Here is a 288,358-nt window from a genome sequence, read left to right as displayed (position 1 = left end):
TTCCTTTAAATTTGATGATGTTATCTTATATTTGTGACTGAAGCAAAAAGAAACTTTAAATTTCTTATTTTGAATCAGAAAGCACAGAGTAAATAAATATCACAAAGTTAATCTTGAAGAAAAAAATTGACACTATTAATATGAATGTGAAGAGCAAAAGGCAAGAGGCACAATTTGCTCATTTTATTCAACACATTTCAGTCATTACAGAGGTCATAATACAACAACACCAGTAATAACAGAAGTATTAAATATTTAGGCATTAGACATGTGCCTGAGAAGCAAACTGGTTAGCTTTGTGTAGATTGTGGATGAAGAAACTTTTAGTTTTGAGGAACAAGAACTCTTCCAAGTCACTTGCAGGGGGGCTTAGCTCATTCTGGTAGTACAGAGTAAAACCTCACAGGCTCAGCAGCTGTCTTCTTTCTACTGAAGCTCACACAGCACATACACAATTCCTCTATTGGCATGGGAAATACTTGCATTATTTTGTCAGTTGTCAAATCTGCTCTGTGAGGACCAGAAGCTCAACTCAATGACCCTGATGGGTTCCTTCCAACTCAGCATGTTCTATGATTCCTATTCCCATTACTTTTGCTGTGATTTGCTGTCAATTTGCTCCACCACTAATCTTTTTGGCTTCATGAGACCACTCATAATGCACTATATTTCATAAAAGTAGGGGCACAAGAATCTGTGGTTGCAGTTGATAATTTTTATTGTTTGTGATCAGGTATTTGATGAACTTAAGCTTACACGGAATTTTTTTAATAAACAATGCACCATAATAGATTATCTTCTCCAAATAGTTTATCTCCATGCTGAATAAGTGGAAACATTTGGATAGCACAAAAGAAAGTCAAACTTTATGGTTAAGTAGCTTAATTAACGTGCTGATGCAGAGTGATACTCAAAAATTCTACCACTAGCTCCCTAAGGCTGCTAGCCTCTGGTACATTTATTAATATCCAAGACATGGTGAACAAAGAACAGCTCAATAATGCTATTTTGGACAATGGTGTAATGCAGTCAAAATTACACTTTTCTATTGGTTTGGCAGAGACTTTTCACTGAGTAGCTCCCAGGTATGTGATGTGCATGTGGCTGTGCTGGCAGGCAGCAGCAGCACTGCCTGGAAAGCAGCTGAAGAAAGGTGGTTGGCTGATCAGAAGTGTGGCTGAACTTTTATTGTTAATATTCCATGGTGTCAGCATGAAACATGAATGCATTGTTTAAGATCCTTTTAAAAATAATAATAATAAAGTAATTGAAGTTCCAACCAATCTAAAGGTGTTAAGCTTTCAAAGAAAGAGATCAAGCTTTTCTATAGTAAATGTGAGATTCAGATGGTCCACATCAGCAGTGTGCCAAACTTAGCACTGTGCATGAGAATGGTCTACAAGAACTTTATTCACATTTAAGAAAAGAAGTTTGGGTAAAAGGGAAAATTGTTGCCTTGTTCAGACTCGTAGTATTGTAACAATCCCAAGGAGTTTCTGAGCATAATACATTTGGTACTGAGAAAGAAATACCAAAGAAGTTAGATTGGTTTGTAATAGAGCTGAGAATATTCACACATTTTGTGGAGTATGTATTTTACACATCATATAATTGGAAACAGAATTATAGGGTGAACTGCAAGTCATGGAAAAAGAATTATAGTGATTTAAACATGCTGTAGCTCTTTCTGAGGGTGGAAAGTAATAGAACTATCAAACTGAATAACAAAAAACCTGAATTTTGTACATCACAGTTAAAAAAGAAACATTCAAGTCCTATTCATGACCACAAATAAAAAATTTGGAGATTTAAAAGAAGAAAAAAAAAACCCAGATAAATTGGGTAAGTTGAAGTGTGTAACAGTTATGTATAGTTTTCAGGCTGTTAACAGTAAGAAATGGTATAGCAGAACCTTAGAAAGAACATAAATATCACTGGGGGCGGGGGGGGGGGGGGGCTCTCTGTAAATGTTTCCAAGAAAAAGGATTTGTATGATTAAAAAACATTCAGTGTCAAACAAAACGAAGCAAAAGAACTGTGGTTAGTTCCTGAAACTAGGTATATAAAATATTATAAAAAACTGGGTATATAAATATACTAAGCTTGACCAGTGACTGTGTGTTTTGATCTTGTGTGTACTGCAAACAGTATTTTCACAAGTGTATTCACACTCTCCATAGAATAGCTTGTGCTTGACTGAAGTGTATTTTTTAGATAGATGTCTAATTTTCATTTGAAGACATCGAGAGGTAGAAAATGAATTACTTCCTTGGTAGGTTTTTCCTAATAGTTACTTTGAATTTTTCTGGCTTTGGCTTCCAGCAATGGAGTTGTATTAAGCCTTTTTGTGCTGCAGACCTGTAGAAGCCCATATTTTTCCTCTTTGGAAATGCTTGTATTCTGCTGTCAAGTCACCTTTCAAATTTTCTTTGATGAACTGAGCAGACTGACACCTCTGAACATTTTTACAAGCAGCAGTGAAATACATTTTTTACCTCCCTCTAAAAAGCTTGAGATCATTCTTTAAAATGCCAGCCCTCAATATCATTTACCATCCTACCATTTTTTAGCTCATCACCCATAATTTTCCAATTTCTTAATGATTGATATGTTGTATAATATAATCCCTAAATATAGCTTCCAAGGAATGATAGTTACATTTATATTTGACTAATGACTTTTGCTTGAAAGCTGCTTTGGGCATGTATCTCCTAATCCATTCTAAATTCAAATTAGTCTAAGCTTTGGTGATACTGTATAGACCTAATAAAATCATCATAGAATGGCTTGGATTGGAAGGGACCTTAAAGATCAGTCTTTATGTTCTTTATGTTCCAACCCCCTCTGTCATGGGCAGGGACACCTTCCACTACTCCAGACTGTTCAGAGCTCCACCAAACCTGACCCTAAATCCTTCCAGGGATGGGGCATCCACAGATTTTTCTAAGCAACCTGTCCCAGTGATTCACCACCCTCATAGAGAAGAATTTCATTATAATATTCAACCTAAACCTACTTTAGGACTGGTATCTTGAGTTCTACGATCAGTAGGTATCAATATATCCAGTTTTGGGGTGGGTTTTTTTTTGTTGTTGTTGGTTGGTTGGTTTTGGTTTTGTTTTGGTGTTTTTTGTTTGTTTGTTTTTGTTGTGTTTTTTTTTTTTTTTTTTAATCTAAGGATTTTCAGTATCATTCTTTTCATTAGCAGGGCTTAAAGAGTCAAACACTAATTGTATTTCTACATTACCTTACCATCACCTGCATTTTTTATTGGTATCCTAGATGTACCAGGAAATTTACTGATTGTGATGCAGTTCAGGATCACATATTGAGCTTTAAGAACAAAGCAAGAACTATATTTAGACTGTAGTCTCATCTCTCCTCATATCTCAACCTCTTCAACAGCTTCTTATAAACAAATATTGAAGGAGTGGAGCAGAACAAAATGATCCTTTCCTTACATGTGCACTCAATGGCATTAGCAATTTCCTGCGGAATTGCATTCCAGATTATTGTGCTTAATAGCCACTAATGGATTTATCATGTCTTTCCTAGAGACCTTAAAGATCTGGCTTTTGTTGTGCTCACTAAGGTGTTCCAACAGGTCACAGTGAAGACTGTATTACTTTTTTCAGATTGTTAAAAAGCAAGATTAATGCTTTAGAAAGCTGTTAATAAAAACCTTACTCAACAAGACATATTCTGGGTTAACAATTAATTTGTTTCTTTATGTTGATTTTTTTTTGTTTTGTTTTGGTTTTTGGGTTTTTTTTTTTTTTTGTTACTACATGGAGTGGGCAAGAGTCTTACCCACTATGAATTTTGTTGTAGCTTTTAGGATCTATAAGATTTTAGAGCTGCTGAAGGGAAATGGAATTCCTGTAACCACAAAAATAAGTGCATTTAAAATTGTCTTTGTGGCCTAGAAAGTCAAATCAAATATAGCTTATCCAGTCAGTCTCCTCACTTGCTGTATCCTGCCAATCACTTTGCTGTTGTAGGGCAGAATTACTGACAGATCAAACAAAAATGGGTGCTTAAGGAGAGGAGAGGGCAAATGGCACTCATAGAAAAACCTCTTGTCAAAAATCTAGCCTTAAACTTAGTCTACTGTAATGCATGGAATGACAATCCATAAAAAGAGACAATTGAGAATCCTACCCAGATGCATCTTCCAGCAATTTTATATTTTGACCAGTTGTTTCACAATGATGAAAACAGTCCTACTAAAATTGTCCCCAGATCACCAAAAGCAGAATCAGAACAGCTGCAGTGATGGTAGTAAATCTTCCCAGGCTGCCCAGCTAGTTTGTACAGTCCTTTTGGGCCATTTAACAATCCTGGGATGTGGGGAGTGGGAGGGAATTTGAACGACAGTGAAAGCAGCTCTGTCTATGCCTTTTGATACAGCTGCCCCAGATGCTGATGCTCCCAGGACCACACAGTCACTTCACACCTGTCAGTAGCTGATTCCTGTTAGCTTGTCAAATTGAAGTTTTGGCACCCTTGCCTTCATGTAGTATCCTTAATTTCACTTTGAACAAAGACCATAAGCCCAGGCTTGAAATGAGACCTACACTCCTAAATTAAGGTTTCTGAGCTTCCTGATGGTAGCAATCTGTTTATTGTTGCAGACCTGGAAAAATTAATTAATAACATTTTCTTCAGCTCTATTGCTTTTCAAACTTATTCCAATTCTACTGGTAGACTTTATCCAAGATCAGGAATCTGTTGAAGCCTGGAAATTAAAAATTGGGTACTCAGAGCTGCTTGCAGTTATCTTCTATAACTTTTGTTAACTACAGCACTAATTTCTTCCCTTTCGTTCTCAGATTTCAATTCCAAACCCAGCCTTCAGTGAAGTGGCAGAGTAAGAACTGAACTAAAAATTAAAACTAAGGCACTTTTATCTCTTGATGTCAGCTGTCAGCTTTGCTCATCAGCCTGATAGGATTTAGCAATGGTCCAGGGCTACACAGCTCCAGTCTCTCTAAACCTGAACATTAACCTCAGTTTTGTCTCTTATCTTTTAATACAGACTAAACATCCACTTTTGCCTCTTCTAAATCTGAAAATAAGATATTCAAGTAATCTACTAGTTAGAGGACTTGAATATCTTATTCAGGTCTCTGTAGCTCTTCCTTTCCTTGAGTTTTTCAGTCTTCATTTACAGTGGCAATGCCTCTGGTGTGTCCAAGTTGTTTTGTAAGTTAGCAGCCATGTTTTGTTTTATTTTGAAAAGATGTTACTACTGTCTAGTGCTAATATTAATATTTGTTTGCCTTCCATTAATATCCTTAATGGATTTTACAGTGGTTTAATCCTTGTTTCATCCTTCAAGCTGAAGCTTTTATTTTTTTTTTTTTTTTTGATAATGAATAGCTTTCCCAAGTTAAGGAATTACTCTGTTCAGTGCTAGCAGATTGCATTGAAAGGACGGCATTTTATGAACTTCTGTCAGTTTATTATTCACATGTCCTACTGTGCCATCTGCGTTTTGAGCTGATTTTAATTTCAGAAATTGTTTTTCTAAGAATTTTGAGTGAGTAGCTGGATTTTTCTGTATTGCTCTACACCAAACACCATAAAATCCATGTTGCCATTCACTGACTTCCAAACTCGTGGCTGTTGCTGTCAGTGCAGGGTTTTTACAGGAGCTCACAGATCAGCCATATCCAGCTCCATCCATAGGTGTAGCTCCTGCCCTGCATGTACCAAACAGCCTGGTGGGTCTTAGGGACCTCTGTCTCATTTTGTAGGAAATGCAAAGCACTGTGCATGTGGACATCCACATCTGTTCCCCAAAGCTATTACAATGATTGCTCAAATGACAAGGAAAGTGCAACTTTCTGTGGTCAAGTAAATAGCAATATGGAGGTTAAAATAAATCAAAATTAATTATTAAAAATACACTTACATTTTCTGAATCAACGAGAACAAAAAGTCAGCATATAACCCATATTAGCCTGTAATAAAATTATATTCTGAAGTATGCTGTGCTGTGCCTTTAATCTGTTTAAACGTATAATTTATGCATTAAAAAAAAATCAGATAATGCCAGTGAAAATAGACACCACTTTTGGGAAAAAAACCCCAAAAACTAGACCTATAAATTTCTGGTTTTATGTTTCATATAATGTCATTTTCATTAGTATTAAATAGAAAGGGGTTTTTTTTCTGAGACAAAAAAAAAAGACAGTCATTTTATCTACAAACTATTTAAAAAAAATCTGAAATGCTGGTGAATTGGAAGTGTCATCAGTGTATGCTTTGAAATGTCAATGCCAAATTACAATGAAGAAATATTATTTTACCAAAATGAAGTAACATTTCATGATCTAATGAGAGTTTCCCAGTGAAGAAATGTCAGTTTAGCATAAAGAATTATCACTTCCATTGTAAGGACCAGAAAGAAGCTGAAAATCCTACTTTTGTGAGAACAAAACAAGTCTTTTTTCTCAGAAAGATTTTTCAGTTGCATTTCATAAAAGGTATGAAGGAAGGTATTTGCAGTGCCAATAATGTGTAAAATCATGCAACTTTTTTATTTTTAAATGAAAAGATACGTAATTTGAAGTATTAATTTTTTTTTGGTTCAGAAGTCTGTTTTATTCAATTAGGCTATTGTCTTCTTGAAATTCTGACTGTAAAAACTAGTGTTTAATTTCTGTTTGGAATGGATATTTTTTTTCATTGTGTGATTAATATCTCACGTTTGAATTCTTTCCTTCAGAGTGTTAGTATAGATGAAGAGAAAGTTAAACATTCCTTGAAATAATAAGTTGTCAGATTTTGCTTTTATTTCCCACGTGGCATATGGGCATGTTTAAAACATAAACTAATACTGCTGGAGAATGCTTTTAGAATATATACAGGTCAGACCAAAACATTTTCAAAACTAATTGAGTCCAAAGTGTGCAAAGATAAATGGCTCATTCTCGGATGCTATCTCCTAGAGATTCATAAATTCCACTAGCAAACACAAATCTGTACTGCAAAGGATTGGGGGTTTTTAACAGTATCTGTCGAGCCAAGAGATAGGAGTCTGATAACAAAGCCAGTTTCTCCAGTGAGGAAATAGAATGTAGGGACCTGATTGTTGGTACCTATTTTCTAAAAGTCTTGACTCTTACATTAAACTCACTTTATACACATCTGCATACTCAGTAAAGAACTCTTCAGATAAATACCAGTACACGTTAGGAATGTTGAACTTACAGAAAAATTCTCTCACTATTTAATCTGTTACCATTTAGTATTGCTGATGCTAAAACCTTCAGATATGGGTTTTTTTGAGGGGGGCAGAGGGAAAACCACATAAACTTCTTGAAATGCAGAAGGAAATATATGAACAAGCCACTATTAATCCAGTAATAATGACTCAACTATGTGCTAAAGTACATTAACCAGAAAAGAAAGGTCAAAAAAGCTGTACTCTGATAAAAAAATGCTAGAAAAAGTTGACAATTGATGAGAAGACTGAAATACTCAACAATTTTGTGCCTCAGTTTTCACTGACAACCTCTTTTCCCATATTTCTCAAATGGATAGCTAGCAGAATGGGGGCTAGAGGAGCAAAGTCCCTTTCACTGTAAAACAAGATCAGGTTTACAACCTTCTGAGCAACCTGAATATACATAAAACCTGGTGACAATGCATCCCAGAGTCCTGAAGGGATTGGAAAATAGAATTTTCAAGCCAGTGTCCATGATATTTGAAGTCATGGCAGTCAGAAGTCTCAGGTTAGTGGAAGGAGGGAAGGTGGTACCCATCTTTAGGAGGGGTAGAAAGGAGGACCCTGGGAATGACCTGACCTCTACACCTGGGAAGATCATGGGATAGACCCTTCTGGAAGCTGTGTTAAGACACAGAGAGAACAGAGAGGTGATTTGAGACAGCCATCACCCAGCACAAGTCCTTCCTGACTAACCCTTCTGTAATGGGGCTACTCCAGCAGTGGACAAGAGGGGAGCTTGCTGTAGGTAAATGTCAATGCCTACAGATGTCATTTAGCTGGAATTCTGTGAAGTCTTTGACACGGTCCCCAACATTTCTCTCTAAATTGGAGAGAAATAGTTTTGATGAGTTGATGATTGTATGGATAAGATATCCTTAACTCTATTCTAAATTCAGCCCAGAAACATTTCTTTCATAGTTGAGAAACCAGGAAAAAAAATTATTCTGAAAATCAGAAGCACATCCAATTTTTGCTTTAAGCGTGTACTCTTTGTACCAACTACAACATGACAGCCAAAACCTTTGAAGGTCTCACAATGTTCCAATTCACACAGGTCTGAAAGAATCCTATTTTGCAATTAACCTAACATATATATTCCCAGGCTACTACTGACTAACAGCAAAAATTCCATCAATGAAAGTTGCTGGTAGTGGTATGCAATAGTTTCTTTCAGGAAACAGGAGGAGAGAAGGATTTCCTTTCTATATATTTCTGATATCAGTCAAAATAGGAGGACCTCTGCTCAACATATATATTCAAGAGGCTGATTTTTGCCAGCAGAGAAATTTGGTCTTAATCACTAAAAAGGAAGCTTAAAGAGATATGAGAAGTTCTGCATGGTGGACCCAAAAACACTGAGGAATATCATCAGTTGTGGCTGCTTAATTTTGATTAGGTATTTTTTTTATTAGTGACTCATTGAACAGTTTGGGTTGGAAGGGACCTTAAAGGTCATCTTGTTCTAGCCCCCTTGCCATGAGCAGGGACACCTTTCAAAAATCAGGTTGCTGGAGTCAGGCCTCATGGTATCCACAATTGTCATGGACAGCTTATACTGCTCTTATGTGTAGGTTTGATGAGGGCGGCAGTAATTAGGACAAATGAAACAACAGGGAACACATAATTCTCTTCTTGGAAGTGTCTCAATTTACTCTGATAAATAGGATACAGAGAAAGGCCTGACTCATCTGGAAATGAGAGTTGTGGCAAAAAAAAATGGTAGATAAAGCTCTAAAAAAGAAATGTAGTTTTATGCCACTGAGCTTGGGGTAAAATGGTAGTGGGTTATCAGCTATCTGTTCTTCACATGCTGAAAGGCACTGTATTTCTTAATGTTCTGGGTAAATATCCTGAAAGATACGAAGGAGAAATTATGGCAGAACTAAGAATAAAAGCACTTCAGATCTGGGACTAATAAAACCTGGCATACAATTTAAAATACTCATGACAATAGTGATTCATAGGATGGACTTGGAGCTGACCAAGTCCTAATAAAATATGGAAATACAAGCAGAAAAACCATCTGATAGTTTGGTTTAGCTGTGTTATGTTAGTGATCCACTGCAACAGAGTCGAGAGTGGTCTTGGAGACTTACTTCAAAGCCTTGTGCAAACTGTGAGCAGAGAAACCCTGCCCTCACATCTGTACACATCTGTGTGAAGCAGGGACCACTGGGCAATTTCAGGTGGGAAGACACCTCAGGGGCTACAGCTCCATCCTGCTGTGAGCAGCAGGATCAGCTCTGAGGTCAGAGCAGGTTCCTGAGGGTTTTATCTCACTGGGTTGTGAAAATTCCCACAATGAAGCATACAGCCTCTCCTGGTAATCTGCTCCACTCCATGCCTGTCCTGCAGGAATCATACTGGAAAATACACTAGTGGGCTGTATTGGAAGGGAAAGGAACCAGGTAAAGGTTCCCTATGGAACTGTTAGGTACAATGTTGGAAGTAGAAATGTAAACCCAAAAGATGTGTTTAAAATACTGGCACACCTGCAGGTTCTGAGCAGCACAGAAGTGATGAGAATGCCTGCCCTTCCAAGGATTTACCATCCGCTATTTGCAAATGTCTCCATCTGGTTTAATGCCAGGAGAGTGCCAAGAAAATAAAGGTTTATTCACCATCTGTCACTCCCACGTGTGTGCTTTTGAAGGTGCTTTTGAATTCGATGACTTTGATTCACAGCTCAGTCCAGTATATGAGTCATCAGGAAACTGAGGGTTTGAAACATAAATAGCAAAATACAATATTAAGTTTTTATCTTGTGGAGTTTCAAGTGTTGAGGCCACAATTTTCCTGATAAGGAAAACCACAGTTTGTGTGATACATAGGATTAGTAAATAGTAGCATTATGATTGTATTTTATTCATTTATGGATGTGCTGAATGCAAAGCAAGACAAAATAAGTAGCTTGGCATAGAAAATCTCATCTTCGGAACCTGATCAGAATATCAACTGGGAGGATCTTGTATTCTGTGAAACATCTGCACACACTGCAATCTTAAATTTAAATATTAAAAATTAACCCAAAATGGAGCTGCAGAAATTGGAAGTTCTGCTCAGGTATAGGAGGGTGTAGCACAAGGAAGAGCTTTTGTGCTAGACTTCAGCAGTTCCTGTTAGAATCAGAATCTTAAGTCATCCTGGATATTACCAAAGATTTTTTTTTTTTTTTAATGAGAGTTCTTTCTCGTCCTTTTATCCTTAAGAGAATATTGGGAAGAACTTTTTCATAATGCTTTTAGCAGCCTAAAACTCATTGTAGATCCCATTTGTTGAGTTGTGACTGCATCTGTTATTTCAGCCCAGTTAATAAGCTTCTCTGATTGAGACTTTGAGTCTCATGTCATATGTTCAAATTTAATAGAAGAACCTCAAGAACACAAGTATATAAAGAATATCCTGAAGAACACATATTCATTTACATGGAATAGGTGGTTGATAGTGTTTAATTGACTTTCAGACAATTGCAGCTCCAGTAAGCAGTTTTGATTCTCCCAGCAGTTGTACTATTTTTTCCTAATGATTTGTGGAATAAGTTCAGCCACCATCAAGCTTCAAATAAAGCTGAGTTAAAATCTGCAATGATTCCATGAAGCATTATTGGTTCTTTCCATGGAATCCAATAGGGAGGAGCATGGATGAAGTTTCTATTTGGCTAACTGCTGCATCCCAGTCCTTGCACTTAAAGCTTGATGGTTCCATCTAGGATGAGGAATCCCTGTAGATTCATGAAACTCCAACTCAGATAATTTCCTCTCACAGTCACAGCAAGGATGAGAAGGAATCTGTGCTTTACACACTGTCTGGAATACTGAGTTCATTCTCATTTGACTTTACAAATAGGTACTCGACACCTTCACTTCTCCCTAGACCCACACACCTTTTCACACTACCAAAATGATCCCAAATGGAAGCAAGAGGCTTCAACACTCTTTGACTGGAGAGTTGGAGGACCATAAATATGCACAGGACATGTGTGTGTGTATAAATTTATGTGTACACAAACACATGCATGGTCATAACTAAAAGACACAACCTGCCTTTTGAATTCTACTTTCCCTGCCATAGTCCTAACATAGGAAAGTCTAGTGAATTAGTTCCCAGTAGCCACAAGTAGCTGTGGGTGAAAATGGTATTTAAATAAAAGAGAAGCTGATGCTTAAGGCACTGTATTTTAACTAGAAGTCTCAAAATGCCACCTTTGTTAATAATTTCATATGACCTTGAGCAAACTGTACTTATCCTAAGTGAACAGTGCTTAATTTTACACACATGCCTCCTTGTGAAGTTTAACTGGACCATTTTAATGATCAGTGTGAAGAGAATTGTCACTGAACAGAGATGGGGTTCAACAGTTTCTCACAGTCTAAAGAAAAAAATAAAAGGTTAATATTTGTTAATATTCTCTTAATGTCAAATATCTGTGGCTTTCCATCTGCAATGTGTGGACACAGGGCTTTTTTATTTAATTTGTTTTGCCCAGTCAGACTTCAGTCCTGTACTTATATCAGCTAAATATATACCCTTCATGGTATTTCCTGACTGATCAGTCAAGAAGTCCTTAGAGGGGCAGGTGTTAATTTGTGAGCCCTTAAAAAATGTATTTGGGATAACAAATACCTGATATGAATACAAGGCTAGACAATACAGCAGTGGAGCCACAGCATCTCTATTTGTAATTTTAATCCAAGTAATGCTTCCCCTCTCACCTGTACAATATAATGAAATTCCAAAGCACAAGTTTTGTTTAAAGAACAAAGAAATGCAAAAGTTAGAGTGAAATGAACTCCAGGTCGTTGTTCTAACTAGATTAGCTATTGTAACCTGCTGGAGGCATATTTTCATCCCCCAAAGAAAGCAGCGATTCACACAGGTCTGCAGAAGTCATGCCTTGAAGAAAATTGCCTGTCAAAAGAATAAGAGTGTGCATTTTACTGTTTGGAATCTGGTTTACATTCTACAGGAGTTTCCCAGGATGTTCCCTTTGTAATTCTTGGACCTGAGTTTAAAATTTGCATCTCAATTGAAACCTTTAAATAGATGTTTAGACATAACAGGAGGAAAGACCAGGTTCTTGCAAAAATACTTTAATGTTCTTTTGATGAATAGAAACGTGTATTTTCTTGACACTCTGGAACTTTCACAGGAAAAAAAAAGCCCACAAATGTTTGGAAAAACAGTTTCTTAAAGGGATGTTTGGTGATTTTTTTGAGTCCAGAGCAGTAGTTAATTTTGTTATTTCCCTGAGGAGGACGATTTGATGAAGTAGTTCTCAGAGGCAGCTGTAAACCTATTTTGTTTATGACATTACTCATTCTTCCCAAGTTTCCTAAAGCATGCCTTTTTGACCCATACACTTGTTCTTTCCTTCCTGTGGTTCTTGGAGGGATTTGTAATGCACAGTGTACATTTCAGTGGTAGGAAAAGTTGGCAGTTTCCAGATGAGGAAACATAGTAACGCTTCATCATATTATGTTTGGTGAGCACAAAGCTCCTAGGGAGACACAGCTAACCCCATGAAGTACAAATGAAACTTTTGGAATCATACTAACCTGCGACTCCACAAAATACTGCCTAAGAAATAATACTTTCTGTGTAAATGTTTGAGTCTGCTTGTTTCATCAAATGAGAATAAAGGAAAAAGATATTTCGGAATCCCTTCAGCTTTGAGGAGCACTAGGAAGTCTGGGTACAAAAACAGACTGTTGCTGATTTTCTGGAAGGAATTATTAATTTAAGAAAGATACAATTGTTAAAATCTCAGTAAAATCACATGCTGCTATAGTATAAACAGCAAGAAATAAAGGTCAAGAATAAGATCTAGACAGTTCAGTTTATATTGGCGGAGTAAGTAATCACTGAATTATTTGATTTAAATTTGGCAAATGTAACAATTTACTATTTTTGTGCACAACATTAAAAAACCCAGTAAATTAAATACTCCAGTGTAACTGGAAACCCCTGACACTGTTGAAATACTGCAAAATGAGAAAGGGACATAAAGTGAGCAAAAGATTAGATATGTGTTACAAAATAATAGAAGTGTGTTAATGAAGACAAATTGTATAGTACAAGATTTTCAATTTCATAATGCCCTTATGATGTTTTTCACTACTTAGCAGGATGTGCTACAGGCTTAGAACAAGTAATTAGATTTTTTTTAGATTTATTTCCAGGCCTATGTTTTCCCAGGGCTGTGCCTTGCTTTATAATGCATTGCTTTATAATGTATTGCTTTGCCCTATAACTCTTACTGGGGAAAAGTGTAATTATTTTAGTTTGGTCTCACACTGGGGTGCCAGCATTTTCTGTCTTGCACTTCCTCTGCTACTGCTTAATCTATCAGTACATTACAGACTTTTCATGGAAATGGGTTCTGGTAGTTTCTGTCAGTCTTCATGTCCTAACAACCCCAATCATTGTACCTACGACTTTTTTTTTCTGTAAAGTGTTTGAAATCATTATTTTATCAGCTATGTCTATTGCTACTTTGGTGATACTGCTAATGACTTTTAGAAGCTGCATTAAAACCCAAATCAGAATGTTCACAAGAATAACAGAAGCAACCTGAACAGCCTGGGCAGTATCTGCAAAGCAGGGTCTGCTGCCTGAAAAATTCTAGGTATTTACAAGTCCAGAGGTCAACCTGAGATTCCCAAGGGAATCCCTAGGTGAGAAGAAAAAGAAATTCAAAACTTGAATTAAATCATGTTGTGCGAGTTTTCCAAACATTTTACTCAATTCATGCAGTTGTGATCTTTACTGCTGCCTGTAAAAGAAAATTACTGTAAGGCTTCATGGGACATAAATAATTAAATGCTGCTTTTATTGACCGAGCCAAAGGCAGGATTAAGTACCTTAAGTGTGTGTCATGGTAATAGGGGAAAAACAATTTCTGTGTGGAAAAATGTAATTATTATTCTTACTGATAAGACAAATATGCATATAAAAAGAATTTAATTTTACCTTTACTGCTGGTAATGTTATTTTTAAATTCATTTGTAGCTACCTGTATATGTCAAACTGTTTCTAATTTTTAATCTTTTTGAGAACTTTTTTTTTTTTTTAACAATTTGTTGAATTTTCAGGAAACTCTGACTCATTAAATATAACGAGAGGTCATATTTTCCTGTTTTCTTGCCTCCCCAAAGAAGAATATTTGTAGGACAAGATGAATGCTCCCTAAGGTGTGTGGGTCTCTGTACCTCCAGATTTCCAGCAGGTAAACCCCAGTGTGATTCAGTCTGACTGTGCAGTTCCTATCAGAGCAGCTTTGCAGGGGCTTCACCCTGGGTGAGTGTTAAAGGGAAAACTGAATTCAGAATTAACATATTGACTTGCAAGGTGCTTAGCTTTGCGTCCTGAATAAATTTCTGACTTACTAACCCGTATCTACCGTGGCAGACTTCCAAAAATCTTTGCTGGGAATATAATTCTTTTTAGTAAGACTTTTAAAAAGCCTTGGAGACAGTTTTTTTTTTTTTCACCTGAATTCATTAAAGGCTTTAATGTCATCATATTTAGCATTTTTTGTACGTGTGTCTTTGAATCTCACAGAAAGCCAGTATGAATTAATCAGAATCATACCATGTACTACTTTTCTTAATCTTTTTTTTTTCTTCCCTTAGCTATCACACAGGAGCACATCAGTTTTAATGTTTTGTGACAGTTCTTTGGGGAATCTGCATTCAAGCACTATTTTCTTACAGTTCTTCTTTTATTTCATCCACATTTCCCAAAATCTATTGTATGCCTTCAAGAAACCACAATAGGCCTGTGCTATTAGATATATACACAAGACTCCAACCTGGCTTTCCTTCTAGGGAACAGAGGAAGAAATTTTTTCTATGGAGTTTAAAGAGAAAATAAATCCTTATGGTATGGAAGCATTACTATAAAATGAAGATTATTTTTTTTCTGTAATTTCAGAGGTTGCATTGATTTCTTCTGCTGTGCTATAGGATGTGTAGTTTTGGGAAGCAGGGAAAGAATTATTTAGAATCAGCTAGAAGCTCACACACTGATAAAAAATGTGGAAATCCTCTGGTTCTTTTCAGAAAGGGCTGAAAGTTAACATTTTTTTCAGCAAAGTTTGGGTTACATATTTTTTCTTATCTTTTTTATCTTTTCAACCAGAGACAATACTTTTTTTCATCACCACTGCCAAATTACATTCTTGCTGATTGCTTCTTTGCAGGTGACAAATTCCTTTTTGGCTATGCTTCAGGAGAAGATGAAGAAATAGCTGTTCTTGAAGAGGTTTGGGATGATTTAGAAAATGACACCAAGTTCAAATCTTGTGACATTTCTGTTAGAATATGTGTAACACCAAATAAAAAGTGTAATACTAAATAAATAGTGTAGCGCTAAATAAACCAAAGACCATTAGCTACAGATTGTACTTTACAATCTACATGCAGAGAGTGTATTTTGGTGTGCATTTTATGTCAAGTCAGTGCTCTGCAGACAAGGAACCTGGTTAGTTTAACATTTCATAGGATGAGTTGTATGCTCATAGCTTACATCTTGCTGACAAGTTCAGCCAGAAGAGGTTCTGAAGTCAGTAGTGCTCACTACCCTGGAAGTAACATGTTAAAGGTTATATTCATTACTATGTCAAAAGGCTGGAAGTCACAAAATGTCAACTAACTCTGTATAAGATTATGACAAAATTAATTAGGGCAAAGTGTACTGGTTATGGCCCACTGCAAATGGCATTGTTGGGTAAGTTTAAACAATCACAAAGATAAAGATGACAAAGTGCAAACCTATCAAATAATACTCTGTCATTTCTAAATTACTTCTGCTCATCCTTGCTCCGGACAGGGATAGTGTTTGTTCTGTACCTCTCCTTCAAGGAAGGTTCATCTAGTTAAAGAACTTGAATAAAAGTTAATTTATAGGCATATTTTCTGATGCCTTTCAAAGATAATAGAATTCTCTGAAGTTAGACCATGTAGAGAAGATTCCAAGTTATGTAATGCATATTCCATGACAAGAACCATCATCATTACAGTGTTCAAAGTAGAAACGGAGAGTTTGGAAAACAAAAATTGTTTTTAGAGTAAAATGAGTGGTGCATAACTGCAGTTAAAAAAAACAAAAAAAAAAACCAAAAAACAAACACGTGTTTCTTTGGTTTGGAGTAGGTGATAGTTTATCTTTGTGAGGTATTTTTGATTATGATATGATGGGGGGGGGTTTCAAGGAAAATCTCAGGCTCTCTCAGTAGCAAGTAGGATTTTCAGTGCTCTCAATTTAGAACTCAGGTATGGGGAAGCAAAGATGAATATAAACCAGATGTGTCTAAACCAGTAGTGCCACTTTTCTCTCTTCCTTGCTGGATGGTAGGCTGGCTTAAGAATCTTAAAATGTCCATCTGTTACCAAGAGTGATTGATCCACAGGCTGGGTCTCAAATGTCCCCACTATGGGTAAGCACAGCCAGTGTCCCAAGGTGATCACTCATAATTATATATTTCCTGCAAACAACAAGGCATTTAAATGTTCCCAACTGAAGCTCTTGATACCCATCTGCCTCTGTTCAAATTCTTTTCTTCAAGTTTGATTTTAATGCTGAAAGGCAAAATGCTTTATGTAATGCTGTGTAAAATTATCAGCTCTGCAGGTTTTATCCCCCCCTCTGATTTTGTGTTGATTTTAAAGACAGCTACTGGGAAAAGTAATGCTTCAGCTTTTTGATTTCATCAAGATACATAAATCTGACTTTCATCTGAAATCTGAGAGTGTATTTTTGGCACCAAAATGATGGGAAGGTAAATTACAGGTACCAGTGCAAAACTTTGCCTAAACACTAGTGCAACTAAATCCAGGTTTGACAGCTACTGCTGAGAACACAATATTTAGAACAGCAGTTTGAGTGGTTCAGTCTGATGAGGCTATTAAGCACAAAAGATTAAAGCACATGAACAAGATGTTCTGGCAGAAATGCTGCAAGTAACTTCATATCATATGTGCCTTTTTATTAATGAAAAAAAAAAAAGAGCTCAAAATAGCATTCTAACCAAAATATAATTTAGAATAAAATAGAATGTGTGAATAATGCACAGAATTCTTAAGTAGCCTACCATTGATGTTGAAAAAAATGTTAGTTACTGGTACTTGGATTTTCAGCAAAGGCAAAGAATACCCTGTCAATAGTTTGTATTAGAATGGGGATGTTTGTATACAACAATGTTTGAAAATGGAGGCCAAAAAAAATTAATGTGTAATTTTTATTAACATCCTGTTAGTGTTTACAGCCAGTCATATAGTGCTGTAATGATTAAATCAATCATTAATGTTTAAAGTAGCCTTGAAGTACACATCTTTCCAAGCTCAAGCATTACATATATCATGCAAGCCTATTTATTAAACTCATCTTTGTCACCCTTTCAAAAGTTTACATTTATACCAGAACTTACTTTGAAAATTTATATATGCACCTAATCATTGATACTGCAAGAGCAAGTGTTTAATTCTGTCACTTTGATTAGTCCAAATGAGATGAAGTGTATAAGTATTAGGACTCTGATTTTAATTATTACTGTTTTAATATTCTTGTGTCCTTAATCAGGCAAAAGGTTCATTGTCTTTGGTTTGGCTGTGCCCTTTAAGCACTAATATAGTAAGGCAGCTGTGTAAAAGAAAGTTGAAACTCGAATGTAAGTCCCAGAAGATAGTTTCCAAAACCCTGTCTGCAATCCTCCTATCCTTTATTCTACCATATCTGAAGATTTTCAAAACATTTATTTTATTTTCTGCTTGTTTGTCTTTTCCTTCCTGCTGTATCACTAGACAATTTTAGTGTGACAAATTGCTGTGGCAAGTATTTAAGTTTTAGTCATAATTTCAAGCAGAGCTGCCTTGTTGTTATAAATTGTAAATATACATCATGTTCTGTTTAAAAATATTCAGTGTGTTGAAGCTCGCTGAAAGAAGTTATTTTATCCTCTTTGTTTAAAAATAAGGAATGTGTTTTATTTGCTCTCTTCGAGGCAGTTCCAGAGAAAATAAAACCAGTTGCATGTAGTTTATCTTAGTTAGGAGCAGATCATTTTGAAGCAGGAGCTGAGTGGAATTTATCTCCAATGGGATATTACCTTGTTTTTATTAAAAAGAGGGAAGTGGAAGTGCATGTTGACTGCAAGAGGCCGGGTGGTGTTGATCCTGATCCCAAAGCACCATTAGTAACATGCACGTAAAATGCTGTAGATGGTAATCCATTGTGCCCTTGAAGACCTCTGCAACTTTTCCCATTCTATTCTCAGAAAACTGAGATCTCATTTTAAAGTTAGAATTTGTTTGGATTTTTTTTCTTTGTTCATCATCTAAATTGAATCTTGACCTCATCAGTTTCTTGAACCACTCACCACAGTGACTGGAAACGTAATATATTCCTTTCCTTTGTGGCCTTTTTATATGTTTGGGTATCAGTATCTTCCATATTAGTCTTTCATCTTGCTATGAATAACTCCAGTTTATGCAATCTATAAGACACATCGTGTTTTCTAGACCTGGGGTTATTTCCAGTGCTTTTCTTGGCCCGTCTCCAGTTTGTTTGTATCCCTCTTTAAATGCAATATCCAAACCTGAATGCAGTATTGAGCTGAGAAAAGAACAAAAAAATAACTTCATATATTCTAAAGACTCTTTAACTGTAGATAAAGAAAACCTTTTGCCATTTGCACTGCAGCATGTCTCACATGTAATCCATTACATCCCACAGGCAATTTCCTGGAAAGAAATTGTTTCTTAGGTCCTTGTTTTTCACCATGCGTCTATGCATTCTGACCCAAATAGACTGATTCTTCTGGAGAAAATTGTGTAGCTGAACTTCTGTTTAGTCCCTGCATCTCATTTTTTTTTTTTTCAGATAGTTTCTCTGACTTGGGGTAGTGTAGAAACACATTTTCCAAAAGTCTTTAAGAAGGTTTCCAAGGATGAATTCATGCAGAAACAGATTTATCTTTATGCAGAGATATTCACTAAGGGATTGGATATTCCACCCAGCTCAGGATGGGATGTCAACCTTCTTTGACCCAGTTCTGCAGAGGTGCTGCAGTTGCACTGATAGATTACTTTGCTTAGCTGTGTATCTCTGAAAAATCTACTTTACTCTGCCCTTCGTAAATATTTTTTTAGCACTTAGATTGTACTTATGCCCTTCGAAAATATGGGCATGTGGTGTGAAAACAGCTCAAAGCCACTGCAAAATCAATCTAAGTTGACCTATTTCTACAAGAATTTCACTGGAGGGGAGGAAAATTGGAGTATGTTAATAATCTCTAATTATCCTTCCTTATTGTCAAAGACCCCAAATCTTCCTGTCTTTCCTTTTCCTGTCCTTTACCCTGAAACAGTCTTGTAGCTTTAACTTATTTCTAGTGATTAATAGGATGGTTTTATTACTATTAGTGGTGATTAATATAAAATGTGACAGGAAATATATGTTGTTCTTGCAAGTATATTTGCATTTTTAGACATTTTCACAAGGGCAAATGACATTGAAATTATCATGTGTTAAACTAGTAATTATAGGTTAAGCCAGTGTTGTGAGCATGCAGTACAAGAAATATATCTGGATAAAAAAATTCCAGAAATTTCATTTAATGTGATCTTCATTTTGCTTCAATGATATGCAAATTTTAGAATCATGTGTAGACACTGTGGAATTTCCAAACTCATTCATTAAGAAATGAACATACATCTCGATGTAAAGTTTTTCTGGCTCTTTTAAAGTCTTAATTTATAACAAAATATAGCTTTCTTCTCATCAAACATCTGTTGGTTTCATCAGTATGTGCTAAAATTTTGAAAACCCCACAGAAAAAATCAAATACAGAAGTAGTCCTGGAATGAATTCAGTCATCATCTGAATTTATTAGTGGTTTGTTAAACAGATTGTCCCCGAAGCCTTAGTTCTTGTATTGCATATGTATATTCAAATCTTTTTATAATATTAGCAATATTCAAAATTAGAACGTTTTTTGTGATTCAGGGTAAGCATATGACCTTCCAAAATTTGGATTGCTGCTCTTGAGGGGTAAAGACGGTTTTAATCTTGAAAATATGGTTTTAGATTATTTTTAGTGGGCTAGAGAGAGCTAAAAATCATGGTAATGGAAGAACTTCTAAACATAGATAACACAGCTGCGAGAACTCATTCTCATTTGCTTCTCATAGAGGGTAAATCTTGGTTAGTGAATTTTTCTGCCCAGCCTGCTCAGTATTTACTCTTTATTTTTCATAACAGGTGGGTGAACAGAATAACCTGACTCAGTTAATGCTTTTTCCACCCTACCTAATTTGGGAAGTTAAAGGAACTTCAGAATGTGAAATCAGGCGTGTTAACTGGCATAGCCCACCAAGCATAAGGAAAAGCAATAGAATATCCTCACTTCCACTCTTGATAATATATTCAGAGCATGTCCCTTTCTGATCAGAAAATATGTTCATTGAGATATTGTGCAGTTCTATCCATTTAAATTAGCTGCAGGTTTCATACTTGGCTGCATGAGTGCAGGAGTCATGAAGGCTTTCACAGAGCTGAAGCCCTTCCTACCTGCTGCCTTGTCCATCCAGTTCCACTGCATTAGGTTGTATCAAAGTTACTGAATTGGGATATAAATATAGAAAGTGGTAGAAAGTATACACCAATAAAAAATAAGCATGGAAATATAACAAATAAGTTTCTGAAATTTTTTGCTGTCTAACTTAAACCCAGTGATTGATTATGGTCTTAAATAAATCTGGGAATCTATGGACACATCTCAAAATTATAAAGTCTGAAGTTCAGTAATAAAAATGTGTGTCTGACATCCATAAAGTGAGATTTTCTATTAGTCACATGCATATTTACAGAACCTATTATATGAAGCTCTGATTGAATTTAAAATTTTAATTGGGTGTAAGAATTCCTCATTTTATATTGTTTGGAAGTTATTGTAAACCCTCTGATGTTTTGTAGTTCAAACTAAAAATATATATATTTTAAACAGCATACTGGGGGAAAACTGTTGTGAAGTTGTGTTTGAATCGCAACATTTAAATCTGTATAAAGACAATCACCTTTTAGATGGATAGTTTTAACAGTATAGCTTGTAGAGTATGGTGTATTTTTTCCATTATATGCTGTATACAGGGGGAAAGAATAGTGTTGAATATTCTAACATTTAAGCAAATGAAATAGCACCTCATTTGTGAGGTTTGGCTGAAGCATAAAATTGCTACTTTATTTTGCTAGCTGAAACAAAATAGCTTCTCAATTGTTATTGCTTCTTTTTTTCATGAGCAATTTATGTCCATGAAAATCTTTCTTTTAAATTAAGGTTTTGGCAACATGCTGTATTTCCATATAATCACCTAAACCTGAAATTAAATGTATGTATAGCCATAAGCTGTTATTTGCAGGGAAAAAAAAACTAAACACCTGAATCAAATTTCAAATTGCAAAGAGCAGAAGCTCAGCATAATAAGAAACAATTAATTATTTAATTAATAACAACTAAGCAAATGCTTGCTGCAAAGTTAATATTTGCAAGTTCCTTCAGATCCGCACATCCCAGATCAAAAGACATTCAAAGCAGAGTGAGGATGTGATGTGCTTGTCTCATTAAAATACAATACCTAACAAGCATTCAAAACTATGCTCATTTTTCAGTCTGATTTAACAGCTGTTGAGAATTTTAGAACATTTTCCATACCATTGGATCTTCTTGTAGGTGAGTCCATGCACATTATGTGGTTACCCAGACGAGGACGCTTTTTAAATAAATAAAACCCTCAACAAAAAGAAAAATTTTCTTCAAGGTTGCTAAATATGTTGCTGCTGACACAGAACCCTAAGGAATTTGCAATGGAACATTGAAACCAGGTAGCTTGTATGTCACTGTATTCAGCTACAGTAGTAGAGAATAAAATTACTATTCATAATGCAAGCACTTTATCACTGTTCTTGCAAAAAAACCTGCTGTGAACTTTGAGACCTTGAAAACTAATATGCCAGAAACAATAGTGGAGAGATGGGAATTTAGAAAAGGTAATTATTGAGCTGTTTTTAAATAAAAACCCTTTTAGGTCTCTGTATCTGGGAACATAAAAAAAAGCAGAAAGCTTGCTAGCCAGAGAGCTACTAGAAAAATGCATTTTAAGTCAAACCATTTTAGACTAGAGGGAATATAATTCAGGGTTTCACAGAACCTGTAGAGTATAAATAAACAGTATCGAGAGTTTTGTTAAAATAAATAAAAATGTAAAGCTATTTCAGCTAAACACTTCACTTTTCCCAGGGGAAATTAGTTGGTATTCACTGAAGCATGGGAGGGAGAGATAGTAGAGGGTTAAGGAAAAGATGGGATCAACATCCAACATACTATTTTTTATTGACTCACAGTAATCTGATCCACACTCTGGTCATAAAACTCCTGAAAAGGAAGTTACACAACTAAAAGTGTAGGGAACAGTTTAGAATAGTTTTTGTCTGAGGTGGTCCTCCTTTATTTAAAGAACATTTTTTCATTTTTGTTGCCCATTTTCTTCCAGATTTTTTTTTTTTTTTTTCTGCTGTTCTCTGGTTTCTCAATTCTTTGTCCTCCTCTGTACTATCAGGCAGTATTTTCCTGCTGCTTGTTTTACTTGAGGAAGGCAATACCCAAGACAAGGTGTGAAATGGAGCAAAGTTTGAATGGAGAAGGGAAATGAATTGGGTTTGCCAGTGAAAGAAGATTGGCTCTATGTATGTGTCTCACTTTATTTTACCTTGGCCCAGGATACCCAGGAGAGGCTTTTCTGTGTCTCCAGTACAGGGTTTGTTTGTGATTTTTGTCTGCCATGAGCTATTGTCTAGCAGCAGTTTGTGGTAGGCGTCAAGAATCTGATTTGTGTGCTTAAGCACATGTTTACAGGCCAAATTTAGATGTATTTTAGATATGTTTGTATGCCTGGGACACAAAGTAAGAGGTGTTATCAGGAAAGTAAGTCTTTAGAAGGTATATTTTCGTATTTTGAATTTGTAGTGGTTTAATATTTTATTTTTGCAAGCTGGAGAAGAATTTCAGATTTCCACTGTGGCTAATAGAGATGTCTGAGGTAGATATGAATATTTTCTTGCCTATTATTGCCTACTGCTACTTTGAAATCTCCTTTGTTCTATCAGAAAGCAATATCTTGGTGCATTCAATTTTTACCTTTGTGCAGGGTGAAATTTGTACAATTTTATTTGAGGAATATGTGCAATCAGATCCGTAAAATTGCTTAGATGTGATTAAAGTCTGCCTTGCAATCCTGTGGTCTTAGTGACCTTAGTGTGGATGGAAATCCTGACAAATGAAAATATCGATGAACCTTCAGTCAGAAATTAGAAGAGGAAAATAATTTTTTGAAAGAGAACATTTGTGAATACTGTCTTTCAGCCAGGACTTCAGAAAAGATTTTAGCTGGATACAGCTTCTGCTACTGCACATTATGAATCTGGATAGGGAAAGAGTAAGTGCAGGAGTTCAGACAGGATCACATTCTTTGTAGATCTTATTGCATTTATTACTCTTCCTGGTTTAAACTGTGTGCAGGAAAAAGGGATCCTCATTTTTGTTCAGAATACGACACTCATTGTATTCTATTTCAAGTACAAAGCAGGCAAAGCACACTGGCACACTAAAATTATCTGCTGCTTGTGTTCAGAGCAAGAAACAAATAACCACTTTAATCAATTTGCTGCCTTGAAACATCCTATAATTTTACCATTACAGAATTTTATTTGATAGTGGCTCCACCAAATGAGCTACTTTAGAAATGAGAAATGTCTGTGTCAATTAACACTCCTGTCGCTTGTGCATCATTTGTCAAAATAAAAATGTAAGCACTGAATGTCAGCAGACTACAGAGCATGCTATTATACTAATATTTGTGTTATTTTTAGTTCACTTGTATTTGGGAAATACGTGTCCATGTCTGAAGGCTGATATTATCTTCATAACCTCTTCAATAAAGCCTTAGATGAGAACTGCTGTAACACAATCAATGTTTTACTGAAGGTACTGATGCTTTGGTGAGATCAGTAGAAAAGTGTGAGGGTTTTGTTATTGTGGGTTGTCTTAAATCCATGCTACATCAACTGTCAAATCAGTTAACACATATGTAATGATGTGGAGTTTAGGGATTTTTCTCCGTTGCTCTTTATTAAATAGATGCACTCTCAGATATTTTCAAAATTAAACTCTTGTTTAAAGTATACACACACACACATTTTTAAGTTGTTTGCTTTGCTTTAAACTGCTTCTAACCTACATCCAATTATCCCAGCTCTTGATGGACGAGGTCCAAAAGTGGAAGGGACTTGTGTGTGCTGATGCTTATCCAGTGGATTAATAGCAGAGCACAATCCTGGTGTGCTCAGCCCTCATCCCCTTCCCTCCGTGCTCCATCCTGTGCTGTCTCCTCCAATCTGCTGTGGGTTACAGAGCTGAGACAGTAAAAAATCATGTTGTCTTCTCAAATCTACTTAACCACTGGAGAATGGGAACTCTGCTCTTGCTCTGTGCAGCAGTGTCACTTCTTTTCCCTCTCTCAGCCTTGTAAACAATGTTTGTATCACCTGTAAAGAGCCAGAATTAAGTGTGTATCCTGGCTGATTAGTTTGGAAAATGCCCCACTGCACCTGACCTCTCCAATGTCATCCTTTCTTCCTATAACTTGTTTTATACTCCAATGCACCCAAGGTAGGGCTGCTCTCGTGCAACCTTAGCTTTGCAAAAGTCAGGTAATTGTCCAAGCAGTTCTAGCCTTCCTGTCTTACACACCAGGATACTCAGGTGTCCTAAAATATCCTAAAATTGGAGGACTGACCTCTATGATGAGACTTTACACGTAATTTCACCTGAAGAAATGTGAGCTGCGTCCCATTGAGAAGATTCCTCTGGTAAATACCACATACCTGCTTTTAGGTTGCTTTTTCCCATGCATGAGCTTTGTGTATATACACAGGGACAACATTTCAACATTTGTGTGTATGTCTGTATTGTGCCCCTTGTGATAATGCAAAATGATGTGGTTTTTTTTTTTTTTAATTGTCATTCTTTATTTTCTTCTTGTTTGAGGCTCAGAAGTTGCCTTCTTTGCTACAGGACACTGGCTGTGGTGTTTGCTTTCATGGATTAGGAGAACTAGCTAGTAATTCTGACCACCTCTTGTGGCTTCTTATTGGTCCTCTACCCAACATCTTCTTTCTGAAGGCTTGCACTGATGACAATATTCTGTCAGTTCTGTGTAATTCAGCTTGTAAGGAGCAAAAGAAGGCATCCAGCAAACTGATGTGGTGTGCTTTATATGCTCTTGAATTAAAGGACTTTTTTTTATAGAGTTTTAAAACACAAGAAAAAAGAATATTAACCAAAAGAAAATGATATAAACCCCAAAATGAAACTCTAAAAGTATAGAGTAGGAAAGAAATTTATATTTCTGGCAGAGACATGATCATGCTTTTTTTTGTTCTCTGTTTCAATGAGTCTATTTTGTACTGGGCACATTTCCTGACCTATAGTTGTAGGGGAGATAATTGAGGTACCTTTTTGCATAATACATAAGCTTGAGGTAAGGTGGTAAGTAAAGTACATTTCAGGCTATGTAGCAGTAGACCAATAGTTGATGTTTTTATGCTGTTTAGATTTGCTTTCATTTAATAAATAGAAAAGTTTCAAATGTTTGGATATACATATGTTTGTTTTCATACCTAATTGCCCTGCTTAAGTGTATGGTTCCTCTGCTTTAGACCCAGAAAGAATGCAATTGAGTAAATGCAAACTACTTGAAAGCATTTTATTCTCTATGTCCAGTCTTCTAACTAGACCTGTCACATATTAGGTACTTTCCACGGAAACTTTCCCTTTTCAGAGGAATACAGGTAATAGTTTAAGAAGGGTCAATCTTAAGAAATGTGCTTTAATTTGTTACTACAAGCTTTACCAAAAAAATAGCCCTCTAAATTCACTATATACTTTGCAAAATATATTATTCTTGGACTTTGCCACATCAAAGGTATTGCTATACATATGATTAGTTACTTTTTATAGAAAAAAAATATTGCCCTATCAGCCTGCATCAAATAACATGGAAAAAATGCAGTCTGTGTACATTATCATTATATCTGTGTTATCAGAGCTTTAAACAGAAATCAGATGTACTCAAAAGAGAAAATGGAGCTGTTTTCAAATGGTCTTCATTCTGCTGGTGTTCCTGAACCTGCTGCTTCCTAATTGTATCTTGATGGCTCCCATTTTATCTCAGCTGTTTATTTAGAGTGTCTAGATTGCTTTTTAGAGGCTCTCAGGATGTGTTGACCTTTATTGACCAGATATATGACTTTACTGCTGCATTTCCCAGGGTGAAAACCCAGGAATAATGCGTTCAGCTGTGTATGCATTTTACAGATTATCTTGAGTTTTGTGTCCTCTGGACTGAAACTAAGTGATGCAGACATGTTTCATTTCATTAAGAGAACTAACCTTTGTAAGGTGCTAGCTAGGGTTACTTAATTCTGTTCCTAATGGTTAAAATGCATCTGCATTCAAACTCTTTCAGAGCATCCTTTAATATTTGGCCGTAACTTTGTATATTTTGCAATCTGCATGGGGTTAAGTGATTCCTCAGGAGGATTCTGCAGAGAAATAACTGGTAGAAAATAATTGTTTAAAGAGTGAGATCAGATTAGCAATAGCTGAAGTCACAGTAAGATACAATTCAATTCTATTTGCTTACTTTATTATTGTTATTCTTTTGTTAGTATTACGAGAATCTATTTTTTACCATGATTTAGGAAACTTCTTGCTTCTAAAGTTTTAGACTCTGATTTGCTGGAGATCTCTTATTATTGCTTTCTCAAGTTTTAAGGTATTAAAACACTATATCTCTTAATTCTGAGTATCTTTTCCTAATTTAATTCTTTGAGCCATTTTAGCTCATCAGTACCTTTCCTGCTAACACACACACCAGGAGAACATCTGGTGTTTATGAAGACTTTCATAATTTGAAGTTTTTGCTTGTATTATGTACAGTCTTTTCTTTAAATATTTCACCAAACCATTTTTAGCAATATTGTTCCCCTTCCTTTTGCATGTGTGGGCATGTGAGCTTCCTGGATTTAAACTGAATAGAGGAAGCACACAACCTGTACTAGCAGTGCTTGCTGCTCTAGAATCCACTTAAATTTCCTGCATGCTAAATAAATGAATGAAAGTGTATTCTTTATATAAATAATTATTGTAGTAACTGGGGATGCTATTAAATGATCAGAGTATGTAACTATGTAATATTATTTTCATAAACTTTAAGTTGCTTTTACGTGCAAGTATCAAATATGAATGCTCTCATTTAAAAATTTGAAGGCCCATTTTTATGTCAACATGCTCATGTAGCAGAAAAAATAAAACATTTCTCTCTATGTAGAAGTTGAAAGAAAGAGTATAAAGATTTTGGACCACATTAAAAAAAAAAAAAAATCCCATCCACTGCTTTTCATGTTTAACAACCTTGAAATATGTCAGGATATTCCTTGAAGGATGCTAAGCTTTTGGCTAAGCAAGCCTTATAATTATGACCTACAATACTTGGATCTAAAAATCTGAATGCATTTTACAAAAGGCAGTTGGTGATGCTTCATGAAGATAAGGCATTATAATAATACTTTAATTAATCACATGAAAGAAAATAGTAATGATAGGAGGTGATATGGTCTACAGAGGGCAGACACTATTCTCCTTGAAGTTTTTCAAACCTGCTGATTTCTTAAAAAACACTCTATTTTAAGAGTTACCTAAACTATCCAAGATGTTTTTCAACTAAAATAAAACTGGCCACTAAAGTGTGTTTCTTTTCTTTTCTTCAAAATTCATGCTTGAAAATATATCTTAATGTTTGCAACTGTATTAAAAACTCAGGATAATTTTAACTACCTAATGTGACTTATTACTCCTAACATTTTGTATATAAAAATGATTTGTCAAAATGAGAGATATTTGTGTGGAAGGAGGTGAAGGGACCAAAATTCTTCAAGAAAACATTTTAGGATAAATAAATATTAAATATGTATGAAGCAACAGAATTATCTGTATGAGAGTTAATCACCACGTATTGTATTCTCATGTTTCTCCAAATGGCAAAATTAAAATACTGACTTGGACTGAATCATACTGCCCAGATGAGTGTTGCATTGGTAACATTTTCAATGCAGAGTGGAAGCAGGAGCCTTCTGTTTATTATCTGATATCTAAATCCAAAAGAAGACAGACAACTGAAAATGTTCTTCATGAAAGCTGCTTTTTAATAAAAATGTACTATCCTCCTTTCTCTTGTTAAACAGACATCAGTAACATTATAATGACATAGAATTCCTACACCTGAGAAAAGCTCATTTGTTTTGAATATCTTGGAGTTCCACTTGAAATCACATTTCCTTTAATAAATCAGTGTTATTCTTAACTTTCATGTGGCATGCATTGCCATTTTGGGAAATAATGGTGACAATGTTATTGATGGTATTTTTACCTATAAATCAATTTATATTAAACTGATTTTAAGAGAAAGGTATTGAAAGAGAATGCAGAAGAAAGAATGATTTTTTTTTTCATCCTAAGAGCTTTTTCACAAATATTTTTAACAGTGAGATGGTACATTAGGCAGCAATGTCTTAAGCAGTATTCTCAGTTATTTTGATGAATTTTAGATTTCCTTCCTTGAATTCTTTCAATTTGAAGTTTGATTTTGGTTTGGAAGTATTGTCAAAGTGAATGAGTGGTATTTGATAAGAAAGTCCCCAGAAAAATACTTCTTTAGGGTGAGTTTCTCATGGCATTTACAGATTCTCTTCTACTTAAGTACTTTTGTATCATCTTGGAAAGCTTATATGGTATTTTGTCTGATTTTCACCTTAGAAGACTGACACAAATTTTTGGATTCAAACACCATAATAATTTGTGTAAGCACATGTTTTTGGGTGGAATGAGAGAAAATAGTGAGATTCAACTTCCAGAGAAGTTTGTGAGAATGTTTGTGCAAGACAGAAGACCAAACTCAGGAAAGTGCAAAGGCTTGCTCTGAGGCAAAAACAGTAAGGACTATTAATTATAAACAGTATTGTAGAATTCAGAACTATTTTGGAAATGTAAATGTATGGGAAAATAATTTTTTTGTTTGCTTAATAAAATTTGGTTTGGCAGATACTACACTCAGAGCTATTAAATAATTGAATTATGTGCAATATAAGTACCCAGTTGCCATGACATTACAGATACTACTAGAAGTTTTTGGTACCAAAATTGCTGCTGTTAAGAATGTGCACTCTAAATAGACATTATATTACTGCTTTCCAGATGACCACAATGAATTTTCAGAAGATTTTAAAGTAATTTTTTAACCCTTTCTACAGTGAAATATCAAATAGAATTAAATTAAATATAACAAAATAAGTTATAAATATATGGGTGCACATAAACACTAATAAGAAAGAGCAATCTTATAAGGTATTTTGACTATGATTTACAAAGACTTAAAGGACAGATTCATAAATTGTTTTATTAAAAGACATTTTTTCTATCCCTTTTATGGAGTAAAAACTCAGACTGATCAGCTATACTTCTTGGAAAAGAGTAACTGCAAAGGCTCCCTGGAGGCCTGAACCAGAAGTACCAAATCTTCATAGTTTTAACTTTGTATACCTTTGGTTTAGAAGTCAAATCACTTAGCTATCCTTTAATGTCAGGTGGTAAAAGACTAAATGGAAACGATACAGGAGAAATTTTTCTGTTTCTTAATGCAAACCAAATCTTTTTTTTTTTTTTTTCCAAAACCAATTTCAAATGGCATCATTTTAGACTGTACAGGAGGCAGTTTCAGTCTGAAGGTCACACCACTGATGGTGTGACTGTGATGGTTGGTCTTCTCCAATGTGCTTTCACTTACCAGAAAGGGCTCACTGCATGCTGTGGAGCTTAAGACACACTTAATTTCTCTGGTGAACCTAAAACATGCATGGTCTTTGGAACATTAGAATTGATCCAAGGATGACTCTTTGCCTTTGTTCACCTCAAGGATGTTTTCCCATAGCAAACACCTTAAACGTCTTTGTTGCTAAATAGGACAAAAGGAAATTACCTCAGGGAAGGTTTAGGTTGGATAATAAGAAAAAATTCTTCACCAGAAGGTTTTTTGGGCATTGGAAGAGGCTTTCCAAGGAAGTGGCTGAGTCACCATCTCTGGTAACATCAAAAAGATATCTGAAAACTGTCTGTGAAGAAGTTATGCACCTAAACATGATATAAACACCTAATTCTGCAACATTGGTGGCAGCACTGCAAATTTTAGAGGAAGATTTTACAGGAGGGGATTTGGATTCCTTTTAAAAACAAAACAGGTGTGACTCATTGATCCTGCCCACGTATTCCCAAGCACTAGGACTTGTCTTCACATGCTCTGGGCTGAAAGTCAGGTGCCCACATGCTCATGACACCCAGGAAGATCCTCCAATCTTAGTTTGTTTGCTGGATGCTGTGGAGGGTGGTGGTCCTGGGCCAAACCCTGCTCACCATTTTGGGTCTTGCTATGCCTGCAGATCTGGGGGATCCTCTCTGTCCTCTGCTGAAGCCCACTGGAATGATTCAGGATTTCTCTGCTGCCTCTCTTCTGGATGTCCAGAGAAGCAGCATGTGGTGTGTGTAATGCTCAGGTTTTGCAGACAAGTGTTGGGGCTGTTAGGTCCTGCCCCTTATATTTTTCCAGGATCTGCTTTTCCTGTGGCTTCCACACCCATCTGTCCCCATCATTCCTTTGCTAGTGCCCCTGTTGGTGCTCTCTGTAAGAAAAAAAAACCTCTTCCTGCTCTTGAATGCCTTGTACTGATGGCTTCCAAATTAGCAGCTACATTATGCTGCTGTTTTTGCTGTCCACAGTTTGATAATTTTTAGGGCAGTTACATGTTAGCTCAGCTGAAAAAGGCAGGGAATTACCTAAGGAAAGAACACCTGGGGCCATGTTTCATGAAGGCTGGGCAGGTCTCTTCCTCAAGTTCTCTGTGCTTCTTTCAGTCTTATCACTGGCATAAAACGTGGGTTCTGATTCTTTGTAGAAGGGGATTTTTTGTCTATTGTGGGAGAAATGGCTGCTAGGATCCTTTGTGGTCCGTGTTCAGTTGTAATCTGAGTGGGAAAGAGGTACACAAGCATGAGACTTTTCTGGGACAGATCAGCTGAGGTGAGCACTGGGGAAGTGCAGAAATTTATTGTATCTGTGGTTAACTTTGTCTCTTCCTTCAAAGTCTGTTATTCTCTGGATAATTGTTTGCTGGTTTTGCTTCTGCACCCTAAAACCTTATTTTGTCTTACTCTTAACTAAGTAGCCTGGGAGACTCTTAGAAGGACCTTTTTTAAATAATGCTGAATTCCTTTACAGCCTGTAAAGATGATAGCAGATGATCTCTCCTTTGACAAGTCTTTGGCATTTTCATAAAAGTTTATAGCAGCCTTGACCTTCAGCATTTTTTCTTTACCTTCCTCAGGTTGGATGCCAGAAATAAAAGCTTCTTCCTCTGAAGTCTCTTTCTTTTAGTGGCAGCCTAATAGGAGCTTTTGACACAGCTGCTTTTATGAGTAATCTCCATGGAGAGGTTCATTTTGGACCAACAAATCACAACAGCTATGGCTGAAGCCTTTGTGCTCTGACTGATAGGTAATCTAAAAGAAGGCTTTTAATTTTTAAAGTTTTTGTTTTAAAGAGCTATCCCTAAAAGACCTGTGCTCATTCATTGTCCTAGACACACAGAAATGCAGTCAAGATACATGAGATTGGATTTAATTAGGCTTCAGTTCTATTAACCTGTCTGGGAGTTATCCAGCACTAATTCAAATAGGGCAGGTCATGATTTTTCTCTGGTGGAAGCCTGGATTGCTTCCTGATTAACATTATTGTCCACAAGATGAAGAAGTGGCCTGGTACCAAAAGCCTTGTGTACCACCTGGGTACTGGCACTTGTAATTACTGATGTCACCACTCTCTATGTCAGGGTAGAGAGAGGAAGGGAAGAGTATTATGATGGTGCTGTGAGGATTAGATTTGTTATCTTGTCTTGAAAAGGGAAAAAAAAAAAAAAGCAGAGTAATATTATTTTTTAAAAAACAGTTACTTGTCACTGCTCTGTTAGAATGCTTAGCAATATTTCCCAACATCTGAAAATAAAAGCCAATATATATGAACTTTGCTGTAGGGAGTTTAAACCGTAGCTGAAACTAACACCAAGGTCCTGATCATATTTCTTTGGCAGCCTCGAGCCTGTAAGCAGAAAGCAGACATCTCCTTACATGTCTACTTCTTCCCTCAACTTAGCACAGCGAGTAACTGCTAGGTGTTTGTTTCCCCAAAAGAAATAATTATTCTCTTTCTGTGGTTTCTGCACCCCAAAGCTGTTTCTGGCTGAACATTTCTCTTAAATGAAGTAACAGCAGCTTGTGTGCTTGGATTGTAGACTGAGAATATATGCAAAATATATGAAAATTTTACATTTGGGGAGGGATAGGAAGGAACTGGGGCAGGTAGTGACCGTAGAAGAGATCTGCTAAACCTTATAGTAGTTTTGTGAAATGAATTAAAAGTTTCATACAGAACTGAACTCTCACTAAACTTCATAGCGTTTAGAAATTTTATATTGGTCTAAATCACACAGCTGCTTTTTATATATTTATGAAGTAAAATGTTTTCTTTCACAAATTAACAAAGATGGTGTTGCCTTACATGAAACATTCAAAAGGACAAGCAGCATTTTCCATTGAAACTAAGTTTGAGTTTAAAAAATAAATAAAAATACTAATGATTCATTAGGTTCATGGAACTAACTCACTAGAATTCCCATAATGAGAATGTTTGCTTTCTACAGAAGTTTAGGAAATATTTTGCTTCATTAGAGATAACATCTGGTCAGCTGTAAGAAGTTTTCCTTACTTCAAAAATGTTTTTATAGGAGACTCTGCTAATGCAGATATTTCCACTGGCAGCTGGGTTTAAACTGAGGATAATGGATTCATCTATCAAGGGAAACAGTATACATATTCAATCTCTCGCCACCAAAGTTATAAGGATTTCATGTAAATGTGAAAAGAAAGGAGTATAACAGATTACTTCAGGCTTGCTTAATGCTCTTTCTCTGATTTTTCAACTCCAGGCATATAAAAGTGTTGTGCATTTATCTTCTAATGTTGATACATATTTTAGCAACCCAGTACACAATTGGTTCTGCTAAAAATCCTCTGCTCTTCTGCAACACATAATATTTTCTTGAGAATGTTTTTTCATTTATTTCAGGGCTTTCAGCTAAATGTCCAGGGAAACATTACCAGTCTCAGAATTTTGTCACATATCTGTTTATGCCCATTGTTGGAACACTTAGCTTGGTAATTCATACAAATTCTATTTTCAATCTGTTTCATCCACTGAGATTTAGCTTTCCATTAGGTTTGTCTGTGATTTTAAAGATATCTCACCTTGAGAATATCAAATTATCTGTCAATTGGATAGTTTAGAGACCCTAAAGACTGGTGTGCTATTGAAAACTGTGAGTTTTAATGTACCTTATACTATGGTCTTTTTGCTGGACATTAGTTTTGGCAGTGGCTTCATTCTGTAACGGTGTAGCTTTTTTTCTTTTCTTTTTCTATAGATCCTTTAGCCCAACACAATTGCAATTCAATTTTCTGCTAGTTTCCATTGCTTCCCTAGGTTTTTTCACTATAGCAGAAAGGATTCTCTTTTATATCTAATACCAGAGTATTTTTATTAAGTAGGATAATTTGTATGTACTCCTGTAATATAGATACATATGCAGGGAAAAAATAATATGGGAATATTATCAATAAGCAAAGTAACTAATTTGAAATGTAGGAAATACCTTAATGAAGATTTTTTCATGCAAGCTTAATTGGCCTTTTCACGAGTGTTAACTTCTTTAATTAGATGATCACTCTCTCCTTCCCTTCTCAGAGCCCATGTGCAGGGTGCCATGTGTTAGTGCATGTGCAAGATATTCACAATATTCTTGTTACCATCCCACTGACATAAAAGGGGATGCTGGCTGAAAACTCAGGAGCTATAGCTTTGTTCCAGTGAAGAATTCCTAAGCAAGTTAATGTTGTCCTCATTTTGGAGGTGCAGAAGGGAAATGCTGAGCATTTAGATTGAAAATGTTGTGTAGGAAAGCAGGTAGGTCAGACTTGTCTGCAGCAGACAATTTTGTGTGCTCCAAGAACTGTTCTCCTTGTCTTTCAGTGTAGCTCTGAGCAGTGAGTTTGACCAAATCTGCCTTTCAGAGTAAACATCCTGAAGAGTGGATCAGTACATCCTCATATAACTTCAGTTCTCATCCTGTATTAAGTGGAAACTTTGTAGGATAAAGTCCAGGTTTCTAATGCAGCCCATGCCTGCACTAGTGCTCTCAATAGTTAAAATCAGCACACAAGTGTGTGTGTAAGATAAAAGTATAAGTATTTTATTCTCCTTAGTGTATACTATTTTATGTCACAGGAACAAGAAGCATGCTTTTCCACTGAGAGCAAAAACTATTTTCTGGGTAGCAGAGGCATGGTATGACTTGGGAAACCCTGCAAAATTCCAAAATCTGAAAGAGACATTTGTTGTCTGCAGCAAATATCTCTTATCATCTCTTGTCTGATGATATTCTTGACCTACTCCTGCCTCTGCTTTCTACTCCCTTTCCTATGTTCCTGTCAGCTTTGCCTTTATATTCCAGTCCCATCATTTCCCTGGTCTACCTGTTCCTTAAATTTATGTGAATGCGTTTTTTAAATATGTACCCTCTCAAATCTGAAACAAAATAGAATAATTACAATTCAGTATAAAAGGATGAGATTTTTCATTGTCATTTTCTGCTTTACTAATAATTTCTCAAAGCAAAATTCAGATCTGTCTTTCGGTTCTAATGCATATTTATCAAATTTCATACTAGACCTATTGAACTGTGGGCTTTACAGTCTAAGCACATTGATATTCAACATACTTCTTCTTACTCTTCCAGAAACAAACTTGGCAAAAAATTCAACTGTGAACAAACACAAGGAAAATATGCTAGTATCATTTAGAAGAGTACCTTACTTGACTTGTTCTTTTTAATATGGATGAAAAAGTCTTGTATAATTCTAAAGTTACTAAAAGATACCTGGTGAGTAAGGTTGCCTGGAAAATGCGTTTTATTGTTAAGTCTGTAATGAAAAATAAAAAGTGTAATTTTGCTTTGCAGGTTTCAAAGATGTCGCCTTCATGGCACGTGCTGCATTATGAAATAGTGTTTTGTGGGTATCTCTTTCCACACTTTCTGTTTCAGAACACCTAACCTTCCTCTGAGCTAAAACAACAAAAGACCCTTTCTAATTCAATTTAGTAGAGGGCAAAAGGCAAGCCTTCTTTTTTTTTTTTAAACTTCTTTTTCCGGAATGGTTTTGATATCACACACAGTGGAGTCACTATTCAACTGAGAGACATGAATAGAACAATCAACCTGACATATTTTAGAACTGTATTTAGGCATGTGAAAGGGCTGAAATTTTTCTGCACCTACTATTCTTAAATAACCATGAAAATAGAAAGTGTTTCTAGTATGTGTGCAAATCCGCATTTGTAAAATATATGTTCATTTCAACTAGTATGCATTGCAAGTTAGTTTGAATAAAAAATTCTGTCTTTAAATAAGTAATTAAAATGAGGATGAAGTATACCTGACTTTTTGCTCTTCAAAATTATGCATTATTTTTCCCTAGAAAGAGTTAAGTAATCATGTGAAAATCAAGGAGTCTGTGTAAGATTCTGTGTTTTAATTTCCCCATTCAGTGTGTAAGCAGAATACTATATAATCCTTAAATGAAAGCACTGTCATTGAAGATTGTTTAATGATATCATGAAGGAAATGAGGATCAAAGTTATGTGCTTTGTATTTTCTTTATTTTGCTAAGACTTAGGGAAAAACCTAGAATTACCAGCAATTCTTGCCTTCATTCAGATTGCCAGTCCTTTAATTCTCTCATGAACTGAGCCATGTTCATCTACATCACATGGAGATGTGGCACTTGGGGACATGGTTTAGTCATGGCAGTGTTGGGTCATTGATTCTGTGACCTTGGAGGTCTTCTCCAACCTAAACAATTTTATAATTCTAAACAATTTTATAATTCTAAACATTTTTTATAATTATATATGAAATTTTGGTGTCCTTTTCCTAACCCTTCCTACCCCAAAAGAAATGAACCCAACTGGTTTTTCTGGAGGAGGTATATAAATTCCTTCTGCTTCCTGTTTTGGGTGTGCAGGATCTTTTTTGCAGCTGTCCTTCCATCCCTGAGCAGATCAGCTGTTTACTGCTTGTGGTTGCACAATATATCCATTGCTTCTACAAGGGAGGATTAGCAAAGGCAATTGATGCTTGTTTTTGTTTGTTCAGGGGTTTTTTTTGGTCTTCATTATTCCTCTATCTACTTTGAACTTGTGCCAGTAATTTACAATAGGGTGTTAGGCAAGTTACTATACTAATTTGTGAAACAGTTCTAAGCAGGATTATCAACGTGGCACTATTTTTTTCTCCACAATTATATTTTTACTATAACTACTTCTTTTTTTACATTAGCCATAAAAAATCAGAATGATGTGCTAAGAGTTTAGATTCAGTCTTGGTGAGATGAATCCTAGTTTCTGCTTCAGAAGGTTCATTGGGTTTTTTATATAAATAGCTTTTTGGATTATTTGAAGTATTTAAAATAATTTCTTTTCCTTCAGAAATGCATTTTGATGCTGAATGGTGTTATACAGAAGTGAGTCAATTTATTTAAATTACTATCCTGCATGTTGGAGATAAAAATAAATATATAAATAAATTAGCAATTTCAGACATCTGTGACAGAATTTCTGAATGGAACAATGGGAATAGTTAAACTGAAAAAATTGAAAAAATAATACATACTCACTTTTTAATTCTTTAAGGTTAAATGTGAAATGCTACCTCAAAAGGCAAGAGTGAATCTCATACCTTCAACATTTTAAGCCACTGTTTTTCTTTCAAGAATGTCTGTTTGAGTTAATTAATTTAATGTCAAGATTTTTATCTAAGTAAACATAAATGAATAACAGAATATTATTCCTGAGCAGTCCATGCTAATGAAACTATCTTATCATAAGAATATTGTATGGAAAGGTTGACACCTCAGACAAAACCAGATGGATTCTCTGTAAGTAAAGGGTTCCATCTTTTTCCTCCTTGCATTCAGTTCTGAAGAACTTTCTTCAAAGGCCAACTTGAAGGAAGGCAGACTCCAAGGTTTTCAAAAAGGTAGAAGTGCCCGATCTGAGACGTTAGAAAAAGTCTGAATTTAAGAGAAAGTATCTAATTGTCCAGGTTTTATGTAATGGAGAAAAGCATTTAACTCTGTGTTTTCAATAATTTTTTTTCAGTATTTGGAGTGTGTTTGTATAGAGACTTCCAAAGACACTCCAACTGTTTAGAAAATTCACACGTACATGCAGATATAGTTCAGAACATGTCTGAAAATGGTCTTAATACATTCATTTTTTCTTGTTCTCCTCCTCATTTTCTCTTAGCCATGAAATAAGACCTCAAGAGGAGCTTTCTTCACACAGAATATCTCTTTCCACAAATTGCTGTATGCCTTTAATTCTGCAGTATAGAATTGAATATGAAATATGCCATCAGTAAGTTCTCAACAGGTTCAGGTAAATAAAGTACGATTACTTGACTTTTCTTTCCCTTCTGGATACTTTGCCTCTGAAAGGAAAATATGTTTTGGAGAAGTTAAGTTTTCAATATTGATATTTTATGAAAGTAAAAACATTCGAAGACTGGCGTAACCACAGAGCTGTAACCCAACATCCCCCACTGCTGTCTGCCAAGTATAGATAAGCAGCACCAATGTCAGTGCTGATTCTGGCTTACAATCTGTATAATTTTTGTTACTTCAATGTAAGAAGTTTGTTTTTTTCTTTATAAATTCATGTCAGGAACAAGATTTGACTTCCTTTCTCATCTATGCTATCCATTGCTTCTCGGTCATTGTCTTTTCCTTCTGCAACATATATTAATGTCATAAAGTGGATAAGGAATATGCAGCATCCCCAATACACACTTTTTATTTATTTCCATTACTTTCTGTCTGTTTCATTCCACACAAATTCATTTTCCCTCTCATTATTTTAGGCCCATTTTTTTATTTAAAAAAAATTGCGTGTGTAAATGTGAAGTGCAAGTAAGAACACAGTAAAGTTCATTGTTATAAAAATATTTTTATATTTTATTTATATTTTATTGTTTTATTTTGTAGTAATTCTTTGTGAGGATTTTTTCATTTAATTTTGAAGAAGAAAATGTTAAATTATTTTTATTAAATAGAATTTTGCTTATATGAATACATGAGGATTATTGTTTGGAAGCCATGAATTAGCTTTTTAAGTCTATGAAAGAATAACTTGATGAAAAACCATAGAATCAGTCTTTAAATCCTTTGGCCACCTCCAAAATTATTAGAAATATAACAATATAATTTTCAAAATATTTTAAAAAATCCTGGCAAATAGGTGAGTAAAGTTGGCATAAAAAGCTCTTGTCTGTCCATCTGGAAAAAGTGAAGGAGGATTGATTAATAATTATTACATCTGATGTATTATTCTGTCTGAATATAATGACAGTGCTGTTCAGACAACACAGATGAGTTAAGATTTCAGACACACATGAAAAAAAGGAAGGCTGAGCAGATTCTACTCAGTTTGTGGGATCTGACAATTTTAATCCAGATAAAATTTAATCCAGATAAAAAAGCATGGGAAAGAGAAGTATAAGTATCAAAAAAAAAAAAAAAAAATAGAACTAAGAGTGCATTTTGCCATTTTTGTTTGGGAGGTTTTCTCTTCACAGTTAATGAGAATTTTCTTTCTTTCTTCCTATACCTGTTTTACTGAGATAGTGTTGGATGCAAGTATTGGAAAGTATTGTTGGGCACATGAGATGCTGTCACGATGAAACTGCCTTTATCATTATGTTTAAGATCCAAATACCCTGGGAGATAGCAGGCATGCTTTCAGATATTTGGGGTTTTTTTTCATGTTTACTTTTGCTTTCCTTCCTCCACTTCAGCTGTGAGTGCTATCAAGAAATAATGGCAAATACAGGTTTTCTGCCATCCTGTTCCTTCGCATAATTTACTGCATCAACAGGGGTTCTTTATCCTCAAAAAACAACCAGACAACCCCATAAACTTACTTTTCCCCCCCTCCCCAAGAAAGATCTTTGTCATGCTTACTCTTCTCCCAAAGCTTGTATTGACTAGCAGTGATGCAGAATGTCACACAAATGCTTGCTACTACTTGGGAGCTATGCTTACTTAGCCTCAGTTCTATTAATAATGATGTGAAAATAACAGTGCTATAATAAGCAAAGCTGCAAATGCAGGTCTAATAATTTTATGCTGCCATCTAGTTTATAGGCTTTATGGAGAATCCAGTTAGAGTGTTATGAAGAGTTATACAGATCTTTAACTGCACAATCTTTTAAATTATGCAGTCCATGAACACAGTTTTTTTCCAGTGCCACATACTGAAGCAGTTAATTTTATATCCTCATAATTCCAGATATCAAAGGGTTTCTTTGTCTGTGTTTCCATATCAGCCAAGTTCTGAGGTTTTCTGATTTTCTTTTTTCTTGAATGTTTCTTTCATAGCTATGTTCTGAAAATGGCTATGTGCAAAATTGCCCTTCGTTTTAATTTTCAAAGTCTAAAGTTTTACTAGGAAAAAAAAATGACTTAGATTTTCTTAGTGGAGAGAGGGAGTGAGTGGTAATCCAGCACGTGCCAGCATATGACCTGTATGAAAAAATCAAAAAGGGCATTTTTTTCCTCACACTATTGTACTTAAATAGCAAGCAGTTGTAGCTCAATGTTTACTAAATGTGGTATTTCATTTAAAAAATATAAATAAATAATAAATAAATTCTGATACCTGTTTTCAGGTATGAAACACAGGTCCTAATGTGTATGAGAAGAACAATTTATATTTGCCTGGCTTTCTGAAAACATTATCCGTGCTTGATTTTGTATGGATTTCACGGTTAGTCAGTTCTGCACAGCCAATTCCCAGAGAGGACCAGGGGTCAGTCTAGGGCTGAGCTCATGAACCTTCTGGGAAAGAAAATGACCTTTAACAAGCAAAATTTGCATTACATTAAAAGTATATCCTACAGTGCAAACTGGGTAAATTTTTAATGTGCATTGGCATGTATTTTTGAATACAGAAGAAGTATTTTTCACATCCAGAGAAACATTGTGTTTCCAATGTGTGGCAGTGGGAAGTGAAAGGGGAATGACACAAGGACTGGAGACAGCTTATTTATATACTTTTTTGAAAGTTCCCACAAAAATGTGATTAGATTACATGAATACTATTAAGAATATCTTCCTCTTTCTCTCCCACCTTATCAATTATGCATGCAAGTGCCTGCAGTATATATACTTGGTGTACTGAGAAAATGACCCAGAGGAGATCTACATTTTCTTTGGGAAAACAAGCTAACAGCAAACAAATATAGTTTCCTCAAGATATTTTATACCTTACTGAGTTTGGGTGATGATGCACTCAGCTGTAACAGGTGGGGAAGTAAAGTCACTGAAAATAAACTCAAGATGGAAGAACTGTAATGACAAGCAGAAAAAAAAATAAAAATAATAATGATGCCTAAATTGACTGACTATCCTTTGCTTTAATAGCTATGTCCAGCCTTTCTCCAACACAAATTTTCACAGTACACTGAGGTAGTTAAAAAATACTTTCATTATGTCTGAATTCTTTAAACTGTAACCTCAAAATAATATATTCACAACTCAGTCTTTGGGTTTATGGGGTAAAATAATCTTCCATAGAATATCCTGTTTATGTTGTTTCTTCACCGCAAAAAGATGGATTTTTAAAAGATGGAAGAAGGATTTTTAAAAAAAAACTGAGTTCAGAAATCTGCCTTTGAGTGAAAAACAACAACAGATGTCTGATTATTCCATGGAAACCTTATTGTCATTCATTCTAAATTTCCACTTGATATAATTTAACATAAATAACTCAGAATAAGTAAAATAGAGTATGAAAAATGTCATTTGACAGAGATAGAGCTACATAGTTTAAAGTGGTTTCAGTATTTTACTAGCTGAATTAAATGTTTACTGCAGGTGTATGGATGTTTCATCTGGAAAGAAAAGCACATTGAAGCTTTTGTTATTTATATGTATTGGCATAAACACACAATTCACCTTCCCATTCTTAAAGGGAAATATATATCACTTGTATTCTAAGATGTTGAGACACTACGGTGTTGTATATAAAAGAACAAGTCTTACTGCCTTCAAGAAATCTTATTACATTTAAGAGAATTTTTGTAGGCAGTGATGCACCATGTACTAGATCATTGGAGCCAAATTTTATTAGAAACCAAGAACATTAACTATTTTTCCTAATTAATATTGAGGGATATTGAAAGTGCTAGAAATAATGGTAGACTGTAAGAAAAATGATAGAAAAGTAGTAATCTTCTAGAGAAAGAGCTTATTTTGCATTATTAGTCGAAAGAAAATTAAATTATTCACCAATACTTTAGGGTTAGACTTCAATTGAAGTTTCATTTCTTCATGTCTTTAAAAATTATAATGAATTGCTAATGCCTAACAATTCTCATAAGTGCAGTGGTATTAATGTTGCAACTCATAAACATAACAATTTTAGGTGACTTTTACAAGAAAATTTAGCATCTATCATTTCCAATTTTTATCTGAATTCTTTAAAGGGAAATGTAACATATTTGAAAAGAGTGAAAAATTTTATCAATTGCACTTTAAAATAATGAAAACTTTTTTCCACTGGAATAGAAACATCTAGAGTTCAATTTTACTTTCTAACTTTCTTGATAATATCAACAGTTATTTATGTTTGTTGTTAAAGTGTTTACATTGATTTACAAATTTCACATGTTTTAAAAAACCTTTTTTATGTTTTTTTTTTTTATTTATTATTTTCATTATTTCTATGGTGAGATACTGAAATACTTATTGAAGAGTTGAAAATCACTTCTTGCTTTTCTGGTTTTATCTTCCTCTACAAGAGATAGTAGTTTAAATCCAAGTATGAAGAATTTTGCTATTAATTTTAGAGATATTTTTTCTTCTTAGTCTGCTAGAGTGCTTGCTAGAGAATAGGACACTGAGCTTCCTACATAAGTCTCTTGTGACTGGATCCACTTGGATCTAAAGAAGATGTAGGTGAGTGGTTGAGTGTAGACTTCAGGGTCCAGCCCCAGGTTTTTGGACATCATCTGCCTTTAGTTACCCAAAGTTTTCATGAACCTTTCTGTTTCTGCACGTCTCGTTTGGGAAAGAGAAATATCAGCGTTTCCATGGATGAGGTATGAAAATGCTATCAAGCTATTTTAGATATAATTAGATTCCTGAGTAAGCCATGTTGAGTTTTCCTTAATGATATTTAAATACACATATAGCTTCTATTACATTTGATTTTTTTTAACTGAATAGTAAGAAAATAGTTCTAACAGTATTGTACAGTTTAAGCTTTCAAAAGGGTGAAACAACCCGCTTGTATTAGGAAAATATATTCTGAGTAAAAGATATGACAAGACATAAAACCTTCAAAGAAAACAAAAATATTCCATATAACGCGTTAAAGTAAGTCTTAATGCAAGGTTACTTTTTTCCTAGTTCACAAAAAAAAAGGAAAAAATTGCAATAGAACACTTCAACACACATTTCAGCTTAATGGATCGAGTTGAATAGGTCACTTTTTACCTGGATTATCACTGCATGGGTATTGAGAAAATGTTCCTTGTGAGCTGAAATTTCATCCTCAGTAATAAAGGGAACTGACAGAGCTTTTCAGAAGTCAGCATCATTATTATGAAGCCTCTCCCTATCTTAGCACTAAACTATTGCAGCCAGTTATGGCATGCCATTGTTTCTGACAATTAGTGCTTCAAACAAATATGTTAAAATAACTGTAAGTTAAATATAGGGCAGCTACTCATTTATAGTTTATCATTCCTTTTAATCATACCCTAAAACAGAATCCATAAGGAGATAATAAGGTGCTTATTTGGTATTGCTTTTATTGTATCAGAGAAGTTCCTGGCCCTATGCCATAAAATGGAACAGCTTTTTATAAATTCCTAAAATTTAGTTCCAACTATTGCCAGCTCCTGTGTGGCCAGACTGGAGCTTCCTACAAATACCAAGAGTGGCTGGGAATGTGCAAGAATCACAGATGTGTGCACATAGCTCTTAATTACAAAGAAACAGTTCCCAAACTGAAAAGGAGTGGAAAAGAACATGATAAAAACTAGTAAAAAGAAACGTCCAAAGGCTGAAAGCTAACAAAAGAAATTGAAATTGAGTCTCCTTACTGATTCAGGTGACTTTACCATATGTACTGTTGGTCTACTAGGCAAATGAACACTTGTGAGTTGTATCTTATTATAACATCATCAGCTATAGAAATGAAACAGTTATTATTAAATGTGTTTTCTGTTTAGATTTGCATTAGACCAATGTTGTGTATCCTCTAAAATTTCCAATCTGTTTTCTATTTCCTCATACCACTGCTTTATTCATTTGATGCTAGATCAGGCTTGTACCATAAAAGATGCAGAAGGAACAAATTCATTCAAAACCAAACACCTGAGGTACTAAGGCATGTACAAAATTTTTGTACCTTGAAAATATTTTTTTTTTTTTTCAGTGAATGGGAGAAGACCAGGTGGAAATAGGATCTGCCAGGCTGCTCCTGGGGACACGTTCCTTTTTCAGTATTTGATCTGTAAGTTTTCACAGTTCAAATTGCAGTGATAAGCATGAAATGAAAATTAGAAGTGACAGAATCTGGCTGCAGCCTTTAAAAGGTTTGCTCATTTGTGAGCATTTGGTGAACATGAGGTCAGCATAGTGTCCCAGAAAATGGCATTATATCCCATACAATGCAGTTACGCTTATTGCTTAACTACCTATAAAGTTCTCTGACAGAATCAAAGCTTAAAGATCAAACTTGCTTAATCTGCATGTGGCAGCTAGTAGAGCTAAAGTACTAAACACATTATTCCATCCATTCATCAGTGAGGCTACACACAGGTTTTACAGAACTGATTGAAAATCTTCAGCTAGGATCGTGTGGAAATATGAAGTGGAACATTGATTAAATAGTTATATTTTAAGTAAGTTGCTTGAATATCCTCATTTTTTTGCTCTCCAGTCTTATTTCCAGTGAAGTTCAGTGCTTTTACCTTCTGACTATTGAAACTCTTCAGAGAAAGCCACACTTCTTTGGTAGTAATCAGAGCCCTGAACGGCATGGGATCGTTTCCCTGGTTTGGTAGGTTCTCAGATTAAAAGATACTTGATACCTTTTTCTGGGCTTTCTTCAATTAAAATATGTCTGAAAAGTAGTTTAGCATAAAGTCTTCAATCACAGGTCCAGGCTGCAGTCAGCAAAATTATTTGAAGGGTAACAGTGTGACTTGAAGGACAGGCACATACAGAGAGATTTCAAAAGACTGGAAAAGGTCACAGTAAGGGAGAAGGGGCTCATAGGTAAAAAAGACAGAATAGAAGGATGAACTGAGGAGGTGAAAAGGACAATAGGTCTGTAGAATATAATACACAGTGCAAATTGAATCCATAAAAGATGGAAAGCAACACAGGAATAATAAAGATATACTACCTGTGCACTACAAAGTCTGATGAAAAATTAAAGGGGAGATTCTTTCAAACAAGGCTATTTGAAGAAAAAGTGAACCTACAGGAAAAAATTTTGTCACTCGTGATCAGAAAGCTTAGAAAATGCAAGGGGAAAAAATAAAAGGAAGTCTCTGAAGTAATATAATTGACAAGGTTGACAGCCTCCTAACCAAACTGATGAAGATAATGAGCATGTGGAGTTACATATTTTTAAATCTGTTGAACAAATGTAATATTTGAGAATGCAAAATGCATTAATGAGCTTATTTGCAGTGCCACTGACCATAGCGAACTTTAGAAGGGAAACTAAGCTTTTCTGAGAAACATTGCAGGAAAACTAAACCAAAAGATTTTTGTTTTGTAAAAGCATAACTCTTACAAAGAAGTTAGGTGACCAATTTTTTCCAATATGTCAGTATTGATTAAGTAGGTTAAAATGCTACATGAAACCCAGATATTGAAAAATAGACATTGCCAAGTACTTGCCTTGAGTTTCCACATACAAATATGGAATTAGACACATAGCAGTATGTACAATTACAAAAAAAAGTGATTATTGTAAATTATATTTATAATAAAGCGTTTTTAAGCTGAAGAAGCAATATCAGTAAGAACTTTCTGGTTTTTCTGTGACTTTGGTCTTGAGAAATATGAAAGTTGTGATGTTATTTGTTGAAGACAGTAAACATCAGTGCATATCAGGTCATAGAAAAAGACACCAGGTATTTCCACTTTTAGTATGGATATGAAGCTATTTAAATAATTTTGATGTGCCTGGTAAGAGTGTGGAGCCAGGCTCTTTTTTAGTGGTACTCAGTGGCAGGCAATGGGGACAAGGTGAAACACAACTTGTGAGAAGTCTGTGTTATCCCCTCTCAAATCCTGGGGTGCTACTGGCATTTCTTTACATACATAAATGTGCAATTACCGTGTGTATGTTTTTCTTTCTAGCATTAACCTATAAAAATGCATCAGCAAATAATTTCGTTTTTAGTACAGTTAATCTTTGAAATGGTCTTCAATGAATGAAGATGGAATTGAATACTCAAAATGTGGTTTTGACCACCAACAGTAGGTGGTTAATCTTAAATGATCCTGAATGTGTTTGCTATTAAATGAAATTGATATATATTAGTCAAAATGACACCAATTTTCAGACTTTTTAAATTGACCTGTGCCCTTTTCTTACCTCATCATCTCTGAAACCACATTGGAATCTAAGTATTTGAGTAAGGGTTTTTCAAACAAAGGTGAGTTTTCATGATGGTGAAGGACTATTACTCATGGCCCTTTTACTTGATTTTTTTCTTCTTCACAACATGTCTAAACTTTTAGCTAATCTTAAATATTGCTTGCTAGGTTCACCTTCTTATAGGTAATACCGGATTACAAAGTAAAATTACTCTTTCAGTCTTCTTAATCATCAACTTTTATTCCCTTTCCCTACTTTATTCTTTAATTTTTATCTATATCCCTAGAGTACCTAATTTTGATAGAAAATGTTCTTAATCACTAGACCCTGAATTCCATGAATCTCAATCATATTGCTGTTGATAGTTCAGCCTTCTTAATTGTTAGAAATATTTAACATTAGACTAATTAGTGGCAAATACTCTAATCATTTCACATCTGGACTCTTACAAAATTGTCCTGCGTAATAATTGCCACATAAAATCTGTTTTTTTAAAAAAAAACCCATAAAAATCTGTTCTACAAAAAACTTCTTTCTAATGTACCATCTCTCAGCTGGGCCATCTACAAGTACAACCTCAAGATTTAAAAGATACATTTTTCACTTGTATAATCCAGCTTTTTTTTTTTTTTTTTTCAGTAGACACCTGAAAGTATAAATGTTAAACCACAGAAATATGTCCACAAATTACATTTGAAAGTTGTTCAGTTGGTACACTGCTACTCACCAGCTACTAACACACAATAATAATAATGATGATGATGATGATGATGATGATGATGATAATGATGATGATGATGATGATGATAAAAATAATAATAATAATAATAATAATAATAATAGACATGGTGTGAGTAGCGGGGGGTGTAGCTACAAAGGGGCTTCAGTCCCAGCCCAGGTGATGGAGTGTGACTGCCAAAGTGGCTCCTGGATGACCAGACAAGTTCTTTAACAACTGGAAACTATTAATCCCTTGTTTTGCAGATAGCTGCAGTTACAGTGAATTTTGCTGCTGATATACAGGAGTTTTAGCTATGTGATTAGATGGTAGAATGAAGCAGCTGTTGGTATGGAAACCTTGACACAAAACTAGCACAGTTACCTGTAAGTAGAAAGATCTAATGCCACATAGACTTTGAGAAAGTGTTCTCTGTGCTTATGTATTTTCTATGTGTTTCACAATATTTCCACTTGTGGGAGCTAGTGGGAATTAATAATTAGTGAGATTAGTGTGCAGGCATCATGGCAGGATAGTCATCTTCCCTTTCCCACCATCCATCAGGATCTTGTCGGAAACCATTTGCTTTATTTAAACTATTGAGTGCTTATATTTTTTCATGGAAATAGGATAAGATTGTTTTAGATCTGCCTTTTCTGCTGTATGCAGTATCTGCCTGACACTTAAAAATACCAATTAGAAAGAAGTCAGCTGTTTGTTCCTCCATGTTTGCTTTTCAAAATCATTGCTGACCTTTTAGAACTGAATTCAAGTGGTTCTTTGCATAGCCAGCTTTACTGAGCCTCAGCACCTTGCCTCTGTTTGGTGAGATAAAGCAAGTAAACACAATTTCCCCTGTTGGGAGTTGGTGAAAACCAGCTGGAGCTCTCAGAGGAACCATATGGAAGGGGTGAGAGATCTGCGAGGTCGTAACAGGAGAGCAGGCAGTCTGTGGGCTGAAGTGATGGCAATATATCACATCATATGCATTTTGGAGGGATACAGGATACCTCTTGAATTTCATGACTATTTGAAGCATAAGTTTTCCTGCTGGTTTTGTTGAGATTTCAGTCTTTTAAGAATCCCTGTGCTGTTTAGGATCACAAAATTTGCATGACTTTCTTATCTTCATTCCCTAGTAATGCATTTTGCTAAGACAAAAAAACCTTATGAAATCAGAGCTGCAAGTATCATTTCAGTCTGGCTTTTTCAGCTGGCAATTTCATTTACCTATAAATATTTGTGAGATAGTAAGTAATACAAAGTTGCATGTTGCAGGTACCCTAGAACTTAATGTCAAATGGATGAAGACCTTGTGTTCAAGACAGAGTGACTACTTAGGGAGGGACTGATATGATAGATTGAATTTCCACATGAAATAGGGACAGCTGTAGATGTTCCTTGGTCATTTCAGTCTTACCCTGTTTCAACGTGTTTAATGAAATAAAAAGGGAATTAACAACATCCTGCTAAAACCCTTTTGTAAAAGCATCTTTTCAAAGTAGCAAACTTACTTCAAGCTTCCTTATGAATGTAAACTTAACAACAACAAAAACTGAGAAAAATCAAACCTTGAGAATGAGTGGGTATTTTCAAAGACATTAAGAAATTACACCTTTTTTTTCCCTGTGGACTTCTTCCTGAAGCTGTTCCATCAGTAATTCAAAAGCATTCTGTGTCTGTTGTATAACTCTGAACCCCATAACCATTCAGCAAGTAGTATGAGTGTTTGAGTGATAATGTAGAAAAAAAAATAGACACATGTTGCCCTGATTCTTAAGATTTTCTAAAGCTTTTTGAGCCTCTAGTAAGGTTTATCTCTAACTAAAATCTTAGCTCCTCTAAAATCTCTAAAGTCCTTAAAATTTACCTTTCACAATCCTTGGCGTCAGCCACAATTAGATTAATTCAATTTTCTAGAGAAAAGCAAGGGCTTTATACACAGAACACTTAATGAGTTCTTGTAGTTTTGTGCTCTGCTTGTGGGTCATTTATTGATTTTCTGGTTATTGATAAATAAAATGAAAGTCTCTATACTGATGCTTGGCTGTGACCAGAAACATGGAACAAATTAAGTAATTGTTCAGAATTTATGATTGCTGAAGAGAAGTGAGCTCTTACAGCTCAAAACTGATGGAGTTTATACTCCTCTGATTTATGGTACTTCAAAAAAAATAACTAAAAATAATCTGTCATTTTAAAGGATACAATGAATAGTCAATAATGTCTGTGTACTTTGAAATCCCCGCTATTGTACAGTTCATATCTTCTTTACAAACTTTCTTTTTTTATCATAATGAATATTGAAGGCCTTTCACAAAAAATTATTAATGTTTTAAGTTTGGAACTGTTAAAAATAGTAAGTAGTAACTGTTATTAGCATAGATTTGATATAAAACTAAAATCTTTTAAGATAAAATATTAATTACTTCTCATCCACAAAAAATACAGCTTTTTGATCTATAATTTTTGCTTACCCAAAGGAACCCCAGGTTAGTATGAAGCCTGTGTAGACTACAAATCAAGGTCTTATAGAAGCATTGGAAAATTGGAATTTTTATGAAAAATATGGTTTGCAACCAATATCACAGCAAGATATGCTATTCTTCACTGTGAGGGTGACTGAGCTACAGCACAGGTTACCCAGTCTGTGGAATCTTCTTCCCTGGAGATATTCAGAAGCTGCCTGGACAAAGTCCTGGGAAACCAGCTCCAAAAAATCCTGCTTGAGCTGAGGGGTTGGAAAAGATGCTCTGCAGAGGTCACTTCCAACCTCAGCTATTCTATGGTCCCGTGAGTTATAAAAAAAATATTTTTATTCTTGAAATTTTTACCTGCTACAAGAAACTTTCCCCAGGTCTTTTTGTGGCAAGAAAAGCTGTGTATCAAGAGACCTACTGTAAGCATTCTACTTAAATTTGTATTTTTTTTAAGAATAACAGGGATTGGTGTTCTGATATTCGCCATAAAAAAGAGGTTTTTACTAATTTCTATATTATTCCTATGTTGAGTGATTAGGTAAAAATTTTTAGAAAATAAAACTAACTTTTTTAGTTCTTCAAGCATGAAAAATCAAATTTGAAATATTTTATTTCATCAGTAATCTTTTCAAGACTAAGACTTTTCCTTTCAAGTCTTTGAAAATCATACGATGCTCTTTCTACAAGACAGATACAAACATAGTAGCAGTATCATTAGTAATGGCATTGGTACCCTTCTCGTGCTTAGTATGCTAATGTGCCCTGCATAAAGCTTTATTCTGCTGGTTAAAATTGGGAATTGCCAATTTGCAGAGTATAAATGCTGGCTTTTGTGGGTTTTTTTGTTGGTTGGGTTTTTTTGTTTGTTTTATTTTTTGTTTTTGTTTTTGTTTTTGTTTTTTGTTTGTTTGTGGGTTTTTGTATGTTATGAGGCAAAGATCATCAGGTGAAGGAGGAAGTGGAGCTGAAGGAAGTTTTGTGAGTGACAGGAAATCTGTTAGGATATCTGGATGCTTTGTCGGATAGTTCAGATAAAGCCACAATATATAAAAATGTAAAGTTTATTAGACATATTTTTATAATAAGATTTTAGCTAAACTTTATCTGAGGGTTTTTTCCTTCAAAATTGCAGGAAACTGGCTACTTGATTTTTTTTTTTTTTTGCTGCCTCCTATACTGACAAGACTTAACAGAGTCTCAAAATAAAAATCCTCTGTATTGAGAGACCAGAATAGATGGACAACATTTAACCTGAACACTGCAGAATATCAGTTAATGGAAGTGGGTAGGAATTGCCCAGTTGTCATTTATATCCAAGAACAATTTTAGTGCAGTGGGACTTGATAAAATAAGGTGCCTTACTCAGAGTAGTCTGTACTCCTGTCTGTTAAAGGAGTCTGTATCTATCCACCTTGCTGCAAGACAATTAAATGCCAAGAAAAACAATCACCATGCCTGCTGCTAAGTTTAGAAATACAACCTCATTCAAACATAAGCCAGAGGTAACAACAGCCCTGAAAAGCCTAGAACAGCAGGAGTGTCCCTTGGGTCTGTAGCTCTCTGCTTTGGCCTTTAAAACAGATGGAAATCTGCGCCCTGCATTTTTCACAGAGATGAGATGATTATGTGGCCATGGGAGCAAGGAGTGTCAGTGCCACTGGTTCCTGGGAGGGAAGCAGAGGCAGTGTATAGGTTGCAGGGAGACTATATCCATCAAATCCCTTCTTTGGCATCAGCACATATTCAGACAGGCAGCGTGTTGCTACTTTGAATTACTGCTTGACGCACACAGGCAGAGGTTATATTCCCCTATGCATACATTATTATACAAAGAGGTTGGTTTCTATGGTAGCTATAAATCAGTTTTTTCACGCTGTAAGCTGGTAAGGATTGTCTGCTCCAGGAAGTTATGCTGCTGTGATAGAGCACAGGGTGAAATAATTGTACTGGTTGTTACAATCCTGCTATTAAAATCATTAGAGAGATGACTCTAACAGAATTAAGCTGCAAATGAGACTATATGCCCTAGTTAATAGTATGGATTTTATTTAATGGTACAAATAAGAAAGAGAGAGAACTAGAAAGAGGAAAAGAAAGGGGAAAGTCAAGTTTCCAACCAGGAGCTATATGTAGGATGGATGGGCTTATGTGCTCACAGCTTCTTTATGCGCTATTGCCATAACACCCAGAAAGTCCTTCAAAACCATGTTTAAGCCATTAACCATAAGATTTCATTCTCTCACAATGGTCAATGAAAAATACAGTACAAAACCACAGAGCTGCAGGTTTCCCTGTGAATACTGACAACTACAGATGGTTTTTAGGCTTAATGTATGCAGGCTCTTCAAGTCTGGCACACCAACACCACCACCCTCTGCATTCATAGTTCTAGAGATGAGCTAATATTTGCTGCATTGAAAAAAATCTATGCAATTCATGGGCACATGGCTACTAAGCCTGGGTGCTCCTGTACTAAGGAATAAATTTACTCAGAAAGTCTCTACTAACTTCTATGTTGTGTTCTGTTCTGGTCTTTTTGTGTGAAATATCAGTGAGAGCACTATGAATTCAAATCCAGGTTTACCAAACATTAATTTTTCCCACACAAAATAGAATTTTGTTGGTTTGAGCTGTTTCATTTCTAACTGGTTTTTATATGCTCTGCAGCATCCCTATGTGGATGAGGCAGATGCAAGTCAAAACTCCTTATAGGTAAGCAACAATATATAGAGAATTAGAGAGCAAAGAAAAACATGGAAACTAGGAGTTCAAATTCAAAAAGGAAACAGAAACATAAGTGAAAACTTGAAGAGCAATTAGCTAGTAAAAAACAGAAAAAACAACTTTGATAAGGATATCCAAAGAAAGTAACCTTTTATTTCTGTTGCAGATTTATGGAAGTAATTATAGATGATGAAAACATTACAGGAAAATACTTGATTTTTTTTTACTCAATTGAAAACAAACATCCTTCTTCATTCTCTTAAAGAGCAACAACAACAAAGAGCAGTGAAGAACTAGCAATAACCAAACATAAAGGTTTTTGGGTTTTTTCACTCTAAGCTTTGAAGGAATGCAGAGGTAAAAGAGCTTTTGGTGCCTGGATCATCTAGATCACAGTGCCATGCTACCACAAATAAAGTTACCATTGTGACATTCACAAGAGGTCTGGTATTAAATTTGCACAATAGGAACAAACAACAATAAAGGAGAAATACAGAAAGAGGTTTCCACTCTTGAAAATGTATAAAATGACAGATGGAATATGTTTTTTTTTTTTTTTCTCCAAGACTCAGACACTAAATCCTCAGTGTACTTAAGAAGAGGAGGGAAAATAGGTTTAAATGATGTTGCTTCTATCATTTAACACTTTTGTAACTGGGTTGTCTAAAATGTTCCAAAACATGCAATATTAAAGGGAACAATTCTGTACTGTCAGGCCATTAATTTTTTACTCTTAATAAACCTCTTCTGTATTATGGTTATAAAATGTAAAATTCACAGATACATTTCCTTCTTGACAGCTTGAGCACTTCAGTTGTGCATGCAGTGATCTACATCCATAATTTATTTATCCATGTAGAAAAATGAGCCACAAATGTTCTCAGTCAGAGAGTTAATCAATAAGTCCCTGAATATCAGTCTCTGAATCACTGTGAAAAGGATGTTGACTTTAAAACTGTCCAGGACTTCATCAGCTTGATTCTTTCAAAGATACTATCTGAAGAACAGACTCACCTAGATCATTTACTGCATATAATTTGAACTTGCCTGAATGATCTTGGCATGAGTGATCAGATAAAGATGTACTTACCTTGATTCAGATGGTTTTAGTACATCATTGATTATATATTTCATTTACAGCTCAAAATCTAGCCTAAATAAATTGTCTTACACCAAACATGATTATGTCAGCTTCATAATCCCAAAGACTTCTAAAAACTCTCATGTTCTATTTTTTTTTTTTTAATTAACCTTATTTAATCTCTTTTCACCTGTCTAGCACAGAAGAATAGGATTCCAGGACCTACTGCTATCAGCCAAATGATTTGCTTTCTCAAAAGAAGAGGAGTTTCTTGTTTACACTAGTTTGGGTGAGAACTCAAAGAGTAAGGAAGGTGCCAGCCCCCTGCATTTATAATGGTGGGGAGGGTGGTAGGGAAGGGAAAGTAAGCATCTCTGAACAGCTAAAAGTTAGACAAAGATTGCAGAACATTTTGTAGGTTATACAGTTAGGTAAAGGGACTTTAAAAATATACATTATTAAAAAAAAAAAAAAAAGTTTACATCTATAGCATCTTGATCTAGTACTTGATCTCACCAGGTGACTCAGTACTGAATACAGAAAGGTGCATAACTTTGACTTTTGCTATATGGAGCTGTTCTGTTTATTTTAGTTTCGATTTTTAAAAGCTTTTTCTTAATTTTATTTCTTAATTTTTTCTTAATTTTAGAATTAGTAACTGAAGCTGAAGCTGTACCGTCTTTTCATTTTCTTCCCCTTTTCTAAGAAAAAGCCTCCTGTACAAAAGGAATGTTTTGTGGATGCTTTTTCTCATGAGTAAAAATAAATAGTAACTTATTATACAACAGGAAGGAAGGAGGAGGGGAATGGGGAAGGAAGATCTAGAGATTTTTAACTTTGGCTTCTTTCTATTTATTATTATATTGTCAGTCACTGTGTTTTTAATAAGTATATTAAGTAGTAGAAGCCTGAAAATAACATTAGAGAAAGGAAGAACCTCTCTGTCTTGTCCCAGTGTGATATTGTAGAAAAGGGTCTTGAACTCATCTCTGATCTTACTGTATTTCAATGCACAGATGAATGATTACTCAAATTGCTTATTGATCATAACTAGAGACTTTCACAGCTAATTACATAATACATTAAATGCATGTATTTCTGCTTAATTAGTCATGTTCTACCAAGACGAGATGTTTGTGTACATTATAATGATAGAAGACAAAACAAAACAGGAATCTAGCTTCTATCAAAGTGCAGACTTTAATAATAATCTAGACAGTAATTCCAGCATTAAGTCATTCATGTAGAAGGCAAGCCAATTTGATGTCTTTGTCAATGGCAAATGTAAAATATATTTCCCATCTATTTAAAAAAAAGATCACAGAGAATAATTTCATGAAATGAAAAATTTAAAGGACTCTCCTACTGCACCAGTGATTACATTATTCCTTCTATTATTATACTGATGATTATATTCTGCTCACCTTTGTCTTTGCTTGATTAAAATGTATTTTCTGAAGATCCACACAGAATACTATAGAACTCTGTGTAAAAATCTATGATACTACATTTTATAATAGTGAAACTGCTCCACTTTGAAGGGAATGGGGAGTGGGACAGAAAGACAAAGTTCCTCTCTATCCAGGGGGACAGCACGGGTTTGTGAAGGATAAAATAGATTTTTTGCAATGCTGATTTTGATCCAGTATGGAGATTTTCCAACAGGAGGCCACCAGATTTTCTGGAGTAGCCAATGTAAAGAAGCCTGACATTTAGGATTGCTTCTTTAAGGCAAAAAAGAGTTTAAATGGTAATAGTAGAGGAGCTTGCTGTGCTTATGTAGAGCAAAATGAGAGAACTTGGTACAGGTAGCAAACTGGAGTAAGGAGCATTTAAACAACTGGACTCTTAAAGGAAAATACCATATTGTCATGGCTGAGAATGTACATTCAATTTGCTAATTTGTTTTTCTTTTTTTCCTAGTCTCACATCTGATTTTGATCAAGACTTGCTTTCAAGCAAATGTGTTTTTCTCAGCTAAGGACAAAAATGGGGCTGGGTTGGAATGCCATAGCTCTAATGTTCTCTCATGTAAATGAGTATTCAAAGACCATCAAAAATTTTATTCAGTCAGAAATGTCCACTTTCAAAAGGGGCTATAAATGACAGCATTAAACACCATTCTCAACCTGCCAACCCAAGCCTAGTTACTATCATTCTACATTTTGAGAGACCTGAAGGGTGTTTCCTGATGCCGTGTGAACCTTTAGGTGTCTGTAAAATTGCACTTGAGAATAGCTTCTATTTTTCTAAAATTTCTATCTGAAGCTGTGATCTAGCTGTGACTCAATATGATTTAAACTGTCCTCTTAAATAAGTAATTTTCCTTTTTAAAATAGTATTAGTATTTGAAGCCTAATAAAAGTTGTTTTGAATTTGAGTGAGATAAAAATTAGCAGTGAAACGCCTCAGCCAGTTCTGTTTTGTGGCCAAACACTTTTTGGGAAGATATGTGAATGTCATGATTGATGATTTTATGATGCATGTGAATATATCATAGACTTGCTTCTTCAACCACAGAAAATTATAAGCAATTCAGGAGAGCAAAGGGATAGCTGCAATGTTTATCACATAATGTAATGACAGGAAAAACTGATTCTAGAACATTCACTATAAACAATGCCCTTTTCCTTAGGACTGATGCATTAATTATGATGCTTAATTATGAAACATGATGGTGTAAGTTATATAAGCACTCAGTTTTACTTGCAGTGGTCTAATTCTTGAACTGAAGTTCTTGGATCTATCCTATATTTTTTCAGATATTTAGAAAAATTGTAGGGCAGAGATACTGAGATACAGAGATACTACTATACTGAGAGAACAGCAGAACAGATTTCTATATTGATAGCCTGTGCCTTCAGGTAAACAGATTTCAGGCCAGGACCCACTAGGGCCTAGAAGGGGATCAGAAAATCATCAGGAAGAATGAGAGCTGCCATGGTTTAACCCCAGCCAGCACCTCAGCCCTACATAGACAGGTGCTCACTCCATCTCAGTGGGCTGGGGGAGACAGTCAGAGGGTGGGAGTGAGAAAACTCACGGGCAAAGATATGGGAATGGGAATAACAGTTCTTACTATGAGAAAAATTAAATAAAAATAATTTTAAAAATGTAATTAGTATAAACAAAATTAGTGATGGAGTCAGAAACCTGACACCCTGAGGAGTCAGGGTGTTGGTAATAGTCCAGTTAAATGGTGGCTGTTTCTCTTGGAGTGGCAGATGAAATGCTGCTGAAGCAGTGATCTGTAGAAGGCTGGAGTTTTCTCTGAAGGTCCAGTGATGGGGTAGTTGGGCCAGGTCTTTTTCTGGGAATTTGGTAGAGAAGAAGGCTGCTCTTCTGGGAATCCAGCGAAGGGCTGCTTTAATGTCTTAAAAAATGCTGATTTTATGCAGGTAGGGATGCTTGGCTCCTCCCTCTGGGTGGAGCATCTTACAGCACCTCAGCCCTACACATTCAGGCGCTCAGTGAGCTGGGGGAGACAATCCGAGGGTGCAAGTGAGAAAACTCACGGGCTGAGATAAAAGTTAACAAGAGATTCATCCAGTCCTTCCCATGGACAGACAGATGTTCAGCCATCTCCAGAAAAGCAGGGCTCACAGCTTGGATCAGTTGTCCGAGATGTGTCTCCTCCCACCTTCTTGTGGTGGGGATTGTGTGACAGCCAGAAAAGGCCTTAGCTGTGTGCAAGCTCTGCTCAGCAGTAAGGAAAACATCCTTGTGTTACCAGCACTGTTTCCAGCTCAAAGAAAAAAATATAAAACACAGCACCACACCAGCCACTGTGAAGAAAATTAATTCTACCCCACCCCAAATCAGTAATAATGAAGGAAGAAGTTGTCTTTTGAACTCTTTTTCAGAGGTAAGATAGGGTTGTTTTATGGGTTTTTTTTTTGCTAGGTGGAGATTAAATCCTTTGAAAGAACAGTAGATGTTGTTTATCTGCTGAAAATTCCAGTTGGATTATGCATCTGAGGCATCAAACGTGGGAGAGCAGCCCCCTGTGCTTCCTTGGGGACAGCTTGGTTTGCAAGCTAAATGCCTGAAAATGGGATTCCTGTAAGTATGTCAAGAAGTAGTTTCTAGGAGCCTTGACAGTTTGCTATTAAAAACTCTGGAGAGGTTTACAGGCTGTGATTTAGCTTTTCATATAATTTTTTAAATCAATAATAATTTTAAGAACTTCATCTTTTGGGTTTGAAATATACAGGTCCTCGTGATCTATGGATCTGGATCCTATCAGTTTGTTGAAATATTAAGTGAATTTCCTCTGTATCAGTGGTCTGAATATAATGTGCTGTAAAAATAAAAGACTAAAACATACATGTTTCTTAAGAAAAATCTAGAAAATAAAAACATTGACATGGTCATTTGGCATTGAATATAGTCCCATAAACTGAAGTGGGATTTGTTAAGGTCATACTGTAAAGTAGATAACAATCAAATATTGCATGCTTCATTTTCTACTCTTTGCATTTTTAGATACTTCATTTCAATCATACTGGTTAAGAATATATATTAAGTTGTATATTTTATGTCTGTAAATTGTCAGGAGCAACAGAGCAAGAAGAAATTTCGATATGTTGGACACGAGAAAGGAAAAGGGTGACGATGGAAAGCAAATAGCACCTAGCAGTTTTAATACAATTGTCTGGAATATAAATCTGTTTCTCCTAATTGAAAGCAAACAAAAAAAACATGCTTAGTTTTCTAATGAATATAGCATTATTTTGGGTTATCACTGTCCTATTTATGAGGCAGATCTTAGTGCTGTTGAGTATCATTTAAATTGACCTTGTTGAGACTAAAGTTAATGAGGGCATTTATCAGTGTGATCTAAGAAGAGGCTGTTGTGTTCAGAACTGCTTTCTAGTTTCCCACAATAACTTTAATAAACCCTTTTTTTCCCATTTGGGTGGAAATTTCTGAATGGAAATGTGTACATATCATGCATTGTGTTCTTATGCAAATTTTGAATGTCTTTAATTATCAAAATTAAATCAAAGCATGTATCTGTAGCAAAGTATTTTTCTCTGGCTTATAATCATGCTGACTTGAATAGTTTCATAATGTGCAATTTAAGGTGGCACTTGGGCTACTGTTCATTTAATTTACACTTTCCTACTTATTATTTTTACTCTCTGTTCACATTTTTCATCAGTGGTCTGAACAATCTATACCTTCTTCATTCCTACAGAGTGTATGAAGTTATATTTGAACTCATGTTTAAAATGCAAACTAAGAGCTCTTTATACCCTTGAGGAGGAACAGTACTGCTATCAGGAATAATTAGGTTTTAATTGTCATTGACAAGCTGCTATTTATGTGACTTCCTCAGACCTTGTTTACTCGTTCTTCATGCTTTCTTTCTTTTGTGTATTCAACATCCCCGATACCTTCCTTTGAATATGTCTATTTTGACTTCTTGGATAAAATAAATGAAAAAAAACCACAAAAAACCTTACTACTTACTAGCAAACCTCCTTAACCTTTTCTGATTCCTCTAGTTTATTTGAATTGCACAGTGTTTTAATTCTATTAACCAGAGTAAAGAACACAGAGGGTCAACAGCTGCCACATAGAAATTCCATAACAGTGTTAAAGACTTTATCCCTTGGCACTGCTAACAAATCAATATCTGGCCAGATTATACATTCTTTTGGGGGGAATACAGTGATGAAAAAAAAATTACTCCTTTTAGAAGTAATTATTTGCTTAAAAGATTCCTTGGCCCTTCTAAACCTGATTGCTTTTTAAGTGCCGTGCAGGATGCACACTTGTCTGTTTGTCTGATCAATATGTATTAGATGTTCATCATCCAAATCTACCAACTGTGTCAGCTTTTAGGTCCCTGTCCTTGGCTAAAATGTGCTACTGTTTTAGCATTTAGGGAGGTGACTTCTGAATGCTCTGAGGCTTTCTTTTTGATTTGATGCAACTGCAAGAAGAGGTATGCTCCTTGGTGTAAGGAAAAGCTTTGCGAAGCTCTAGAGCCTTCCATCATGTCAAGATTGTGGCCCATGAGCCAAATTCCTCTCTCTACAGACCCCTTTTTCCTCCTTGCTTTGGTTCCCAGCACCAAAAAGGAGAGACCAAAAAGATTTAAGGAATAGCTGAGGGATCAGAGCTCCATGCTGTAGCTCAGCAGCTTTTCACAAAGCAGCAGTGTTGAGGTGCCGGATCATAAAAGAAAAATATCTACAGACAGAGCCCTGTAAGGACCATTCAACTTTGTCATTCTTCTCTGATCCCTTCTGTAATTCTGAGCTGCCCTGAGGGAACATTTCAGAGCTCATTTCTCTTGGATTATTTGTGAAAGGTGAAAAAACCAGATGTGTAAATTACAGTAAACTGGGGATGGGAATCCTAAGTGATCACTGGCTGATCATAACGCTTGGATTAATGTCTCTGTGTCTGTGCATACTCTTGGGGTTTTCCGTATGTCCCCTTTTGAAATCTCTGCTTTTATTAAAATACTTCTACCTTTCTTAATCAGAGAAAAAGTTAATGCAAGTAAAGTCATTCTAGAGGACATTCTCAGAAATACAAGGATGAAATGGGGTAAATGCCAGGGAAGGAGAAAGTATTTTGCTGCATTTACTGAGTTCCATTTTAAAATGCCACTGGTGTTTGGCATTTAGCCATTTGTTAGAGAAAACAGATTCTGAGGCTCAGAGTCCTAATGATGTACTAGAGATTAGAAGGGAAAATTATAATTAATTTTGTGTAAAGTCCAAAGGCAAAATGCACTTGAGTTAGGAAAAAAAAATGTCCTATTTCAAGTGCTGGCATTCTTCAGAGTGATGATGGGGACATATACAGGAAGAGGAGCTAATGAGCTGCTGTTTTCCAATCAAAACAAAAAAAAAAATCTAGTAATAAAATGACAAGCTTCCCATTTCAATGTCATTTAGAAAATGACAAAAATAGCCCACTGATTACTCAATGAAGAAAGAATGACAAAGTTTAGTGGATGTGAACAATTTTGTTGTCACTTTTTCTTAGTCGATCAAATGCATCGCCTAGTTTGGTGAATTTTATTAAAAAAATGACACATTTATTGTATTTCTTCCAGTTTATTGATTAGTAAAAGAAGGTAGGTTTTGATAAATACTGGTTTGTTTTTTTTTTTCACAAGCCTTTCCAGTTGAGAAGTTCTTCCAGCTCCACATATATTTATGTCCATCTCTTCCTATCTGTCTTTCTTAATAATTGATACATGACATAATTAAGAGGAAAAAAATTTTTGCAGCACTCAAGATGACAGTTTCTTGAAGAAACTGAAAAGAAAATATTGGAAAATATTGATTTTCTCCCTCATAGAAAAATGGCCCACCCAGATGACACATTTGAAAACTACCAAAACCACTTTCAAAAATTTGAGTGGGAAGAAAGAAAAATGGATATGAATGACATAATAACAGAAAATCCTAGAAGGAAAGGCCTATTCACCTAGAAAGATATTGTTATACAGAGGTGCTATGAAAATAAGAAATATGTTAAATAGTTTTGAAAAATTGCAAAATAACCTCAACTCCCTAGATATACTTCAAGTTTAAGTAATTCTCCAATAAATCCTCTGATTTTTTTTTTTTAATGTCATTTGCTTTTTTATTTTATGAGCTAGGTAATCAGGTAAGTAAGACTGACAAATAAATCAAACAAGAAATCCTGGGAAAAAGCATTTCTTAAGGAATCTTGAATATTTAACCAGATGGAATTGCCTTTGCTTACTAATATTGTATAAGTAAAATATTAATGTTGTGTTCTAATTTTTCTGTGCCTTTTACCCAAACTTTGTAACAGTGATAATGTTCACTATAAGTCATGCTGTGGTAACATTCTCAAGCAAAGGATCAGACTTTGAAGGCTTGGCATTAAACTTATGTATATTTCAAAGAAGAGTAGCCAAAACTAGTTTTTAAAAATGAAATAATATTTTAAAAATTATGCTGGGGATATTCTTCACCTATACAAAAACAACATGTTCTGTGTCTTCCATGTGTCAGGTTTCAAGAAACACCCTCTCCCCTTCACCTCTTCCTAAACTGGCTTTCTGGTAGAGTCTGCCTCACCTAGTCGAGATAGGGACTGGGCCAGCTTTGGTATTATTTTTAGGTTGGAAGGAAGAGAGGAAGTTTTTGGAATTATTTTGGTTTTAACATGCATTTTTGGTTTTAACATATGTTTTTTTACAGAGGCATGTACAGTTTTTTTTTTTAGTGGTTAAAAGTTTTGTATTTTTTTTTTTTTTACATGTTTTTTATGCAAAAGTATGGCATTCTAATTCTTGCCTCCATGCAATACACATGCCAAAACTTATTATTAAAGTTATATTCTATAGAACATTAAAACTATTACATTAGATAGAAGGGAAAAAACTTATATGTTATATCATGGCATAAACACAGCCAGTGCAAGTATCATTACCCACTTTGTGCTTCTGAGTGTGCTGACTGCAGTTCCCTCTGTGTGTGAGACAAAAAGGAAGCACAGCTGGTGTATTTGTACACCTAGTGCAATGGCCATAAACCAAAACACAAGAAGTTCCACCTCAGCATGAGGTGTGAGGGCGTTGAGGATGTCAGGGAACAGGCTGCCCAGGGAAGGTGTGGATTCTCCTTCTCTGGAGATGCCAGAGTTCACCTCTAGGTCAGGGGTGGCTCCGTGTGGTGGAAAAGTCTCTCCTCCAGCCTGAGCTTCCAAAAAAGGCTCAGCAGTCTCTGTTGTTGGGTCTCAAGGCAGTTTATTGCAAGTTATCTAAAAGATTTTCTCCTGGGGCTGCTGTGGTTTGCTCACAGCTCAGGCAGAGGCACACACACACCCTGACATCCTCTCTGACCCCGACTGCTTCTTCTCTCCCCACCAGGGCTGCTGCTGTCTTTTATATGGTACATTACATGTTACATGGTTACAGTTTTCCCCAATGCCTATTACCTATATTAAATGGTGATTTTCTATCTTTTATATGGTACATTACGTGTTACATGTTTGCAGTTTTTCCCCATGCCTATTATCTATATTAAATGGTGCTTTTCTATCTTTTATATGGTACATTACGTGTGACATGGTTACAGTTTTTCCCCATGCCTATTACCTATATTAAATGGTGCTTTTCTATCTTTTATATGGTATATTACGTGTTACATGGTTACAGTTTTTCCCAATGCCTATTACCTATATTAAATGGTGATTTTCTATCTTTTATATGGGACATTACGTGTTACATGTTTACAGTTTTTCCCCAATGCCTATTACCTATATTAAATGGTGCTTTTCTACTCTAAACCAATCTGTGAGTGCCAACATCACCAAGAGCATGGAGGTGAGGAAGGAGAAAGAGGGAGGACAGGGCAGGCCCAAATCCCAAATCCATCTTAAAACCTCTGACCCCCATGTACAAAACCAAAACCCCCTGTACAGCACTCAAAAATTCTTCCCTCTACTTTGTGACTACTTCTCCTATAACATCTAAACTTTTGTGACTTCTTGTTCTCCCTGCAAGGTTGGTAAATCATTCCATGGTTCAAACCCAAAATCACAGCTGTTTGCAGCTGCCTGCCAGGGTCTCAAATGCTTCTGACCTGGGCCCAGAACACCCAAAAATGTCTGAGGAACATTTTGAGTTCCAACATGGAGACATTCCACACACACCTGAGTGTTCTTCTGTGTCAGGTACTGCTCCAGGTAACCCTGCCTGGACAGGGGGGTTGGGCTGGACGATCTCCAAAGGTCCCTTCCAACCATGACAGTTCTGTCATTCTGTGAAGATGGAGTATCTCCTCACAGCTTTGATTGGTTTTTCTAAAGGCTTAGGATTTATCAATTAATTAATTTAGATGAAGAATGAGATTTCATAACTTACAGGAGCTTTCAGATTTTTGTTGATAACCCTTGCTCATGCCCCAGCATCAGCAGCTGAAAAATTCAGGGTAAAAGATATAAGTTTGTGATATATTGCCATGTATTTCAAGCTTAATTTTTCTTTCTTCTCAACTTTGTTTTCAGAAATGAACCCTCATTTTGCTGCCTGATTTTTCTTGTGATTGTCTCTCCTAAACTTAATGTAGATATTTTAGTTTTACTGCTACGTTGTAATTTTTTTCCCCAATGTTCAGCAGGCACTTCAAGTCTTGTCAATTTATAGTCTCAGATAAAATAAGGGTCTGTGTGATTTTTTGAATTGCAATTTAGCTTCAAAGAATACAAAAGGCAGTGGAATGAAAACATCTGTCTGCACTGTATTGACATTTATTGTGAATTTAGTGTTTTCTTCATTGGGTAGCACAATTCAGATCTCCTATTTTGAAAACATTAATCTTTCTTTCAAAGGTACATTCACCTTTTGCTTATATAAAAATGTCTACATTAAAGTGTTGAGTAGAAGTATAAATGTGCATAGGCTGAAGATCATGTACATGGTATGGCTCCTTTTTTTCTGCAGAATGAAATGGCTTTCTTACTCCTTTATTTGTCTGGACAGCTTTATTAAAGAGATCAGAGACTACTTTCAAAAAGGTTCTCACGTATGTATGGTTTGCATGAAAGCAGTGTTTTAAGAAACATGAAAAATTGAATCAGGGAATGTTTAACGGTATCAATGTGAAGTGTGCATGCTTGCACAAGTAACTATGGTTAAAATATATAAGCATAAAAACCAGGACATGAAAAATCCAATATTTCCTGTCAGTCTGTACAAACATGCTTCTGACTGAAATGATGTACCTTTGGACCAGTCTCAGTGGTATATGATTTAAAACTGAGATAGCATATGATTATTATTGAATGTCCTCTATAGAGAACAAGCATATCTGCAAATCTGCCAAAGTGGCTTAGAAGTTTTAGAAAGAAAAATAGGAGGAGGATGAGTAGGAACAAGAGATACCTGCATATAGGCACAAATCACTCATAAGAAATACCAAAACTGACCAAGTCTTTCATAGGCATAGGTGTGTTGGAGGTGCTGGAGCATGTCCAGAGAAGGGCAACAAGGCTGGTGAAGGGTCTGGAATACAAGTTTGGAGCTGGGGGAGCTTATTCTGGAGAAAAGGAGGCCCAAGGGAGAGCTCATCACTCTCTACAGCTTCCTGCAATGAAGTCGTAGCCAGATAGGTATTGGTTTCTTCTCCCATCAACCAGCAACAGGACAAGAGGAAACAGCCTCAAGTTGTGCCAGGGGAGGTTTAAATTGCATGCTAAGAAATACTTCTTCACTGAAAGGAAGAAATGTTATTGAACATTGGAACAGGCTGCCTAGGGAAGCAGTGCAATCACCATCCTGGAAGTGTTCAAAGAATTCTTGGATGTGGCACATGTGGACGTGGCAGTGAAGGGTTAATGATTGAACCTGACAATCATAAGAGTTTCTTTTTCCAACCTAATACTTTTTCCAAATTACGACTTCCAGTTTCAACCCAAATGCTGGTGTTGAGGAAGCTGCAGGACTGCTGAGTTTCGGGGGCTAGATTACTCCTTGCTGATGATCCCAGGAGGTTTATAACGGACAAGTAAAGATACAGATATGGGTCAGGTTATATTCATAACAGTGTGTGCCTTTATTTTTTGTTCCTCAGAGACCCATCGAGTGGTCTGCTCAAACCTCAGGCTGATATTCAGAGGATTCACACTGAGGGGTGTAGCAATGTGCAGTAGTTGTGTGGCACAGGATTTATGTGCCCTGGGTATTGACCTAATTCATACGGAATCCACATGGATATATGAGGTGAGAGAGACCAGTTATTTGTAACACTAAAATAAAGTTGCCATGTAAAGTTCCACCTTTATTTTTTACTGCTCTTGTACATTTTGTAGCAGCCAGATATAGTGAGCTGTAAAAGCTGAAATAAAATAAAAAGCCAACCAGATTCTCTCAGCTAATATCTGAAAAGAATGACACCTACAGAGCAAAAAAGCTAAAGCATAGATATTTACAGAGTGTGATATAATAATTTCTTAATGCTTGTTTTTGCTTTTCCTGTAGAAAAAAAATCTGCATGATATTTTATGATATATCATAAAATGAAGACATTAATTGAAATTGGTAATACTGAGACAGCTGTTGCAACTGGTTTTCCTACCAAAAGGCAGCAGGAGCAGCAATACAGAAATCCAGTCTAGGAGACTGCAAACTGGTAGTAAATTAGAATGGCACATACCTTAATGGTAATTTCAGAATGACAATATTAATTAGTAAAACTTATTTCAAATACATTTTCCTGTCAATCAGTTCCTTGCTGACAGTGTGCATTTTCAGATTTATTGGATTAGAAAAAAAAAGTTAAATAGTTTTGTTTTAAAGTTAAATTAGGAAAAATATATCCTTCTCAATGTTTATGTAATCCTGCCCACAAAAATACATGCTAAGCTATTTATACTAATAATATTTAACGTATATTAACCTGTCTGTAGCCATGCAGATCCCTGAGATGCCAGTGTCTCCAATCTGTCTTTTGTGTAGTTACATGATTCCCACTATGGGCTGAACAAATGCCACCCTAAATTCCTACATGTATTAGTAATTTGACCTCAAATTCATCTCAGGCACTGAGGGTAGACTCTAGAGTGAAATCCTTCCAGCTTTATGTAAACAAGAGGAGAAACCTGCCCTTCTTCACAAAATATCAGGCCTGTGAAATAGGGTTTTCAACAGCTCAGATTGACACAGAAGTTTGGATAAACCCTATTAAATCTGAGCAAATATTACCTGGATAAGTTTGAGCAGCTTTACAGTTAACTGAGAAAGTCATGTAATTACAGGCAGTAGCTGTAAAATTGGAACCGTGTGAAATCATTTGTTTTGTCACTGTGCTTGAGGTGCTGCACAAGTGATTGAAAGGAAATATTGGACAAGACTTGGCAAAGATCTCACTTTTTTGTCAAAAAAATGGAGGAGCTAAATCCATCTCTTTCACAAAATATAGGACAAATATGCCAAATCCACTTTATGTAGCTGCTGTTACATTTTTCATTGAAATGGTGGATATCAAACATCTCTAAAACAAATAGAGATTTCTCCATGTGTCACTTCCTGTAAAACAGACAGGTCTAAATTTAGATTCATATATAGAGTTTTTGGTGCTCAGCTGCATCAAAGTACCAAAAACTGTATTGGCCTTTAACCTTAACTCTATGTCTATTTACTCAGAAATAAATATACCCTTACTTACACTAGTAAACTTTTCAAGCTAAGTACAGTGTTTGTTTTCTTTCCTATCTATGTAAAATTCTGCTACTTTGGATTTTTTTTTTTTTTCAATAAAGGTATTTTTTCACCCAGTTTTAACAAGGAAGCAGGAAAATATACAGGAAAATATGTATTAAAAAGCTAGCTCCTGCTTATTGGGGTTGTCCTTGAAATATTCAGTCTTGATGGTCAAATAGACATAAATAAAAAAAAAGATTTCAAGGTTTCAAACAGAAAAAAATCTTAGAAGAAAATTGAGTTACATTTATTTTATTTACATCATGCCTGCTTTATAGAAATTAGGTGCATTTTTTTCAACCTGTTAGTTTAGTGTTTTACAAAAAGTTCAAATATCTATGTTACACTTAAAGAAAGGTTAATTACAATGATATACTAAAAAAAAGTAGTAGTCTTTTTCCTGAATCAAAAAAATTTTGCTATTAGTTTTTGGGTATATCTTCACCCCATTTTTCCTGTGGAATTTATTTTGCATAATATTTCCACAAAGGGACTTACAGATGCAGCCAAGACACTCTTCTTTGATTTAGCTAAATATATTGATCTCCATTTGCCTCCTCTACTAAGGGTCTTTTCCAGTCCTGAATTCATCTGTGGCTTTATTCTGACCTAGCCCTGGTGTAGCATCATCCTTCTGAATCAGAGCTGATAGAATTGGACATAGATTTCTGGGAGAACTTTAGCACTGTCAGAAAGGGGCCCACATTTTTTTTCCTCTCAGTCTCAGTCCTGTAGCATGCTTCTGTAATTAAATACCTCATCCTGTTTGTCTGTTTATATGCATATTGTCAACTCATTATTTTTCTATCAGTTGCCTAGTTCTTCCTCATGCAAGACTTAATGGAAAAGAACATTAGTGGCTGAAAGTTGTTCCTGGAGAACCCTCAGATTCTAGAAAGTTTTCTAGACTTACCGATATAAAATGGCTCAGCTGTGTGACTAATCCATTCTGTAAACTGAAAAGTAGTTTATCATCACCTAAAACTCATTTATTTGTCCAAATGCAGAACAAATTTGTTATCTATTAATGGTTGTCAGTACCCAGTTATCTGCTGGTACCTGTTTATTTGTTGATAGCTTTTTGGTGTTAGTGGTGTTTGCTTCTGTCCCATGCCATACAAATGTTTTGACACTTCTATTTTGCAAGCTCATTTGATTGCGGGGATTATCACCTACTAACTAATTTATATTCAAAGTTTTGATTAGTAAAAAGCAGCAATTAAATACTCCAAGATTGAAATCTCAGCATTGAGTAACTTTCTTATTTCAATGGGGTTTTTCACCCATGATGATTGTCTTTTCTTCTGCCCAGTAAATTCAAGGCAAAAGCTTCACTCTTACTGGCTCTCAGTCATGGAATGGGCACAGTTACCAAGTGTTTTTTTTTTTTTTTCATGGCATTTCACATCATGCCTTTCAAATGGACAGCCAGGAGTCAGAATCTGCTGCTTATGATGAGAAGAAGAGTCACAAAGCCAAGCAACCAAAAATCTGAATTTTGCCCCTTTTACGACTGAGCCAAGGCTGGTGTCAGCCATCCAGAGGAGTGGTGGTGTATGGGGACCTGACTTGACAAAACAACAAGGAAATGTCAGTCAACATTGAGTATTATGTGTAGAATTTGAATAAAATCAGCAATTTATGATGGCTATATGATCAGCAATTTATGATCAGATAAAATTCCCGAATATTTTGAAGTTTGAGAAATCACAGCATCTGAAATTTTGTCTGAACTTGATGGTTATCACCTTCTGGAGTGGGTTAGATTCCTACCCTAGTTCAAAATATCCTCAGATTATAGGCTGAGCTAAATTTGTTTCCCTATCTTAATAATGCAATTTATATTTATACAGGGAGTTTTATATATAGAGAGGAAAGACTGAGGATTTCTCCATTTATGAAAGTATTCTCAGTATGCTAACACATGTGAATATTTCAGAAGCAGTGCAGTGGAAACAACTCTAATATTTCTCTGATTGACTTCAATATCAGGCTAGATTTATTAGCTATAAAGTTTATAACAAGTATTTTTTCTTTTGGTAGTGATTCAGGGAAGTAATTTCCTACTTTAAAAAGTTCAGTTTCAGTTCTTGCAGTGTATGAGTAGGATGTTTTGTGGTTTATGCTTCTGTTGTAAAGCAATCCACAAAAAAGGACAGGCTTAATTTAATTTAAATGAAATTTGAATTCCTTTTGGCCAAATTTTTAAATTTATTCAAAAATTTTAAAAGGCTTCATGTCATTTCTACCTTTAGGGTCTTGACTAGCCTTTACAATACTGGCCTAGAAGCTTAAGTAATTTAAAAAATATATAACTTTTATTGCAAAATACTTGAAAAATTATATTGCTTACTGACAGCCATGTCTGCTAGCAACCCACCTCGAGATCACCTCGACGTTTGCAACTTATGTGACTCCAGTAACCAGTAAAAAGAGGCACGAATGTGAAATTCCTCTCAGTATTTTCTCAGCCATACAGCTCTGTTGAACCATGAGTTGGCCTTCCACATGTAACCAAAGCAAGAAACCATCTGGATGACACACCAGAATGGAAGATTATGTGAGTGCAAATAAGATAATGTTTTGTTATAATAATCAGATTGTTAACATTTCAATAATTCATCCTTGTAGCCAGCTTTCAGGTGACTGAGTAAGAAGGGCAATAATAATGTTACCTTTTGTGTTGTGAGCTATCAAGTAATTCTGCTCTCAATTAGCTGGTATTGCATAGAAGCATAAAAATATATGCAATATATGCTTGTTTCAGTCAAATGGAAACCTTCACCATAACAATTTGTTAAGGGTTTGTTTTATGGAGAGCGGTCTTTACTAGCATCCACCCTGTAATGGTGATGTTCCAAAAAAGGCCCTGTGGTTAAAACAGGTTCCTACTAATTTTAAATATCTTTTTTCAGTCGAATAATACGTGAGAGAGAAGATAAACAATGTGCACTGTACATGAAATTAATATAATATTTAGTTCAATCAATGAAGTAATTCATAACTGAGTAACATCCTATTCATTGTGGGTCCTGCAAAAAAGAATATGGCCAAAGCACTAAGTAGCAGAAGCTTAACTCTGCTCTGACATATTATTTTAATGAAGAATAATGCTAAACAGCTTTTCAGAACAGAGTTGTGGAAGTGTAAATCATAGAATGACACCAAAAACTTGCAGAATACTACATCAAAACCCCCAACATTTCTATTATTTGAAGGGAAAGATTTAAATCCTTCCTTTCTCCTTTTCTGTTTCCTCATTCATTTCGACTTTTGCACAATGTTCTATAGTATCTCTCTGACTTCTATACATTGTCAGAGCTCTGGCTGATAAGATAATGTGTCCATCGACACTTATGCTGTCTTAGTAGGTTTAATCTACTTTTGTTTCTTTTCTTTCTTTCTTCTCGTCTAGAGAAACCAGAAAAAAATTGGATTAGGTTCTATTCCTTCACCTATGCTTGTTCTGGAGGGCAAGTGAACAGTTTTTTACAACTTTCAGTGTAAATTGCAGCTACAAAAAAGCCAGGAAAACTAACTGCCTGCAGGAGTGGAAAACAGCAGATCTGTAACAACAAATTTGAGAGAGAATATTTAAGTTCCAGTTTATGCAGAAACTCTAGTAACAGTTATACCTGAGCATACCATCTATGAAAAATGGATCATGTATAATGTAGGTGAACTTCAAAGAGAGGACAGATTGCAAAGGTGTTCAGTCTGACCATATAATCTGCTTTTCCTGTAGTAAGAAGAGATGAATAATATGTTAGTTTAGTCATACATGTCATAACTCAGAAAATTTTTCTCCATGAATATTGAGTTTTTCTGCTTTACTCTATTTCAAAATATTTGGGATTTTAATTTTTTTTTTTTTAAAGCATTTTTTATTCTTTTCTCTTTTGTCATTCTTTTCTGTTCCTTGTCTGAGCGGTTAACAAAGTAGAAGAAAATTTTGATGCCCCCTATGTGCAAATGCTGCCTTTGTTACCATTCATAAAATGTAATGGTGTTTTCTGTGTACATACGTTTTGGTTCACATGAACAAATTTAGGCAGTTTGTTGATTTGTGCATTCAGTTTTGCTACACAGAACCTTGAATTTTCTTTAGAGTGAATCCTGCTTTATAAAATGCCTTTGGAAATCAATGTCTCTTTTTCTTTCTCTCAGTTTAAAAAAGAAGATGAGATTGATTTCCTGAGCTATTCTTTCTGTCCATCTCTATCTACCCACACATACATACATATATTCATATGTGTTTAGATGTATGTACATCTCTGTAAATAACACAACTGCCCTTGAGTTCTTTTATATCCTTTAAATAGACCCTTTCTAAAACTATTCTTGTTTCACTTGTATTTAAGACTTCATAAATGAGCTGCAGAGATTTGTCCTCTACCTGATTCAGTCACCATGTGAAGTGAGTTTCTCCTTCCTACACTTGACTTGCAGCTATACCTTTCCTGGTCTGAGATAGCTAATAGTTTCTTATTTGCCTTGTACATAGTGGTTTCATTTCCTTTTATCATAATCCCTTCCTGAATCCCTATGAATATTTATTCAATATTTCATTATCTTGTATATAATCAAAGTGACAGTACATTTGGACGCTGAACACTGAGGCACGTAAAGATGCAGTCCCTGTGTAAACAGTAAGAAACCTAATTTCCTCTGAAATGTTTATTCCAAACGCTTTCTGAAACAGGAGAAGAGAATAAAAGAATTTTAATTCCATGATGATACAACACATAGCTGAGAATGGTTACAAAAGGTCAGAAGCTGCTTCTTTTTCACTGTATCACAGATGAGTCTCCAGCCCCAGTGGGATTTCCTGTTTCTGTCACTGTGCAAAGACCTACTGCTGTTTAAACAGAGAGACTTTTGGGGTTGTATTTCCTTTTCCAAAAACCCATTTGCTGTGAGCTTGTCCCCAGTAAAAAATATAAGGATATAAATTGGAACTATATTTTTATAGAAGAGTGGTCATTGCTAAAGATTGCTTAATAATCACTGCTAAGTAGAAAATAAATAAAAGTAATAGAAAATTTGATTTGTGTCATGCATGACGTGGAAGCATTTGTCAAATAATTGTATGAATTCATTGAAAATTGCATTAAGCAAGAAATATACACATGGCTAAAAAGGCATCATTGGCTTGCAGTGTTCCAAACTGCAAGGGGTTAAGAGTTCATCTTCCTTTATGAGGAAAAATTGGAATAATTAAATAGTTAAGTGGATTTACTCAAATTCTGATTGAAGAGATGTATTTGAGTTTCAAATTAGGTCCCAAGGTACACAGCTATCCAAACCATAAAATATGAAAAACAGGTTTTTGATCAAAAGCAAGCCCTCATTCCCTTCCCCCACTTTGCCCCCCTTACAATATGACATTGCACCATATAATTGCACAGGAAATTAAAACTCTTTTCACAGGTTTAATAATAGATGAGATACAGGCCTTGAAATAATAGTTTTTATTGAGCTCTGCCATTCTCTAGCACAGCATGCAATCTGTGGCTTACAACTTGCACCTCTGTCAGCTCCGAGATGGATTAGCAAAAACCAGCACAGGGTTCCATTTGGAGACCACAGGAAGCAAACAGGTGCCAAAAGCACAAGTCATTCTCTTTAACTATTTTCCCTTTTTTTTTTTTTTTTTTTTTTCTCCTTTCTTTCCTTCTTCTGGTTTTGATTCACTAAAATTCATCTGGATAAAGTGCACTGCATGGCCATCAAGTGTTTTTAGGAAGCTGCTTCTGCGGGTCAGTATTGCCTGGAAGCTCCTGCCTGTTTTCATGCCATTTTCATCAGATTGACAAATACTGCATCGTCTAACACAGAAATACTTGGCAATCCAAACTCATGACTGAACCTGGGGGTTTGGTCATCTCTGCAGTATTAGGGTGTGCTTTTGCCTTACTTTGGGTGAAGAATTCTTCTGAGCATTGAGTTTTTCTGTCTGTATTAATTGACAGGCAAACAGGAAAGCTGCCTGTGAATTGGAAAGCAGTGTTCAATAGGCAGCAGTTGTTTCTTTCACTTGCTTCTTCAGGCCAATTCTCCATGAAGAAAGATCTTTGGTAAGGCTGGCAGGCAGAGCAAAGAGAAAAGTTAGACTTTTAGGCTTGTGCATTCAAGTCCATAGTTTTGGAAGTGGGCAAGTAGAAACAATTGGAAATTGTCCTTTTGGAACATGTCATGCGGTCACAGCAATTACAAATCACACAGTGTGCAACAAGCAATAAAAATCTCAGTGGTTTAACCCATTTCTGGGATCAGAGTTATTGTCTTTGTAGAACTGCTGAGGACTAGTATATAAACACATACATATATATATATTCATATATTCTCAGATAAAAAAAGTCAATTATTAGAGAACTCAGGGAGCAGAGTTGGCAGTCTTTGTAAGGATTTAGAACTTTTCAAATGCAAAAGAAAGCTTTAAGAAAAGCTGCAGGAAAAACATGTATGTGAATTACCAGACTTGTTTTGGTTTAACATTTTAAACTGCTTTTCTTTCTGTAGTGTTGGTCACTTAAGCTGTTTCTTTTCTAATCTGTTGTCATTGTTTCCAGAAGGATGGAAAGTTGTAACTCATCATTTATGCTTAGTGTTAGTGCTGTAATCCTGCACACTAAAGGCAGGTGGGGAAAAGAGGCTTGTGTAAATCTGATATAAGGTTATTACTGCAGGAATATCTGGAAATATTTGTGAAAATCTACAGGGAGCCACGCTTATTTCAACGTTTCAGTTCAATGTGGCAGACCCTGAGTTAAATCCCTCTCACTAATGTAAAATGCTGATTTTTAGTGCTTGATACTGCCATGCTTTAGCTGGCCAAAAGTTATTTCCTATTGAGAGATAACAAGTCTCAAAAACCCTATTTTTTTTTTAATCTTACTAAAGTGGGACATGGTATAATTTTATTTCAGTGCAGTCTTATCTGTATTCTGACAGAGCTCCGAGAATTTCTTCACGCTGTGTTAGGGTGTTTCAATACATTTAATAACATCTTAATAAATGTACACCCCAGAATGACTTTTCAAGAACCATAACATTAATAATTTGTAAGCTTAAATCAGAAAAAAAAGGGTATGTGAAGTAGGGTGTGTTTGATTTCTCAGCAGACTTCTGAAAGTATGCTGTTTTCTGGTGTCACCAGGACATGAAGGCTGACAAGCACAGGGATTTCTTTTCTTCAAAAGAGTCACAAAACAACTGATGATGTTTTCTAAGCTGCTCACTCTTGAGTGTGTTTTAGGTCTGAATGAGTATTCTGCATCAGATCAGTAACGTGGCTGAGTCTTGGGAGCTGCAGATGTCAGCCCAGCTCAGTAGTTTGTGAGAAGGTTGAGGTCAAGTGCAATTATTTGTGTCCAGGACAGCTGACGCCAGGGGTGATAGTAAAAGGGTTTTAAAATCATGGGGATTTAGGGTTAAAAGGAAAAATAAGCTTAGTAGGCCCTGAAAAGAAAATAAATACCCTAAGTACATGAAGGCTTTGTACCTTGCTAGAACTGCACCTGTGTAGCTGGAACATGATAAATGATATAACTGTTAGATGTGATGATTGTTTAGTAATTAAATATAATTACTGTTTAATCATAAGAATAATAATGAGAAACTGTGGTCAGGGACCTAAGAAAGATCATGAGAAATGCATGTCAATGTATACAATAGAACAATATAAGTTTAATAATTCATATGTAAGTTATATAAGGATAGAATATAAAATATGTTCAGCTCAAAAGCCGTGTCGGAGTCAGATTTGGGTCTGTACCCCTGATTCCCAGAGCTCTCAATAAAAGCACCTGCATGGAATCATATCCCGTGATTATGTGTGTTCCTTAATGCTGACAGGGGCAGCTACTTCCTTGGCAAGTTTCTGCTTGTGAAAATTTAAGGCCCAGTCTTGTATCTTTTTTTCACACTTCTTACTGGATTTCTTTTGCAGAGTGCTCTTTATTCCCAGCTCCGTGAACTATCCATGACTTAAGGAATTATGACTGAAATTTGGGGGGAAAAGTAAAGGAATGAATTGTGTATTAATGGCCCTCCCTTCCTGTGTGAAACCAGCTCAGTGACCACAGCATTAAGTTTGGACATGGTCTCTTGTTTCTTAAGCAAACAGATTTAATCATGTAGACTCATGTTCTGCACCTGTAACTCTGGGGTAACACCTTTGGTTGAAAAGCTACATTTCTGTAGCTTTGCCATTTTCAACTGTAAGGGGAATATGCTCAGCAGATGCAGAGGAACATAGTGATTTTTCTCTCTCTTTCTGTTTTCAAAATAAAGAAAATCAGGGAAATTTAAATAAAAAACTCCTAACAACACTAATATGAAATAGGTATAAGTGCAACTTTAAAGCATGGGTTGAACAAGGGATTTAATAAAAGATAAGAGAAAGATAGTTTAGTTTAATAGCTGGAAACAACAAATTCCAGTTTGGATAAATTCAGCTTGTAATTAAAGTTGAGATTTTTCTCACAGTAACAGGTATTAAAGATTGACCCAAACTATGTCTTATGGCTCCTTTTTGGTTGATAGGTTTAAATATCCTAAAGGCTAGAGATTATTCTTACCAGTGGTGCTGGAATGAATTTAAAAATGTGGTTTTAATGTAACAATCAGATGACAAAAATGTAGTGTTTGTTCACAGAAAGACAAATCTGTGTATGTGTATGTTTTCTTGGGGTGAGATGTTATATGCTGATGAAACCAACTTTGTAGGTAACATTCTGCTTTCAGAGGAAATAGATTTTCTGATGGAAGGCATTCAGTTTTGGGTTTGCCATGTTGCCACAGACATTTGGGTCTACAAGGTACCCAAAATGACACCTCTTGGTAGATTTATATCCAAAGTCTTTCAGGCTGAGCAGCTGTAGGAAAGATATTTTATAACATTTTACAATGAGCTGCTTTTTCTCCAAAGATTTGAAAATTTGGCTTTACTAGAGACATATAGTGTATTTACACAAAGCAGAATAATTTGTGATTCAATATTTATTTAAAAAATAAAAATCAGAGAGCACATCTTGATTTTTGCTCCATGCCTTTGAGTTATGTTGATGAGTTGTGGCCTCAGTTTAGAGTTAGCTGGGTCTCCAGATGACGCTTTGTCTCTTTTCTGTGCCTTGTTAGCAAAGCTGTGTATGTGTGGAACTTAAGCACTGGGAAGGTGATTTACCCTGTGCTGATTTTGTTTTAGAGGCCATATACCTCTTTCCCTTTTTTTTTTTTTGGTTTTTTTTTTTTTTGGTTGGTTTTTTTTTGTTGTTTTGTTTTGTTTTGTTTTGTTTTGTTTTGGGGTTTTTTTGGGGTGTTTTTGTTTTTGCTTTGGGAGATGATGCTTTGATAGCGAGCAAATTATTCTTCTAAGACCATAAGATATTGATATGGCATTGTTGGCAGCTGCCTAATGCTGGTTTCAATTCTATTTTCAAAAGTGTAGGTGGATGGATGTAAAGGGAAAACTGCCTGTTTCATGATTAGATGGGTGCTGTGATTAGTATATGATAAAATACCCCAGGTATTTTAATACATCTCTACATGGAATGAAGTTGGTCCTGGATTTATTTAGTAGTGGTTTCCCTGGAGACAATCTGTGTGAGCTGGTTAAATTCTCAAGAGGAAATGCTGATAAATAAATAAATAATTTCATAATTAATGGGGCTGACTGACATTGGCCTGGCTGCCACATGCTCCCTTCCTCTGAAATGATGATTTACGTTTCTCACAGATGGCAAGTATTTGTTTTGGGGGATCTTCAAGCAACACTATATACTGTAAATGATTTATGATGCTTTGGCTGAGATTATTTACTGAGAATCCTAATGCACTGAGTAGGGATTACAAACTGGTTGGTATTACACAGACAAAAATAAATTTTAAAATCAGGGATTGTTTTGAGAATAAATACTACAAAGTTTGTTATTCATAAGTGCCTGTAGCTGATGTTGCCACATGAGCATTAGAATTAATGTGCTGGAATACAAATGGCAGGATGGTTTATAACCCAGTTCTCTTGTAATCCATAGCATGTGTTGATTCATACTGGCAAATGCCAAGGGATGATGTGACTCTGATTCCTTTTCCATCTGTACTTTGTAAATCAGGGATGCGCGGAGCAGAGCACAGCTGTTAGTCCTTGCCTGTTGCCATCTTTTATATTCAATAATTTGGGGACTAAATAAACAGTAGAATATTTCAACCTGTAGCTTAGGCAGTCTGCCACTTTGCTTCCCTGTCCTTTAGGAGCTAACATCCTCAGCCTTCACTTCCAGGGTTTAGAATGAAAGCATGCCCATGTGGAGGAAGCCTGTGGCTATTAACATATAGAAAGTATTATAATGAGAGGTTTCTGTTCCTGTTAGGTTGTCTTTTCATGGGAATAACTATACACACATTATACATGGCTCAGCTCCATGTAGAGGAGTGGTATTTTCAGTGATTAAGGCCCAACTTTATTTACATTAGCCTGATCGCCCCAGGGATGTTCAGAATCTGCTGCAGAGGAACAGGCAGGACACCAAAGCCATTCAAATATGAACTTAAACCCCAAGCATTTTAAATCACTATTAGGAAAACAACATCTTTCATCACTGGCTATGAAGAGTAAAAAGGAGATGCCATCTCCACCAGTGACACCCCTGTGTGCCACTGTTCTATGCGTGCAGGGTGAAGGTGCTGAATCCATAACAAATGAAAACACACTTAACAACTCTTCTGTGTTTGGTTTGGATTAAATGAATGAACAACAAGTGATATCCATAATAGAAATTTAAACTAACATGTGATAGCAAGGAAGACTTGTTTTTTGATGGTTTTGTTTGTACTGAAGAGTGTGCCCTAGGACACGACTACAGATTTCCATTCCACTCTGGTTTTATGAATTCAACAAAGCAAAGCAGAAGCAGAGCAAACAGAAAACCTTGATAGAATGATAAAGCAAATGTGGAGCTGTAAATCATTGAGGACAGGATGAAAACTCTTTAAATGTGCTGTGCACAATCTATTATATTTACATTTAGGTGATGTCTTTAACTCTCCACTTTTTTATCACAGTGTAAAAGAAAAAACAATCAAGCTTTATTTGTTGTGTTGGTTAGAAACATATTAATTTATATTGAAAGCAGAGATTCTATTCCATCTAGAATGGATACTTTTTCATTAAATGTGTCATTAGGCAGACACCTCAAACAAGTTTGTTCTTCAATTAGAAGCGAATCAGTTTTTTTACATGGTAGCAGGCAGAAAGGTTTCTATGATGGAGCACTTATAAATAATATTAACAGCATAGCAAGAAAATAGTTTTAAATGTGCCTTTTGCAATATAGTCAATCTATAGGTCAGTCAGTGAGTAATAAGGTGTAATATATTATATATTTTTAAAATTTTTCTGAACATAGTCTGTCCATTGACCATAATCAAGTAATATAATTTAAATATATACACAGTAAGAAATCATATATGCAGCACCTTATTTTTCATAGTAGAGGTATGGAATCTATCAATGTCTTTAGGACTTGTTTTTCATGTTATCAAGGTTATATACTTTAGTTTCTTTTTTTTTTTTTATGTTGTTGTTCTGACGTTAAACATCTTGAATTCTAATAATGTTGAAAAATATTTAATTTTTTTTTCCTTTCAATTAAATGTTGCATTATTTTAGGTTGGATTCAGACCTATCCAGAGGACCCTCTGCCTTGAACTCTGTTCAAGCTTAGATGCAGGCACACCCATCAGCTGTGTAAGCCCAGGAAATCCAAATTCCTTATATAAGGAGGGTCTCAACAATAAAAAAAGATTTTTTTGTCTCATGATCTCAGAGAGTTCATGTAGTTTGTCTGTCTCTGACCAACAACCTCACAATTTAACAATTTATCTTGAGTCTCGGATGATATACTGCCTCTCTGTCAATTGCTGTATTTATCTGATTAGCTTGTTATTGCAGGGTTATTCTGAAAAAAAATGCTCAGGAAATGTTTTTTAAGGTTAAAAACATGTTCACACCTTTTTCCAAATGGATATTTTCCTTACAGATTATTCAAAAATTGTTAGTCCTAATTTTCAGTGTTTAAATGTCTGTTATGCATGAATTTAACTACTGCAGTGGGAAATCTGGTGTTTTTAAGCAGCAGGTTTGCTTTCAGATCCAGCAAGTATAAAATCTTAGCATTTACTTAGGCTTTATATTTGAACAATTTTAAAACAAAATGATGAGCTAGGAAACATTCTTTTTTCTATGTTTTCATTGTGCCAACCTGTGAAAAACCTTGGTACCTCTTTCCTTAAACAGAAAAATAATAAATCCAAAAAAATTTACAGATGTGTCCACGTTTGCTATAAAAGTTCACAAGATAGCTTTACTAGATAGTAAAAATCATGAACACGATAGAGATATCCTTTTTATGACATGTGATCATTTCCTCTCTCCCTCTCAAACTATCATGTCATGTGCTGCCAGCAATAAATCTCTCCTTTTTTTGTAAGAAAAAACTATCTTATCACCTTTTCCCATTACATTTCCTCTCTTCCAATACTTTTAACTCCCTTTTGTCTTAGCTATTTCCCAATTAACATATCTATTTTATCTCAGATGTAGTGTTCTCTGCTTGCATTACCTTTGAATGTTTTTCTTTTTTTTCTTTTCAGCCTGGGAGAAGAATGCAAGTTGCTGAAAGATTGCCCATATCATTTTGTCTAATAAAACATGTTGTCTTTTTGAGGCAATGTCATACCTCTAACAACCCTGTTAATAATAGCACTGCATTCCTACACAGTGCTTCAGTACTGCAGAAATTTCAGCCAAGTAATGTTTCTTTTAGTTCAGGGTTTCCTACTGGAAACAAATTTTGTGGTTGATAAATCATAGATGGTGTGGAAGCTCTTATATATTCTGATATTAATGGGGAAAATAAAAGGATATTTTTAAGATTTTTAAGATTTATTTTTAAGATCTAAACTAGGGTCCAACTTCTTTATATTATCCCCTGTAAACTGATTTGATGCTCCTTCAAATTATCATCTTTTTTTGTGGCTGTTCAATTGGTTTAATCTAAAATTTATTGCTATTTATGCAGGTAATGTATTTTATATTATAGACTTTATATTCACTTAGAAGGACATGTTATGCAAGTAGAAGAATAAGCTTTTTGTTTAATTGTGAGCATGAGAAAGCATTCCTTGATACATTACCTCTCCTGCAATAGGGTCTAGACACAGATAAAGCTCTGCAGATTCTAAACACACTTTAGATTCTAAACACAAGATGTTGGTTTTTTTTGTTTTTTTAAGAGTCCCATTACTGAGTGATAGGGAAACAAAATATCATATGAAATTCAAAACTGATAAATGCAAAGCAATATTCTGGTGGGAAAGTAGTTTTAAGTTTATAAACAGTGGTGAGCTCTAAATTATCTATTCCTGTCAAAGAGGAAGTGGCAGTATGTTTGACAGCTCTGTGAAACCAGCATCTCAGAAGCAAACAGAATTTTAAGGAGCTTATCTGGTTCTGAGGAAGAGATAGAGAAACAAAACCAACAGTTTCCCTATATATGCCCATAAAATAACACTGTTTGAATACTGGGCATCTCTCTGGAGCCTACATTTTGAAAAGAGAAAGTTAAAAGCCTACAGAAAGTGTTATCAAAGTGTGGAGTTACTTTCCCACAAGGGGAGTTTTACACTCAGATTCTTCAGCATGGCAAAAAAAAAAGTCAAAAATACTAGGGAAAGCTATATGTTTCTAAAAAATTACTGTTAAAAAAGAGTGATGGCAAGGTGCTCACAATCCATGCACAAAGCACATCAAATGAAACAACAAATTAAAAGCAAAAAACATGCTTATCAAGTGACTAATTAGCTTAAAGCAAATGATGTACTTCTTCACACCAGAGTGGCATTAAATTACATAGGTTTTGAATACAGAAACTTTACATGGGTTATAAAAAAACCCTGAAAAAATCACAAAAAAAGCATTACCACTGTATGTGACACGCAAAAAAATAAACACGGATTTTGAAAGGTGGGCAGATTTTCTGAAATAAATATCACTGGTGTTTTTCTTTTTGTTTACACCTTGTGTAGACATGGACTTTAGCCAGTCAGAGGTAGGACAAACACAAGGCCACATGGACCTTTGTTATAACACTGTTTTATTGTTTGCACCTCATGAAGTGCAAATAAATATTTTTTTTTTCCATTGTATTTTGAAAGTCTCTCTCAAAAAGTGAAGATAAATGTTCATTCTGGACATCCAGCAGGAATAATGGCTAAAAAAAAATGCAGAGATATTTGGCAATTTCTTGATAATTGCATCATGTGAATCCTAATGTTTCTCAGTATTTAAACTTTCTCAAATTACTTCTCAGTGTTTTGTCGCCCTTTTCTTTGGATACAAAGTATTCTATAGCATATTTCTGAATATAAATATATTTTGCTATTATTGCCCTATGAAGCAGAACTTGTTTCAAAGGAATATATAATATATAGATAATCAGAACAAAAAACATTGTGATGCTTAATATGTCTGATTTATCATGTGTACTTTGTTCCATCTTTCCAGCACGATTGTTCATAATATGATTTCAGAAGGGTCACAAACCTGAGAGCCACTGTCTGCTGATAGATGTGAGCAATGTTGCTTTCAGGATGGGAAATCAGCTAACTGGAAAACAGATCTGAAATAGTTTCATTGACCATTACTTATCCAATATTGGCAGATGACTGATTTTTTTTTTCTTTTTCTATTTCAGTTTCACTGGCCTCTATTATCTTTTTTTCTTAAATTTTACTGACTTCTGTCTCAATACTACATTATACTATAGTTTCAGGAGTCAAAGAAGTCAGTGATTGCAAGAGGTGTCCAGAGATGCTTAAAAGTTACTAAAAACTGGCAAGAATAAATCTTCCGTGAGAAATAAAGATAATTTTGGCTATAAGATATTTTATGAGCTTTCCTTACTTCAGTACATAATTCATTTGATTATCTTACATGCTGAGATTTGTGAACTATGAATATTTGAATCTTGCATGAAAAAATAAATTCTCGTTCAATACTCAAATCTTTCTCAGACACATTTCTTTGAACTGAGTGTCTGAATTAGAACTTGAACATCTTTTTCATTAGGTGAAAATGTCACTTTGATAAGAAGCACATTTGGTAGCAAATGTTAATAGGCATGAAGTAGGTATTGGATTTTTTAGTTACACTGCATTTCTTCATATCAAAGGTCATGGAGTATACACAGTTATACACTGCCTGCCAAAACTCCTGGAGTTAGGAATCTTCATTTGTCCTCTACTTTGATTGACATAGGTTGGCAACTCTATAAATAAATAATTGAGGTTCTTTGCAAGGTTCATTTGTTGTTAAGACCAATCTATGCCTTATCAGGGTGTTTGAGTGGAAAGCTGCTCTCCCTTTGAGTTACTCTGAGCTATTTAAATGTATTCTAAGACTTTGCACTGCTGTCCTCAAGCACAGCACTTCTGATCATCTCAAAGAGCAATAAACTATAGGAAAAGTGGTTTTTGTGCAAAACACAAAACTATTCTTGATGGATTGTTTAACCAGGCTAACCTTTATAAATCAAAATATTGAAGCATTTAGTGGTGCACTTCAAAATCCATATCAACTGTTACCTTTGCTTAATGTTTTTAGCTTGAGACTGTTATAAACACAGAGATTGCTGATGAGGCAAAATTTTAGGTATTTATTCTTTAAGATGCATTAATTGCTTACAAACCATGTTTCTGATTGTGCTACTAAGGGTCATCCTTAGAAAGTTGTAAACGTGATTTCTGCAGAAATGAGCAGTCATGTTAATTCAATAATTTAAAACTTATTCAGAAAAAGACAGCTTTCAGCAAGAAGATAAAGAAGGAAAATTATAAACAATGACCTTAATTGTCATCAGCTTCTTAACTCTTTCAGCTTAATAACTAGTGGAAGTGTGCTCTTGATTTTAGTGAATTTTGTTAGCCAGGGTTTCTGGTAGAAGGAATTAATCAAGAAGATCAGTCTTTTTGGTTGGAAGAGCTGGAACCTGTTCCTTAGTCTCCCATTATTAGTGGTTTGTGTGTCCCTTTTGCCACTGGTTATATTTTACACTGTAGAAGTCTATCATATCATTTACTAGAACTATAAGAGCTAAGAGGAATATATAAATACACATATAAAAATACATATATATATATATATATATATATATAAATTTATATTTATATATATATACACAAAGTGTATGCTTTTTTACTTTTTATTTCATTATTTTATCTTTACTCTTTTGGCCACACAGACACAAACTATACATATAAAATAATTCCCATTTTCTCTTAAAATTCTTGAAAGAAGTCACATATTTTGTTCTTAAAATAGTTGTAATTGGTATATCTATACCCTATTATTGAAGTAAAAACTGAAGTAAGTTTTGGATTAGGATTTACTCTTTTAGGATTATCAAGGATAGATATTTGATTACTTACTTAAATAAGCTCTTTATTTCCTGCCTTGTAGAATTTCTTCTCAGGTACAATTCTTACTCTTTTTTTTTATTATAAAATTTGCACTTTAATTAAGATTGCCAAGAGAATGCCACACTGTCTTGTGGATGAAAAAAGGTTATTCATAGAAACAAATTCATTTCTGAGCTCCTAAAGCTGAATAGCCCCTATCTGTGTGTTCTGTCATTGTTTAAATATTACTCCTTTCTGATTAATTTCTGGATTGCAAGTGATTTTGAATGGGCCAAAGTTGTTAAAAGACATTTTCACTTGAGTATGAACATTCCAAGAAGAATCACATCTGAAGAAAGAAACCATGAGAAATGAAAACCACAAAAGAGTGAAAAATTGTAGTAAATCCATCTGTCATTTCTTCATTTATGCCTTCAGTTATGTTCATTTTCTGGTGGAAAAGGATTTGTTGTCACTTAATTTTGTCATCATTAACCTTAGCTGAGCAGACCTTTGAGCAGAGCAGGAAATAGGGTGGCTCTTAGGCAGCCCCTCTTCAGCATCTCTGGTGTAGGTGCTCCTGTTCCTGGATCATACAACCAGAAAAGTGCTGTGTGGGCTTCTGCTCTCCCCCAGAACCTTCTGTTCTTCTGGGGATTCTGTGTGTCTTTTGTATCCAACCAGTCATTTACTTTTCTTTTTTTCCCTGTTGCTGTTCTTCTTAGTAAAATGTTATTTTTTTACTTACATTTACTTGTAGCTGTTCCTTACTGGTGGAAAGAGACTAGTTGAATCTATAAAGGGAGGCAGCTCATTCCAGAGTGTTCTTCCCTGATTTGTCTCAAACCAAGCCACTCCTCCTCTTAAAAATAATGACTTTTATTTTTTGCTGACAACAACAAACCAGATTTTTGGATGGTGTTATGAGCACTTGCTATTATAATGCAGCCTAAGTGCACAATATTGTCCTGTAACTTCATGTGTTGAGTGAGTTTATCACTAAACTCTGAACCATCATGGTTAGCATTCTCCATGAATAAAAGAGCAGCACTGATAAATCTCTGTGCTCCTCTGAATTTGCACACCAACCTTCTTCAAACTGAAAACTCATTTGACTGTGCTATGATAAACAGAGCAAAGTCTAACAACGAGCTATGTCATGAGCAAATATTCTTGAAACAAACAAATCATCAAACAAAACTCATTTAAGCAACTTCTCCCCACCACCTCCCCGTCCTTCACCTAAAATGTTCCTACCACAGGATCAAATACTTGGAAAATGGTGACTCAACAAGCCCTTCAGATTTCTCCCCAGAAGTAAGAAATAAATACAAAATGATAAGTCTGTATGTTTAGTGATGGTCTAAAGCTTGTTTTCTTTTTGTATTAATAGCAAGGTTAGTGTGAGAGTGAGATTTTTGTTTTATTATTACTATTAGTATTATTACTCTGGTGTACTGTGGAGGTGACTGCTCCTACAGACACATCTAAACATGATGGAGAAAAGAACAAAATGTGCTCACCAGGAAAGGACAGTGAGACACAGAATTCCTTTTCATCCTTCAGACACTCAACCTGATGACCTGGGAATTCTCTAATGAATATCACAAGTGGCTCTGCCCTCCCCTCAGAGCAAATATATTGTCTCATGGGGCTTCCCACTGTCTACTGTAATTCTGTACTGTTCTCTCTTTGGGTTGAAATCTTACATTCAGCATCAAAAATCCCTTAAATTTTGGCATAAATTTTGGCTCATTAGTGACATAAACAAGAAATCATATAATTTAAAACCTACTCTATCACTTTATTATCTGCTCAAAGCATGGAGTTACTTTTGCTGCTGTTATTAGAAGTTAGTGTGAAAAAGTATGAGAAAAAGAAAGAGAATAAAGTGTGGGCTAAAATGTGTGCTGTAGTAAAGAAATAAACTGGATGTTGAAATTTTGGGAATACTAGAACACTTAAAGTAGTTGTTCTCCTTCCATTAGAAAATACATCAATTTAGCTTTATATTGAATAAGATCTTCAATGTAAAGAAGAAAAGAACACAAATATATTTAAATTTTTTTCATGTGATTTTTTCCCTACTATAGATATGACTAATTACAAAAGCGAAGTGATTGATAAAAGTCTATTTATTTAAAAGTTTATAAAAAGCTCTGAACTAAAGCACTCTGCAATTGCTTTGATCAATATTTTTAGGTGGGCTGTGATGAAATGGAAGTGAGTGAATATTCAGTTTGATCTGTCCTTGCACATTCAAGAAATACTGTTACCAAACCCTATTCATTGTAAGAAGAAAGGAAAAAAAATCTGATTTATGTCTTTCAGATTTGATCTACAGGGAAAAAAACCCCAAAATTGAACACAGAGTAGATTATATTTTTTTATACCAAAACAATTTATTGCAGAAGGGTGCAAGTAAGTTAATAAATACACTATTTTGTCAGAGTCACTGATTTAAAATAAGTGAAAGATGTCAGAGACACTTGTAAACATTATTGCATGTAAGTCACCCCAATGGAGCACAATCAGATTGTTTCATATGCACACTTTCTATGAAAATCAGAGCAGAAATTCATGGAAAGAGATTTTCTGACATGGTTTGAAAGTTTTCTTTGTTCCACAATCCTGAGCAGAGGGGAAAACTCCCTTTAAAAGCCCAGAAAATTTCTAATGCATTAGAAATGTTAATTTCTCAGTTCAGTTTTTCTGATAATTTAATGTCTTTGGAAATCACACGGAAGTTTTGACTGATGATGTGGCATTAAACTGCATTTTAAGTGTCAAGAGAAGATGCAGCAACATCATTACCTTGAATTAAAGAGCAAGAAGAGCATTCTACTGGGAACATTATGGTACCTATAGGAAGGAAATAATTCATGAGTGCTCTTCATCAAATTAGCTTTTTACTTCAGTTCTAGAATAAATGATAAAATTGTCTATAGAATCTCCCTTAAATCAGTAGAAAGCTGCACCTCCTAAATCTCAATAACTGTCTGGGGTAATCTTCAAGAGCTCGGTGCAGTTAGAGTTTGTTCTAATGGTTATAATGTAAAATCCTCTAACCCAGAGCTTATTGCTACTTACCTAGCATGTACTCGAAATGAGGTGGCACAGTAATGAGTTGATACAAATTACCTTTATAACTTTCAAACTGCTTCTAGTCAGAGGCAAGCAATTGAGGGAAAGCTATTGTCTGCTTTTTCTGAGATACTCTGGATGCCTTCCATTTGATTGAATAGGGCTGTTTGCTAAAATATTAGAAAATATATCAATGATTTCTATTCTCTAACTCTCCTTACCTGCTCTGGTTGCACATAATTACTTACTTGGCTACACCGAAATAATGACTTTTATTTTTTGCTGATAACAACAAACCAGATTTTTGGATGGTGTTATGAGCACTTGCTATTATAAAACAGCCTAAGTATTAGAATAATTTGCAGTTCTGTGTGTTAGCTAATGCCAATTGGAGTGACTTTGCTTATGGCACATCAAAATCCATAATTAAAGAGCATGCCTGCAGACACTTGATGCTTCCTAACGCAGCAAAGCACTCTCATAAGCACAAGGATGCTGTGCTCCTGGTGCCTCCCTCCTTTAAATCATTTGGAAAGAAGACTGGAATGGTGTAGAGAGCATCATCAGATGTTGCACGTGACAAGCCCTTTAGACTGCCATTTTTGCAGAAAGAATTTGACAGATAAGCAAGTTTTACATATGTCAAGAGTCAATATGAAAGATAACTCAGTTTTGTGGACTTCCAAAATTTATTGTTTGTGCTAGACTTGAGTGAATAATTTTCACAGGATTATTTATTTAATGTATTCATTTCCTCTTCTAATAGAACAGATTCAAAATTGCCACTAAATTGTTATTATTTAATGTTTCTTTTCCTCTGAATATTTTTTTAACTTGTATGAACTCATCTTAAGAAGGCTTCTTATGCTATGAGGTACTTTTCAGACTGTGTGAAGTAATGGATCAGAAAAATATGATAAGAGGCTTTTGAAAATGGGACTGATGACCGTGCAAGAACTTCCAGTGAGAATTTTCTGACCATCAGGTAATAATTTCACATCTGTGAAGAAGAATCATTTTTGTGTAGAATCATGATCATGCAATCTTATTGCAGTTTGTGTACAGGGCCACAGAGCTTCCTGTGGATCTGCAGTAATAACAGTCTATGCAAAAATGCATCACTGAGAAGTAATTGGAACCATAAATGCTTGAACGTTTCTAAAAACTGATCCAGGAACAATTTTTTTGTTAAGTTGGAAGAGGCAACACAACGTAAAAGAAGCTGCAGTTTGTAATAGGTTTGATCAGTTTTTAAAGAATTAGTTCAGTCAAGGTTTATCCACACCTTATTTGGCCTTTTATTTGACTCTGAATAACACTGGATGGTTTTAGTGATGGTTCACTTTAGTGGTGGTTCACTTCTGGTTAATTTTCCGGTTCCATGTGATTTTGTCTGGCATTTAACCAGAAAACATGAAGATAATCATGTACAGGACAGCAGGGTATTGAGTCCCTCTGCAGAGCACATGGGGCAACACAGAGGCACGAGCAGCTGCAGCCCCCCTCCTGTCAAGTCTTTCTGGACACATTATCAAAGCGAATTGGCACTTTCTAAGCATACCTGAAGTTGGAAAATGTTCTTGGAAGACAGAGCTTTATGGCATGGTTGGACAGCAGGTTTGACAGTAGGCCTTGGGCTCTGTAAAGATGAAGAAAAATTAACAGTGAAAATATGACCTTGAGAGCCCGAGATAAACTTTATTCAGTAGTTTCAGGGTTGTGAGTCAAGACATGCAAATTCCACATCCTTCTTACCAAATAACATATTGCAACCTTGAATTCATTGCTCAGCATTTCTGGGTACTCATTCAACAGTGCTGTCTTAGCTTTAGCCATAGCTAAATAAATCTAACTCAGCCCTGGGCAGTTTCTTCTAATGCTTGAAAACCCATATGCAATGAAGATATCTTTCCTAATATCCAATCTAAACTTTTTTTCAACAGCTTAACAGTTTTAACAGTTGTTGAGATCAGGACAAGCCTATACCAACAAAGCTGTGGGTTACTTACACTAACTTATGCCAGCTTTACATTTACAGCTCATCTTAAAAAGTAATAAGTGATACTGGGTTTACACTGGCTCCTTCCTTTGATGGTACAAAAGAATACAACTTAATAATAATAGATTGAAACACCATAGCTAATTTTAGTTCAAAGACTTTTTTTGGGTTTTTTTTGTTTTGTTTTTTTTTTTTAATGTGATAGTTGATAGTCTTTTTCCTCTTCAAAGGAGGAGAAAATAAGCAACACTTTCTGTGAGAATAAAATAATGAAACAAGAACATGACTTACAGGAAGAATTTCTTAAGACACTTTTATCTGAACTGATACTGACTCTCATAAATCTTTTGGCAAAATTGTCTTTCAGAAAACAAGGCAAAAAACCCTCAAACAAAATAAAAAAAAAGAAATCTAAAAATATTTTTTCACTCTTCATGCCTTTAATAGTTTGCAGGGAGAATCAAAAGTATTTTCTTTGGTTCTTTTTTTCTCTATGTAGCATATGTGCCTTTTAGCTCTTTAATTTTCTTCCACAGCTTCTTTTTCCCTCTCTGCAATTTAATGACTCCCAATTTCCTTTGTCATTCCATCTGGTTCATTCCACGCCTGTGAAACATTATTCCTTTCAGACACATGGTAAGCAACAACACTATGCTTGATTTTTAAGTGTAGGTAGCATTTTACAGAATCAATTGTTCAACATTTTTTTTTTCAGTGGAAAACGGGGTGACTCGCCCTCAAAGAGGACAATAGCTAATGAATTAGAGAAATAGTGTAACTCAGCTATTGAAGCATTTTCCAAAGCTTGGTCTTTGTCTGTTGGTGTTAAAAGCAAAATATTTAGGCTCAGGTATCACTGAAGCAATTCTTATGGTTTATGTGTAAAAGAGTTCCCAGATCTTATATTCCTGACTTGGAAAATATTCCTTGGTTTTGAGCTCCTTTGGCCATCATTCAGCTAAGAAATGAGAACTTACTTTTAAAGTTTTTGTGGGAACATGCTGCTATACCTGTTGAGACAGCTTAGTGCTTTCTAACTATGTTTCATATTTCTCATTTGTCCTCGAAAATAATTTAATAATTCCATTCAAACAGTATTTAAGCCATTCACAACCTTGGAGCTGGTTAGTTCCCAAAGTTATACTGTTAAGGGATGGGAAGGATGGTATCTTTTCTCAGAGTTGTCCAATTGTTCTTGCTTCAGCTCCATAGTTGCATAAAAGAGCTTTTAAGGGTTCTTTGCATCTGTTCTAAATGACAAGTGACTCTAGACACCTACTACTGTCAGGAATTCATAACAATTTCCATACCTCTCCATAGCATAAAATATTTAATCAGGGCTATAATAAACAAGTTATGAACACAAGTCAAAGTGTAGTCAACCACACCTACACTGAGAAATAAAGAGAAAAAGTAGACTTTTAGATTAACTTCTTGCTAAAGAGGTAACCAGTAAGATTAGGAGTTCAAAAGCAACCAAAAAGACCTGAAATAGAGTCATAATGACTCATAGTAAGATACTTCTTAATTAAAAATGATGGGGGTTTTTTTTCACATTTTCATTACAAGTAAAAATTTCATTTCTTTTAGGCCAGTATGTTTCTGCTTCAGTCACTAGGCATTAGACAATGCCAAATTACAATTTCCCAACAGCATATTAATCATGCCTTGAGACCATTTGTTCATGCTCATCATATCATACATACATTGTTTTTTATTCACTCCTGTTTTCTGCTGCTGAACCTGAGAAATAGATCTTGTTCTTTCCAGCCTGCAGACTTACAGAGTCTCAAAATGAATATGACACTCTCAGAAATGCATTCAGAAGGGGTCTGTTTGTGTCAGCCTGTGCCTGAAATGAGTGTAGTGATAAGAATACAGAATTGTGTCCGTGGTTATCAAATGCACAGATTTTGAACTGGACTTTCAGCCCAAAGCTGGTTTGTCTCCATGGTGCAGAATGAGGCCATTTGGATTTATCAGCCTGTAAAAGTACGTCCTGTATTTAATCTTAGGTTTCCTTAGCACTGCTCCTGACCTGAAGACAATTGGCAGAGAAGAGCTGAGAATAGAGGTGGCCTCAAAGAGGGTAACATTTATTTATAGTCAGTCTAGTCAATATGATACACCAGGCCTTTCTTGCCACCTGCAGTGGACACTACTCATTATTTCCATGACATGACTCATCTCTTAACTAATCTGACAAATCATTTTCATTGATTATGCACCAAATGTATCTGAGCACGAATTCATTGTGGCATGTCACTTGCTTAACTCTTACCTGTGTAATGTATAGTTACTGTGATGGCTGCCTAAGCATAGGTCAATCTTAGAGACTTTAAATCAAATCCATATAGCCTTAAAAGATATAATGCCCCACTAGCCTTCCCTTAGTATATTTTTCAGTCATTTCAGAACTGGATAATACATACAGTAGCTGTGCAAGATGAGGGTATGAGTATATTTCTAGACTCTGGCTTTCACTGAGCAAATGCAGTCAGAAAACATTTAAACTTTCTGGATTTCATGCCTACCTTACCTGGGACATTTCTGTAAACAGGGTCCATGTGCACTATTGCTCCTTGGCATTGAATAGAAGATTCACCTGCCGAATTCCCTGTTCACATTCAGTATTCTGCAAATATTATTTCTTCTTATTGACAGTGGTTACTGAAAGAATGAAATTTCAGTATGTTATGCATTTACCAAACCTCCTCATTTAGTGCTAGGTTAGTATATATGTGTAGATAGATACTTACTCTTAAAAGTCTGGAGGTTTACATAACAAATAATGCTGCAATTCTGGTTTATTGAAAACACTGATCACTACTTCTTTTTTCAAGCATAACTTGAGATTCTGACTTGAAAAAGGGATCAACATCTCTGTTTCTTCTCTTGCTGAATAACTGTAGCTTTCACTTTTTGGTATAACCCTCCATCCTCCTTATAGAAGGCAATGTTGTCTGCTGCTTCCAAGAAAAAAACATTAGCAGAAGATCAGTTCTGATTTTTTTTCTTTTTTAAATTTCCCCATTCCTTTAACTACTGCCCACACATACTGAAAATCCCACTTAACTCTGTATGGATCCATTTTGGCAAGTAGTCCTTGGTGTTTTTTTAAAATTTAAAGCAACATGAGAAAGCAGGCAGTTATTCTGAAACTCTTTGACTGACCAGGGCAGCTTCTGGCAAGTCTGCATCCAGGGGAGCAAAGGTGGGTAAAATAACAGTGGTGTTAAGGTCCTGCAGTTTAGTGATGATTGAAGAGAGTGTCTGGTGGCTGCAGGTGGTGAAAACCAAGGAGAAAAGAGCAGAATTCCCCCCTGATCTCCTGATAGACTTCCTGGGGCCAACAGTCAGTATCACAGAGTCCTCAAGGGATGTCTAGTTTGGTTTAGTGGACACCAAAGGGACACCTCATTATAATAATTAGATTATTATTCTATAATAATATTATTATAATAAATATTAATTACTCATTATTATCTGCAGCTTCCTGACAGGGGGACATGGAGAGGCAAGTGCTGAGCTCTTCTTTCCTGTTATCCAGTGCTAGGATGGACACATGGGAGCAGGTCAGAGCTGGGCCAGGGGAGGTTTACACCTGATATAAGGAAGCATTTCTTTAGTGACAGGGTGGTTACATGTGAGAACAGGCTCCCTAGGAGGTGGTCAATGCCCCAAGCCTGTTGGTGTTTAAAAGGCATTTGTACAATGCTCTTAAATAGCATGCTTTAATTCTTGATCAGCCCTCAACTGATCAGGCACTTGAACTTGATCATTCTTGTAGGTTCATCCCAACTTAGATGCTTTATTCTACTCTACTCTACTCTACTCTACTGTACTCTGTTTTACTCTATTCTAAAGCTGAAATGAAAGAAATTAATATAACAAGTTGTTTATTTAATAGGTTTGAAAAAAAGTTGCCTAAATAAGTACAAAACTCCTGTCACCAAAACCTCATGAGTGGAAACAGTATTCTTTGCTTGGAATGTATATTTAAGAGCTACTTTAAAGGCCACTATCAAGCCAGTTCCAAATTTTTATACTTTTTTATATTCCATTGATGCATTTCTTTTTTCAGCTTCCTGATCTTTGAAAAAATTTTTAAAGTAAGCTTTATCTTAAAAGGGTTTTTTTTGGCTCTTTTCTAAGGGACCTAAAGAAAGACCTATTTTGACCTTATTTTACAAGAGCTAGAAGCCACTTCCTCAAAGGACTTGCTTTTTGTCATTAAGTACAAAGAGATGATCTAAATCTCCCACAAACTAATGTCACAGCTTTACTTTCAGTCAGATTTCTACCATCAATAGCATTTGGAGATCCTTAGAGAGGTAGGTTAAATTAGCCAAGCTGATCTCTTTTGGATCACAGATTATTAGATTATCTCTTCAATATTGACAACTAGACTTACTCCTAGAAGGGCTTTTTCCTTAAGCAACTCTCTTACCTCCTGTTATTCTGTAGCCTCTGGGTTTGAGAACTACAGATGAATTAGAGCTGATGAATCCTGGTAATGAAAGAATACCAGGGCCTGTGAGTTTTCAATTAGATAAAAGATTTTTCTTGGCTCAACTGCTTTGGGTTGTCTACATTCCAAGCAGGAAAAAGAGAGGAGAAAGAAACGTGCATATGTTTTAACTTGGATGGGTAATTTTAGTCATTGCAAATTAATACAAACAGACAAGAATAAAAGTATAAAAGCAAAGATGAATAAGCATCGGAAAAGATGAGGTAAATCCAGAGGAAAGAAAAGTCAGTTTTCATGACCAAATAAAACTTCTTGCTCCATAATTGGAAGAAGCAATTTCTGGGGTTTCTGTACAACTGTGTTTGTTGAATTTCTTCCTAACTAACAAACAAACAAAAAAACATTTTGAAAGGGTAAATGTATCTTGCATGCAAGATAGGAGAGCCAAGATAATTTGCTTTATATAATTGGTAATATTTCATCCCTCTGTTGTGAAGATCATATCCAACAGAAAGGAAGCTTAGAATTTCAACACTCTCCTTTATGTGGCTTGATGGGCCTGTAAACTTGCTCCATCTACTGTCAATTATCATGTCCCTACACACCCAAAAACATATACAGCTATTTTTTGGTTGCCACATTGCTGATGCTTATAATAAAGCTCTGGCTTCCATTAATTTCTTATAGAAATACTTTTTTGACATCATAGTTTCTACATCATCTTGATTCTTTTATGATTTCTTAAGCTTCCAAAAAAAAAAAAAAGCTCTGATGAGGGAGTTAAAACTTGTTTATATTTGTATTTTGTAAAAGGATTAAAGATGCTTTAGAAACAATTAGGGCTCCAAAAGCAAAAGTAATTCTTCTGTTGGTGTATGATTAATATTTGTATTTATGTTCATAAAAATCAACAGGATAGAAAAAATTAGTCTTCATGAAAAAGAGCAACACGTTTGACAACTTGAAACATATTGAAGCCACTCTGAAGCCATTTAAATTTCATAGCTGTAAATATGATGGTCTGCTTTCAGAGTGTGCCTAAATTTTTATTAACCTAGGATTTTGTGTGACTCTTTTAGCAAGATTCCAAAAGGTTTGCTTGTTACAGATTCATGCTTTTCACAGGAGTGAAAATTAATTTCTTTTGAATATGGTAGAAAAAGGACCCATTCATCTTACATTAAAATATTTTGAACAGGTATTTTCTTTTTTAGACCACTCGGAAGAAAATTAAATACTACAGTCTCCCTGTTATTATTTGTCAATCATTTAAATCTTATTTCACTTGTATAAACATTCATGAGCAGGAAACAAAGATTTACCCAAAGCTGGCTATCTTTCTGTTACCTAAGTTCCAGAAGGAGGTAGAAAAATCTTGTCTCAAATGAGATGTAAAGAACTTCATTTAAACTTCTCCACTGTTTAAATTAGTGTGATTTTTTTTTCATTCTTCTGTTTGCCATAATAAGTAAAATAAATCCTTTTTTAATACAAATAAATGCCTTGTCTGTGAATCTAGGAGAAATATGACTACTACAGCTACCTTGAAAACTTATAATTTTATGTTAGAAATTTAAAAACAAATGCAGTTCCTTGTGTCAGTGTTGTACTGAATTATAAATGAAATATTTAAGGTAAAATAGTAAAAAGTGTCATTCTGTAGTTCCCACAATATTCTGTGTATTCTGAGGCAGCTGCACACATGGCACTGTGCTCCTGCTCTTTGCTTGAATCCATTATCTTGTCCTATCCTGGATATTATATTTAGCATATATCCAGGTAGGGAGAAAACAGTTAGTATTCCACTTTGATCTGCTTTTTTCTGTGAAGTTGAAAAAAAACAAAAAAAAATAAGCAAGATTTAAGAAACATTAGAATTGAGATATTTTTTACTGTTTCACCAAAACTCTTTGCAAACTCTTTGTTGCCTGAGGGGGTACTTTAAGGAGTGCATTAAAAATAGGGCTAAAATGAACCAGACTTTGTTTGCTGTGATTTAATGGAGAGAAGATTGCTTTTTTGGGGGGAGATTTACATGGAAAATTTGATTATTGCAATGAACAGCACTGCTAATATAGACTATTGTTCAGGGGCATCCTGCTACAGTGACTACTTGTGTTTAAGGTAAGGTGTTAGGAACATTCTTGTTGAAATCACTAGGTGATATGACAAAACATAAAAATATTTACATAAGATAAAACTTTGAAGAGCTCTGTTCAGCTTCTGAACACTGCCATTTTTATTAGTAAAATTACCTTTAGACATGGGAAATTGAGTGAACCTCGGTATTGAATGAATAGAAAAAGAACAGTATCTCTGGGCACTGAACTATGATTTATATCACAGATGTTCTAAAACAGATTCAAATTTATGTGGAATATGGCACATTCTGCCTCTCCTGACAAGAAAGGGAACAAGACATTTTAAAAGCTAATCTTGTTTAACTTCAAATATTTTAATGTTAGAATCTAAGACCTGATGGCCCATAAGAACATTTGAACTTGTAAGTAAGACGAACTTACCTTAAACCAGCCCTGCTCATGTCTGTTTTCTGTTTGTGCACAGATATTTCAGTGTGTGCACATTTAGCTTTTAATACCCTGGAATTAATTCATTGTCATCCTGTGCTTGAGACCAAATTTACTTTGATGTCTGAATAATGAAATCTGAGGCTCCATGTTTATTACATTGATCTATCTGGCTGGCTTGAAAGTATTGTTCTTCATGGGAGCTCTTAGGATTTTGTGCTTATAAAGTGGAATCAGTGGGAAAAGTAAAATTTTGTTTAAAAAATCACCACCAACAGCATAAAATTAAATGAAATAAACTCAATGAGATATAATGAAAGTGACAAGGAGTTAGTCTCTCATTATTCAATTCTCTCACTGGTTGTGTCCAGGTTACAGTATCACAACATTCATGCTGACTTTGGGATTGAGGCATTACCCAAAGAGAACAGAATATTGCAGTGTCTAGAAAGGCTTACTACCAGCTGCCCTGCTGGTTTTAAGTGTATCTTGGTGTAGTAAGCATATTTTTCTCTCTTTCAAGATTTTTCTTAGAGGTACACAGAGAGAAATGAAAAAGAAAACAATTTCTATTTCTGCTCTTTATTTTTCTTATGCAAAATGTGTTTGGAGAACTGCTTACCTAGAGTGAGTGCTTGATTAGATTCTAGTAAAAATTATTTGAACCTGATGGCCAATCCAACCCACCTATATCTAAACTCTCGAGAGAGGGTCACGAGTTATGTCAGAGTTAGAGATAAAATCAGAGAAAGTAATATGTAGTTTTATTATCCTCATTTTATATAGCATATTAATGTATTTCACTATAGTTATAATAAAAAAATAATTCAGCCTTCTGAATTAAGTCAAGACATCGTCATTTCTTCCCATTGGGTTTACCTAAATTTACAATATCTTGGCACATGAATAGATCCTAAAGGCCTCTAACTGGATGTATAAATGTATAAATCACATGGTGGCTTTGGCATAGGTTAAGTAATACCTGTGAGTTTTGCAGTGCAGGATTCCTTGTCTCTTTCCATTCTGAACTACATTCACTGGAGAGAATCTGTAGCCTGAGGAAAGAGTGTTAAAAAACCCACGTGTTGCACTGTTTAGGGTCAGGGGTAGAGGGTTCTTCCCCCCAGCTTTTTTTAGGACATGAAAATCATTCATTGGGATTGGTTCTGAGTGGATTTTTGTTTGTTTCCATGACACATGGTTTGCAGTGCTGTTTCAAAAGTGTCTTTCCTGAAGCCAGTGAATCCTTTCTTCATTTTTATCCACAGAGTTGGTAGCCGTGGTCTTTGTGCTGTTTTGCTGCTGCACTGCTTTACATTTATCACTAAGAAGGCTGCATGAGGCCAGGTATCTAATTAATGATATTAGGAGGGCACAAGTTGAGGGAGAAAGGAAATGCAGTTTCTGATGAGGTCAGGCTGGTAATTACATCCAGTGTTCTTCAGGCAGCCTTGTACTAATCCATGGGAGCAAATCCCATTTACCTATAGGAGAAAGGCAAGTAGAGTCTTGCAAGGGTACATATTCATGATGTTCACTAAAATAACACAGTATTTCATTTTTTTTTTCCAGTTGGTGTTGTCAGCTGTGGTTCAGACACCATTGTGTCATGCTATGTTTTTCATTTCAGGCTTTTAAGCGGAAAAGGTAAGGGTTTCCAGTCATTTGCATTTGTGGCTGGCTGCCTGTTTATGCTTTGGAAATTACTATTATATGCCTCGGTATAAATGAGATATTATTTCGATAAGAGTCTTACTGGAAAAACAAAAAAAGTCCTCACCTCTAAAAGTTATGCTTACATTAAGAAAAGAATTTCAAATGTATGTACTGGTCATAAATAAATAAAAAAAGATAAACCCTCACTAAACAGTTTTTTGTTGTTGTTGGTTTTTTTTGTTTTATAAAAGAATTTCACTGATTTTTACCTTTACAAAATTGAAGATGCTTTAGCAATGCCATTGTGCACACCTTAAGTGTTTGTGAATTTTTCCTTAATTCTCTTCCTTATCTTCATTTTGCTTGCCATTTAATTTTAATCATATACCAAGTGCTCAAAGCATACAATGTTTTGTGCTTCTTTTTGTCTGCATGTCTGTACTGTTTGTAGAGTAGAGGCTGTGGCAAGGCAGACAGTGAAGGTAACACTGAGGTTAGCAAAAGTGATCTGACTTTCCCCTGTGGACAATCACAGATTCCTACATTGCTTATGAAAAGTGTGTGTATGAGGTGATGGTGGCAAAAGTGGGGAGATGCTGGGGGCTTCATTTTAACCAGGAAAATGGTAGAATGAAGGCATCTATATTCAGAGCACTGGTTACAATTTTGAGCAACTGGTAAGAGACTAACAGGCAGCTTGTGGAAATTGAAGTCAGAATAGACTCGAGGTCATTATACCCACCCTTTATGAAACAGGTAGAGCTGGTCTGTAACTGCACATGTATGACTGGACTTGCAGCATGAAAGCAAGGTAGCAATTATTTAGCATTCTGTGCCCCTGTGGCACTGGGAAACTTCCTGCTCTCCAGCAGTCAGGGGAGAAGGAAGAAGGCTAAAGGAGTCTGAATGATTTATGTACTGCCTGAACAGATTTTCAGCAAACAAAAAAAGTTTCCGATGCCAGGTCTGTGCTTCAAAAAGAATTCTTAGTCTCAGTATTGGTATTTTTATCACTGTTGCCATGTTGACATGAAATGAAGTTGTATTCTGTCATCCTGTCTGGTTCTTTGTAGCTTGCAGGCTAGAGTCTGGTTAGACGTGTTCCTTCTGTCTTAAAAGTGTGGTCCTCCTCCTTTCACTCCTACTTCCAATTCCTTTATCCCATTGCAGCTCTACAGCACTTGCATTTTGGTCCAGCTCAGGCAGTGCCATATGTTCTTTTCTGTGCCTTATCTTACAAAGTTTGTAATTTCTTTTTTCCCTCTAGACCAAGAATAACTGAGCGGTGTCTGTCTTTTGGAAGCAATGCAACATGCAGGAGGGAAGGATGTGTCCTCTTCCCTTTAGGTAAGATATTCAAGGTACCATGAAATGAAGCAGATCATTGCAGGGAGACAGAAAAAAACTCCAGTAATGCTCAGCAGTATCTGGGAAATAGAGAATATGATAGTGACGTATTGAAATAGGATGAGAAACTGTAAAAGTTGTCAGAGAGACCACCAAAGGATTTCAGTGTAGGACAAGAACACAGCTGTAGTTTCATATTTTCAAATGCAAAATGATTTATAGGTAAGAGAGAAATAAAAGACCTGGATTTTCCCCCATTAACCTGGTTCCTGGTTGTGTTCACACAGATATTTTTACATTTATATGACTGAATTCCTCCAGAATTAATTGCATGTGTAGACAGCCTTTGATGATTAGTTAGATGGGGCTGTGAACAACCTGTTCTTGTAGAAGATCATTGGCAGAGGGTTGGAACCACTTTAAGGAGCCCTTCAAACTATGATAGAAAGCAAAAATGTTTTTAAATTCCTGCAGGTCAGCCTGGGAGAAAATTCTTTTTGAGTTCCAACATGGAGAGCCCTGAATAAATGAACAATCTTGGACAGGCTCAGCTGTTTCCTACCTTGCACTCATTGTGTCCTCCACAACTGTGTTTAAACAGGAACAAACAAAGAGAAAAAAACTCAAACCTCATATTTTTTTCATAAACAAAGGAAAGGCTACTGTAATTAGCTCATTCTATTGGGCAACTATATGACAAGTTAGCTACTATATAGGAAAGATAGCTATTATATAGGAAAATTAACTATTTAGGCATCCTGTTGTCTTGTATTAATTTAATAGATATTCTATGTATAAAATAATATTTTGTAGTATTTCTGTAAGGGAAAGAATTTAACAGACACTCATGAAAAAAATATATATTTTTAGCTCTTTTAATCAACTCATGTCTACTTTTACAAGTTGCAGAATCTGTCTCTGAATCAAAACTGAACTCCAAATATTAGCATAATCAGTGATACTGTTTTAACTTTCACATACTAAAAATTGTTGAGATGAAAACTTCTAGGTTTTTCACTTACATTTGTTATGTTGTTCAGATTATGACAAATCAAGAGGCAATTTAATTTAATGCAGAAGGTGAGGCATAAGGTGATTAGCTAAGCAAAATAACAAGGAAAAAATGCTAAACAAGGGAAGAGGAAAAAATACTGTCTGATTATTTGCAGTTTAACTGAGAAAAATATGGAGGAAAAGGAAAGGAAAAGTTTGCAGACACTACTACCTACACATAAAAGTTTCCCTTTTTCTAGGAGCAGAAGTGTAGAAAGCTAGACTAGGAAATAGGGAAGGTCAGGGTATTTCTTTTTAATGATTTCTCTTTGACAAGCTTTACGAGTCCAAGCTAGGACAATTTAAGAGGTTGCCACCTCCAGCTGTCCATCACATCCATTGAGTGGCACTTACAAGTCCCAAAACTGGCTAAAGAGCAGTGGGTCTGGTCCTAAAGTGCTGTGATTCAAAATTCAGCATCATAATGCAAACCAGCATTGATTTTAGTCTGTGTTAATATATTGAACCACCGTGTCCAAGAGCCCTGATTCATGATGATTTTGGGATTTAGCAACCTTTAGGGGCAGAAGTCAATTCAGCCATCCTTGCTGAGAGCAAGGAGAGGCTAAAGGATGCCTCTAAGATGTAAAATTGGTTGATCTGTGCAGCCAGAGTAACAACAAATGATAGTCCCTGTGGGCATATAGAGGTGCTTTTCCTGAGAGCACAGTGTCACATTTTGGTGCTCACTTGCTTTGTTAGTCCTGCATAAATTGATCCACTGAACACCTCTTTTTGCTTTCCATTCCATCCAGTTTCTTTGAATTGTTTTCTGGACGTATTGGTGGCACCATCACGAGCGTTGCAGTGGCTAGCTCGTGTTTTCCTGTGAGCAGACAATCTAAAAAACTCTGTTTGGTTAATTAAACAGTGTTCCTCTCATTGCCAGTTGATAAACAGCTGCTTTCAGGCTCAGGCTGGCACAGCATTCCTATATCACAGGCAGGGTAAAGTCTCAATATCATAACTTATCCACTTTGTTCCAGACAGAGCTGCCCTGAACATGTTTCATACAGGATATACAGCTGGCATTTCTGTATTTACAGGGTTTTGGGGTTTTTGTGGGCTTTAATAAAACCCAATGTTATGAAAGGTAATACATTAGAATAGTCACAAACAAGAAATTCAAAAGTTTACCTTTCAACCATAATGATAAAGCACTGCCTCCACCATATAATAAATTTAAATGGTTGGCATATGTATTTCTTGTAAGGAATAATTTTAAGTCAAAAAGAGACTTAGATGTGTGTTGTTGAAATCTCAGCAAGACATGTCACATTTTACTTTTCTGTTTGTTTTTGAAGACTAAAATTAAGTAGACAACTGTGAATTGGAAATACTGATAGCTTACTTTCTGTACTACTGATATTAGAAGGTTTTTTTGCTATTTTGAAACAAAGCTGCATTATGAATGACATTGCAGTGAGGAGAGCAGTATCATTTTTTAAATCTTATAATAAGTAAAGATTGGCTAAAAACGCTGTCAGTGTATTACCTTCTCTTTACAATACAAAGTTAAACACATTTGTCTCACCCACCTGAAGTATTTCAGAGAATATGAAGGGTTTCATTGCTGATAGATTCAGAAATATTTCGAAGACAAACCCTGAGGTTGAAGTAGGTGAATAATTAGGCAAGAATGTTCTCATTGCTCTCAATAGGCCACGAGGTTCCTTCCTGAGGCTTGAACTCCCCTCATGTATTATCATCATGAAGTGGCCATAACCTTCAAAGGGAAACCATAAGAAATCCACATCCAATCTAACAGTGAACTTTGGCACATAGAAAGGGGGAAAAATGCTCAGAATTATAATTGCAGCTTGCAGGATGTAGCACTCTATTAATTGAAGACCGTAACTTCCAATTTGTTTTTATCCAAAGGTCAAAGGGAATTTTTCTTGGCTTTTTGTTTATTCGCCAGAAAACTCTTAATTTTGTGGACAAGTTATTCCTTAGAAGGGCTTGCCTTTGATTTTCTGAACAGCTTTTGGTATATCATTGTTCTGTAAGTCTTTTTGCTCATCTTAGTCACCAAACTGCAGTGACAAAGAACAAGCTCCTTCACACCTTTGCTCTTATTGATTTTTCCAAATGCACTTTTCTGTTGCTATCTATCACAGCAACTATGCCTTTGCAATAATAAAAAGAAAGAATTCTATTTAGAACATGCTAGATAGTTTCTAATGTGGAAAAACTGAAGAAACACTGGACTAATAGGATCATATTCAGTGAAAAAATACTCCCAGGTCACTGAGATCTCTTCTTGAAGATGTTTCTTGCATTGAAACATTCAGTTTTTTCCCCTGCATGGTCTGGGACTTTTAATCAGAAGTACCACTACAGCTGCAATTAAATTGGAGCTATATGAGCCCATGCTTATTTCAGAATTCTTATAGAGAAAATCTCTTTTTCCTGGCTTATGAAAGGTGATAATGAAAAGCCCTGCAAGGCTCAGAACTGTGAGGCAAACAATAAAAAGAAAATTTGAAATATTAGCTTACAATTTTTGGTAATGCGATGTTAGAGAAGAGTGGGTTTTTTAAAGGGATTGTTTTTTTCCTAATGAGAAGTTTCTCCTACTGATTTTGAAATTAATATTCTGTACTTTTTTTTTCTTTTTAATGTAAGAAAGAAAATATTAATATTCTTGTAAGTAGGGCACCATCATCTGTTGCATAATACTTTACATTTATGTTTTCCAAATCACTTACCTCAGAGAATGAGCATAAATATGTAGGCTTTGAACAGAATGGCCAAAATAGAGTAAAATTACCTTTCAATAATTCATTTGTATAATTACACCCTTAGGCTGCTTAAATTATGGCAGAGACTCATTCAGGAGCTGTTATTAGCTTAAAGAGAAGTGCAGTTTCTTACTCCTCTGAGAAACTCTGCTTTTAGTCCAGAGAAAGCTGTAAAGAAATTTCTTTTGGAATTTTTAGGAGCAAGATGGAATTCACTGAATCTAAGAAACGTGATGTGTGCTGGATATTTGCTTTTATAGGAATCCTTGACATTCTGGTAAGGAAGGTGACTCCAATGTATTAAAAATTATCCATCTTCCATTTTCTGATGTAAAATTTGCTGTTGCTACTCCTGTTTTAATTCGGCTGAAGTACTTGTATGAGAAATGAAAGTTTGTATATAATTTCTGAACATGAACATGTGTTTTTCTTCTGGGATGTATAAATAGAAGACAGGGATTTCAAGAGAAAGTAGAGATTTCTGCAGATGTGCTCTGGAACATGCGGAAGCATAACTACAATTCTTTCTGTTGTCAGCTGCCACTGTAAAGTAATTCTTTATAAAAGCTGTATGCTTAGCTTTGGTAGCATTTGCAGTGCAGATGTTCTATTTTTGCTCTTATTTGTTGCTTTGCTTTTTATTTTTTTGTGGTGATCACTTAGTATAGCAATTCAATTTATATTAGAAGAACTCAGAAGAGCTCAGAAAGATTTTAAAAAGTTAAAGAAGAAATACTGCTCTTTATCAGGGCAGGTATTCGGTTTGGATTTTTTTCCTTATGTAAACCCTTGTAATTCAGTTTTTTAATGTTTATCTGTACCAAAACCTAGTTGGTAGAGCTACTGCTAGACTGTGAAAGAATTGAACATTTATGCATCTATTCATACCCTTCCTTAGCAACAACACTTTTGTACCCCAACTATGAAGGGAAAAGGCTATTTAGCTTTCCTTCCTAATTCATCTAGCAGAACAGTTTACTTTATTAATTATTCATTACAAGGAAATCAACCGTGATTTTGAAACTTAAAGAGTGGGGAAAATGTGATGTCAAGTAAATCGTGAGCAGAAGGTTCAGGGCCTATCAAATGAAACATTATATAGTAAATTAACTCTCAAAAGGTAAAAGTTCTTCGGATGGAAAGAGCAATGATTAATTGCATTAAACAAGAGCATAATACCAGGGTCTTCTAATAAAAAGTTCTGACCCATGAATGTTCAACAATCTGCTGATATCAATTGAGTGGAAAGATTGCCAAATTTAAAATGCACTGGCCAGGTGATTGAGTCTGATTTCCAGCACATACACATGGTGGAATTAACTCTATTAGCTTCCACATGAATCAAAACTTCTGTGCTTTACAAGGTCCTTCAAGGATCTGGATCAAAGCTGTTACCATAATATGCTTTTAAGAAGCACATTAGTACAATTACAAAATGGCTGCAACAAAAATATTGAAGTTCAATACAGAGGGAAAGATAAATTTAACTTTGGTATAAAATATGCCTACTACAGCATTTTGGCTGTAAAGGTGATGCTTAGCTGACTTGTTTTGTTGAAATGCAATAACTGATTGCAAATATTTTTTTGTTTTAAAGGAGGGGACTTCCTAGAGTAGAATAATTTAGGTTGGATAAGATCTCTGAGATCATGGAGTCCTACCATTAACCCAACACTGCCGAGTCACCACGTCCGAGTGCCACATCTACACTCCTTTTAAATACCTCCAGGGATGGTGACTTTACCACTTCCCAGGCCAGCCTATTCCAACACCTGACAACTCTTTTGGTGAATAAACATTTCTTAACATCTGATATAAACTTCACATCCTTCTCATCAGACTTGGGTTCCAGATTCACCAGCTCCATTGTCCTTCTGTGAACATGTTCCTGCACCTCAATGTTCTTTCTGTAGTGAGAAGCCCAAAACTGGTGTGGCTTCCTCAGTGATAAGCAGAGAAGGATGGTCACTGCCCTGGTCCTGCTGGCCACAATTTTCCTAACACAGACCCAGAGCACCACTGACCTTTTTGGCCACCTGGACACGTGCTGGCTCATGTTCAGCAGCCCCAGATCCTTTTCCACTGGGCAGCTTTCCAGTAGCTCTTCCCCAAGACCATAGTGCTACACAGATTGGCAAGTAAGGAAAATAATACAAAATTCAGCTGACATTTGATAAAATGAAAATATTTTTTTTTTTAACATGTGAAAGTTAAATTTGTATTTTTAGTTGCTTTGAGTGAAGTCTGACTAAATGAAATGAAATGAAATGAAATGAAATGAAATGAAATGAAATGAAATGAAATGAAGTGAAATGTAATGCAATGAGCCCAGACTCAGTGGGCTTTTTCCTAGCTGGAAGGTATTCTTAGCATTTATGTTGACATTTGGAATAGTTTTAGACTTTTGCAAGCCATGTAACAATAACCTGTAAAGATGCTGTACTAGCATATTTTCAGTTAACCATGAAGTTATGCACCAAAGTGTTTATGAAGAGCATTCTTCCAAAATCAAGATCTTCTGAACCTTTAGCTGTCTTTTCTCTTTTTTTTTTTTTTTTTTTTGACAAAGAGTACATGTCCATGTTCATTTATACATGTGGGCAAAATGGAGTGTCACGCATGTCCTGCCTCTTCAAAGGAACATTAAAGCTTATTTTACGTCTGCTTTCTTATCAGTAACAGAACCAATATAGTATTTCATAAATAACGACAGTTTTTGAACTAGAACAGTGCCAATTGTCCAAGGAGAAAGAAAGCTGCAGTCATATTTGGGTTATTTCATGTAAAATAGCATGTCTAGAAGAATAAACTCGAGACAACATGAATTATAATATCCACATTTCTCTGTTTTCAGTATTCTCTGTGTTCTGCTGAACTTCACAGTGAAGTGCACTAAAGAATTCCTCATTAGATAGAGAAAGCAAAATGGAAAATAAATGCTGAGTGCTGCTTAAACATCTATAAAGGATCAACAGCATATCAGCATGTAATATAATTGTTTTCCCTAGTGATCTAGAAAATCTGTGAATATTTTAAATTCAAATATGAGGGTATGCACATTTTCTAAATGAAAGCCTTCAACACAATATCTTAAATAGAATTAGAGGACAAACAAAAATATTTTTCTGAAATCCTGAAAATTATGGTAGCAGCAGACCATAAAATTAGATATTTTCATTAAGATTGTGGCTTTTATAATGGTATCTCCTACCATTCATCTTTTAGGGTGTAATCTGCTTACTTTTGATGGCAGTAATAATGGCTGTAAGTTCACAGCAGCAAGTGGTTTGTTCTCATGATGCAGAGAATCACAGGACTACACAGTGAACATTTGTGTCCCAGCTCCTAACTTCACATTTCCTCCCAGGACCTTTTTATTGCATAAATCTGTTTATGCTCACCTGGGTCAGAAAACCTAGTGGTGGTGAATTAAACCTGTGTCCATTGCAATGTTCTTAAAGAATAACAACTTCTGCCTTGAGCAGAAGAGCAGAAGACTTCTTTAATGTAACAGAATTAAGAAGTACTGATGAGAGGGGTTTGTTAATTTGATACCAGGCACAGTCCTAGGAGGGAGGGGTGTCAGTGTGGGGTTACCAATGCAGTCAACCTGTGACACCTCTGAGCCTCTGTGGTCCTCAGTTCTTTCCAATCCCTTGAAGAGGAATTACCTGGTTAGATCCTGGGACACAATAAAACACATTTCAACTTTCAGTTTGACCCGTTAACCTACCACTTTGTTTTCTGCAGCCTGAATCTGCTGACCTGAATGACCAACAGGACACACTGGAAAGCAAATTTTATATTTTTTATGTTTTTCAGCTTTGGAGGATTAATGGGATAAAGTCCTAAAGTTTGTTCTAGATTTGAGAGGGGTTTTACAAAAACCTTTCTGAATCTGAGATGAGTAAATGAATTGTCAGTCAAATATGTGTACCGTTCAGCAAATTTAATGTTTTGATTTTATCTAATTCAAACAGCCACTGTATTTGATCATTCTGAAGAAGCTAATATGTTGTTTGTATTGGAAACTGAATTAGGAGGTAGCAATGTATCTATAAAATCCCGAATAAACCAACCATGATACCTGAAACAACATTTTACCAAAAGTTTAAAGCTCACACCTTCAGAACAGGATGATTAATCAAAATGAAAAGTAAAGAAAAGCTGTGTTCTGTATTGTTTCCATGTCCAAAATGAATAAGCAAATGTTCAGGTAGGTCCATGGGTTACTGGTTTAATACTTATCTTAAAATATGATCTGCACAGGAGATTTTTGCAGGAATAGTGTAGCTAAGAGGAAAATAACTGAAAGAAATAAAAGTTGGTTAAGTCAGTTTCTTCCCCTTCCTCTCTCCACCCCAAAATAAGATAAATGTTCTTCCAGAGAAAGAATTAACAAGCACCTTGGAAAAAGTTGAAGGACGCCACTATAACTTTTTAATTTCCAATTATGCAACTTTTATTTTGGTAGAACAAGTGTGTTCCACTGATAAGAATGTCTTCTAAAATATAATTGAATATTTTAACTTTTAGTATATGTATAAGTTGGTTTATTATTTCTTCTCAACCATAATATATAACATTTCACATCAGGATTACCTTTTTTTTCAGATGAGGTCTTTTATAATCAAACCTGTTTCACAGTTTAATCTTATCATTATATTACAGTCCAATACTCTTAACATTTTTATTGTTAATCGGAAGCTGGCAAGATTCCATATCCTGTAGCTCTACCTTGCTTCAAAAATACAATATCCTGAACCAAAAAATGAAGGGAAAAAATCTCTCTAAGATTAACAATAATTGGAAGAGAAAAATGAGATCAGGTGAAAAGTAGTGCTCTGGTAATCTGACTCAAAGTTAAGAAAGTTGATGATTTTGAAAAATGTCATTTGTAGTTTGTTGTTGGATAACTAAGTTGATATATTCAATTGACCTGAAATGATATTAATTTTTCTGTCATAGATGCTGCATTTTATGTTATGACTCACCACTGAAAGTGATAATATTGAAAACTAAACTAAGAAACAATTTTTTAAAAGTTATTCCCATTTTGTGAACTTTCTGTTGATATTCTTCTTGCTCATCTTCTCTGTTATAGTTTTTACAGTGGCATTATACTGGTTTTAGTGTTTATAGACAAATTTGGACCAGGAATTATTATTGGACTTCTGGGCTGACTTCTATTAAATCAGTTCTTTCCCATCTATTACTTTTTTAGTTCTGATGGCTAAGAGCATTTTTAATATATTTGAAGCTCTTTACTACAGTTAAGTAGTTTTGTCAATACCAGAGAACAATTATGGATTAGAATTAATAGCTTTTTTTTTAGCCTGTTCCAAATTTCTCAAAAAAAAAATCAAAATAAAATCAATAGGGATGACAATACCTTTTTGGCCCTTAAATGGTTGTGACATTTGCAGTTACACATGGATGATATAGTGCTGAACATCTTGTATGAAAGATTAAAATTGTCAGATCAGAATTAATGCTGTGTTGCAAATGAAAGAATAGCACTGCCTAAGACACACAAAGAATCTGTATTGTTGCACTAAATGAAAATCATATCATTGCTTTAACCATTCTGAGACTGATAACACTGTGGACCTCATATGGGTAGCACCACTTTGATATGTTAGGTTTAAAATCAATAGTAAAACCACACCAATCTGCTATTATTTTCAATCTAAAGGCCACAAAAAGGAGTCTCTGATGCAGCCTCGATAACATTATAGTTTTAATGCTATCAAATATACCAAAGGTTAGTGGGTCATAATGATACTGTCTTAGTTAACTACTAGAGAAGTTATTACATGCTTTATGTTCCAGTGAAAATGAAAATATATTTATTATTATAATGTCACAGCTGTTACAGATTGCTTTATACTTAAGATCAAACATCAGTAGTAGCCTTCTAGTGCCTTAAATCCTGAATGATTTAGAATAGATATTTCTCACTTTCCATTTTAGAGGCAAAAGTATTTAGAACCTAAAATTATAAATTGTTGGAGTCCTGGACAGCCCTCTGGCTGCTCTGGCTGTCTCAATACCTTGGCAGGGGTCTTGGAGGCCTTGGCATTAAGCCAGAAAAAGCTGTGGCTTTGATTTTAGCCCATGGAAATCTTCCAATTTTGGATTAGGAATTACAAGCCACAAGGGTTTGAGTAGTGTGATATCTGAACTAACACAGGGTGGAAAAGTAGAATTTTGGGATTTTTAGAATGGGGTTCAAGGGGGTACAAGACGGAGGAATTTGGGCGTGTCCTAGCCTTTTCTTCCTTAGTCTTGTCCTCCATGCCTTAGTGTGATGGTGACACTTTTCTACTGGTTTAGGATAGGGACACCCTGTCTAACATAGATGAGAGGAATTGGTGAAGAAATTGTCAACATAGACACGTAGTTTTGAGTATATAATGTGGGAGCTGCCCAGGGCTAAGGGCAGAAATGTTATGGCCTCCTTGCTGGCCAGAGTTTGGCAAGTCAGAGAAAGAATGTCTAGGTAAGAATTAAAAAACAACCTTGAAAGCACATTCATTCCAGCATTCCAGGAGCATTCCAGGTTCCTTCTTTGGCTGTATTAGGACTCAGGGAAGCAAAGACTCTTTTCGATCTCTTGGGGTCACCCTGACCTTCAGAACCCTAAGAGAAATCGACAATAAATTTAAAATTTCTTCCTTGGAAAAGCAGTGTGTCACCTGCCTTGGTATGTTTCTGTACCATAAGATTCAGTATAAGACTGGAAATTTCAAAGTTACAGAAAACATAGTTATTTTTTGATTGACTAAGAGGATGATTTGGATAAAAAAGGGTAACATTAGACAAGTGTGTCTGACCAAACTAAATCTTTTAAAAGTTTTATAGACTGCTAAAGAAACATATTCTCCTACAAGGAACCTCACATCTGAAATGTGATAGTCACAATCTGTGTATTCATTGCATCTTTCTGTATGAGAATATTTTACAAGTGTAAAATGAAATTAACTTTTTTACAAGTGTAAAATTGAAAGCTGTAAGTTAAAAGAGACTTTAATATGCCATGCTACAACTGTGCCATATAATTTCCTTTATTCTTTCCTTTGTACACAGATGCAGTGTTTGGGAAACAGCCTGGCTTGTTATGTGTCAAAGTTATGTATTAAAAATTAGAACACACACACGACAAACAAGACTTAGCAATAGCAAACAGATCAGACCTTTCTTTTTTTCCCAGTTTGGTGGTTTGAAGATGCTCTCAAGATCAATGATTCAGTCTGATGGACTCTTCAAACTCGAGGTCTGTGGCAGCCTTAAAGCTGGAAGAATTTTTCTTCTATCCAACCTTCTCAAATTAAATCTAAAATTAAAGTAGCTCTCACAATGCCTTTTGCTTTTCATATATAAAATCTGCTTGGTAGATATTTCTTAATTACCAGAGATTCATCACCAAAAATACCACCCAGAGATTATACTGTCTAGAGGTAGCTGGCTTCAGGTTTTGCAATCAGAGTTTACCTGAAGCCTTTATTTCTTGCTCAGGATTGAGAACCATGGGCACTCTTACTTAGTCTGACTAGGATGAAAACAGTGAAGCTTTTTGTCCTTTCTTATAACGGGTTAGGTGTTTTTGCATTTGTTTATATATGACTGTAATTAGTAAATATGTAAATATAATATAATATTAATAGTTGTGAATATAAAATAGTCAAAACCAGCAAGAATGTTTTATTAGTTTTAAAATGAGCAATAAAAATAGATTAATAAAATTATGCATTTTGATATGGAACTATTTATATATATTATGACCATATCATTATAAGTGAATTGGTAAAATAAGATGGATTTATACCACTAAAAAAATAATAGTGTGACACGTCAAACAAATATTTCTACTTATTACAATTAATTTATAATACTAAGTGATCTCATTATTTTTAAATATCACTATGATCAAATTTCTTACATTTAGCAACTCAGAACCCAAAAGATATATGTGCTGACTAAATGCAGAACTTGTGGGTATTTTATCAGTTACAAGAATGTACCAGTGGAGCTCATTATTCACAAAATATCAATAAAACCAAACATTTATGCAGTTCATCAAACCATAAGGAAAACTGAAATGTGAATTTAAAATATATGAAAATAAAAAGATATTGAATGATGTGTAAGTAACTGCACATAACTGAGAAGAATATTCTCAGCTTTATTCCTTTAAATACAAGATTACTTAATAGCATATAGAATTCCCATTGATTTAAATATTACTCAAGTATATAAAGTTAACCATGTTCCAGGTTCAGCAGGGGTTCTTAACTCCTATTTATATTCCTGACCTCCTGCTGAAACCATGTGGTTAGACATTTGCAGTATCAGACTTTTTTACATGGTTTTCTATACACATCATTTGTTTACCCTTTTATTATCAACTCCATGCTTTCAGAAATGATAAACCACAAGTCCTCTGCTGCAAGTTTCATAATGCTGGTTCTTATATTTGTAGTTTTTTTTGTTACAACCACACAAACTTATGTATTGGAAAAGGGCCCTTAACAAACAAATTTGTCTCATAGGAAATGAAATAATTCTGTATTTCTTGTCTGACCACTCACTATGCCGCTTAAAACTTACTATATACAAATTTGCATTAAAAATGCTGAAAAATATTAACATAAAAAGGAGTTATGATGAGAAGACTTACCCTCAAATAGCTAATTTCCTACTCAATATTGCAGTACGCTTTGGTAAAGAATCCAGGATGTTCACGTATGCTTTAAAAATTATTTGCACAGAACACTGGTGCCTATCAATTTCTTCTTCCATCCTCTTGGTTTGTGTGTTCAATACTGTAAAAGGGAAGAGCATAGATCTATGGGACGTGGTGGGATGCATTCCAGGGTCCTGAGGGGATCAACAAACGTAGTAGCTACGAAGCCACGCTCCATGATATTTGAAAAGCCATGGCAGTGAAGTCAAGGGCGACTGGAAACGGGGAAACATTGACCTGTACTGCAGGAATTGTAAGCCACTTTCCCATAGAAGATGCAGTGCCCCATCCTTAAAAGTGTTTAAAGTCAGGTTGGATGGAGCTCTGAGCAAACTGTCCTGGTGGAAGGTCTCCCTGCGCATGGCAGGGAATTGTGGCAAGCACAGTTCTCTCCCTCTCAGGATTTTCATAGAGGTGCACAGAGAGAAATGAAAGAGAAAACAATTTCTATTTCTGCTCCTTGTTTGTCCTATGTGGAATGTGTTTGGAGAATTGTTTACCTGGGGTGATTGCTTGGATTCTGGTGAGGATTGTTTGAGCCTGGTGGCCAACCCAATCCAATCCAATCCAATCCAATCCAATCCAATCCAATCCAATCCAATCCAATCCAGTCCAACCCACCTGGGGCTGGACTCTCAGAGAGGGGCACAAGTTGTGTTAGAGTCAGAGAAAGTAGTATGTAGTTTTAGTATCCTCTTTTATATAATATATTAATATAATTTAGCATAGTTATAAAGAAATATTCCAGCCTTCTGAATTGAGTCAGACATGGTCATTTCTTCCCACTGGGTTTGCCTGCATTTACAATAGGGAATCTGTAACTAGGTGGTCTTTAAGGTCCCTTCCAACCCAAAGCCTTCTGTGGTTCTATGAATCTATGAACTGCAAGGGTTGAGCCTGATGGCTCAGTCTGGTGGAACTTTCAATCATTCCTTCTCTCAGCAACCCAGCCCCATTTGCATTTCTGTAGGAGGCAATAATACTTTTATTTCCCACAATTGCTGGTTATGTCCTCTTCACCATCTCCATCCAATCTCTTTAATAATAACAACACTAATAAAGATCTCCATATTTAATGCTTGATGCTGCTGGTATTGCATGGCTAAAACCACAATCTTCAAATGCATTTCTTTCTGATGAGAAGTGGCTTGCCTGCTGGTTTAAAGAAAAAAGAGGTCTTTTAACTGAAAAAAAGGACAGAAATAGAAAACTATTAGGACAGATATTTTTTTTTGCAACCTGTAAAGAGGCCTCAATTATATTTTGGTCTTGTTTTTTGCCAATATTGCTAAACCCTATATATTTTACATTTTAGATGTTTCTAAAATATTGATATTTCTGTCTAACAAGGCATTCTGTATTACTATTTTGCAATTTTAGTATGACCTAGAACCACTATAGCTTGGGAAAACAAGACCTGAGGTTTCTAATGTCCTTAAGACTATTCTTTTTTAAAATTTTCTTTATATTTATGCTGTGGATTGAGTCTGTTCTGTGTACTTAAGCTGTGTCTTCATCTATTCACACATAATTCAGTGCTATGGCTCTGGTCAGATATTTCCATACAGTGATCCTTTAATGTATTAAGGATATGAATCATCATATTTAAAAAAACTCGGTAGAAGAAATAATTTAATAACAAAATAACAATAACCTCAGCAAAATAACATAAAATTACTTTGTAATGCTTGAGCAGCCCCATCTCTCTACTATCAATATAATAAGATAAAGGGAAATTGGAGTCGTGAATTATTTTCTGTTTCAAATCTATACTATGAAAAACTAACCCTGGAACCTGATTATAATTTAAAAAGAAAATAAATTAGATTGTAACACATTAATGTGTATTCCATTTTGCAGTCGGAGCAAGAGCAAGAAGGAGAAAACTGATTTTTATTTTTTGATATATCAAACATTCCTCTTAGACTTTTTGCTGTATGCTTACTTGATAAATCTTTTCATCCACAGTTCTGCAGATAACTGCAGATCTGGAAAAGAGAGAATATATAGAAAAGATAAGTGCATTTTGGTTTTTTAGCTTACATTTACTGAACGAGCACATAGAAAAATATAGAATTTGTAACCTCCATTTAAATAAGAAAAATAAAGTCATACAGAAACTGCAGATCCCAAAAGATACCAGGATTAACAGCAAGCACCCTCTATTGCTATTAGAAGAAATTGAAAGAAGTTGAGAAAATTATCAGAAAGCAATGCCAAGGGAAGTTGATTACCTGGTTTTTAGTTCAGGATGTTAGGTCTGGGAAAAAGGGCACTCAGCACCTGCTGCTTCTAATAGTATGGAGACACTAAAATTTGTAAATAATTGATGCTTTATATAGAAAGAAAATAGGAGAACTCATGCTCTTCTTCATTTCAGAAAGGTATTTAATGAAAAGAAAACCCCAAAAAGCAACACAGCCAAAAACCCCAACAAAAAAACAAAACCCCTTTCTCATATAATGATTATTCCATGTGTGTTCTAGAAGGAATTAGGAAGAAGTAATAGTGCTTGGAATAAAATGTAGAGTGTCTTGTTTATCCATTCAACTCCTTTTCATTCCTTTTAGTGAGAGCCAGTATTTTATGTTAAAGTTCTGTTTGGGTTCTGAAGAGTAAAGCATGAAGTTCTTGTCAAGGAAAGCAAAGTGATTCTAATAGGAGTGCTTGAATGGCCATAAAAGCTCCTGACAGATAGTTCCACAGCCAGACTGTGAGGAAAAAAAGCCAGTGGGTTCAGAGAACAAATGGAAAAGGACAAAGAAAGGAGCAAAAAATGGGAAGCAGTATGTCTGGATACACTGGAGATCATTGCTTTCCTTTCTCTCATATCAGGTGATCACAAAATCTTAAAACTGTTAAGACATTTTTATATCCTTTAAGCTAAAGACATTAAGGTGAAGACATTTTTATAATATTTAAACTAAGGAATGTCTCATCCCTGGAAGTGTTCAAGGCCAGGTTGTTTGGGGCTTTGTTCAAGCTGGTCTAGTGGAGTGTGTGGGGCTGGAATTGAATGTTCTTTAAGGTCCCTTCTTACTCAAATATTCTGTGATTCTGTAAATATCAGCAATCATTTTTAGCTGTCCTGTGGCCAGTGAAGGACTGTAGCTCTGCTCATTTCAGTGTCCTAAAAGAAGGGCACTGATGAAGTTGCTCAAATTCTGCTCACAAGTAAAAACTGAAATATTGTCGGCCATTACTCGAATTAATTTGCCTTCATAACATAATCTTCTTGAACACAAGATATTTGAATATCTACATTTGCCACTGAAGCCAGTAAAAATAGTAATTCTCTTAGAAATGCTGTGTACTATCATTTTGCTTTGGAATTAGGTTTTTTTTACTGAGCCTGTAAAATTATGCTGCTGGGAAGTAATCAGAAGTGTTTCTGATTGAAAGCTGGAATTCAAAATTGACAGGAACATAGCTGCAAATATGCTAGCATGACAAAATTAAAGTGATGTTTGACATCTTGAGTTTGCTAGTACCTAAGAAAATGACTAAGATAAGGGGGGCCCTAAACCAGCTGAAAAACTGGGGTGACAAGAACAGGTACTCCTTCCGTGATCAACAAAATGTGTTCAGTAGTTTTTTTCCCCTTTTTATTTTTTTCCCATAGGAATCTAGCATATGCTTAATAAGTTACAGAAAATAGTGCAAGGGGATTTTATAATCTCCCCGTACAATGATGGTCTGGACCCTGGCCAACTCTCAGTGGAAGGCAAAGATTAAGTTAAATTTTTTTCAAAACTCCTAGGATTTGACCGAGACACCTTAATATGCTCAGTTCCTGTTAGAATTAATTGCTGGCAACCTTGAATCTCTTATGTACTGATTAGTCTTTCCTACTGTACTGTCAGCTTTGCCACAACCTCCAAGTAGGACTTTACACGCTGCTTTCTGTTGCTTTTCTCTTCATATGCTCTTGTGTTAAATAAAAGCCAGTGGCTGCTATTTGTGTAAATTGCTGCCTCCACGTTGGAAAAACAGTCCCTTAAAATGGGCAATGTTAGTCCATTTTACCCCATTAAAGGTTTATTGTTGCAGCATTTCTGAGAGAGAGGGGGCATGATTTATATTTGGAATGAGATTTGATCTACTCCAGTTTGGGCCTCAGATCTGGGTCTTGTGAGGCCTTCCAGCCTCTGACGCAGTTAGAAATTAAGAGTTTGTGGCACAGTTAGAAACTAAGAGTTTGTGGCACAGAAATTAAGAGTTTGTGGCACAGTTAGAAATTCTATTAAGGTGTGATGGGAAGCACTGGGCTGTCTGGGTGTGAAGTAGCACAGGTTTATAGTGTAAGGTTTAGGCCACATTAAGACCAAGATAAACAACGTTAGCTTGCCAATCAGAGTGCCTTTGTAAACTGTAAACTATACAGAAGTGTATATAAATTGCCATCTTCTCTCGAATAAACGGAGAACGTTGCATTAACCACATTGGTTGGATGTGCGTTCTGTCCAGTTTTCCCGTTTTATGAGGTCCCTGGCTTTTGTTTACTACTTCAGGAGGACAATTAGACTATATGCAAATTACCACTTTAACAAATGGAATTCAGTGTCTGGCTCTCAAGAAATGAGAGGGACGTAGGTCTGCTGCGGGAAAACGCACTCGCTCTGCCAACTTAGAGCATCACGTACATAAGTGCCATGAATAAGTGATGTCTCTGTGTGCCAGGCTCGTGCTCCACTTTAATCTCCAGTTGGAGTTCTCATCTTGTTCTGAGTCTCCACAGAGAGAGGCATTTAAATTCCTGAGGTTGGGAAGCCACCCTTGGGTTGCTTCTGTGCTGAAACCTGCACGCTGAGGTGGGGTTTGTGGGTGTACGCATTCCTGTACACACGCAATAATCAATCACAATAAAAGGCAAATTTAGACATTTCTGAGAAGTATCTGCTGAGGGTTTTTTTGTTCTGATTGAGAACAAGAAAAATGCTGAGAGATCAAATGGATTACACATGTAAACTGCTTGAAGACATTTTATATTTTTTACAATTTACAGAGGTGATTTTTGCATATGTTTATAAGCAGTTGGTTTTATTCTGTCATTTATGGCAAAAATGATGCATGGTTGTATTCATCTATATAAAGTGATTATTGTTTGGCAGATTCTAGAGGTCACTGCAGGATTATGTGTCAGTGGGTATAAATTTAAGTTTTAATTTTTTTAAATAGGCTTGCCCTGCTTCTTGAGAATTGTGGGTTCTGAATGCAATACTGTATTGCACAATTTTAACATTACAGTAATATGTATTTTATTGTTTAATGCTGAGCCCTCTCAAAGAAGAAAATCTGAGCAGCAGTCATGTTATCAGATTCACATTGTATTTTGGAAAAGACAGTGAATAGGTTATTGTATGTGATACCAGAGGAACTGCATGCAGAACAAGAAGTAAAAATACCACATAAATACTCAAAAATTAAAAAGTATTTGGATAAAAATATCAAATTATTGGAGAAGATGATGTTGATATCACAAAATCATAGAATGGTTTGGGTTGGAAGGGACATTAAAGTCCATCTTGTTCATTCCAGCTTCCCTGCTGTTAGTAGGGACTTTCCACCAGACCAGGTTGCCCAGAGCCCCAGCGAGTCTGGCCTTGGACATATCTGTCATGGTCATTGGTATTTTTTTGGCAATAAGTTTCAAAAACTTAGAGTTTTCAAAACCTCTGTTTCTAAAAACAGAGAGGAAACTCCAGGAACTGGCCTCTGTTTCTTCATAATTCCCCTATTTTCCTTTATACACATAGGGAACTTTTGTTTATTTTCTCTGTTTGCATTGAGATAGAAAGTGTTGCATTTACTAAGGGGAAATGAATATCATACAAAGACCACATAAAAGAAATTACCTATAAAACTAGAAAAAAATATAATTTTTTCCCAGTGATTATCCCCCAAACAAAGATATGGAATTGAAGGATGTCAAAAAGTCTTCAACAATATGACAAGACCCAGTGTCTAATAATTGGTTTTGACAGATGTGCTGCAATGATCATATAAGCAAGAGATTCCAAACTGTTTGTCATTTTCTGTCATAATTTTTGTACAAAAAAAGAAGAAAAATACTAGTCGGAAATTTATACGTGTTTTAAGGCTATGCAGGAAGTTACCAGAGCCCCACATTTAAAGATTTCAGAGCTGTGAACAAGAAATGAAATTTTACAAGATTTGTGAAGGGTTGGAGTTCAGTGAATGTGCATTTTAAGAAATGACTTGCATTTTAAAGAAGTGTATTACACTTGACAGGCAATGGCTTGGTTATCCTTTCTGAACAGTGACTTTGACTGTGTGTGACTGTTAAAGAGAGCTCATTATATCAAAGAAGTTATAATTCATCTCCATAGATTGATATGATGGCCTCCAATATATGCTGTGCTTCTAAAGGCAATAGGACCAGCAGTGAGGGGCAACCAAAAGGGAAATTACTTGTGGGAAATAGATTCATGGTTTCAGCTTGCAGTTCAAAGGGCTTTTTTTAAATAAAAGAACTTTTAATTCAGATCCTATCCTCGACCTCAGGGCTACCCTACCTACAAAAAATTTATGTCTGTCCTATTGTACCAGTTGTGAGAAAGCATTTAACATTCATGGGAGCAGCCATTAGGAATTTTCATTATCTTTGTAAATATTGGGATCTTATTTTTTACATGTTTTTTTCTGGCTTGTGAAATTCCTGACTCTTTTCTTTGCCTGCTTGTTTCAGGGTTTAATTCTGATTTGCTAAACTTAGTCTTAAAATCAAAAACTTTTTTGACTTTTTTTGTGTTTTTTAAAAAAAGAAATTCCATTAAAAAAATAATTTTCATTCTGTTAATGCTGTTATCATCCAGACAACTTGGCTTGCTTAAATTCTGATTGAACACCAACCATTTCAGCTTTCTGATTAGACCCCTTCAGCTGGATGGGTACGAAAATATGAACACAGGAAAAAGATCTTCCCGTTGACACCTCTATTTGCAAAAAGCTGTTCTCCAAGCCATAGGCAAGCACACAAATCTGTCACAGTGATATCCCCTGTAAAATAGCAGAGTACCAAAATGGTACATGCAAGATTAAACAAAACACTACTTGAAATTCTAATATGTCTTCATAGTTCTGAGGTTTTGTTTATTCATTCAGACTTATTCTTTGTGTAGCAAGCTCCCGCTGGGGTTTTTTTACCTTCTGCATCAAGGACTTGAAGGAAAATCCTACAACTACAGAACAAAACCAGGCTTAGTTCATATGTTAATGAGTCAGGATAATTGCAGCTTTCCCTGGGTAATCTGGGTGTCAATTATTCATGAATGGTTGACAGCAGACATGACATTTCCAACTGTCAGCTTTTAGTCGTTTTGTTTACAAGTATGAAATCCTTAAGGATGAGTTTGGATAGGAGTTAAAAATTGGGATTTTTTTTCCCCAGGATAAATAGGAAAATAAAAAAAATGGAATTTTTTTTTCACTTTTTCACTTCCAAAAAAGTGAATTTTCCTCATGAAGTGAAGAAAAAGAGCCTATTCTTGCCAGTAATGGTATTCCAATAAAGGTATTGGAATCCACTGAGCCCAAAAATCTGTAGTGAGCCTGAATAATGGCACCATGTACCTTCATGACACATAGATGGTGCTACCCAACTATAAGGGCAAGAACCATGATTTGCTTCCCAGCTTTTCAGTGCTTTGTTCCTAGCTAATGCAGTAGCTCCTATCACCTGTAGTCCATTCAGCTTTGCCCTTTGCTTCATATCTCTTTATACTTTCAAAACAACAGCAATGGTAGGGATATTCTCAGCTTTCCATTTTGTAAAATTGGGCCCCCTGAATTAAAAAGCTGCCTAGAAGTGAGTCACAAACCTTGCAACCTGGAGTAGCTTCTCTCTCTAAAAGTTAGATTTTACCAACTAAATTCCTGTGCATCTTCAAGTGCATTTGAAACAATCACTTCATAGAATCATGGAACCATGCAATACCAGGTTGGAAGGAGCTCTCCAAGTCCATGTGGTCCCAACTTTCTTGTCAAAAGCAGAGTCCAGAACCCTGTCCAGCAGAATCCTCTGTGTGCAGCATCCCTTGCAGTATCCACCCAGGTACAGGTTGACAGAGCTTGTGCCTGAGACTCTTCTATGTCTGTGAAGAAATCACAATATTCCTAAATCCTCCCGCCCTAATTGAAATCAATTAACAAGAGTACAGTAGGGACACACATTTAAGTGCCTAAAGACGCAGATAGTTACTTAGTGAGGTTTTTCAAAAGATTCTATACACCTGCCTCACATAATGAAAAGTTTAAGCAGTCTCAGTCCATTAATAAGCTACTTTAGTTTTTCAGTCTTTATACTAACTTTGAGATAATGGCCGTTTAAGAAAATGCTCACCCGGGCTGAACATTTACATTTTTTCTATCAGAGATATTTTTCATTTAAATGCACATATTTCTTAGCATAACATTTCAGATATTTTATTTCTTTTTTTTTTTTCCTAAAAAAAAAAGGAAAAGGTATAATGGAAGAACTGGGGTTTAATACTTATTAGGGTTCCTTGAGTAATTAAAGCCATTGATTTTTAGGGCGCTTCAAAATTCAATGTGTAGCATGTTTTTTCCAGAAATCTGATTTCAAATAAAGTACAGCACCATAGACGTGTACCCAGTTCTCTGTATTCTTGTAGGCCATCTCCCCATATTAACTATAATTTTGCAGTCTGCACTCATCATTCACTCAGCTAATCATTCTTGGTTCACAAACTCTGGTAGCTTGTATTAACACTGGTCCCTCTGGATTCATGCTCCTTCTACAGTTTCAAGACATATTAATTTTCCATTTCATTATTTAATTGACAATTTTCAGTTGTTAGATTGAAAACAGATGTGTTGAATTTACCAAAAGCAATGCCATTTTTAACACTTTATCAACTTGTCCATGTTCATACAATCTTGCATGGTATGATTTTCATCAGTCTTCAAAAATATGTTATTGTTGCCTTTTTTTTTTTTTTTTTTAATTCAAAGGTGCAGGCAGATTTGGGGATCTGATTTATAGGGGAGTTTCCACTATAATTACTTACATTTAAAAAAATGCTTTATGGGTATTTTTACTAGGCAATAGGCTGGAGATATCAACAAATCGTTTAAATCTTTTAAATAAAAATAACTCGGACTGCATATTAAAATAATTTTTAAATATGTATTCCAAAGCCTCTGAACCTCAGACAGACTTCTTTCTTTCAATTACCTCTGTTTTTATACAAAACCATTGGTTTATAGGAAATGTGCCTGCAAAGTGTATCCACATCCAACCTTAAAAGTTCCTCTGGCATGAATAGAACAGACAGCATGAAAATGAAATTTATAAAATAAATAATTTATATATCTCAGCACCACCTTACTGTTTTTATATATGGAGATGTTTATAGTCCAAGCTTTCATGATGATTTGCCTTTTGAAACAGGAAAGAGGAAGAGAAGGGACCTCATGTGGGTCTTTCAGATTTTTAAAACATTTGTGTCTCAGGTGGATGTTATGGTGTAGTGCAGCTTAAACACCCTTGCCAGTTACACTAAAGCAGTGATTTTATGAAATCTCAATTAAAATGCAGAAGGAAACACCATTCAGTCTTAGAAATCTCAAAATATCTTCATGTTGACAAAACAAACTGCTTTCCTTGACTTCTGGTATTGATTGAGTGACTTCTAAACCACTTGATAGTCTAAAAGTATTTCAAATAAAGGGCAAACATGACCTTTTGCTATGATTATGTTCCCCAGATAGTTATTTCTGTTTGCATGCACAGACAAGCAGATACTGTACTGACTTTTAAAAATGTTCAATAGATGCTGAATAAAAGGGTGAAGTTTCCTATTCTAAATCATACAATAATATTAAAAGCATCCCAAAAGGCTATTGAAAAACAGGGTTTTTTTTTTGTTGGAAAACTTTCATGTTTCAAATATAAAGCAAAGGTAAGCAGTATGAAAAGTAGTCTAAGGAAAACTATTTAATTTTGTATTCTGAGCAAATCATCTGTGATTAATCCTGCCATATAAACACCTACCATCAGCTTCTTCAGACTGGGAAAATACTTAATTTCTTTTGCAAGATTCCCCATTCATTAAGTAAGCTGCACAGTGAAATTACAGGTATCCAATAGCAAATGATATAAACCATTCAAGAACCACTTGTTTAAAAGGTTTTACAATTTCTCTTTAACAATGATGAAGTACTAGTGTGCAATAACTCCCTTTTGTTAGATAATTGCAACAGCATGCATCGATTTTATATTTCTCATATATAAATATCAGAAATTTCATACATTTTACAGAATTTCAGTTCAAGGATGAGGTAAAATTTCTGAAGCAAATTTCTGAAGCTGATTACTGTTTCAGTCTTTACCTTTTATCATATAGAGTGTCTTTAAGACAGGAGTGTCTTTCAACAAGAGCTTATGATGACCCCCTTGAATAAAATACTTCTGGTACACACAGAGTGCTTCTCAAATTTGTTCACAGTTCAAACAAAGGTCTTTAACTAAATATATGTGGCTTCTGATGGTTTATTAACACATATTTTCTCATCATGTAAAAAACTATGGTCGAGTTATTATTTATGATCAAGTAAATTATTGTCTAGGAGTTGAATGCTATCAGTTGTTACAATGTCCAGAAGACAGGGTCAACTTTCTCTTCCAATCTCTTAAATTAAAAGATAAAAATGAGTAAATATAACATTATTTTTAAAACCAAAAGTGTATTGTGCAAATCAACATTCAAAATCCATGCAATTATGGATTTCTTGGTATATTTCCTGGATTTGTTTACTTTATGCATTCTGACTCCCTTTTTCTGACAAATTAGATTATTTTCCCAGAAAATGTCAAATTAATCATTTGTTTTAACCACAGCTAAGGGATGATGTGGAGAATTGTGGGCTTAACAAGGCAGATTGCAATCTCAAATATAGGTATTGCAAAAACGCATAAAAATATTATAATATCATATATTGTATCATGTCATAGTATATTAATTGCATTAATTATATATTATATTGTATATTATGTTGTATTTTATATTAACTCTATATTATAATTGATATAAAACAGTATCATTAATATATGAATTGGAGAGAGAAAAAAGCACATGCCAGAATTTGGCACCCTTTAATTCTGGGTACAAAAAGTCTGACTGTGAGCAAGTTCATGTAGATGAATGCTTCACTTTGGAAGATGAGGCTATAGGGACAGTCCCTATTTATCTTACACATGGGTCAAGTAAAATCCTCCCTGAGGGTGTCAGCGAGCTTAAAGTCACAATTCAGTCAGTTTTTATCTGTCTTGGCTGTCCAATCTCCTGTTTCTGTAAAACACTTGGCCACTCTTGTTCCAATACATTCCTACTCTCCCGTTTTTTCACTTTTTAATGCACACTTTTGTGACATCTGTAGGAAATTTGGCTGCATTTATCTGATTTTTTTCTGAAATGACAATGAAGTAAATGAGAAAGTGAACGTGTTTGTTATTCCATATCAATGACATTCATGACTTTTTATGTAGTAGCCCTTTCCCAGTAAAGATTGCTGCTGTGTCCCTGTTCTGCCACACTGCCAGCTAACCCTGCAGATTTCCTCTCATATTCTCTAGTAAAGAGACATTCCTTTACCATGGGTCTGTAAAGAACATCTAATAATTACTTCAGATTTAGAATAAATTATTCAATAATAGCATTTATGCTATAATATGCAATAATTTTTTATTTTATTGTACATTAATTATAATCTATGTTATGCTATTATACATCAAGTCTATCAGAATCATGCAAATTTAAAAGTTAACAACAAGATAGCTGTTAAACTACAAAGTGGACTATAATTTCACTGCTTTAGTGCCAGCACATTCTTGCCCACTCTTTCTTTTTGCAATTTCAGGGGTCTGTAAGATGTCAGAGAAGCAAGATCTAATAAAATTATGCTTGTCACTAGTATAGAGTTATAAATGATAATGATAATGAACTCATTTACCAAAACTAACCAATTTCTTTTTATGATTCCTAAAATATCAGATCCCTATCTACTAATATATGGCTCAAAGTTATTTAGTGGGTGTTGCTTGTGTGCACCTACCCTTGGATGTCCTGTAAGTGGATGCCATCACATTTTGGCTGCTTGAAGGGACTGAGGTGCTTTGATTCCTTGCTTGGAAGTGGAAATGCTTTGTGCTAGTACCTGTTCCTAGAGGAATTTGATAAATTGATGTTTTCTGATTTTTTTTTTCTTTCACTGAACTCACCCATGTGTTTGTCTGAGGCAAAAGATGTGGACAAAATTAGGATTTCTCACACTGCATTCCCAGTGCTTCTGGGGGGCAGAAATCCATGTAAATGTTGGATTCACTGTTCCAGAGCTTGGTTTCCAATAGGATTGAGACTTCTGTTCATACAGTGTGCTTTCCAGAACAACTATTAAAAAGTGAAAAAGAAAAATGTCTTTATCAATTCTGTCAAATCAATGACAAAACTCCCATTCATTTCAGGAATAAATCACTAACCCTCAGTGATCCCACAATAGCTGGAATTGTCTGCAAGCTGAAAGATTTTCTAATAGGCTACTTAAAGCCTACCACATCAGGTCCTAATGTGCCACTATACATAAAAGCCCCATTTTAAAGCCCATAATGATATGTTTATTCAAATTTCAACAGTAGGTCAAGGAAATTTATCAGCATTCCATAAAGCCTCTGTATTATGTGCACTGTTAAATGTCAGAAAATTTAAGAAGCTTTTAGTTATTATCTCTATTGGTCACTTTAGATATACATGATAAGCATTTAAATAATATTTAAATTTTAAAATCCCAAATATTTTCTTAAAAAGTAAAAAAAATATGTAAAAATAAGTACAAAGGAAATTTGGTTTAACAGCAATATCTAATAGAAAACTAGGCCTAAGCCATCATTTTAATCTGAAATAGAAAGGAAGTTTATGCATTAGTTTTAATTGCAGGCTTTAAAAATGCCTTTTTCTTCCCATCTTTATTCCATTTCAAGATACTACAGTGTTGCAACCCATGCCTTTTTTTCTCTCGCTTCTCATTTTGCCATTTCATTTCTTCAACTTCCTGAACTTCCTTTATTCTTTATTGTTGACTTCCTCTTCCCACACCTTCCTCCTTTTGTTTATCCTTCTCTCAGTGAAGTTTTCTCTATTTTCTTTAGCATATGAGTATTTTACACCTGCAGAGTAGCTCTCCTGTGGTGAGTCTTGGCCATGGTGCAATGTTGGAAGCTCTTTCCAGTAGTTTTCCATCTTGTGCTTGTTCTCTTTTATGTGCAAACTTCTTTGCAGCTCCCCTTCATGATCACTTAAGCCCACTCCATATATTTTGCCAGGGAAATCAATAAGGCCAAGGACAACTTTGTATGTTAGTTCTCCTTTTGCTGCCAGGAGTTCACATTAAAAACCTTTTTATTTTTTTAAGTGGCAGTTACTGAGTGGTGAGTACAGAACAACTACACAGTTGTTGTGAATTTTTTTTTGTTAATTATGCTTTGAAATGAAATTCTAAGCTTTTTGCACTCTAAAAGTTATATTTTTTGCCAACGTAAAGAAGATAATTTTAGAGATAGAAGTGGCAGTAGCTCCACATTTGGTGTCTGGGCTACAGTGGGATGATATAGAAGCTCTGACTGATGCAAAATAGGGCTGGTTTTATCCCTTACACTGACTTTTTCATGCTTCTCTGTAATCAGAGTTGTGCTAGTGGAATTATTTGGGGAGGTGGATCGTGGGCCTGGTTTTCATGTCTGCATGGAAAAAAGAAATCAGTCTGAGCATGCTCCTGATCAACTCTAAGATGAAGTAACTTGGCTGTTGGTTTTGGAAAATATTAGGAATGGACCAGTGTAGCTGAGGACAGGGGAGAGAAGAAGCTAGATACCCTTCTAAGCAGATACCCACCTTTATTTCAGTTTAAAATGAGCATTGAACCTCAGTGTTTGGAATGACAACCTGCCATTGGTTGTGGTTGATTTAGGAATTACTCCTGTTTTAATTCATTGAGTGGTCAAATGGATTATTTGAAGTTGATGCTGATGTGTAAGCAAGCTGCTGCTTGCACCTGGCTTCTTAAAGTTTGGACTTTTAACAGTTTTTAGGACCAAGTTCAGTAAAATATATTGTTTAGAAGTTCCTCCAAAAAGTGAAAAGTATTATTTCACCATACCATGTAGTATTTTAAAAATATTTGCAAGATCTTCACTCAAGTAGAGTAAGTGCTTGTCATTTGGTTATTTGGTTAAATATCCAGCATAAACAGAACAGATAATTGGGGACATAAGTATCGTAAAGTCACCCCAGGACAACTTCTTCCATTATAAATCATCTGGACTAGATGCTTTATTTGACTTTTGTGGTTACTATGTGACTTTGCACTCCATCAGTAAAATAGATTTTCTGCTCCAAAGTTTCCTGGCTCTGGAAACAGAATAATGGTATGTGTTGAGTAGAAACATGCATCACCAAAGGAAGCTTGCTAGAGGACTTTGCACTGCACTGCAACACAACCAGCTCTATGGGGAGGTAAGCCAAAGCAAAGCAAAATAATTTCCCAGAGGAATAGAGATCAAAAATGCTGATGTGTCAGCAGTACTATAATCTAAGTGGAAGTAATTGTTGATTCCTAAGTTATTCCTTTACTGTTGCACAGAGCGTAATCTTGATTTATTCAACTGATGTCTCATAATGCAAGAAGCTGGAGTACATCTGAAGCAGCCCTTGGTATGTGCAACAGACCTGAAAGGTCTTTTCCATCATCACTCACACTCCTCTGCCATTACCTGACAGGTGTGTTGATGGACAAGCACCATAGCTCATAAGGCATTTGACCAGACTAAAACATCTGTCCTGTGTCTGTGTGGATCACAGTGCCCACAGAAACCTGCAGGGCCACTGCTCTACTCGAGGTTGTAATGCTTGAGGGTTGCTTAAAAAATAGAATGTCTGTTAAGATGCTAACAATATAATGCTATTATCATATTTATTGAGTCTATGTGACAAATAGGCATAGTTCCAGAAAAGAGGATTGCGAATTAATTTGGGTTTTTTTCCCCCACCTAAAACCTCACTTTCTTTCCTAATAAATTTTAAATTAACCTGCAGTGAATTTTTATTTTATACCAGCTAGTCACCTGTACAAATCTGAAAAGGAGAGGGGTCTGAATATATAAGACAATGAGGGATAATTCTGAACTGTGAAGTGAACACTCGGCAAGATCAATTCTGCCAATTATGAAGACAAGCATATTATCCAAACTTGCAAATATTTACTATTCAGGGTGTTTCTGGCCGGATTATTCTATTCTAATAAGAAACTTGCTCATAATAAATTTGTTTTCTAACTTTGCATTGCTCCATCAGTAATGGATTAGGTTGTAACACTAAGTAAATGAGCACTAGATTTTTTTTATTTTTTTTTTTTTATAGAGACTGACAAAAGAGCAGCTACAATGCAATGTTTTCTTCCTGTTATTGTCACATTGAGGCCTCTGGGCAGAGCCAAGGTTTCACACAAAACTGGACACGAGTTTTAATTCTCCACTGCTGCTTTTACAAGGTGATCTAACAGCTGAAAACATTAATGCTTTAAAGGATTTCTTTGGTGATTAAAACTCTTTTCCCTAAACTTCATCACAGTTTAAAGGAAGCTGAACATCTAGAGAGAGCAAGACAACTCCACATCTTCAAAGGGTGGTTTTGCAAGCCTTGCATACCAAACAGAAAACCTATCCCTGGAATGGATAACCTTGGAGGAACAAAGCTGTACCTGTCAAGTAGGTCAAGACAATAACTAGGAAGCCACAGTAATTTCACAGTACTGGAAGTTTATTTTGTAAATTAATCTCAAGTCAAGTATGAGTACAGTTTCATTCATATTAAAAAAATTGCTTTATTATTCAGCTTGAAACTACAAAATTCAATATGTGTTTGTGTGTGTGCATGTATGCATACATGTTTTTTTTTTTAATATGTGTTTATCAACTGATGATGAAAATAAGAATGTTTTTATTCAAGAGGTGCTGGTGCAAATAGAGAGGTTCAAACATTAACTTCTAGAGTTTCTTTTCCTCTATATTCCAGATAAACATTTGTCTTTGAGACTATAGAGTTTTCTTTGTGAACTTTCTGAATATGTTTTGTGATATACATAAAAAGCTGTTGCTTTATCAGAATAAACAGGGCAGAAAGAACTGAGTTACTGGCCCTCTGTAAATAATTCAAGGTGTTGACCTCTTTTGCTTGTTCTTTTGCTCAAGAAAAGTTTAATTTTTTTTCCTATCCCTTTCTAGTTCTTTTATTTAATATTTCCTCTGGTTTTTCTTCTGTCCAGTGCTACCCCTGTGCTCTGGTTGGATTATGAAGAGAAGAGAGGACTTACTCTGAGGCTAGCAGTAAATTAACATTTTTATTTAGCTAAACTGACATGGACAAGACTAAGGAGAAATATCAGACCCACAAACACAGATCAAGGATCGGGTATAGACAATTTTTTTTTCCCTATATGTAGTTGCATAGAAAATGCAAACGCAAACATGTTTATAGAATCTGTACAAAGTAATATTTAAGCATAACTTCAAGGCGAGTGTGCAGCTACTAAATTGGGTTCTTAAACTGCAGTGTGAGCTTTCATGTGACATTTCAACAGCACAGCACTGGCAGCATCAGGTGGCCACACGGGTGCTCTCTGCAGTGGTCAGGGGCAGGACTCAAGAAAACTGCAAGAAGTTGTGTCAGGAGAGGTTTAGGCTGGATATTAGGAAAAGGTTCTACATCCAGAGGCTGGTTGAGCACCAGAATAGGTTCCCCAGGAAAGGTGAAAGAGCACCAAGAGTGAGTTGAAGAAATGTTGGGACAATGTCCTCAGGCGTTGTGGCTCTGGGGATGTCAGGAGCTGGACTCGATGAGCCTCGTGTGTCCCTCACTACTCAGATTTTATGATTCTATAACCTGTGGGAATCACTGGTTGTGCTAAATTTGTAAGCTAAGTCCCATACTACTGCTTTTCCAGAAATCACTCATGTGGCCCTAATTCCAGAGGGCTAAAGATAAAACTTGGGTTATTTCATTCTCCACAGAGTAGAACTAATTAGGGGGGGGGGGGGGGGGAAATGTTACAATCAAACAAAAAAAACCCAAAAACAAAACAAAACAAAACCCCAAACAAACAAAAAAAAAAAAAAACTCAAAAAAAAAAAAAAAGGAAAAAAAACCAGGGAGAAATAATAAACAAGCACAAAACAGACACAGTGCTACTGGGGAAGAAGGGCCTTGTTCTTCAGTCCTGGGCAGGAATTTTTACCCTCCATTTGTGAGACAGATAAAATAGCTGTGAGGTCAGTGGCTGGGGGCAGCACCCCTCCTTTTCTTCCTGCCTCCCTCAGCCCAGCCCAGGACTGACAGGGATGAGCAGAGTACTCCTGAAATCCCAAATCCCCCTGTGTGATACCCAGAGTCCTGCTCCCTCACTGTGGCAGGACACCTCTGATCTGGTTTTTCACTGTGCCTGACAACTCTTTCCAGCAGAAAAAATGAATACATTCTGTAACTTTTTTTTTTTCCCCCCTAAGGATACCCTTTCTTTTTTGTTAATATTCGGCATGTATTTGATCTTCTTGCCTTCAGAAGACAATCAAACATGGCTTGTCAGCAGTTTATTAGCAAGAGAGAAAGAGGAAGGGCAGAAAGGGGTTATATGCATGAGGAAAATGTCAGGTTTGGATAAAAAATTATGAGGTTTGATCCTTTGACAGAGTTAAACTCAATGTTTTAAAATCAAAGCTTCCTGTAATCAAACCATGAAGCTGAACTGATAATCATGCAAACCATTGTTTTTCTTGAACCAGAAGTAAATTGTCATTTCAATGCTTTTCTGAATGCTGAAAGAATTGAACCAAAACAGATTTTTGGTTGCAAGCTATACACTACAAATAAAAAATATACAACTCCCTAGCAGGGACTTACTTAGTGTGAGCCTTATTTGCATTTGATAGGAGCTTCAAAGCAAAGTCATGTCACAGCCTATTCCCCTGCCTCCCCTCCCTCCCACTCGACTTGATGGCACAAGCAGCACAAACTCTCTCTCCAGCCACATGGCATTGCCCTTCTTTACTTCTGCTGGGCCAGCAGGGAGGGGAGGGAGGCAGAGTCCCTGTCCTTGGAGATGTTCCAAAGCCACTTGGATGTGGTGACCATGTGTCAGTGGGGAGAGGAGTGGGCTAGGTGGTGTCCATATGTCCCTTTGCCTTGGTTTGAAAAGACAGGAGTCTGTGAAGGAAGGCAAAAGCCTCCTGTGAAATGGAAAAGATAAACCCCCTTCCTCTGAATTACCACAATTTCAAAATTAAAAGGCTCTCAGGCAAAGATATGGGAATGGGAATAACAGTTATTTATTAGAAGAAAAATTAAATAAAAATAATTTTTAAAATGTAATTAGTATAAACAAAATTAGTGATAGAGTCAGAAACCTGACACCCTGAGGAGTCAGGGTGTTGGGAATAGTCCAGTGAAATGGTGGCTGCTCCTCTGGAGTGGCAGATGAAAAGATGCTGGAGTGGGGATCTGGAGAAGGGTGTAGTTTTCTCTGAAGGTCTGGGGATGGAGGAGTTGGGCCTGGTCTTCCTCTGGGGATCCAGCAGAGAAGAAGCTGCTCCTCGGGGAATCCAGCAAAGGGCTGCCCTGGTGTCCCAAAAATGCTGATTTTATGCAGGTAGGGGTGCTTGGCTCCTCCCTCTGGGTGGAGCATCTCACACTGGGATGATGGAACTTTACCAGTCATGCAGTGAGTCATTAATGGTCCATTAACAGAAGATTTCTCCCCGGAGGGAGACATTGTTCTTGGTAGAGATAAGAAAACTGCCCAACCTCCAACAGGTGGTAAATAGAATACATGCTGATCTTACAAGCCAGGACACCCTTCTAGCCTGAGATTCTCTCTCAAAGGGCTTGCTGCTCCTGGAGATCAGGCAAAAGTTTCACCTCTACAGGAATATGGGCTTGCATAGAGAGTTCCATATGGGGAGTAAGAAAGAAAATATCAGAAACACAGACTCTGCTTTCCAGCTGCAGAATTGATAATGGCCTCTCACATCTATTTCAATATATGCAATAGAAAAGGCTTACCTGTCATTGCGACAGGAGGTTTGATTGTAGAATGATTTAAAAGTCTGATCTTGATATACGTCTCTAATAAAATCGCTGGAGATATACAGCTCTGACAGTAATGTGTAAAAAGTGGCTGACTGTCTCATTTTCAAATACTGATTTGTATTAGTTTTACTTCACTGGTTTCAAGGCGTTTTTCTAGATTTATATTGATGCAAGCAAGATTAGAAACTAACTCAACATCTGCAACTTTTGTATTTATTAGTAAATCTCTGATTCTCAGACTGATCCACTACTGTTCCGAGTAACTCAGTTCTTTTCTATTCCCAGTCCAGCAGCAGAAAATACACCTTTTCTGGTAAATTGCAGTGAATATATATTTTTTTTAACTTTTAATGCTATTTAGTATTTAATAGAAATCTGAACCTCTTAGCCTTATATTTTGTCATCTCCCTGCAGCATAATCATGCCATCACTTGTAATTTCTGTAATTCCAGATCCCAGTAGTCCACATATAAGGATGAGCAGAAATCTGGGGCTTGGCAGCTGGAAAGCATGCCAAGGGTCAGTGCTCCAAAGGCAAAATAATTTTTCTTACTTATTTTGAGTGGTATGAGTAACTTCTTCACTTCCACAAATTATATAGGAGTAAGTCTAGAAAAATTAATCTTCTCAGTCTCTTCCTCTGCCTCTCCCTCTTTCTGTTAGGCTACCAAGTGTTTCAACAAAAGAAGTAAAATCTCTCTATGTTGCTTTAAATAATAATAATAATGATAAAAGGTTAATTTTATCTTTAAGGAAATTACCTTAATTCCCAACTACAATTTCTGGCTATTTTCTTCCTTTTACAGAAAAGACTAGAAAAGCAAACTTCAATCATGTATGTAATACATCATGTATGTAATCCTCAGATCCTTGAGTGCCTGTTGCATTTCTCCTCATGGCAAAAATCAGATCAAGAGCAGAAAAATAGCATTTTTGAATAGATAAATCAGTTTAAAATAATGACTTGTAAAATACTGAAACCTGTGCAATTACTTTTTTTTCTTAGAAATTGAAACAGATTGAAGTTATTAAAAAAAATTTGTTTATTATTTTGCATATCTACTTTGTCTTCCTGCTAAATTGGTTGTACAGGGAGGGAAGGAGCGAGGGAGGGAGCGAGGGAGGGAGGGAGGGAGGAAGGAAGGAAGGAAGGAAGGAAGGAAGGAAGGAAGGAAGGAAGGAAGGAAGGAAGGAAGGAAGGAAAAAAGGGAAAACTAACAGAATTTTCAGTACTATAATTTCAAAAATTCTAACTAATATGCAGGCATGGGGATGTATTTTGGCATATGTTTTGAGCCAATAATATGGCTCAGCCAGTCTAAGCAGCTCAAAAAATTCACTGTGACTGGAGGTGAAAACATTCCCTCTGTCTTTGTGTAAAGAGAAGTGATATTCCCCTACCTGAAGATAACTTGCAAGTGACTGACTTATAAGCAGTGCAAGTATATGAAACCCAAGAAAGTACTATATTGTATTAAGAAAATTGCATTTGGTTTTCAGTATAAATTGATAACAAGTCATAATATTCAAGATGACTAAACATCAAAATCAACAAATAAAACATGCATAACTGGTAAGAGACAATGTTTGGATCAAAATTCTAATCTAGTAAATATATATAATCCACTGAATTATTTGATTATTTGGTTTAATTGGATATAATAAGAGCCCAGACTAGACCCACAGATCTGAATTACTGATAAGTAGCTTGAGCAGCTTGGTCTCACGCATGGACTCTCAATGTGTCTCTCAACTCATTTCACACTTGACCTCCCGGAGGGCAGCAGGGCTGTGCACAAACCTACGCTGTGCTTTCTGCTCCTGAACTTTGGCAAAAAGGAAAAACCACGCCAGAAAATCTATATCGAAGTAGTAACCAACCAGAAAAAAATCCTCATGTCTGAACGTCTTAAAAAAAAACAGAAAGGAAGGAAATAAGTTCATGATTTGAAAGCTCTGCCCACATAAAGAGTTATAGTGCCTCTTAAGTGTAGCACTCTGATGCATTAATAGTCGGGGCAGGAGTTCAGTTTAACTATTGCTGCAGCTCAAGGTACACAATTACATTCTTCAGCGTTGACATTTTCACCTTGATAAGCATAATAATGCCATGCAGATGCAGACTAAAACCCATAATTTCAGCACTCTGCTTCTACTCACGTTGATTATAATAAGGCACGGCACTGAAGCATGCACAATCCTACATTTAATTGTCAGCATAGCCCTTCATTTAAACAAGAAGTTAGTTAACAGGATGCCTGCTCCAAGGAGTGTGGGAGGCATTGCAAATAGCTGAGGCTAAACAGAGGAAGTTAAATGTGCCAGCAAAATGTGCAAAAAGCTGATGAGGGCCTAAATTCACCTCTAGTTTTGCTGTGGGTTTTGATGCAAATTAAAAATAAAATGTGATATGTTTATATTTGCAAGAAAAACCTGGGTTTGTTTTTTTTTTTTTTCTTCTTTCCTTTGTTTTTAAGGGAGGGAAAGTTTCCCTGCAGTTAACTCTACATCATTAAGAGGCCATATGATGACACTGAAAGAAAGATTCTTATACATATAGAAATACCCAAATAGAATAAACATGTCTAAGTTTGAAAAGAGAATGGATAATATTAAAAGAAAGCCTATATAAATTAAGCAAGACAAGAATACTATGTATTGCATTTTGTTTACTAAGTCCCTTCTGTGAGGAAGAGAAAAGCAACATATAGCAAATAGAAAATTATTTAAATTGGGACAATAGTCATACACATACATATTACATGTACTTTATTCATATTTGTATGTATGGATATGAATTTACTGATTGAAAAATATCTACCTTATAAAAATGGGTATCAACAATAAAAAAATCTTATACCTGATAGAATTTCTTGTATGTTTAACTTGTGCTCCATTGTTGATGCTTGAAGCAGCACTAGTTAAAAAAACCCAAACAAACCACACCAAAATCTTAAAACAACAAGAATAGCCTTGTTCACATCCACCACATAATTCTCTTTTATGATGCCATAATGCCTTGGTAATGTATTTTAATTCCTTCTGATTGTATGAAAAGGAGAAAACTCTCAAAAATGCATCATTTTGAAAGGGAAGGGGGTCTTTGCCCTGACTCATAAAAAATGCTTTGTTGTGCTTTCTAGCCTTAATGAACCATCAGGCACCACATGCACTTCATGACCTGACATATCCAAAGAGCTGCAGATGAAACGTAAATTTTAAGGAATTTAGAGATTTTAGAGGAGCTAAGATTTTAGTTAGAGATAAGCCTTACTAGAGTTAATTAAAATAAATGAGTAGGCCTTGATGAAGTTAAGAGTTAGCAGTTAACTAATAATTGATTGCTCATCAGCACAAGCCTTAATTAGCTGGGTTTATAATGAAGAATACACAAACTGACAAATAGCTTTTAGGAACATCAGACAATTGTGGGCCTCCTCTGTTCTGAAACCAACTGAAGACAAGGAATGGGAGTTCTACCAAGAGTTCATTTGTCATATTTGCATTGAAAAGGTAGAAAGGTCAGAACGAGGAAGACTTCATTGACTTCCTCATTTTGGGACCCCTCCCCATGAAAGTGACACTGACCCATTTCAAGGGACAAATTTCATGCTGAATGGCTTTTGGAGTGATTAGCATACAAAACGGGGAATGGGATGTACCAAAATGCTGAATTTGTATTTGTATTTTGGGTATTCAATACTTGTATGAATAAAAGGGCTCTGTAATCACCTGGAAGCTGCAGTGTGGATTTGGGAGCGATCCCACACACAATAAACACACACTTTCTAACTTTAAACTGTCAGAGAGTTTTTGTGCCTCACAGCTGGATATCGATACTAGATCAATATCCATATTTTTTTAATAAATCACAGAAGTCCAGTGGCCCGTGGCTTTTTCACCCCAGAGCGAGGAGTTACCTTGTGATTGCCAGTGGAAAAGCAGCATATGTCACAAGCTGAGCTGAGGAGCTGCTGGCAGGTCTGGCCAGACCTCGGGCAGACTCCAGGGCTGGCTGGCACTCAGACCACATCTGCTCTTCACTGAAGGTAACAGCAGCCCCAAACTCAGCTCATGAGCATCTGGCACTGGACACGCTGCTTTGTTCTGATAGCAATTTTGTGATGTTGCTGTACTGATCTTGAAAATGAACACAAAAAAATGGCCTCTCTGGTGTACCCAGCTAGCCTGGCATCTGACAAGAAGCCTCTGCGCTGGTTTGGCAGAAAAGTTATAAATTACTGTACTGGCTTATATATCATATAAACCAATGCAAAACTATGATAATGTAATTAGCCCATGAGCTTGTAGTAAATACACACTTCAAAGCAACTACTGTAGCAGATTTATGCACATTTTCTGCCAATTTATTTCCAACTCTGCCTCAAACCTAACTGGGTATGATACTTCAAGGTCGAATCCCTGATTTGGATTATGCCGGATGCAATTCATAAGCTTGCAATCAGTTGAGGTTTTGTTAAAATTACTTTTATATAAATGAAATGGGAACTCACCAACTTCGGTTCCATTTTTCGGACCAAAAAACAATAGGTAGATGTGGGAGGAAAACCTTTGGAACAGATCATGGAGTTCATGAGCAGTGCTGAGAGCTGGTGTTCAGCTAAAAGCCCTACTCCTGCTTTGGGAATGCTGTGTTGCTGGCCCTGAGGAAAGGAGCAAATTTAGGGAGCTTTTATGGAAGGGCTGCACTATGTAGCTCTAGATGTTGTAAACATTTGCCATAGAAACTGGGTTGCAATGTGTTTCCTCTGATGAGTTGGCTTGAACAAAGCAGCCAGACAGTGAAAAACTCCTTATGGAGAATAACATGATGTTGGTCGTAGGACTTCAGTTAATTTAAAAAGTGTACTATAAATTAAGTGCTTATAGTTTTGAAGTGATGTGTAGTGCAATTCAAATGTTCAGTGCTTTAAACTTACTGAGCTTTAATTAACCACTGCAATCATTAAAAAGAAAAAAAAAAAGATAAAAAAGAAAAGGAAAATGGTATTTATTTCATGGGAGAAAATAGTTGAATGTGTTTATATGAATCATTTAATATCTGTCAACAAACGATAACCAGATCTCAGAAGCAAAAATCATCTAATTGGCCCTTAGCATTTAGAAGCAGTTGAATGATTGGGAGGATTCTGTTATATAAACATTGTCACACAGTATCTTATCTTAATAACTAAATTATATAGTATTTATATGACAAATCATATTGAAAGCAACATGCATAAACATTTATTATTCAGAACATGAGGTGATATGAGACAGCAACTAATCCCCACCATAAGCAGTGCTTTTTGTACAGTAATTCTGATAAACTGAAGCAGTCAGGCTAAATTGCCTCTACAAGCCAACTGGCACCTCTGGAGTTGTCCTGATGTACCACAAGAGAGAGTTTCTTCAATGATTTCATTACATCTAAATTAATTTTGCACCACATTTTGTATTCTATTATGCTCAGAATTATGCAAAGACAGTGTTTACTACCTCATGTAAGGTTACCTTTCAACAATAATGATAAAATTTATGTTGGAGGGCCAGCACATATTATAGCTTTCTCCTAAAAATCTTGCTACGATTTCTTTGCAGGATGCTGTAAAATCAATAAAATACCATTATCATAATGCAACAATTTTCTGTGCATTCTTCCTGTGGCTGGTTGTCTCAGTTTCCTGTTAAGAGTGTATCCTCCTCCTCCTCTGCTTCACTGCTGCTGTGGCCACATTTTTCTGTGTTCTAATATGGGCAAGATGAAATGTCGTCCCTAAGTACAAATCTTCCTCTGTCATCTGTAATGGAGCCTAAATAATTTGTCTGGGTTATGTCATCATCTTGGCTAACTCCAAGGTAACTTGAGTATATATAGAAGAAGGTCATCTAGCATTTGATATGATTGTCTCAGGGTTTTCTCACACCTGCCAGAGAGTTTTATTCGAGATACTAAGGTTGCCTTCAGTACTGATTTTTCTTTTTCTTTTATATCATTCTTTGTTTTGCTTCCTTTCTTCCTCTTCTATATGCAGATGCAGATACTCATCTATAAAAATACAAGCCCCATACAGAAACCTTATTTTCCTTCAATATTTGGGGATGTGGGGCAGAGACACTGGCATAATGCTGGCATAAATCAGTTCAGTTCTGGGTTAAGGTGCCATGATGGAAGGTTTCTCATGAGCTCAGCTGATCATGAGAGACTGTGCCATAAAAGCAACAGAAATACTAGAAGTGCTAAAATGAGAGGGATGGATATAGCAGCATGTTTCACTTCTCCACTGCTGGACAGTTTGTGCCAATGTCAGTGCAGAGCTTCAACAGTTCTGGATTTTCTGCTGCAGCTAATGCTAAGAAGATGCAGTAAAATGAGAAAATTTGAAGCATGCTGCTGCTGCTTTCAAAATAAAGATTTTACTAAAAATGCATCATACGTATAAAATCCCACAATATTCCTGAATTCCACAATTCCTGAAAAAAAAATCTATAGCATTTCCTTCTCAAATCATTGTAAACCAAACCAAAAACATTCTCTAATGAAGAAAACCAGGCCAGATGCAATGCTGTTGCAATATTCAGGAAATTCAGTGAGGTATCTTTATCCCTTTTTCACTCCGTCAGTACTGCCTGAATCCAAAAGAAATGTCTTGAAATGAATGTTTGCCATTGCCTCCCGAACCCCACCAGACACTTGATATGCAGTTTTTAACTTTCTAGAGCAGAAGGGATAAAATCAAAACTGAAGAGAGTCATGAATCTTAATTGATTTTTTTTAATAGCGTAATTTTCAACAGTGATTATTCCATGCTTTCAAATTAATTTTAATATAGCCCAGCTTATGCTTCTACTTTAACCCTCTTTATATTTTGAGTGTATTTGTGATTTGACAGAGATATCGGCATGGGGGGTTGGATTTTTTTTCCCTATTAGCTTTTTAATTGTTTGATTTCTGCACCAATCAATAAATGTGTCAAAGTTAGTATTATGCTAATATAGAACACTGTTGTTTTGTGTTTTTTTAATCTGGGTTGTTATAATAATAAGGAAAATATTAAAAGAGAAAAGATAATGTTAAAGGAGAAAAGATAAAACAAAAGAGGTTTCAAAGGAATATGAAATATTTTTCCTGCTGATTGAATTTTGAGCATTGTTTAACTGAGTTATAGTCATTGTATCTTTCAGACAAGAGTGTGATGTGGAGCATTGCTGAGGGAATGAACTCCTAGTGCGACTGCCATGGAGAGCTGACAACTTCTTTCCAATCTTTCTAACAGCATCTTTAGTAGTAGTGTTATATACTTATTTCTGAATATATACCATATATTTCAAAAGTATTACCTTCTTGAAACATTTTCCTATCAGCAGGCAATACAGACAGAGAGCAGCAGCATTCCTGTGATGGGTCTGGCTGCATTCCAACAGGTCTGTATCATTTCACATATGAGTATATGAAATAATTTTTAAAAACTGCATATTTGAGGTAAGATTCAGCAGATCATAAACCAAATAAAATGGCAGGGAGGGTTGGAATGAGATTATGTTTAAGATCCCTTCCAAGCCAAGCCATTCTATGGTTCTGTGATATATTATTCTGCTCCCTGTAGGCCAGCACCCACCTTCCTGGGAACCTACCAGCTCTCACCCTCCCCTCACCTCTCCTCTCCTCCATTTGTGTTTCTCATCACATTTTTTTCTGTGTGTTTTTCCTCCTAACTTGGATGATTTCACCTCCTTGTTTTAAGCTGCAGCTATAATCAAATCAGAAACTTGCTCTGTGTTCTTTCTCTCCAATGTACTTTCATTAAAACCACAGCACATGGAGCTCACTCTGGGACAGAACAAGAAAGGATCTGTAAAGTGTCCTTATTTCAAGGTTTGCTTTACCTTGGGAAATGCATTTTGTCTAATCTGTTGCTCTATAACCACCTCATGATTCAGAGTTTTCCCCATTGTCTTCTAACTTCTCTAAACATTGCTGCTGTCTCAGTCTGAGCAGATCTCCACAGAAATGAAAATGACTGCTCAGTTATTCCCCACATGTCATTAATTGTAGATATTCTAAACCTTGGTCTATTGTAATATACCTGAGCACTTTCACCTGTTTTCCTGTTTATTGCAGCTTAATTAGTACATTGTTAAAAATCAGACAATTATCACACAACTTCATTTCATTTTTTAGATATTGGGAAAGCTTGCAACAAAATTAAGCTAAAATTAGATTTTAGTAACTCAATTTTGCTTCTAGTCATTTGGGAGGCTTCTTTTCTTTTTTTTCTTTTTTTTTTTTTTATAATTCATTAAGAATTAAATTATGCTTATTTGTTCACAACATCCCTCTGGCCTTTAATATCTTGAAATATATTAATTGTGCCCTCACCTCCAGAGAATGAGCCCTTGTTTTATGTGAGTTTCTCCTGCTATTCTCCCTGGATAGATAATGATCACTTTTTTCTGCCCATTTTTCTCTCAGTACCAGTCAAGGACGCTGAATTTCGTTTTTGGAGAAGGGACTTGTGCTAAATTACTATCTCAGAAACAGAATGTGCACAGCAGAAACTGACAAATCATGGATGGATTTGGATGAAAAAGGCATTCAAGCTTTGGCTCAGTGGTTTTCCTTTTAATGAAAACAGTTCTCAGATATTTAAAACCAGTATGTCAAAGGCTTTTGGCCTATGCTTCAGTTTATTAGCTATTTAGGAAATTTGCATAAAGGCATATGGTCAGACTTTAAAACAGGTTGAGGTTAAAACTGTTTTATAGAAGTCCTTGTGATTCAATTGTTGAGTTTTGCGGGGGGGTTTGTTTCTCTTTTTCTTTTTAACAGACAGCACATTTTATCAGATATTGCTCAGAGATTGAGAAAGATGTTCAGGAACAAAAAATACGTGCATGCACTCCTTCCTATTTTCCTAGAATTACTTTATCATCTTGTTATAGTCAGAGCTATGAAAATATATCGTTCCTCACAATAGATATTCTTGATTTTGGTTAGGTTTTTTTTTTCAGTTTTACTCTCCTGAATGCCTTGCCTTGCCCTCTATCTTCTTGTTTGCATTTTCTTTAAATCAGCTTCATTCCTCCTATGCCCTTGTGGAAAGCACTCTTTTTCCTATACTAAGATATGCTTTTAGCCTCTCAGTGCAAGCTCTCATATTAATTTGCACAGAGGTGCTGACACTCTTTTAATACTGACCAGTCATGAAATGGTCAAAATCCAGTCACAGGGATGCTCTACCACTTGTGTCCATCCTCACATATTCCCTGGGAAAAAATAAAAATTTCCTTATTATCCTTTTGGAGGATGGAAAAGGGTTGTTAAACTGGCCTTGCTCCTGAGACAGAGACATGAACTAGATCTCCCTGTGCCCAGTTTCCTGTGGGATTCTTAGGGCAGAAGTGCCAGTTGAGGACCAGCTTGGAATTTTGCTTCTTCTGGAGTTTTCCAGGGAGCCCATCCATCCTAGCTGCTCTGTTTCATCTCCCACTCAGCCCGGCCAGTTTAATGTGACACGTGCTGCTGCCAGCAGGTTTTCTCTTAAGAAACTGGCACTATATCAGCTGTGAATTTGTTTCTCCAGTTGTGCTGAAAGATCAATAAATTACAGTGGAGGCAGATGAGAGTCAGTCATTTCTTAGACTGGCCTGGCTGTTTCTTCTGTCGTGTAATAAAACTTTGATGAGGATGAATTCCAGTTGTAAATTTTCCATGGCCTATGCAAAACAAAGAAGAAAAACTGAGCTTTTTAAAAATACATATTTTCAAAAAGTAGGCATGTTTTAGTTTGGTAAGAACTGAAACAGATCTGGCACCTTCTCCTTAACTTCTTTCATTATTATGCCTATACTTGAAATAATTGATGGCTTGTTTACCTGTTATTGCTGACCTCCAAGGTAAACTACAAAAAAGCTGCTCAGATTAAAAAATTCTACTGTGTCAGACACATTTAAAACACAAGAAAATACTTAGATACACCCAGTTTCTGATGTAGATTTTCAGACTTAAAGCAGTTATTCAGCAAAGGAGAAGCATTTCTATGTACTACAGAGAGAAATTTTATAAAGAGTTTGAGTTAGCAAAGCTGGTATAATTCTCAGCATGACATTTATGTGATCAAAATTTGTTGTACAAGAAGTAACACAGCAGCAAAAATAAACTTAGGGCTATATGCAAATGCTTTATTTTCATATATACTGTCCAACATTTTTTCCCAGGACCAACCAGAAATCTTCCACCACTAACCCCTACATCCTGCTTTTTTTCCCTAACACCTCCCCTTCCACCACATACCCCCGTCTTGCTTTTCTCCTGTATTAACTCCTGCAAGCAATTCTTACTTTAACTTTATTGACAAGCACTCACCAGCTCTCTCTTGGAAGGAGAAGCTGCACAGGCTGGGAGGGAGAATGGCAGGTAGTTTAGTGTCAATTCACAGAATGAGTTATAATTGAAGTGCTACTGGCCGATTGCTATTTGGCTTTTACAGAAGGTAAGGGTCAGTTTGATTGCTGCAGGTGTGCCAGCTGGAAAAAAAAAAAAAAGAAACACTAAGAAAATTAATTAATTAATTAATTAATTATGTCTGTAAGGTTGTTTCAGAATGTTAAACTCTAAGATTTGAAATTTTTGCTGTAGGCACAGATGGAAACAATGCTGTCACTGCATTGGCAGTGGCACTGGTTGCCATTGGTAACAGATTGAGCCCAGTAATCAGACTGGACTACTAATAACTGCAAGTACACTTTGCCTAACCAGTACTGGCAGGAGGCTTTCCTTACAGTGATAAATGCACAAGCTGTGACTTGCATTTCATTTCCAGCCTTGGCAAGCTAAAAGAGTCTGTTAATGAATGAAGACATCTTTAAACGTGTGGTTGTACGCCAACAGCAGTTGGTAATCCTCCATATCCAGTTGATTTCATCCCATTTACTATTCCACTTGTAATCAAGCAATAAATAAACTAATGATGCTTGGCCAGCAATACCCACATGACCTTAAAAATGTTTGAAATCTGAAAAAAGCAAAATATGCTTTTTGCTAATACTGCTTTCATTTTCAGTTCAACGTGCAGATAAACAGTGTGCTTCAAAGTCATTCTGAAAATAAACTGCAGCAAACTCAGTCAAAACTTTTATTTATTATTAAACATGATGAACCGAAAAAAAAGCAAAAAAATGTATTTTGGAAATGGCAAATAAAACTTACATTCAGAATGAGATATTTCAGATTCATCATATAACAGAGTATATAAAACTATATAACAAAATTTCTGTAATCCCCTAAGGTTTATTTATTGTGATATTGACACTAAAGAAGCTGAATTTACAGAAATCTGGAAACCTTTGGTTGGTTGTATAATTCTCAGTATTTAAGGTAAAACTGTTTCTCTATTTTTCTTTTTTTTTTTTCTTTTGTGTTAAGGAGAAAACTAATCATATTAAATAAAGATTTACTAAATTTAAGTACTTACCCCTGTGAGTCACTCTCTGTTTGATACATTTTGTCTTTTCCTTCAGCATGTATAGTCCCTAAAGGCAAAAATAAAAGTATTTTCCTATTCCTATTTTTGCCTTGAAAGAACTGGCTTTCTGCCATTCATTTAAAACTTGTCTGTTTTTTGACTAAGAAAAATAATTTAGCAATTATTACTGCTGCTTTTCATCTTACATCACAATTCAATTTCACAACCCTTCTTATGACTTCATTATTATTTCTCCCCATTTTATAATTCAATTAAATAGTGAACAGTCAAGAATTAGTGTTTTTCTAGCTCTTTATGATCTTTTTCGAAACTACTTTGAAACTACAAACTCATTGCTGTCAAATAACTGTCTTAAGAGATGCTGCAAAATTAATTTTGCATTTACATTGCAGTCAATAGATAAATTCAAATGTTTGAAGTACCTAAAAATGCTACAGAAAACCATATGGAACATGAAGAGATCTCTTTCAACACACAGCTAATAACTAGAAATGAGAAAACTTCCCCACATCTTCAAACTTCAGCAAAAGAGAAGAATTAAATGGCAAATCAACACTCAGTCCTTAAAAATCTGAACTGCAGGGAACATTCAGGCTGGCAGGTTTGGTTTTTTGGAAGCATATTTTAATCTTTTTGATATAAACACAATCTATGCTAAGAATTTTAAAAACATTTTTACCATAACAGACCACTTAGAGATCATCTAATTCATGAACATTGTGCACAGTGCACACAACAGATAGGAGGTTGATGTATATTTTTGCAAGCTGTTTGAAGGAAATCACCAGAAGCATGGGAAATTGAGCTAAAAATAAAAGTTAGTGATTTAAAACACAAAATATAGTTTATGCAAGCCCCAAATGAACTATTTTTTGGTGCAGTAAGCTCGGAAAAAATCTGTTAGCTTCTTTTTTTTTTTATGAACTTCAGCAAATCTGAATAGATTTCTTACCTGCTAGGTGTTTTTTCTCCTCTCTGCAGGCACATAGCAAGTATTAGTTTTTTTACAATTCTTTTCCAGACAGAAAGAATCAGTAAAATGGTTTATTTCCCTCACTTGCCATCAAAATCTGCAAATTTTTCACAAAAGTACTTAAATATTTTCTGTGGGTGAATTGATGTATAAACTACTACTTCATCTACCAGATTTTAATAGAACGAGGATCCTCAAAACTAATTCTGCCATGGAAAAGATTTCTGATCAATCCTCACAATTAATTTTTTTTCCATTGGAAATTTTAGCTTAATAAGGCACTGTTTTTGTACCCAGCTGAAGAATAAGGCTCACTGCTGAAGTGAGACACTCTCGTAATTGGACCCCCCACTACAGGCACTGACATTAATGTTGGTTTGTTCAGGATTGTTGAGGGGACTTTCTGTAAACATATATGAAACAGAAAGGAAATTTGAGATTTTTGTCTTGTTTTTTTTTGTTTTGTTTGGGTTTTTTTTGTTTGTTTGTGGGGTTTTTTTTGTTTGTTTGTTTTGTTTTGGTTTAGTTTTTTTGGGTTTTTTTTGGTTGTTTTTTTTTTAATTATATCCAGATTCTTTTGTGTTTATGATACTTAGTGAATCTCTTGATTAATTGCAGTGCTGACAGAGTCTGCTGCATTCAGTGACCCTTTATGTTTTGATCCAGATTTCTAGGGGTACTGAAGAGATACTCATGGAGAGAGACAGAGAAGGAGAAAGACAGAGGGAGAGGGAGAACTTAATAAGAGGTAAAATATTAACTCATTCAAACCAATAGGAATAAAAATAATCACATTTTGAAAATGTATGAGTTCAAGTTGGCTTCCAAGGAAATGTGTATACCTCTCAATTTTTTAGTGTACAACTCTGCCTGTGGCAGTATAAATACATTTTTGTTCTACAAAAGAGAAAGTTTGGAATTTGTTGCTATGTAGCTTCTGCAACTTACTGATAAAAAGCTGTCCGTCAAAAGGGTTGATGACATGGACATATCATCTCACTGGTGAGCTATTAACAACACAGATTGATTACATGAAGGGTGTAGAAAGATAGCTTATCTTTAAGCTGTAGAATTTTATGTGACTGAAAAAAAGAGGGGAATTTAAAAAAAGTCTTTTGCTAGGCTTGAAATGGATCACTCACCCCAGGTTTTTTTTTGTTTTTTTTTTTTTTAATGTGGGCTTGCAGTGTTGACCTCAGTTGAATCAGTTCATCTTTCTGAAACTGTCTGAACAAAAGGAAGAGAATAATAACACATATTTAATGTAAATTTTAAGGACTTTAGGATTTAAAATTTAGGATGTGGCTTTTATTCTAGCAGTGACATCAGGTATTTGTGGCCTTCTGGAGAGAAAGTGTATTATGAAGTCAACATTCCTCAACATACATATTTCCTTTTAAGATTAACTCTTTCCCATGATCAGTAACAGCCTAGAATGTTGCTCTTAAAATGTACAGTGAGCGATGAAACCTCAACTAATCCATCAGTTAAGAATGAGCTTTTCACATTGAATTATTCTATTGATTTCTCTTTCTGAAAATTTACTAGCTCCTTTAGTATATGCTGTATATGCACACTCCAAAATCAAATTTGGCAGGTTTCATCAAGCAACTATAAGTGAAAGAGGCAAAGTGAAATCAACTTAATCTCCTCCATTCTTCTTTCTCACCCACATATGCCTTTGTAGTAGAAATATTCTGTAGGTGCCCTTTAAAATGCAAAAAGCTTTGACAAAAGAAAAGCTTTGTACCATGGCTTAAATTTAGATTGGAAAGCAAGAAAACCTACAAATTGTATGGGGTATTTATTTACTAGGAAAAACAGTTTTAGTGGGAGGGAAGGAATTTTCAGTTATCTCAAAGAAGTCATTAAGCATCAATCTTCAAAAATATTTTTTCACATCATTAATAATGCTATTATTGGGAGCTGCCAGAATGTTTTCTCTGATAAATCTTCTTTTCAGAGATCTGACTATAAATGGGACCCCAAAATCTATTTGCTGACTGAGTGATAAAAGTATTTAGTAGCAACACAATCACAATGTGAGAATTTACCTCAAAGTGAAATAATTTTTATTTAGCAAAATGCTTGCCATTATTTCTATTTTATCTTTCACTTGGTATATGAACCAAAAAGAAGAAACCAGCTGAGTGTTTAAATATTTAAAAAAGCAAAGAGCTAGAATACCCAAGCTATCTATAAAAGTATGATGATTTTTCAAAAGCAAAAAGTAATATCTAGGTTAGAACATGGGGCAAAGTTATTGAGAAACAGTTATTGTGATTTCTATTTTCTATGAATCTTGGCTGTGAAAGCATTTTAGACCTTTTTCTAATTAACCTTTGTTTTTTTTTTAATCTTAGCTGCTAAACAATTTCAAATAAAGATAATTCACCCCTGAAAAAAGAAAAAAAAAGAAAATAATAGACTCATGTTGAAGTTAAACCTTATACCAAATCTAATTTTTAATTCCTCAGGGTGTTTATGTCCAGTCAAGCAGACTTTGCTAGCAGAATTCAATAATTTACTGAATTTCTCTTGCAGTGTATCTATCAGGGGAGAATACTGCTATCCTGGCATGTAAGAGAGACCATGGTGTATGTAGGTTTTGGCTCCAGTAAAGGTTCACACGTGCTTAAACCTTAGACAAAACAATGATTTTCTGTTGTGTACCTACCAAATCAAATGTCTATCCTTGCTTTGGCTTGGAGGTTTCATACACATCGCAGGAGAACAATTGAATTTCTAACAAATAACAAATAATAAAAAACAATAAAAATATATTTCTAAATACATTTTTTTCTATCAGTGGGATTATAGCAGGATTCACAGAATTTCAGTGCATATGCTTAAGGAGTGCAAAAATGTGCTTCAAATATGCATCGTGTCAGAGGCAGGCCCCTCTCCCTAGTTAGGATTCACAGGAGCAGAAGCAAGGTGACTTAACTTACCTGGACTATTTTTACTCTCACACAGGCTGACCCATTTACAAGTAGACAGCTTTCTAGTTAATTTAATTCCAAGCCTGTGCCCCAAGCCTGAGTGTGAGAGACCTGGGGTTCACTCTCTTCTCTGCTTGAGAAGATCTGAATTCTTACCTTCCAGGAGAATATCCCATAAGATATTCATGAGGGAAGAAAATATTTTCCCCCTCCTATTTCAGCCTGAAAGCTGTTCCACTTTGCAATAACTAATTAAATATTCAGTGCACCAAAAGAACCACTAAAGTTGAGAGCAATTCCTTAGCCAAGGGCTATGGGTACCTCCCTTAAGATGAAGAGGCACAAATCCAGTTCTTGCTCCACTGAAAACCTTGACATGGTAATCAAGGAAACAAGAGCTGCAATAGCTGCTCTCAAGAGAGTGAACTGCTCTACACAAAGCGAAGGAAATAGGACACATCCTCTTCCCTTAGACACGAGAGTATTTATTTTAGAGATGCACATGAAATGTTTCGTTGAGCCTCTTCGCATAAAACTAAAAACTGACAGTGGGACTCCGACAAATCAACTCCAAATCAATAAAACAACCACAGAGCAGTGCCACCATGAGCTTCCTATCAATGTACTCTGAGCTGGAAAAACATGTGGGAAGAGCATATTTAGCCATTCACATAGAAGAATGGGCTTGCGGAGTAAAAATGGTTTTATAATTCAGAAAATTAATTGTTTTGCTATTTAAATAAATTACTGACGGGGTTGGAGTTTGCAAATCTTAAGGGTTATTGTTTGCTTAGAGCAAAGTAACATTAAAAATGTTTAATTCTTTTATTCTATAGTATTCATAATTGAGTGGTGATAATTAACATAGAAATATGCCTTTCCTTAAAAGCCTGAAATAATAAAATTATTTGTTAATTGGTTAACTATAGTAGTGATTAATAATAAATAAAGGCAATAACATTTCTTTCCTAGGGTTATCATATGTGTCCTTTTAGCAATTTGTAATGGACCTCTGGGTTACTTGTTCTAATTAGTGGATTGGGACAGCCTTGTTAACCATGTACTAAAGAAAACCAATCTGGCAATATGTGTTTTGTACAAAGATATTCTGACAATATCTTTGTACCACAAGATCACTCCCACCAGCAGAACACAGAGAACAGGCTGTTCCATCAGTGCTACATCAAATCTTATTGAATGGGAAAACCACAGAAATTTAAAGCATTCTAGCCATATGTACTCAGAAGCTATTTTTCCTTGCCCCTGTGGTTACTATTATATATTTTAAATTAAAACAGCTTAACAAATGATGGATGACCAGGGTAGCTGTACAGAACTATGTGTATAGTACAGGACATTTATTGCTGTTAAGTCTGTGGTCAAATCTTAAAAGATAGGATTTTTTTTTTTTTTTTTGACACCCAGAAAAGTCATAAAAGTAAATCATAATTCCCTGGGTCCAAATGGACTTCCTAATAAAGAAATACATTTTTGCTGGCATGTTTTGGTACAAAGAAACTGTCAGCATGGATCATGCCTAACCTTCTTGTGTATTACAGACCAGTTCTCTGGAGACCTCTACAATGCTAAAACAGAAATGTTACAACATTAGAGTCTGATATTAGGATGAATATGCCACTACTCTTCAGATTGGACTAGTTAAAAATTATGCCCAAATTGATATTTACATGTGTGTTATCTTGACTGCAAGCCCCCCAAATGAAGGAGCCATGAGGAAGAGGAGAGAGAAGAAAGGGAAGAACAGAGGGAAAGAAAAGAGAACCCTTTACTTCAGAGTTAGTTTTTATATTAAATGATGAAAAATGTGAAAGGGCCTGGGACAAGAAGAAATAAAACATAATTTTGTAGACAAGAGGTTGATCTTATTTATGATTTTTTTTTTTGATTAATCTAACAGAAAATACATTAGTGTTTGTGTAGCTGGAATTTAAGTGACTGACTACCCAACAAATGTATTTTTTGTGGAGTTTGGACAAAAAATTACAAGAGCTTATCTAGGAGAAGGGAAAGACCAGCTACACCATCAGCTACTCTACCATTGTAGCAGAAGTGGTTTCAAATTGTTCTCATTCTCTGCTTTGGTAGATTATTCAGTTTGCCAATTGTTTTTACAAATGTGTTTTGCTTAATCCCTGTCTTTTTTTCTTTTATAAGGGTTGCTTGTGAATGGGATAGCTCTTTTATTGAGTCCTCCAATGGAACATGTTTCCCTGGTCTGGGGGAAAGAGAGCATTTTAAATTTTTGCATTCTCCTCTACAGAAGTAAAAGGAACCTTAATATTTCAATTTTCAGAGACTGTCATCTTCAATATTATTTTCTATAAACAAGGGTATATTAAATTTATAGTTCTGCATAAGTATGATGCTGAATTGTAAGTTCTATTTTTTTCCTTTCTAATAGAAATCAATTTTAATTTTCACACCAAAATTACTTTTGTCACACGTTTGATTAACTGATTTATTGTTCACTGTTATTGCTATAATGTGACACATGTCATTGTTTAATCTGCCTTGATCATTTAGGACTTCTTTGTGAAGGTGCTGAGCATATTCCCAATTTAACAAAAAACATTTGACCATGAAAACAAAACTTCTGTTAATAACAAAGTAAACTACCTATGTAGCTAGCATTTTAAAATCTCTTCAAAGCCAACTAAAAACCAGCAATACTGCCTCATTTTTTATGGAATCTATACCTAAAACATAAATCTTAATCTGAAATGAACATACAGGAATTTCAGGAGTTCAACCCTACTATTTTTTTTTTTTTTCCTTTGTATGTTACCATGTTTCATTCTTTCTTTCTCCAAGAATCTGTTACCTGGAAGTGGCCAACACTGGAGTAGTACAAAATCAGGATATAAATCTTGTGGAGATTTGAGAAAGACAGTAGCCTTTTATTTTTTAAAATAACTTTCTGAATTTTCTTGAAAGGTTTTAAATATAAAAGGACATTTTCAGCCCCCTTACCCCTCATCTTTTTCACAGGATGTTATGAGTGAATTAGTTTACTTGATAAGAAATCACCCTTAAAAGAGAGAGAATAGGTTGTTCCTAAAAAAAAGCTGAAAAAGCTGTAGCTAATTAAATATACATAATTTAATTCTTTCATTTTCTTTGGCAAAGCTTCGCAAGACTTAATATTACTTTAATCAATAAATTTAAAGTGAAGCAATAAAAATTGAAATTAGTTTTGAAAAATGGAAATTAAGCAAACACTTGCAAAGAACTCTGTTCTTTTGTCAGAATGCCAAAGCAGAAATATGAGTCAACTTTATGAAATTTATTAGAGAATTAGTACAGTTACATGAAAGGGAAAATATGAATTTTTTCTGTTTTAATTATATGCCCAATTTGGTGCTATTACAGTAGTTTTTTTTCTTGATTAAAACATTAAATGGGAACACTACACAGAAATATCTGGCATATTGACAGTTGGAACTGTTGAATGAGCCAACTATTGAGGCCACTAAAGAGAACTCTCATCTTAATACTGAGCACTTTGTTCTTTCTAATGGAAATGTATGTGAAAGAGCTACCACTAAAAGAGTACCATTGAAGGTAATTTCATCATTCCCTGAATCATGCAACAATAATGTATAGCACAAATTCATTTAGGATGTTCATGCAACAATCCGAGGGTCTGTGAGGAAAACCTTTAATTTTTCTTCAACACTTTTTAAATCTGTTGATAGCAATAAGGTTGAGTTTTCTTCATTATCTTTTGTCTAAATATGACATTTTTGACTGTTAAGCAGAAGTCTGCAAACCCTTCAGCAATTGCCCCCCACAGCCTAAGTGCACATAAGAAATCTTTGGATGTGTTCTCTGAGAACATTGTACTATTGTTCCATGCCTGACACCAAAACACTGCAGCTGAAAATGATATTTTCCTCATTAAACAGGTCACTCTGCAGGCAAGGCAACAAGGAACCATAGCTCTATTCCAGGTGCTTAAAGATTTTTAAAAAAAATGAGGTGGAACAAAACCACAAAAATATTTTGAGTTCCCTTGGGCAAAGGCTGGCTAAAGAGTTGTTCATGCTGCTGCTACTATCCCAACACAGTGAATTCTGGAGGGGAATATTCACATGTGCCATAGGAACAAGCTGGACTGGTAAGGAACTGGAGTACACAAGATGAGATGAGATGAGATGATAAAAGGCTTTCTCTTACTGTGAGGAAATGTTGCAGCTTATTACAGAGACTAATTTTTCTTTTCCCCTTCCTATTTCCCACCTTTCAAATGCAAAGCTTAACCAGCCTTTCTATCCTGCAGGATGCAGCTGCTATGGAGATCTGTAAAAAAAAAAAAATCACAGAATCACAGAATGGTTTGGTTAAGAAGGAATATTAAAAATGGAGTTCCAAGCCCCCTGATATGGGCAGGGACACCTTCCACCAGATCAGGTTGTTCAGAGCCCCATCCAACCTGGCCTTGGACATTTCCAGGGTTGGAGCATCCACTGGGCAACCTGTGCCAGTCCTCACCACTCTTACAGAGAAAAATTTCTTTCTAATCTCTAATCTAAATCTTCCTTATGTCATTCCCCCTTTTCCTATCGTTACATGACCTTGTAAAAAGTTTTTCTCTATCTTTCATGCACTAATTCACACTCAATTTTTTTATACTTATAATCTCATTAAGAAATGGGTCGACAAGAGTACTGACTTCAGATTAAATCCAGAAACCCAAAACCTAGTAGAGATTCAGAGAAGCAGAACTTCACATCTATTCTTCATAGATTTAAATACCACATAAAATAACATTTGCCAAGCATTTCTGGATGCAGCTCCTCCAATGAATAGTGAAGGATGAGCAGTAAATCTAACTCATATTCAGGTAAGGCAAAACTGAAGACAGTAAAGGAAAGGAAAACATTCAAGACAGAAAAGAGATTCCTTGCTGGGGCATAAACCACAATGATTTTTCAGATTTAAATTTCAGACACCTACTTCTGAGGACCACATCTAAAACAAAGGCCTTCTCTCCATCTGAGGGATGTCCTCCCTGTGACTCCCTGCCGAGTTACAAGGAAATTTATCAGACTCACCAAGTATACTTGGAGGGTGTATGCATACTGTGTTCTCTCTCACTATCATTTCTTTCTTCCACAGTTCATTAATTCTGTATATATAAACCCAAACTGATTTTTTGTCTGTTACTATGACATCTAATAATCTCTTCTCTTGCACTTCTGAAGTCTGCATCATTATCACTTTTCTCCACATTGTCCTTGTTTCAGATAATTTTCAAAGCAGCAGTTTTTATCTTTTCTTTCAAAATACACTCCAGTCCTCTTTCTTTTTTTTTTTTTTATAATCTGTATGGATATTTTCATTTCCCAGCTAGTTATCCACTCCAAAATAGTAATATGCTGCCCCTGCTCTTCCACAGATGTTAAGGACAACTGGACTAAGAGGTTATTTCTGCATCTCTCTCCTGGCTACAATATTTTTGATCAATACCTTCTCCCTGTTACTGCCTAATGGCAGAGTTCTCAGTCAAGGTAACTTTTTGAATTATATTTTCAGTTCAGAAATGCTGCACCAAGTGGCTTATTAAAGAGCATGTGTATTGCATACAGCTCATATAGTTTGCAAACTAATGTTTAATTCTGTTTGAAAAGATGTGTCCTCACCACACACACCTGCAAGGCGTATTTATCCCACCTGCACCTCGACCCAGATGGAGCATTGCTGCTCTGGGATCAGGGAGCTGGCACTGGTTGCTTATGCCAAAATGTGGAGCAGCAGTGAAGTAGAACAAAGCTGATGCAAAAAAAAAAAAAAAAAAAAATACACAAAAAACCCCCAAACAAAAATAAAAATAAATAAATAAAAAAAAAAGAAAATAAAAAAAAGAAAACCCCCAACTGTTCATATACTTTAGGCCTACTCCAGTGCTTTGACCCAAATAACCTGATCTGCAAATAGAAAATAACTTCTGTGTTCTAAATCAAAGGGGAAAAATAAGCTATTTGGGTCAGAGTACGCAAAAAAAAATGGTCTACCCAAATGACTAGTCTCCCTCAGACACTGGTGTGTGCTTATCTTGTAGATCTTTTTAATTTGCAATTTTCCCATGGCTCCAGACAGATGTGTCAAATAGATCTGAACACTAAAAACATTACTTAAAGCCACAGTGATTTTTAATATCTCAAACAATTTAAAATAAATGCAACATTCTGTAAAACTAGCATAGTCCTCCTAAAGGGTCTAAAACAGGTGGATGATGGACTAAAAAATAACCCCCTTGGCTTTATCTTGCAATTTCCACCCCATAGCTCACTTTGGTGTTCACTTAGTATAATGACATTGTCTCTTTCCAAAGTGATCAGAAACATCTTGACTTCTCTCCAAATCCAGCCTCTGCTCACTCTGGTGCATTACTCATCACTCCCAAAGGATTTTTTGAGGCTGTGCACAAGGGATGGGATTCAGAACAAAGAGCTTACAAGCAGATTGCTTCTGTAGAATACAATCGTTTATAAATTTCCTATTCATTAAGTTCTACAGTCCCAAGAAACGTTAATACTAAATTTACACTCAATTCCAAGGACTCAGCTGGATCTCTATCATAATTTATAATGACACAGTGAGGAACTACCCCATTATTATAAAGAATGAATTAAAGGTGCAAACCTTCCTCAGAAAAAACCAAATCTGAAAGCACTCTCCAATTATATTCCTTAAAGGATATATTTGTAATTTTGGCCAACTTGGGAGCCATTTGCAAGAGAAAAATAATAGGTCTGGTTATATGCAGTGATGGAAATAATCTTTGAAAAGTTCCTCTTTTATACCAATTCCACTTTGTACACTTCATTTGGGACTGTCGTAAAGGTCGTATAATTTCATCATATGCAAATGTAATAGAGCAAAAACCCCATAATTTAAAACATTTGTTTGAATCTTATTTGCTTGGCTATTATAATTCAGGGTGTTCACAGAGATAAATGACAGCAAGAAGGATCCTATTATTCCGTTCAGGAGGAGAGACTTGGAGAGATATGAGTCATTTGGAAGAGTGAAGAGAGTATGAAAATTTATCTGTAAGTAAGCAGCTTTTTCGGGGAAAGGCAATACTGAGAGAGACAAATAGGGAATTCACTGAGGGTGGGAAATACAAGTGATGGTTTCAAGGAAGCCACTTCACAAGGATTATAATTTTCCCTGTGAACTGACCTGGGACAAACATAGCCATCCATGTCCTATCAACTAAACCCACTAGGAGGGCTCCTGCTCCCATCACACACCTGCCAAAAAATCAGATTTTTCTGACCTGTGCTTAAAGAGGTCTCACAGTGGTCCTCCTGAACCAGATGTGATTTATTACAAGACCAAACAAGTCAGTCTAGAAACCAGTGTAAGATATGCCTGGAAAAGTTATAAAAAGCCAATTTCAATGGCCTGGTGCCCTGTGATGTGACAGTTTTCACACATCCCTGCCCAGGACCCAAGCTTCAGAGTGACCAGGAGCTGGACCCCAGTCCCCTCTCCCCAGATCTGTCTCCTGAAGGATAAAAGATGCCTTTGAGTCTCTTTACATGTCCACTGGATGTCTGGAGAAATGCAGCACTGGCAGTGCCTCCTGGGGTGCCTTTTTCCAGTACCCACAGCACACAATACTGTGTCAGGAGCACTTTCTTCCCCTGAACCCAGCTGCTTGATGCAGAAGAAAAAGCATGTGATACATTTTAAATAAGAGAATTCTACATATTAAATCAGTGGGTTTTTTAAACATAAAAGACTGAGGTTCTTACCTTAAGCAAAATAGAAAATAACACCATAAGAAACATCACTCCTGGTTTTGTTAATTGGATGAGAAAATTTTGTTGCTTGCACACATATATATGAATAGTTATTTTAATCCTCTTAATATTATTAACTGTTTCGAGTATAATTTTTGAGGTAAATATAGGGATTTTTTTATATGCTATTTTGAATTTTCATAACTATCTCTTAGTATTGCATTCCCTACCCCCCCCAAACTATTGTCTGAATTCACTGACAATTGATCCAGAGGTGCCAGAGGAATTTCGATCACTGATATATCTCAAAGCCAGATGCCACTCAGTTAACACTTAGAAACTGTTGCCCCATATGCTTGAAAGTGTCTGGAAATCCCTGAATAAAGAATTTAATAATGCATATGCAACACCACAAACTGATTTCACCAGAAAAAAGTATGGAACAGCAAGATCGAACACTTGTGGACCTACAGTATAATTTCCATTAATTACCAGGCAAAATCAGGATTAATCAGAATTCATTTTAAATTCCTGGTACAAAGATATAAAATAAATCAATAATTAATAATTTATGTTATCTTTTATTACCAGAAATGTAATTTTCTACACTCATACTCTGCAGTATACAATATGTAAATAACAGGACAATCTCATATGGGTTTTATTTTTCATTTATAATACTGTATTTTCTCAGCAATGTGAATATTAAAATATTTTTTCACATGAGTATATATGCAGAAAGGAATCTGGCAATGGCTGCTGGAGTTACAATTGTACACTATTTCACAAACATGAAACTGCTTTCAGATATCCACAAGTTACTGAAAGATTGACTCTGAGAGATAAAGAATTCTATAAAAAAATTATCCTTTAATTCATATTTAATTTTTAATGCCAGATTAATTTCTAGTGAAAAGCTGAAATGCAGTTATGGCCTATGATGGGACTTAAGCATGTTTTCAAATGTTTTCCTAATTGGAACTTTAAGCTCACGATTCAAATCAAGTCCATAATTAATGCAGTCCCTTCTATTTATTTAATTGGCTGAGTTTCAGCCATCTGCAGAAGTACTCAGCTATCTATTCCTCCTGTGACATTTGGTGCCCTTGAGCAATTTACCATTTGTGCTCCTGTTCCTTCAGCCTGTGAAATGGGCAGCACAGGAAATATATATTTGTTCATAGTATCACCATCACTATTCAGCACACTGCCATTCAGCTTCCAGCTTCATTGTACTAAGCAAACACAATAAAACACAGCTTTTTTCACAAAGTAACTCGTTAGAAGAAATAAAAGAAGCATTAGTTTCTCTTTTTTTAACAAAATAATTTTGATGGAATATATAAAAATCTATTACATTCTTGGGAGTTATCCAATAGACCTTGAAAGCGTGCTGTGGGAAGAAAACCATGACTTTTGTTTTCCAAAATGCAAGCGAGTTGCACTTGGAAAGTCTTATGTACTGTAAGTGCAGGTGAACCCAATGGGAAGAAATGACCATGTCTGACCCAATTCAGAAGGCTGAATTATTTATTTATTATAACTATGCTAAAATACATCAATATACTATATAAAAGGAGGATAATAAAACTACATACTACTTTCTCTGACTATAACACAACTCGTGACCCTCTCCAGAATCCAGCCACAGGTGGGTTGGATTGGATTGGATTGGATTGGATTGGATGGGATTGGATTGGATTGGATTGGATTGGACTGGACTGGACTGGATTGGATTGGATTGGATTGGATTGGATTGGATTGGATTGGATTGGATTGGCCATCAGGCTCAAACAATCCTCACCAGAATCCAACCAAGCATCACCCCAGGTAAACAATTCTCCAAACACATCCCACATGGGAAAACAAGGAGCAGAAATAGAAATTGAAAGATTTTGAAAGATCTGTCCCTAAGCAGCTTGACCATTCAAGACATGCAGAGCTGTGCTAGAAACTAAACCCATGTATCCGAAGTTTTGCTTCATTGCTTTTCTGACAAGAGCTTCCCCTCCCAGTTCTTTTCCTCACAGCTAAATGTATAGGAATTTGCAGAGTAAAAGGAGTGTGAAATACAGAAAACTGCAGTAATCCTCAGGAATACAACTCAGTGTCTACCCATTAGCAACTGGAAAATGAAAATTACTTCTGAAATGTTGTGCTTCAAATTAAACAAAAAAAAAAAACCCAAACAAACAAAAAATGGAACTACTCAGAAGCAATACTGTTGCAATTAAAATAGTTGTTTGCTTATTCCCTGTCCCCTCATTGACAAATGGCACAAATGTTTTTGCCCAAACTTGCCATTGAAGTTCAGCCCCAAAGAGAGAACAAAAAGAAGTTTCAGCCTGATGATTCCAAGACCAAAGAACTAGGAAGGAAAGCTGTTGTACAACACAAATGGTAGCAGGTCATGACCAGAGCACTGCTACAGTAATAATGCTGTAATAAATAGAGTACTGTAATAAAGGTTTATTTAAATGCATTGGTGCAGATAAGGTGGAAATATGCAGGAAATTATGAGGTTTATCTCTGATTTACTACTTAAAAACTGTTTAGATTGAAATGGAGACATTTCCTTGCTCTTCTCCAAACTTCCAGGGTGTTTGGGGGTGTCCTATGAACCAATACATATTTGGAGCAGAACATACATAAAAAAACAAAATTAAATAATAAACAAGGTATCTTCTTTAAAAATGTAATCTTAACATTTAAAATAAATCAGTAAAGCAGCTAGATGGAAAAAAAATAAAGAAGGGATTAATTTTTTTCCCCTGGTTTGTTTTTTTGTTTCGTTTTGTGGGTTTTTTTAATTTGGTTGGTTTTTTGTTTTGTTTTGTTTTGTGGTTTTTGTTTGTTTGGGTTTTTTTGGTTTTTTTTTATGAAGGTAGTCAAAACAGAGCAGTGGTTCACAATCTTTTTGGTTTAGGTTCATACTGCCTGTAGCCTTTGATTATAAATGTGCTCTATCACATCATATCTGCAACACAGTTGTTTCTGTGCAGCAGAATGTAAGCACATAATATTAATTACTTGCAAGAGGAGCCAGTTGCAGAAAATTGATTTTTCTTGCCTTTTCTTTGTGCGCAGGAATAAGACAGGTCAGAGACACAGGCCCCCCAAGTCTGGAAAATGCTGCACTCTCTCTTGGTAGAGAGCAGAAGGTGCATTTTAGACAGACAGCTGGGCAGAACCCACAAGATCCTGAAAATATATGCAAAAAAACTGCAAGCATACATGTGGTTTTGTATTATTTACATATATTTACAAGCATATACATACTTTGCTTGTTTTCCTATATATATATATATATCTATGAAAACCTCTGTGTGTGTGTGCATAAGAAAAAAAAATGTAAAAAAAAGGCATATTTACAGGAAAACTATTAAAGGTGAAAGTAATTCTCAATGTCCTTTTACTAGAATGAAATACCAAGAAAATAACTTAGGAACATTCTATTATTATATCACCCCTAAAAATTTTAAATAAACTTTCCTTCATTACAATGTGCGACCTATGAAGTGTATTCATGTTTTAATTTTGAAAATAATGGATCCTCTCAAGACTTTTCCCAGACTCACGTTATTTCATACTATTTATTATTTCACCAAACTAAAAAAAAACACTGATATTGCAATATGTAGTTTCCATAAGGAACTACTTTTCTCATAGAGGGAATTTTTGGGGATTTTTTGAGATGCAGATAGTAATATTCTCTCATCTAGTGTTCACTGAAATTAATGAACAATATATAGAATGGGGAATTACAGAATTTAAATGAAAGCCATTCATTAACTGTGCAAGGCTTTAAATTTGGGGAAAGATAAATAATTGCCAAAACAAAATAACAATTACACATGCTTGTACTATATTTGTTTGCATAGTAATTGCTATATTTGCCATCATTAATTAGAATTCTCATTGAGCTAAAGAAAACCCTAAATCTGTTCCCTCTTTTGATGGAGATGAGAAAAGAATGCAGCAGACAGAGAAGAGGAATTTACCCTTTGATGTTTTTATCAACAAATTTCATGATAAGTTATCTAAATTCCACCTTTGGATAGCAAAAGGAATTTTCCTTTCTTCTTAAAATGTGATGGATTCTATTACACTTTTAAAATGAATTTGAAATTACATTAGCAGATTATTGGATTAAAAATAATTTTATGGGAGTCCTGTTAGGTAAAAAATATGCCTAGGACTTGCTCAAAGTGTTCCAGCTTGAATTTTCATAAAAAGGAATTATATGTCCGTGAAGAGATTGTTCTTTTAAATGAAGAGATCATTCTTTTAAATTTCCACTAACTGGGAAAAAAATGACATCCCATGAAATCACTTACGTAGATCAAACTTAATTTGATCTACATATTGGAATATTGGAATATTCGATCTACAATTTGGAATATTTTGAAACTATGGCATTCTGCCTTGATGTCTTATGGATGCTGCAGAGCTGGTACCTCATTTTTCTGGTCTGTCATCTTGGCTGGACTCCCAGTTTGTTGGCATAAACCCTCAGGCACAAGGATGCCCATTCTCCATCAAACAGCTGAGTTGTCATGATGTAATGTCCCGCAATCAGCAGTTGGATTTGTAATGATCTAAGATCCAAACATAATTTTCTGTATAAATTTAAGATGGTTTTGACAGATATTTCTGCACAAAGTTGCCTTTCTTAAAGTTCACGGTGTTTGCCCTTGCCAGTTATACATTGATCTTTTCTGTCCATACTCTCTTGCCCTTTCTACCACTCACATTCATGCACCAAAATCACCAGGAAAGATAACCCCTGTCTCTGAGGCGTCCAGACAATTTGCAGGAATATCTTTTCTGCAATTTGGAAAAGATTGCAACAAATTCTGAGTCCAAATTTTAATGTGCAGACTACATGTGAAAATTTGTTACTAAGAAATTTTCTATGAATTTTATGAAACAGCTGAAAATGTACCAAACAATGGTAGCACAGATAGTTAACTATTTCCTTTGAGTTATTATATCTGCTTCTGGAAGCCATTCATTTTGGTATTTCTGAATTGCCTTTAAGATGTACTACTGCTTCCAGATATGAAGGACCTGAACCACCCCTCTCAGTAATTTTGGAGTAAATCAGAAATAAAGGTAATAAAATAAATGTGAGCAGACCAATGTGTGATAAAGAAATAAGCCAAACATTTTATGCAGAGCTAGGTACATTGGCATGTATCAAACATAAATTGAAGCTAAAATATGTAGGAGTTACTTTGAGAAATGTTTGCACTGATATTTAATCACCTAACAGTAAATTATATATAAACGCTGGATGTATTTATTACCTACATTGCTTTACATGTTTGCAAGCATATCTCATTTCTGTGATTTGTGCTGCTTGTCTCCTAATCCGAAGGCAGACCTTTAGGATTTGTGGAGGTAATGCATAGCTCTCTGAGATGCATCTTTTATTCCACAGTATTTTTAAGTGTACAGTTACTGGAGACCAACTCATATAATTAAAAAGTTTCAGATTAGTCGTTGTTGTGCAGAAGGCAAGATTGCATTTTTGTGCAAGATTTGTCTTTGATTTCCTTGCTAAAGCTACTACACACTGTGTCTGTATTGAGAGGTGGGGCTACAACAACCTCCTTCTGCTGACAAACCCTTCCTGGTGTTTACATCACAAGCATTCCAATGTGTAAAAAAATAAAAGAACTTTTAAATAAAGGAACCATTCCAACCCTCCTAACCTTGGACTATATCAGAGTGAAAGGCAGGTGAGAAGGAAGCACGTATCTCTAAGGGCATGGCTATATATCAAGGAAGATGAAAATTAATTCCCAGCCTAGAAATGACCAGAACTGGTAAGTCTAAATGGTTTATTAAGAAAAAAAAAAAATCATACAAGTATTCTTGTTCTTTCTACTGGCATTGGCCTAAGCTCTCCAACCTGGCAGATGCCCATCAGTGCCAAACCCAGTCCTTTCATCACTTGCAGATTCTCAGCATGGGACACTTAATAAATGCTACCACAGTATTATTAACCAGGGTTGTTATCTTGGAAATGTGATATGCTTGAAAATTATTCCTTCCAACATCTGGTTTCCAAAGGGGAGCTGAAGGCAGATTTGGCTGCAGAAGTGTCACACCTCAAGGGAAGAGTCTCTGCTCTGAAGCCCAGGTTTTGCAGGGAGCTCTTCCATCCCACACCACCTCACTGATGGAGTTGTGGCTAATCCAATGCGTGGACCAGAAGCAGTGGAGCTGGAAGAGCATGGCTCAGGGCTGGAGCTGGTTAGTGCCAATCTCCTGTGCCATGCTGCAAACATGCCCTGAGGCTCTGTGGCTAGGTCTGGCTCATTTGGCATGAGGAGATCCATGTGCTGAGCCTGACCTCTGACTGCTGCCCCATTGCCAGGGCTCTGTGTTCAGCTGGCTCCATCCAGCTCTGGACGTGCACGTCCTGCTCTTGGCTTCAGACAAGTGTAAACAGCTTTGCAGCGAGTTTCTTCAAGTTCTGTTAGCATGTGAAGATTAAACATCTGAGCAAATAATCACAAAGCCAAAAGTGGCCATTTTTTCTCAATAACACATCTGCTAGGGATGAAATCCTGATCCTTTGTGCTTTGTGTGTGCTTTGATTGCCTGGGGAACTGGCATGCTAATTTTTGCTCAGAGGTTATAATATTGAAAGTCTGGGTTTTGTTTAACAGTCAGGCTTAACTCTTGGGCTAACATTTTTCCTGGAGTTTCCAACACGATCACATAATTATATTTCATATGTGAAGTACAGTGCTAGTTCTAAAAAAAAGATGTGTGTTAGTTTGTCAATCAAGTAAAATGATCAATTTAAAGCAAATTGCAAGAGGTACAAGAGTAGGAAGGATTATTTACTGGTTAAAAGGCAGCTATGCTCAGTTAGGAGAAAATAGATAAGGGCTGGATCAAATTTTAATTATTTTGTTTGATTTTTTCCTTGCCACAATGAGAAAAAAAAAAATCATTCAAAGAGCAACATTCAACATCTGAGCTTCTTGAAATGAAGCAGAACAGAAGCGCTGTTGATTTTGACTTCATCTTATCCAGCAGTTCAGAAACATATTTTTAGTCTCTGAGGTGATTTCTAGGTCAACTTGTTCAAACCTTCTGAAAAATTACAGGGCAATACAATACAAAACAATAGTCACAATTGCCCTATTGCTAATTATCCTGATATTTAGAAGCGGTTGTCTGAATTCCACCCTATGGTACCTACCAAAGACAATATAGTAATATCAACATCGCTCTTTCATAGGATCCTGATATCCCTCTTTTTAGTTTTCCTTGCTGTCACAAATAATAAAAGTGAATTACAGTCAACATCACATTTCTCTATGAAAATACACACTGGGATCTTCTGATGATACTGCTTTCTCCATATCTCTTCTCTGGTCAGTCCTTTACCATCAAACAAGTATAAAATAATCTCACTTACTGTGATGCTTCCATCTTCTTTGGGACATAAGTTACCACGTTCTCATCCCTAGAAATAACAAAAAACACATATTGATTTATTTTCTTTTTTTTTTTACATTTATTTTTAATAAAATTCTTATTAACCTTACTTTGACTAGGGTTTTTATTTCTATTCACAGTGGGTTGGCAAAAAGAAGTGTTCTCTCTTTGCTGCCTTTTTACTTTCTGCAAAGCTGCACAGGGATGCAGTTGCAGACCAGTGTCCCATAGGCAAAAGAAAAATGACAACTTTATCCATACAAGCTAATCACCAAAAATTTTCAAAGGACTTCATCATTTCTGTTACTAATTAAACCTGTCTTTCTTCCTGTATGTCCAGAGACACATCTTTGGAGCCTGCCTGCTGCAGATGCACATTATCTGAAAAAGCTGGAAGATCTTAATTGCCTTTCTGCAGCATTTTTTTCAGAGCCTCTCTCCAAATACACCCTTACCTAGAGAGGCTGAAGCCACATCTTCAATACCTAAATGTGCAGATATTCATTGGTGCAACAAAAATTAGTTTTTTATACCTGGTATAAATTTATTATTTTGCCATTTGTGTTTGACAAAGTCAAACACAATTCTAAGTCAGTATCTTAGAGAGAAAATAATTTTATGTTAGAGAAAATATTTTTTCTGCTAAAATTAAATCACTGAAGAAAAATGCTATTTATTGTTCAATTATTATGAGTTAATTTCCACACCATATTTCACAATGAAGGAAAAAAAAAATAAGCAGTTCATTTAATATTGTTTATGTTTTATAAAAGCATATTAAGGATAAATTGTTCAGATAATCGTGAGAGATCTTTGAAAGATATAAATCTACAGATTTCTCTAGGGTAAAGACATAGAAGATCTTAATTTGGATTACTTGATATTACCTAGATTACCTGTTGGCTTTTTGGGGTATTTTAAGGAATATATTTTTAGAAATTGAATAAACCCCATATTTATTCATTGCTATGTCTAGTAAACACGGAAATTAAAGCCTATATCACATAATTCCACAACTGTTCTGTCACATCGGGTGTTCCAAGGCTATCAATGGCCATTTTTTTAGCAGAAGTTCAGACCTCATAGAAATGTACTTATGATGAATTTGTCTGCCTCAAAATGGATTTTGTTAATGCAGCAATTGCTAGAGGTAACAGAAAAAAAGGTCCCATTTGAAGGAGGTATTAAAAATACCTCAGATCAGTCCTCACAGCAACATTCTTTTCTTCACCTTTTGTAAAACCTGTTCCAGATCATAACACAATTCTTGTTACACAGTTGATCAGTTTTAGTATCATGAGAAAAACCCACTTCCATATAGTCATATAGAAGTGACTATTCAAATATAAATCACAGCAAAGAACAAACTTGCTATATCTTTTCTGCCACCAAGGAAACGACACAGACTTGGTTGGGACCAAAGTTTTGCTTTTTCTGGGCCTCAGTCCTCAAGTGGTTTTCAGGAGCTCAGGAATGGTACACACAGAATGTAAAAATCCTGCACCCACTAAGCTGCTCCATATTCCAGGATGGATATTTCCAGGCAAATAGAACAGATGGGAAACACTTGATGGAAAACTTTAATTCAGAGGAATACAATTAGGCTGAGTAGAAAGATGAGTTTCACAAATGTCCAGGTATGCAAAGCTAACATGTTATTAAAAGGTATCTTAGAGATGGTGTTTAGAAAACAAAATAAGATTATTGTGGAATGCTGTACTTTGTATTTAAGCATTTTGAATAGATATGCTGTACATAATAAAAGGGGAAAATTTGTGTGTGGGTATTGACTAAACAATTGGTAATGATTCATGGCTATTTACAACCTTTAAGGCATACTACAGGCAATTTTCTTTAAATCAAAATTCAAATGCTTCATCTTGTTTATATTGTGTAGCTGAATAAAGTTTCAAAAGATGCAAAATAGGTATCTCCATTAAAACTGTCTTAATGCAAATGAATTTGACATTAAAAAGAGAGATTTTAATATAGTACAAGGAGGGTTTTTTTTTCCTTGAGCTTTACAGCTATGATGCTGCTTTTCATAAATATAGAATACTAAAATTTACCCAGCTGAAGAGTTCTACTTTCCTCCTTTTTTTTGTATTTTAAGGTGAATGCCTATATCTAGATCCACATCTTGAACTCATATGATTTTATACCTGCCTTCATATCAGCAGTGTTAATTTCAGCTTTCCTCGCTGAAGATGAAAGATGAGGTTTTGAGATACCTGGCAGCCTTTCAGCCCCATGACAGATGATGCCTTTGCTTCCTTCTCTGACTCAAAATGAAAGGGCAGTGCAATAGGTACTTTGCAAAAGCTTGCTTAATACCCTTCTGCCTAGAAAACAAAACCACTGGCATTAAATTCCCTATGTCCTTTTCATACCAGCTTGTTTTACAGAGATTTAGAGGGTGATTAGTACCATTGCCAGACCTTTTTTTTTTTTCAGAGCTTTACTCATTACTGGCCAGGGGTTAGTCAAATCATGTCAAAGTGAGCTATGACCAGAAGAAGAAACAGCACAGAGAAAGTTCAGCTCACCACTGCCATCAGGTATTACCATCACAGGTTAATGTATGTGTGACCGTATTAATTCCACACTGGAACCTGAATATCAAAGCCAGGGAATGGACCAGGTGATAAGACTAAAGAATGGTGAGACTTAAAAGATAATTCTCATGTCTTGACTCAGCAGTTAGTGAAAATGAGAGCACAAACTCCCTATGCCTTTACACGTTACAGCCTTTTCAGAAAGGAAGGAGTAATTTCCACTAAAACTTTACCATGTAAATATAAATAATAGGAGACTAAAACCATTTACAGTCATTACCCTTTAGCTTGCGTAGAAAAGCCACAGATCTAAGGTGAGACCAGGGCACCAAAGCCTCATGGTTCCCTGTGCTTGTTTTAGAAGTGCAGAGCTAAAAGCCTAGATAAAGTAAAAATGAGACTGCCAGCATTAAAATGGGATGCAAGATGGGGAAATGAAGGTCAACAGGATTGTCTACTAATAGGACATGAACTTGCATTACTTAATGATACCTTTGTAATCTGTCAGAAGTAGAAATCTTAAGGAGTTAGTGAGCCAAGAGAGCCAAGTGGAAATTAAACCAGAGTTCTAGAAATATTTTAAAAAGAAATTGAGAAAAGATTCAGAATTAAGCCATCTCAAAAAACTAAGATCCACAGGCAAGTGAGTATATTTGATAAGGTACATCCAGGAAATATAATTTATATTCTTATTTTCAGAGAAGCAACTTATTTAAAAGAGATTTTATGAATGCATTGGATAGTGTTCCTCATGTTTTCCCTTCTCATTTCTATTTATGCATTTAGAGGCCACCTAAATATTTTGGACTAAAATTGAATGTTTAGACCTGGTTTGAATCTGAATACAGTAATATTAATGACTTTTTTTAAACATTAAACAGTAATGATGGTAGGGTATCAGAGTCTGCAAACAGACATTTGGCTAAAGCCTTCATCAAGATGTTCATGTAACAACAGAAGGAAATATGCTGCTATAAATATTTTTGTTTATATTAATGTAAATTTTTATCAATCTATATACAGATTTAAGCACATTACATTTCTACCCATATGTATAGTTTCAGGATTTGGGATCCTTTTCCCTCTTTGAAATCAAGCTACTCTAGTAAACATGAGAGATGTCTTTAGAAATTGAAATATGCCTACAAGCACAGGAAAATGGATAAAATACATACTCTCCGTGGTTAGTTACAAACACATTTACCTTGTTGAGATTTTTTTTTATTTGTTTCATTTGTTTGATTTAGCAAGAAAATTCATCTCCCATCTTCTTCCCAGCTTGGGTCTTTCACACGTTATTTTTTCCGAGGCTGGTCAATACAAATCCCTGATTTACAGAGCCATTCTCAGTAATTTATTTAGATTGCATACGAAGCCAGTGGCGTCAGAGAAACAGCAAGAGCTGCTCATCTGTTTCTGATCTGAAATATCACCTGCCAATAAAGCTGTGGTTTCAGATAAACCTTACCAGCAGACAGCAATTCAGATATACCCTACCAATTTAATTCAGATTTTTCATGTGAAGGCCATTTATTTGTAAAAACAGCACCAGAAAAAATTTACAGACCTTGTGGTGGTGGCAAATGTTGCCCATCCGATAATTTTGATATTTTCAAAAATCTCTCCCATCACAAGCTGTACGGGTATAGTCTGTGTTTTCTGTTGTAATCTCTGTGTTAGAATCCTTTTTTCAGCTCATGACTGGAGATTAACACTGATTTCCAGGCCAAGTCATGACACTTTATCCTCATAATCTCACATCATTTAGTCTCACCATGTCCTTTCAAATGTGGCCAGTTCTCAAGCAACAGCAGGAACATATTTCCATTGCCTCTGGCCCTTTAATGATTAACCCCTCCATACACAGATATATCTATAGCACAACAAAAAAGACTCATGAAAATTTGAATTTTTAAGTTTGGATTATGTGTAAATTAAGTTGATAAAATCAACCAGTGCCTTGGTGCTCTTAGGCTATTTTTCAGTAGCAGCAAGGAAATCGGCAGCATCTCTAGGAAGATATTTTGTATTGTCACAGTGTAGAAACTGGACCTTAGCATAAACAAAGAACTGAGCTGTCATTTCTTTGCAAGACAACAAAGATTCTTTCAAATTTGAACTGGAGAACAATTGAAAAGTGCAATCAGCTCCAACTTTTGTACTTTGATACCCTGAAAGGAGCTCAGAGCAAAGAGAGGCTTAATGGGTTGAAAGGGATGATGCATAAGAAAAACTTGGAAAGATTAAATATGTACAGCTTGACTAACCAACAATTAAGTGGGGGGAGAGGGAGAAGATATATCTGTCAAAAGCAATGAGAAAGTAAACACCAAGGGGCAAGAGTAATTATTTAAAAATACAAATGGGATATAGCTAGAAATAATGAGATCAAATTGAGAAAAGGACGACGTAATCTGAATTTGAAGAACGACTGACTGTAAGTGAGAAAGGATATTTTCACTTTTGTCTCTTGAGAATAATCTACAGTGTGCTAGATCTTCCTCAAAACAATTAAAATGAAACGGTTAAAACACAGGGGACTAAATTCTATGTAACAGTTCTGTATTTGCAGGGCCTTGCTTTATGCCCTAAGAGACCTTATCTAATTGCAATGAATTTTTTCCCCAAAAAAAATTATAAACAAAAAATCCAAATAAAATGAGAAGTTATGGAATAATGGTTGCTTGGGAATAGGGAGAAAAGTACAAGAAACATTCAGGAAAAAAATGAATAATCTTTGTATTAATTAAATAATTAATTAAAACCATATAACATTTTTAAGACTTTCTAGTCACTTCCATGTACTACAAATCTCATGCTTGTAGTCATTCAGTTATGTGACCTTGCACAGTTCCTTGCAGATCCAGATTTTTTATTAAATCTGGGATAGAAGCATATTTGAGAAATATTTAAGATTTAAAACAAAAACCTAAAATATGTATTGCTTTTAAGTTGAAGAGAGTGGATTAAAGGAGAAAGACAAATTGCAAAATAGTTGCAGACTTACATTGAAATAAATGAATTATTATGCTAAAACATACTAGATCAACAAGCAAAAAAGGAGGAAAGAGAATTTCTGAATTCTTTTTCATGTGGAATTAACAGTACATGAAAGGAAATTCAAAACTTGTGTGACAAAAATAGAAAGACACTGCCTAGTTCCTCTACACAAAGGAATGTGTTCTGATAGGCTGAGTGACATTATCTAGTGTTTTGAATAGTAATTATCAATGAATTAAAATTCAATCTTTCTATTAAAATTTCTGCTTGTAGTGAGCTTTCTTTCATTGGCATTTTCATTTTCACCCTCAAATAAGGACATTGCTGACTGAATTTCTTCTGCTTGAACAGATAAAATAATCACAAGTAAAAAAGCAAAACTAATGGGATGTAACATTTCTGTGCAACTGAAGAACCGTATGTAAAGTGAAATGCTAGCAATTGAGACTACATCATTTATATTTTAGAATACTACCTATTAATTCTTAATTGCAATTGATAAATTGGGATTAAATATATATAAAATAAGTAACTGACTAGTGTAGATCACCATTCTTTCAATATAGTCACTCTATATTCTTTATGTATCCTTATACCATATATCTGAATCAGAAAACTGCATTTAACTTAGTAGTATTCACTTTTTTAAGTCTATCTAAACTGATTGACCTAAATCAGAAAGTTGCTTTCTTCAAAGGTGTTCACAGGTTATCCTTCCTATTCTCTATGCAAATGTGCTAAAAAAAAAAATTATCTCTTTTTTTTTTACCAAATTATTTATTGCTCTAATGAGCTGACATGCCTGTCTATGAAATTGAAGAGATAATATGAGAACTGTGTAAATAAATTAGGACTATTGAGTAATTTCAGAAGCTTGTCCTGATAAGTGGACATACATAAAAATAATCTTTTCAAAGCAATGCAAGTTTATGTAATGATCTAGAAGAGTGAAATTTGTCTAAAAAATAGTAATTTATTTGAAATACTTGCATTTTAAAACCACAAGCTAGTACAATGGAGCATAATGTAAAGAAGTGCAATCACACATTTTAATCAGAAAATTACTTTGTTCTGTACAACAACACTGTTGCAGTAAAATCTTAAAATGCTGTTCTTCTTAAAAGAGGGCTATAAAGATGTCATAAAGGATTTTCAGGCAGCCCTTCACTGATATGAAGTGCTTAATTTACAGATACAAAACCAGAATTGTATCAATTCCTACAGAAGTCCAAGGAATTCAATGAAAATGGAATTATACCCCCCAGGTTTCTGAAAAATATCACTCACATCATACATCAGAAGTGTAAGTTTTAAAAAACAAAATCTGACTGCAAAAATCAAATTATCATCTGCATCTATGTGTTAGAGGCAGCAGATTTAATTAGGTTAACTCTTCACTATTTCTCCAAAAGAGGCTTTGAAACACATAAGTGAAACCAAAAGGGTGCTTTGGGGCACTGATCTTTATTGGCAGGAGAACCAGCAAGAGTTGATAAGGGAGTGAAGTAAGGAGCTGGTTCTTCAACCTCCCTGTCCCTTTTTCTACAAAGAGAAAATGCTTGAATGATATTAAAGCACAAAAAGCAAAAAACATATAAATAATTTGAATTAATTTATGCCAAACACCACCTCAGGCTAGAAACAAATGGAAATATTACATCCCTTTTGTTCAAGGCACTCAAAGCTGTTGACCAACAGCTGAATTGCTGCCATTTCTGCTATCAGGACTTTCTCTTCACAACTGAAAAAGCTCTAATTTTCTCTCAGTAGTGTTTGTTGAAGGGGCTGAAGGCTGAAGGAAGAGTTTGTGAGAGTCCCAACTGTCTGATAATTACTCTTGTGCAGTGACATTGCCATGGCCACATCATCTCTACTGGATATGGCTCTTTGCGTACCTCCCACAGCAACTTTCCCACATCTTTTCAGAGAAATTTGGTCCAAATTGTTGTAGGGAAGTTGTTGGCTGCTTCTTTCTGTTCACAGAATCATCTTAGAATCATAGAGTCACAGAGGAATAGAAAAAGAATCATTAAGTCTGGAAGAGATATCCAAAGTCATTGAGTCCAACCTTTGACCAAGCACTACCACGTCAACAAAACCATATCAAGAAGTGCCACATCCAGTAATTTCTTGAGGACTTGAAGGGATGACAAATTCACCACTTCCCTGGGCAGCCCATTCCAGTGGTTAAACACCATTTCAGGGAAGAAATTCTTCCTGATGTACAATCTGAACCTCCCCTGGTGCAGCTTGAGCACCTTTCTTCTTGCCCCATCACTTGTTACCTGGGAGTTGAGACTGATCCCCCCAGGCTACAAACACTTCTGAGGGATTTATAGAGATTAATAATATCTCCCCTGAGCCTCCTTTTCTCAAGGATAAACACCTCCAGATCCCTCAGCTTCTCCTCATAGGACTTACTCTCTATATCCCTCACCAGCTGCCCTTTATGTCCCTTCATTCCTAATAGGAATTTTAAAAAATCATATAATATGACATATATTTAGTCCCAAAAGCCTGCAATATCTCAAGCTCTGCATTTTTTAGTGCATGCACCAAGCTAAAAATACTTTGAAAAGTAGCAGGCACCTTCTCTGTTGTGTATGGTTTCCACCCACCTAGTCCTGTTATGTCCCTTGATGTTATAATTATTAATATTTCAAGGTAGTTAAGCTGCCTAGGTTGATCTTTATGGTTACAGATTTCTTAGTAGGATATAAAAACAATTTTATTTGTTTCTATTCACCTATCAATTTTTCTTCTCATTTGCCTTAGTTTTGTCTTGCTTCTGTGATTAAATTTTTAGTTATCCATATGCCATAACATCTTTTACTCCCATGATAGTAATGTTATCCTTAATTGTGGTGATAATTAAATTAATATCAATGCAAATGAGAGTATAAAACCTGAAAGATATCCCTTGATTACATAACCTTGATGTATCTCTTGTCCACAACAAGAATTTAATAATAATAATAATAATAATAATAATAATAATAATAATAATAATAATAATTGTTGTTTATAGAATGCAAATTACACAGAAATATATTCATTTAATAATACATGTCAACTTAAACTATGAACAGAAGATCTTCAAATTTCAAAACAATTCTAAAGAAAACTCTAACTTTACAGACATTCAACATAATGGACAAAAAACTTTGTTTTAAGAATAAGAAGGGATATTTAACAAAATAGTCCATTACAAACTAGCTTTTTATGAGGGTTAGCTGCATAGTTGAAATGTATATAATCAGGTCATATAAAGAGTGCAGTAACAGGAAACATCAAAAAATATCACAAAGTTAGGGAAAATTTATCTAGAAAGCTTGCTTAGGTAGAATTTAGATCAAATTCAACGTATCAATAAATATGTATCTTTATATAGAATATGCAAAATATATATTTCACTTCTTCCTTATTCCTGGTTTCCCTTATTTATTTTTTTTTAATAGGGGGAAAAGAAAGGGCAAAGCCAGAGATTAGGCAGTAATGAATGAAAGAAATTGTGAGCTTTAGGGAAAAAAAATGAGAGTCAAGAGCCAGATCAACACTTCAGCACGTTCATAAAATGTGATGTAGCTTTGATCTAGACAGGAAACACAAGAACAAAAGGATTGCACTGAAGAAGACAGAATCAGATTTGAGTGCCAGGCTTGTCCTATATGCCCAAGCCCACGTGTAAAACACACATTTCATTCTAAACTAGTGAGAACTAAAAGAGAAAGGTCAATTCTGAACAAAACTACGTAAAAGAATATCAGTGAGAGGAAAAAAAATAATGAGAGCTTAACTATCAAGCACTACTTTCTGAGGAATTACACTTATCTGAAAGTTAGGTGTGATTCAGATGATAAAACTTTAACATATGAAACTACATCACCACTTCAGGTCTTAAAGAACACTGCACCCCAGAGCTATAAAAGCTGTTAATTTGGAATCTCAGTTTTCAGCCAATGTAAAATCCATAAATTTCATTGAATTTACTCATCCCTTAGAGACAAGTATGAACACAATTTAAGAAGACCAGGTACAATTTGGAAATGGCTGGTCCAAGTAGACAAACCTATAAGCAGTCAGATTAGCTTTTATTATTTTGGTCTCCTTCCAGCTGTATAACATCAAAGAGTGAAAAAAAAAAATTATTGTGGTTCAAATGTCAAGTATTAAACCTGAGACTTCAATGAACCTCTGCAGAAATAGCTGAAGCTTTGTGATGGACTTAATTCTCTGATATTTTCTATAGCAGAACCAGAGAAAAGGGTGTGTTTTTCTAGAAAGTGTTGTATTCACCTCTCACAACTGTTTTCATGCAATTTATTCTCCAGGCGATAGCATTTACTCCACAAATATATTTGTATCACATTAAACACTTGTCAGAGTCTTAAAATCAGATATTTTACATAGCATTATAAACTTAATGTTCTATTTATATAAGAAGCTTAAATATGCTGGAAATAAATATTGATTTCTGGAGCTCAGCCACCATAAGGGTGATGGCTGTAAAAGACTCTCACAGAAGAATAAATAATATTTACTTTTCCCTATAAAGACCCTTATTCTAAATTATTGAACAAGTGACATATTTGAATTAAGCACATAAAAATGTGCATCTTTCTGTTTCAGTCTTTACTATCAGTACTAAAATTTTCTCTAATAGCTCACATATACTCCAAGCAATAAAATGTGAATATTTGTAGAATATAAAATTGGTTAAACTTTGATTTGCAGAGAAATGGAGATTAGATTATCCAGCTAGAAAAACAATTTGTAGTCTCTTTACATAAATGAAAAACTTAACAAAGCACAAACCAAGACTTTTAAGAGGAAATCCTATCACCCATTCCATAGCAGGTATAAGGGCAGTTATTTTAATAAAAATTAATTTCCCTGAGGCGATACATGACCAGTGGAAGATTATACTATAAAAATTTCCTTATTTTGCAAAACTCTTCTTGAAACATCTTTTTAACATGGACAGCCAGCAAGGTTTCTCCAACCTGACAGGACATTTCTCATGGTTTCCACTTTGAAGATGAGGGCCAGCCACAGACACTAGAAAATAGAATTTTGGGGAAAACTCCACTTTAGGTTTTGGCTCTGATGTCTCTGGTTTCCCTTGCATCTTTACAGAATTTTCAGTGCCAGTAACTTTTTCTTATGGACACATACTGCTGAAGAGGCAGCCAAAAAAAGTGAGTGATCTTAGTCTTGACTGAACAAGCCCTGGAAGAACTGGGCCAATGTCTTGGTTTGAAAAGACAGGTGTCTACTAAAGAAGGCAGGAGCCCCCCTTAAAATGGAGAATGTAAACCCCCACCTTCTGAATTATTATAGTTTTGAAATTAAGGGGCTTGCAGGCAAAAGTATGGGAGTAGGGATAACAGTTCTTTATTCGGGAAGAAAATAAAAATAAAATAAACAATGCAGTAATACAAAACAACACTGACAGGGTCAGAATACAACCTGACAGCCTGTGGGTCAGGGTGTTGGTACAGATGGTAATAGAATAACACACCCCCAGCCACACCTTCCAAGCTAAGACAGACAAAAGAAAGAACTTGGTTTTCACTGACCAACTTCAATCTGCACAAATTTTTGATTCACTGCTTACTGTATTTCTCTCTGTGCTGTAAAAGGCACTTCTTCTAGAGCCTGAAGGCATTAAAAATTGGTGTTTGCTCTATGTTCTGCCCCGTCTCCTCACCAAAACACCCAGAAACAGGCTGAAAAAAGGATATATCCTCAACTCATTGCTATGGATTAAGTACTGTAAATACATCCTTCACTAGAAGGTGGTGGCAGATGAAGGTGCTGCTGCATCCAAAGGGAAACTGGCTTCTACTTTCCCCTGGTTTCTTCTGGGTTTCTGCAGGTAAAGACCAGAAATGTGTTTAAAAGAGATTTTTTAACTTGATTTGCTTTGATTTTGATTTTTTTTACTGTGGCACCATGTGAGTAACTTAGTTCTTAACTTGCCCTGTTCAACTTGCAAACAGCCCAAGAGCCAAGCCCAACCCAAATCTGAAACCTGCATGTTCTGTCTATAGACAACAAGCTGAGAAAGGCAGGCAGCTAACAGTGACTATACAAAAGTGGGAATAGGAAATATATTTCCATTTGGGCATCTTTAACAAGATTTGCATATCTTTTAAATTACAGTTAAACACCGTGTGTTCCAGGTGCTTTAGATAAGAAATGAAAAGGATTTCCTCATTCTGTATTTAAAGTATTCCACGTTAAATTGATTTTCAAACTTCCTGCCTTTATCCATGCTAGAGCCAAAGACTTGCACTGTATAGTATGCAATAAGGGTCCCTAAATTAGTCTGAAGTCCAGAAGGCAGCAGTATACTCTGCTTTTCTGGAAGTTCAGAGGAAATCTTATGATTGGCAGTAATTTCCAGCACTGCCGGACTGCATCAGGATGATAACTGGAGATATCAGTTCTTGAAATTTATACTTTGCATCAATGAAATTCTCATAAAAGACTTGAATTCGTGATTTTCCTAATGAGCATGTGCCCATAAGAGACTGTATAATGATAAAGAGCCTTATTGATCAAAGAATTTCCCTTTTACTGTGCACTTGTAATTACATGTGAGTGATATAACATATCCTATCTTCCTTACCCAATTTAAGGAGCATAATCATATAAAAAAAATAACATTTAAATTTAGCAAAGCTCATAAATATGTGCCTTAAGTTAAAAAAAGGCTGAAGCGTCATGGAAATCTGTTGGCTTTAGCTACTTATGCTCCTTTAGAAACATGCTTATATTTTGGAAAACAGGCAAAATTAAGCATGCATCATCATGCATCTAGACTGAGAAAATGAATGAAAGGAGAAGCTAGTAGAAAGAAGATTTTAGGAAAGATTTTCCCAACTTTTATAGCCTCTTAGGATCAGAATTTTTTATTATTGTTTCATAAATTTAATTTTAGTCATGTTTTATGACTAAATCTCCCTGTAGTTAAAAATAATGTCTACATTTTTGATCAAGGTACATGGTTTTAATTTCTAGTCGAGACATAGAAATTGAAAATGTCTTATTTTTTATTTCTGTGAAATTTTAAAACAGTTTATTTCCCTTTTACCCTAAAACTGAGATGCTGTCATAGTTCCCTCAGATGAAGATGTAACAGTAACCATGTCTAAGAAATGGCAAAGGCAATGAGAGGAGTAGGAAATTAAGGAAAAAACAGCAGAAAATAGCAAGACTATAGAGTTACTTTTTGAGATTTACTTAGAGGATTTCCCCATGTATTATATCTATACATCTTGTTTCAAAATGGATTTAAAAGTATGTGTGAAGGAGATCCACCAGAATAAATTCATAACTAATCAGTGTTTCATAATCTTTTAGCTATTCCCCAACAACCCCAAAACCGATGCTACTTTGCAGCTTAAGTAACAATCATAGCAATCAGTTGCAAAAATTAAATTAACTACTTATCTCTGTTGTACTCTTTGAAATTCAAGATCTAGGAGTATGAAAGACAATTATTCTATGTTATGATTTTTTTTTATAATCTAGATTTCAGCAAAAACAGCAAGTGAGCATCATAATCCTTTCATTTCTAATACATACCTAAAGAAAATTAAAGCTTTCACTAGACACTAAAAAATGTTTTGTTGAAAGAAAACTTTATTTCCAATCATAGGAAATAAGATGGAATTTTTACATGTGCTTCTCAAATAAGTACTTAGACATACTTGGTTCTCCAAAAAATCTCAAAAAAAATTCAGTATAACCATAATGAACCATTGGAGATTCTTTAGAGTAGGTTCCTCATTCTTATTAAGTTCTCCATAATGTGAGAGAAACTTGTTTTAATTTATCTTGTCCATTTTGAGATATGCATAAGAATTTACTGATAATAAATTTTCTCTTGAGTTTGGGATACATTATTATCTAGAAGACATGAAAATATGGAGTAAGGATGAATAATATTTTTTTCTTCCCACTATACACCTCCCTAGATTAAGAAAAACATTGTGTTCATCTTTTCTCTGCTTATTGATACACTTTGTTTTGAATTGATGGCAGTGCCCAATTTTCTGTGCAAAAAATCATATATTAAAACTAATTATTAATGTAAATATTTCAGCCACTGTTTATTTTCAAAGTAGGTTATTCTACTAGTAGCAGTCATCTTTATGCTGAGAAAATTACTAACTCTCATAAACAGCATTTTCCTTGGTGTTCTTCCTCTTAAATTCTGAATACTATGGCTGAATGTCCATGTCTTGGAGGTCAAAATAAACACAGAGATATATTAAGAAATAGCGGGAAAAAAAACCTCTCAAATTTTTCTTCATAATATGAAAAAACCTTTTACCTTGGCTTGACAAGATGGAATAGACCTTAGGAATGGATAATAATGCAATGTCATTTCACATATTTTATATCTGTGTTGTACTTGAGGAGAAGTGGCATATATTTTTAAAAATTTAATTTATTTTCAATTTTCCTCTGGTTTAAATCAGCTTTTCTTCCTACATCACCAAAAAGAAGAAAGAATGAAATCTGAGAGACTGGATTCAGATTAGCACAGCTGTGGAGATAGTGCAGTTTTGCATGGGTGATATCTAGTACCAAGATTCTCAGGATAATAGCAAAGTGGGGCATTCTGCCATACAGACTACTGGAAAAGAGCTTCAAAGAGAAATAAAGCTTAAAACAGTCTTATCTATCACACTTATCAGTGATTCCCTTCCTACATAATTTCTCAGTTTTTGAATTCATTTGGAAAGCCGGGAGACATTCACGCAAATTAATCAATGAGCCAGGTAACAGAAACATAAGGTGATTAGCTTAAGCTGGACGATTAAGCTTTTGAATGTCAGGATTTGGGGAGCTGAATCACTCTCTTTGAAAGTGCTTCCAGCAGTATGACTCCAAGTCCTCATTAAGCCTTGCTTAATGCTAAGCTACATGATTTTAATATTTATTTCTCACCTCTGCTCCCCTCAGCCTCCCTGTCCAGTGTTTGGGGATGTGGTGGAGATGGGCAGAGCTAAGAAATTAAGTTTGTGCTCTGGAAAGCCTGTGTGGGGTCTGTACCCCTGTAAGTCAGCTCCCTGCTGTTAAATATATGTGAAATGCCCACTGCTATAGTTTGGAGGGTAAATTCTCACCATCAGCAGGACCTTATTCCTTCTTCAAACAGACAGGGTCCAATTTCTCTGTTGATATCCATTCCCAAGCAATCAGCAAAGAGAAGATCTTTTACTACAGACTGCTAAACTTAAAAAAAGACTATGCAGCCTTTCAGCTTTTAAATATGTAATCAAAGTTTTGAATATTTTATAACAGCTATCAAGAAGTTGCATGATACTAATCATCCAGAACATTAAGTGGTCCTGATTCAAGTATCTTTTTCCTGTAATTTTCTTTCAGTTTACTAAACAAGTTAACTATTACAAAAGAAGAATTAGGGGAGTGCTTTCAGGATTTTTTTTTTTCTGAATCTACTTATTAGTTTGATTGGGTTGGTTATTAGGGGTTTAATTTTAATCTTTTTGAATGATCACTGCTGTTTTCCACATAAAAATCATCAGCCTCGACTACTTATAGCACAGATATGGCAGAGTGAAAAGCTGAGAGTTTTCAGACAATACAAAAAAGGTAAAAAACCTGTTTTTATATATTCAAGATAATTAAATGCAGTTTTAGGTGCTTCTTTGAAAGAGGAAGTTAAAATCAGTTACCTCAAAAATTCTCAGATAAAAACCTGTCAAACTGTGATGTCACATGCATCACATCCTTGGTCTTGAGACTGCTCCTGAGTGATTATGCAGGCCTCAAAATTTCTTTTTTGCACTTGAAATTACCTTTATTTTTCCCATGTGCTTTATCTAATTCTTATAGAGATGTTCATTTCCTCAGCCTTTTGTTTTTTCCAGGTTCCATTCTCTCATGAAAACCTGCAACGCTTTACTGCTGGCACGTGGCATCACCTCATGGATAGAACATTCCACAAAATTTCAGGGAATCCTTCACCAAAGAATTTGACTGAAGTAAACAGACTGTGGTATCACAGAAAATACCCTTGCATTAATAAACACAGCCCTAAAAGGCAGAAAAGTAAGTAGATATAAATATTTAACTCTTGCAAGTGGAGGGAGGTCTCCCTCTTACTTCCTTTGTACAAAATGTTAAAGCAGGATGGAGCACTGAACAATTACTCTTGATTCTGGTTCTGTGGCTGAAATAATAAAAAAATAGCAAAATTAATTCTCTGTGTGCTACAGTTCTCATACAGTCTCTTCACTTTCAATTTTTTCTTTCATAGCAGCTGCTCAATATATATGGTGTTAATTGTCACAGCAGAGAGTAAAGGAAACTGCAACCCAAGGATACAGAAGAGACTATTTCTGTTGACATTAATCAGTAAATATTGAAAGTCTTTTTTAACAATTCTATTTCAGAAACATCAGGTAAACAGAATGACTTAGGAAGTCAGGAATAATTATAAAAATAATTGTGTATTAAAGTTTTTGTACTGATTTTATGATTTCTCAGCTAAATTATTCCACAGTTCCAACCAGGACTGCTGCTTGAGAAAATAATGACAAGGTTAGAAATTGTCAAGTGACTATAATTATTGCTATGTTAATATCTTGATACCATAGAAGTTAAATTTGCAAGATCATTTAATAAAATATTAGAAATGTGGTATAAATTTGATATCATAAAAATGACAGGCATCCTTAAGTAGGTTTGAGCATTTTTTTTTTTAATGCTGATATAAGATATTTAAGAAAACCTTTAAATTTTTTATGGTAACAGAGTTTAACCTTGCTATACTTCCCACGTTGGTGAGCAAACATTTAAAATTAATTTCATATCAAAATACATCTCTGTAGCCATTTTAAATTCATATATAAGTAAATTGATTTCAGTGGGAGTTATGTACTTAATCACCTTTGAGGAAGTGGGCCCCAGTCCCTAATCAAGTCTGCTTAAATATGCTAACTGAATTGTTTTGAAAGTGCTGATATTCTGGAGCTCTGCATTATCACTGTGTGTTTCTGGGTATTCTTTGTAATAGCACATATCTAATTTTGTTTAAGAAAACACAGTTTGGTAATTGGCAAAGCATTTTCTGTGATTACCACCAACTCTCATCTTTTAAGTATTATATGGCTGTGGATGTTTATCTAGTATGTAAACAATAAAAAGTACTGCATATGTTTTTTAATATCCTTCTAGACAAACCTATATATAGACATCTGCATTGTTTGTCTCAGACTGTCATTCCTTCCTGCTCCAATGAGATCAGCTAGTTATTTCATTTATTTTTTTTTCATTGTAGATTGTTCTTTCTGACATGAGAATTGTAAACTATTGGGCTTCATTCTTCAAGGCTACAGGACTCTCACAACCTTGGGCTCATCATGTTCCTGAAGGTGGATCTTTCCAGAGAGATTACACTAAATGCTAAATTAAGATTTTTTTTTAAAAAATAATGCTTTAAATAACTAAATATTTTCTTCTGAATGGCCTTTCAGAGCTTTCATTCTATACAGAGTCTTTGTGTTTCAATGAAAGATCTCGAACCATTGGAGATTCCTTAGAGTAGCTTCCACATTCTTATTAAGTGCTTCATAAAGTTAGCATGAATTCAAGTAGGGAATTAAATATTAGATAATATATATTCTGTTAAAACTCACTTTTCTACCATTTAAACTTCAACATTAGGGATTAACATTCCAATGGAAATTGTCTTTAAACAAAGAGTTAAACAGTATACTGAAGTAATAGAAAATAGAGTCAAGTGTGTTCAAAAGGAGGGGGAAGAATTGGTGGGGCAAAATTTAGAAGGGACTAAATTAATATTTTTGATATGTTAAAGACTTTGAGCTTTTTACAAGTATAGGAATTTTTAATTTTATCCAAAATTATTGAATTAAAAATTAGGATAAATTTGGAAACATGAAGGAAACCTGAATGTAGATACTGAAGAGAGGCAAATAATAAGATTTCTGTAAGAAGATGATAGGGCTCTAGAGGTTCAGCTACATGGAAAACTGGTGCAACATGATATATGAGATGGAAAAATAAAGGAGAAGTGTCGTGCTAAGTTGGGCATGAGAAGGAAGCAGGGAAGAACTGTTTATTAGAAAATACAGAAAAAATAGTTTGGTAGTAAAGAGAAAAGTCATTTAAGAGAAAATGGAGGGTGGTGGATGAGCGGGTTAAGATGGGTGTTAAAACCAGCACCAGCAACAACAACAAAGAAACAAGACAATTACACATGAGAGAAAAACAAAAATTCCTGGAGAAAAAAAAAGTGAAAAACAGAAGCACAGACCACAGATGAGGGTGAGTGGAACAGAAGATAAAAATAAATAACATGTTAGCTACCAGGGTGTTTCTCAGTGTGAATTATGCATAAACTTTAATCTAAAATGAATTTTACATGCTGCGTGGAATGTGTTGATGCACACAGAGTCTTATCTGAAGACCACTCGAATCAATGGCAGAAACCTCCTGTGGTTATTTAGAGGCTAAAATCACACTTGTAACTTTGCAGATCCAAAACAAGAGCTACAATTTGACCCATGTAAAACACACGTATTTTGGGAGGACTTTGATCATGCCTAAGCAAGCTCCTTGCAAAAGCTGTGAGTGCTACTGAATTGAGGTGCTGCAGGTGGGTCTGCGAACACGCGATTGCCAAACTCGGCCCCTTGCTTGCCAAGGTCAACAGCTTTAATAATAACAGTAATTCAAGGCTTTTGTGGCTGACAAGTCTGTGGGTATCACAAAATGTCTTGCAGATTTCAGGCCAATAATATTCTGCTGAATGAAAGCTTGAGTATATTTTCTGTCACAACTGTAGCAATTCGGTACCAATCTGGCAGCACCATCGTGCTTCAAATTCTGAGCCCATTGCCATCATCAGTCTGTGTTTTTTGCATGGTTTATAATTCAGCTATTTTAAACCATACTAGTATGACTCTCAGCTTACAATTTATTGTTCTGGATTTATTTTGTTCTCAAAATATTGCATTAAAGTAGTTCCATTATCTTTCTAGGTTAGCAACTGAAAGAAATAAATGTTTCAAGAAATACTGTTGCTGGCTTTTTACTAAACGGTGCTTATTTTAAAAAGAAAATTTTACTCATATTACATTGTCAGCTCAGAGAATGAAGAGAAAGTAATCCAATACCCCTTGTGAAATTTGTCAGTGTATTATTTTATATGTATGCTATCATTGCAACTATAGCAGGTTCCCAGCTTTGGTTGGGAAGAAGATAAACATTTATATTCAGCCCAATAAGATTTTAATGTGGTTCATTGCTTAAATACCTCTGTCATCTTTGGGTGGGGTATTTTAGATTTGAATTTCCAGTTTCTGACATGTACCCAGGAGTTTTCCAAATGTGCCCTTTCCCAGTACCAGTTTCCAGTACTTGTCTTATACAGGAGGCCACATACATTTAACTATGTGAACAGATATTCATTAACATTTAACTGAGTGAACAGTTATTCATACTTGTCCTTCTGGAAAACATAATCTTTACAAAATATTGTAAACAATAGAAGAGCTTGTATTTGAGAATCAAGATGACCATTGCAGTCATCCTTCATTCAAATGAAAGCAATAATTAAATAGCAATGAAAGATACTTCATGCCATGCCAGGCAGTTCATGGCCAGTGTCACCTCTTTCTTAGGAAGCAGTTTTTACCTTAACTGTTGTTCTGATCCTTTCCTAGTGTGGTATAAGCTATTTGATAAGTAATACTGAGGAATTTCTACATTGCTGTTGTTTGCTTTCAAAAATAGCTTCTTGATGGGCATTCTCTTTCATAAACACATGCTTGCTTTTGGATTTTTTCTGTTGGTTCATGTAGACTCATTTCACATGGAAATTTGCAGAACCTTCATTTGAAACTCAGTGAGATTCTATGGAACAGGCTTCCCAACCATTATCAGTTTTCCATAAGCCACAAGAGCAACTTGAGCAGATGCATAGCAGAATATTTTTTATATATTTCTTATTTCTAAATTTGGAATATTAATGGACAGGACATACTACATGCCATCCTAGAAAACAATTTTTAAAAATTTATATATTTACGTAGTGACACACATGTACATAGTTATACATATATGTATGCAGGGACATAATATCTCTCTGTGTGGTCCAAAATACACTCCTATCCAATTTAATAATGAACAGAGGGCAAGGTGGGTTAGTTCATTCCTTGTGCAGTCAGACACTGCTCTTACAGTCAGAAGCAGAGCCTTCCACTGATACTTACAAACAGTTTCCAATTGTCAAAGCACTTAACTATAGTTTAAACCATATAAAACATAACTATTTAGGCTTCCAGGAGAGAAGTCATTAAAGACCCATCACCATTTTACAATTGGGTAGGCACAGAGCTTCAGGCAGTTATCCCAGGATAAATGCATTATTGTTGAAATCAGACTTAAAGGATCACTCCTGGTTAACCAGTCCAAGGAAATGCAGCAATTAGAGCTCCATTCTAACCAGCCCAGAAAGTATTGTAGGAAAGCAGGTGCCACCTACACTAACTCAAATGCTTGCAACTTAAACAGGACTGTAAAAGCCAAGGTAAAATTAGATCAAAGAGCTGCATCTAGATGAAAAGAGGTTGGAGTGAGGTGGGAGTCAGCCTCTTCTCTCAGGCAACGAGTGACAGCACAAGAGAAAACAGACTCAAGTTGTTCCAGGAAGATTTAGATTGGATATTAGGGAACATTTCTTCACTGAAAGGGTGACCAGGCATTGGAGTAGGCTGCCCAGGGAACTGGTGAAATCACCATCCCATATAATTCTAGACATTTTACATGTAAGAGAAATAGATAATCTATATTACAGACATTAAGGCTTAAAGCACTTAAAAGATAGAAAAGGCCAGTTTAAGGTTGATGTTATTGTTTCACTGTATGCTCTTTCTTTTGCAAATCAGGTTTTCATCAATCAGCTAAGTTCAGTTCTAAATTTATTATGAATCCCATTTCAATCAATGTAGAGGATGGATAACATTACAGAACAAGAAATATTTTTTACCAAAAGTTACTCAGTGCTTTCTTATTTTTCTCCTCATTGTGAAATTTAAATTACTGATGGACTTACATTCTGAAATGCCATAACATATTTATATCAGCTCATACATAAAATATTTCTAGCCAGATATAAAGAAATATAACAATTATAAAACCAGGAATACAAAAATTGCACAGAATTTGTTAATAAATGGGGCTATGGTTCTTATGGGTGACACATGGGAAGTGCTAGTAAGCCTGACAAATAAAGCTGTCAACTGGGAAATCCTGGTTACAGATGATAAATCTAGTGGTGTGTAACACAGAGGCAAAAACCTTTTCCCTGTATTTCCTCACACATAAAAATTACTTTGAGAAAATTAGGTAAGTCTTACAAGAAGACTAGGAATAAATCTGGTGGATTATATAGATTCACAGTGTGACAAGACCTCTGAAAAGGTCAGTTTCCTACTATTTGACTTAATAAAATTCAGTGATTTAAAAAAAATAAAGAAAAAAAAGGTAAAGCACTTTAGATAACTCAAGATATTTTTCTCAAGCCAATTATTTCTAAAGAGTAATTTTTCCTGCCACTGATCAATAGTACTGGGAAAAGAGGAGATTCATCTACTGATGCTTATTTTCTTCTTTTCTAATACAAATGTGACCCGTAGCATGTCAAAGGTTTAGTCCCTTTTGTCTTCTCCTACACAGCATTACTGAAACAGTATGGGCAAGAAATCATTGCAGCAGTTGCAAAAGAATTAGATAAGAAAAAAAAAATTAGTCATTAGAAAATGTTTTTGGATAAGTACATTTCATTAGAGGATAAGATCTCAAAGAAGAGAAGTTAGGGCATTACTTAGGCATTACTCTTTCATAAACAATGTAACTGCAACAATAAAAAGGACCAACTGCAATTGCTAATAGCATCTGCCACATTCTCCACCAGAACAAACCCCTGCCTCTGTACATTCCACTTATATAAATTTCAAAGGTAAGGACTCGTCTATTTTCAGAACCTTAGAAACTCACAGTATGATCTACTTATCTGCAAATAAGCTGTGGTTCCAAAATGAGCCTGAAAATATTAGGTCTCAGTAGGGCTTCATTCTAACATAACTTCACAAGCTTTGTCAATAGAAAGGATTTGTGATTTTCTTCTTGGAGTTTCCAGATCAGAACAACAAGCTATGAATGCTTGAGGGCACAATTAAAAGTGTATTTCATGAAAGCCAACCTTATTTTGAAAGGAAAACAGATTATGAACTTGCAAATGCAACTCTGGGACCCATATTTACTTGTGGGAATAAATTACCCATGCTATGGTACTCCATTTTATATGCCTACATATAAATGACAATATGGAAAATGCCAGGTATTATGTGTCTAAATGTGTTCAGAGTGGATGCAGAGAAAGGACCCCATAAATGGGTGCAGAGAAAGGGCTCTATAAACTAGCAGTCAAGAAAAAAAAAGAGAGAAAAATCTTTCTCACCTACTTTACAGAATGAGTACTAATTATTAACATTCAAAGTATATAATAAACCCACTGAAGATTTTAATTTCACTGTTGTCATCACCAATAGGTCATATTATGTACAGCTTTAGGCTTTTCTCCTTTATTGTACCACATGTTGAAAACTGAGCATGAGAATCCATTAAATTTCCAAATTAGTATGTATATTTATTGATTATTTCATTTCAACTGGTGCCATTAAGAATCAGCCACAGAAGGAGTAGTTTTAAGCCTTTTTTCTTCCCTAGCACTGCACTACACACAGGAACACTGAATAAGCCTTCTGCTACATTTCAAGCTCTCTAACACAAAAGTTTATTTTGAAAGAAAGGGACAGACACCTCCATCTCTGAAGAAGTGAAATCTGCTCTGATGCAGATTTTATGTAGGTAACAGTTTTGATTCAAGAAATCCAGAAGCTGTAAACTAAAACTAGCAAGTTAGGGTTGAAAATAAGTTGTAGAAAGATTTGTCAGATGCTATAGCCAAGTAATGACTAGAGCCAAAAAAAAAAAAAAAAAAAAAAAAAGGCTAAAAATGTTCTTTCATATTTTCCTACATGACTCAAGGCATTCTGCTTTCCTTCTTGCCTTCCAGTCCTTGTCTCCATGATAAGCCTCATCAGTAACTCCACACAGGGGCCTGGGAAAAGATTCTCCACTTGAAAAATACCATTATCTCCCATATCTAGAGCTCATGCCAAAGGTCAGCAAGGGAGGTCTAGAGAGGCCACAGGAAGTGATTACACATATTCCAGGGAAAAAATTGGAAAAGATGGGACTCGGATTATGCAATCTATCTCTAACTTCTTCCACTGCTTGTACTTTTCAGCAACTTTGTCTCACTCCTCTCTTCCCTACTGCTCATCCCTCCTCCTTTCTAGCAGTCCAAACTATTTCTCCCTTGCTCCTTCCATCCTAATCCTCCTTTAGATCTTCCAAGTGTCTCCACAGGTAAGCTCATCAATTACTTTTCTTCTTAATACTCACTGTATTCTGAGTTTTAGGTTGTTTCCCCATACTGAAAACCTCAGCCTTGGAGATGCACTTGTAATTCCTTATCCCTTCCAGAATTCCTGTCAGTTTTTGGATGCAATTTGATGCTGGCTGGTAGGAGATACAGAAGGATGAGGTTTAACAGCTGTTGCACATCCCTTGGAGTCACCCACACCATGTGAAAACCAGCAGGATACAAAATTCCTTGGCTACCTTGTCTGCACATAAGTTTTTAGGCTATGCTCATGCCTACTGAGGTAATTTATCCTTTTTTTTTTCAGAAAGCTGGTGTCAGTGTTTATTCTCCCTGAAGGTAGTAGGCATCAGGTGGGGATTTTGGTAAGCCTCTGTATATAAAACCATCTGGGGCAGGCTAAGATTTTTGGCCGTGCTAAATCAGCTGCTGCTTCCAGTCTCCTGCTGGTTCCCATCATGCAGGCCTCAGTGTCCTGCCCTGCTTTCAAGGTGTGGCTACATGCTCATACTTTCAGACATCATGGACAAATAGACAAACAAACAAACAAACAAACAAAGAAATAAATCTGTAACAGGGGATTTTGTTACTCAGCTTATCAGGAACTAACTCCCAGCTCATTTATTCAAAATAATAAAATCAAAATCTACCTACATTTCCCATGGAAGCTCCAACTTTCAGTGCAATAGAAGTAGATAGAGGATGACTTCCTAAAATATTGAAATAAAAACTTTTAAATATATTCTTATACATATTGCAATGTAAATAATAATATGTAATCCTATAATAGTTTTACCCTGACTTCATGTGAAGATGGAAAACCATAGCACATGATCTGAAAGGCAGCCATAGCAGTATGCCAGCTTTGAATAGAATATTTTCTAATGTTTTTCCTTTGGGGAAAAGAGCATGTAAACTCATTTTTTCTAATCAAATGGAAAAAAAAAAAAAAAAAACTGAGCTAAAATGAGATGAAATGTTCATCTTCCTATCAGAAAATATGATTGTGAAGTTAAGTGCTGCTGTTCTGCTATATTAATGATAATGAAATTCATACAATTTCTTTTCACTGTTACAGCATTTCATTTCCATGTGATACTATAGCACACTTAGCCCTATCAATGGCAGAGGTTGTATCAGTTTATGTACAAGCAGCAGTCTCATTTAGAGGAAAAAAAATTGTTTATGTTGGTTTGCTCTAATAATTTTTGTGACTCTACATTGGAGCCATTCCAACAGCTCCATGTCCTTCCTGTGCCCAGAGTTGGATGCAGCACTGTAGGTGGGCTCTCATCAGAGCAAAGGGACAGCATCCTCTCCCTCCCTCCTCTGCTGCCCACGGGGCTCTGGATGCAGCCCAGGACACGTTTGGCTCTTTGGGTTGTGAGTGCCATGGCTGGATCATGTCCAGCCTCTCCTCCACCAGCATCCCCAAGTGCTTCTGGGCAGGGCTGCTCATCCCCAGCCTGGATTGACACTGGGGATTTGCTGCAGTGCAGCATCTTGCACTTGGTCTTGTTAAATAAACCTCATGAGATCCACATGGACGTATTTCTAAAGCTTTTCCAGGTCCCACTGCATGGTATCCCATCCCTCTGGCATGCCAGCCATATCACTCTGTCTGGTGCCATCCTGTTGACTGCCTCCTTGAACAGATGGAATTTTGCTCTCATAGTGTCGGAATCTGAGGTCTTGATGATTCCAAGATTGTAGAAGGTCTCTGTCTGTCAGCCCCGCTGCCAAAGCAGAAGCCATAATTGGTCTGTGCTGTTTCCAGGTTGTTTATTCTGTTTATCTCTCACATGTTCTGCTGCCCTGCCCAGCTCTGTCCTGCAGGGCAGCGTGTGGGGCTCTGCCCTCAGTGGGATGTGACAAACATTAAATACCAGAAACTCCCTGGGCTGCATTTACAATAACGTGCCAATATCTGTCACCTATGTTGGACAGTGTGTCCCCAGCCTGAACCAACAGAAAAATGCCAACACCACAGTGAGACATGGAGGGGGTGAAGAAGGAGAAAAAGGACAAGGCACACCCAATTTCCTCCAGCTTGTCCCCTTTGGGCCCCTCATCTAGAATCCTAAAATTTTACTTTTGCACCCGTGTCGCACTTAATTATTACTTATATCAACCACTCAGAGCTGGTAATTCATCCTGTAAGATTGAAAACTCTTTTCCATGTACAGAGATCACAGCCAGTGTCTCTGGGGGCTCTGTCCAGGGGGGTTCCTGACCCCTGCCAGGGTCCCAGACCTGCCAGGGCAGCCAGAGGGAAGCTCTGGATTCCCACATCATAGAATTCACAGTTCTTGCTTTTCCCATATTCTTCAGGACTGTCAATTCCACTATTTCATAATCACTGCAGCCCAAACTGCCTGGAAGCTTGATGTTCCCAATTAGCTGAGTTGTGTTGGTGACCAGCAGGCCCAGGTTCCATCTGCTGCAGCAAGTCTCTTACCCTGAGTGTCTGTCTGGCATATCGACCTTCTGTTCCTTGTGGAGGAGGTTGTGATATGGGGCATAGGCCTTTCTGACCTTGGGAACACATCTGATGCACATGGATTGTTTCCCACACCACCAATTAGCTCACCTTTGACATCCAGAGCCTCACAGCTGCTGTACAGAAGGACCTGGGAAGGCAAGGTGGGCAGGGAGTGGGTTCACCCGGCACCCCAAACATGCACTTGCCTCTGTTCACTCCCCTTCAATAAGTTACTGCATTCTGCTTGACAGGGGGAGAATACAGGATGCTCTTTGTGTTGGTTTCCTTCCTGGAGGGTGTTTCAATTTCTGCCTATGTTGGTTCTGGCTGGTGTAGGATTTATTTTCTTCATAGTAGATAGGATAGGGCCATGGTTTTTATTCATGCTGGAAACAGCACTGTGGATACAGGGATATTGGAGTTAGTGCCTTACCAGTGAGTGGTTGAGTAGGGCCAGAGCCAGGAGAGCAGACCCCAGCTGACCTAAGGGATATTCCAATCTGAGCAGGTAAAGCTGGTGGAAGAAGGAAGCAGGGGGTGCTTTGCAGCAAAGGTGTTTCTTTTCCTGGGTCACTGTTATGCAAGTTGGAGCCCTGCTTTCCTGGGAATAGCAGAACACCTGCCTACCTGTGGGAAGGGGTGAAATAACACCTTGCTTTGCTTTGCTTGAGGGTGCAGCTTCTGCTTTACTGTCTTTACCTCAACCCAAGAGTTTTCTAACTTTTAATTTTCCTATTTTCTAGTGGAAGGAGTGGGGCAGAGTGCTGCACCACCCTCACAGGGAAGAATTTCTTCTAACATGTAATTTAACCTGTCCTCTTTCAGTTTAAAAGCATTCCCTTTTGTCCTGTAAAAAGTCCTTCTCCAGATCTTCTGTAACACCTTTAGGTACCAAAAGGTGCCGTAAGGTCTCCCAAGAACTTTCTCTTCTCAAGCCTGCAGTGCTTATCAGTAGCATATGGCATTTATCACTTTGGATTGTTTGGGAGATGGAGTAATTAGAAAGTAAGACATGTTCCATAGTGTAGAAAATAATTTATCAAGTACTGAAGTGACTGAAAAGTCTAAATGTGCTGCTTACTTTTGAGTGCAGCGCCTTTGAAAGCTCATCCTGAGTAAGACAGATTGAACTATCTGAACCAGAAATCTCAAAGGCATCTTGATATTAAGTCAATATTTATTATATTGAATTTCTCCCTGCTCTGAAAATCTGTGTAGTGGCAATAAAGATCAGTCCATTCTGTAGGGAAGGTCATCTCTGGTAACATCTCTCTCCAGAGGACCAAAATAAACCCCTAAAGGAAGCAAACCTCAACCACATCTTTTGCAGGATGCTGCATTAAAAGTATTTTGGGTCAGAGAAACTTCAGAAAACTGATTGCAAGCTGCACATGGATGTACAAATATTCATGTAGTGGCCTTGATGAGCAAGGCTTAAGTCCTTGATGGGAATGTTTATTCAAATCATAACAATAGAACTGTTAATAGCACACACAAAGCATGTCCAGGCCTAGAGGAATGTATGTAGAAACAGCTTGACTGTGGCTCAAAGAATATTATTCAGACCTACTCAGTATTCCATTTGCTCTTCTGGATGCAGCATCCCTTTTTTTTTTTTTTTTTTTTTTTTTATTTCTGAGATAAATTTTCTCACCTGTGGTGCTCTGCAGGGCCAATTGTTGATACAATAACTTTGTGAAGAACAAAATTTGACACAAAATGTCCTACGTGCATAGAGTCTCTCAAGATTAAATCCAGGTTTTGCTACATTGCAGTTAGCTTGACTGAATTTAAACTTTTCATTAGGGAGAGGTGAGAACTTCAGAATTTTAGAGCACGCTTTAATCTCTATTTACTATTGATCTTTTCTAACACATCAGGAAAAAAAAAGTATAAGCTAAAGCATTTACAAGGACTTTACGTTATGAAAATAAAGTTTTACTATAAGATATGATAATTCATACTGTAACCATAATTAAATAGTAAGAAAAAATACATTTCTGCAGGAACTTAGGATTTAAGCACTGAAATCATTGCATTTGCTCCAAGGTATTCAGAAATGGTGAATGAAAATTAATCCATTATTTATAATAGAGCAGAAATGAAAATATTCAAAGGAAAACTAATTCTTAAAAAAATTAATGCTGATTTATATTTTAATTATATAATACTTATTTACAATTATAATTATCCATGCGCTTCTAAGAAGAGTAGCAGTGTAAAGGAACTGGGTTATAAATATTCTCACATGAAAGCTAGAAACTAGACTAAAAAAAAAATTTAAACAGAAATTCCTCTGCGATTGCAATGTGACTTCTTAAAAATGCAGCATTAATTTATTACCATACATTTATCCCCATAAAATAATCATTGTAATACTGCATTTTTAGGAAAATATCAGCTTTTGCTTTACATTGTTTTTAAATTTGAAAAATTGCATGCATTTCCAGGAGCTTTTTATCTTGCCCTATATTGTCATGTAGGGAAGTTGTTGCTGTTATGTAAGCACTGGATTTAACAAATTTTCTTCCCACTTTATTTCCTACTTCTCTCCTTCCCACAGAGTTTGGCAGTGTCTCTTTCAGTCTAGCTTTTGGTTCTTTTTTTCCCTTTAACTCCCCTTTTTTTGGGGTGGGGGGACATGGGGTGAAGATGTCTTTGTCTTTTCGAGAAAAAGATTCTTTATAAATACCGCTGTGACAAATTCATTTCACAGCACAGAAGCAATCAGCGTGGTGCCAAAGTCTGGCTGGGAACTGAAGGGTCAAACCAGCGCTCTTCCCAAAGATCAATGGGACAAACTTCTGAACGACAAGACTCTTAACTGGCTCCATGCACCACCAAAAGAAAATAAAAGATCAAATGGTAGGGTTCTAAGAAGAACTAAATGTATGTTTGTTCCTGCCTTTCTGGTCCCCTCTTTAAGTACAGCTTATGAAAAAAATACACGTAAGGGACAACAAAGAAAATGCAAGCAGCAGAAAACTGTGTTCTTCTGATAAGCTGTACTCTGATTCACTGCAAACTTTAAACAGTGTAGGTAATTAACCTTATAGACAAAAAAAAAGAATAGTATACCAGTAAAAAGGTAAATACTCTCCCACTTAAATTGTTTCAAACAAGACTCGATCTCTTTAATGATTTTTTTTTTTTATTGTCAGTCTAGCAGAAGGTACAAGATAAATTGGGGAATAAGAGGCTAGTAATATCTTAGGGAGAAAGGGGCACTCTTGGTGTTAGAATCTTAATTCTACAGTCAGGAGATGTATATATATATATTTCAAAACTAATATTTAATATAAAAAAAAGAAGAAAAGCCCTGAAAATCAAATAGAACTCTCTGGATTTAGGCATTGACCAGATATTGCTGCTGAAACACTCTCAGATATCAATCTCACTCCTCTGTTGTTGGCATATAATAGTATATTGACTAGATTGTACCAGGCCAGCTTCCAATTTCATTCTGCAATGTGTTTCCCAGGTACTTCTTGCTGATTTTAAAAGGAGATATTATTTAAATCTCCTCTACATGTTACTGGAAGAAAACTTTGATGCCTTAAACATCTGACAATTTTAACATCTACTGTTTACTTACATGCATCTTACATTAGGAAAGGAAAAACATTTCACTTCAGAAGCCATTCAAAGTCTTTTCTGTTTCACAGCCTTTTTAGCATAAAGACATTGTAAGTTTTACAGCAAAATACAGACACAGTCTCCTTATTGAATGAGGTTGGTTTGGTTTGTTGTACCTTTTATTTTTTCTTTCTGCCAGTCCACATTAGTCAGATTTTATCTCAAAAAGAATTTCTATCTCACAAGATTGTATGTTGTTTCATAAGTATTAGTGATATAATACGTTCTGTGATTAAATGTTTTCACAAAGAAATTCCAGAAACATGTTTCAGTATTTCATATTACATTTTTAAAGAACTATAACTGTGCCAGAGAAAAAATGTAAAGCTATAACATTTTGGTTTGAGATCTGTCTTACCCTGCAACCAGAAAAACATATTTCTAACTTCCTTTCCCTTATAGTTTGCACATATTTGAAACCAAAGAAAGGTACACAAAAGACTGAAAATTTTCTGGTTTATTTTAATCATCTCATAAAGCAAATTTATGAAGGAAAACACTGATGAATGTGAAAGGTTTTAGTTACAAAACAAATAGCCCAGCAAGAAAATAATCTAGAACCTCAGAAGGTAAAAGGGATTGGTAAAAGAGATTAATAACTTCAAATACTGAGTGTATATTCAAATTCATACTTTAAAACCCCTTGAACTTTTACATAAATAGTTTTCCCTTTAGATTTCATTATTCTTCCCCCTTGTTCTTCTAGTTAGACCTGGAAATGTCACAGAACACATTGCAATAACTCACTTAAATAAGAGGTTTGTTTCTCTTTCCTTCTTCCTCAAAGCAGAATTTTTTCTGGAAATAATTTGGATCCTAAAATCACTCTAAACTTATCAGTCTTTTCAACACAAGCATGTAAATGTTCAAAGAAGCTAAAACAAGCCTTTAAGTATAGCTTGAATATTTCTCTTAAATGGGATGTGTCATATTTGGATGGTTCTGTAAAATGGCTTTCTTTCTATGAGGTCTTAAGATATGTCTCATATCACCCAACACAGAGCTTAATTTGGATTGTGAGAAGCAAGAGAGTATTTTTCCTTCCTAAATTCTCACTGCACAGAAGCTCTTCTCCTCTCGGGTGTCACATATCATCACCAGCATCAGCTAGAATCTTAGACACATAAATCAAAAAGCTGTCAATTCTTCCAAAAACATTTGTATGTAGCGACAATACAATTTTCATGCCTGAAAACATAATGAAACACTTCTGTATGGAAGCTGCTAGAAATGTTATTTACTTGTCTCAAATGACCAGTTGCAGAGGAGCTTGTCAGGGATCACCCCTGTCTTCTACAGCAGCCTGTGGTCTAAAAGAGGATGGGGCAAACAGCATTTCTTCTGTAAATGAGTACTAGCCAGGCATGGTTTATTAGAAGCTCAAAGTCACTTAATTAACATGCGTACTGAAATAGTGTCCATCAAAATAAATCAGGTTAAAATGTGGCTGCTGCTGTAGAAATGTTTAGAAGAGTTCCTGCTGTGAAGAGCCCATCATGTGTATAAAGTGAAATGGGAAACCTTGAATCCAGCTACAGCAGAGCAGTTTAGAGAACCTTCTGGAAGACTCCTTGAAAGAAAAGCCACAGTGCTGCATGAAGGGCATCACTCAGAGCAGGGGGGCAGCAATCAGCCAGGAAAATATTTTCCTAAATGCAGTCTCTGACACACACATGGGACCTCACTGTCATCATCTGTGTTGCATTGGCCTGGGTTTTCCTAACAGATTGCCTTCAGAGAAGGGTTCATTCTTGATCCAGAATAAACACTTCCCACTTTCAGTGGCCGTGGGAGAGGGAAAGGAGCAAACTGAAATTTGTCTGCCTCGCCCTGTTTCTGTACAGTGAACAAAATGGTTCCCCAGAGAGATAGTGACATCTTTATTTCAGAACTCAAGATCTCCAAGATCATCGAGTCCAAACTTTGACAAAACACCACCATGTCAACCAAATGCCACACAGCGCATGAACTGCCACATCCAGTTGTTTCTGGAGCCCCTCCAAGGAGGGGGTGACTCCACCATCTCCCTAGGCAGCCAATTCCAATGGTTAAGCACTATTTCAGTGAAGAAATCCTTGGTGCACAGCCTGAACCTCCCCTGGCACAGCTGTTGTCTTGTTCTCTCACAGGCTGGTTGCCTGGGAGAAAGGACCTACCTCTAGCTTGTGTCCCTCAAGAACTGGCACATCAGTTTTCAAAGGAGTGTTCCCAAATGCAACATTTGTGTAGGAGTACAAAGAAGCAAACCAATCTGTTTTAAAGATGCAAAATATGCAACCAGAAAAAAAAAAAATCTTTAAAATGGTCGCCTACATATATCAATGACAATAACAATAAAGAAGCGTCTCAAATCAAGTATTTTGATCACCAAATCAGAGGTTATTAATATGAAAACAAATGTAATTGATATGAAAACAAAGAGTTTGCTACAGCTGAATCAAGAAGGAATGGTAACAGCAAATAAAATGTATGTCTGCTGTACAAGGAATGCAACAGAGATCTAAAAGATAAAATGAGAGGAAACTGAAACAGTGTGATTTATTACCTAGTCAACTGAATTTAAATTTGCATTAATGTTAAATGCTTTTTTGACTGTTCATGGATACTGAAAACTGTAATGAATGTCCCTAGACACCAAGAACTAGAGTTAATTCATATATAAACTATTCAGATATCCTTACTGGAACTGACCAAAATTAGTGAGCTAAAGAAAAAGCACTTTGTGAGGTCAGTCAGCAATCACACAGATGAATCAGCAGCATGAAAGCTGCCTCAAGGAAGAAAGAACATAAGGAACAGAAAGAATCTAAAGAAGAAATAAATAAGAAACCTGATGAAAACTAGAATATTTAGACAAATTCTAGAGCTATTGTACTTAATTTTTTTCTTGAATTTTAGAGCAAATAAAGAATGAAACATGCAAAATAAATTTTCTAAGTAGGAAGAAATTCTTTACTATAAATACTATGATTGGTATTGTGATTTATTTAGATTATAATGAGCTCATATCTAATGCCAGACTGGTACTTCTCAGACCTACCAGACCAAAGTTTTCTCTGCCAGTTCAAGCTGACAAACTACAAGAGCAGCTGCAACTCTGATTACTCTGTGTTATAGCTGGCTTCTCTCTGCAGGTGAACAACTACTTTGTGTCTCAATATTTTATCCCCAAGATCCTTATCCAGGTGAGTTTAATGGAATTAGATTCTCTGCCTTTCACTCCAACTGTGACAGAGCTTCTGGTGCCAGTCAGATTTGGAGGGTTAATGGTTATGCTGGAATTACAGAATAACACAGTGGTAACAAAAAGAAATAGAGTAAACCTCATACGTTAGAACTAGTCTTCAATGAGTTGTTTGGTTTTATTTTAAAGCAAACAAACCCTGACCACCATCCTAATTCCTCCCAAACCAGCAGTATATCCAAACAAAAACCTAATTATCTTTAAATTAATTTTCAAAAATGATTCCCATCTAGAAGTCCAGGCTGTGTAACCAATTCATAGCTCAGGTTTCCTTGAATATTCACATAGCATTGATAATAATTGTTTCAATATAGACTGCAGTAATTAGCTCTGTTTATAAGTAATAAAAGCATCTTCACCAAGGTTTGCATACAGAACTCTACTTCTTCATAAGTTTATTAGAATTGAGAGGGGAAAAAACACTGCTTCTATGAATATAGTATTAACTAAATATGCACCATTAGCTCAATTGCAGAATCACAGGATTAGCTAGGTTGGAAAAGACCTTTGAGATATCAGATGCAACCTGTGACCTAGCACCACCTTATCAATCAGACCATGGCACTGAGTGCCACATCCAGTAGTTTTTTTAAACACCTCCAGGTGCTTTTACCACCTCCCTGGGTGGTCCATTCTCCCTTTCTGTAAAGAACTTCTTCTTGTGTCCAGTCTAAACCTCCCCTAGTGCAGTTTAAGCATGTGTCCTCTTGTCCTGTCAGTGGTTGTGTGTGAGAAGAGACTGACCCCACCAGGCTACAGCCCTCGTTTTGGGGAGCTGTGGGGAGTGATGAGGTCTGCCCTGAGCCTCCTTTTCTCCAGGCTAGAAACCCACAGCTCCCTCAGCTCTTCCTTGCAGGACTTGTGTTCCAGACTCTTCACCAGCCTCCTCTGGATGTGCTCAAGTGTCTCAATTACTTCCTAAATTGAGAGACCCAGAACAGGACACAGCACTTGAGGTGTGGCCTCACCAGTGCTGAGTACAGGGAGAATGATCTCCCTGCTCCTGCTGGCCACCCTGTTCCTGACCCAGGCCAGGAGCCACTGGCCTTCTTGGCCTCCAGGGCACACCAGGGCTGGCTCCTGTCCAGCCAGCAGTGACCAGCACCCCCAGGGCCCTTTCTGGACACTGCCCAGACACTCTGTCCCCAGCCTGCTTGTTGATGCCAAAGGCAGGAGTTGGCACTTGGACTTGTTAAACTTCACATTGTTGGACTCACCTTGTGAAGAGCCCTCTTATCCTGCAACAGATGGACACGGATCCCAGCCCGGTGCCATCTGCAAATCCACTCCACTCAATCCCCTCGTGCAGATAATCACGGGAGGCTCTAAGCAGCCCTGATCCCTACGGCCCCAGCGCAGAGCCCTGAGGGACACCATGCTGCCTGTCCCCAGCTGGTGCAGCCCCTCACCACCACTCCGGGCTGGGCACGGCCAGTTCCTAACCCAGCACAGACACTGCTGTCCAGGCCATGGCTGCAGCTTTTCCAGCAGTGTGCTGAGGGGGACAGTGCCCAAGGCTTTGCTGGAGCCCGGGCAGACACATCCACAGCTCTCCTGGCACCCACCAGGCTGGTCACTGCTCACCGAAGGAGATCAGGCTGGCCAGGCAGTCCCTGCCCCTCCTAGAGCCACGCTGGCTGCCCTGACCCCTTGGCCACTCTGTTTGATGGCTCTCAGGATGATCTGTGCCATGATCTCGCTGGGCACCGAGCAAGGCTGACAGGACTGGAGTTTCCTGGATCCTCCTTCCATCCTCTCTGGTGGACTGGGCAGGTTCCAGTCCTCTGGGACCTCCCCAGTGAGCCAGGACTGATGGTAAATGATGAGAGCAGCTTGGGGAGCTCTTGTGCCAGCTTCCTCAGCACCCTGAGGTGGATCCCATCCAGTCCCACAGAGCTGTGAGCATCTGAGTGCTCAGCAATTCCCTGGCTGCTTCCTCCTGGATAGCAGGGGGACCATTCTGCTCCCTGACCCCATCTACAAGCCCAGGAGTGCAGCTGTCCTGAGGACAACCTGTCCTTCTGTTAAACATTGAGGCAAAGAAGGTGTTAAGTACCTCTGCCTTTTCCTCACCTTTGTAACTACATTCTCCCCAATAAAGAATGGAGGTTTTCCTTTCCCTTTCTTTTGATAATAGTGTACAAAAACATTTTTTTTATTACCCCTTACAGAAGTGGATAGATTAAGTTCTAACTGAGCTTTCACCTCTTTAATTTTCTTTCTACATGACCTAACAATATCCTTCAACACTTTCCTGAGTTGCCTGATCCTTTCCAAAGGTGATACACCCTTTCATTTCTCTGAGACACCTTTTTCCTCCTCTGAATTTCTCACAGATCTTATGGGCTACTTAAGATATATCATTAAAGTCATTCTTAAAACTTTCACCTCATATAAATAAGTCCCTCAAACAGAGGACAGCACCACACAGTCACTAAAAGTCCTTAGCTAGTGTTCATGACACTCAATCTGTGCAACAACACCTAAACCATCACTGATAAAATTGCTCACAGTATGTTGACATTCCAAGACTGCCTGACACCTGATAATTGCTAATCACCAGATGAACTTATCCCATCTTGAGGAAGTTCTGATGTTGCTCCTTTTAGAACCTTTTGCAGGTGTTGCTGATGTTTTATGTGGTGTGACAGGAGGAAAACCAGGCAGTGGTCAGACCAGCAGCTCTAGAGAGCCTGAGCTTCTGCATCCCAATTTGTTAGTCACAGTCTTCATTGCGATGAAAAGCAGCTTGGTAAAGTTGCTGTCAGCTGAGAAAGCAACATGAAATAATGAAATTCCTTGGATAATTTATCTCCTTTGTGAGCTCCGTGGGTCTTCAAAAGGCCACACCAGACACTTTCTGCATCTGAAGCTAACCAATCTTTTAAACAAAAACAAACAACAACAAAAAAAAAAAAAGGTGCATGTGAAAATCCCAAACCTTGGCAGAAAACATTTTGTGAGAATGCCAGCATTAGGCTTCCATTAACACAATTGTCTCCTCTCCAAGGATAATAATCTAAGTCCATGTTCAGTCCAGGAAAAAACCAAAGACTTACATCATGCACCAGACAATTAGTGGACTTTTCCAAACAGCTTTCATGCAGAAAGGTAAGCTCTGCTAATGAATGGACAAGAGAGGAACATACTGGTCTACCTTTTTAAGCACTGTCAACTGTCAGAGAATTAATACATTAAAGGTATTAGAATTTTTTTTCAAAATGTTATTTAAGCTCAGGAGCTTGTTTTTCTATCAAAAAAAAGCAGAAATTATTCCAATAAAATATTCATAAACAGAATTACCTTCAAAGTCTGCGTGCATTTATTGAACATTATGAATTCCCACAAATTTTAATGATTATAAGATAAAGAAATCAGACTGATATATTTTGGATTTTGATGTGGGTTTTTGCTTGGGTTTTTTTAACCAAAGAAAGCTTTATCCTAACTCCACATTCTCTTCCCAAGGAAAATGTATAATTAGTAAAACTTTGTAAATAATTGAAGAACCATATTCAGGAAGAACAGTGTGAGTGTTGTCAGAAGGTTGTAAAGATAAAACTCCTGCAAAACTAAGCAGAAGACAAGCAACATAACTTGTGGAATATCAGTCATCCTGCAGAAAGCATCTACTGAAAGGAAAGGGTTTGAGTAAAGTGGACTAGCAACAGTATTTTAAGAATGGCAGCCATTTAGAGAGTGAGGGGTGATGGCCAAGACAATTCAATTAGCCCAAATTAAGTGGTAGTTTATAATGATTTTACTCAGTGTACCCATGTTCACGCTAAAGCTGTGGAAAGAAATTAATTGCAGCCTGCTATTCCATGCTGAACTGCATCTTATCTCTGCTTAATGTTTTACACTGCTTCTCTAAAGAAACAGATTTTCCTAAAGCCATATTAAAAACTCAAAGATTGCGTATTCTGCTATATTAAACATAATCAGCACTAAATAAAAGTTACATTTCTATGTATCTTTGGAAGTTCTGATGCCTGCTGGCAATGAATTAAGTCACGGAGGCACAGCCAGCCCAGAAAGACAGACACATAGTAGTGATTTCTACTTGCATGATCTGGTTTTGGCCCCACTACACTTTTTACTGGAATATAGCAATCTTCAACTCACTAATCATTGGAGCTGTAGCCAAAGGCAATCCAGTCAGGCTTTTGTGTTGGAGCCATTTACTCATGTTAGCAGTGACTTCTAATGAACCTATAGTTTATACTGCTATTTAAAACAAACCCAGAAAAACCCCAAACAAAACCCAAACCAAAATCATACCCTTTCTGTTAATTACTTAATGACTTGAAGTATTTAGTAAACAACAACAACATACTGAAGTGCTCTAAAAATTTTAAAAAAGCAATTGATGGCATTTACAAAAAGAGCTATCAGACTAAAAGGATATGCTTTGTTGTATCTGCAGTTGTAAACATGGATTGGCTTTAGACTGCCAGAATTAATAGATTCATAATTAGAACATAATTCTGATGTCAAATATTAAAAATGTTCCCTTTCTCTCAAGAAGTTACTGAAATAAATGACAGTGATTTCTCATGTCTTGGAAGTAAATGTTATTTCACTTGAATCAATTAGCAATAAGTTTTAGGCATAAAAAAAGTTAACATCACTTTCTAATGGTCACAGCTTTATGAGGGTTAGCTGGTATACAGTTCAAAGAAATCCAAAATGTTTTCACTCTCTTGCTACAGACTGCACCTTCAAATGTGAAAAATTTTAGAAGTGTGTGGCTACGCCAATGAAAACACTTTTCCCTCCCCATTTTCTATAGCCTAAATTCTGCAAACATACTGGGAGAGTTGCTTGTTCGTGGTTTGTTTGTCTTTGTTTCTTTGTTTTGGGTCTTTTTTCTTTAAATTAGAATTGTTTTTCAGTTGCTTTTTTAATTTATTTATTTTTTTAAGCAGCACATTTTCCCATTAGAGGCAAAACTGGTTATTGACAGCGGAATACCCACGTAAACTCATTTGGCAACAAACACAAGGGATGGAGACCTCAGGGAAGAGGGATAACCTATGGGAATGTGGAAAAGACATTGTCTGCCACTACTGGTGAGTTCTGACCTCTCTGCAACAAAGACGAGGGGAGCCTGTGAGTGTCACTATCTAAAGCAGCAGAGAGGGTAAACACAAAAGAGATCAATGTCAGCATTCACTGGGCAACCCTGAGCCTTGTGAACACACACAACAGATTTGCTGCCTTTTTTTCCAAACACACCAAGCTGACCTTGTAATATTACTGTGGTGAAGAAAACGTGCCCAAGGGCAGCAGGTTCGGTGGGGCTCTGACCCAGTCCCATCTGCAACACAAGTTTGCTCACACATCTTTGGGTGCAGAGGGTAAAGAGGTTGCAGAGAGAGTTAGGGAGCTATTTAAGTGTCCTGCTTACATAAGGAGCTCAGAAACTTGACATTCTTAAATCGTTCCTTGTCCAAGGAACATTATGTTCTTCCTCTCAGCCATCAGCTTGCGCACAGCTTTGTGGGTTTATAGTGCAGTGGTTGAGCTCTGCTTAGGTTTGAGTCTCTAATTTATGCTGCTGCCTTGCCATGGAAGGAGGAAAATGTTCTCCCACAGATAGGTGGTCATGGACAGATAGAAGACAACTCAGAAATCATTGCATTACAATATTGAAAAACAAAAAGATAACAGCATTACTAAAACATGCATTAAAAACCACTCACCCCTGTTTTATACTCATGGACATACAGAAAAGTTCCTTTGGTTGTGGCTAAAGTTTTCCATATTAAAAGCAATGCAAATTCAGACTATTTTTTTACTTGTGCGTTCTAAATCAAATAATTTTATTGATGCAAATTTTATTATTCTGAGAAAACTTTCTAATGAAGGAGCATTCAAGTATTGTGGGCTAGTCTGAAGCAACCCCTCACTATCCAAACAGTCTTTTACATACACTATATTTTCCATTCACTGTAAGGATACACACGTGTGCAACTTTTTATTTGTCTTTATTCTCTGTTCTTATTAATAAAGTCACCCTGAGGTGACTGCAGTTTTCTACTGCACAAACTAGACAGCTTTTCCTCAAGGTACCTGATCAGCCATGTAAATGAGTATCCTATTGCAGCACACCAGCCAAGTCAGCCATATAACACCACTGCATGGTGAAAAGCTTGTCCTTTGCAACTTGACATCTATTTGATACACCTCATAAACACACAAAATGAATCTTTCAAAGAAGCTGTTTGTTTGGATTTGTTTTGTTTTGATTTTGGTGTTGCTTTTTTTTTTTTTTCCATGCTTATTATCTATGGTGTCTGATTTACCTGGCAAGGTTTTATTGCAGGGAGACAACTGTAGGGGTGACCTCTGAAAGAAGGGACCAGGAGACCTCCCATGTTGAGCAGAGCATCTGTCTCCAAAACAGATCCACCACTGAAAAAGGCTGAGGGTTTTCTCCCCTGTCCCTCCTGCCCTTTCCTCCTTCCTTATGAGCAAGGTCTCTCTCTTTCTCCTGCATGCACCTACATATTTTCCTCATTAAATTCTGAGCAAGAGATGGTAAATGCACAGCCCACAGCAGCTAGCACAATTGCATCTCTATCTAGCTGCAGTATCTAGATGCATCTTCCTCTCAGTCTGATAAACCCCTCAAACCTGGCTGCTTTACAGACATGCTCCACACAAAAGACACAGGCTGCAAGAATGCTTAATGGTATTATTTCAAAAGTTTTACCAAACTTTAAGCAAGGAATAACAAAATCATGTTGTTACAGAACAGCTCTTCCCTTTCTCCAGCCTCATCTTGCTGCTTTAATCAGTCCAACAGAGCTCTGTGAGACACCTACTAAACTGCTGAAGCTTATTTCTCACTTTCCATCCTTATCTGAGGATAAAAAATATCAAACAAAACCAAAAGAACCCTCTTCAAATTTGAGTGGTTTGTTTTTTTTAAACAGCAATAATACAAAAACATTTTCGTAAAGAAGGCGAAGAGATCCTCTCTATTTCTTTCTATTTCTCTGCTACAATTTGTTTTGTGAAATGTTGCATTTTCCACCACTTCACTGAGAAAATTAAGTTATCACTGTTGGAAAACAAGGACATAAAGAACTTACTGAGGTGTGATAAAATAGTTTTTCAGTACCAGTGAAATTCAAGGACATTCATACATATCAGAGGTAGAGGAAAGCTTCCTGTCCATAAGATTTTCTGAATATTACCTGATAAAATGGAAAAAGCTATTTATTTATTAGTTTTTATATTGCCATTAATTATATTTCATAATACTACACTCTGCTACACTAATATATTTGAATTTTGTTAACTATACTACAGAAGGAAAAAATATTTCTTAAAATTATTTCTAACTCTTTCAGTTCTCTTCATTACCTGTTCTTCATGCATATATCAAAGTTGAGTAATCTCCAAGGAAATGAGAGGTGGGAAGGAGAGAGATACTGTAGAATAAAAAAAGCTAAAATATAATTAAATGCCAAAGATTATCTAAGCCAAGAAGGTATCATCCTGAAACAGAAATCCCAGTAAGACTATGATAAAGCAAAACAAGATGAAAATTCACCCATCTTTAAAAGCTCTAAATAAAATAAACAAATCTAAAATAATTTATAGACATCCTTGTCTATCCTAGTCCAGTGGATGCAAAGGCACTAAGTAGAAATTCAGGGATTGTGGGAGAGTTCTTGCTTTGGGGAATTCTGTAGCAAGTCATGTCTTGTTCTATAAAGCAGCTTTGAGAAATTGTGGATGGATAACTATTAACTAATTATTTACTAAACAGAATGCTAGTAAGAAATAAACACCTATTCTTTTTTTTTTTTTTTTTCTCATGAGTGTTTTCAGAGATAAGGGGTCCAAAAAGAGGGTGATGGAACAAACTAATAACTCACATCTTTAGAACAAGATAGAATTTAAATGTCAGTTCCTGAGCTGCTGAAGAACGGCACTAATTTTTCACAAAATGCCTTTCTTCATAATTTGCTGTAGTAATTACAGCAATTTCACTTTTTAGTGTGTCTTAGGTTGCAAATGCAAGATGTGGCTGGGGGTGTGCATTCTATTGCCAGCTGTTGAGGTGTGGCAGTTTCCTTCTGTTAATTGGGCAGTTTGCTTTATCTCTTCCATGTGCAATCCTCCTTCCAGGAAATATCTTCTGTTATTGCCCATTGAGTGTGCTTGCATGGCTGATAAAATCACATCATCCCACTGGGAGATGCTGCACCCAGGGGGAGGAGCCAAGCATTCCTACCTGGATATAATCCGGGATTTGGAACTCCACAGGCAGCCTTTTCCCACTGCATTCCCAGAATAAGACCAGGCCCATCTATACCACCACTGGACCTTTAGAAAACTCCACTTTTCTACAGGATCCCTGCTCCAACAGAACCACATCTGTCACCCCAGAACTGCAGCCACCATTTAATGGGACTGCTTCCAACACCCTGACCCACAGGCTGTCAGGTCATATTCTGACCCTGTCAGTGTTGTTTTGTATCACTGCTTTTTTATTTTTCCTAATAAATAACTGTTATTCCTATTCTTATATCTTTGCCTAAAAGCCCCCTTAATTTTGAAATTATAATAATTCAGAGAGAGTTTCCATTTTCCATTTCAAGGGAGGCTCCTGCCTTCCTTAGCAGACACCTGTCTGTTCAAACCAAGACACAGAATAAGGCATTTACAATATGAAGGTAATTTATGTCCTCCTGTCAGCCTGCTAGTCCATTTGACCTGTTTCAATGCTTTAATAAGTAAATATGTATAAACTATCCTTGTTACTTATCTATGCTGCTTCTTTTAACCAATAATTTTTTATCCTCTTTTCTGCAAAATCCTTCAGGAGTGACTTACAGGAAGAAAACCACATCAGAATTAGTGATCAATGTAATTATACAATATTGTATATTGTATAATTACAATTATACAATATTGTATGTATTGTTTTACATACTCATCTGTAAAAATGAAAGACTCATTATAATTCCCTTCATCTCAAAGTACAGGTATAAGAGCATACAATCACTTCCTAAAGGAAATCAGAATTACAACTAATTCAAATATAAAAAAATTCACTAGTGAAACATTTTTTGTTCAAAAGATGCTGGTGCAGTAGAGCAAAAAAGTTGAAAAGGACACATCAATTCTCTTGACATTTTAAAAGAAAAACCAAGAAGACTAGGTGCCCACACAGGCTTTTGCTGACCAGGTTTGTCCTAGACAATTGCTGCAAAAAGGTCTCCCCACTATTACAAGACAACAAACTTGCTGGAAATTGAATTGACCTCTGAAGGAGGTCCCTTCAGACCTCCAGCTGGTAACTGGACAGTCTACAGTTCCACTCAATCAAATACACAGAAGTCTTTCAAAAGAAATATTAACCTGAAGAGTTAAAAGAAATTACTTATTTGAGGATGACTGGTTTTTAAATACAAATGAACTTCTGATAGATTTTAATATGCTAACACAGAAAATGAGATCAAATGTCTTTTTACTCGTTTCAGATCAAAGCTGATTTTTCTAACCTGGGGAAATTCTCACACTTCCTAGCCCGCAAGAATATACTAATGTCTGAATTATTGCTTAAAAATTAAATACTAGTACTACTGGTCTTTCCTCTGTCTATGTTAGATTTGACGTAAGCAGAACATGTTTAAGAGCCAGGTAGAAAGGATAAGATAGCCAAAGAAAGCCACAAATAAAAAGTCTATATAATAAAAATAAATCAGCTACTTACCTGGTAAGTACTTTAAGGATTTAGTACCTCTAAAACCTGCCCAAGAAATGCTGTAGGTACTATGAATAACCTGCAACCTAAGTACAGATCTATTTAGTGAAGGCAAAACCTACATGCTTATTGTAGATTCCACCTGTGGTGGTCTGAGTGATGCAACCCCAGCTTGTTACAAAAAACCAAGTTCATTAAGAAAGTGAGTTTATAGATTCATCATCCACTATTCGAAGTGATGAATTATCATGATATGTAGACTCAACCAGTAAATAATTACATATAAGTATCTAAACAAAAAATGGATTCCTTTTTAAATTGTAAAGCTACTGTAAAATTTACAGTGCATGAATGGTGAGAGAGTAGATATGCCAAGCACTCACCAAAAAAGTTAGATTTACTCCTTTGTGATGCTGAGTTGTTTACTTCCCAGATAAGTGATATGGCTCCTCATCTAAGATAAAAAAAAAATCTTAATGAGGTTCCTTACAATAGTGATCAGGCTGTTTTGAAAATTAGCAAAGGAAGGTGGGTGTAAATGCCTGAACTTCCTTGAATTCATGGGCCTCAAAGGGAAGACAAACTAGGAAAGTTAACACATCCTACCATAAAGGCAAGATGGAAACATGTGGGAAGCTCTAACTCTCTAATCTGTCTGACTGCTCACTCCTGGGGGTACCTTTGAAAGCAATACTTGAGAGAAACTTTTAAAAGAGATTCTTTTTAGTGAGCATCTCAGAAGGAGCTGTTTTTAAAACAGGCTCTGAAAAAAGACACTTTGCCTGTGATGGCAATACTACTAACATCTAAACAGCAAAAACGTTTCCTGCCTAACTCTGACCATCTCTACAGAAAAACAGTGGAAAAAAAATTAAAATAACCCCCAAAACCTATGAAAACTGCACGTTACACCTAATCATGTCATTTCTGCATGTCACACCTAATCATGTCATTTCCGCACTCTATTTTACTACGGCAAGAAAAAAGAAATGCAATTTTAGTCCCTTATTATTTTTCCCCTCCAAAAGTCTCACCAGCAAAAAATAAAACCTTCCTCTTTCACTTTAGAGCACCTGGTTTCCACTTGCTATCTAAAAGTAATTAGCCTTTAATTATCACAAGTTACATTTTCACCTGCAAACCACTGCAGAGTCAGGCTTGCTCCATTAGCATATTCATCTCCCACCTGCAGGCATGAGGAAACACTTCTGAGCTTCAGATGAGGGATTAACCTTTCATTTTCCCAGGCCTTTGCTCTGTTCTTGGCTGAACACACAAATCAAAATTTGTGGGTGTGTGTACAGATTTCGAGGTCAAACGATCTTTTTTGCAAGAAATGGATGTTAAGGGTTTCTTATACTTTTCTACAAGGTTAACCATGGGAAAAGCCTTTACATGTTTTCACAGTGATACACATTGGTGTAGGGAAAAAAATCAATGGGCAGAAAAACTATCTAATAATTTTGTTTTTCTCTCTCTAGTTTAATAGTGTTAAGGCAATAGAGATCTTTAGACATTGTTGATATATTAATGAAAATATGAAGCATGAAGTCCTCATGAATCCTTTAAGAGTTTTTGCAATATAGGTAATGATGTCCAAAGCAGGAAATCTGTTTCTCACTGCCAGATACACCTGTTTTAGCTGACCTTCCAGCAAATTATTTGCAGCTTTTTACTTTTTTCAGCTTATAATAAAATTTTATTCTCCAGATGAATTTTTGCTTTCACTACTGATTATTTGTAAATATGACATTTTTTTTTGCATGAATACAGGCTGGATGATGTCCATGTTTATAGGCTAAGGCTTTAACTGTGCAACCAAACACATCTTTATGCAGGTGCCATGTTCCAATGACTTCAAAAGGCCTTACAGTGTGTACAAACAAATCACTAAGGTGCATATTTTTAGGAAGAAGGCAAAGAACTCTGTGTTGTTTTAGGCCAATATCTGGAATAATATGTGCACAGCTGAAATATTAATAACATGCAAAATACTAATATTTAGTATGAAAAGTCCTACCTTAGGGATTTACTTCCTTTTACATTTAAAAATAAAGTGAATGCCCTTCATATCAAAGGACCACAGATCCAAAAATCTGGAAAAACAAATGGACAAAAAAACAAATGGAAAAAAAAAAAATCCTTAATTCCTGAATCGGAAAACATTCCTGCAAATCAAGTGTCCTCCCAAACAAAAGAGGCAAACTCAATTGGTATGGTTGACCTCCTAAAACAACAACCTTGTGCCAAAGTAATAATTTTACATTTTGAGTATTTTTTTTCTCATGCATTACCATGCATCTTTATGTCACTGCATCTTTATGATTCTGATCAAACTCTGTTGACAAATTATGCATAAATATGCAAAATATGCATAGCATTGTTTATAAAAAGTGTTTATTAGATTTGCTATAATGAGTTCAGCACAACTAGGTCACTGTATCATTTCATTATCATTATATTTGTGAAAAATGTATCTTAAAACATTATGGAGACAATATAAACTACAATTGTGGAGTAATATAAAAAAACAGCTTATAGAAATAGTGATTCTGTGTTCTCTTTAATCTGAAAATAGATTTTTCTTTTTTTATCACATATAAAATACAATTTACCAGGCACAAACAAAACCTTTAATGGTGAACAAGTGTTTGTGATAAAAGCTACAATTTCTCATATATAAAGTATTACTGGATCTTTTTTTAAACAATATTATATTCTATCTCTTGCCTCTTCATCAATGCAAAAAGGTTGACTACATTTCTTTCTGCACTAAAGCCTTGAGAGATCAGGATAAACAACAGCTCAGATATTAATGCACCTGTTCATCGTGTTAGTTTTTGTTTGTTTTTTTTTTTTTTTTTGCCAGTTTACTTCAGATACATGAAATTGGATTTCTGGAGGCTTAGACAGGTATTTAACCCAAAGGCTTTGATTTCTTCTGAATTAAATTTCTTTTTTGGTTTTCACAAACTATTCCTCCTAACTTGAAAAACCCTCATCACAGAATTTAATCAAAACTAATTGAAAAAAAGTTTTCCTGTGGGAACTTAACAAGACAGTATTTTCTACTGAAGATAATTTAATCAAATATTTCTGAGCTGTATTCATCTTTCCTTCTTGTCCTCCTGCATACTGATAGACCAGAGCTTTCTGAAAAGATGCAGTGATTCTGTAAGTAGGATGGAATATGTTTAAAATTAAAATAGCTTAGAAAGGCAAAATAAATTAATATAAGTAAAATTAAAATAGCTTTAGAAAGGCAAAATGCCTACTTACATTGGGATGCTGGGGTCTTTCTTTTCATGGTTAATAAGCTTAAATTGATTTTATGAGAAGATCATACTGTAAAACAATAAATATTTTTGGGTTGAAACACCTCTCTAGACCAATGGCCATATTTTTCCCCAAATGGAGATGTGGAGAAGATACAAGGGAAATAATGCATTAGCAAAGCACTGATGTTAATGCTAGGAATTACTTGTCTATTTTGTACATTTCTAGAATCAGAAACTACCAATTTTAGGTTGGTACGTACTGCTAGTATTTATTGGTAGTATTATTTTTATTAATTCTATCTCAAGTCATATCAAAATTATGAAGGTATGTGTCTAAATGTTGCAGGTAATTTTAATGGTAATAAAGCTATAACCCTAGCCCAAATTATATTGAATTTCTAGATTAAAAAATTCTAAACATTAAAAAATTGCCCATTGTCCACAACTAATAGTAATAATTAATAATAATAATAATAATAATAATAATAATAATTTTCTGCCAATTCTTCTTATTCATATGATTCTATCTGACTTGTTTCCCCTCCTCTACATTACCCACTCACAATTTTAACATTGCCCTTTAGGATACAGACTTTTAGGCACTAGACATAGCTGGCATCAGGAAACTGCCAAAATGCTATATATTTTAGGTCACATTGCCATGACTTGAAAAGAGGGTTATGTGTAAGAATATGCATTACCAATATCTATCAGTCACTTTTACATCAATTTGCCATACACAGTTGCAGCTAGCAGAGTATATTTTAATTTGTGGGAGAGCCATCATATTTTCTATGAAATTTCTTCAAAGGGAAATATGACACAGTTCCTTTTCTTACTTGGATGTCACATTAAATACAGAATATTCAAAGCACATTTTCTGTAGTGAGACAGAGCATAATTACAATTCAACACATTTGGCTAGAAATCAAAATAGCTACCCCATCTCAAACGTAAAGACACCAAAAAAAATTTGTTTTCACTTAGATAATTGCAAAATTTTCAGCACAGAAGACAATACATCAATTTCTTGACACTTCCTTAAATTGGCTTTTAACATGCACAATGAAAGAAGGTAATTTGTTTTTTGCCTTCACAGCCATCCCTTTATGGTTTACTAGTACTTTAGTATTAGTAAACCATTAAACTATTGTTCATTAAATAAATTCTCCCTCTCTAGCAAAGAATCCACAACTATTTTAAGGCAATTGTAGAAGTTTCAAGAAAAGCTAAGACATATCAAGTGTCTTCTTTCACAGTTACTTTTATCTGATTTTGTTTAAAGTATATAAAGTTTAAATAAAGCAAGCTTAATTTACATGTATTTAAAGTATGCAATTATCACCTCACATTGACAATCCAATGAAAACACTGGCATATGAATATTACCAATAATCAACTTTATTAATCCTTGGCTGTACCAGGCATCAGCAAATCTTCACGAGTATAACATACAAGTGTTATAATAACTTTAAACCTTTAAATCTGCATTAAAAGACTCCTAAATTCAGCAAATAACCAAAAATGTATGCAATTCAATCAGATAGCTTTTGAAAAATAAGATTAAATGAAGCCCTTGAACAATTAAGTAAACAGGGATTCATCTCTGTGGTGTCCAGCATCAGCAGAGTGATTCTGTGTTACCTCTTTGGTAAGATTTAGTGGAAATACTATATAAAGAATAACTGATAAAATGCTCTACGGTATGTTAAAGATGACAAATATTACTAAATCCATCAAACAATCCAGACCACGTTCAGGAATCTCTGTGAAGAAATATGTGCCCATGGCCTTTTGATTTTTCTTTCAGTCACAACATTCACATGGTAAATGAAGGTTCTTTCCCAGGATAAGCCAACTGCAACAGACCATGGTCAAATATTTTCTCATGATTTAAGAAATTAAGAATATTTATTATTTAAAGAAAATTTAAGAAATTAAGAACATTTATTATTTAAGGAAATGATACAAAAAAGAGAGGCCTTTTATTCTGACCTACTAATGCTTCACTGAGACACATAATTGCATTCCCAGCCCAGTAAACCCAATCCAACTGTAATTAAACAAAGCTGCTAGCTGTTTTTATTAAATCAAAGATTCTGATTTATTGAATTTTTGTTGTTGTTAATGCTAGTGGCTTACCTTCTGAATATTTTATATGTTATACATGCTACTATTTCAGAATTAACCAGTATGTAAGAATGGTGCAGATCATTAAACATACCCAGCATTAAATTTTAAAGTACTATTTCCATTTACTTTGGCAAACTAATAATGAGGAATACATCGTGGATTTCATCTGAGAGTTAATAGGATCATTAAATTTGGAAAACTCTACTTGGTATAACTGAATAAAAAATTGGTTTATTGTCATTGTAAAGGATGAAGTAAGAAAGAAATTTAATGAAAAGGATAACTGGCTGAATTTCTCCTCCCTTAAAACCAGAGCTTCACCTTTTACCTTCTCAGTCTTTTTCTCTTTAGAAGATAAGGGTGATATTGGCATTATAAGGCTATGAGTTGAAAGGTCAGATGAAACAAAAGATTTCCAGAAAACTATTATTTTTTAACATTATTACTTTGGAATAATTCAGTAGTGTTTTTTTTCTCACAAAATCATACAGGATCAATTAGGTTGGAAAAGACTCACAGACACACAGCCCTTTTCTTGGTAAGACTGAATAGCCTATGCTTATTTCTGCTTTTTCTCCTTTATCAGAATTGTATCTTCTGTCCAAAGGGAGACTCTCCTATGTCTGTGTCATTCATAACAGCAGCTGCATTAAAGTCAAGGCTCCACCAAACTCTCTAAATTTCACTGCCCATGACAGTGGAGAGATGAGAGGGTTTTTTTTTTTTCTGTTTTTCTTTTTAAATTACATTATGGGTTTGGTTTTGGGTTTTCTTCTTTTTAAAGTCTAGCTTTCCACCTTTACTAAGTGATATCATCTACTTCTAAGAGTACTCCATACTTCTCTACTAACCCTCTTTCCAATATTTTCTTTATAGAAAATAGTCCTGAAATAATTGATTTCTGTAAGTCATGTTAACTGGAGTTCTGATCAGTTTTGTTCTCCTTCGGATTTCCTCCAATTAGACAACATTATTAGGTCTGAAAGAATGATGACATCCTTTAAATTCTTGCTCATGTGTACTGGCATAAATATCTCATAATTTATTCAAACAGTTTTTTGCAGTATTATATGTACTTTTGAATAAAAATGAGAAGTGAGGTTATATTTCCCTCAATTTTTAATTAACATTCACAAAATACTATTTAATTTTTCCATCTTTGTGTAAGGAATCCTTAGATCCCACACAAAACTACTTTCAAGCAGTTTTTCCACTTAATCTCCAAAGTCCATCTCTGATCAGGACATCACTTTCTTTCATATAAGTTGCAAAGAGTGTCCTATGAAATGGCAGACTGCTTGTGCATTTCCCTCTTCCTTTGTTTGTTGGTTTGGTTTGGTTTTTTTGTTTTGATTTGTTTTGTTTCATTTTTTTTTTTTTGTTGGTTTGTTTTGGTTTTTTTTGTTTGTTTGGGTTTTTTCGTGTTTTTTTTTTTATTTTATTTTATTTTTTGGGGTTTTTTTTGTATCATCTTCCCACCATAGTCTTTGTTGTGTTTGTCTCTGGCATAATAAAGGGCTTTCTTAGAAACTTAGGCTATTTTTGCCTTTCTAATACCATTTCTATACAGTACCAGAAAGTAATTTCCCAATTTCCTTCAAAAGATGTGCCATCAGTCTACTAAATTGTGAGAGGCTGGACCTTTTTCCTTTTATTTAATTTTTTTTTTAAATTTTCCTCCCTCTAAAGTTTTTTACACTTATATTCCCGTGCAGAAGAAAAGCAAACACTGAAAAACTCCAGAATGGGAATTTCTTATTTTCCCTAATGTTACTATGGAATGAGAGGAAGGGGAAAAAAAGAAGCTAACAATCTTGTGAAATAATTTTTTTTCCCAGAACTTGTGACTGGCATTGCAGTTATCTATTTATCAACTAAGTAGATTAAATCTTAGCTTGGACATTTAAAGACTAAATAAAAGGACAGAGATATTTATTTAACCTTTGTATAGGCAACAACCATGCATAATATAAATCAGCAAATATCTTTTTTTTTTTCCTGTAGAAACTAAATCTCATTCTTGCCTATAAAACCTACCACAACTTTTTATTGTTTAACAAAAGCAAGAAAGGTCTCCATAATTGGTGGCATATATATGAAACTTTTCTTTGCAATTTACAATAATATGACCATTCAAAGTAGGACTGGAAAAATAGTACACTGCAGTTTCTTAAAAAAGCGGGCCTGAATGATGACTGATGAAGTGAATAATCTTAAACTGATTTCTCTAATAAAACAGAAGCAAGATATTACATAAGAATTAGATCTATAATTATACAAATAATCAGATTTCTGTTTCTCCACCTCCTATAAAAAACATCGATTTGCCAATAAATTGAATTTATATTTATGATTTTGTTTCCTAACTAGGTGGGGCTAAAAATAAATCTTTAGGAGATCAAGAGATTGTAAAAATTGATGTCAGACTGTATTTTGTTCACACAATACTACTGATTTAACTATGTAGAATTGAATACCAAATAATAGATTGTATAGAAGTTTAGGACTTTTGCAGAGTACAAGGAGTAATAAAAAAGGCAAAATAATAAAGCTTGCAAAGAGTGTGTGCCAATCATAACATTTTTTTTTAAATTATGAACTTATTTCCTAAAGTAAATCTTAAGAAACTATTCCAACTTTTGTAGCTGTGTTGAAGGTAATAGAAAAGGAATGACAGAGCTAAACTAGTTGGTCATTTCTTGAAGTGTAGGCACACCCAATTTCCTCCATCTTGTCCCCTTTGGACCCCTCATCTAGAATCCTAAAATTTTACTTTTGCACCCTTGCCACACTTAATTATTACTTCTATCAAGCACTCAGAGCTGGTAATTTATCCTGTAAGATTGAAAACTCTTTTCCATGGACAGAGATCACAGACAGTGTCTCTGGGGGCTCTGTCCAGGGGGTTCCTGACCCCTGCCAGGGTCCCAGACCTGCCAGGGCAGCCAGAGGGAAGCTCTGGATTCCCACAAATACTCACAGCAGAAACTGAAAAGGTGAACACACATCCTACCAGTGAGTGGTCCTGGTCAGACCCACAGCCTCAATACCATGCCCCAGTGTCCCACTTCAACTGATTGAAATACATATAAATGGGGAACAAAATCACAAGAGAATATTAATGGAGTAATATATTAGATTAGATATATGCAAAACTGTATTATTTTTAGAGATGAGAAATACTTATGTGCCTCAGTGTAAGGTGTGAAGAATATCCTAGAGAAGTTTCTGCAATAAAGTTTTTAATAAGATGTGCTACAACCAATTGTCAATATTCACCATCCTAAAAATCATCAAAATGCAAATATTACTACTGTGTTAAAATTGAGATATTTCAAAAGCACAATTGTTAGGAAAGAAAAGGTATTTTTTGGGGGGAGCCCTCCCTTGTGAAGGGATAAAGCAGGAAATAAGAAAGCAGTGTGATGTTGGGGGCCTCTAGAGAAATGACCTTACACTGAAAGCATCTCTATTTTTGCCCACAAAAGGAGAGAAAAGTGAAGTAAAGTCAACAAAAGTTCACATCTAAACTTGGAGATTAAGAAGAGGGAGAAGCCAAGTATACTTCTATCCTTGTCCTCAGCTATGGGGAAAAACATGCTTCTAGAATGAATGATTCTGTCGAAATAAAATCTCTTCAGACAATATGAAGATTAATTATGGTCTCCATGAAAGCTTCAGTTTTACCTCGTAATTCTGTTCTCAGAAATCTCAACTCAGGCTGCCAGAACTTTACTTAATCTTCCATAAGGCTCCATAGGAAAGGATGTATGGCAAGTGAATCTGTTCAAGGATTTGTCTTACTTGGCTTTTCCCACCTTTCCTTCTTGTTCTAGAAATAAAAATTTGACTTCATAACAGAGCCTCAGCCAAATAGTGTTGATGTCTTTCACAACACCATGAGGGAAAATAATTATTGTTCTCTTGTTTTCTCTCTGCTCATATACAAAATTACAGCACAAGGCATCAGCAAATTGCTATCCCTCACAGTTCTCTTTAATCTGGATTCTTTTTTTCTTATTCTCTGTGTGGATTATGTTCTTTTCCTGCTAACTATAAATCAACATGAATTTCCCCTTTTTGCACTACATTCAACTGATTAAATCTACTCGTGAACTTATTTTAACAGAGTTGACACAGCAACTATGAGCAAGTGTCAGATTTACAGCCTCAGCTTCTGCAATCCAGAAGAAGATGAGTTCTAAAGGATGCATATACTGCTCAATATTAATAAAAATAAATTAAAATTAGCCATTTGGGGAGAAAAATGGATCAGAAAGTTGGAAAATAATTTGAATAATTTTCAAAAATATACACTTGTAACATTTTGCTGAGCATGAATGTGTATTATTAGATGGTGAGTCACCCAACTTTTTGTGCCCATAAAGTCAAAACAGAATCAGCATTTTGCCCTCAAAAAAATCTAATGATGGCACATTAGTTTTCATAGTGATACCAGAAAAAAAAATGGAAGTGGGGGAGGTGGGGATACATAAATGTTCAGAAGCTTTTTTCCTGGAGGAGTTTGGCTTAGGGAAGATGTAACCACATCTTATTACTTTCTATATTACTTTCAATTCTCCCCAAAAATGACACACAAAGTTTTAAAAAATTCCTGAAAATATAAGCATCAGTGGCACAAGTTATAAAAACTGAAAATAATGAAAGAACCACCCTGGACCTATTTTCTACTTAGCTTTTTTTGTTATGTAATAAATACAAAGCTAAGTTATATCCATGTCTTTCTGCAGAGAATATAATAATTTTGGCACAAGATTGTAATCTTGTAGAAATGGCCAAAAAAAAATTAGCTGTCAGAATCTTAGAAGACCAGTTTCTTTCAGAAATAAAAAGCTTTGCTTTGGGGTTTTGGTGGGATTTTTTTGGGTTTTGTTTTGGTTTTGGTTGTTTGGGTTTTTTTTCTTTGTTTTGTTTTTTTTTTTTATTCTATGGTAGCAAAAGTTCACAGATGGATGGTATTTAATTTTGGACTCATGAATATAAAATTTAAAAAGCTTTCATGTACTAAAAACCAATAAATATTTTTATTTCTAAAATATACAAATTTATTAAGATTCCTGACAGAAATTACCATGCTAGATTTATATAATTTGTTGAATACAGAAACAGGGATTGGAAATATTAACCTGTGCTCTGATCAACTGCAGGTCAGGTCAGCCTTGGTTGGCTTTGACCATCCAAGTCATCAAAATATTGAATGAAGAGGCCTGAGAGATTTTGAAAATTTACTGTGGAGGGAAAAAATGTATGTGGTGTCAGACAACTTCTATGTCAAAAAGCAGAGTTATTGTGCTCACTAACACTGTAATCAAGTGGATAAGAATTGAAAACTGCTTTCCAGAAATCATCAGAAAGGAAAATATTTGTGTAAATGTTTCCAGGTTTAATGAAAAAACTGATAAAAAAGTTCTTTTGCTGCTGAAAGAGTCCCACCATCAATAAAATGAAAGAGACACCTCCAGGATAATATATGTCAGACCTAAGCAAACCCATGCTGCAAGTTCTCAATTCAGAAGATGAAGAATTAAGTAAGAAGAGAAAAATCAACTAGAAGGTCTATTGATAGAGGAATGGCAACCACTGTGTTTCGATTTTTCTTGGCAGCCATTGTGTTGCTATTTGTTGGAGGACAAATACTACAATTCCATTTTGGATTTTTCTGAATCTATGTTCAGGTATTCAATGCCCCATCTTCATAGAAACATCCACATATTCATGAAAAACAACCTCTAAAGTATATGATTGTTTCCATTTACTGTGCTTTGTAGAACTTTTGTCCTATTTTGCTGCCACCAGTCCCATGGCAATGCATACACACTCACTTTGGAGGAAACTCTATTGCTAACTTTAACATCCATCCCCTATTCAATAGAACTATGGCGATCCATTGTCACAGTACATGGTAAATATTTGTATATCTTTGCTTTTTTGTTTGTTTTTTTGGTTTACCATGTTCTGCTGGATTTTGAGGGTGTTTTCTTGCAGTTGTTTTTTCTTTATATTAAGATGCATTGTAAGAGACAATACTTTTGATGTTACCTCAAAGTTCAAAAGCTTTAAAGCAAAGCTGCCATCTATGGATTTTTTATTGACTTAATAATTATCACCAGAACAATTTTAGACTGAACTCATGTAGGGCAAAGGAGTCTGAACAATCATCCAGCAGGTAAATTGCAAAGATAATTGCTCCTCCTCCAAAAAACTGGAGCTGCCTAAGAGTGTCTCTGATGTACCTTTTGTTTTGTAACATTGGTAGAGATAATTGTAAATTAATAATTATAGCAGGGTGATAATGTTTCTCAAAGTATCTACTGTTTAGCTTTAATGTCTCTTTGTTGAGTACAAAGTGAAGTGACACTAGATCCTTGAAGCTAATGGATTTGAAAAATGCAAATACTGCTGCAGAAGTTGCTTTAACTGCAGAAACGTGGAGCAGTAAAGGCCAGAAGCCAGAATTTACGTTCAATAGCAGTTCATAGAAGTTGTAAAAAAAGTATTATAGTTTTGTTCTGTATGCAAAGTGTATGACTGAATGACATTGCCTTAGAATGTGTCCTAAATTTGACATGTAAAGAGTCCAGAAAGGACATAACTCAATGGGCCATGTTCAGATCTGACCTAAAGCTTTCCTAGCAAAAATACATTATTGAGCAAAGTTCACTAATCTGTGAGCTACACAGAACAGATTGCAGTTCTTCAGCAGTTAGGAAAGATACTTATGAATGGATGTTGCAAGAAAAGTGTAGGTTGATCAGAATTTATTCAGAATACATAATGGATAAAAAAAATTAACAAGTCATAAGCAATGGTGAATACATTCACCTTAACCTGCTTATACTTCTAACTTTCTACCAATAGAAAGTAGAAATTATTCTACCAATAACTGTGCAAAGCACTTGGCTGAAAAGCATTTTCTGTGGTTTAGTTTTTTTAAAATATATTCACCTTTAAATCACATGAACTGCAACAGACCACACGGAAAGTCTATTTTACAACAAGCAATGGAAAGATGAAAATTTAATGCTTTGAAGAGCAAAACACAATTTAAGATTTTGAGAGAAATACTCCCACTGAAATGATGATGACTACTGCAAAACTAATCACCATCCTTGCAAATTCAATATTTCTCATGGAAGACTTTCCAAAACTGCCAACCATCTACATATATACATGTAGCATTAGTTTGAAAGGGAACTCATAGAAAAGACTGGAATCAGAAGAGTTCCTCCTGGAACTCCTGGAATTTACCTGTGAATATTGCAAAGCCTAAATGATAAGTGGTTTTTTATCAGTTTCATCATAAATATGATAAATTGACCATTCTCTTATATGATGATGTCACCTTCCTATTAGGTGGAAGAGGTCATTTGCCTTCCTAGAACTGCAAAACTGAAATTATGCCCTCACTGGAAAGTCCATTGATGTTTTGGTTTCATTTAGTACAATAAATTCTTCAAATAAATTCAAGATTTGGCTTAAACACCACCACACATAACATGTCACTGATGTAAACAAGCAACTGCTCAAAACTAACAATACATTCTTACTCTAAGTATGAATTCATAGGAGCCAATGCATTAATCTGTGCTGCATATCAAATATCCTCATCTAGTACTCTAAAACTGTCATAACTATTTCTTATGTGCTAATTATCAGTCATGGTCTGTTAAAAATTCTCTTAAAAGTACAAAGAATTACTATCAGTTTTGAAAAGAAACAATTTCCAAACAAGCCTGCAAGATGGTGGGTTTGTGGATATAAAATATATTTGGAACTACAGGTGGGAGTCTTTCAAATGTAGTTTCAAGATGGAATGAAAAAGGGCCAGTGAGCCACTTTCCTTTCAATTTACATTCAAAGCCTAGAAAAATATTTCATCCATGTTCAGACAAAAAAAAAAAAAAAAAGCCATCTTCTAATCTCTCACAAGTGGTCAACACCTTTGCAGAACTGATTGGTGAAGTTGGAAGGCATCTGCTTATCCTCCCATGTCTCACCATCAGCAGCAGCTTCACAACATCTGTTTTGCTCTTTTCCCTTTGATTTCTTCTCATATCTTTGCCTATTTTAAATCCCCAGGGGATTGATGCTTTAAGTCTTACCATCTGCTACTCAGCCATTAAAAATGAATACAAGTAAATATTAAAGCCTGGCTGGAAAGCAAGTGTGTGTATATTCACTGATTTTAAGTGTATATTTTTAAAGAAGAGATACTAAGTAAATGGAATGAATAAAACTTCACTCAGCCTTATTTTCATGGTATTAAATCTCATATGAAATATTTTTTAAAATGTATTTAAATTCAATAGAGTTTCAATTTAAAATTAAACACAAGATTAAAGTTAGTACACATAAAGAATCATACAAACCTCTAAATCCTATTACCTATAAGATAATACAAATGGTTACTTCTTAATTACCTCAACTCCAGGTCTGTCTTTTTTATCTGAATTTTGGGAAAGCTACTCTCAGAAGTAGAGAAAGGTAGTTATAGGTTGTCAAGTCAGTTCATTTTCTCTCAGAACAAAATGAATTAGATTGATCTTTTTAGTACAAAACATATTTTACAGATTGAATCATTCATGTAGCTCTTTTTATCTGAAAACCTCTGTTGTTCATGATGTATTGCCACCAGTAGTTACAATACTCTAATAATTATGTCTCAAAGCTGTGCTCAGACATATTTTTATTTCCTACCACCACTTATACATTATTTTTGCTGTTAATTTCTTCCTGCATTGAAAATGTGTCCTTTATTTGGTATCTTAGCTTAATTTTAAACTCTTTTAATCATCAGAATCTATCAAAATTACAATTTCCCACTTCATAAGATCATAATTTGAAAATTATTTCTCTGCAATTTCTGACAATTATTTGTATCATGATTTCCCTTATTTTATTATAATGTTTTTCTTGTTTCCTCTCTTAATTGGTATATCATCCTCTTTTAAATAACAACAATGGAATGTTTGGGGAGATCATATTTAAAATTCCATCATTATTGATCAATTAGTGGTTTTATTGATAAAGGGTATCTATATTTTCTCACACAGCTTTGTACACAAGTATTCTTGGTATTTTAATTACAGTCATCATATTTCCTAACAGATAATATCTTATGCAAAATAATATATCATAGTATTTAGTAAAAATCCAAATATATATTTTACCCTAGTCTTAAATAAGTTACTTATTACATGTTGGTGAGCTCCAAGTGAAGAGAGATGAATCTAAATTTGTACTTTGCCAATTTTGGAAACTTTATTTCTTATGGATTATCTTGCGATTTAGCAATCACTGTGAAAAATTCAGTAGATTAGTAAACCATCCTCTCATGGAAAAAAATTCTTTAATATATTTAGAATATTCATAGGAGAAATTTTAATTTTTGTATATTAGATCTATATAACTGTTGCATGACTAAAATGCATTTGTATTAAGATCATAAAATAATAGTAGAGCACTTTCTTGTCTATGATTTTTTCGAAACAGATCTATGTCATATGAAAAAATTTACCAGCCACTACCAATAATTTTTCAATTTACAATGTGATTTAAATAAAGAACTCACAAAAAGTTATGAGTATATCTTCAGAGTACCTCATGAATTTTGCCAATATTACTTCAAAATGTATTGGGCATAAAGATATTGAAAAATATTTTTAATGTGAAATTGATGAGAGAAAATTTTTCCAGATTGTTTCTGAGGTAGCGTTAAGAGTCAATCAAATGATGGTTCACCATATAATTCTTGAGATATTTCATTGCCCTGGTATGGTTGATATTATTGCTCTTATATGTACCTCCTTACAATGCTTGTATTATCAGTTTGTTTCTTGCTTGCATTACATTTGGTCTTGTATAGTCCCACAAACTAAACCCCATATTTCCAAGTAATATTTAAACTATTTCCAGAAAATTTAATATAAGAGTACAATATCAGAGTGCAAATAAATATTCACTAAAAAGGAGAAATATCACCAATATAAATAGTGAAGTCCTTTATTTGGAAACCAACTTTTATAAAACTTATTGTCTCCCTATCCATCCATGCCACCATCTTCAGTAATTTTAACATTGCATTGAGCTACCAGCCAGTGGATATTAAGACTATTTTGTTGTGTTTAGCTTTTTTATGTTGGCAGTCTGTTTTTTACAGCTTTTTAAACAGATGGTTTTATATCAGTAAAGCTTAACAAGACACAGAGCAAACAAAAATAAAACCCTCACTACCAATATTGCTTTCATTGCCCAGTTGCTGCCAACTAAGATATATTGGACCCATTTCTATCTAAAAAGCCAACAAAAAGATGCAGTTTCACAATTCCTGAGTGTATACTTATCAATTTACAAGAGTAAAAATTCTGGGAGTGAGCTTGTGAACTGTATAGATTTCAGTCATGAATATTTACTGTAAGAATTAATGGGAAAGTGACTATTGGCATGATCTGCAGCCAGATTTGACTTCTGCTATTTTGTGAATACCAATGGAAATTTCAGCTCATGAGATCTAACAGACCCTGACTTTTATTTTAGGCTATTACAGCAAATTTAACATGCACACATCATATGTGCATTCTGTGATATGGTAGATACCAGTAATGATGGATAATTCTCTCTCTATCCATAGTTCCAGAAGCCATGGTTTTAAGTCTCTTATCAGGGCTACAAAATAATTATGAATATGTTTTTATTTTGTTGATTTAGTTCCCTAAATAAATAGTTTTGGGTAATGCTTAAAATGTAATATACATCCAAAAACACACATTGTACTTCTCAGCTTAATCCAATATGTCACACAATCCTCTTACACTGAAATATAATCAATTCACAGTAAGATACTTTGCCTAACTTTGACTGTCCAGATGATAATAGTTGAGCAACTGTTTTAAAACTCTGTCTAGTGTTTTATGTCTTTCCACCCAAATAATGAAAGGTTAAATTAGAATTTAGATAATTAGATATTTAGAATCTTAAAGAAAAAAAATAAAAAATAAAAAATAAGATATTTCAGGGAAAAAAATTTAAAAATTAAACACATTAGTTCAATATTTTAGTAAAAATCCTTAAGCACCAATGGAGGAAAGAAACATATTTACCCCAGATTTTTTAGAATCAAATAGCGCTGAATAAAGAAATAGATCCTTCACTTCTATGGTTTTGTAAAATTGTAACTCATGTTAGAAAGGATGTTCTGAAAGACTATAAGTGACATAAAACACGTATTGTTTAACAACATGTATGTGAGATAGTATCTCACATGGATGTGAGATAGCATAATGAGCATATATATCATAGCAGAGCTTGTACTTACAATTCATCTGCAGAAGTCCTTTTACCTGGGTAACTGATAAAGAGTCTTCCTCTAAGTTTAACATTAAAACTTTCAAAATCATTCATTATAACTCTTTGAAGATCACCTTGAAAGTCTTGGGGATTTTGTGAAATATTCCCCAATTTCTAAACATAGCTGCCAGTCAACAGTCACATCCTTGCATTTGACACAGATATAACTAAAAAAAGTCCTCCTACGTCTCAATGGAGTTACTCTAGATTTACACCAGCATTCCTGAGATACACAGAAGTTTGCATCTTTTCCTAAGTCTTAAAAACATCAAAGACTCAATTTGCAGCCTCTAATTTGGGAATTGCTCAGGGAAATCAGATGATCTAGTCACAATAGTGCAAAGAGGGAAAACACAGGATTTCAGGGGCCTGTTATCAGACGTACAGGTATGCTATTATTTTAAGATCTTAATACAAATGCATTTTAGTCATGCAACAATTATATAGATATAATATACAAAAATTAAAATTTCTCCTATGAATATTCTATTCCTGTACTCTCTGTTTGCTGTGGCAATCCTTGCCTGAGCAGTGCCAGGCTCCTTGAGAAGTAGGGCAATTTCTGTGCACGCGGAGAGTTAGCGGAGCTTTAAACTAGCACAGCGTTTCATTCAAGAAGTCAGCTTCAGAACTTCATTTAAAATTATCAGGGGCAAATTATCTGGGAACACAAGAAGAAGCAATTATTGGTTTAATTAGCCTGCATTCACCACGTTGTGCTCCTTCTCTTTGTTGGATTGCCAGGCAATTTTGTAAAATCATTAAGCAAGGGAACTATAATTCCACGATGACCTAATCTGCAGCTCCATCCTATCACACTGGAATATTTTAAAGTTATTTATGACTGTCCTCAATAAAAGATAAGTCCATTGGGCAAGAAACACTTTGGGCCCTCAAAATTCCAAATGGCTTCTCTTACTGGAAGGTTTTTTGTTGTGTTCAGTCATCTGTTCCTTTATACGCTTGAAAGAGAAGGTTTGCTGTGAAAATAATTTAATGTTACTGTGGAAATGCACAGGAAACACAAATATATATTTTTCTATCCCAAGGGAAATAAAAACAAAACACAAACATTTCATTTTCATCATAACCTTTGATATAATGGGCATGAAGGAAGATTCAAAACAGTGTAAAACAAACTCAAACCATGCGATATAGATCTTTTTCCTGAGAAGGAAATTTAGTAAATAACAGTATTTTTCTACCTAATCTCTTAGATTTTGACAGTAGGAGAGATTTAGGAATGCAATTCATGGCATTTTATTATTTTTTATGTCTTGCTTTCATCATCGTCATCTCATGAGGTTTATGTTCTTTCACTGCACCTTTGACACAGGAGGCTAAAAGAAAGGCAAGATTTATAAATGACATTATCTTCATACCTCTTAAGCAGTAACTTAGTATAGTATCATTGTCTCCAAAAATTACAAAGCTTCATCATACAGCATCCAGGAAAGATTGCACATGAAACACTTGGAATAAATGATAAGTAGAACATATCAGCTGATAACCATATATGAAGATACCATTTGCCTAATTAAAATGTTTCGCTAGGCTGAAATAAATCTTGGTTAAACAGAAAACTGATTAGGACAAAAGAAATGTCATTTTAGATTCCAAAAGAACTTTTCTAAGAACACTTTTCTAAGCCTTATCTACTTTATGAGTGAGATACATTAAAAATTCTATGCCAATTAAAGAGTTATGTAAAATATAATTCAGAAAGGCAATTGATTTTTTTGTAATAATTATGTCAAAATCAAATAAACATAATTTTTATATCATTAAAGAAACAGAATAACTTGACCAGAACATTTTGCTTTACTACTCCTCTCAGCATATTGACCTGGAGCAAGTACACAGAACAACAATTAACTATATCATCTAATCCTGATACAGCAATGTCAGAATTTTAAGCAGTTTCTGGACATCAAAAAGCACAAACTCCTGAAAGGCAGAAAGGAAAAGGGTATGGGTATGTCTGAAACTTCTAACTATTCCTATCTATGGAATTATTTAACTTTAAAAAATCTCGTTTGAGCTACTTACATCCACTGTAGATCAAAGATAATAGCTTCATAAATATGCTTAGTGAATTAAGTACAAACTACTCTCTCCATTAAATTTTACCTGTAGCACTTCAGGATGTGAAAATACATCATTATGTTTACACTATACACTGAAACACTGAAAATGTGTTCTTTAATACACGATTCTTAGTCTTATATCACATCATTTTAGCCTGGGAAATTAAATGAACATTTAGTTTAGACTCTCATAATGGTTTACATTTTAAAGTGATATGTGGTGCTATATAATGCAATCAAAGAAAACTGCAGTCCATGAAATCCCTAATAAAATAACAATAAAAAGTTGCAAGTCACAGACCTCACCACTGCAAGAACAAAAGGGAAATGAGGCACTAAAACAGTCAAATGTCACATAAGAATCCTGGGCAGAGCAAGAATTTTAATATGCTCATCTCTGTCAGCACTGCTCATCCATGTGTCAGCACTTAGAGATGAAGAAAAATTACATAAGTAACTATATATGGTTGTACTGTTTTCATATGCAGAATTCTAAGACTATTTAAATACACCTGAAGAAGTTAATTCACGCTTTCAAAAGCTGTACCACAGAGAAATGCAAGAGGAAATCACAAATAAGAGGAGCTCCTGGGAGACAAGTGGGTAAATAACAGAATTGGATAAGTAATGCATAAATGTGGAAAAGATTAACTGCAGAGAATACCAGGAAGTTTGGAGAAAGGCTGAAAACCAGGACTCTCCATTAATATTGAAACCTTCCTTTTCAGACCTTTCAGACAGCTGGCTTCCAGTTTCATTGTACTAGATCTTTCTTCTCATTAGCTATGTCAATCTGTAGTAAATTTGATAATCATGGTCAGTTCAGCCATAAATTCACCGATGCAAGTGGCTGCTTTGTTTTTTTGATCAGTCCAGTTGTTCCTGCCCTGCAGTTTGGCAGTCTTGGACCTGATCTCTGCAAATATTTCACTCTCCTTTTAACTTGCCATGCAAACCCCATTATGTGTATCTCAGATGACTTTCTGAACTCTGCATTAACATCTCTTTTTATCTTGTCAAAGCAACTGTGACAAAGAGTAGCCTAAATCAGCTGACTTGCATTTCTATATGATGAGAGTTGTGTGATCCAACTTTTATCCCTCTTGTCATGGGATTATGTGCCCTTCACAGTTGCAAGGACATTTGCATTTTTCCCAGACAACAGAGAGCATTGCTTATTGCAATTTGACTTCTTTACCTTTCATTGCCTACATTATTTCCAGAGGAAAGAATAAAGAATAACATCCCCAGGTAAGATCTTACCCTCATGCCCTCAGATCGATGGGGTTGGCTTTTTCCTCATAACTGGCTTTCAGTGATGCCCTATCTTTGTGCTCCTTCAAGGAATCATTTTTGGTGCTAATGGTCTAGCAATTATCTTTGGAAGCTCAGCCATTCTTGATGTCCATCTCTCAGGAAACTAGTTTCCTGGGAGAAGGTACACCAAAGAAGCTGTGGAAGTGGTGAATTCTCATTGTTGTTTAAGGCTGTGTTTGAGAATGATCTCAAGAAATCAATGAAAGCTGATGCCACAGTCATGCATACACTAGCCTTTAATTTTCAATATTTTAAATATCATAAAGACAATTCTTAACATTAAAATCAGTAACCTGATTTTTTAAAAAAGAAATATTTGCCATGGTGTAAGAGGACTGAATTAATGATTTAAATTGACTGCTTGCACAGATGACTTTTAGATAAAGCCTACTAAGAAGCATATTATTTCCATGCATGGCAATTTACATGTGAAATTTCCATTAGTGATAATGGCAGTGGCACATATAAATCTCCAGTTCCCTTTAACATTAATTGCAGTCATCTGTGTAAGTACTTGGATTTTCAATGACATTATACCCGTGGCTCTACAAAGTCAGAAGGCATCACAGCCTGGAGAGGATAAACATTAAACACTGTCATTACTGGTGGCAGGTAATAACTAAAATCTGTATCTGCACCATTGTTGAAATATAGCACCACATAAATTTGAAAAAATACTAACGAAATACGCTTGCCTAATTTACCAGGCTCTTAAAATAAAACTAGCTGACAGAATTTTGAATTAATCTGATTATAATCTTAAGCACGCTCTACTAATTCTTTGAAAGTTACTAATTTACCATTTATGTGAATAGGTCTGTAGAATCCACTTTAGACTTTGCTAAGTTGTCAAGAGGTAATGTTTGATTTATTGTAGTATGGGTTTTTGTGTGAACTTTCAGGATAGCTGTTGAAAATTATAAGTGAACCAATAGAGCAACCCTTGGTATTTTTAAGAGTTTAAATAGGCTTCATGTTAGATCCCAAGAGACTGAGGAGAAATGACCTCAAGTAAACTTTAGCTGAGCAAATGCATTTTAACTGAATTTCAGCTATATCTGTTAATTTAACAAAACTTTTAGTTGTCAAATCACCTCTTATGAAAAATCACAAAGTAATATTTAAAAAAAAATAAATCAAAGTTTTACTTGATATATTTACATAAGCTTTATATGAAATCTGTTTTTAATTTAGCATTAATTTTACATTATGTTAATTTTGAATCAGATAAGGAAGCATCATCTAATAATGATACAAACAGTAACAAGAAGTTATCTCTTTGCATTTAGTGTCTGCCAGCCAAGAAGTCTCATCCTACTCAAGTTTCCAGGAAGGAGCAGTGGAGGCAGAGCACTTTTACAGTGCAAATAAGAATTTAATAAAAATATATATTTTCAAAAACACAGAACAAAAAAAAAAATCTCTTCCAGAATCTTGTGTAAACTCATATTATAGTAAACTGTCTTGTTGCTTGAAGTATTTCTTAGAACTTGAAAAAAATTATAGGACTGTACCCATGGCAGAAACTACCCAAACAAAATACAAAACAAGACTTGTTGCAATCTTCATAGTAAAATCCTCAAACTACAAAATGGAGGATGATTGGAATTATTTTGTATGATGTATAACAATAAAAATGTCAGCTGTGTTTTGAATTAATTGAAGTTAGGCCTTACATACACTTTTAATTTATTATCAATACTTCAATTGTGAAATGCTCTGTTAGCAAAATGTTACTAAGATTATTTCTTCTCATGTAAGGCTAAAGTTTTAACAGTTAGTTAATAATCCCAAATATCTAGAATAGTGCCTGATAGTGCCTATTCCTCCCTGTTGACTCTAAGAGAATCTTGAGCAAGTATCTCAGAATTTGACAGCAATTTTTGGATGTCAATCACCAGACAAGAGAACTGCCACCCTTCTTATGCACCTAACATCCATCAGCAGAATTATTATTTTATAAATAGTTATTCTAGTCCTCCTGGGGCATATAAATTCTTACCAGAGAAAGTTAGTCTGGGTTCTTCAGTTGTCTTCTTTAACTACATCTAAATTTAACTTCTGCCAGCAGCTCCACGTTGGTCAGAGATAACTCATCAGACCTCTGACAGAGCCATGCTGGCAGGTTTCACCCGTCTTTAGATTAGCCTTAACACTGACTTAAATTGCATCAGCAGTCACGGCTCCCTCGAGGCTGATTGACAAAATTGGGATTATCTGAGGTATTCATTGTTAAAAGTACAGCTGCTGTGTCTTTCACATTCCACTCTGCAGAAATACCTGGAGGAGAAGGGGGACAATTTAAACTTTTCTCTGTGAAAGGCTTTTGTAGGAACAGTGCACCGTGCACTGGTGTTGGAACTCAAAATGTCCCTCAGACATTTTTGGATGTTCTGGGCCCAGGTCAGAAGCATTTGAGACCCTGGCAGGCAGCTGCAAACAGCTGTGATTTTGGGTTTGAACCATGGAATGATTTACCAACCTTGCAGGAAGAACAAGAAGTCACAAAAGTTTAGATATTATAGTAGAAGTAGTCACAAAGTAAAGGGAAGAATTTTTGAGTGGTGTACAGGGAGGTTTTGGTTTTGTACATGGGGGTCAGAGGTTTTAAGATGGATTTGGGATTTGGGCCTGCCCTGTCCTCCCTCTTTCTCCTTCCTCACCTCCATGTTCTTGGTGATGTTGGCACTCACAGATTGGTTTAGAGTAGAAAGACACCATTTAATATAGGTAATAGGCATTGGGGAAAAACTGTAAACATGTAACACGTAATGTACCATATAAAAGATAGAAAAGCACCATTTAATATAGGTAATAGGCATTGGGAAAAACTGTAACCATGTAACAGGTAATGTCCCATATAAAAGATAGAAAAGCACCATTTAATATAGGTAATAGGCATTGGGAAAAACTGTAACCATGTAACACGTAATGTGCTATATAAAAGATAGAAAAGCACCATTTAATATAGGTAATGGGCATTGGGGAAAACTGTAAACATGTAACACGTAATGTACCATATAAAAGAGAGCAGCAGCCCTGGGTGGGAGAGAAGAAGCAGTCGGGGTCAGAGAGGATGTCAGGGTGTGTGTGTGCCTCTGCCTGAGCTGTGAGCAAACCACAGCAGCCCCAGGAGAAAATCTTTTAGACAACTTGCAATAAACTGCCTTGAGACCCAACAACAGAGACTGATGAGCCTTTCTTGGAAGCTCGGGTTGGAGGAGAGACTTTTCCACCACACGGAGCCACCCTGACCTAGGGTGGTCTTTGACACACCGGGACGGGGCTAAAGCAGTGACAGTGCCATGCAAGGCAGCACAGTGAGACTCGGATGTGAATCAATGAATGCCAATCAATCAATCAATCAATCAATAATGAATCAATACCTGCATCTGACTGCCCCACCCCATTCTGAGCAAGACACAAAAATATGGGCCAGGACAGTCTTAAAATGTAGTTCTAGTGAAGAGAAATTTTATCAGTTTTGGTGACAAAGGTACAATGAATAATTTTCTTGCAGCAGTTGTGTAGGTTTGGATGAAGTCTTCGAAAAGTTCCTGCACTTTTTTCACCAATAGTTTCCAGGAATTATATTTTGTTTTCCCTCCTGCCTCCCTCCACACCTAGCTTTTTGTTTTAAAGCACTAGAAAGTATTAAGTCTCTTCACTACGAGCCAGCCAATATCTAAATAATTTTACACATTTTTTTTCATTGCAAACATGTCAGCATTTTACCACTATTTTAGGATTGCAAAGTCAAATGGAAAGTAGTACTCATCTGTCAGTGTTCTGTTTAGAATGCATCTATTAGTTGAGAAGTAGAATTAATTATCTGCTAACTATCTGGTTTTTATATTTGGCATGAAATGTAGATGGAGATAAATTTATGTACTTGACACACGAAAACCACTTCAGTATCCTATCAACTGACTGGAGGAGTAGGTAGGGACTTTTACACTTCAAGAGCTAGAATTGCATTTCTTATTTTCAGAAGTTACATCAAGTAGACATGTAGTGTGATTCACAGCAAGTGACAGAGAGGACTGGATGTTTTAAGGGGAGAAAAAGACCAAATCTGTAACTGATTAAATATTTCCTCCCAAAAGACCAAAAAAAAAGTAAAATTGAGGGTGGTTTTCCTTTTTTTGCCTCCTACACGGTAAGAAATGGTAAGATATAAAATATTCTAGAACTATAAAAGGAAACTGGAATTCTGGTTTTGAGTCATTGCAATGATTTTACCCATTTCCCTTAGGATTTTTTAAAAATTTAATTGAAAAAAAGGAGCCATTTATATAATTTTCTAACTTCACATCTAATTGAGAATATGCAAATTTCTTCTTTATGGAAATATTACAATTGTCTAAATCCGTTTGGATATTTAAAAACAGTCTTGCATTTAAGAAAAGAATTCCAGAAATTCCCCTGATTAATATATATAAGATGGAATCCAAAAGATGATCCAATTTCAGCACCAAATATTGTGGGTTTGCCTTACTGTCTCACTAGGTTTCAGATGATCTGTTTTCTTTCCTTATTCTATAACTATTGAACCCTAAATAAGAGTTAAATTCTTAAAGAAATTATCCATTATTTTTATAGCTGGCTCTTCTGTTAAATATCTGACCCAGAATTTTGTCATTAACAGATTAACAAGTCTGAGAGACAAAGACTTTTTTTTAAACATAAATGTTTCTTCACAAGTGCAATGTCTTAAACAGGGCTTTTGGATGGTTTGTTTTGTTTTGATCTTTCTATATTTTTTTTGTACTTTCAGCTGAAAAATAGATGTTAATATTTGAGCTGTGAAATCTGAAATCTGAAATACCTTTTCTTTAGCTTCCTACACACTGAAGAGGTCAAACATTCATTTAGAGCTTACCTTACAAACCACATGAAGATACTGACACAAGATACAATTCCAGAATTCAGTTAACAGAATTGAGGATGCACAGCAAGCAACATGCTTAGATTTTGGCCTGGATCTTTTGAGTTTTATTGTGGTTTTTTTCTCTTCACCATAATTTCTTAAGGTTCTAAAAGAAGTGCTGCAAATGTGTCTTCCAAGAGTGTTACAGTATTGCTGTCAAGTGTCTCTAATAGGTTGTTTTTATCTGGGCAGCGTGCAATCTGAGGTTCAGTGCTGTGGCACAGTGAAGGCTATTTGGAATTCAAGATGCTTCACAAATGGCAACATTTATAAAGTGTGATTGCATCCAGTGATATTCACCACAAATGAGCTCGCTCAGTGTTCTTCACATTATGATTTAAAGCCCCCTTCTAGCCTCTGAGGATAGATATGAGATACAATTTATTCAAAATTCAGAAATATTGCAGATGAATTACAGACTCCCATAAAAACATTAACTACACATACATATATTGTAGATATATCATATACTGGACTAAATACATTTAGAATTTACTGCAGCTTACACAGGAAAAAAATGCACAGGCTATTAAATAAGCCATATTCCAAATCAGATACATAACTTATCTAATCAGATACTTAATATATTGAATCAAAATCACTGCACCTGCTACATCAAATACATCACAGATTGAATGAAACGTACCATCCAAAGAGCACATCGATATTAAACTAAACCATGTTGAACAGCTACATAATTTGCTAAATTAAATAAATTGAGCCAATACAGTAGTCACTGAGCCTAGCAAACAGATCATAAACAAACACAAGGCTTAGAGGTTTTGAAAGGGCTTGCCATGCATTAGATCTCTGTATCTCTACTTGTATCTTATTTTAAAACGGAGAAATTCTTCCAGAGCTTGGAAAATCAATTTTTAATCATTGAATAATCACCTGGCAAGTTAGGTATCACACTTGAAGAAGAACTGCTAACATTCTTAGACATCCAGTGCCTTCAAAAATTATAAAATTAATAGTAAATCAGATTCATGAAATTCCAACTAAAGGTGTACCCTGAGAAAGTATAAAGAAAATATCCTATTTTGGACGTTTTTCCTCACAACTGTTCTTAGAAAAAAGCCATAATGAAAAAGAGCAAGGTGAGTAAAAGATGAGAAAACAAAAATCTTATTTCAGAGACATTTTTAAAGAAATAAGTGACATGTGTTAAGGTCAGATGGCAAGTTTAGTGTGACACAGACCAAAGTTCTTTCTTTAAATTATTTTCCAAAGGCCAAGTATTTTCAAAAAACTTTTACCTAAGGCTAAGTAGCAAAGCATTAGACTTCCAACATTCATATTAATCAGAGTTCTGCCTCTTAGACTGGTTTAGTCCAGTAAGTTGATAATGTTTTATCTTAATTAATACAGAATATAATTTTATAAAAAGCATTGTTGAAGACAAATGTAAATGAATATAGACATTTTGTGATATATTCAATAGTCTTCAATTATAAAATAAAAATAAATATTGATTTGATGGCTTTTTTTTTTCTTTCTTTTTTTTTTTTTTTTTTGAAAGGCTTGCTTCATAAGTGACAGTTGTGATTCCAAATATCATGTTGGTGTTTCTGCTGCAAAATCAAGAAGGCACCATTGCCAAAGTCTAATACATAGTTGTATCAATTTTGGAGACAAGTTAAACTTACACATAGAGTAAATCTGTGGTTTTAAAGTACTTAATTCTTTTAAAAACTCTACACAAGTACATAAAGCCAAACAAACTAATTAAGATTTATGATTACTACACAAAAATATTTTAATTGGTAGTTTGTGTTTCATTTGATCTAAGTTTTCAGACTCCCTAAAGCCTGATGTAAGCATCATGTTGACACTCAAGTTCACACAGAAAATCCAACTTTATATGAATAAAGTTGAAACTCTGATCATATGGGAGGCCCATCGTTCAGTAACTGGGTTGGGCTCGAAGATCTCAAAGCTCTTTTCCAACCCAGATGATTTTTCATTTTGTGATGAACACATTTACCTGGGAGCTCTGGATATCTGTTTCCTCTGAGCTGCAAAACTATGCAGTTATTCTTTTTGTAACACAATAAATATTTAACCTGTGATTTCTCGAAATGGTACAATTGCAGACAAGAGATACAGGAAAGATTAGAACTTTTATAATTTTATCTCACATTCCCTTCCAGTATCTCTAAGTGTTAATATCCACGGAAAAACATAAAATCCTCTCCGAACTCTCTCAGCCCCTGTGAAGGAAATGATGCTGTTCCTCATTAAACATTATCAGTGCTTACCTAAAAAAGCAAGGTGGTTTTCTCTGAAAGCATTAACAAATCCTGAGGTGTCAATACATGGAGAGATAGAAACTCTGCAGAAGCCTTTTATTTGTAATTCTCTTTTCCCCCTGAACAGGGGGGCCAGCTGGAGTCTTTCACCCACCAAAGCATCATCTATAACTCAAACCAGCAATCGATACCAAAAGCAGATGTTTGATGAAAACTTCTCTTGCTTTCTCAGCTTCAGTCTCCTTAACCCACACTGAGAAGTTAAAGTAAGAAAGAGGAACACTATTGATGTAAAGGGCAGAGCGAGGGATGAAAAAAGCCATGTCAGAGTTAGAAAAGGTAAACTTCTTTTTACAGAGCTCTTCAATACAGCGGGTTGAGCTCAACAATCCTGTAATTCTCTAAATTAGACTGCTTTCATGGAAGGCTCACAGTTGCTGTGTTTTGAAGAAAATACATTTGCATCCTTTAGAGACATTCAACACTGCTTTAGAAAGGCATCTAGTGAAAGGTCAATGGTGCAAACACTGCCTTGCCTATAACCTTTCATTTCTAATGAAACGCTCCACAGATTCCCGAGGGGAAAACAGCTTGTAGAGCTCCTATAAGTTTTATTTCAAAAATCAAGTTCCCACACAGCACATTTAGAGAAGCTTTTTAACTCTGCTGCCCACCACCTTTCAGGAAAATCACTAACCTTTAGCTCTCATCTTGTCTGTGCCTTAATAGCCAAGGAGGGATATGTTAAATTTAGTCCTGTTTTTCAAAACTGTATTTCTGAACAATTAGCTTGCTGTGGGTTGCTGTGTGGTATAAAGTCTTTCAGGATAGAAGGAGTGTCGTGTTTTCAATTTTCCTAGAAACACACTGGCTATTTTTACATACAGCAGGAGAAAAAGTAAGGCTGGTTTCAAAACACAATACACAAAGCAGAACCCTGCGTGCAGCCCTGCTTTTATGGGGGTTTCTTGTAGCTCAGAGGCCCCAGGCATGAGGATGTCACTGAAAATGTGGTGTCATTAATAATTGCAGCTGAAATTGGGTAGTAGATTGTATAAGATTGGATTCAAAGTGGTGGTATCAGTTCCTTTTCCCAGATTTATTAGATGAAAGCAAGTAACATGGAGCAGGGCAAACATCCCAGCACTGAGCAGGGACAGCAAAGTTTTGCATCAGGATCAGACTCTGCAAGTGAAATATGACTTTAAGGAGACAAAAGTCTGTCAAAAAGCCAAATGATGTTAGTTCACACAGTGTTAAATACCCAAGAGCTTAATTTAGCAGAGGAGCTGCTCTGATAAATCTGTTCCCTCTTCATACCAGATTACCGAGAAAAGGATGAAAAAATTCCATTAAAGAGAGGAATAACAGGATATTTTCAATAAGGAGTTTCTAACTTTGGCATATGATTATGCATCACAAAAAGAGGTTTGCAATGTAACCATAATGGAAAGTTCACACCCTGGTTATAGGGAAGTACACATACTAAAATCTGAATTTCTTTTGGGAAACTTGTAAACTGAAACCACATAAATCCCATAATAAATCAAATACATGAAAACACCCCTATTATTGATAAAGGGTCTCAAATTTCCTAAAAAATCCAAAAATATGTAGAAACTCTATAATATTAACCTTAATATTATAGGTCATTCCCACTAATACTTATGAACAAAAACTCCAGGATCCACTGAGAGTTATTAAAGGAAGAATTCTGGATATTTAATGTCTTGTCAATATTTTAAGACATATGGCATACCTGATTTATTTTATTTTAAGCTGACCTGAAAAATACTTGTTTAAAGTCAGAAAAAAACCCCACCAAATTCCTTAGGGAGCCATTAAAACCATAACTTACATAATTCCAATCATAGCTTTCTCTTACACATATATCTATATATACTTAAGTATAGATAGATGTGTGTGTGTCACTTAAGGCGAGGCTTGGGAAGGCAAATTTTTTTATCTGTTAGAAAAGAAAAATTCTGCTTTGTTAAAGCAGAACTTGCATCAGAAATTTGTGACTGGCTTTCAAGTTTCACAGAAACTTCATTCAAATCCCATTTTGTCAGACATCGCACTATGGTGGGATCTCATGCTCGCATCACCCAGAGGACCAAGTCTGTGGAATGGGGGGGTCCTAGGACACAGCATTTCACACAGTAGGTGTGAAATTCAAATTCCAGACTGAAAAAAAGGCTGATTTCCTCCTTTCCCTATGAATCAATCAGCCCTTACTGGACCCACCTGCTCACAGGCAGGAGCTGCAGAATTCCCACCAAACACAGCACGATGAGCTGCTCTCCAAATCACCCAATTTAGGATACTTTGTGCTCTGCTCTTTTCATTCTTCCAGACATTATTATTAGATTGAGTCTAGCTGCTTAGCTCGCAGAAATAGGAGCACAGAATGCAGCAAAGAAAAAAATAGCCTTGAAAAAATAACTTGACATTTTGACTTTCCCCCTAGAAATAATTGGAGTCATCTTTAATTTCACCCAGACTGGAGATAGTATACTAAATAGTCAAGTGCTCTTTTACAGTGCTCTGAAAGAAATGCAGACTTCTTTTTTTTTACTTTCTTTTTTTACTTTTTTTTCCTTTTTAACTACTTACATATTTGTGATTGGACATAAAGGCATCAGTACCTTTTGCTGGACAGTTATTTGGTAGATACATTTTCTACTTTTTGGTAGGTGACATGAGTCACAGAAAACAGTCCTAAACCATATCTAAATAAAATAAAAATGTGTAAATATTACTCAAAAATAGACAAGCATTTTAACAAGCAACTGATTAAAACTAGTTATAAGGCATTTTGAAGATCCTTTGGGAAAGCTGTTCATTAAAACAGGACGGGGAAAACAATCTGTATTTAAATTTATTTGATGCCGAGAGTTTAATCAGAGAGGAGATATCCTTCTTACTCTATGAAAATGACATAAAAATAAAGGGCTATTAAAAAAATTTGGTCTAGAAATACACATTTATCTATTAAAATAAATGAGTCTATCTTTTGATAGATAACCATCCCGTGGTCTGCTTTTACTATTTGAAACAGCTGCATCATCTGCATTAGAGAATTAGTTAAAAAAAGGAAAAAGAAAGGAAAAAAATTATTATAAGGTACATAATAAGTTTTGGGAAATAAAAATTTATTTGTAGGCAAATGATGTGCAAGCACAAAGAAATAATTTTATTCCAGGCAAAGAAAAATTTCCCATTTTGTTCTTGAACCCCTAGAAGAGCAATATTTCCACACACTTAGATGGCTGTTAAAAAAAATATAAAATTGATTCTCATCATGAAAAGCAGAACAAAGCATACTTGAAATATATTTTACACAGAATATCAGAGATTTTACACAGAGATTGCTTTAAGCAATTAAGCTCAAGTTCTAAGCAACTATTCTTAATTTTCTTCATATCTCATCAACTTGCTATATCTCTTTTCTCTTCTTTCTCTGCTACAAACTGTTGATAGTCTTACTAGTGGCCTTTAAAAATGGAAGAAATTGATGCAAGATGGTTTGAATAAGTTTTTAGAGCAATGACACAGACTGGGAGGGGTACCCAAAGCTCAGGGCTGAGAAATGGTGATTGTGAGTAGGTGAGTCATTGCCTGTGAGAAATGAAATGCCAGCAGCTCTTTGGGGAACTTTTGCACAAACAAAGCCCCAAAATCTGGAGGTCTTCCAGGTCAGGATACAGAACCCAGGTACTTTGCTGCTTATTTCCCACAGAGTATCAAGATTAAGGTTCATTCCTTATAGATTTAGCATAAATACTTATCTTAAGCTTGGCTGAAATTCTGCAGGTGCTTTGAGGGGATTTTTTTTTTTTTTTTTTTCTTTTGACTTAGAGAATGACATGTAAATACATTCTTGTTTCCTTGAACATCCTGTTTATACTGATAGCACTAAACAAGGTTTTATATATTTCTTTCATTTCCTGATAAATTATGTATATTCTGATAAGCTGGAAACTCCCTTGCCTTCTTAGTTTTTTTTCCTTTTTTTTTAAATTTTCCCAACTACTGTGGCATTGCACCTGTCTCATCATACCTGAAAAAGCACAGGTGCCATATGAAAATTAAAGCTGTAACAAAGCAAATGAGCAATTAAATAAAGGAACTCGGTACAGGACAAGAATTCTGCAGGAATTCTAAGACACAAAAGGCAAAATAGCGAAGGAGACAATGAAATTCCTTTTTCTGGAAATCAAACAGCTAAATAAGAGCCAAAACAGCTCTTTGTTTGGCATTGACCCTGTGTGATGCTGGGTAATCTCACCGGACCTCAGCTACAAAGCCTCAAGTACCCTCATGTTACAAAACATTTTGAAAATATAGTGAAAATCATCATTAAATTGCTGTTATTATTAAATTTATTTCCTCTACTATGTGTTTCTAAAAGACTAAAAGAATGAGAGGAATATTTTATTTCCCTCCTGAAAACTCAAATATAACGTATGGGACTGGAAAGTAATCAGTATATACTGATCCTTGGAGTAGGATCTGTACCAAAAATGCCCCAAAAAACAAAACAAACCTTGACTAGAAAAAAAAAAAAGAAAAGAAAAAATGAGATGTGTTTTTCTCTTCTGATAGAAAAACCCCAAGCAAGAAGCAACCAAGCAATTTGTGGTTTGTCTGAGTTATTTTCTACTATGGAGAAAACCCCATATTCTTTATTAACTGCCAGATTTCATGCTATGTGCATTAAAAGGGCCCCATTATACTGTTTGCATGTTATTTTTTCATCATCCCAATTCTCACCTGCATCATTCTCCCATCTCACAGAGTCCTACAGAGAGAAATTACTCCTTCTATGTTTTTAAATAGTAAAATCCAACATCTAAACAAAAAGGTGTGGCACAGAAAACTCATTGACATTCTTGGCATTTGATTTTCATTCAGATGCATCTGCCTGTTAAAAGAGTTGTCAGAAAACTCCCTGGTTTCAGAAAACTCTGTCTAAATCATCTCTGGCATTTTCCACTAAACTTTTCTGTAGGAGTTTGAAACACATCACCCTGTTTTTTAATCCTGACTCTCCAAAGAATTCACTTATTAGCATTTGAAAGAATCTCTTACCTGTAAAGAAACCTTTACAGCCACAGTTCTGAAAATGCATAACACATCTTCCTTGGAATATTTATTTCTGTCACAAGGATGAGAAGATATCTTGTATTTCATTGAGGAAATTAAAGTCCTTCCCTCAGTATTTCCAGACATTGGGAGTAATAAGGATGGATAATGACAGTTGCCTTCTTACAGTGCCTACAGATTTTCCTCAGTTTGAACAAATTCTTTTGGTCCCCTTTTCTAGTTTCCCTGCACTGTAACTAGAAGGGATGGGAAGAACTTCTCTCTATAGAGTCCTACTCATTATAAGGATGAATGAAGCTGAAATTGAAATCTGACTTTCTCAAAATGTACCAGACATAAAAGAAATATATTTTTGAATATCTGGAAATGAGAAAATCACGGGCTGAAAATTAATTTTGTGTTAAATAAGAATTGGACTATCCTAATAAATAGGAGTCAAAGCCAGGAATAGAAAATGTTGCATGTTTTGTCAAAAACAGAAAACCTGCTAGGCTCTATTAGAAGTGTTATCAAGACTGTCAAAATCTGTTTGGAATAACACAATAACGTGTCATGACGACTCCCATTCCAGTTTCTTCAGATGCCATAAGCAATATAAAATCAGAGAATATTAAAATGTGTGGATTTATTTTTTTAAAACGCTCATATTAGAAATCTTATTATTTCTATAAATACATATTTTTTATTGATATAGTCCTTTTTGCCACAAACATTGATTACAAATCAATGCTTTTTTTTCATTGTAATGTAACCCCCTACTATAAACATTAACACAATCACAGCTACTGTGTTTGCCACCAGTAAAACTGAGAATAGCCAAAGCACATCAGCTGTTTCTGCATTTATTCTAAACTCAGAAACAAGTCTAGACTTTTATGTTTTAAAGCCACTCCAGAAGACTGGATCTGAAAGAAACCAAAGGTTCCCAAGTGACCACAGTGCAGCAGTACTTTCTCTTCTCATAAAATAACACTTGGATGCAAAAATACACAAGCAAACAATAAAGACTCTTTCTAAATATTTTTTTTTCACTATTAGCATTAATAAAACCATATGCTCCCTAGACAATGCCTTTTCTTATTAATTGAGCCTTTGGGTGATATACTGACAATACTGGTATCCAGAAAGTAGAAACTATTCCAGGCATTGGCTCTCAATGCAAACCTCTGAGAAGAATTTCAGCTGTCTATCAGGGCAAACTGCAGAATTACAGCTCCTTTTTTTTTTTTTTTTTTTTCCTTTATGATTTTGCTTTTTAGATAAGAAAATCAGGCACAGAAGGACAAATTATGTAAAGAAAAGAAATAAGTAACCAAAAGTCATAAGGTCATAGTGGAGCTGAGAAAAAAATTTGCCAGATCTTGATTTTAAAAAGCACTTTTCTAAAAGTAAAAACTAAATGCTAAATCGAAATACAAGAATTATATTTTTTTTATTTTGCAATGTCATATAAAAATGAAAACTAATTTAATGTAAAGTTATATAAAACAATCTATTATAAATATTTATGGGGTTTTTTTTAAAGAGAAATAAAACCAAGATTGTGTTATTTTTCCATTTACGGGATTTTATTTGTTATTTATTTTTATAACTCTATATGAATGACTATCTAATAAAGGATTTATGGCCACTGAAAAGCAGCTACAAATGCACGAGCTGGACATCAAGTGACTGGGTCAGGTAGTGCTTACAGGCCACTTCATGAGATACAGAGCTGTTGCAAAATTGTCATAATCCCAATTATCCAATGCCAACTGGCAATGTTCTTGAGAAGGGTGTCTACAAATAGTGAGGAGAAATAAAGAGTAAAGAAGAAATTGTAGAAATGTGAACTGGGTAAAATTTAACTGGGAAAATGGTAGGAAACCTTTGTTCTTATGTGCAAACAATGCCAAATATTTTCTATTGCCAATGTTCTCTGTAAAGGTGATGATCTACAGGGTTTTTTTTATGTGCTCTAGGAAATGTTATTAAAATTAACATTAGGTAAGAGGCTAAAATCTGTCTTGAAATCAGGAGGGGGCAGGAGGAATTTCTGTGAGAAGAATATACTGAAGATTTTTAGTTTAGTAAGCTTGACCTTGAGGGATTCTCTTATCCTCCTCAGACTGTTCCCCTTCCAAAGATGCAGTATACTACTGCTACCATATACTTAATAAATTTTGAGTGTGGTGCTCAGACCTCCTGAAGTAAAAAGTTCTTAGTCAATCCAAAGAGTTTGTAAAGAAATGGATTGTTAGGGGAAGTCACACTTTTCTGTGTATTTCTCAGAAGTCTCAGAAGTGGACATTTTAATTGGATGCCAGCTGAACTCAAAAATAATTGAATAGAAATATTTTCTCCTGTGGCTTGCTGGGTATTATTTGTATATATATCTATATCTATATCTATCTATATCTATATCTATCTATATCTATATCTATATCTATATCTATATCTATATCTATATCTATATCTATATCTATCATCTATATCTATATCTATATCTATATCTATATCTATATATATCTGACAGGTTGATGTGGATTACATCCATTTCACTTTCCTACAGAGAGGTCCTGGTTTTTTAAGGGATGAGTTTGTTTATACTTAGGATAAATTAGCAGTATGCATTTTGCATATAGTAAATTGCCTTTGCAAGTGCACAGATCAGGTTGTTTCCTTATCCCTGCTTCCTTCCATGGAAATAACAAAATATTTTAGAGTAACAGCTTATACATATCCAAAAAGGTCTGTATGATAAAATTTGTTTCCACAGGGAAGCAGGATATTTACATGGCACTAGATCACTAAATATTGGCTCTTTTACTGCTTTGCATTCTCTGTAGCTCCAGACCAGTACATGGTATTTATTGGTAAACCTGGCAGAAAAGTGTACATTTGCCACAGAAAATGAGTTTCCCTGGCTGCAAAGAAAAGTTTCTATTTATAATAAATATTGCCCAAGATCTTAAGAAAACCAAACAACAAAAAAAAAAATCAAAACAAGGCCACATATTTGCTTTTGTCCCATGGATGTGTAAAAATTGAATCAGGGTCATAACCTCAGTTGATGAAGTAAAGGCTTGGCTTGCAGAGGCTGATCCTGAATGGAAATGGTTTCATTTGAGGGCTGTAGCAGTGTTGGGTATTATCAGGATTGACTGTCTCCCTATATATCAATAACCTTGATTTGAGAAAATGTGTTGAACTATAACGAAACCTAAAATGGAAGAAGACAATCAATATAAAAGAGAGAAACCAAAACATACACACACATATATATATATATATATATAAATAAACTTAATATACTGAAGAAAGCAGAAACATGGACAGCTGCATCCTTTATACAGGCATTATATAAGTTCATTAAATATTTTGTACACACTTTGCTATAAAAAAATTGTAGGAGTTTGGTGTTTCTTGTGGCAGAGATGTCTTTTTATTTGTACTAGAACATGGACACCAAAAGCAAAATAAAACTTACTAGAGCGACTTGTTGGATTCCAATAATATTCCCTTATTTCACTGTAATTTGATATAAATGCCAGGAGGGACAATTACATGGTTATTGCAGTCCCCATTTCATTTCTCCAGCAATGCCTGTTATTTATTTACCATCTTCTCATTGGGTTGTTTTCAGGCCCACATCCCTAGTAAATATAACACTTTCTGCTTTTGGTCACTGTTGGGATATTTCATAGCTACCAGTGAAGCATCTGTGGCTCCTTCAGAGTTAAAAATGAACTTTTCTGACAGAAGAAGAAAACAATAGCAAGTGATACATATTCAAAGTACTGACACTTTCTGCCAGATATATGGATACACTTCCAATTGCCATCTAAATGTTACTGGTAAATGTTAAAGAGCTTTTTGTCTATCCAGATTTTCTGGGCAAGAGCATTCAATACAGAACAGTGTGGGAAGAAAACTTCACTGTGTTATTTTATGAGCAGTAAAAATTGTTTACAAAATCTAAGTTTTAATTACCTTTGAGATTTTCAGCACCGATTCGGCAGATCTCTCTCTGTTTTCATCACAGCAGGAAAAGGAGAAACAGCCTAATAAAGACAGGTAAGCATAATTGTTCATTACACATTACAACTTCTAGAGGGGATTTCACTTGCTGCTGGAGGGTTGAGACAAGCTTACAGTACAAGAAAATCTTAAATTAACAAATTCTCTCATATCTTAAAGCAGCAGTATGAAATGTGAAGGCACCTCAAGGTAGTGCTCTCCTAAACCCTGACTTCCAGGGTTATCACACCACTCTGCTGTGGCTGCCAGCTTTGACACTGACAAAAGAACACCAAAAAAATTAAGTCTGAGACTGACAGAGAGAACAAAGAATGTTACTGGTGTCAGCATGATGCTTCCTGACTACTGTTAAACAGTAGGAGAAGCTTGGCAGTTGCTGGGCAAGAGATGGGATATTTTTGCCCTAATATATCTGTTAATTTTTTTAAAAAATAGCAGTGGTATAATTTCAACATATTTCTGTTTATGTTGAAATAGTATGAAAATCCTGAACACTTTCCCTATAAATAAAAACTAGCTGAATAAGACAATTCTGTTTAGAGATATTAATAAATGCAACCTCAAAAAAGCAATCTCTTCTTAAAGGCATCAGTCAGTTTTGTAAGGAAAATAATTCATTTTCTTCTGGAAGAAATAGAAAGTTTGACTTTTAATTAACAGCATTAGCTAAAAGAAGTATTAAGGAAGAGAACAGAGGACAAGAACTGATATGGAATCATTATGTCTATAGAAGAAGATTAGAAGCCAAAGTGTTAGAAATTCGTAAGACAAATCTGCAGTGGGTGAGGATCAGAGTATATCTGGGAGAAAAGGGGAGAACAGAGCAGGAAAGGGAAATGGAATATTTATGGAATGATGGACAAATGAACTTAAATGGAACAAAATAATCAGCCCAGCCAACGATCTGCTAAATTTAACTTCAAATGGAATCTTTTTCTTTTACACTCATTCTCTTTTAGAATTTATTCATTGGCACCATAATGTATTTTAGGCTATCACCCTAAAAAGGAGACATAAAAAAAGAGTAAATCTAATAAGAACAAGCATGAAAAAAGTGGTTGATATTTTTCTAAAAGACTGTTGTTAAATAAGGACTAGATGGATAGCATAAGAGTGATGCATGAGTTTGACTGGCACAATCACAAGATTTTTATGCAGAAATAGTTTCAGGATCCCACCCTGAGCAGATGTGTGGTGGATATTGCATGAAGATGCTGCCATCCTAGCCAGTGATCACTCCTAGGACACAGACTGTAGTTGAGCACTGGAAAACAAGTACCACTGGAACTGTGAGAAAGCCCCTGGTGGAGAATTGGCTCCTGTCAACCAAAATTCTCCCAAACACGTCCTGGCCCTGTTTCAGGGCCTGAAAATGCAAGGTGCACACCCAATGTCAGTCTGCACCAAGTCATTTGTGTTTGGCAGCTCAGGAGCTCCGTGCCACGTTAGTTCCAATACCTGGGAGGGGATCCTGGGCTTGTTAGCACAAATGCAGCCCGAGTCCAGAAAACACAACAGTGTTTCAGCTGTTGTGTGTCTCCTTTTCCTCCATCAAGCTGTGACACTAATACAACTTTGTACTGACAAATAGTCAAAGGAACAAGTTTTCTCTGAAGCACAAGCTACCTTTATTTCCTCTTCTTCACACTTATCAATGTTAAATCCAGAACTTTCCTGATGTACTCTTTAAACGCATTAAAACAAGGAAGACGAAACGATTTCTAAAACTGTTTTTTTCATACAAATCACAGTACTTCATTAAAACACAAAACTGGCTGTGCAGAGGAGAGGAGAAAGCAGTTGAGTTCTGAGACAAGATGGCAACTGCAATGGCAATTTTAATGTACAAAAATGGTCAGCACAGCGATGAGCCCAATGTGGAATGCTACAATGGTTATTATCAAGACACCCCACTTTTGCCTTGGGACATTATTGTGGAGTTCTCTCCCTTACACCCCAATAAATATTGCTGCTGACTCATAGAGCTGACAATAATTAGGCAGTACAAAAACAACAATAAGACATAACTGAGCTATCAGATCTATTTGATAATTCATAAAGGACTATCAATCTGCTGTCACAGAAGTTAAAACTTTATTGAGCCATATTTCTCCATTTTAAATCCTTAGAGCAGAAACAAAACTCTGAATGGCTTTTCCAAAATTAAATTTCAGATATTCATCAAGGGTACAGCTTGTTTTCATTCAGAGGGAAATTCACTGGGAAATCCTATACATTTTCATATATATAATTTCCATCTCTTACATCTCCTAACACAAAAGCCTCAATAGTTCAAGTAAAACTATCTTTTTTAACACTGCACTACATGCTGTTAATGATTTGGTGGCAATGGTACCAGGGAAATATTTGCCTTGTCTTATTTATATCTGTTTGCCTATCCTATCTCTACCTTTCCTCAGACAAGAGGATGTATTCACACTTATGATGGTGCCTATTGCTTCTCTCTGGAGACTGTGAAATATTGAAAACAGAAGAAAAAATAAAACACACAAAATAAAGAAATCCTCCATCAACTCCAAGGATAAAAAAAAAATTGTTGGTGGAAAGTCTTGAATTTGATTCTAATAATCAATAGGCATTTCCACCAGTAGTATAACATGGATCAAAAGGATGTGTTCAGTTTTCCAGTTCAGTAGTTAAGAAGAGAAAATAGTGCTACAAATTTTAGCTATTACTTCTGGAATAAAAGTGAAAACTAATGAGACTGTTTTCTCATTATAAAAAGAAAGATAAAAAACTGCTTTAGGAATATATCTTCCTATTTTGTCCACACATGTGTGTATATATAAAACTTCTACAATTAAAATCTCAAAATGTCATATTTTCTTAGAAATAATAGTTAATTATGAAGTGAAATGTCTTCTGTCCTCTTTCAAAGTTAAGGATATTTAAACTGAAAATACTGCCCTTATCCTTTTTGTATAATTCTGATAGTCAGGTTTTGTTCTAAAATTGTTGGAGCACATATAATAGAGTTTATTCTTGGGGGTTAAAAAAAAAAAACAAAACCTGATTTATTGAAACTAGAAAGTGACACTGAAACTAGACTTGATTTGAAGAAAATTAAATGGCAATATTTCTGAGATTAAAGAGGAGCATCCACCACCATGATCCAGTCAATTTTTTATCCACAACCAACAAAACCAGTGCCTACAAAGATTATTGATTTTGTTCTAGAATAAGTTAGAACATGTAGTTAGTAGCATATGCATCAGTGCCCCTGTCCCTTTTTTTTCTCCTTCATCTGATCCAGGCAGCGAAAATACTTAAATCTCCATGTGACTGTTCAGAGGATGTAATCTGTTACAAATCAGCTGTTTTAAAAGAAGAACAAATCACGATCATACTAAATTTGGAACTAAATTGTTACAATTTACAACATAATTCCTAAAAAGGATATTTCATTTAGTCAGAAACTTTCTACCAGCTCACCACCACGATACCTGCAGTGTTTTGTAGTTGGTAAGGTATAGAAAAGGTAAAATATCATCAGGTGTTGCTTTATCTGATAAATATGGTGAGAAGCTTATTTTTATTCCTCTTCAAGCAGACCCCCTTCAGCTACAAACTATTGCCCTATAATTACACACCTTTCAAGTGAGACATGGTAATGGCCTCTGTGCACTCTGCTTGTCTGTCACCAAGCATTTTTGATTGCTATGTGAGAATAAGCCAGAATTCATGAAAATGAAGGCACACATTCAGAAAAACTGTATGGATTTCTGTTATGCATGTTTTAGATTAAGGAAATTTTTTCTCTTGTGTCATTTATATTTTCCTTAATGTTTCTTCTTCTTTTATCCACGTGTGAATTTTACACATGCAGTACTAAAACAAGGGTGGAAGAAGGAGCACAAAGTGATTAAAAAGTTGAAGGAAAAAATATATTATCTAAATACAGACACAAAATAACTTTAAATAATCATAACAAATATTTACTGCTTAGATGTAAATGGCAAATGTGTCTATTTTCTTACTTGTGGATATGAAAAGCTTAAACCAATGCTTAGAGCATAAAAAGGTGTTACAAGCATCTCTCTATTATCATTTAAATATTACAGCACATGCTGAAATCTCTGGATTTTGGGCACCACTCATAAATATGTACACACAGAGTTTTTTAGCCCTGAAATAGAATGTTCCCAAACTTGCAGCAAAGCCTCTGCTTGGTCTGCCCTTGGGCAGCAGCAAGCACATAATAACATCTCACCCTTAATTTCATGCTTAACATCAGGTGAATAAGAACAGCAATTTCCATTTTCAGGGAATTTTGGTGCTTTAACACACATACCTTTTCTGGTACTCCCCCAAATCACCTTATTTTCATAAAAATGACACATAGACATGAAAGGTCTAAACCTTTCTAATATTTTTGTAAGTCAGATCATGTAACAAAGGATTCTTCATTTTCTGATATTTTTCTCACTGCAGTAATATAAATAATAGTAAATAACCCAGTAAATATTGTTCAGAGATTGATCATTAACAGAAACAATAACACTTAGTGGCATTACACATTAGCCTCTTATAAAAATTATTTCAACCATCAGCAAAAAATTCCTTACAAAATACCAGGAGTCAGCATTCTCTGCAACATCTGCATTTGCACCACTTAAGACATCTTTCATTAGAGCTCAGCTCTAATTATTTTATTTCTTGCTCAACTCCTGAGTAGGTAAACTTCTTTTTTAAAAGTCAGATGAAAAGGTTTGTACATATCATTAGTTTTTCTAAAAAATGTTATTTCTTAGTTGTAAACTTAAACCCTCAATTAAAAAACATTTGAGATGTATGGTTTTTATTATTATTTCCATAACCTGATGCCACTACATGCCCAAGATTATACCTGCAAGTATAAACTTCTGCTTTCTTTCATTTTTATATTCTGCTACTCTTATAGCTCTATTTCTAGTAAAATTACCATGAGTACTTAAGCAACAATACCAAAAAATAGTAAAAGTAAAGAAGTATTGCTTGCATATTATTGCTTTCTCTAGTCCCAGCACTTTGCACTATGCTACTGAGTCTAGTGATAGTTTTTTTATAGCTATGATTATATCATCAGCAAAACAAAATTTATGTACTTTTTATTTGGTCTATAAAAATGCAAAGAAGGAATGGATAAAATTACTTCATCTGGTTTAGTGCTAAGGCCAGGAATTTAAGGATTGCATCTCCTATGAGCCACCCTAACTACATATACTTAGTACAGGCAAAAACAAATCTGTTTTTTTGATGAACATGAATGGACAGTTTGAATTGGACTAATTGTGTAAGATAGGTGAGAAAAGGAAGATGGCAATTTCCAAACATCCTTTAAAACAATGCCATATTTACCTGGGAAAAGGATGGAGAAGAAATTTCTGCTGAATACAATAATCTTGGAATTAGAAGCTGATTTTTTCCTGGATATAAGCAGATTTCATACAGCATGTGAACCATATATAATTTAAATTTTCAGCATAAGTACAGTAGAACTGTGTTGTGCCTATACACTTGATCACAGGAATTTCAAAGATGTGAAGCACCCCATGCCTGTACAGAGAACAGGATTTCAGGTGTCTAATGTTTATATGTATAAATGTGAATGTTTTATGACATTCCAATTTTATTCCAGGAAAAAAAAAATCAAAGATACTTATTGTCTTTATTTAGTGCTGATAGAAACATTTATATTGCTGCATATTTCTAAAAGTCCATTCTGAAATGAGTGGATACACAGACCTGCCATGGGGCATGATGTGCGAGTAGCATTTTATTAACCATCAAATATTTCAGATTTTTACAGGGAATCCAGTATAACTGGCAATGACCCTCTTTCCATCCAAGCCATTTTGGCAGAAATTCCAAAAGATCATTGCAACTATGATTTGCATGGCTATCCTTGACCCAGCATTTCTCTGTGTTTGCAGTGAAACATAAACCAGCTCTACAATGGTGTCACACTCATGAAAGAAACCTCTGATGATTTAGTTTTTCTCTGTAGGGGTTTTCTCTGTAGGACAATATTTTATGGTTCACAATCTGTACATGTTTACATTAAAAAAAAAAAAATAGGAGAAAAAGATGGGTAAAAAGAAGCTGCAGGTGAATATCAGAATATTGATGAGTTGAACAATGAATTGAGACCTTCTGAAGATCTAAGCAATCTGAGAGAGAACAGGGATCACTCGTGCTCCTTTCATCAGTACCTTCCTTTCCTAGGAGTGAATCTCACCAATATGCATCCCCTACATAAATTCAGTATGCAACAGAGAAATTTGCACAATTTTAAGCGACAGACCAAAGGCATGAGATGAGCAGAAGATATTACGTGCTTGAATTTTGCTTACATTTGGGAAGAAATTCTGTCTAGGAAGGAAAAACCAGCCATTTCTCATTGGGGTGAGCTTATATGTGGTGGTCAGGAGAGGGGAAGGACTTTGTTATGGATGGCTTATTTATGTTCATTTATTTTTAAATGGCAGCTGTCTGAAGCTGCTCAGTGTTTGGAGCATGAAATTAAGTCTCAGGAGAGATGGATTAGATGAGAGAATGCCAGGGAGTCAATCAAAAGTTCACATTATAAGTGGTTTACCCCATAAGCTCTGAGAACTTATCACAAAGCTTCCCAGCATGTCATTTGCTAGTTGCAATTATTTTTAAAATCCTTCATTATAATATATGTGTAGAAACATGTATATAAAGAGAGAGAGAGAGAGAGAGAGAGAGAGAGAGATTGAGATTCATATATATAGATATATAGATTATATATATGTTGATATGACAGTTGATATGACATAATTCCTTTCATATTGCTGGCATGCATTCAGTATGAATATTCAAGACTATGGTATATTTCATGTAAAGACAGTATTGTTTTCTTCTTTCCTAACAAAAATATTTAATAAAGACAAAAGTACCACATAAACTACCGAAATGCCAAATATCATCTTACACCATGTGCATTTGTCATGAAATCTTGCCTGATATGAAGTCCTTTTTCCAGCCAGTAAATCCTTTGCAGTGCCCTCTACTTTCTCTATTATATTATCTTGAAATAAAATCTTAAATGATACTAGTCTTTCAGACATTTTTGGAAGGAAAAGGGAGAGAGGGACATTCTAATTAAATGTACTCATTGTCGATGGCAGTTCAACATTTTCACTTCCATAACTCCACTAAAAAAGTTCAGATGAAACATGATTCTTAATAATCAGAGACACAAGAGAACTATAGAGTTGGGGTTTAATATTATTCTTTGATTTGACACTGGTGGGGAATACTTTTTTCCCCCCTGAAATATATTTAATAAAGTAATAGCAATCAAACTGCTATAGTAAACTAATAGATATAATGAAACTCTATTAGCACCCAGAGACTTCTAAGAGTGCGAGGAGACAATACATTAATTTAGAATCAATTCTTTCCTTAATTCATTGCATTCCTCTTTCATAATTCTCACATGCAGTCCCAGCACAGAACCTGTAAAAACAATGGCTGAGAGAACAGGGGGATCATTCAAAATATTTTTTTTCAGTAGAGGTAGGAGCTGTTGATCTTAAGAAAGGCATCATACATGTCACTTCTGATATCTCCAATTCCCTTCCTTTTTGTATTTGAAGCCTTATAAGCCCACAGATGTTTTTTTTTTTTTTAGTGGAGATGGTAGGGATTAGCTCTCACTGCAAGAGAGATGATCTATCAGCAGTTTAGCAGACCAGTTCTGGGTTTTAATGGGAAATGCAGTGGTGGGATCCTCCTGTCAGCAGGGGCAATAGCCTGGAAGTCTACAAGGAGATGTCGTCAGTTATTGCAAACTCACCCTAGCGACTCCTTCCTCACATAAAGAAGCAGAACAAGTTTCCTGGCCCTGCAGGAAAAATATCCACATGTGAGGAAATGATGAGGTCAACATTTGTGCATTTTTTGCATACTATTAGTTTCTGGTAATTAAAGAATATGTTTGAACAGTATTAATTCTTGACTCTTACAGAGAAGCATCTTTATTGGATCCAGCAGGGCCACCAACTCACACATGGGGCTTAAAATGGGATTTTTATCTCATTTGATCTGAATAGAGCTACAATCCATGAAGGAACCAGAATCCTTCAGCAAATGCATACCCAGGAGAGAGCCCTAAAGTGACTTTTTTTGGCCAAGTTCTGCTCTAAATGATCTACCTGAATCCTGATCAAAACACCTCATTCTGATCATGGTTTTCAGGGTGTGCTGAGGGCCAGCTGCTCCTGCAGGGGCTGGCTGAGGAGGGAGTTAGCTTCCATTAATAATTAAACATATCTTTTCCAGCAGTGCAGGTCATTCTTATTTGGGGGCAGAAGGAAGAGATCTCCAATCCTGCAGCTTAGTCTGATGCAAAGTTTGAACCCTGACTTTGTGTGTTTCATTAGCAGACTAGGAGATCATGATTCACATAGCTCTAGTCCCAAAAAGTTCTGCATTGACTGTTTGATGCATTGATCCCTTCACTTAATAGCTAGCCCTTAAGCCATAATAACTTACAGATATATGCATTTATTCTACAATACTCTGAAAGGCCTTTTTAAATATTCATTCTATTCTGCTAAATAAGCATCTCTCCTTTCCAGGAGGGCTGTGATTAACACTCCTTTCATCCATCACCACTATACACTGCCTTTGGGAAAGCCTGATCTGCTTGCCGCTCCAAAAAATGTAACTTGAACCAGAACTTATTTTCCCTGCTTCTGCTAGTGCCAAGTTTCAGGACTTTAGGCAAACCACTTGACCTTGCTGCATCTCACTTTCCTCTCCATTAAAACGAGCCTAGTGCCTAGCTTCATAAAGCATGTCAGCTCTACAGATTAAAATGAAACGCCGTGGATGAGCTCAGTACAATGGTTCCATACACCGTGGCAATTTCATCCTTTAAGACGATGCCAATGACAAAGCTGTCAAGCCAAAACTGCTCCTGGCAGCCAAAATCTTATATCAGCACTATGGCCCAGTGCCATCAGCAGGGCCATAAGTAAGGGAAGGGACACATTTATTCAGCTCACTTGACAGGATCATCATCGCTAGCTGGACTACCAGGCTTCTTTTTCTCTTTTTTCAAATGAACACAGAGCATAACCCAGTCTTAATTTATACACAAGGAAATACAGGAGGTATATGGAGAATTCTCTATTAAAAAGCAAGTTGGCAGCACCACACACTGTCCAGAAGTAGTTCTAATAATAGTTGTAATCATAGTTCTAATCTACTGCTGCTTTAAAATGGTGACCTGCCTATCTGCCTAACTATTCTGAATACTGTGGGGTAATTTTTTCTAAATGGCATAAGTTTAATTGTATGGTAAATTGATGAGTAAAAGGCTTTTTACTGTTTTACAATATGTATGAAGAAAATACACTTAACTTTTCATATACTGTAGTCAATTGCATAAGCAATAAGTGTACATTAGATGCTGTATTTATTACATCAAATCTGTGAACACTGCTAATACATTAGCATTTAAAAAGGTAGCCCATGGCAAGTCAATTTCACAGCAATTAAAACTGAAAAACTGGTAATTGACATTTGATAAGTGTGTTAATTGATATCAAGCTTGCAATAGCTAGCATGTTAAATGTCAATTAAATCCATGTGTTTTTACAATTAGAATTTATTAATAAAGAATTTAATTACAAAATATTGGTTATGTCAGTTTATGTTAATTATGCAGCAACTATATTTATAGTGAAAAATTTTATCCAGTCATCAACAGGATTTTAAAAATTTCCCTGTTTTTTAACATTTTGAATTGCATATGTTGCCTTTTTTTTCTGTTTTGGTTGTAATGGGAGGGAGAGAAGTAGATTAAAACTATAGAACCACTGGTCCAAACTTTTCTGCAGTTTTGAGGAAATACATTGTGAATATATTCTATATTAAATTATGTAAGTATTCAGTAAAGACAGGAAATTAACTTTTGTTATTGTTCAGTGAAAGATTGAAGGCATCAGCCAGAACCATGAGCCACAGTGCAGAAAGCAGTCAACTAAGAGAAATTACTGTAAAGGGGAAAGAGCATCAGGCACCACAGACAGGGAAAGACACAGAAAAAATGGGAAGGAGAAGGTTAAAAAATATTTTTAAAGGTTGAGGTTTAAAGTCCTCAAGGCACTTAGAGGGAATTAAGAGAATTATGACAAGGGAAAAGAAGTTGAGGGAAGTGAAAGGAGAAAGAATGAGAGAGAAACCAGAATTCTTTGCTATTTCTTTTTCATGTAAATACTCCTTTGAATTTCTGAAAAGAGACTTCAAATTAAAGCAAAAAAGACAGCAACATTTTTTACTGATACCCTCAAATGCAAATATTAGTGACATTTATATAGGTCCATATTGACAGTTCAAATTCAGTGAAAATAAGTTTCCTTTAATTTTCACTATTTTCATATTTTTAGCTTCAGATCTTTGGCTGCTGGTTTGAAATGTGAATAGACACTCCCTTGTGCATTTTAAGATCATCACCAACAAAGGTCCTCTTACCTAATAGAATTAAAATTGGTCTTGTTTGTTTGTTCAGGACATTTGTTTCAATTGTCACTCCTGCTACTGCAAATTCTACCACTTACTTTGCTTTTAATTTGACACTAATAGGGAAAAATTGATTTTATTTCCACTTATTTCCCAGCTTGTCACACGTTCATCTCCATTTGGGACAACATGCAATGCTGCCTCCCTTCACTGTGAGAATGAAAATTAGGTTTACACTAAAGCAAGATTTTGTCAAGAAAGAATGTTTTGGCCTGACAATATCTGTAATTGAATTCTTAGAGAGAGACTGGACTGCTGAGCTGAACGTATTTAAAAATTAACTTCCCTTGAAGTTTGAAGTGCAACATCATTTGGTACCTTTAAATTAGAATTGATCTAGCAAAGCAGATTTTTTTTTCTTTATTTTAAGGAGATTTTTTTCCCTTTGTCAACCAAATTTAAAATTCAGGAAAACAAGGTGTACTTCAAAACTCTTACAGAACTGCAGCACCATTCATGAAAGAAAGGCAAGAAGATAGGAGAGAAAAAAGTAAAGAAAAAAGTAAAAGAAGAAAAAACTGAGAAGAAGTGGTATAAGCATACATAAGTATGAGTTTGCAGTATTTGTTTAAATACCTGTTTAGTAAAACCCCAGGTTCTTGGCACACAGTTTTCCATAGCTGTGGATGTCATTACTCCCAGCTAAAAAAATTTAGCAGTGCCCTTTCCCCAACATCATGAGAGAATCACCAGGTTATAAGTGGGTAACAATTCCCACATGGCTTTGTTTGATTTAGCTCTGCTAACTCTCTAACTGTGCCTCTAAGGCTTAGAGATTTCCTCAAGCTTGGCTGTGAGTGGCTTTGTTTTATTCATACCATATTTCCTCCATGGCCACATGACTACAACAAGAAAACCTCTGCATGTCTCAGCTCTGAGAAATAAAATGCCAGCAACATGTCCTGCACGTGGTGCAGGAAGACTTGAAAAGAGGAGTCAAACTATGACAAATCCCTGCCACTGTGAGCCAAGCAGGGCATCAGAGGAGGTTGGGAATCTCTAATCTCTTCTGCTGAGCCCAGGCTCTGAACTGGCCCTGAGCAGTAATTGGCACCCAAGAACATCCACCAGCTCCATTCCAGCAAGTGGCCCCTTTCTGCCTTGCTCTGCTTGGGACAGTAACAGGAACAAGTGACAGGTGAGACACCTATATACAGCCATAAGCACGTTCCCCCATGGCTCTCTTGCCTCAGTTTCCCTGGTCTGTAAAATGGATGTGACCATGATCTCCTGGTGACAAGCACAAAGTAAAAAAATGCAGTTTTGTCAGGGCTGTGTTGGGGAAGAGAAATTTTGTGCTGCTGGACCAACAACTTGAATTCCTCCAGCAAAACAGCATCTTCCACTAGGTTCTCTGTTGACTTGAAAACCCCCATGATTTAGCAAATTGCATATTCCAAAGGGAGAGAGCTGGTTATCCATTCCACTGGCAGGAAGTGACAGAGGCCATTACAATAAATGGCATTTTGGCAAGATAGCTCTCTAATTCACTTGGTATTTACCACTGACCATGAGGGTTCAGCTCTATGTGAGATACATTCTGCAAAGCCCTTTTGTGACCATCTCCCTGCACTAAGGAACTGTTAGAATTAGGATGATTAGGAATAAATGTAAGAGCAGAGGCTTCTGTATCAAAATAGTATCAAAAATCTCTAAGGTTTAGGGATTTCCTCAAGCTTGGCTGCAAGTGGCTTTGTTTTATTCATGCCATATTTCCTCCATGGCCACGTGACTACAACAGACAGAACAAGAAAACCTCTGCATGTCTCAGCTCTGAGAGACGTCTGCACAAATCATCAGGCACTCTCAATTTTATGTACCATATGCATATATATATATATATTTGTAAAGTTACAGAAGAAATTACTACCTCAGAAATCATTATTTAAGGATGGCTAGGCCTCCTTGATTTACAACCACATGAGGATTGGTACTGTCAAACAGTCTCAGACTACTTGGGCTTCTTTCATTCTTAATTCCTGCACAGCATATAAATCCCACAAGCTGTGAACTCTCCTCTAAGAAAGGGATGAACAGAGGAGTATTAGGATGTAAAGCATACCTCATGATGTAGGCTGGACTGCCATAATTGTGCTGAAAGACTAGGACCTGTTTTTAAAGCATTAAAAAAAAAATCATGCTTCTCAAAAGGAAACAGCAAACACAGTGAAATTTGGGGTCACTTCATTAGAAGTAAAAATAAAGAATCATCCTAAAACACCCTCTGAAAAATATTCATTGATGCCCAGAGGTCATTTGGCTGGGAAAATGTAATTTAATTCAGGTATTATTCTCCCAGCCTATACAGATACTACACAGCCATTTTCTGGCTCTCATGCTCCTCAATGGGATCCAGTGTCATAAAGAAAGAGGCATTGAAACAGAAAAAAAACCTGTGGACCTATAGCCTTGGGCTTTCTGATCTATAGGAGTAATGTAAAACCCAGTTACCAGATCTGCTGGGCTCCTGCTCTTGAGTTAAGAACCCAACCTCTCTGCAATTGCTGCTTTCAACAGCTCCTCCTCCATGCTCACATCATCCTTGTCAAGTCTTCTGATGGTCAGTGAAAACCAACGCAACAGAAATCAGCATTTCCCTAATTATATGTTCATGGAGTAGCTCTGATCATAACCAGGCAGTTCCATCTGAAGATTAAATCCTCAGCTTCGATTCCTGTGCAGCTTTGTGGTGCTTCAATAGCCAATTTTTTTGGGCCACTCTTGCATGAGTAAGGCTGGAGGAAACCTTCAAAGCTCCTCTGTAACACCCTTTGTATGGCTTTTCAAGTATCCTCATAAATTCTGCTTCTGATATTAATACACTTGAGATATAAGCTTCTCCACAGATCTAAAATTCCATCTTATATACTACAAGGCAAGACATAATAAATCAGAAAATGTTACAGCTCTTAGCAGTGGTATTCCAGTGAAAATGCATGCAGACCTACTAGATTCAAGTAGTTATTTCAATTTAGCAATAATTTCATGTCACTTAAAATATACAGCTTTTAAGTGTTCATTTTTAATTCTGCTCATATATTAACAATATGGGTGATACTAACAGAAATACCGATTTCTCAACCAGCAGTAGAAAATCTCTGTCAATAAAAAGATATTTTTAGCATAGACATAAGGATTATGTTCAGGCTTATTTATTTCTTAACCTGGATACCTCTCTGCCCACATATATGTCACCTAAATTTAGAAGATTTTCTGAACAGCAGCTATAGGAAACAGCCTTTCATCTTGTGCATGGGTGCGAGTTTTGTCCAAAGATATTGTCACCCATTTTCAGTGATTGCATTCCATTCTGCAGCTTTGGTATCAGAGCCCAGGTGGGGGATGCTAAACCTGACATCCCAATCTCCTCTGGCTGCATGACTTATGTTTTTGCATCCTTTCTTTTCCCAGGATGGAAGGTAAATCACCTTTCTTGCTCCCAAGAACTTTCAGCAACATTTCTTAGTTCTGTTGAGGGTTAAGAACAAAAACAACATAGATTTTAAAATATTTTCTATTACTTAAAAGAGGAGGTAGACAACAGGAAATATAAGGTCCATTAACGTATTATCAATTTTAGATAGAATTCATTTCCTTCCAATTTTTATTATTTTTATACCTAGATCTATTCTTTTTAGTGACAGAAAAGTAGAAAAAGTTTTTAAATTGTTTTTTTTTTTCTTTCTGTCTATAAGGTCTTTAGAATATTTTTCTTCAGTTTAATAGTTGTTCAAAATATCTGCAACATTATTAGGCCCAGCATTTAAAGAATTCAAATGAATCTTCAAAGTGCTCAGTTTATGAGATTTGCAAAATTAACTTTGTAATTACAGTATGCAACAAAATACAGAGCTGATAGGTATTTTCCAAACAAATTGAGTTAATTTCTAGCATTAAATATTATGTATCATGTCTAAGATAATTTTGGCTTTCCTGAGGATGGGTTCAGTAAGAGACAGATTTCCCAGCCATTACCTCTACAGAAAAATACCAGACACTACTTGACAGACTGCATATTGTCAACATGCTCATTTCAATATCTACCTGGTTTTGAAAAGTGAATTTTGAAGGACAGATCCTATTTACACAAATGCAAGTCTTGTTCTACTTAGAAGCCCTTCTTGAAGGCTGCCAGGGTCATCTTCCCATCCTTTTAGTTTTGACTGAAAGGAAAAATAAAAAAAGAAAGAATCTTTAGAAACATAACTTTCTGTTTTACAATTAGGGAACTTGGTTTTGTAACACCTCAGGTACAATGTGTAATGGCTTTTTGATGTAGAAACCCTCTCTTTTTTATCTCAGCACAGAGTAATTTTATGTAGAGATTGAGGGCTGGGGCTGTTTGGCTTTTTCTTTACACATATGACATTCTGACTGTCTGTAAACCAAGAAAGTAAAATTTAATTCCTTATTAGATGCTGATGAGAGCAAGGATATTCTTTCTTTATTCACATTGATTTCTGCTTTTGGGTTTTTTTCTTCTTATTTTTCCTGTCTCCTTCAGACAGCCTTTAAAACACAATGCTGTCGTAATTCACAATCAAAACATGAAACTATCCTACCTGTCTAAACATCTGGTTCCTTCACTGAGTAGTAAGTTACTCAATTCCTGAATCTAAATAACACAAGTAATCAATAGTAACACAGAAGTAAATAGAATATCACACTTTCTGATATTGACTGGGTAGATACCCTTTTTACTCCTCATTCACATCTGCCAAATACAGGATGCTATATTGCCCTGCATCCACAGGTACCCTTGCAAAATCATGTCCTCTCCTATTTAAACTTTCATTTTTACCCATGCAATTATGCTGAAGGCAGACAGATTTGCATGAGTGGATAAAAGCATAAATTTAAGGAAGAGTTTATAAAACCCCCACCACACACATCTATAAATATCCAGACCCTTTGTTAGTAATGTTGAAGATGGTGACATGAGAAATCAGAGTCAGATTGCATTTTGGGGCAATATTTGGTCACATGTTGGACAGTCCAACATCTGGTTTTGCACCTTAAGTGAATTATATCTAGGAATTAAGGTGACAGGATGGTAACTGGAACCATACAAAGCTGTACAAAGCATACTCAATATATCAATATGTATAAACCTTCATCTTCATTTAAGTAATTCATTGGAATAAAAGAAAGAGAAATCAATATAATTAAGAGTCTTATTTTTTGTGTTTCATTCTTACATTTTTGAAAGATGTAAGAAATTTGGGGACAGGAGAAGAATTAAATAGAGACCATAAGATCCTGGAAACCCATTGATTGCAATTGTCTGGTTTGCTCCATTGGCAGCCATTGCACGGTTCAACATGCACCTTTAGCTCCTCACCACATAAATATATCTGCTCAGTTAGCTTCAGGCAGAAAGGACACAAAGGGCCTCCAGATCTAAATGTTCACACCAGTGCATCTTAACTTTGGCATTCTGGTTAGGCTTTAGCTAGCAGGCACAAAAACTGAGACTCTCGTGGCTAATTTGATGGCATTTTTAATGAATCACATCATTTTCATAGACTGGGTGTGGGTTGGGATTGACCTCAAAGACCACATTGTTCCAACTCATTGCCATGGGCAAGAGCACAGTCTTGGGAATATGACCCGGTTGCTCAAAACTCCATCCAACTTGGCTGTGAACACTTCCAGGGATGAAGTATCCACAATTTCTCTGGGTAAACTTGCTCCAGTGCTTCACTATCCTCACAAGAATGATTTTTTTCCTAATATTTAATTTAAATCTAGGCTCTTGCAGTCTGAAGCCATTTCCTCTAGCCCAGTCACTACATGCTCCTGCAAATAGTCCCTCTCCCTGGTTCTTGTAGCTTCCTTGAGGGTTCTGGAAGGCTTCAAATAGGTCACCCCAAAGCTTTCTCTTTTCCAGGCTGTACAATTCTCTCAGCATTTCCTCATAGGGGAGTGTTCTCTCCCTCTAATGATCTCTGTGGCCTCCTCTGGAGTCACTGCAACAGGTCCATGTCCTTTCTGTGCTGAAGCCCTGAGCTGGATGCAGCACTGTAGGTGGCTCTCATCAGAGCAAAGGGACAGCATCCCCTCATCCCCTCATCCCCTCCCTCCCTCCCCGGCTTCCCACGTGGCTCTGGATGAGCTCAGTGCACATTTGGCTCTCTGGGTTGTGAGTGCCATGGCTGAGTCATGTCTAGCCTTGTTGGGAAGGATGGATAAATATCATTGCCTGGCAAAAGATTTACAATAATACAGCCAGGACGAAAACAATCCACCCTACTGGCTGGACAATACCCTTATCTACAGATAAGTCCAAAAGTCAAATGGACTGTTCCATCTCATCCCAATGTATGGTTCATCTCACACCTGTATCCCTCCCCCAAAACATCAAGTGCCTGTAACCCCACTGGCCCGAGCCTTGTTCCAGCCCACCTTGAAGCCCCCTGATAAAGGGCTCCGAGGGGCCACACGGTCTCTTGGATCTTCCCCTCTCATGGATCTTCTCCCCTCTTAGAATTTCCACCCTCTCCTGGAGCATCCTCTCTACCCCTTGTCTCTCCCCTCCCCATCCCCTCAAGCCTTGCCACATGCTGGGTCTGGCAGCTCCAAGCAAGACCTTTCTCCATCCCTAATAAACCTGATATCCCAAGAGCAGCCTGCAGAGATCTCTCATCTCCATTCATCTAAACTGTCCTGGAGCCCAGCATTCCCTACACAGCCTCTCCTCCACCAGCACCCCAAATCCTTCCGGGCAGGGCTGCTCATCCCCCAGGGTTGCCATCAGGGGTTGCCATGACCCAGGTGCAACACCAGCACCTGGTCCTCATGAGATTTAAACCTCGTGAGCTTTCCACTGCTCACCTCCTGAGCTTGTCTAGGTCCCTCTGTAGGACATCCCATCCTTCAGCTATGGATGGAAACCTTTCAACCTTCATACTCTTCAATGAAAATACATACTATTTTTTGATTCTACTAATATTCTTTCTTGAAACATCCTTCTCCTTGATTCTAAGATATGAAAAAATTACCTGAATATACTTGAAGAAAGCTTATTATAATTATTGCCATTTCTATTATTATAGCTAAGTTAACTTCTGGAGCAAGAAACAAACAAAAACCCGAACAAAACGTGCATTTCAATGGACTTGTTTAATTAAAGATTTGTTTATTTTTATTTCATAGCAGTGATATCTTGAGAAGGGTTGGAAAGGGAGAAATTCAGTAATCAACTATGCCATACCTAGTAGGTATAATCTCTACTGCAGCTTGTTTTTCTTTTCTGCTTGCAAATTAGCCCCCCCCAGAAGGGAAATTAATTCTAATTTAACAACACTAAAAGCCTCTTGATGTTCCTATCTGGACACCTTCCAGTCTTTGAGGGAATTATGTCATGTGTATGGCTCTTTTCCAGCTTCCTGCTTTCTAAAACTATGATGTCCTAAAGAGAAAATCTATTTCTTGCAAGCTTTTGGAAAAAGAGAAGATATTTAACTATCACTTTCCTTTCATGCTAATTTTGGAATTTTCCTGCTCTGTATTTGAGTCCACATTTGAATTTGGGACATTGAAACAAAAGAAAATACAGACAATCTTGTAAAAATATTATTAATTTCTGTGTGACATATAGGAAAATGAAGAAGCAATGCTCTCAGTGCTTTATCGACTTAGAAAATAAAACATAGTTTGAGCACTGCCTCAGTTGTTCTCATTGTATTTTCATTTCTTGCATTATGAAAAATGTAAAAATAGACTCTATAAATAGCTCAATGTTTTTTTACAGTACATTATATCAGAATTAAAAAAAAAGAAAATAAATCAAAATTTTTACTCAGATTTCAATGGAAGCCTTTCCTGTCTGTTCAAAGTCATCAAGCCTTTTCCATTTTCAATTTACAGGCTGAAATAAGCACCCTTTATTCAGTCAAGTACCTGTAAACTTGAGAGCACATAAATCTGGACCTGAATTTTACCCTTGAGAATATGTCTGCTGGTTTCATAGGTTTTAATAAACAAAACAGTTGATGTGCTCTCTATTCTATTTTCTTTGGCTTGGAACTACAAATATTAAAATAATGTATGAAGTGTTATATTTTCTTCACAAATCATCCCACTATTTTGATTTAAATGTTTATTGAATAATTATCCTACCTGTGTTCATACAGAGCATAACACTGTAGAAAGGTTTGTGGCCTTGTTTTCTTTTCTTACTCTTATCATTGTTGTTTGGAAGGGTTTTCTTAAGGATGTACAACAGAATTTCCAGACCTAAAAAATATCACAGAATAACAGAATGGATCTTAAAGATGATCTAGTTCCAAACTATGTTCCCTCAGAGGTGTGGCATTCAGTATGATCACTGGTATGAAAAAAAAGTATCCTCATCTTCTATGATGGATTAGGAATAGGTTATGGGAAGTATTTTCTGACATGGATACCTGTGAATTCAGTCATCCCAGAGCCCTTTCTGATTTCTCTGTTTCTAAGGAGGAAATACCTTGTAAAGCAAATCATTCTGCCTTCTAGTGCTGTTCTTCCATTAGATTTTAATTTTAAAAAAATGTAAAAAGGAGTCTTAATTTGTTTTGCACTGGACTTGTTGAAGTCCTGGAAGATGGTGGGGTTAAGTCACTATACTGCTTTGGAAGGTAAATTACTATTTTTGAGGCATTTAGTTTTGAGGAAAGGCCTTCTTTTTAAGGCAGTCTTTTCCAAAATCTGAATTAGAACCTGGTCTGCTGGTTTGGACACATTTCAGATCAAACTGTATCACTTGTAGCCATTTCACCATCTAGAGATATCATAGTGATATAAAATACACCTGTGGGATTTTAAAAAATATCTATTTTTCTCTTTTTTTTTTTTTTTTTAATCTTTTTCCAGAAGCAAGAATAAAGAACCAGTCTGAGCCACTGGTCAGAAGGGCTGGTAAAAGTCTGTCAGAGCTTAAAAGGTAAGATCTGTGCTGTGAGCTGATGAGAGGGGGAACTATCCATCATTAGATGCAAGTTCTCTTATGTCTAGATCTGGTATTCCTAAAGTTAAAACCTACTTTAATATCAATTTTCAGACTTTTTTCATTTCCTTGAGAAAGCCAGCAGGGACATGGAGCTGTGGATAAGTAAAGTGAATTTTGTAGTTTTTGCTACATTGGCCCAACAGCTGGGTAAAGATGTAGAGTTGCTGCTCCCCATCATCCAGGAAACTGACTCCCAGCTGCTGCATTTTTTGAGATTTTCCACACAGAGTCATGTTGAACTCTAATTTTTTTTCAAAATATTATTTCCCTTATACCCTTACCCCTCTCTTCTAGTTTTTTTTTCAAGTGCTTCTCCACTGATTTACTATTAAAGTGTTCATTAACAAAATGGATAGGTGATAACCCTTTAATTATTTCTAATCTACATTTCAGTCATAACAAAGTAAGGCAAGGAGGGCCTCAAAATCCAGCTAGATTGCATCTCAACAGCATAAAAACATAACTAATTTCCAATGACTGTCAGTGATATAAAGCATTTGTTATTGTAAACTAAGGAACTAAAACCTCGAAAAAAATTAATGCATGTTTGTGAGGCAAATGGGAACTTAGTAACTACAATTTAGCTTCTTTTTACAAGTTAGAGTAGAATAATTATCTTATTTATTTTCCTCTTTCTCATTTTGACAGAACCTTTCCCCTTTCATCATGTTTTTTTTTTTAAATGTACTTAAAAAGCCATTTATATTTTCACGCCTTTAATAGATTCTGTCAAAATTCCTGTTTACCCAAAACCAAATGTAGTACATGGAACAGCTAAGCATTGCACTGTTCCATTTTTAAATGTGGAAGTCATTTAGGACCTTTCTTAGATAACTGGATTTTAAGATTGATTTACTAGTTTTCTGAGCACTAGTTTGACAATAAATTATTTTGAGGATTGCTTCCTTGAGGTATTTTTTTGTACATATACCACATATGTTCAGCAGAGCCAACGGTAATGCAAGACTGACTTTTTTTTAAACACGGTAAAAAAAATAAAGAGAAAAAAAATCAACGTATTGCATTTAATATAGTTATGCAGGATTGCACAGTTGGTTTACAGAGATTAAAAAAAAAAAAAGGTAATAAGATAAAGCTTCACATCAAACACACAAACATAATAATAGAATCAAATGATTGAAAGTTCTCTTACTCCTATCTTTTAGTCTCAAACTTCCTCCTTACCCTGAGTGAGATCAGTCTCCTTTTGAGCAACTCAATCTCTTTTGCAGAAGCTCACTTTATCCTTAGTACAGGAATGACTTCCAGCAGGATTGTGAATTGTTCCCCTGTCCTCCTACTGCAATGACCAGACGACCTCAAATCACATGGAAAAATTCCTCACCACTCAGAAAATGCACTTTACATTGCATTTTACAAGGTGTAGGGGCTCTAAAGGAGCAAACTTGTTTTCCTCAACCACTGTGGGCAGTGCATATTACACATGGTAGTCTTTGGAACCTCAAAGCAAGTTTTTCATTTTTTCCCTAAATCTTCTTCATCCTTCTAACACACATTATATCCCATCCACAGTGTGTTCCAAGCTCTTCACAGAGTTTTTGCCTCCTGTGACGCCGAAGAATGGCTTATCATCTTCTCCAGGGGGTAACCAATCATGGAAGGGCTTCTGGACTAAGAACACAGTTTCTGGATGTTTACTGTCCAAGACTGCACAAACTTCTGATGGAAGAGGTGCCAGAGATGAGGCTGCTTGGGCAGCAGGAGAGCAGATGGCAACTCAGCTCACAGCCCTCCCATGCCAGAGCATCATCTCTTTGTGGGTGAGAGTTTGCTGATGGAAACTCCATAGTGGGACAAACTTATCCTGCTGTAACTCTAAAGGATACTCAGAGAAATACTGCAAAGTTCTGCAGCTGCAAAGCTTTCCTGTTCAGTAAGTGGTATTTAAGATGACTGCTCTGATTACAGACACATTCATATAGAGATTTATGAGCACAAGGACGACAAGAAAAGCACATAAAAAATTTTAAGACACATGAAAATCTTGCCAGAACTAAGGCAGAAAAAAGGCACACATGCCAAGAAGACAGTTCTAGCTTGGTTTGTTGTGGTATGGTGAAAACCACTATTATAATCTTCTCATCTTGAGTCCATGTATGCATATTTGCAGGGACACATTAAATACCAGAAAACAATTTTAATATAAAGCACAGTTGCACGTGGCAGAAGATGTAGCATAATGAAAATCAGGGCATGGCAGCTTCTTCAAGCATCTGAGAGTGTGGTCTCTCCTTTGGAAGACCAGGCACAGAAATAAGAATTTTAATGGACTGCCAGTAGAAAGTACTAATCTTAATAGGACAATAATTAAAGGGTAACTTTAATTTGCTCCTAAAGCAAATTAAAGCAAATCCTTCCATAGTATTCCCATTTGCTCTCAAATGCAGTGATGTTAAAACAGTAAGCATGTTTGCATTCAAGTATGCTTTTCTTTCTAAATAAAGCAAGAACGATTTTAAAAGCATTATGGTATTTTTTGTATATTTCAAGTTATTCATGTTAAAAATCATCAAAAGTAAAAATATCACATCTGCTCTTGAAAAAAAAAAGACCAAACCCACAAAATCATCAAAGAAGAACATGAATAAATAAAAACAGTAAGAAATGTATTTCAGTGATCCAAAATCCTACTTTAAATTTCAATAGAGAAACACAGACTTGTAATGAAACTAATGTAATTGAAACTAATATAATTAAAAACCTCTTAATACACTAGAGGTGACCAATAGAGATAACCTTGTATCTGCAACCTCTGTGTGTACCTCTGTGAATAAGCTTCCCTCCTTTACATGTGTGACTGGAGGAATTTCTCCTGTTTTTTTAGGTATTTCAAGACTTAAATCTTATTGAAGATCATTCTAACTGCCTTTGCTTTTTGATCATATAGAAAAGTGAGCCAGTTGGTAGAAAAACTTGTATTCTCAGTAATGCAAATCAATGTTTTCCAGATGGACAATTGAAAGGAGTTATTCTTTAAACTCACTGGTAAAAAAAAAAAAATTAAAAAAAAAAGCCAAAAAAAAAACCCCAGAAAAGTGCAGTGCTGGTGCTTAGAACTTTGCATTTATTTGTAACATCAGAAACCTACAATTCTGACTGCCAAAAAATGAGCTTCAGAGTTCAGAAGACAACTCTAGGGGCAATCTACAGGATAATTTAGGCATAATTCCATGTGGAGCACATGCCAAATCACACATATTGCATGCACACTAATTGATCATTACAGAAACCCCTAACTACTGGTGAAAGGGAGCAATGTGACAAACCCAGACACCATTGCATCTCCAAAGAATTCTCTGGAGCAATGACAGTTTTAACAGATGCCTAGCTGTCCTCATATTTTACAACTTGGCAAAAGAAAAAAAATGCTTTTTCTCATCAATTTTCAGGAGAAAAAAATCCTCAACCTGCCAAATAAAGCCAAAGCAAAAATTCCAATTCAATGGAACGGTTTCAGCAAAAAATTTCTTTAACAAGGACAATGATTTCAGCAAAATCTGCACATTAATAATTTTGTCCTAGGAATTCAATTTCCATCAGTGTTAAAACTACTTAAATTTTCAAATACTTCTCTCTAGGTTTATTGAACTCCAAAGGTTCATTTGCTTTAATAGTGTCCTTCCTGTGTCCTGTGAAATACATGGTAAATGACTCGGTTTACATGATAGAGTTTAATTGTACTCTTGAAACATTTCTAAAAAATTCTGGAGACAAATAAATAGTCAATATCTGTTAATTCTATGTTATGGAGACCAGCTGCAGGCTATCATAAATGTGAGGACTCCAGAACAGAAATGTAGAACTTTTTGCAAACTGACTTCTTGATACTTTCATATTGCAGCACTATTTGTATAGTAGTCCAAATTTTTATTAAGCTACATAGAAAAAAGAATCAGGTCTCACAAGGCATGTATTATTTGACCACTATTACTGCTGTTTGGGACTTCAAAGACATTTAACCTTCAACCCCAGCAATGACACTTACCTTTCATGAGACCTCTGTGCAACAGCTGATGTGTTAAATCACAGCTGCATCTGGAAAGTCACAGCCATAAACCATTTGAAAAAAGAACTTCTCTATAAATTGCATATTTGAAATATGACAAGGTTACTGTCCTGTGCCAACAAGGAATCTCAGAGTCTTTGTATGTGAAAATAAGTATTCAAAACTTTAGAGAGAGCTAGAAAGAGGGTGCTTTTTCTTCCACTGCATAGCTTCAAAGTAAACCTTTCCAGTCTAATAGTTCAAGGGTATTATTTAAGCAATTTATCTCATTTGAACAAAAAGGAATGTTTTAAGTCAACCCGTTTTTGCTACAAGAATATGATGTCTCATTTTAACTTAATAAAAGAAATGGTTCTCAGGGGGTACAGAATTTATACACAGGCTGCCTAAGGTACCATTTAAAAACAGAACTTAGTGAGAGATGTTGCAGGGAGTTATTAGTAAGTCTAATAACAATATAAAGTATGGTACTGTAACTACTGTAGTGACACTACCAGTTTGTTTAACAGGAACATCAACATTTTTTTTTTGCTCATGTATCACTGTGTTATAGCCTACTTTCTATTATTCATTTACCTCATATTCCACATAAATGTTGTTCTAGCTCTTTTTCATCTTCTTCCCAGTTCCAACATCCTGTCTTGATCATTGCTTGGGTCACTGATAGTAGCAATATTTAATATGAAAATTAAGTGTTCTTGCCTACTTGTTCCAAGGCAGCTGTTTTTACATCACACTGATTACAATTAATTTTGTGGAAAACAGATTCATATGTTACTGGGAAACTCAGATTTTCCTGTTCATTTCAAGCTGACTTGTGAATTCTTCCTCTTAGGGGCTTGGTTAATTCTCTAGTTGTCACTGAACATCTCAATCTTTTTTTTTAATATCACACTCATAGTGAAAGAAGGGGAAAATAGCAGCTGGGGAAACTAGAAATATAACAGAGAAAGAAAGTGATTAGGGCTGTGCCATTCTGAACACCAGAACACCAGTTTTATTTATCTATGTGTTGAGAACAAAGCTGCTTTGCAAAATTTTTACTATTTTTATGTATTTTTTTTTTGAGACAGGGAAAGAGGGAAACAATTTATTCAATGGATTTCATCAAACTTTGAAATTTGAGGAATACCACACACATACACTCAGAATTTCCTAAATTTTACTGTCTTGCCAGTACAACTGCAGATTAGCCTTGCCCAGATTACTTGCTTAGATCACATTTTCCCCATTAACTTCTGCAGTTTTACTGGTCTCAGCTGAACTTTTCTTTTATTAGGAAGCAGGAGAGCAAGAGATTCTGACAGTAACAGTGAAAAGTGTCATCTGTCCCCCATTAAGACATGCAGTAATACTGGGAAATGTGTTCTCCCAGTCCTTCCAGTGTTCTGTGGCTGCAAACTCTGCTGATGTCTTCCCTACATTTTAACACAGTAGCCCTGGAGAGTCTTCTTTCCCTTGCAAAATGTAATCTTTCAAATCTTGCTAATTTCTTCCTTTTCATCCTCTTTAAACGTTTATCTCGAAGAGCAGCTCTATCATTGTCTCAGACCCAAAGGAAGACTTCCAAGGCCACCCTACTGGAAGGTATGGCATGGAAATACATGGAATTTCCCTGTGGTTTCTTTCTGTACCCTTGGGAGCTTCAGCAATAACCAGATAAACACATAAATAAATAAATCAGGTAAATATAGGTGAGTATTTGTTTTTTCCCCAGACAGGGTGCTTCTTGGAGCTTCTCACTCTCCCCACTTATCTCTGTGCTTCCGGCAACATCAAGATTTTACCAAGCCCAAAGCTTTAATGAATCCTCAGAAAAGCAAGAACACTCGTTCTGTGTTTCTTTATTTTTTACCCATTTCCTCCTGATTCTCTTTCTGTAGAACCTTGTCGAGAAAAGAGACAAAAGCCAGCGTCTCCACCACCTTTATTTTTAGCTGATATTTGGGGGGAGCCATGCCCTCGTCAAGGCTGGCAGAGCTGACACAAGATTTTGAGTGCCCCTCCCCATTGTCTGCTCTCTCTGCTGAGACCCACCACACTGCTGGCCCCATTTCAGCCCCTACAACCATCCATCTGCCCTTTTTAATAATATCTTTCCTGTGTGATACCATCCTTCAGCGTGGCTTTATTTTGCAATGCTTTTCCAATGACTCAGGAGACCTACCCACACTATCACACCACCACAGCAGAGGCTGCTTTTCCTCCCATTGAAGTCAAGAGCAAAATTCTTGTAATAAAAAGAGAAACTGAATACAGATGAACATTAACCATGTCCTTTCAACATTTTTCTCTGCCTAATGGAGTATATTAAAGCTTCTCTGCATAACTTCTGAATAGTACTGCATGCAATTTCATTATTAAAGTTTCACTTAATTTAATACTGCTTTGAGGTTTCTGGTTAAAAATAAAATATGATTAATGCTTACAAAAGAGAATGAGAAATCGGAGTGCTAAGAATTCTGATAATGGCTACAGTATCTGGGTAAATTGCTTTGCTAATTTTCATAGTTAAACACGTTAATGTTACCCTTGCTTATTGCAGCTCCCCACCCTAACAGTCACTTGCTCTTCCTGATGATTCTTTTAAAAATTAATTAGTTAGTGTGGCATTTAGCTGCTAACTATAACACACAAAACCCAGTAATTTTCCCTGAAGGTCACTGGTGCCTGTATACAACTGAAAGAACATGAGCACCCAGGAAAGGAAAAATACCTTCCTACATCATGAATGAATTTCTGTTTTAGAGCAGGGAGGATTACCAGCACTACCAAACCTCCCTCTGGCTCTCTGCTAAACACAAATTTTCAAGAGCAGAAAGCTCATACAGACCAGGAGGATGAGGGACAACTATGATGTGCTCCAGGTCTGAACAAGTTATCGGGGTGCCAAGTATTTAATGACACTCTTAAAATGGTTTGAAAACTCTTAACAATGCACTGGATAAAAAACAATAAAATTGGATAACAAATAGTGATTTTTGGTAAAGATCTAGCACTGCTTTGGAATAAATGTCTGGATAGGAGCAGAACAAAACCCAGCACTGTGTTTCAAAAAACTAAATTTTATAAATTCTTGGTCTTGACCCATGCAGGTTCATATTCTGGCTTCCCAGTCAACCAATGAAAGCCTATTAGGATAATCAAGGATTCATTAGAGAAAGAAATTTGATCAAATGGAGTTGATCAAATTTGATCAAAGAAAGCCAGATGCTGATGCCTTCCTATGTTCTTCATTCTGTGGATTTAGCTGGAACTTTTCTCACATAAAATGGACATACTGTCAAAGTCTATCTACTTATTATCATGTGATAAAATATAATATAGCAATTAAGCAAAGAAGATATATAATGGTAAAAAGGAAAACAAAACACCAGCTGTTAATCCAACAGAAGTGCCTTGGCTACATCCCAACCTGACCAGTCCATCTTCTTTATTAATTATTATTAATTATTATTGTTATTATAGGAGATCCATAATACCCTACCCAGTGGTAATATCCATGCAGGACTTGAATATAATGAGGTGATTTGGAATTCACAAAGAGGGGTCACCCTACAATTTGGAATGCAGATAATCCCATTTTCCAACAGGTCTTGTTAATTCACATTTGGCCAAGACATTAAAAGCAATTATGACATTAAGCTCTTACAGGTTTAAAGAGGCTCTTTTTCAATAAATATATGTGCATGATAATAATTGCTTTTTAAAAATTGAGATTTATTTCACAGATGATCTCCAACAAACCTTCTGAATCTTAACTGCTGGGGAAATTTGAATCTGCCTGCTAATCTAAACTTCATAGATAAATTTTAACTAAGCCTTATTAAATAGAGAGAATGTAATAAATGTGGTCCTTTTCCTAAGAATTACGTGATACAGAAAATGCTCGTGACCCAGAAAATGCTCACCTTTGGGCATAATAAGTAGTTCTACTAAAATCAATAAAAATTCCCATAAAAGTAAAGTATTAACTTAATGTGTTTAGAATCTGAGAACAAGTTGGGCCATATTTTTTGCTTGAAACATATCTTGAAAATTAACAAGCCATAATGACCTAGAGAAGGAGATAAGTTACAAAAAAAAGGAGTCAGCAAATAACTGGTATTTTATGCTGTGGCTGCAGGTTAACCAATCAGATCTAAACCAGTTAATGCCCTTCACGAACAGTGAAATCCAGAGTAATATCTTGGCCATGGCTAGTGGAGCCAAGGATGCTCTTGCTGTGCTTTGCTAAATCTATGTACCCTTCACTTACAGTCCCACGTAACTTGACACAAGGAATTCTCTTTTTACAGTCATGAATAAAAATTTAAATATTATTACTGGTTAAAGAAGCATCAATAAGATCCCCAAATAATAGGGATGGGGTACTCAAAGCAAAACATATAGGTAAACAAACAGAACATGCATATGACTAAAGATTTGTTTCCCAGCCTACATCCACTCCACTTGCTAAGGCTTGTCATCCTTTTTGTAAATGTGGGGATAAAAAAAGGCACAGCTCATCTATACTGTATCTATTCCCTTCCCACTCAACATATGTTTTGCTTTTATTTTTCAGTATAGCTTTCCACTAAAATAAGTATTTTTCCTAAGAAGAAAATTTATTTAAAATTAGGAGGAAATGGTAGAACATGGAAGACTTGAGGTGAGCTTCTACTGCTAATCAGTAAATGTTTTGTTTGGAGCTAAATGGTTAATGAATAGAAGTTGCTCTCATTTAGAAATAATAGGGAAATAAATATTTGCTTCTTGAGTAAGTACCAAACACTATAACATAACTTTTGATGGAGAAACCAAACTCACTTATAATTTGCAACTCTTGCATTTCGGTCTTACCAGTGCAAGACCAGACTCTGAAAAAAAAAAAAAAAAAAAAAGAAAGGGTTTAGAGACAGTTAAAACTGCTTATAAAATCCCAGAGGCATGGAGGTATTTGTTAAATAAGTTAACATAAATCATAGAGTCATTGCTGAAGGCTGCTACAAGCAGAATTTCCAGAAAAAAGACAAATTGTGGGCAGAGAGGGGTGTGAAATCAGCTAAATTCCAGCACCTTTAAAGCCAAAAACTATGCTGCAAAGTATTGCAAGATGCAGAAATACATGCTGCCCACCCAGGCACCACTGGGAGTGGGAAGAAAAGACCAGAGCCATTACAAAACTTCACTGCTTTAAGGAATCAAACCCCTAGCAGGGAACAGAGACAGTTCTGTAGCTCTCTCTGTTAAGCATAATTTCTTTAATGATTGTTTCTACAAGCAATAATTTTCTATCTAAATCGGGGAGGGGGGAAAAAGTACATTCAGCAATTCAACCTTGCTCTGGATATTTCTAATGGCCTGTAATCAAAATTCTCACTTCAGTGAAAAGATAAGGACACAAACTCGAGTGATGTTAAGATCAAGTGAATATCAATACCATATAAACTTTCTTACAGAGGGCAAATATTTTCTCCTACCTATAAGGCTCAATACATAAAGAAAAATAAGGGAAATAAACTGAAATATACTTAAATAAATTTTCCTTCAGGGAAGATTTCTCTACCACAGGCTGCTTCAATTTGCATCTCAGATGCATGAAGTATCTTACTTGGCTAAGTGGTCTTGCTGTCCAGATCTTGAGGTCTGCATTGTATTAGAGTTCCTCAATTCTGTGTAAATAGAGGGCAGGGGAACAAATAAGAATTTCCTCATTACTCTACTAACCCCAAAACCTTATTTTGAAAAAACTAAATTCAAAGCCAGCTAGAACTAATTTCAAAATTCCAGTCTTTTTTACATTTCAAACTGGAAGCTTCTGAAAACTCTGATCTAAGCATATGGAATTTTACAAGTAGTAAAAGGGACATAATGATGAGAAACTTTAACTTTTGTAATCTCTGTCATTTCAGCACAAGATATCTTTATAACTAAGATCCTAATACTCTCTGCAAACATTGTGGGGGTATTGTTAGAATATCTGGGTATTAATAAGAGCCTAAAATATGGACTTCATGGACTAGTTAAATATTAATGATATATTTTTGATCTCTTTCTGTGCCAGAATTCAGACTTGGGGTGTAGACAGAAATTCATAAAAGCCTTTAGAGCAAATCCCAGTTTGTTGCCCACTGTACAGAATCCATCCAATCAGCTACAGAAGCATCTAGTAGTGACAAAACAGACTATGATGAAGCAATCTGAATACTTACACAAGAAGGATGAAGAGTAAATAGGAATTTGATGTGTATGGTGTATTTCATCCAGACCTGAATGAAGGGACATTTAGTTCTGCAGAGCTGAGGACAGCTGAGGACTGCCTCAGCTGACATGCAAAAAGGGTACTCGTCCCAAATGTTACAAACATTCCCAAATAAATCCCAAACTTAGCAATCTCAAAGCAGGAGTTACTAGCTTACATGGCTATATTTCAGCAGCCATCTCTAGTAACCACTTTCATTAGTCTTCTATTTTACTGAATAAAATGACTAGTGAAAGATTCTTCCCATTACCTGGGACAGAATATAACTCTGTCAGTAACTGAGGCACTCCAGCAGAATGTGGATGAGTATCCATCACTTCAGTTTGCCTTTCTCCTCTCATGACTGTAAACACCTCATCCATGCTCAGAAACATCTGCTCATTCTCTAATGAGGGAGGAAACCCTAATTTTCTAGGTACTTTCCTGTCAAAAAGCTGATATGTTCTCCAACCCATCTGCTTGCAGTAACTCAAACTACTAATCCTTCTCTTCTGGTTTGGATCTCCATCAGCTTCTGGATTACCCTGTTTGCAAAGGTTTCCTACTGCACTTCTCTGAAAACCAATATGACATTTAGAGCTGAGAAAGTTGAAAAAGCAAGGATTCTCCTCTGAGATAAACTCTTCTCTTGCTCTTGGGCTGCTACCAGGAAATCCGAAGCCTCTTGATACCAGACCTACCTTCTCCCTTTTCTTCCTTTTTTAATATTATTGTCTCTCTTTTAATTATTGTGGCACCAGGAGACCCCAAATGCAATCAGTGCCTCGTTCTGCCTGTCTCTGTGAAGACATATGGTATGAGACAGCCCTTGCCCTGAAGAGCTTACAGTTTAAATAGGCAAGACAATAATGAGACACATTAGCATTGTTATCACCGTCTCCCAGGTGGGAAATTGAGGCACAAAGATGGAAAGCACCACGCTCAGAATCACATGTCTACACATATACAGTGAAGCGTGTTTCAGTCCTTTTGGAATTAGCAAACATTAAACTGATAAATTGACATGGTAGAAAGACACACTGATGTGCCACTTTGTGTACAGGAGCCCCACAGACCAGATATTCACTATTTTGGCCCAAAAAAGCCAAATAGAGCCCACCTTGCATTAAGTGCAACCAAGGCAGTTGTCCACACCACATTCTCTTTTCCATTTGGTCTGGGTGGCCTGAATGCACTGAACAGGTACCCATGACATGCAGGTAATGCAGAAATGTAAATTTTTTCAAGACTCAATCAAGTAAATTTCTTTAAAAGTCACTTACTGTTCCTTATGGTGTTGCTTGCCCACAAGGACAGAAGCAGACCTTTTTCACAGACTTGCCTTCTCAGCAATCCTCTTGATCTGGACTCCAAAGCACAGGCAGAAAATCCCTATTTTCATAACAGTAAAGATCTTAAAGTGAAGCCAAATTCTATATTGGGCCTCAGTTTGCTAATAGCCATAGCCTATTTAATGCCAAAAAAATCTTACATGTTTGAAAAATTATATAGTAAAGAGTAAGACAATTGCATGAAATTTTATTTCTTCTGAGGAAAAAATTGTTTCTGAAATGACCTTATTTATTATGCCAAAAATTAGAGATTTCTCTTGTCTTTTTGAAGTGATATTATACTTTATTTATAAATTACAGCCCTCACACTTAAACTTGCACTTAGTTATTTAATTAATAACATTATCATTCATCTGTTGAGGGGCTACTGCATACTGAATTACTATGATGTTGTGTTGGTCTCTTACCCTTTCTTCTTTCATGTGATTAACAGCATAATATATTTTATTTCTTTTATGGGGAAATCAATGCTTTTGGGCTTTGTGACATTTGCATATGTTTTTCCAAAATCTAGTAGGGGGAAAAAAAATTCCATAGTGCTTTCTGGGGCATGACTTCTTTTTGCTGATAACCTCAGGATATCTTGAGGTTTTTGCAATAATTTACAGAAGTCCTACATTATCATTTTGAAGCATAAGGGCATTTTCATAAAATGATTAACAGCTATGAAATAAATTCCCCTCCTTCTCTCCCTCCAAAAAAATACCCCAAAACCAACAAAATAAAACAAAACAAAACAAAACAAAAAATATCCCAGAAATCAGCATGGTCAGATTGTTACAAATGCACTTATACAGCATCACTTTTGCTATACTTTTTTTTTTTTTTTTGCTACATATGACATAATATGCTTTTCTTATTTTAAAAAATACTTGAATGTAGTGTAGAACATGCAGATTTCTTACTTGAGTTATTATAAAGTAGTTTGGATATGCTACTGTAATACCTGACATTTTCTTATCTATCTTTATATCTTTCAGTGTTTAGATGAGAGAATAATGCATACCAACCTGATACAGATAAATCAATACTTCTCTAATTATTTACTTCCCAAAAACACATGCAAGGCTTTCATATATTAATAAGCTGTTACACTGAAAAAAAAAAATCTTCAAAAAGAAAGTAAAATAAGATACATTTCTTTGAATGGTTAGTTTGCTAGGAGTGAAACTGAAAATCAAGGCAGTAGAAAAGATCTCCTGGATAAGGTCTATGCCACACCATTGCCCTTTCAGAAAGTCAGCCAAACCCATTGTAAAACTCATTCATCTTTTTAGCACCCTCTTGTGTTACTACTCTTGATTATAAGATTAATGTTAATTTGATTTTTTTCACAGTTAAAATCATAATACCTGTAATTCCTCTATAATTTCAGTCATTTGTTTCCACAATTCAAAGGAGAAATTGCAACACAATCTCTACTTCATGTACCAGGTAGTTACTTAAAGTAGCAACCATATGTTAGCTCCTTAAAGACTCCTGTGTGGGATCGAGAAGGATATCTCATTGACTAGATGGGAAGATAAAGGGGGAAAAATAATTTAATTTCTAATGCAAGCATACAAAAATCAATCTAAAAGATTACTGCTTTATGTTCTAAGCTTGACTGTATTTACTGCCATGTGCAAAGAACAGCTGCCATCTCCAGACTTCACTTGCCACATCCACTCCATGACCTATTCACAGGTTACCTACGAATATACAAGAGGACAGAGGTGCTCTGAGTCAATTAGAATTAGCCTAAAAACACACGGTGTTCACAATAATCAGTTAGGTTAAAGCTTTCCTTAAATTAAGTTTCCCCATGCCCTTTTATATAGACTCTTACAGTCATCAGGTATTCATATCATCTCTAGAATAATTTGCATAACTATCTAATATTTAAGGAGGTATATGATGGCCTCTAGTGGTGCATAACAGCATGAAAATGATGAACTGCTGCTCAGTTTCCTCAGAGTTTTAAGTGTAGCATGATAGAAAAATAAACACACATTCAACCTCGATATTCCAAGTTAGGAATAACAGAATACAGCACACAGCAAATGTAAATGGTTCATCAAATTTTGCTTGGTAAGAAAGAAAAAATTCCTGAGGCCAACCTTATGATTTTTTTTTTTAAAATGTTCAAATTTTTTACTATTTAGCACTGTTTTCTCTCCCCTAGTCTTTTGATCACTGTACACTGCTAGGCTTTGGCCTGCAGGTACTGCAAGTCCCTACTTCTTTGGGAATACTGTGGATACTGGATGAGAAAATACATCTGATTTTCCATAGAGAAGATGCTTATATAGTAGATGTTTTTCAGCCTGAATTATTCCTTCATGTTAAAAAAATACTTTAATTATTGTATTTATAAAATATTATTATAAAAGACAGTACTTGATGAATCAATCTCTAACAAGAAAAACACCAAAATAAAATTTTATCATATTAATTTGATCTTATTCTTACACATGGCTTTTCATAACCCAGAAAATTATAAGCAGGCTTACACACAGGTGATGGGATTTACTACTATACGACAAAGAACAGACACAGAAAATTAAAGACTAATACATTCTTTAGCAGGTTAAATATTAAACAGATACCTTTGTGTGTACCTTCTCTTAAATCTATTTGAAATTTTTGCATAAATCACTTTGATATTTTTCTTTCTACATTTCTTCTTGATTTTGTCTTCACAAATCTTTAGTAAAACTACCAATACTAATAGATTGAAGTTTTAGGCTGTAATTCCACCCTGCAGTTCCACGTATCTTTGGAAAGAATGCTATGAGTATTCATAGATCCTAATTTCTTTTTAAGCAGTAACACACAATTTCCTGGAAAGTTTTCATATCATGTTTTTAAAAGTTTTCTAAATGTAAATACACTCATAAACATTTCTATTCAACAAAATTTGAAAGGAAAAGCTACTGATCTCAGTCAGTGACCTCCACAGCTCTGCTTCAAGCAAATTTTCAGAAACTAATTCCTAAGATAGATAATTGCTGTAGCTCATTCCCAAGGAAAATGCAGAGATCAAAGGATACAGTAAGGCCATTCAAGGGAGCTTCTGAATATATCTTTCCCTCTGTTACACAACATTTTGAAACAGCATCCTTCTTTATCCTAGGCTATCTGCAGACTTAATCCACACATATTGTGCACAGAGAAGGATATTGCAATGATTCTTTTTTTTTTTCCCTAATTCTGAAAGTCAATCCACAACTACTGTCAGAGAGATGTAAGCCTGCAATGTTGCAGACACTTCCTTAATTTCTGCATTTTTGCAAGGGAGGTTGTTTAGGTGCAATCTGACAGCAAACAAAACTATTTTATGTCAGAACAGAAAACTATAGCCAAGGAAATGCCTAAACAAAGAGCAGTCATTGATTACTGTTCTTTAGTTTCTTCTAAGCACAAAGAGTAAAAGTTGAATGATTATGTTAAATAATTCTGAAAAGTTTTAAGGTTATGCATTTTTTCAGCTATACCTTTTTTCATGGCAGTTTCTCACATTTCTCAGGATCTCATGCATTTCAGTATCTTTCTACCTCTTAGCTACACAAGCCACTTCTGCTACACAGTCCTGCCCCAAGCACTCTATCCCAAGTCTCAGGGTTCATGAACCACATTTCCCCTGAGCCAAAGTGAGCCTATGAGATGAAAAGCAAGGGATGATTCTTTCACAGAGGGATTTCCTCTCTCACACTCTTTCCTTTTCTGCCTCACAGTCCCTGCACTCAGCATCACTGCTCTCCTGCTTCTCCCCCTGGGATCTGTATGCCCAACACAGCGTGAAATATTAACTAGATAATGATTTTTACTTCTCTTTCTGGAGATCAGAGGAGCTACTAAGGAAACCACTGCTATGAAGCAGAATGCAGGGAGCTGTCAGCTGAGGAACAGCTACCAGTCTGAGCAGTGGTGATGTTAATGTTCAGTGCTATATCTTAATAGCCATCTCAATTGGCTATTAAAATGCAGCACTGTGCATTAAAATCACTACCACACTGCTGTAAGAATACTTACCAAAGATGCAGCCTCTGAAAATTTCCTTTTGGCTCAATGGAATGCTGTCATCCCAAATGAGCTGTCTCAGCTCCTCTAATTTTCTGCTAAAGAAATAAAACTCTAACTTTTTAATCTTAAATATACATGATTATGTCAAATGGCACATTCAGCCACGACAACACACAGATAGCACAGGTGAACTGCATGCTGTGTCTCAGAATTCAATAACAATGAGCCTCCTCAAGAAAACTTCCAGAGCAGTTATTATTGTCAATTTCTTTAAAGAATGCCTTTTTAAAATAATCTGTTTTCAGGTACTGGAGATGGGAGAACAGGAAAATGTAGATGGTAGCAATTTCTTTCTGGAAACTTAGAGGTTATAAGAAAAGGAATTTTGAAAAGATGGGATAAGAGAGATGATGAAGGCTACAGGATGAATGTGAGGGTAAAAGACAGAATGGACTATAGTCAAAGAGGAAGTGGTGAGGATGGTAGGCTGCATAATAAAGGGGGAGGATAAAGTTAAAAAAAAATGTGTCCTTTGATCCAAAGAGAAGGTTTGTGGGAAAACTTTGTCCCAACTTCTGAGTGCATAGATTCAGGTAAGAATAAGGAAAAGCACCGAGGCAAACATAAAAGACAGAATGATGTAGTGAGCTCATGGTGCCCTCCCTGAGTCATAGCAGAAGATGATGAAAGTCAAGACCAAAAGATCTTTCAAATATAGGAAAAATATATTTCAATTGCATAAGCTTCAAAATGTAGACAGGGTCTCTGTGCTTCAAATACCAACCACACTGAATTGATATTATTTGAAAGGTAAAAATACACCTGTTTGATAGGCTTGGGCATCTTATCTCCTCTTTTGCTACACACAACTTACACATCTCGTGCTGCACAGTCCCTACCAGATATGTCTGATCTGCTTTGAAAGGTGGAACTAGTCAGGGATATTTGTACAAAGTCAAGTTTCTTCAGAGAAAAGCTGATCCCTAAACATTAGGCTTTAAGCATACTGGACATCACCAGCTTTGTTTAATCTTTTACCTGATATCCTGATGTACCTGCCCCAAGGGCCAGAGACAACTGCACCTTTTGGCTTAAGTCAGACATAATTAAATCTCTCTCAGAGCCAGGGACTCCTGAAGCTGCAGAGCAATAGCCCCAGGGACTCTGCTAGCAGGGCTGTCCTGCATCTCCAGTCCTTGAGAGAAACAGGCAGCTCGCCCAATGGAGTTGACAATGTTGGCAGTTTCATTACTGGTATCATCTGGGATGCTGACAAGAACATCAGTTTCAACTAAAAATCTAAAGGGAAAGAAAGTTCTTGTTTGTCAGAGAATTCAGATGTGTGATTTCTCAGATTTAGCCTGAAACCAGTACTCCTTGGTCCTCAAAATCCACACATGTGCAAATTAGAAACAATGATTTTGACATCTCTACTGCAAAATTGATCCTTCTTTTCCTTTTTAAGTCTTCCTATAATAAGATAAAACTTATGAGGCTGTAAAGAAAAAAGAAAAATAAGAAATTCCAAAAAATTCCACCCAAACAAAACCATATTCTGAGCTACTTGAAGGGATATGATGACAGTTTATATAATCTACTGCTAGAATTCGCAAATATCTCCCATTATAGTTAGGTAGAATTTGGAAAATGTTGTATGATTAGCTCTTGAATTGTAAAAAGGAAAAATACTGCTCTGCAGCAAAGATCACTTCCTTCTTTTTAGTCTGACATCCTACATCAGTCTCTAGAAACACACTAAGATATCATGCTGCAGTGACACTTGAGCCTACGCAAGAGTGTGGGAGCAAGTTAAGAGTAAGCAGTTCACGGTGCTCAAAGGGGGAAAAAAAAGATTTAGTCATTAAATAAAAATTCCTTAAATCCTTTGGGATTTTGAACTTTATAGAATGGTAGAGGTTAGATGGGACATCTGGATGTCATCTGGTCCAAATCCCCTGCTGAAGAAGGGCCACCTAGCACTGATTCCCCACAAACTCACTGGGCGGTACTTTGTGCTCCTAATGCTTGGTTATCCTTTTTAGTCTCACTTGGAAAAAAGGGCATTTGGGAGGAGAAGAAAAAATTTTAAAACTGCTCTAAATAGTTGAACAGAAGCTGGGCTGGATTCCACATTACCTGGCACCAAAGCCTGCAGGACTTCAGGAAAAGGTGACAGTCGCCATGCATAACAGTGCCCAGCTGTCAAATGAAAGACCAAATGAGCATCTGCCTTTAAAATAAAAACAAAATAAACGTCAAAAACACCCCGGCGTCTCTGCAAAAAAAGAACACGGTCCTGCATCACCTCCTCCCCTCCACCTTTTCCTTCCCCTGCTCCATTCTCCAATTGTGCTTTAAATAATCTGAGCCCGTGCTTTATGCGGCACCAAGAGCAAGTGCCAGGATGATGCTGCACCGGTGACCTTGGATTTTCCAGCCCATTACTCCTGACTGGTCTCTGCAAGGCTGCTACATTGCCACCTGCCACATCACACCTCCTCCAAAGTCGCCAGGAAGTCAAACTGCTCGCGCTTCCCCGGTCCCACCCGCGCTCTGCCGCTGCTGGTGTGGGAACAGAGCCTGGTCCAGGGCTCTCGGGATCCTCCCTGCTCCCTCCCTCCCTCCTGTCTCTGTCACTCATCTGCTAGGTGGTGAAGAAGAAGAGAAGGGAATATGAGCGGAAACATTTCCATTTTCAGCCCGGTGAAAGGAGGATTTCAAAGCAACAGATGTTGTGAGAGCTATAAAGTGCTCAAAAGATAGTGTATATATTACAATTTTAACCATTTAAATTTTTTTGAAAGAAACATAGATACTTTCAAGGTATAAAGATGCATACAGTCTGAATGGCTATGTCCAGAAAAAAGGGTCAAATCAAGGTTTTTGCCACTAGTAGCAATTTTTACATGTGAGCCACATTTGAAGTAATTAGCATAGTTGTTTGCCTTTTTATTTCTACAAAAGCAGATGACAGACTACCCAGAGACCCTAAATAAAATTGCCTCAGGGGAAGACAAAAGCTGTCAACATCAAGCTGCAAAGATCTCTTTGAGGAAGAAAACAAATTCCCAGCAAGAGAATTGATATGCCTGCTGATGAGCTGTTCAAATATGAAACACAGACACTCAGAGGGAGCCTGCTGCAAACACATCCACAGAAGCAACAGAACATTTGGCAAAAAATTTGGCACTAGAAAAAAATGAATACTGAAAGCAAGCATAAGGATATGATGGAACGAAGAACTGCTGGCATGTCACAGAGAAAAGAAGAGCTGAAGGAAAAGCAAATATGCCTAGGCAGCTAAATAGAAAAGCATGGGCTTTCTGGCAGGCCTGGATACTTCCAGCAGTAGTGATGCTACTCGATTCAAGTGTTAAGGGAGCATTTTCTGTCACACAGAAAAATGTGGTAGATGTGTTGATATTACTGCTTTTTATTGAACTAATACAACAGCAAAAGCAAGAAAGGTTTAACAGCCTGCCCCAGAGAGTTAGCAGAGAATTTTCTGCTCAAAGAGCTTAGTCCATTCCTACAATGAATTTTCCATAAAAGCATTTTCCATATGCATTTTTAATTTTTTTGTCTAAATGATCCCATTATCTATTCAATGGTGGGAAATTGTGTTTGTTTTGCCCAGCCTGGTTTTTGGGAGCAGGAGAGGGGGGTGTTCCGAGGTGGCTTCAGTGAGAAGCTGTGAGAAGCCTGTAGCAGAGCCTGAGGCTCTGAAGATGGACAAGCTGCTGGCCAAGGCTGGGCCAATTAGTGTGGCAGGTAATGCATTTGTGTTAACATATTTAAGATGAGAATCAAAACAAAGCAGGATATGCAGGTTTAATTCCAGCCAGAGAAGAAGAGGAGCTGAGAACATGTGAGGAAAACAACATGGAGACACCAAGGTCAGGGGAGAAGGAAGGGCAGGAGCTGCTCCAGGCACCAGAGCCGAGATTCCTCTGCAGGCCATGGTGAGCCTGTGGTGAAGCACAAATATTTAGGGAGATGTCGCCATACTTACTCTCCTGTCCTGGTGAAGAAAGATAAACTTGGTATCCTTCAGAGGTTTGTCCCTGAGGAGTCAATCATCTATGAAAGGAAAAATTTCAATTCCTGTTTTGGGATCTTCAGTTCTCTCTACAGTCGCATGGTCCATTGAAAAATGAGGAATTAGCAGAGTCCACAACTAGAAACTTCTATTGGAATGTAGGCATCCAGCCTGCACTTAAAAATAAAATTATCCCTCCCCTGTTTTTGCCAGCATCAGGGGAGCCACATAAAAAAATCCAAACAAACAAAATAAATCCCAACAAACCCTCAATATCCATAAACAATTAATGAAAGCAACAAGGTGCAAAAATGCCTTGTTTGTGTAATTTGATCCCTTTTAGCTGTTTTATAAAGTAATTCTGGCAGAGCTAAGTTAATAATTTCACTACAGACAAAAAGTCATAAAACAGGGCAGGTAAAGCTATGACAATAATTAAATTATCTAAGTAAAGCCTATTATCTTCATTAATTTTCACTCACTTTCTACCACAGTGGGAAGATATTAACTTACTAATAGCTTCTATCCTATTCAAAAAGAAATGCATCCCTTGAGCAAATAATCTAAATTAATAATTTCTTTATGTTAGGGATTAATATTAATAATAATAATTATCAATTAAATGTGTGCACAAAGATTCTAGTTGAAGTCCTTAAATGCAAAATGTGGCTCATTGCTGTTTAAGTGAGTATCCTTGTCTGTTACTTTAGAAACTCTAAAGTTAGAACCTTGAAAAAGCCAGATTTTTAAAATAAAATGCTCCAATAAAAAATCTTGAGTTCTTTTACTAAACCTGTCTATTTCTATAATAATTTAGATATCCTCAAACCTTTTAATTTAAAGCATGTGGAACACATAACATTGTCACTACTAGCGTGTTCTGTTAAACAAGCTGAATAATGATTCTGCTGTGCCTAAAGGTACAAAAAGTGATTCAAGGTTTTGCTAAGAATTTTTGTCAAACTGTTGTGACTGGGACTCAAAAAGTAGATTCAAAAGTTAAATAACCAGTAGTCATATTCCTTCTGTGGAAATTTCAATATACTCCTCTGAGAAACAGTGAGGAGTTTGATTGAAGTTATTCACCTCAGGTTTCAAAACTACTTTTCCAATAAATGGAAAACTTTAGAAACTAATAGGCACAAATTGAAGATCTAAGACCGTGCCCTTCCACATGCAGTTAGACTAATAGTGTTGCATATGTGGGATTTTATTGTTCACAAACAAAAATAATTTCCGTCTGTAAGATTTCCTGGGCCTGATAAACCTCATGTTACATTTATGTTTGAGAAAATCTACAACTGCCTAAATACATCCAAAGATACAAGATAGACACCAGACTATGGAAATAACTACTGCAATGTCTCAGAATTTGATTTGAATTGTTGTATGCATTACAATTCAAAACCACATATACCAGTGTTTATATTCCTCAAAAGCAAAAGCACATCGGAGTAATGACCTTGTTATTCACATTGAAGAAAACAAAGCACACTAAGTAGTTCTCCAAAGATGTTCTGGATACTAAGACAGCTGAATGCATCAAACCCTTACTAGGACTTCCAAAGCCATAAATTTTGCATGGCTATGGAGCCCATATGAATAAATCTCTCACAGGTTTTGCTGCTTTTCAGAGTAAGGGCTCAGCTCTCTTGGTGTGAGCATTAGACATGGTGACTTTAAGAACAGACTAAGGAAATGGAGTAAAAACTCCTATCCCTTTTGAAAATCTAGTAACATGGTCTTCTGTAAGATCAAGAGTTTAATTTGTTTGTCCCAGGTGCTGGTACTTCCCAAACAGTAAGATGGGAAGCAACATAGAAGGCAAATATGGGATAGCTTAAAATAGAAAATAAACTTTGTAACCAAGACTTGCTCCAGAACAAACCAGCTGCAGCTAATTGATTTATTAATTCTCTATTATGTTTTATAGGAAAATCAGGTGACCCTGGACAGGAAGAAATGAGATGACTGCTCCAGATCAAAAGGATAAAGGATAGCTTTATTAAAACTATACTATATTACATTAATATACTCACCTTTAAGTCACTGGAAGCAAAGCCTAAAAAACAGAGGACAAAATACCTTCTAATTTACATTACAGTCTAACTCCTACCACTGATATTTAAGATATGCAGAATCAGGGAAACTGTTATTGAGGATGAGTCTTGGAATGCAAGTTGGCACCTGAAATTTTCTAAAATTGCCACAGAACACACATTTATAAGTCGCTAAAAGCTTCTTTATCAGCTGAAAGGATGGATAGAAAATTACATGAAAGCTGCTGTTGGGGAATTGCAGTAAACATAACTGATAACACATATGTAATATTGTGATATAATACACATAAAGCTCCTTTTAGAAAGTGTGAGGAAAGAAAAAAGAAGAATTCTTCATTATGAGCAATTATAGAAGTTCTTTTAATAAAAGTTCAATGGAAGTCAAGTGATGAATTTCAAAAGGGAATTGTGCTTGACTAGGGAGAATTTAAATAAGAAATGAATAGTGGGTCAGCACCTTCTCTTCTCTTTGCCAAAAAAACCAAATCCTGCCTTCCTTTCTACATTTTGCATTCTGAATGCACATTGTGAACTCTGAACAGAATAAAGACCTGCCTTAAAATTATAAATTCTCTTAGTGCTGCTATTTTGAATTAATATATTATGTTAGCCTTAAATTACTGTAGTGGACAAACTAGCTGAGCTGTCTTTCTTTCAGAACTGTTGTTCCCAGGAGGAAAATGCTGCTTGTCAAAGCTAAAATCTCTTAATGTTTCTGTGAATGAGATGTAAAGAGTGGTTTTTAAGTATTCACAATGTTCTTATTATCCCAATATAGTGTTTACACAGGATAATGAATTACCATACCCTAACATAATACACATACTAATAAGGACGTATATGTGCTAAGAAAAAAAGAATATTCCTCACACTACATCCCCAATGCACGTGCACTGCCCAAAGACCATTTATTCTCTTGTGAGCTTATGAATTGTTCACACTCAGCTGTTTACTGGACACTTTTTGATACCTGGAAAGCAAAACGTTGGAAGGGAATATTTGCACAGGGGAATTCAAGAGGAACTTAGCACTGCTGTTGGTTTTAGTGTGAACTGCTCCTTGCTGCAGAACTGGCACAACTACTGGTGCACCCACACACAGCTTTCAAAACCTGGAGTTTGCCTTTTTAGGTACCATCTAGATCTGCACTGATTCAATGAATATATTTCAAAAATAAATATTGTGTTCAGCTTCCTGGATGCCCATCAATACGAAGTCGCTAACACTCTGTGGGAGGAAAGATTAAAAAAATAATAATAAAGTAACTAAAATGGAACTAGAACAGAATGTGGGTGTTTAGTATAACAAGTACACTTTGACAGGAATGTAAGCAGTTTGCAGAAAGTATTTAACTTGATTGGCAGAAATCTCTTAGAAGCAAATTAGTAATGCAAACTATTTAAAGAAAAATTAGAAATACGATTTAAGCATATTGGATACACATTAAGGATTGAATTATGTAAAACCCATCATACAGCATGATCCAGCAGTCCTCAAATCTACTAATTTTATTCAGATCATTTATTTCCATCACAATTTAATCGAAGTACTTAAAGAGCAGGTTTGATATGTCTGTAAAAATCACATTATGAATTAAGGGTCAAACAACAATAGTAAGTGTTCATTGGTCTGCATGAAGTGAAGCTTAATTCTGGAGTTTGACTTATGACCTTACCCTGTACTGGAATATGTGCAATGGCCTGAGGGCTTTCCACCTGGGTATTTCAACACCCTCTCTTTTTTTTTGATTATTTGTCAAACTGTGTTCATTATAATTATGAGAGCAGCATGGGGTTACTGTCAGTACTTGAATACCCATTTCCTTTTTTTTCTGAATAGGAGGTCTTTTTGCTTCTTCTTTATTGGTACAGAGCAATAATCTAAGGGGGTTGGCAACCTACTTTTACTAGATAACCATTTTTCTGTTTCAACAAATTCTCTACCAGGTATTCTCATTTTTCTTGGTAGGAAAAACACCTGCTTAATTAGCCATGAAAATTATCAGAATATTCAACCAGTTCTATTAGGAAAAAATATTTTTTTTCTTACGGTTTTGAAGAATTCCTAGTTCCAATACCATTAACAAATTTAAGGTTGGAAAAGCTTTTATTTTGTATGTTTTTAATTGATTGACGTGTAGTGTATTATTTAAAAACAAAACAAAGCCCCAAAATAAGCCCAGGAAAACTCAAGTCTACTGCATGCAATTCAAAGAGCTTTCAATAAGCAAGAAAACATAGAAAGATCAAATCTGAATTTATAAAAATATGTCTATTTCACAGATTTTTTTTTCCTGATGGATTAAGAACAAAATATAATAGATTCAAAGGTATTTCTGAAAATTGTTCTTTACAGATGTAATGGTATCATCAAAGAAATTCACCTAGCAGAAGGTGGGAAGAAAGGAGGAAGAGAAGCCATCAGAATCTCAGTCTTTGTTCCCTGAGCTTATGATAAAAGATGACAAAACACTAACTCTCAAAATACAGATGGAAGACGTCTCCAGGTAAGGATACAGGTTAAGTAAGGGCCAAAACAGGAGAGACCATCAAGCAATTTGTCTCATATCCACAAAACCAGTAAATCTGAAGCAGTCTTTCATTAGCTGTCCCATAAGATTAGTGCAGGTGAACACCAGGACTGAAACATGTTGGCTAAGAAACATTCCTGCTTCACTCTATCCTAAATATTTGGAATACCAGGATAAAATAATGTGATATTGTATTTAATATTCTAAATGGGTAACTGTGGTTTACATTATGTGATTCCTGTGTGAGGCGTGGGGAGAGATTAAGCCACAGAGGTGAAACTATGTAGGATTCACTGACAAAAGGAGGAATATGTGGTGTCTAACCTTGCACAGCTTCTAAAATCCTTTTTAATTAATGTGCTAAAATTTCTCACATAGACATATTTTTCAAGCACAACAGACATCTGAAATAATTGCAGAGGCATTCATGTAGTGCATTAATTTTTCTCTTTTCTGTAATAATAAAAGAATGTAGATATTGGAATAAAATGTGCCATTTTACAAATACACTAAAGAGACATTTGAACTGATGCACAAAGGGATATGCAGAGGAACACCTACATACCCCTTGTAATTCCTATGGTTCCCAAGCTGCCAAACACAAAGGCTGCTGCTGTACTTCAACTGAGCAGACTAGTCTCTAAAAACACATCTGTTATCAGCACTTTACTGAAAAAGCCTTTCTGTAATATACATTAACATGTTAATATGCTCCATTTTATTTTTAACTTCTGTCAGAAATTCAAGCAATTTTTTTGCCTAAGGAAAATGTAGGAGAGAAGAAAAAAGACAAAAATTGTGATCTGGGATGAGATAAATGCACAGCATTTACAAATCTTCAGTGTTTTCTGGCTTAGCATGTCTGGGGGCATTTAGCAATTTAATGTAATATAAAAGCTATAAGCTTTTTAGCTCTACCCATGAATATAACTATCACAGGACAAACTGAATTATCCTGATGAAACTTTAACTCATACTACTGTGTCTAGTTATTTTAAGAGGTTTATGCATTCTTTTAAACTTTTCTCTATTTAACTCCAATTTATCTTATTTGTTAAGTCACAGGTAACATTGCCCTTATGCATATGAAAATGAATTTTGTAACCTTGCTGACCACATACACTGTGACACCAGGATAATTTTGTTAAGTTTACCTGGCACCTTAGCAGACAACGAAATAATAAAATGTGATGGTCAGCATGTTTGTTTTTTTTTTTTTTTTTTTTGTGAATTTACTATGAAAAACTAAGAGGTTATTCCTAACTTTCTTGAAAAATGAAAGCAGATTAATTTACCAATAAATGAATAAGTAAAGGAAAGCCAGTGTTTTATTGTGTGGGCAGACACTTCCTCAGCACCCCGATTTAAGCCCATTTTAACCAACAGAAGCACACACAGTGTAATGCAGTATAAATACTCAGAATGCCAGTAAACACACTGCAGTTCAAATACTTAATGTAAATAACACTATCACCAGTCCCTTTAAAAACTCAAAAATCAGGAACTGACCATATATTGGCACATAAAATATTTAAAGAGCCTGAAAATAAACAACTTAAAATATATGAAATTAATGAGAAATTACCATAAGACTCATTAATATTCTCTCTTAGAAAACAATCCTAATGTAAAATTAAAGAATAATTCATTTTTTCACAATAAAGTGTTTTTTTTTTTTTTAACAGACTGCTGCCAATAGTCAAAATTGAGTATCAATTCAATAGTTGACAATACAATGGAAGGAAGTATTGTCCCCTTCATATATCATCTCTAAGACTAATTTATCTGTGTTTGGGGTTTTTTAATGTCACTTTTAACTTGTACATGACTTCACATCTGAGTGCTTCTGTTTTCTATAATTGCAGAAGTTCAAATGGGAAAAGTAGAGATTTTGCCACAAACATAATTGGGCAAGGTAATGAACATTTAATTTACACCAATAACTCTTATTTTCTCAATTGTAAATTGAATGACATTGATCCCTTTATCCTTTCTAGTGCTACAGTTCATGAGCAACATCAACAGGAAAAATGTAATTACTTGTGTATAGTATTGATGGGAAAAGAGGAACAAGCACAGCACAAAGATGAGATCAATAGTCTAGGTCCTGATATTCATTAAATTGATCCTCAGAAGAATAATTGGAAAAGTATATTCTAATTAATACATTGCATTGTTCTTCAACCCAAAAATGCTTCAAGTAGCACTTAATGTCATCAGTTAGTTTTCCAAGGAATGAAAAAAAATAAATTCAGGTATCAGGAAGCTTCACCATTAAAAATGTTGCTGTATTTGAACATCAGGTTTCAACTTTCAAAAGATATTTTACAGTCCAAGTATAGCACCAGAATGTCCTGTTCTCACCTTGCATCCAATTCTTTGTTCTTTTCATGCCTATTTGTCCTGCAAATACATTTCTTAGTTCCAGCTGGTGTTGAGAGGACTGTATAGGTCAAAGGACGTGAACCTTCTGAAGTTAAATAAAACCTTGAAATTAAATAACTGAATGCTTAAAGAATAGAGCATATATGGAAAAAAAAGAACCCCACTCTCTATATTCTGTGTTTTCTGTATTCCCTTACTTCCTCAAAAATACAAAGCTCACAGATTGTACTAATTGTCACTAATATAGTACCAGTAAATTTATTCACTACTGGGAGCAAGTATAAAAATATTTAGGTTCTTATAAGTACTTTATCATCTTTTCTTTTTCTTCATTTCTTTTTGTTGCACAGTCCTCAGAAATTTTGAGTAAGACAGGAATGAGTTTAAAAGTTTACAATGTAAAAAGTCCTTCTAATTCTGCTAACATTAACATATGTGTGCAGTGATAAGGACAGGGCAACCCCAAAGAGAGCAGAGAGCTGCTCACCTGAGGCCAAATATATCCTACAGCAAATCCCCTAAGTGGAAAAATGCAAGCCAGAAATTTCATATTGCAATTATTTTTATGCATGAACATCTAAAGGGAATAACTTTAACTCACGTATAAAGAATTACATCAAAACAGGGGAAAACTGACCTAATCACTAATATTTCCCACATTACTTCTATAATATTTATTGCCAAATACAATACAATACAATTCAATAAATACAATTGTATTAAGTGTATTTAAATTTGCTTAGAGTACTATATAAAATAATTTAAATATTTTATTAAAATAGTTGAAATTACACAATAAGTGTATGGAATATAATTTGATTTAGATTCCTATTTGTAGAAAATAGTTTGAATCAATGAAGTACATTCATGTGAAAGACTACATAAATGCTAACAGAACAGAGATATTTAATGGAACCAACTCATTTTTAGAAACAAGTCCTTCAATATGTTTTAGGGCTTTCCTATTATCATTTTCTGAAGTTTGCCTCTGAATATAACATGATTCCCCAGTCATATCAATTTCTGATTAACTTAATGTCTAATTACAAAATGCCTCAATCAGTCTGGAAAAAATTAAAAGCCAACCAGTATTTGTAACCAGGTAGTGTCTTTTGCTGCTTCTTCCTTTATATAGAATTTTTGAGAATGAAGAATTAGCTCAAATACTCAAAATATATGATATAATACTCAAAAGAGTCAATGAATAATAAATATAAAGGGCAATATAAAAAAGCAATGTTCATTGAGGGAAGGACACATAAGATACTGGTGTCATTGTTCAGATAAGCAGCAAAACCTGTCAGTAACTAAAAATCTAGAAATGAGGAGGAAGGGGAGAAAATAGGGAAGAAAAAAAAATATTAAAAAGAAGAAAAGCCCTAAGGATATGGAATTCAAATAGAAGCCTGAACAAAATGAGTGAAAAGCCCAAATGGAATGCTGAGAGGAAAAAATTCCTAGGGCAGCCAGAAAGCAAGGACTGTATCCTGGGAGCAAAGAAGTGAAATGATGCATGCAAATAAAAACTAATTGCTTGAAGACCTTGGAAGGACAATATGAACAAACATACAGAAAAGAATATCTGAGAATCTGGCACAAGCCTAGCACAAAGCCTTGGCCTTTTCAGCAAAATAAATGCTTTTCCATTAGGTTCCTGTAGAAGATAGTCCTCCAATTTTAAGCCATATAGTGGGTTTTCCTTTCAGAGATTTGGACTGAAAATTGTAACCTGTAACCTCAGAAAAGAGACAAAGTATACAAAATAGAGGCTTTCCAGCAGAATATTCTATCCTGGTAAAATCCAACAAAAATAGAAAGCCTGCAGAACGGCTTAGGCCAAGCAGTAATAGTGAGAAGAGGGGCAAAGGAGCTTCAAGCTATTTATAGCAGAAATATTTTACTTCAGTTTTTGGACAATTGTGTTTCTCCAGCCCTTCAATGTGACCAAATTACAGGCACTGTAAGTAAAGCAGGTCTAGCTGGTGATGAATGAGCAGGGAAAAGAAGGGAGTATAATTCCTGTAAGATGCAGAGACATAAAATTCAAAGTCTCAGAAACCTTGGGTCATTTCTTTGTAATAACTTTGGAAGTGCTGCTAGTAAACCAGTTTTTAATTTCATCGCTGTTGGTAGCTTAAAATAATCTAATACTCGGAGCAAGAGGTTTGCCTATCTGTCTGAAGCTTTGCCTTGAACTGGGAAGAAAGTAACAACAAAAAAATCAGTATATACTCATATAACACATGATTTCTATAGAATATACTTACATTCTGGATTCACATCAACGTTTTCTCCAGTGAAATCAAGGCTGACATGTGGCAAAGTTTCTCTCTTAACACTCTTCAATCTTCTACCCCTAGAAAAGTCAATCTATGTATATTTTCAAATTTGGAACAGAAATAAAAAGGGAAATAAATTAAAAAAAAATAAACTAATAAAAAATCAGTCAAAACAACAAACAATCCCCAAAATCCCAAATTAAAACAAGCCAACTGATTCTGGCCACAACTTAGTGTTATGGAAAATGTGGAAGACAAAGACCCTAATTAGCCAGCCCAACCATGCATTAATTAATGTTCAACATCCAAGAGCATGACAACTCACAGTTACTGTCCAAGTCAATGAGTCATGGAGGATTATTCCCACAAAAGAAGCACCTTCAGAAATGTGAGGTATATATTGTCTTTTTGAGCTTGAAATTGTCTGCAAAATGAATTATGTCTCACAAAAAAAACCCTTAGCAACTGAGAGGAATATTAATTTTTCCCTTACCATGAGTGGAATGGTGCTGTGTATATATATGTATATATATATATACATACATATATGTAGTAACTAAAATAAAAATAAATATTTTTGTACATCAAAGATTTTGTGACTGTATTTTTGTGGCTGTATTCTTTATAGGACAGAGATCCTTACCAAGCCTAAGCATCTTAGATCTCATTGGTATTAGTAGATAAATTTTTCAGTGTTTCTCCACTCCATCAGCCCCATCCTCTTATTTCAGACAAAATCCAGGAGTGAACAAACAAACACAGGAGAAATTCCAAAGCAACAAAGTCTCTCTATTTACTATTTAATCACAGAGGCAGAAGCATAGGAACTTCTTCAGGGACTGGGTTCAGGACTTTTCACTGAGACAAAACAATATTTTTCCTAGGTTAAAGCATTGTGTTTATG

At 35.6% G+C, this 288,358-nt stretch overlaps 2 long non-coding RNA genes across 2 annotated transcripts; one reads left to right on the top strand and one right to left on the bottom strand.

Moving 5' to 3' along the window:
- Positions 1–84,405: 84,405 nt before the first annotated feature.
- Positions 84,406–126,787, top strand: LOC146767727 (uncharacterized). The gene is made up of 2 exons (XR_014954975.1): positions 84,406–97,998; positions 125,994–126,787. It is a non-coding gene; the product is annotated as an uncharacterized LOC146767727 (long non-coding RNA).
- An 11,187-nt stretch (positions 126,788–137,974) lies between these two features.
- Positions 137,975–240,576, bottom strand: LOC110468235 (uncharacterized). Its single transcript, XR_002465051.4, has 5 exons — positions 238,961–240,576; positions 160,331–160,378; positions 141,188–141,245; positions 140,080–140,240; positions 137,975–139,430 (listed from the first exon to the last, which is right to left on the bottom strand). It is a non-coding gene; the product is annotated as an uncharacterized LOC110468235 (long non-coding RNA).
- Between the last annotated feature and the right edge of the window lie 47,782 nt (positions 240,577–288,358).

The sequence above is a fragment of the Lonchura striata genome, chromosome 4 (genome assembly GCF_050655825.1).
Source record: "Lonchura striata isolate lonStrDom1 chromosome 4, ASM5065582v1, whole genome shotgun sequence".
Lineage (NCBI taxonomy): Eukaryota > Metazoa > Chordata > Aves > Passeriformes > Estrildidae > Lonchura > Lonchura striata.
Note: the sequence above shows the minus strand (reverse complement) of the source record. Positions and strands in the feature narration are given on the sequence as shown.